Source organism: Hirundo rustica, chromosome 1 (assembly GCF_015227805.2).
Source record: "Hirundo rustica isolate bHirRus1 chromosome 1, bHirRus1.pri.v3, whole genome shotgun sequence".
In the NCBI taxonomy this organism is placed as follows: Eukaryota; Metazoa; Chordata; class Aves; order Passeriformes; family Hirundinidae; genus Hirundo; species Hirundo rustica.
In genome coordinates this window covers 47,286,965-47,574,670 of record NC_053450.1, presented here as the reverse complement: position 1 = coordinate 47,574,670, position 287,706 = coordinate 47,286,965, and the positions used below count along the sequence as shown (strand labels likewise).

The 287,706-nt window shown below is 40.0% G+C and overlaps 6 protein-coding genes across 14 annotated transcripts in view; 5 read left to right on the top strand and 1 right to left on the bottom strand.

The window, feature by feature from the left end:
- LAMA3 (laminin subunit alpha 3) overlaps positions 1-92,336 on the top strand; it is a 100,627-nt gene extending 8,291 nt beyond the window's left edge. Inside the window, exons 2-76 of one of the 4 annotated variants that reach the window (XM_040074879.1) lie at positions 2,237-2,354; positions 2,966-3,084; positions 4,631-4,801; positions 5,863-5,960; positions 7,477-7,592; positions 10,539-10,657; positions 14,392-14,482; positions 15,468-15,599; positions 17,027-17,086; positions 18,135-18,176; positions 18,308-18,445; positions 19,275-19,409; positions 21,877-22,011; positions 22,397-22,443; positions 23,344-23,443; positions 24,632-24,684; positions 25,200-25,305; positions 26,232-26,331; positions 26,795-26,951; positions 29,127-29,259; positions 30,821-30,963; positions 32,427-32,527; positions 32,645-32,798; positions 34,102-34,262; positions 35,985-36,093; positions 38,011-38,108; positions 41,011-41,176; positions 41,643-41,769; positions 42,766-42,905; positions 43,284-43,399; positions 43,920-44,131; positions 44,951-45,155; positions 45,781-45,925; positions 46,727-46,867; positions 48,230-48,394; positions 50,389-50,490; positions 51,471-51,554; positions 52,339-52,569; positions 56,296-56,409; positions 60,079-60,188; positions 62,210-62,290; positions 63,679-63,785; positions 66,444-66,494; positions 66,871-67,022; positions 67,546-67,656; positions 67,757-67,868; positions 68,429-68,596; positions 69,714-69,910; positions 70,656-70,772; positions 71,282-71,433; positions 72,728-72,869; positions 73,463-73,562; positions 73,949-74,065; positions 74,149-74,328; positions 76,206-76,348; positions 77,376-77,549; positions 78,687-78,838; positions 78,942-79,104; positions 79,589-79,722; positions 80,198-80,345; positions 81,195-81,314; positions 82,228-82,352; positions 82,703-82,823; positions 83,945-84,085; positions 84,831-84,961; positions 85,807-85,941; positions 88,016-88,160; positions 88,454-88,605; positions 89,005-89,194; positions 89,488-89,628; positions 90,431-90,590; positions 90,725-90,852; positions 90,957-91,050; positions 91,389-91,508; positions 91,674-92,336. In XM_040074879.1, coding sequence (XP_039930813.1) covers positions 2,237-2,354; positions 2,966-3,084; positions 4,631-4,801; positions 5,863-5,960; positions 7,477-7,592; positions 10,539-10,657; positions 14,392-14,482; positions 15,468-15,599; positions 17,027-17,086; positions 18,135-18,176; positions 18,308-18,445; positions 19,275-19,409; positions 21,877-22,011; positions 22,397-22,443; positions 23,344-23,443; positions 24,632-24,684; positions 25,200-25,305; positions 26,232-26,331; positions 26,795-26,951; positions 29,127-29,259; positions 30,821-30,963; positions 32,427-32,527; positions 32,645-32,798; positions 34,102-34,262; positions 35,985-36,093; positions 38,011-38,108; positions 41,011-41,176; positions 41,643-41,769; positions 42,766-42,905; positions 43,284-43,399; positions 43,920-44,131; positions 44,951-45,155; positions 45,781-45,925; positions 46,727-46,867; positions 48,230-48,394; positions 50,389-50,490; positions 51,471-51,554; positions 52,339-52,569; positions 56,296-56,409; positions 60,079-60,188; positions 62,210-62,290; positions 63,679-63,785; positions 66,444-66,494; positions 66,871-67,022; positions 67,546-67,656; positions 67,757-67,868; positions 68,429-68,596; positions 69,714-69,910; positions 70,656-70,772; positions 71,282-71,433; positions 72,728-72,869; positions 73,463-73,562; positions 73,949-74,065; positions 74,149-74,328; positions 76,206-76,348; positions 77,376-77,549; positions 78,687-78,838; positions 78,942-79,104; positions 79,589-79,722; positions 80,198-80,345; positions 81,195-81,314; positions 82,228-82,352; positions 82,703-82,823; positions 83,945-84,085; positions 84,831-84,961; positions 85,807-85,941; positions 88,016-88,160; positions 88,454-88,605; positions 89,005-89,194; positions 89,488-89,628; positions 90,431-90,590; positions 90,725-90,852; positions 90,957-91,050; positions 91,389-91,508; positions 91,674-91,819 — 9,744 coding nt within the window. In that variant the 3' untranslated portion in view covers positions 91,820-92,336. Of the gene's footprint in view, positions 1-2,236; positions 2,355-2,965; positions 3,085-4,630; positions 4,802-5,862; positions 5,961-7,476; positions 7,593-10,538; positions 10,658-14,391; positions 14,483-15,467; positions 15,600-17,026; positions 17,087-18,134; positions 18,177-18,307; positions 18,446-19,274; positions 19,410-21,876; positions 22,012-22,396; positions 22,444-23,343; positions 23,444-24,631; positions 24,685-25,199; positions 25,306-26,210; positions 26,332-26,794; positions 26,952-28,796; positions 28,936-29,126; positions 29,260-30,820; positions 30,964-32,426; positions 32,528-32,644; positions 32,799-34,101; positions 34,263-35,984; positions 36,094-38,010; positions 38,109-41,010; positions 41,177-41,642; positions 41,770-42,765; positions 42,906-43,283; positions 43,400-43,919; positions 44,132-44,950; positions 45,156-45,780; positions 45,926-46,726; positions 46,868-48,229; positions 48,395-50,388; positions 50,491-51,470; positions 51,555-52,338; positions 52,570-56,295; positions 56,410-60,078; positions 60,189-62,209; positions 62,291-63,678; positions 63,786-66,443; positions 66,495-66,870; positions 67,023-67,545; positions 67,657-67,756; positions 67,869-68,428; positions 68,597-69,713; positions 69,911-70,655; positions 70,773-71,281; positions 71,434-72,727; positions 72,870-73,462; positions 73,563-73,948; positions 74,066-74,148; positions 74,329-76,205; positions 76,349-77,375; positions 77,550-78,686; positions 78,839-78,941; positions 79,105-79,588; positions 79,723-80,197; positions 80,346-81,194; positions 81,315-82,227; positions 82,353-82,702; positions 82,824-83,944; positions 84,086-84,830; positions 84,962-85,806; positions 85,942-88,015; positions 88,161-88,453; positions 88,606-89,004; positions 89,195-89,487; positions 89,629-90,430; positions 90,591-90,724; positions 90,853-90,956; positions 91,051-91,388; positions 91,509-91,673 lie in introns of all 4 variants that reach the window. The other 3 variants (XM_040074868.1, XM_040074856.1, XM_040074847.1) reach the window with 3 other exon arrangements.
- Positions 92,337-110,953: 18,617 nt separating this feature from the next.
- Positions 110,954-148,925, top strand: TTC39C (tetratricopeptide repeat domain 39C). Its single transcript, XM_040081330.1, has 14 exons — positions 110,954-111,184; positions 121,851-121,899; positions 123,400-123,528; positions 124,501-124,615; positions 127,786-128,140; positions 129,519-129,687; positions 136,857-136,950; positions 137,796-137,903; positions 138,386-138,495; positions 139,174-139,297; positions 142,166-142,263; positions 143,176-143,280; positions 145,660-145,698; positions 146,315-148,925. Exons 1-14 carry the CDS (start codon positions 111,051-111,053, stop codon positions 146,402-146,404), a joined length of 1,719 nt encoding a protein of 572 aa, XP_039937264.1. The 5' UTR covers positions 110,954-111,050; the 3' UTR covers positions 146,405-148,925.
- Positions 148,926-156,697: 7,772 nt separating this feature from the next.
- On the bottom strand, positions 156,698-233,781 carry OSBPL1A (oxysterol binding protein like 1A). Of its 5 annotated transcripts, none has more exons than XM_040061617.1 (29): positions 233,604-233,781; positions 233,317-233,500; positions 227,871-227,993; positions 223,005-223,090; positions 221,037-221,111; positions 220,145-220,256; positions 219,040-219,125; positions 215,776-215,920; positions 214,970-215,037; positions 214,845-214,889; positions 213,380-213,453; positions 213,240-213,303; positions 212,225-212,326; positions 210,654-210,776; positions 208,772-208,853; positions 206,009-206,115; positions 186,209-186,371; positions 179,242-179,398; positions 174,273-174,348; positions 172,578-172,712; positions 169,636-169,733; positions 168,781-168,963; positions 168,184-168,291; positions 168,003-168,092; positions 167,634-167,760; positions 164,270-164,386; positions 163,389-163,512; positions 161,569-161,659; positions 156,698-157,865 (listed from the first exon to the last, which is right to left on the bottom strand). In XM_040061617.1, the coding sequence occupies exons 3-29, from the start codon at positions 227,989-227,991 to the stop codon at positions 157,763-157,765; spliced, it is 2,862 nt and encodes a 953-aa protein (XP_039917551.1). In that variant the 5' UTR covers positions 227,992-227,993; positions 233,317-233,500; positions 233,604-233,781; the 3' UTR covers positions 156,698-157,762. The 5 variants fall into 5 exon arrangements, with proteins under 5 accessions (XP_039917551.1, XP_039917562.1, XP_039917573.1 ...); XM_040061628.2 differs by having other exon boundaries at positions 233,340-233,500; positions 233,604-233,767; XM_040061639.2 differs by lacking the exons at positions 223,005-223,090; positions 233,317-233,500; positions 233,604-233,781 and having other exon boundaries at positions 227,871-227,987.
- A 6,665-nt stretch (positions 233,782-240,446) lies between these two features.
- IMPACT (impact RWD domain protein) lies at positions 240,447-253,476 on the top strand. 2 transcript variants are annotated; one of them, XM_040064833.2, is made up of 11 exons: positions 240,447-240,554; positions 241,370-241,498; positions 242,257-242,309; positions 242,600-242,662; positions 244,735-244,820; positions 246,444-246,569; positions 246,849-246,943; positions 249,130-249,203; positions 250,774-250,864; positions 252,887-253,021; positions 253,269-253,476. In XM_040064833.2, the coding sequence occupies exons 1-11, from the start codon at positions 240,519-240,521 to the stop codon at positions 253,338-253,340; spliced, it is 960 nt and encodes a 319-aa protein (XP_039920767.1). In that variant the 5' UTR covers positions 240,447-240,518; the 3' UTR covers positions 253,341-253,476. The 2 variants fall into 2 exon arrangements, with proteins under 2 accessions (XP_039920767.1, XP_039920763.1); XM_040064829.2 differs by having other exon boundaries at positions 250,774-250,867.
- A 3,250-nt stretch (positions 253,477-256,726) lies between these two features.
- Positions 256,727-263,286, top strand: LOC120755712 (histamine H3 receptor-like). Its single transcript, XM_040071109.2, has 3 exons — positions 256,727-257,005; positions 259,610-259,776; positions 262,308-263,286. Exons 1-3 carry the CDS (start codon positions 256,759-256,761, stop codon positions 263,100-263,102), a joined length of 1,209 nt encoding a protein of 402 aa, XP_039927043.1. The 5' UTR covers positions 256,727-256,758; the 3' UTR covers positions 263,103-263,286.
- Positions 263,287-270,120: 6,834 nt separating this feature from the next.
- Positions 270,121-275,743, top strand: LOC120756295 (histamine H3 receptor-like). The gene is made up of 3 exons (XM_040072415.2): positions 270,121-270,399; positions 273,008-273,174; positions 274,942-275,743. The coding sequence occupies exons 1-3, from the start codon at positions 270,153-270,155 to the stop codon at positions 275,725-275,727; spliced, it is 1,200 nt and encodes a 399-aa protein (XP_039928349.1). The 5' UTR covers positions 270,121-270,152; the 3' UTR covers positions 275,728-275,743.
- The last annotated feature ends 11,963 nt before the right edge of the window (positions 275,744-287,706 follow it).

Here is a 287,706-nt window from a genome sequence, read left to right as displayed (position 1 = left end):
TTGAGAGATTCAGCTGAGCAAAAGTACATGAAGTACTTTTTTTTCTGGGAGGGGGGGAGTTTCAGAGCTATTATGCTTTCCTAGAAGGATACTAATCTTTGCACTGAGTGACCATGGCAGATGACATGTAATGTCTGCGTGGCAAATGTCTCTACTCTGAAACTTGACAGTGAGGTAGCAGAAGTTACTCAGACAAAAAGTATCAGAAACGCAGTAAAAGCAAATCTTGCCTCTGTCCCCAAAGTATTCACCTGTTTCTGACAATGGCTAAAACCAGACTTTCCATCAGCAATTTGAGGGCATTTGACTCCACCTGTGCAGTTGTAGGGCATAGGTTTGGGGTTTGCCATGGCTCTGTCAACAAAACGACTGCCACTTGCTGTGCTCAATATTGTTGTTTAGTAAGCAATTTTTCCTATGGAGATAATGTCTGTTTGCTGAGGTACCTAATTTAGTACCTCTGGAGGTGAAGCTGGTGCTTGTCAGGCTGTGTTAAATAGCAGGGTAAATTTCAACACTAACAGAAAAGTTTGGTTATTTTCCTCCTGGTTCTCTCTGCACTGACTAAGTCAGCAACACTCAGCAAAGCAAAAGTTTCTGAAATAGGTTTCAAGGTACTGTGGTGCTTTGGTGTAGGCTTGTTCTGGAGAGTAGTTGTACATGCTACATTAAATTAATGTGTAACAAAAAAAGTTCCTTTTTTTTTTTTTCTGAGATGTGAGGTGTATCATGAGAACATGCTCCATTAAGTCTCTGAGTTCCTCTCATTTTTCCATGAGAAGGTTTTACTTTCTACTGTGAATACAGTATACAGATATTCAGAAGCTGATGTCTGAAACAGATACGTGAGCATGGAGGCTGCATGTAGCCATGGGATTGTCATGTGCAGAGCTGGTTAGGGACAAATGTTTTCAGGTATCTGTTTCGCTGCAATATTCACCATTTGCATCTGCCTCTTCGTGGTGGTCCCAGCTGGTGTGACAGCTATTGAATTGTTCCTAGCTGACAGCTGAATGGGCCAGGCATGCCAAAAGATGCTGCTCCCAGTTCGTGGTTGAGAGCTTGTATGCACTTGTGGTTTGGAGTCTAATAAACTTTGCAAAGTATTAGCTTCAGGGTTATGACGTTTATGAGGTATGAGCAAAGATAAACTGTTAGGGTGTATTTGATGTGGGGGCTCTGGTAGCAGTCACTTGACAAACTGCTGACTGCAGTTTCCCCCATCAAAGTAATGATCTCCTGCCAGCAGATGATTCTCAATGGAGGTTGTTGAGGGGGAAATTCCAGTGCAGCTTTACTTGAGTATTGAGTGTACCTCAGTATTGGTTCACTGTTATTGACAGCTCCATCCATGTCATGGTTTAATTTTTAAATGGCCTTTAGAAGCAATCTGTGTTTAGCTTTTTGTGTAAAGGTAATTTTTATTGATGTTCTGATTTTTATGACTGTCCCAAGAGGCTTACAGTAAAACTTCCTGTCTTGTAAGATCCATTTCTTCTCTGGCATTTGGGAGCTCTCTGTGTGATACACAATGAGCACCTATAAAGAAGTCAGATGAAACTCTTGGCCTTGGGAGCCTTGAGCTGATGGAGCTCTTTGAGCTGTCTCCGACACTGGATTAGCTACCAGTTACAAAAATCTCTCCTGTGCTATTTGATACCCAAAAACTCTGGGGTGGCTTGCTTCCATTGCTTGGAAAGTCTGTCAAGTGGCAAATTCACCTGGAAATAATCTTAAAATGAGGGAGCAGGTGGCTGAGATTATTATCAACTAAAGGAGCCCCAGTGTAAAGGGTATTTGCGTTTTCTCTTGCATGATTTTGATATTCCATAGTCACAAGCACAATTATGTGATTGGGATGCATCACAAATGTACCCGGGTGCTGTAAAAGCAGCTTAGTTGGGTGATACAACTTTTCCAGGTTGAGTACTGTACCCTTAACACACCCAAGCAATCAGTCAGCTGCACAACAGATCTGCTCCAAAATGTAGGAGATGGCATTTAACACAGTCCTCGTGCAGATGTCTGCATGTTCTTGAACACATTGACAGGTGAAGTAGCCAGCTGAGAATCTGGCCTCTTATTTTAATGGGAATGAAACTGCAGAGAGTAACCTTCTCCCTGTACACTAAAAAAAAGTGTTTATTTATATATTTGCCTTACTTTTATTATTGTTGTGCTTTTATAGAGCTAAAAAAAAAGCTCCTGACAAGATCTGTGTGTATTCTGTTACCAGCTCTTCCATGTTGCCTATATCCTTATCAAGTTTGCAAATTCTCCTCGTCCAGATCTCTGGGTCTTGGAAAGATCGGTGGACTTTGGAAAAACTTATACTCCCTGGCAATATTTTGCATGTAAGTATCAATCCTTGTGTCACTGGTATTTTGAGGACAGGTTTCTTTCATCATTTCTTCGGTAGCAGCAAAATCAAAGCATGGAACTTGCTGTAGATTTCACCTGCAAGAGAAGACAGTGAATGTTAAATATGTTTATCTTTTCTTACTTATTTGTGATGAATTAGTGGTAGGAGTGTATGAGTATGGTATTTTGAAAGTGTAATGAGTATTTTTCACTTTCCTAGAAATTTATGTGTTTTTTGTTTCTCTTGTTTTTTTGGGGTATGTCAGAACTTCAGTGTCCTTCATCCCTTGGGACCCTGGAGCTTCTTGCAAAGATCAAAGTGAAATAAAACTGCAAAATCTTGGAGTTTCTATATAGCTTTTCTTTTCTGGTGATGTCAGGAGAAATACTGTGCCATGTCTTGCCAGGCACCACTGAATTGCTTAGGAAGAGAGATTATTGTTTTGAGGATTGTCTGTTACTCTGTGCTGAGTGACACAATCACTGTTTATTACTCTGTTGTGGGGAGAATTTACATGAAAGCACAGGGGATACTTCTCTGTTAATTTAATTAGAACAATAGGGCCTACTTTATATAAAATTAATTTTGTTCTTGCTTGAACAGACTCAAAAGCAGATTGCTTGAATCACTTTGGAAAGGAAGCAAATCTTCCCGTGAGGAGAGACAGCGATGTCCTGTGCACCACTGAGTACTCTCGCATTCTGCCTCTTGAAAATGGAGAGGTAGGTGCTTTCAGGAAAGTCCTGTGTGATGCTGGAAGCAAACATCATTGGTTTCAGCACTTTGTTGGAAGTAATTTTTTTAGCTATGACTGCTTGAATCTCCATCAGTAAGTTCATAACCTAAACCTCAGTGAGACTTTTGGAGTGTGACCTGACTTCTAATTTTCACCATTCCCTATGGGGGTAGGGGCTGCTCAGGGAAACCTGTGTTGATATTTATCATAATTTATGTACCTCACTATACAGCCATGTGCATTTAAAGGTGTTGACTGCATTTTCTGAATACTTCCAATGTGCATGGCAAAACTTGGTGCACCAGAATTATCTGTGTGAGTAAAAGCTGTAGAAACAGATACTTACCATTCAAGAATAAGTAACTGGTAAAAAAATAAATTATAAATATATAAAAAAGAAAGCTGCATGTTTATAATAGAATAAAAGTATTTGGGAAACATTGCTTTGATTTTAGCCATTGTTCTTGCTAGGCAGAACTGTGGCTTGTATTACTTGAATGAATGTTAAACTCCTGGATGTGCTGATGGATCCTCCTGGCATTCTGTTCTTATGCCTGATGTTGTTAGAATCCAGGTCTGAGCTCCTCAAGAGTTACCCAGAGTTTTGAGCAGATGGTTCTAGGGTTTCGTATTAAAATAGAACTTACTTGTTGAAGTATCTATAAAATTTCCCTAATCAGATATTGTAAAGAATAATTTCCACAGAAGAACACTGCTGGTGCCATTCCCTATTACATGCTCTATGACTTTTCCTGTGGGAATTGTGCTGCAGTTGGAACAATCATCATGCCCTTGTTACATGCTTCAGAGTATAGGAGCCATTTGAAAATAGAAATCTGCTATCTGAATGGTTATAAATAAAGTTTTGTACTGAGCCCTGTACATACAAATTAGGTTGTTCATTTGATAGAGATTCATGATTGCTGTGCTGCTGGCAGCTGTTTCTTTTAAAAAAAATAAATTATTGGATCCCTTGTTTTGGAAGTCAGGCAAACCTGCTTTCATATGAGGGGATTTTCTAAAGCAACACTGTGTACTTGATTCCAGAAGACCATTAGTAGGCTCGCAGGCACTGGACCTGCTAACAATAATATTTTCCAGGAATGTTTATGCCTTGACCCAAAAATAAATGTGCTTTGGGAAAGAGCCAAAATCTGATGTTTTTAATCAGGCTAAACTTCCATTGACACTGTGAACTGTTCAAACAACTTCGTGCATCTATTCCTATTGTTTTTTTCATATTAAAATGTACTTTTTGCATGCTATACCTCCTGTTTTCAAAACAGATAGAGGCACTCTTTCTTTTTGTTTTTCTGATGTGTTATATGGATAGTGAGAATACGGAAGGCTCCAATATTAACAACACAGGATATTTTTCCCAATATCCTGACTTCAGTATGAAATGCCTAGTTGTTACTGCAAATAAGAACCAAGAGTAAGTTTTTGGATTCTTTTATTAATTCTGCTCTATGCTGCTATTGGCACTTGCAGTTGATATATTTTAACAAGAGTGTACTTAACTCTTTTCTTAGATTGTAGTATCTTTGATAAATGGGCGCCCAGGAGCGAACAACTTCACTTATTCCCCTGGTCTTCAAGAATTCACAAGAGCAACAAACATCCGCCTCCGTTTTCTCAGAACTAACACTCTGCTTGGACACTTGATATCCAAAGCTCAGCGGGACCCCACTGTAACTCGTAGAGTAAGTACTGTTGTCCCTGAGATGTAAATACTCAACAATCATACTCAGCATGTTAGGGACCAAAGAATGGTCTGAATGTTTAAAGTCTGCAACATCCTGGCAATGAAATTTGCATTGACCCACCTTGAAATCCCCATATTTTTCTCCAGGTTTGTTTGAGACAAGAGGGTAACTGGGCCAGCATGGATTTATGGAGGGGCAGTAATGATTAATGATTTTGTAACAGACCATTTCCATTCCCTGCTTTCTAATATGGAAGGAAGCTGAGTGCGTCATGCGAGCTATAAGGAGCCAAAGCAAAATTATTCTAAACTACCTTATGCAGAACTGCGGAAATAAATCTCTTCAGCTTTATTTGTCACTACTTTCTGATATTTATTCACAAAAGGTTTTCAGAAAATAGTACCTGAGTTTCTGAAGGAGCAGAAATCAAAGGCCGTACTTGAAAGTTGCTGTCTTTTCACCAATCATTTGAGATGCTGAGGTGTTTTCACTGCCTTTTGGGCTATCCAAGACTTCAAAAGCCAACATTCTACTCCCATTCAGAGGGTAAATGTAAGGAAATACAGGGAACACCACACAGATATTCATATACTTCCAGAGATTTCAGACTTCATATTGTATTGCTATTTTTAACCTTTTCATTTAAAATGAAGCTTTGGTAACAATTGGAGGAAGCCCTGGGGTGAGGCACCGCACAAATGTGTGTGAGCGTTTCTGCACTGGAAAACATAAAGCTATTCCAGTTACTTGACATCACGCCCATCAAGTGCCCTTACTGCCTTAAGTAAATTTTAATACATCTGCTCACAGGCAGATGTAAATGCAGTATGCAGTTTACTTGGCAAGCAGTAAACAGCAGTACAGCTGTTGTGCAAGGAACTTCTGGCCGTGGGGTGTAGGAGAGATGAGTGAAATGTCAAGTGTTTTATTAAATCCCTAAAGGAGAGTACAAATTTTTATTGTAGACACCTTCCAAGTCTAGCAAACCTAATGCTGATATTTCTGACATAGTGCAAGCAAGGAAAGACCTATACGTATTTCTTGTGCTTGTTCCACAGTATTACTACAGTATAAAGGACATCAGCATTGGTGGTCGATGTGTTTGCCATGGCCATGCTGAAGTATGTAATCCAAAGAGTGATGAAAACCAATACCAGTAAGTAAATGGAGCCTTTCATTTATCTGAGAAAAAGAATCTATTGAGTGCTTTCAAATGACCTTTTTTATTATAGAATTATGTAGTTGTAAAGGGTTTTTTTCTCTTTGTATTTTAAAAAAATAGAACCTGCTAATGGTTGGCAAGAAAACGTGTCAAGAGTGATTGTATGTGGCATATAATAATAGAAAGTCTTTACTTTGGTTTTTCATTTTAATTGAAATACAAGTTTGGCAGATTGAATAATTTATTAGAAATACATAGTTCTTTTTGGAAAAAAAGAGTTGGTATAGGATGATATCACCTTCTTATATCAGGAATTAGAAGTCCAACTCAGGAACAGAATCAGTGAACTTCATGAAGATATTGAGCACTGTAACTGAGCTCCTGCAAGATCTAATGGTTTTAGATCATTGCTGTAGTAACGTAAAAACAAACTGAATGGACTATTACCTTTCCCTGTCAAGTTTGTGACCTCCATATTGATTTCACAGGGAGTTAAATCAGGTGTCTTGGCTCACCTGCTACAGGGAAGTGACTGTGACTAATCAGCCTATCTCAAACATATTTTAAAACCTGCTTTAAACCAGCTGTTGCTCTTATCCATGATGGCATTAAAACAAACTTTTATCAGGACAATGCAATATTTTCAGTTGTGTTTTAATGAAGAGTAAGTGGAGGAGATGGGTGCCTCCATTCCAGATATCTGTGCTAGGGAAAAGTAAGTAAGGAAGGAGAGAAATCTGTGAAAATACAATGGTTATACTCAAATGTTTTATTGCTTCTGTGTTATTAGACTACACACATAAGAAAAGAATGTTGTAAGAGAAAGTAAGAATAAGAAATATAAGAAATAAGAAATATAATAGCCTTCTGAATATCCTACTTTCTTAGAAGAAAGCAGGCTCTTCAGCTAAATAAATCAAAAACATTCCTGCATTTCATTGGTGGATAGTGTGCACTATCTTAAAAATTACAAGCTCGAGTTATGATCTTGGTTTATTAAAAACACTGATAAAATTATTGTAAACAAAGCATAGTGGAAAAGTTATGAAGGCATGCATTTAAAGTTAATAAATACTTTGATTACTGTAGGCCAACAAATTGCAGCCTTGGATTGAAGCTTAAACAAGATACATCCTAAACTACTGTATATCAACTTGATATACATATGACATAAATATAATATAAAATAGTTGATAATATATGTATTTATATAATATAAAATAGTTTCATAATCCAGTCTGTTGCATCCAATTATAAAGGTTTTCTGTAAGTAATGTGTTCTAATAAACTCATAATCACATGATTAAAGTAATCAATCTTGAAGAATTTGAGGAAAGTCCTGAAACGTTCTAGTATTACTGACTGACTTCATGTGAGGTTTATGTCCTGTCCTTTTCATATTATGTGGAAGTCTTGGACTGTGGTAAAAAAAAGAAAAAAACAATTATGTTTTATTTAGAAACTTAAAGATTTTAAGCCCAGCTTCTTTAGGAGGCTTTCATTTTTGTAGGTTTCAGTGTGAATGTCAGCATAACACTTGTGGAGAAACCTGTGATCAGTGCTGCCCTGGATATAATCAGAAGCAGTGGCAACCTGCAACAGCTGGGAGCACAAACATATGTGAACGTGAGTAGCCAAAAAGATGGTGGGTTAAAAGAGATGCTGTCAAGAGGGTAGGAATTAGCTGTAGCACATGTGTTCGTGGAACATAACTAGCATGCTTTAACACTTTTTTTTTCTGTATAGAGAAAATGCTTTAATAAAGAATTAAAAATGCAGTAAATATTATTTACGGTCTTCTTTCTTATTAAGCAGTGGAAGTAATAATTTGTGTAAGAACATGACCTGAGAAACATGGAAGACTTTTTCTAGAACATTGGGTGAACATCTCTCCTTAGTCGTAGACTGTGGCTCCCCAAGCAGAGCGGAGGCTGTGAGCATCTTGTACAACTCCAAAATGTTCCTTTCCATCACCCAGTCTCTTGGTTTTCAGATTGCAGAGAGGTTGCTTGAGGCTAACACTGCTTACAGGTGCTTGAGCTGCCCTCCCTTCTCAGGCTGAGAGTTGCCCCTCACTGACCGTGACACAGAGGTGTTCCTGGTGGGGAACCCTGGTGATTCCACGCTTGTACCTCTTCTCATCCTTGTGTTTGGGTGTTTGGAGTACATTAGCCCAACACACTGAGCAGTCAAGCTGGAGAAGCCCATTAATTTCCCTTTCTCCCACTTTCCCTGTGTTTCATTCTTAAAGAAGGTGACAGCATGGACCCTCTTTTGGTGATGGGTTTGTACTGTCACACAAGGGTGTTTTCCATTCCCCTGGGTAGAAACCAGGTGATGATGGGTTTTGGTGATGGGTTTGTACTTCCATTCCCCTAGGTAGAAACCAGGTGGGGTGGTACAGAGCATTGCAATCTCTGTGCACAGCCATTTCCTTTGTGTCTGGCCCAACCTATTTTCCTCGTCTGCCTTTCCTGAGAGTAGCGTAGCCAGTGGGTACAAACCCTTAACAGGAGAACCTTATTTGAAAGCCAAAGAGATGTACCTATATAATTACTCTGAGGAGTAAAGAGATGACTTGTTTAATTAAAACTGCAGTACTAAGATTTGGGAGGGGGGAAGGAGGTTGTGTGTGATTAAAATGTTTGATAGGAGGTAGGCATGTTGGGACACAGTTTTTGAACAATATTTGAAACCTCAATTAAGTCCCCCTCTTTAAAAGGAAAACATTTTTTGCCAGAAAAGAGACAGACAAAGAGCATAAATAATGTCATGTTTTTTGAAGAATGAGTATATAGAAGATCATCTACAAGATTCTGAGCCAAAACCACTTTGTTTCTACCTACTTCAGAAAAAAATATCCTTTTTTGTATGGATTGCTCCTAGCGGTTTGAGATGATGTGTTGAGAGCATTTGCCAGGTGCAGGCCTCTTTAGCTGGCAGCCAGTAGGAAGGAATTAAAACAACCTTATTCAACTTTCCAGAAGCCTGAGGTTCCTTGGGAGAAACTGATTGAAAGAGGTTGGTGGAAGCTTGTAGGGATCAGCCCAACATTTTGTTGTGAGCTTCCCAGTACGTATGGATCAGCAAATGGCCCAAAGTGGTGAAAAGGTGCTTGATGAAGTAGAAGGTGTTTCTTTTCCCCTATGAGTGAAATCAGAGTAAATAATTTCTGTTGCTGTTAGAAGACATAGCTGAGCTGTAGCTCACAGATGGTTTGGCCCTAGAGGCAAGGGAGGTTTTATTTACATTGTAATTATACACATATATATATATATCTTTTTTATATTCTCTTTTTTCCTTTTCTGACTTAATATCTTGAGCCAGCATCTCATTTGTGTAATGTTTTATTTTCTTGAATAATTTTATGAGTAAGAAAACCTAAAGGTCTTCATAGGCTATTACATCCTGACCAGGGAACCCGGTCTTGAACCCTCTCCAGTTCTTGTCAGCAGACCATAAGGGAGCCTGATGGCAGGGCACCTCTTCATCTGTGTGGTTGGCAATTTCTAGGAAAAGGCTTCCTTAGCCACAGCTCTTCAGGTAAAAAGATGTAGAGGGAATGCAGAGAATGATCCAGTTTTCTCTTCTCTTCTCTCTATGATTTTGTAGCAAGACACAGAAAATCAGTTGTCCCTGAGCTGTGCTCGCAGTTATGCCAGGAACTTGGGATAGAGTTTAGAAGAATTATGCTTCCCTCGTCCTGAAGAAGGGGCAGAGCTTCTGTAACCTGTTGCCTTCCAGAATATTGTGTCCCTTGGTCCAGATGAAAAGAGGGTTTCCCTAAACATGAACTAATAGCTTTATCAAGTCATAACTTCAGGAATTTCCTGGGAAGGTAATTTCCTGTAATTAAAAGATCAGTTAGCACCCAGATGCTTGGGAATGCCTGTTTCTGCTACCTGCATTGTTTCAAGAAAATTCTCATTTTCCTCTCCAGTGAAGAAGGAAGATCAGATCAGAAAAACAAAAAAGAGGATATTGGATGAATTTATGGCCCTTTGGTTTATTCTATTTGTTTGTTGTTATGGTTCGTTTCTATTCAGAATTATATTATAGCCAAGTTTGCTGGTATATCTGTACTTAGAGCTGATTGTGAGAGTTCTTTGGTGTAGGTCTTTTTATTTGTGTATATCTTATCTATAATTGATAATTTAAAATAAAGGTTTAGTGCATATAGCATCAGTCCAAATATTTTTGAGACGTGAATAAATAAACATTTTAGCATGTTTTTGATAATTAAAAAAAAAACTGCTGTAGCCATTCTTCTGGAGCTTCCTAGCTCTGCATTTATGCATAACTATATAGTTTGGAGATGGTACAACTGTTGCCTTCTCTGGTAAGACTAGCTGCACGTTTTCTTCATATCCACATTACTGTACTATGTTTCTGGTATGAAAATCCAGTTGTTTGTAAATATGTGCATCTGAGTATACTCCAGCATGCCTGAGTGTATGTACACATTAAAAAAAAAATCTAATCTTGTTTTACACCTCTGGTGGAGGTAAATGCTGGAGATTGCTGAATTCCAGCAATATAAAGAAAGCTGACTTGGAATATTAACTTTTTCAGCCTGCAATTGCCATGGACATGCCACTGATTGCTACTATGATGCTGACGTTGACCAGCGTCGAGAAAGCTTAAACATCCATGGGCATTACGAAGGTGGAGGAGTCTGCATTAACTGCCAGGTAAAAAGATAATTTTTATCAGTTTTAAAAAATGTTCACACCAGTAGTTTTGAGTCTGACCAGTCCAGATAGGCCCATTTCTGTGATGGTGTTACTAGTTGTACTCAAAGTGTGGAAAAAGGTGCGTGAAAATAATTTACCTTGTTCAACACTGCTTTGTAATGTGTAAAAGACACATAAAAATTGTATTTATGCTCAGTCCTCTGTGATCAGAATAAAACTACACAATCAAACTAAACAATTTCATCAGCTATAAAAATTCCCCTTCCTGTTGTTACAAACTCTGCCATTTCCCTGCTTAACAGAAGGAAGTAAAATTAACCAAATAAAATGCCAGCTCAGGCCAGCTTGTTCCTTACTGCAGCAAAACACAGAGGGCTCTCTCTCATCAGCAGAAATAAAGGAGGATCTAGACTATACCGAGATGGAAAGTTAGTGATACTGGGAAAGCCCAGAATCATAGACGAGCCCTCTGAAATCCTTTTGAACTAGTGCTCCACTCAAACCAAGGCTAGATGCAAAATTATATCCAGTTGCACTGAGAAACACCCAGTCGAATTCTGCAGATTTCTGAGGATGCACTTTACACACACTCTGGGTAATCTTTAACAGCACTTAATCACACTCCTGTTTGGTAGGAATTCCCCCAGTTGCAGCTTGTTATAATTGGCATTTGGGCTTGTGCTGTGCTTACATGGGAAGAGTTGGTTCTGTCTTTTGTGTAGAAGAAATATTCCTTAGGTAGAGGAATGCAGCCATGAGGCGCCTTTCTCCACCACTCCAACCAAAGTCATTCTCTCAGTTTCCCCTGAAAACTGAGGGGATGAGCTCCATAACTGTCTTAGAGGCTCCACTGGATTGCATCAGAAGTTGTAAATACGGGATCAGAAACTTTACCCCGTGTCTGTCATAAATGGATAGCACATTCTTGGAAAGAACAAGAATTTCTTCCATTCTCATTTTGTTCTAGTCTGGCAATGACTATGAGGAAAGATCAAATAAGGCTGATAAAAATCTAATCTTGGCCTTATCTCTGCTTGTAGTGGGACTGAACTACTTGACCTCCTGAGATCCCTTACAACCTGAGTCATTTATTGGTTCAGTGATCTCATGGTTAAATAAATCCAGACTTACATGGAAGTCTGTATTCCTTTTGTTGTCAAGTCATGTGATGTATGACAAGCGGCTGACCAGAATTTTACATTACAGGAAAATTATCATCACTTCTATGTTTCTGTGAAACCTATGTGTCATGATTTATGTATTACCATGTTGTACATTTTAAAATACAGCTGTATTTAAGCAACAAAAAAGGCAAATATCCAGTATAGCGTATGTCCATATTTCCATATTCTTGCCACAATATAATCAGAAATTGTCCAAAACGCAGTCAGAAGAGAGCAGCGTTATTTTTACTAACATGAGTAGAAGAAAGGTTCTTTGTCTTCTGATTGACGATTCTGTGCAGAACTTTATTCATGCAGTCTACTAAGATTTACCACGTTGGTCCTTTCTTTCAGCTCTTTGTTCATGAAAGAACATTTCTTTGAATACTGCTTCAAAGATAGAAAGTATCAAAATTAGTCTAAATCGATAAATCCTAGTTATATGACTGATATGAATTATTTGTAATTAATTTTGTGGAAGTTGAGTTGGATTAAATGAGTGTACCATAAATCCAATTATAGCTCTTTTAATTTTTTGTTTGGTTTGATTTGGGTTTTTTTGTATTTTTGGCTTTGGTTTCATTGATAAAGTGCATGAATTTCAGTTTACTTTTTCTGTTTGTGTCAGGGGAAAGAAAAGTTTTAGGAATGGATGCCCGAATGAAGAAGTGATATGACTGAAGAGTTGCATGCAAAGATAGAGTTTCTTTAGAGTATGATGACAAAGGAGCTCTGGAAATCATGCAGTCCTACTCAAGAGTAGGTCTAATTAGATCAGGTTGCTCAGGAACTTGTTCCTCCAAGCTTTGAACACCTCCAAAGATGTCACAACCACTCACGGCAACTTGTTTCAGTGTTTGACTGCCTGCGTGACAAATATTGTCCCTAATATCTAATTGAAATTTTCCATGTTCCAATCTATGCCTGTTGCCTCTCATCCATTTGCTGTGCACCTCTGATAGGAGTCTGGGTCCATGCCCTCTGTATTCTCTCTGCAATTCACTCCTCTCTTCTTAATGCTGAAGAAACCAAACCATCTCAGCCTCTTCTTGGATGTCATGTGCTTCTGCGTGGGTCTGCCCACAGCACCTATCGTCATATCACAGAAGTCCATGAGGTTGATTTGGGAATATTTTGCCCTGGGTAAACTATGCTGGATATGCCCCATTACCTTCCAGTCCTTTGTGTGCTCTAAATTTGTTCATTGAACCTCCTTCCCCACTCAGCAATGGGCCCCTACCCTCATTAGCTTTCCTTTTGCTGCTCCTCTACTCGTGGAATCTTTCTTTTTGCACTTCATCTTCCTTGCTCGTTTTAACTCTGCTAAGCTTTGGCTTTCCCACTATTGCATATTTGGGCAGTGTCTTTGTATTGCCATCAAGTAGCCTCTCCGTGCTTCTACTTTCCGTGCACTTTCTTTTTGAGTTTGAGATCTGTCAGGAACTCATGTTTATTTTTGCTGGCCTTATGTCATGCTGGCTTGTTGGAAAAAATGGTTCTAGCTCTAAGGAGGCTGTCCATGAGAATCAACTGTCTCTCTTGGTCCCCTTTCCCAGGGATCTTGTCAAGCAGCTCTCTGAGCAAGAACAAATCTGTTTTTCAGAAGCCCAGAATTGTAATTCTGCTATTTGTCTTTGCTTCATACATTTCTTTCATACATTCAAAATGACTTCTGGATTACTTTCACCCTGCTGCATTGTCCTTCTGGCATCTTCCCGTAGCTCTCTTTGGGCTGAGGCCACTGATGAGCTTCTGGAGTGAGCTCCAGTAGCCACTGAAGAACATGCAGAGTCCTGAGTGCCCTGCTCATGAACTGCTCACCAGCCCATCCAGGAAATGCTGTGTCCCTGCTCAGCCCTGAATTGCAACACTCCCTAAGGAGGAACTAAACAGGGGGAAATGTTTTGGTTGCTCCAGGGCAGAGCTTCCTGCTCTGGCTCCCTGGCTCTCGTATCTCTGAGCTCGTCAGGGTGCCTCATGACCATGATTTACTCAACTTGTACTTGCCATCACTGCTGTGGTTCAAATTACATAGGATTTTTTTTTGTCTTTTGGTGTGCATAAACCACATATTTATAGAGACATACACCTTTCTAGTGGAAAATATATTTTTTGCTGGCTGGACTGTTCAGTTTTTGGTTTCTTTTCATATTGCTGATCTTAGATACAAGGTATTCAGAAAATTAACATATAGTATAAGAAAAAAATTCATACTGCAGTCTCTTCAGTAATATATGCATGGTGGTAAGAAAGTAGCCTAAAAAGAGATATTTTATGATATAAGGAGGTATTTTTCCAAAGATTTTTTATTTTTAATGGGAGGAGGGGTTTATAGTGGCATTAAAGAAAGAATTCAGCTGCTTTATGTGAGAATACCACGGTTCAGAACCCTGTAGAGAACAGGTGGTTAAAGAACACCACATGATGATTGATTCTTTATTGCAGCCATATTACATTTTTTTCCCTACTTAGTTGTATACAGAAACAGTGTAAAGGATGTTATTGTTTCTTAATTCTTCCAAGTTCCTCTCTTTATCTTGTATTATCCTTTTGTTTTATTTTGCACAGCATAACACAGCTGGGATTAACTGTGAGAAGTGTGCAAAAGGTTACTATCGTCCTTACGGTGTTCCAGTGAGAGCTCCTGATGGTTGCATACGTGAGTCCTTCTATAGTATCTTCTCCAGGTGGCTTGAGGGGTTTGGGCTAAAATCAAGACATAGGACGCATCTTTTCGGGAGGAAGAAATGAAAGAGTGGGCAAAAGATGTTGGAGAACAGCTACAAATGAATTTCTGTGTTGCTTTAAACCTTTTAAATTATATTCTTCTCAACTTATGTGTCATAGGAGCATATTCAGAACAGCAGAAAGATAGATAATAGGCCATAAAAGGGTACGGAGGAGATAGGATCATGGAAACCTGGGATGCTGCTACACACCCCACAGTAAGGAGGATCTCAGGACCCCTAGGAAGCCATTCTCATCCCCTATTCTCATGATCTTGTTTCTCTTAGCTCTCTGATGTACATGTGAACTATCCTTTGACCCTTGGTGTCTTGAAAATTTTATTCTATAACTCAAGAGGTCACAAGGATCACTACTCTGATCTTACACAATCTGGGCCCATCGACTAATAAGTGATGCAATAGGATAATTATGAATAGAACATTTGAAAAAGAGCTGAGTATAGGTAAGAGGAAAGTGTTGGATTATAAACAGGCTGAAGGAGCCTTGTGACAGGTAGGAGGTAACTACAGTTATGTTGTGTTTGGGGATTGGAAGGAGTGGGAAGTCAGGAGAGCTGTGGTCGTAGTGTTGCGTGTAGTGTGTAAATGAAAGTGAATAGTGTGGTGCTTAGCCTAGACCATGGAGAGAGATGAGTGGTTGCCACAGAAAAATTGCTGCAGAGCTGTGGAGGAACAACGTGCAGCTTTTGGAATTAAAAACTCCTAAACTCTCTAAGAAACTAACATGGGTTTTGCTTTTAAGGGATGTATTGGTGTAAGTACATGGAAAGTGTTAATTCGTTAAATAAGGAGTCATTCACATCTGCATGTTTGTTGTTACAGTGCCATTGTGCACTGCTGTAAAAGGCAAATGGATTGTTTTCCAAGGAGTGCCTAATTGCTGGTACTTTTGCTTAGCCTGCAGTTGTAACTTGGAGCATGCAGATGGCTGTGAGGAAGGGTCTGGCCGCTGCTTCTGTAAGCAGAATTTCCAGGGGGACCACTGTGAACGCTGTGCTGATGGATTCTATGGTTATCCATTTTGTGTCTGTAAGTATACAAGTAAAATTGCCTCTTTTTCTGTGTTTCAAATGTGCATCAAAGAATTAATGGCCTTCATTGCTCTCAACTTGCTTAAAAAACATCTGGCATTTCAGCTTCACATGTTTATGCGTTCTGATAAATCAGTTGTTACAATACTGAGACAGGTGGGTTTATTTAACAAAATTATAGTGACTTGAAAAACAGAGATTGTGCTGCATTCTCACAGCTCTGAAATCATTTGAGACATCAAGTTTACAGCCCATCCTCAGTGAGTTGTGAACTCCAGTCCTAAAGCCCTGAACAAATTGTTTAAGCATGTGTCAGGATTTTCAGGGATAAAGACCACCTGCACAGAGAATATCACTGTAATGACAGAGAGGGGAGAAAATGGGTATGTGTTCTCCTTGACACCTCCTAGGACTTGAAACTTGCATCTCTGATAAACAATACTTTTCCCATAAAGTATTACGTATAAAATCACTGAGTGGAAAATGTAGCATCGGGATTGCTGCATAAAAGTTTCTGACTCCATGAAAAGATTGCAGAATTGCATCAGTGGGATGTTTTGTGCCTTCAGGAAAAAGATGTGTGTTTCTGACAGCTGATAAAAAACAAGTGTCAATCTTGGACAAGATCTGAGGTACCTCTCCAGAAGAGAGGTACCGCAATGAAACCCAAGAAGAGGGAAAACAATGCAAAACAAAGTGTGTGTGTGTGGGGGTGGGGAACCTATGAAAATTGAATGTTGTTTGAATTAAATGGCTGTGGTAGAATGTTATCTGTACACTGCATTCTAGATTATCACATCATAGATCTTGATTGAAGTCTGACATTTTAAAATTAGTGCAGCTCAGGTAGACATTGATCTAAGTCCCACTGATGTTTGTAGCTCATTGACTTTGGATCCCATCTCAATGCAAGAATGTTTAAGAATGGGAAAGATGATCCACCACTCTGGAGGACTCTCAAATAAAAGCTCCTAAGATGTACATGTCATAAATTATGGCAGTTCATGTAGCAGGTGGTAATGCCACATAGAAGAAGATGGACCTTCAGCTTGAAGCAGGAAATGTGAAATAAATACAAAGATCCTTAGATAACTCTCACAGTGCTGTCTAGTGTAAGAAAGCTTTCTGCACAAAAGGATAAGGAGCAGGAAAGCAACCTGGTGGCATTTCCAAATGGTGTCTGACCTTTCATACTGCTTTTCTGAGAAGGGAACTTTGTATCTGATTGGGAATCAAAAGTGCCCTGTCTCTTACCTCTCTCCTAAGAAAACTGAAGAAAACTAAGCTGAAGTTGGTTACTAGAGTCATAGGAATATCATGCTCTCTGTATTGATGGTAGATGACTTCATTGTTTGTCATGATTTTTAATGAAATTAATGTTTGGGTTTTTTTCAAATGCTCCTTGTTTCTTCTTTTGTTTTAAAGATACTCCTGTATATACTACTTCTTCAATTCCAAGAGATGCTGTGGCTGGTGACATAATAGGCAAGTTCTTGGTGGTATTTCCCCATTTCACTGTTTTTCCCCATGCCTGCTCTTTTATAGAGTCATAGAATCAGTAAGTTGATTTTTAGGTAGTAATTTTGCCTCTGTTGGTGTTTATCTTTCAAGAGAACCTTTGTTCTTCCCAGAAGTTCATCATATTGTCATATTTATACCAAACAGTTTAGTGGGCTACTCCAGAAAGAGTTATGGATCAAAATAACTTCGGCCAGCCTCTGGCAAACATCTGCAGGGGGGGCTGACCATCTTGTTTGGTGCACTTAAGAACAAATCCATCAAGACTTTCTGACATGTACAACTTTCCAACATGACAGCCACTGTTTTGTGCTGTAAATCTCTTTTTTGAGGCTAACTGGCCTCTGCCTGTGGACTGTCTTCTCTCACCTGGCAAATTGTATGTTGCCCTTGGCTGTGAAGGACTTTGATTTTTAAGAAAACTGTATTTCTTGTTTAGCCCACTGCAAAGCTGCCTGAAACCCATACAATGATTCCCTTGGTGGGCTTATATTTTTTAGCCTATATTATCATACTGTGCAATAGAGACAGCATCACAGCTAACACCTCATCACTTGCCTACTTAGAACGCACTTCACCTTCGTATAGCATCCAGAATAATCGCCCTGGTAGGTCTCTGGGTATGCTCTGTTGCATATCCCCTTCTCTCACAAACTTTTAAAAGGAAGAAGAAAAAAACTCCAAAGGAAAGTGAATAAATATAACAGAAGAAAACAGATTCTGAGCTCTTTACACTTTCAATGAGCAGCATCTGAATTTGAAGGCCTAAGAAAGGCAGCTGCCTCTAAGTGGAAGTTTCAGTAGAAGTTGTAAATTTGTGCTGTCTGACTAAGCACAATTACGGATTGTGGCTTTTTGAATGAGATTTTGCATAGGCTCATACAAATAGGGTATCTTTGTTCAAGGGTAATATTTATGAAGTACTGATCAATTTTTCTCTGCAAAATGACAAGGAATTCTGGGACTATATGCACTAAATTTGATTTTTTTTCTTTTCCTTTCCTGTTATAACCAGAAGGAGGCTGCAAACCAGGGTATTTTGGCCCCCAGTGTCTACGTAAGTGACGTCGTTTCTTTGCCACTTGGAGCCTGTGCTCCAGGATAAATGCCAACCTTTGGCTTCCAAGGGAAATAAGAACTTTAAGTTCATAATACTACAAATGTTTTCTTTGCAAATGTGCTCTTCAGCGTGCCAGTGCCACGGTGCAGGAGTGCTGGGCAGTGACTGCGATGGAAGTACCGGGCAGTGCAGATGTCGAACTGGATTTGGGGGTTTTTCCTGTGATGCCTGTGCAGCTGGCTATTTTCAGTACCCCTTCTGCCACGGTAAGCCAAACACTCCCTTTTGGCAAGCATATCCAAAACATGAAATCCCCAAATTTTGTATTGAAGGATGAATTTATTTTGCCATGGAGATGTATTCATAACAGGCTTTCCCAAAACTCACACAAGTCAAAGAAGAATAATGTGGTGAGGGGAGATTTTGACCTAAAAATGCCCCTGTTTCCTTGGTTGCTGTCTGCTGTTTGATGCAGCTGCCAGACTCTAGTTTGTGTTTGGATTTAGTAACATTGTTTAAACTTAGAATAACTTTGGAAATATTTCTGTTACTTATCCTTGGGGTTTTGTAAAAAAGTTGTGTTTAATATGAGTTTGCAACCTCACTTTGATGCACGATGCTACCCCATCTAATCGATACTAGAAAACTAACTGGATTTGAACTTTAATAGCTGTCTCTGTACTGTCTTTTTAGGCAATTTATTGACCACTCCCACGTGAGATTGTAAATCTAAACCATAAATTGTTTCACTTCACTCCCAGAAGCAATGGAACTACTTTCAGTAGTTGGCAAACCACTTGGGATTGATAAATCAGACTCTCAGTGGGGCCAGGCCAAGTGTAGTGCTTTGACTCCAATAATTGAACTTTGAGCCAGTTTCAATGCTCTTTCATTAACATTTTCCTTGTTCCTGAATTGTTACGGATGTGAGCAATCAATAAAAGCTGTTATAAATCTGTATGAATCTGATGGGAAAATTGTCCTGTTGAGCAGGAGTTGCTTTTACTGCTCTTTCTTAAAAAAGTATTTTTGTTTCAAGAAAGATAAGAGAGCCTGTGCAGAGGCTGCCTCTGAAATACCTTTTCTCTTTGGCAGTGTGCGAATGTAACTTGATGGGTACACTGCCCGAAGTCTGCGATTTTCTTGGGAGGTGTCTTTGTCGCTCAGGGGTCGCTGGACTTCAGTGTGAGAGCTGCCAGCCTGGCCACCACTCGTTCCCTGCCTGTCAAGGTAAGGCTGCTGATTGCATGTACAGCACCAAACAGGGCCCTGAAAAGGCAGACAGCAGTGCTTTCCAGGCCAGCAGCCAAAGCAATGTTCACAGCAGCAAATGGCAACTCACTCTTGTGCTCTACAGTGAAATTTTCATGTATTTTGATCCTCCAATTTCAGGCCTTTTTTTCCCTCATGGTCAGACTGTTTGATGTACTCTCAGTCAGCACAGCTGCCTTACTAATAACCAAAGCATTTGAGAGCTGTTCTCACGTGGAGGCCCACAGCAACAGGGCGCACTTGACTGCTGAGGAGGCAGCATAGCAGAACTGCGCAGCACTGGTCTGCTTTTGCAGAGAGCCTTTGGTACCTTGTTTGGTACCTTGTAAAACGTGTGTTCTGCAAATGTGAAAATCTGAAACTCTCATTTTGCCATTCATGTTGGTTTCTCATTCTTTTTAAGATCATCTGGCAGGAACCTACCCAACCTGTGTCCACGTAGGTGTGAAACATGAAAGATCTCAGTGGAGTTTCCCACCGAGGATTAGCCTGCTTTTTTGCAAGACAAGGAAATTAGTGGAATATAACTTTTGAGTACCATAATGGTCTTGTGTGTGTACAAGGACTCCCATCAAGTCCTACTTGGCCCTAGGTTTTGTCTGCCTTTAAAGTGAATGAGAAAGGGGGCTCTTAATCCTTAGTGATTTTTCCATTGAGAAAGAATATAGAATATTGCAGAGTTCTGGTATGTGTTTTCCTGTACTGATTAACAAGATTTACGTATAACATTATGTTATTTGTGGCTGTTGGTAACGTCAGTCTTCTTCATTTGGGCTTGTACAGTTCTTTATCTCCTGTAAAGGGACAGCAGAATTCTTTATGCCCTCATGCCCTGGCTTCAGCTGGGGTAGAATTAATTTTATTCCTAGTACTGTGTGCAATGCTGCGTTTTATCTTTTTCCCAAATTCTTCCCCTCGTCCCATGGGTGGGGTGTGAGTGGCTCTGTGTACCTGTTTGCCAGCTGGGGTTAAACTGTGGCACCTTGCAAAGACAGACTGTGTTGTGTTACCAAACACAATGGGTGGAATAACAAAACACCACATGATTGTGGGTTTTATGGTCTGGAGTAGATGAACATTTTTAATGAAAAACATCAGATCAGGATTCTGCATTGGTACACACTGTTCAGTGGTTTTAAAATAACCTTTTTTTTTTTCCTAGAACAAAATCAAGTAGCAATCTTAAAGCAAATCAAGCAATTCAGCTATTGAATATGTTTGATCTTTGAACACCAAAAGCTGAAAAGAGACATAAAAGCTTAAGAGAGCATGCAAAAACAAATTGTAAAAGACAGACAAAAACAGTTGAAAACACAGTCAGTGGGATTACTCAGAATTGCTGCAGTTCACAGTTTGTTCAGTTAAAATGAGCTGCCATGGGTTTAAACATAAATTAACACAGCATGCTGCGAGCTGTGGGGGAAAGTGAGCAGCCCAGCCTGCTATTCCTGTAAGGAATTGTCATCTTCAAAAGGGAGACAGATCTATATTTTTTGTGCTGCTGTGACTAGAACAAATCTCTCTGGTCTTGACTTGTTGAACTCAATAGAAACTTTATTCAAATAAAGTGATATCAAAACAAAGCCTTTAAACAAAACACTAATACTAAAATCAGTAGAGAATGCAGTATAATAGTCAAATGATGGGGGACTCTAGTCTAGGTGTTGTTCTTGGAAGCTTCAGTGTTTGTATGTCTCTTATGCTGACTTCCTAGCAAGCCCTTTGTCTTTCCAAACATCTTTAAAGTAAACATGGCAAAGTCAGATGTCTTTGACTGCAGCAGAAAGAGGAACCAAAAGGGGGAACCAGAAACATGAACATGTAACAGGAAGACAGCGTTAGCTTTACATTTCTGTCAGTCAGCCATTTCTGCCAGTCATAGCATCCAAGTGGTTAACTACAGCCCTTCATCTTGTACCTGGGACAGCTGGGATGCCCAAATGGGGTCCCATTCCTCTACCTGTGAAGTGTGACCCTGTAGAACATTCCACCATCATCTCAAGAAAATAGCAAGTCTTGTCCTTAGCTCTTAGCCCGAGATAGTGGTAACTCCATGAGAATTTCACTGTTACAGTTGGCAACATGCTTTGAGTATATTATTTTAAAGATTCTCTTAAGTATTTCTGTTATGTGACATTCTTCCCAAATGTAAGATGGATTTGTGTCCCTTGCATGTGTTTTGCAAGGTATCAAACTGAATGCCTTATCTGTGTCTTACAGAACTGTAGGAACCAAGATTATCAGTGGTTGAGGAGGCAATTGCAGAATAACCGTCTGTTTCGGGATATTTTATTTTTGGTGGTAAAATCATGGTTTGTCTGGTTTTCTGAATCTAAATGATTGATTTACATTCAAAGGTAAGCTTTTTGGCAAATTCTAGATTTAGACATGTATCTGTTTTTTTTTTTTAATTTTCTCTGTGCAGAGTGCAGTTGTGATGGTGTCGGCTCACTGGGGAATACGTGTGGTCCTGGAGGGCAGTGTCTGTGCCGTAGTAACTATGCTGGGCTGAGATGTGACCGGTGTGCTCCAGGATATTACAGTTATCCCAACTGCTTGCGTGAGTAAAAGCCTTCCCTGCTTTTACCAGGGTTTTCCTTCCTATTTCTGCAACATGGAAAAAAAGAAATCTTCTCAAATATATTTCCATTTAAAAGATCTCCATTTTGATGGGACAGGACCTTTAAGAAAATATCTGTCACTCCCATAGGTTAGTGTTCTATTTTTCAAGTGACTGCTTTGTATATGAACCCAAATACTATAAGTCAGGCTAAAAAGCATTATTAAAGGCTTCTGTTGTTTTGGAGTTTAAGGTATTTGAGTCTCTACAAGGTAACCTTATTAAAAAGCCCTTTCAAGCTCACACCTGCTACATTGTGCTTGTGCACTACTACATTCCACAGCTCTGTTTTCAAAAGATCTTTCAATGTGTCTGTTTTATAAAGGTGTCAGCAGCGAGTGTGACCCGGCAGGTAGCGTTGGTTCTCACTCTGTAAGTATTCTGCCACTGCACCTAACAGTGCATGTTAATCACTCGTGTGCCTTTGCTGAACACATCCAGCTCATTGCTCAAGCCCTGAAGCCTGCTCTTAGGTTCTAAAAGGATTGCACGAGCTTGTTTGATGAGTAGGAGTGGAAATAAACTTCGTGTTTTGTTCTTTGATCATACCAGTGCAAATCCTTGTCAAGGGTGGGGGTTTTCTTTTATATATAGAATATGCGTACTGTTTGTGTCTTTTTGGTATGCTTTTAACACTAATATATACATGAAGATATAAGCCTTTGCATGTCTCAAAGCCTATGCATGTCTCAAAGACCTTCTTGGGCCTGCGTTGCAACAGGCCTTTCAGCATCAAGTTATTCTTGAAAAATACATCTTTGTTGTTGCTCCACTATTATTAATACGATCATGGTTATTAGTAGTTGCATATTACCAGAAATTAGAGGCACTGTTAAATGTGTAGCAAAGACCACTTGGAGGGTGAGTCTGATGGATAGGCTTCTGTATAGAGCTATGTGTGTCTTCCACCAATAAAGAAAAGATGAAATATGAAAATGAATTAGTATTTTTAAGGAAGTATGGGATTTATTCTTTGTGCAAACCAGTTAATACTTTAGAGCAGTTGTAATAAGACTATAAAAGAATTGGAAAGAACATCCTTTGGGACCCTTAGAATAAATTAGATACATAAAAAATGTGCAGAGTGCAACAATCTTGTGCTCATAGTATGAGACAGAAAAATCTAAGATGTCTGAATCAGCCTGAGACCCATGTGTCTGTAAAAGTCAGTAAACTGCATGAGCTCTTAACAATATTAGGTTTTTCTTAGTAGAAAAGACCAGGAAGTTTTTAATGAAGCAGGTGAATCCATTAGCTCGTTTCTGTTGTTAGGGTTATTGTCAGTGTCTCCAGCATGTTGAAGGTCCTACCTGCAGTAAATGCAAACCCTTGTACTGGAACCTGGCCAAAGAAAACCCCGAGGGATGTACAGGTATGGCTTCATGGTGTATTTCTCTGGCTTATGAAATGTAGTCATCTTTATTCTCTGGCACTGTCTGCGATGCTCTTTGTGACTTCCACAACTCCTGTTAACAGCATGTTTCTCACGCTGCTTAATTGTAACACTAAATTACTTGTGATACCAGCAGTTACTTTCAGAAACCAGGTCATAATTTCATGGGTGTTTGCCTGCTGCTGAACCAGGGTGTGCTCTGAAGTGACAGTGATGTTCACTTCACATTGGCCCTATGGCAGATCTACTGGAGTCGGACAGGATTTTACCTGTAGCCCTGAAATCAGAATTTCACTCATTGTTTTGAGAGAAAAAGTGCCTTTTCACTTTATATTATTTCCTAGCTTGGGGTGTAAGGCCTTCTTGTGGCCTCAGGGTGTGACAAATTTGTTATGGTTTATATCTATGTAATAACCTATGGTTGTCAATGTTTTCCAACAGGGAGTGTGTGTTTTTCAGGCAGATAATAGTAATTAATGAAGATTTAAAAGAGTAAAGTTGAAAAAAATCTTTAAATGTTTTCTCCAGCTGTTTCCTCTGGAACAGATTCCACCACAACAGCCGCTTAGGATGAGTAGCTTTGGACTTGATAGTGGTGTCATTACATTTTTTACTTCAGATCTCTAGATACTAAACAACTCCTCAAATACTAAGTACTGCACTTTCCATGTAATTCTCTACTTTCACTCGCAGAGTCAATACAGGGTTTCTCCAAACCTCTGGGTCAGCATAGTTCCTCCCTGCAATATTTTCTCCATTTCTGTTTCATATGGGGAGTTGATTTGGTCCTAGAGTAGCACTGCAGAACAGAAGGTGCCAGTCAGCCTGGATGACACTGTTTTGTATCAATCATCTGAATGTTTCTAAGAAAGAAAACAATTGTAAATTCAAACTCAATACTGTTTTGGAGGTTTTTTTGTCAAATAGAAGTCAAATCACTTTAAAACACACTAGTAAATCACACATACTTAGAAGTCCTCATTCTTTCTCCTCCTCTTTTTCTTCTCACCTCATACCAGTATCTCGTCTGCTGTTCTGAACCTCCCAGAATAAAATCCACCTTGTGCCAGATTGACTCAAAATTGCAGATTCGGGGTGGTGGGGTTTTTCCTGTAAAGAGTCATGGAAAGATGAAATGCAGGTGTCTTTATTTTTCCATCTGTGCAGCATGCCAGTGTGATGTGAGTGGAACACTAAGTGGAGTTGGAGAATGTCAGCAGGTAAAGTGAAATTAAAAGAAAGATATTAATTAAATTGATTACTGTAAAGATAAATTATTGTAAATTTTGCTAAAGTACTAGAAATCTTAGTACTGTTTATTGCTTTTGAACATAAAATAGCTAGTTTTATACATCAAAGATTCAATTTTACACATCCAAGGAATGTATAAAGTTTTTTAAAAAAATATTTTCTTATTGAGTTTATGTATTTTTCTAGTCTGTTTCTGAAGATGATAAATGACAGAAATAATGTCCAGATAATGACTTTTGGGTGGGGCTTTTTTTTTTTTTTTTTTTTTTTGGTTGGTTGGTTGGTTGGTTTTTGTTTTTGTTTTTGTTTTTTTTTTTTGTTGTTTGTTTGTTTGTTTGGTTTGGGTTTTTAATTTGTTTGTATTTGGGGTTTTTTTTGCGATTAGAAGGCTTTTCCTCTTTAGAATTAGAGGCAATTCATTTTGAGAGATTAAAGTTCCGGAAAGGTACTGAAGCATTTTTGATGAAATTTATTTTCTTCACAGGAAAATGGGCATTGCTACTGCAAATCTAATGTTTGTGGAGATTCCTGTGACACTTGTGAAGCTGGTTATTATGCTCTTGAAGAAAAGAATTATTTTGGCTGCCAAGGTAAAATGAATAAAGGAACATTTGCACCTAGCACAGAAGTCCTTAAAATTCCCTAGGCTAAACGTTTAGAATGGGGATGTTCAAATTACTTGTGTGCACAACATTTTGCACTGGTACTGGTGCTGTAACCTTGCTTGTGGCTCCTCTTTTACGTTTCAGCAGGAGAAGGAACAAGGCAAGTGTTACCACTGTGCTTCCCAGTCATTTTGTGCATGTCTTGGAAAACAGGGTGCTTTTAGACCATGACATAAATCTTGTTTAGGACCATTCAACCTTTCAATCCAGCTTGAAATTTTTAGCCTTGACATACTTGTTCCTTGGTGCAGCATATTATACCTCATTACTAGAGGTGTCCTTCAGTTTGTGCCACAAGCCCTGTCTCCTGTAGAAAGTCATTCAGTATTGTTGTCCAATGTCAGTTGAAAATATGTATATTATATAAATGCATGCATTTCAATTTTGTTAGAAACATTAAATATTGGGGTACCAGACTTTGAAAAATTAACATCTTGTAATTTTTGTAAGTTAGGTTTTAGGGTTTTTTTATTTCTGGGTTTTTTAAAATAATTATTCTTTGTGCTATCGCTGCAGAAATTCCCACTTGCTAGGAAAACATTTGAATAGCAGTTCTGCAAAACTGCAGCCTTGCATTTAGCAATGTGGCAGGGTGTATTATTTGAGGGTTTTTAAAAAGTGACTTTTGTTACATTCTAAGGAGAAATTAAGAAGAAAACAGGCGCAAACACGGGGAGATCAAAATAATTGCAGCTTCTGCACGTGTATTAAGTTGTGTTTGAAAGAGTCTAAAGGGCTCTGGGAGGAGGAAATGAGTCATTAACGGTGTTTGATTAGGTGAAGCCGTGGTGTGTTTTCAGATAACTTTTATCACTCTTTGTCTGATTTAGCCTCTGCTGTGGGCCTGCCAGGCTGCAGGTGCGATGTTGGAGGATCCCTCAGCCCAGCCTGTTCCCAGCCCTCGGGCAGCTGCCGGTGCAGAGCGCACGTCGTGGGCACCGCCTGTCGGGAGTGAGTCCAGCCGGAGCTCCTGGCACAGCTTCAGCACAGTCCTGTCCAAACTGCCCAGAGCCCCCTTGTTATACTTTCATTCTGGGTTTGTCGATAAGTAACTTGGTAAATTGCACTGGTTGTTGGTACTAATTTTCCCGGGCAGTTTCCTTCCTGTATTTTAGTAAGATTTTCTGACTTGTTTCCTTTAATAACCAATACCAGTTTTGCAATAATATTGCATGTGTATCTATATATCTATCAAGAGTTGTATAGGAGAAAATATGAAAGCTGTAAAAGCTTCTGGAAAGAAAATTCTCATTACATCCCTCTTACCAGCTGTCTTGAATCTATGAGCTGCTGTCAGAATTCCTCAGTCATCAGTAGATCACCTCCCTTCCACTGCTTTTTGCCTTTAGATGCAGATCATAAATAACTGGTAATTCTTTGCTGATTTGTTGTGGCTTTCTTTCCTCTTTGAAAGGCCTGAAAAGAACTATTTTTTTCCTGATCTGCACCACATGAAGTTTGAGATTGAAGATGGTACTACTGTCCAAGGAGGGAAAATTCGGTTTGGCTATGATCCGCAGGAATTTCCTCGCTTCAGTTGGAGAGGATATGCACAGATGTCCTCTATACAAGTAAGCTGGTATTTCACTCAAGACTTTGGGGTGAGGGTGAAAACAAAAGTGCACAGTGCATATGTCTTTATAATACTGCTATGTGTGTGGAAGGTCATGGAAAACAGACAGAGAAAAGGACAGGATCTGACTAACCAGAACCCTTTGGCACTGTGTTGCTCTCTGGATTAGAGGGTGTTGGTATTTTTGTCAGGTCATTTGCACGTTGCTTGTACCTATACACCTTCTTCAGAAATGTTTTCTGAGGTTGACTTTTTTGTGAGACAGCTGTAAAGAGGGAACTTACAGCTTTAAAGTCTGTAATACTAAGTGCAGAAATTCTTGTCATGCCAAGAACAGTGGGAACAGCAGAAGATTAATGCTTGGCTAAATAATTTGAATTGCACAGGTCCGTGACAGTCTGTGTCCATAAGATTTTCAGGTAAATTCACAGTGCTGTCACTGAAGTCATCTTACACTTGAACTTATATTGGGTAAAGAGGAAAGAGAATGTCAGCTTTTATTATGAATGATACCTTCACATTACAGCTAACAGGAGAATGTGTGGTTCAGTGAAAGAAACTGTGAACAGGTGCAAATTGGCAACATTTATTTTAGTTTCATGACAGACTATAAATAAACTAAACAACAGCTGAGGGAATAAGTAAATCACAGAAATAGAAAGTCACCATAATTTCTTGAAGAAGGCCCTTCTGACTTTGGATTGAACTGCTGATCAAATCAAGCAGAATTTTAAAACAGTAGATTTGAGTACTAAATGGGGTTTGTTCACTCATCTTGAAAGCAGTGCTTCAGTGTAGTCGTGTCCAGCCTCCATTTGTCCAGGGACTCATGAATCACTGTAGCACAGAACAAAAGCACATAACAGTTGCACAATTACATCCTTTATGTTCTTCATTTTTCAATATTCTTTAGTTGTTTTGGTCTTCAGGGTTTTTTTTGTCCCAGATAACTTTTGAATTTTCAGTACTATTCCACATTTGTAAATGAAGGCAACTCTTTGGTATCTGTGGTTTCTTGGCGCCTGCTTTCTAATTCAGCTGCTTTCTGTATTTCTTTTCTAGAGGGATTTTGTACAGGCTTTTTGTTCTGTTCTCAGATGTGGGAAACAGAGAAAACATTTGCATTTGGGGAAGCAGAGTGGGCCACAGTGGTGGGGAGGTCACAGTGCCACAAGTAGCTTGGAAAGGGACAGCAGGTGGATTGTGATGGGTGAACTGGTGGGAACTGGATTGTGAGGGGAACTTTAGGATTTAGGATGGAAAGAAAGAAACCAAACCCATGGTTTGCACCAGTCCTGTTTTTTTCTTAATCTGCCACTGACCCTTAACATGTCTCCTAGTTTTTTCTGAAAACTGCATAATGGGGCTGTGTGAATGCAGAGAATCTTGTGGGTCTGGAGGTTCAGCCCCAGGACAAGGAGTGCATTTCTGGTACTGGAGCTCTAAGCAACTGTAGGACCTGATGGAGGATCAGAAGTTTCAGTGACAGTCTGAGGTGTTTGCATGCTGTGGGATCTCAGACTAGGATCGATGACCGTGAACTGTTCTTGGAAAGACAGGAATATCAAACAGCCCTTGAGACCATATGCCTCCTTTATGGCCTGAGTGGGGAGAATAACAGTAAAATACTGTTGGTGTATCGCACTAACACATGTTAGTTCAGCCATTCTGGGTCAGCTCATATTCAACAAGAGTTTTATTTCACAGGAGATTTTGTTCTATGTTCTTTTGTAAGCTGCCCAAGTCTTTTGTCTTTGCCAAATGTTTTTTCTTTCTCTGGGTGCTAGTAACAAGTAATGTACTTTCCATTCCTCCTTTTTCCCTTTCTTTTTATTTTTCCCAGCCAGAGGTGGTTGTGCCTATTACTGTGGCTTCCCCTAAGCTCTTCCACCTAGTCCTCCACTATGTCAGCCTGGGCTCAAAAAGCTCTAAAGGGAAGATCTCAGTTGCTGAGGGAAAACATATTGGCACTAATTATACTTGTAAGTGAATTACTTTTCTCACTAGGCTTCCCTGTCTTCCTCTGTCATACATCAGCATTGCCATTCCAGTATATACTTGTCTGCATGTGCCTTTTTCTTGTAGGACTTTAGTCTGGTGCTTGCATGGCTTCTAACTCTTCCTCAATTCAGCACTTTACGGCTGTTTTTGTTTATTAACTTCCATTTTTCAGAATGAAGTGAGGATAACTTTGAATGTGGAAAAATCAAACCTCTACTTATTTCGCATTATCCTGAGGTATATTAACCCTGGAGGCGAAACATTATCTGGTCGCATATCTGCTTGTCAGTCTCAGCCTGGAGCAGGTAGGTGTAACTCAGCAGTGCAACAGCTCAGATGGATATTAGATCAGAGAAGGCTTGCCAAGGTGCACCTAAGTCAAGTCTAATGTTGCTTAAAAGGGGCATCACTTTTAACAGCTTTTGTGCTTCTCCTCGTACGTTTTTGCTGTGTAATTGATGTGGCTTGTTTGCATGAAACCCCTGCTTGCAGTAGTGATCAACATTTGATTCTTCAAATGTTTGCCACACTTAGTACTCTCAGTCCTGTACTCAGAAGCTCTCAAGTGTGGGTTTTATGAAACTTTTAAAGAAGGGGTAACAACACTTTGTTTGGTTTACTTGCCTTTAATGTTCAAGTTTTAAATGTGGCTTTTGCCTTCATTCATTGAGTAAGATTTGTTTAAAATTATGAACCCAGTCTACCAAGTTAGTTCTGATTACAGACTTCAAAAACAGGTGATGCCTTTCAGGCCCTGAAAAAAGATGAGTACTCCATATCCTTTGAATGGTGGGGGCATACCAAGCCTATATGCAGAATTATATCTTACTATTCCTGCCTTACTGAGAGGAGTAAAGTTATAGATCCTTTTATAAATTCAGGACAAAACTGAAGTCTTCACAGACACCATTCAGCAGAGAGGCAGAAGTTTGTGGTCATCACTGGCTTCTAATGACTGGGAGACAGGGAACCAGATTTTGTCTGTGTCCAGGGTCTTCAAAGAGGAAATCTTTTGCATTCATAACAGTTGGTCCTCATGCCTTCTGTTTGACAAAGCATAACACAGTTATATTTCTGTAGTACATAGAGTCATAGAATGGTCTGGGTTGGAAGGGGCCTTAAAGATCATCCAGTTCCAGCCCCCTGCCATGGGCAGGGACACCTTCCAGTAGACCAGGTTGCTCAGAGCCTCATCCAGCCTGGTCTTGAACACTGCCAGGGATGGGGCATAGACAGCTGGCCCATCATCTGTGCCTAGAAGTTATCTGTCTGCAAGTAAAAACTTTAGATGCTACTGAGAACCTCCAATACCTGAAGTATTTGCCTTAATGTCACATGAGAATATGAAAAGTGTCAGCTGAACATATGGAGAGTCAGTGCAGAGAGAGGTTGAATGGAAAATTATGGAAGGGGAAACTGAAAAACTGACCATTTCACAATATTGCAAAACTGTTCATTACAGGGGCAGATCTCTGCTTTTCTGTACTAATTTGCTCAAGAGTAATTTAAAGAAGGAAAACAACCAGCACTGCATAGCTCTGTGTCTGAGTGCATTGCTAATGCATTTTGACTGAAAAGCATTGATCAACTCCTGTCAAACAAAGTTTAATGGACCAAATTATCAGTCCTGCTTAGTGAGCAAGTAGAGACATTTTACACAGTCACTTATGTGTGGTTTATTTGTTTGTTTGTTTTTAATTTTTTAAATTTTTTTTTCTTTTTTTCTTTTTTTATTTTTTTTTCTTTTTTATTTTTTCTTTTTTTTCCCCTTTTAAAATTTTTTTCTTTTTTTTTATTTTTTTAATTTTTTTTTCCTTTTTTTTTTAATATTTTTTTTCTTTTTTTCTTTTTTTCTTTTTCTCGCAGGGGCTGCTCAGAGCAAAGAGTTTGTATTCCCACCCAGCAAGGAGCCAGCTTTTATCACAATCCCAGGAAAAAGCTCCACAGAGCCTTTCTCACTGGCTCCAGGCATGTGGACTGTCAGTATAATGGCAGAGGAAGTCCTCTTGGTAAGAAAACAATTGAGGAAAACAAGGTTGTCATAAAATTACTGCTCTGGAGTTGTTTGCTGCAAAGAACCCTGCAAACACGTGTAATACAGCACTAGTGAAAGGAACAGAACACAATTATGAAAATTTACACTTCTGCCTCATATTTCCTCTCTTTCTTCTGCTCTAATTTTTCTGCTCCTTACAGACTCTAAGTCTATCTGGAATCTGAACCTTCAAATGATGAGGTATTATTAACATACAGCACAAAGCGTAAATGCTCACAAAAGTTAGTAAATTTTTCATATCTGATGTTGTGTCTAGAGCTTAGCTCAGCCAAGGTCTTAGTTTCTTGACAAAAAAGATCTTCATAAGAGTATTGTAAGATGGGCTGCATTATGAGCCAGGTCAATTTCTGACTGCTTTTATCCTATCTTTTCTCTCCTTTCATTCACTAAAAAACTTAAAAAATTTCTAGCCACAGTTCTAAAAAATTGCTAGAGAAAGAGAAATTGTGATGATCATTTATGAAAGACCTTGAATATGTATGATCACAAAGACAGCATACTGAAATCCTTACATATTTTATACAGGGATAAAAAGCAGAGTCTCTAGTCATTAAGCCTGGGGCTGTGTTAAATTTATGGAATACCACATGAAGTGTTAGTAAAGAGCTTGCAAACATATTTCTTGCTGAAAGTGACAGTATTATTGTGCTGGTTTTTTTCACTAATATCTTTGAAAAGGTATGTATTAATTATCTTAGCCCATCATGTTCTCACATTGATAGTTGTTATACTTAAGCTGTAATACTTCAGTTTAAGTAAGCAAGGCAGAACAAAAATATACCAGCTTTTGAAGCACATCTTAATAGGTTACATGGAGTATTTTAATCAAGTCATCTGGGATACGTGAATCTCCTGTGTGGAGTCACCATCATGTTCTCACATTGATAGTTGTTATACTTAAGCTGTAATACTTCAATTTAAGTAAGCAAGGCAGAACAAAAATATACCAGCTTTTGAAGCACATCTTAATAGATTACATGGAGTATTTTAATCAAGTCATCTGGGATATGTGAATCTCCTGTGTGGAGTCACCCAGAGCTGAGTTGTGTGCTTGTGGATTGCACTCATGGATGAAAACTGCAAGCATCTGGCTGTGTGTTACTGAGCTGCAGGGAAGCTCCCTTCGGTGCACTGTCTTGTACAGCACATGATGGGAGGGTGGCTTCAGAGTTTTCCCTGATCACAGGGCAGCTGCCTTCATACCATTTTTCTGAAATTACAGGGTTAGGGAAACACATTCTGATGTTATTGGCCCAAGTAGTAGCAGAAAAAAAGCCCAACCCGCATTTTGCAGATACCCTCAGTACAAATTGTTTATGTGGTTGGTTTCATTCATTGTTACATCCTGAAAGCCCGGAGATGTTCTTTCTGTCATTGTTTGAATGCTTTAGCATTTGTTGTATTCTTTGTTCTTAGGATTATCTGGTGCTGTTACCTAGTGATTACTACGAGGCGTCCCTGTTGCAGATCCGAGTTACAGAGCCTTGCACGCATCCCAGGCCTGCTTCAGCAGAACAGTCAGTAGATAAGCTACAGCGTAAACCAGTGCCTTGGTTTGTTTTGTTATCATCCTGCTGCACTTGAAAACAATAATAATCCTGTGCTTTGTTTGTTTTGTTGTTTTTTTGTGTAAGCTGCTTGCTCTATCAGCATTTGCCTCTGGGCAGATTTTCCTGTGTCCTTGGTTCAGAGGCAGTGCATTTCAGGCACGGGGGAGAATCCAGAAGAATGCCTGTGCGACAGCCAGCTCCCAGTCAGCCAGTGATGGCCCAAATCAGTGGAAGAGAGGTCAGTCCTGCCTGCTAATTGCAGTCCCATCTGTGCTGTTGACTACAAACCTACCAGACTAAAATGGTTGCAGATTTATAGCGCAGCATTTTCAGATCTAAACACATCCCTAAACTGACTCTGCACCAAGGTCTGCATTTTACACAAAACTATGTAAAAGTGTCAGTGTAGGCAGATTTATAACTGTGATTGGAGTGGACATTCCACTGGAAAAGCATTTCATTAAGTAAAAAATCCTTCTCCTTTAGGCCTGTTGGCTTGTTCAGAAGAAATGACATAATGAATTGTCAGCAGAAATGGCAAATGGTAAAATGTTTGCTTTACTGAAAAACAAGCAGAAGCAATTATGCCACTGCTGTAGGTCCTTTGAAAGCAAAACATGTTTTATGAAATGAGAAGATCTACTAGATCTTTTTGTTTCATAAAAGTGTGTTTGGCAAAAGTAAGGTATTTTATCAATTATGTGATAGTGATGTAAAATGATTGTGGCCTCTATTACTGTGCTTGGATATTTCTTTTAAAAATATTAAGTACAGCAAGAGTATTCACATGCCACAGGCTCCGGTGCTTCATCACTGATGCATGTGCAAAATTTACTGGTATGTATAATTGCAGTGAAGTCAGGAGGGCTGTTGACAGAATTATTTACATGTTTAAGTGTTTGTAGCCTAAGGAAATACCGAGAAAAAACCAGTTTAAATTTAAAAATAATTATGTAGTCGACTGAAGCAAAACCTTTGTAACCATAGCACTTAATTACTTAGAAGTATTTTGCATCAAATATTGTGTTAACCATTTTGTGCGAGTAACCTAGAAGAAAACCTTGATGCTACAAAGTGTTTTTGTTTGCTGGAGAAGATGCTTTCACATCAAAATACAGCATTGCTATAGTAGGAATTTTGTGTTCCTGGAAGTGTTTTTTCAGTGGAGAAGTAAACTCAGTTTTTGTATGTTGTTAAGGATAGCTTAGAGATGATGCTGACAACTTTTTAGTGTCATAACATTTCTTCCCTTTCTGTTGGGGAGAGGAGAAATAATAATATAGTAATTTCCCAGGGTTATTTTACTGCTTTCCTAGAACTGTTTTAATGGCAGTTTTTATTGAACTTGTTTGACTCTTGTTAGAGGACAAAGATATTTATAAGTGTTGCTTGCATTCTGCTGGGTGTCTTCTGTTGAGGCACTGCAGGACTGGCCCTGGACTCATGCTGACCAGTCAAAAGAGCAGGAATTGGGAGCTTCCTGCAAGAAAAGGGAGTGAAGGATTTAACTACTTTTTTATTTTTCAATTATTTTGACCCAGGTCAATTTAGAGATGACCGTAAATGTTCCGCAAGTCGGTCGCTATGTCCTGGTTTTTGAATATGCCAATGAAGAGGATCAGGTAAACATTGCAGAGGTAACAGTGCATAGCCCTGGACCTGTCACTGAAGGCAGAGTGAGAATATACAGTTGTAAATACAGGTAAGAATTTCTTAAATAATCACTAAATGATTAAAAAAGCATTTGGAATGTAATTATAGGTTTTATATATTTGAATCCATTTTACCGTGTAGATTGTTCAAATTCTAGGGTGATTTAAAAGCAAGTGCAGGATTCTGTGGATTTTTTAGAGGTTTTTAATTCCCGTTGTGCAGTCAGCTCATTAAATATTGCTACTGCTTCAATGAATTGTTTTCCTATGCAAAGGATTCCTTTTTTATATGCATTCTTAAATCCTTATAAACTATTAATCTCCAAGTCCAGTGGAAGAGCACTGCTGTTTCCTGCACATGTCTGCACTGTTTTTCTTTAGTTAAAAATATGTCCAAGGGCTTTGGCTATAAAAAATGTAGCAGCCAGTTTTACAAGAATATTCCCTCTGTTTCTAACAAGATTTGCTGAAGCAGAAGTACAAAGGTCTCTGAAATTCTGCCTGTAGTCATCCTCTGGCTGTTAGGCTGTAGGCAAGGTCTTCAGCCAAATGCTTCTTTATCCTTGTTGACTGATGAGGTTACTGCAGATGTTTCTGCACAAGAGAGATTGCCTTTAACACTTGAGCACCTCAGCTAATTTTGAGCCCTTAGGAGAGCCTACCCAGTGCCAGGGGACTACAGACAGCGTCCTTTACTCCCATGAGCCATCTGTTTGGCAGAATGGAGACTTAGGGATATTCAGGATGAAATTGCTCAGTAAGAAAAATAATTTCCATCAGCTTGTTTGTGGTACAGAGCACAGCCATGTGGAGCAGTGACCTTGTCAGGTTGTTGCTGGGGAAAGCTCTTATTTTAGCCTGTTACATAACACTTTGAGCCCCAAACTTCTTGCTATAAATTTTCCATTTTACTGGTTTTCTGGTGGTTTTTTTTTCCCAAAACACCCACATTTTTCCCCATTTTATGGGCTGGTTTTGAGCGCACTTGTTTGTTTATATGACACATTAGAAATATGTTCATGGAAATACAAAGAAAGCCCTTGCTGCTTTAATGTAACAATGCAGCAAATCCCTTCTGCAGTCGTTCTGTGTGAACTGAATGATCACCTGAGTGAGGTGCTATGTCATCTGTCCCAAACAGGAAGTGCAAGTCTCTTCTGATAAAAAATAAATCAAGCAATGACATAGTGAGGTACATGCAGGTAACAGCAACTTGTAGAATTTGTAATATATCGTGCCAAACTGTCTTATAACTCAGTGAGCTGGAATATTCCAAATAAAGCATGGTAAGAGAATAAAACATCACAGGCTTTGAGCAAATAATGAAAGCTGATGATTCACATCCTCAGTGGCACGTGGCAGCTGTGGAAGGAAGCAACTGGTGTGTGCTGGCACCTCAAGGAGCAGGGCCCAAGCAGGAGAATATTAGTTACGCACCATGTTACAAAGTGTGAAAACGTCTGAAGGTAGCATCTATGTGTAGCTGTCTGTCCACATCCTACTTAAGCCAGTAGCTCAAAAGGGTGTCTGAGCTGAGCTCTGGAGGCTTCAGCTCTAGCCCACCCGGGATAAGCAATGTTTCGTACATGGCAGATCTGTGTCTCAGTGGTGAGGACAGTGATGTTCCGCAGTGGCCACAGGCAGGTTAGTTATGATCCAGCAGGAGGGCTAGGTGCTGTGGCTAGCCAACAGCCAGGCAGTGAAGCTAGGTGACAAACTAAACATCGTGGCAGTGCCAGCAGGCTCATCCTTAATGCTGCTTTCTGTCTCAGTTTCCTTTGCCGCAGCGTTGCAGTTGATGACAGGAATCGCATTGCAGCCTATGACCTTCTAGCAGACACAAAGATACGTCTTAAGGCATCAGCAAGTAATTTTCTTCTGGTAAGTTGACATTTTCTTTTCCCTTTGGTAATACTTGTTACTCTGTTGGGTAAACAAAGGTATTTGTCTCCCTATACTCAACTTCTGTAAGGCAATGGGAGAGATCATGTATATTAGATGCTTGACTAAACATGCTTTATATATACCCCAGAATGCTGAGGCAAACTTGTCAGTTTCAAAGACAAACAGAACTTTGCCTTTATCGGCAAGGTTTTTACCCAGCTTTCTTATGCTTTATTTCAGTTCCCCTTTCTCTTCTACAAGTGAACTTTAAAGCAAAAATATTCTGGTAGTTTTTATACCTAATTTTTTATTTTCTTTTTTTATCTTCTATTTTTCCTAAATCCTCAAAACCCATGTAGGAGTTTCCCATGTCTCTTACGAAATTCAGGTAATTATTACCTGAAATAAATGCATTCATCAATCATATAGCTTTTAAGTATTTTAAATAAAAAGCCTTCGCTGACCCCTTTTGGCCACACTCAGAATATACTTTTCTGCAGACTGAATTTTCTTACATGTTGTTTCTGTTTTCTGTTTTAGAAACACAAGGTTTGTTAAAATCTAGAGTTCCAACCCAGCTACTGGCAACTATTAGGACTAACAGCTGATACATGCTTTCTTCATTTCATGAGTCAGTGTAAACTAATACCTTCTACATTTTCTGTTAGCTTCCTGCAGCAACTGCTGTGCTAACAAGATCTGATCTTCATAATCTTTAATTGTAAAGGCTGCACTTAGCAAAAGATGGGAGAGAGGAAAAGAAATGCTTCTGGTATGTAGACACTAATCATGAAGTCAATGGCAGCAGTTTTGGGTTAAAGATGCTCCTGTGTTCCCTTCATGCAGGGCAGAGAGGCAAGTGGGAGCCACCTCCAATGCTGGAAACACCTGGTCTAAATAAAGGGGAAATGGGCTTCTTGAGGCCATCTCCCAAGAGAGGCTCTTACAGCTTGAAAGTCTTTATCTCACACTGATGCAGACAAACTGTCTAAGCCCAGACCACACCTGGCACAAACCTCTTAGCCACTCATAAAGTGCTGTCCAAAGCTTCAGCATGAGGAACCCTTGTTCTGCTGCGATGGCCTGGAACACTATGGGTTGTTACATGCAGGACAGGAAAAGTATTGGCTGCCCAGGAAAAGGGATTTTTAACACTCTGCCTTGTGGCTTATAAAGGCTTTTTTTCCCCCTGCTTACTACTTTTAAAACACAGGCTGAGCCCCCTTAGGATGTGCTTCCAAACGCAATCACATTGCATAATAATGAATTCTCCTTACTCTCTTTTTACTTACATTACTACTTGGTGTTTGCTATCTTACTGCTTATAGGACATCTTCATCTCCTATTCAAGTAGTTCATGGATAAGTTCTGTAACTTGTGCACATGTATTTTCTTATATATTTTATTAGTTTCACTCTTGTGTTTACCCACAAACTTTGCCTTATGTCCTTAACACCATGGGTAGAGCAGGACTACCACAGATTCATTTGCTCATGTCTACTTTTAGTGAAAATAAAAAATCCCATATGAGGTCTCACTTTTCTTTGAAATGAGTTCTGAATCCTGGGAGAGAAAACCTGGTGTCGCTGAAACTCACTCCAATGGACTTTGCAAGAGCAAGTATTTGTGCCTGTATTTGAGAAAGTCTGGGAGTTCCCCCAGGGTCCAAAATTCTCTAACACCACAGATGAGGGCTTTTCCCCCCTACCTCTGTACATTCCTTGATTTGCTTCTCAGCCTTTCAGTTGGTCTTCTGTCTTTCCCTTTACCACACATATATACTAACCTTTTATTTATTTCCCTCGTGAACAGACAATATTCCTTAGACAAGAATCTTCCCTGTTCAGGCCTGGCCTTGTTATTTATGATATTGATTGTTAATATTGTTAATTGTGCCTTGTGCTTGTTTTTCAGCACAAGGTTTGCATTATATCAGCTGAGGAATTTTCTCCAGAATACGTGGAACCTAAAGTACAGTGCATAGCTGCTTACAGGAGTAACAGCGATGGAAGGTAACTCGCTTGGTTTTATCCTTCCTATTATCTGAGGACAACCTTGAAAGGTAGAATAAATGGTGTTTCAGTTCTTTTGAGTGAAGCTTTGCTCAGTGACTCACAGGTGATTTGTAGGCCACCTATGTAAAGTAGTCTTTGTAAAGAAGCTGAAATGTTAGTGTTAATCTAGACAAAATTTTGTTGAGAACAGCCTTTTCCTGGCCCATCTGAACTACCCAGTGCTGATGTGTGAGAAAACGCACGCACATCTTTCACACGATATCCAGTACAACTGGTGTCCAAGCTGGAAAGTCATTCCTACTTTAATGGCCTTAAATGCTTACTGCTCCATCTGGAGTTTTCTTCTGAATGCTACTGCTTCAGCTGTCCCAAAATGACTTTAATTTGTCACTAGGTGTGGGATGGACTGTCCCTTCAGGCACAAATCCACCAGCTCAACTTGGCAGCATCAGATTATTTAACATGTAAAGCCCTGCGTCCCCAGCAAGCTGTTCCCTTTTCCCTGTCATCATTGGGCCCTTAGGGTAGCTGTGCCCTCATCATTCACTTCACACAGTAATGCCAGCTGATCCTTCTTTTCCATCATACTTCATAGGACCAGTAATTAGGGGACTCATGTACTGCTTGGTTGATGCAGGCTGACAGCTTTTCTCTTGCTGTGAAGATCTGAACCTGAACCTTGCCTTCCCAAGTGGTCAGGTTTGGGTGCTGCAGGGCATCTCCTCTGTCCTGCTGAAGCTCTTCCCCTCCCCAGCTTTTGTTCTTTGGGACAGAGAGGAGCTGTCACTGCAGCTTCCAAATTAAGGATCTCCACATTTCAGTGCCTGTTTCACTCCCCAGGATGTGCCTCGTGATGCCTCCTCCTAAGGTTTCTTCCTACTGATCTTGCAGTGGGAAGGGGCTCAAAATAAAAGTCGATGTCATTTGCAGGACTTAAGAGGCAAAAAGAGTTCTTGATTTGGTCTAATAGTTTTCCAAATGGTAGCTTCTAATATAATGGTTGAATTGAAACAGAAAGCAGAAAAATCTGGATAGTAAATTGGATGAAAACATGTGACTGTGCTTGGCTTCCAAGCATGCATGGCATTGAATCACAGCTTTAATTTTCCTGCTCAGTGTTTCCACGGAGAGCAGCTTTCTAAGACCAAAGATGCTTGTCCTTGCACCAAAGTTACTTTGCACATACAGGCAATATATTGAGTAAAACAGGGAAAGAGGATGGGTGAAAAATATGATTCAAAATAAAACTAATCTAGAAAGGTACATATTTTACTTTGGCTTTGTATTGGGTATTTTTTAAAACTCTTGTTACATTTGCATCGTTTACTGTAGGTTTTAGTTTTGTTTTTATTGTTATCTGGCAGCATTTTTGCTTTACTGGAAGTGTTTAAGTTCATCAAGTTGAAAGATGCAAAGGCTTGGCTAGTTTAACAGTAATTGTAAGTAGATGCTGCACATGATTTCCCACACAGACCTGGCAAATACATCTTAGTTCTGGCCCTGAAACATACTTGCCATTCCAGTTCTGGGCCTGTCTTGAGCAAAGATAAATCATTGTCTGTTGAGTACTTAAAACAAATACAACCAGGAAACCCCCAAAAATATTTTATCCTGCAGTCTTGGAAAATTCTTCTCTCAATCCCAGAATTAAATATGCCAAGGAAGGAATAGTTAAACACAGAAGTGAATGAGTAAAGATGCTTTCAAGGAGTACTGTTATTTATTTTGGCTCTAATTCTACAAATATTTGAGTCTATACTTAACTTCTAAGTACTTAAGTAGTCTCGTTGACTTCAGTGGCATAACTTGTATGTTTAAAGGATACACCTATGTAAATATTTGTAGAACTGAGAATTCAATATTAATACGGATTCTGGTGAATGTAACTAACTGGACTAACTAAAATGTATTTAATTTTTAGCACTTGTGATTTCCTTAAGTTTCATTTTTCTTAGAAAATTCTTTCCACTGAAACTTGAAGTTATGGAAATTGTCGGGGGCTCCTTTTCAGGAGTTTAAATTCCCCGGCATTCAGGTGGTTTTAGAGTTCTGGCCCTCTGCAAAGCTCTGTGCCAAACACAGGAAAAGACGGAGTCTTCAAGGTTACATGGTTCGTTTATTAGTTCTTATCTTACAATTTTCTCAGTGTCCAAAAGATGTTTGCCGCGGCTCGGACATCTGGTGACTCCTCCTGTCTCTGGGCTGTCCTTATCTTTTATACTAATTGCTACGTATTCTCTATTTACTATTTATTACCAATGTCTATCACTATTACTAAAAAGGTCATCTTTACTCCGACCCAATCCTCGCCAACTACTTTGTGCCAACGTCACTGCAGAAATGGAGTGAGGGTACAAGAAGGAAGAAGAAGGAGACAACGCCTTAAATTCTCCATCTTGCCCCCATTCACTTCAATGCCAAGAATCCCAAACTCACTGTTTTTTCACCCTGTGATATTCTATACTACTATTTTTCACACTCTTGTGGCCTGCAATGCTTCCTGCAGTGCAAGAAGCCTCTCCCATGGACTGAAATCAAATCCAGTGTCTCTCTGAGCTCTGGGCTCTGGGCTGGGGTCCCAGACCCCCCTGCCCAGGTCCCTGACCCTCCAGGGCAACCAAAGGAATGCCCTGGACTCCAACAGGAAATGTTGTGTGAATAAAATCAGTTAACACATTAAACGTGTACACACTTTCCCCTTTATAAGTTGAATCCATACCTCTTGTTTTCATTTACTTTCTGATCATTCACAAAGAATCCAAATAGGTACAAGGGTTATAATTGCACTATCAATTGCAATACAGTCTAATACACTGACTTTTGTAAGTCAGCAGCTTTTCCTGTTATGATTAAAACTTTTTCCTGGCCCCAAGGATAATTACTGTGGTTCTGTGTTTAGTGCAGCATGCATTCCCTCAGTTTTTGAAGCTCCACCAGGAACTTTGGTTTTGGATGCCTTCAAAGACGGGAAGATTTCCGAAGTACAGGAGAATATACTCCATGATCCTTTGAGTGCCTCTTTACCTGCTGGTTCAGTTCATGGAGTCACCTTGACACCGTTACAGGTACCTCATATTTTAAAAACTTTGTTTTGCATGTCACAAGGTATGTTCTGAGTAAAGTTAAATAGATGAAATGCTGTAAGAGAATCAAAACTGAATTATGTGATATGATGAAAATATTGCAAACTGAGTAAGCCGCAGAGACAATATAAAGAAAAAGGGAAAAACGAAACAAAAACCCACAATCTTCTTTCTCAAATACACAACAGTCTCACAGACTGCAGAGGAATGTTAAATGTGCTTGGCAGGCAAACAGAGTTGTAGTGCCGTGTTCCTTGAAGAAACTGAACTTGCTGAGAGATGCTAAGCCCCCCATGTTCCTTGAAGAAACTGAACTTGCTGAGAGATGCTAAGCCCCCTCTCTTTCACTGCAGGTAGGGGGCACTGAGCACAACTGATAAGCCCAAGAATGTTTCACAAAACAAATCTATTCTGTGATTCAATACCAGAACTGTTCTTGTTTCTGCAGAACCAGATCACCTTGAGTGGCAGAGTGCCCCACTTGGGCAGATACGTATTTGTGGTGCATTTTTATCAGCCGGCACACCCGGTGTTCCCTGTACAAGTCCATGTGAATGCAGGACATGTGTGGTCAGGTAGGCATCTGAATTTGACCTAATCCCTTTCCTTTCTCAGCATTTTGGGATATGGAGCTGTGTTGAGTTGATCCTGGATGGACACCAGGTGCCCACCAAAGCCACTCTGTCACTCCCCTCCTCCAGGAGGAGGACAGAGGGACAGCTGGACAGGGGAGAGCAAATATAACAAAAGGCATGTGGGAGGAGATAAGGATATGGAGAGATAGCTCACCAGTTACTGACATGGGCATAACAGACTTGGGGAAGTGTGCTTAATTTGTTACTAGTCAAATCAGAGCAGGTTAATGAGAACTAAAGCCAAAGCTTCACTTTCCTTCCACCTTTCCCTTTTTCCTGGGCTCAGCTTCACTCACAAATTTCTCCAACTCCTCCCACTGAGTGGCACATGGGTACAGAGAATCTGGGCTGTACTTAGTTCATCACAAGTTGCCTCTGTTCCTTCCTCCTCAGCAGGGGACTGCTCACACTCTTCCCATGCTTCAGTGTGGGATCCCTCACATGGGAGACAGTCCTCCACCAGCTTCTCCAATATGAGTCATTCTCCTGGGCTGCAATTCTTCACTAACTGCTCCAGTGTGGGTCCCTTCCATGGGGTCACAAGGCCTGCCAGGAGCCTGCTCCAGTGTGAGATTCCCAGAGGTTTACAGATCCCATTTGGGCATCCACCTGCTCCTGCATGGTTCTCTTCACCAGGCTGCAGGTGGATCTCTGCTCCAGCACCTGGAGCACCTTGTCCCTCTCCTTCTTCACTGACCTTGGTGACTGCAGTTGTTTCTCTTGCATGTTCTCACTCCTTTCTCTGGCTGTACCTGCTGTTGAGCTGGGTTTTTTTACCCTTTCTTAAATATGTTATTCCAGAGGTGCTACCATGGTCAGACGCAGCCTTGGCCAGCGTTGGTCTGTCTTGGAGCCAACTGGCACTGGCTCTGTCAGACATGAGAGAACCTACAACCAAAACCTTTTCACATAAACCCAATATATTTTTTCTTCTAGGTACTTTCCATGCTTCATTCTGCCCTCATACTTCTGGGTGTCAGGTTCAGTTGATTGCAGCAAACCAAATTGAGCTTGACATTTCTGAACCCATGGTCTCTGTTACAGTGATGATACCGGATGGAAGAACTCTGGTTCTGGTACGTGTATTACATAAATGTACTTGAAAATGTTATTCTCAGTTTCACCATTCATTTAGAGATAGATGCAAAGATGAAAACCAAAAAGAACAAATTTTTTAATGTTGTGTTTTAGATTTTTAGGATCTTATGCACTGCTTTTGGTTTCATTTTAAATTTTTGAGATACTCTGCACTGTTTTCGTTGTACACTGCTTGTAGCATCACAACTTTGAGGGCGGTATGCAAAGTTTATTTTTTTAATTTTTGGTTAAAATCTTACAGGTTTTGAAAAAATCCAGAATGTATGATGAAGCAACATTTAAACATGTAAATGTCTTTAGCTTGTGCATTTTGTTTTTCTCTGAAATGTACAATTTAGCTTTCTTATTGTTTTAAGGAAAATATCTTAGTTGTTCCAGCAGACACCTACAGTTACAAAATTCTTGACAAAAAGACAGTGGACAAGTCATTTGACTTTATCAGCCAATGTGGAGGAAACAGTTTTTATATTGAGTAAGCATCACTTTTGACAAAACTGAACATTGACAACAAGCTGGGAATAATAATACTTTTACTCTGTATTAGAGAGCTGTTTAAAATCCCTATAATTGTGCTGCATTAAAATGCTTTTCACGGCTTATGCTGGCCAATTAAATTTCAATGAGTCATTTTTCCATGACTTTCTATTACAAATGCAATGTAAAGGTAGAGCTTTATTGCTCACAGTACAAAAGAAGAAAATGTGTCATCTTCCTGTCTTTGGTATTTCCATCTTTGCTATTTGGTATTTTGCTTGGCATGTCTGAACTGATACAGCTAATATGCACTTGCTAAGAAAAACACCCTCTTACCTGCATGTTCAAAGCTATTCATCCCTGATTTAATTAAAATATATCATTGCATGTGTGCTGATGCCATCCTTATGTCAAACTGTTCGAAAGACAGAACCCTGATTTACTGAACCACTGCAAAGCACTCTCATAACAATTCCTGAGTGCCAGCACTTACTTGATTTATATTTCGATTTAAATAGCCCAGAACGATCATCGGCCTTCTGTAAGGACTCAGTGAGGTCGCTGGTGGCTTTCTACAACAACGGAGCCCTGCCATGTGACTGCCACAGTGCAGGTGCCACGAGCCCTACGTGCAGCCCCCTGGGAGGGCAGTGTGTTTGCAGACCCAACGTCATCGGTCGCCGGTGCAGCCGATGCCAAACCGGCTACTATGGATTCCCGTTTTGCAGGTGTAAGTATGTGCTCGCACTCCTTCAGCTCCTGACCCAGCCACCTACTTAATCCTCTGAATTTACTGCAGATGTACTGCAGCCTGACTCTTCTTTGTAGAGCCTGATCCTGTGAGAGGTTGGTCAAGCTGTTGTAGCTTCATAGCATAGCTTTCAGTGTAAGGCAGAAGAAATCCCAGTCCCCCAGAGCACACCTAGCTGGTGGTGAAGTGTGCCTTTGCATGTGTTGTCTGATCGGGTATAGTAGGCTTACAGCTGAACTGGTTAAAATCCATGTTGCCACATTTCACTATTGCAGTGAAATGGATTTTTTCTGCACCGACTGCTAAATCATCTCCAAGTTGTTAATGTTTAATCCCATTTTACACCTCCAAGCTTTTCCATAGATGATCAGAGACACAGCATTCCTAATTTCTCGTATTCTGATGCTAATAATAGCGACAGATCTATAAATTGCACCAACAGACCCCAGCTGCTTTCATAGATACTATACTTGATGTTTATAAACGTTGCTTTATAAAAGTGATGCCCTTGACACCAAAACTACTTGTTTAATCCTTGGCAGTTCTGGCAAGTGATAAACAATGTCTGTGGTGAAGTTAAGCAACCAATCTGTGGAAAAGAGCCAAGAGCTAAACCTGCTCTTTGAAACTATTGTTGCAGTCACATAGTTGGTTTCTATGACCCTGAACTTTAAACTAGTGAGAGAAGAGTCATGTTTTCTGTACATAGAGGTTGTGTGTATTCGTTGCATATTCAATAAGAGTTGATTGTTGTAAGATGAGATGTGATTGATTTGTAGAACAATTTCTTTGATCTAGTATGCAACTGTGGGCAGCGTCTTTGTGATGACTTGACTGGTAAATGCATTTGCCCTCCACGAACTGTGAAGCCAAAATGTGAAGTGTGTGAGAAATACTACTTTGGCTATCATCCCCTTGCTGGCTGCAAGAGCTGCAACTGCTCAGAAAAAGGAATTGTTGATGTGGCAAGCCCAGAATGTGATATAACCAGTGGGCAATGCAAGTAAGTTTGGGGTTTGTGTGTTATAAACAGTGCACGAATGGTTTGCTTCAATGCTCTTTTCAGGTGTTTGGAGAGGATATGGGAAATTTAGGTTATTCACTCTTCAGTGTGAGCAAAATTGATTTTATCCACTGTGAACAGTTGTAAACTAACCCAACCTTTGTGAGTGATTGAGGTCTCTGTAATTATTCATATGCTTGCAATTTCCCATTTTTCTGTTACCAGATGCATGCCTTGAGTAATGCCCAGGCACATTTTCCAGCTATAAACCTTATTCCAGCTCCGCTTACCTATATTTAATATCCATGTTTTACACCTTGGTGTACAGAGAGAGTAGTTCTGTACTGCAAGGACTGAATAGCTGCAGAAGTCTAATTATATTGTGAGAATTTTTATCCTTCAAAGTCAAATCCATTTCTAGTCAGATCTGTGGCCATTTTAAATGTCACACTATTCAAAATCTGAGAACAATACTAACCTGCTGCTTTTTCTCTGTGGAAGTCATAAAGCTGTGTCATAGCCTTGCAATCCCTTTGAAAATCCACCTTCCTGTTGTTTTATTTTCCCTTCCCTGCTCCATTCCTACCTCCCTTATTGACTCTCTCCTCTGTGTTTGTTGATAAAGATGCAAACCAGGAATAAAGGGACGTCGGTGTGATCAGTGTGCTCCTGGAACTTACGGTTTCCCTAACTGTGTGCCATGTAGCTGTAACAGAGATGGAACAGAACCAGATGTTTGCGATCCCCAGACAGGAATTTGTCTTTGCAAGGTCAGATAAATCAAACTGCTTCTGCATTCTCAAGCATCATTTGCACACCGATGACTATTTCATATATAGTGGGGTGAATAAGTGACTTTGTCATTATGTTTTCAGTAAAAAATAAATCAACACATCAACACAGCTGTACTAAGCCATCACACTTTACAGTATGTGCCCAGATTATCATGGTACCATTAAATGCCATTTTTTAATGGTTTCAGTATCTGTCAGTCGTATAGGTGGTCTTAGGTTTTACAGGATGTTAGAGAGCTGCAGAGTAGATGCCCATTGAATCACTGAAGCAGTTTGTACCCTGCACAGATCCACTTTATCCATCTGCATCTTGCCTTTTGGATGTTAACCAAGTCCTGTGCTTTTTTTAGCCATATTATGTCAGTTGACATTTTACCACATCATTATAGCTAGGAAATCTTCTTTTGTTCTGATCTGCATAATTAAATGTGATAAATGTGAACTTTCACAGTGACCTTTTATATTATGGGTTTGCGAAAGCCAGCAGGAGGGTTTTGGCAAGGAAGTTACCAGCTGTCTCTGACTAATATTTATTGCTCAGTGGTTCACATTTTATGTTGTAAACTGGAAAGCAAGCTCATAAGATAGCCTCCAAGACAGTTTTATTTGCATTTGGAATATAGTCTATCCAGACAATCACATATTTTCATTCATTTTTTTTCTATACATTTAAATATATATTCTTTCAGAAGATTTGTTTCATGTGCAGGAAGTTTTGGGGACCTCAGCGCAGTAAAAAGAAAGGCACTGAAATTTCTTTGAACTATGCCTTAACAGGAAAATGTTGAAGGTGCAGCATGTGACACTTGCAGACCAGGATCCTTTTATCTGAACCCTTCAAACCCCAGGGGATGCACACCTTGCTTTTGTTTTGGGGCAACCAGCAGCTGTCGCAGCACGGATCGTCGTAGAACCAAGGTGTACCAAAGATTTTTTTCCTTTTCTATCATGAACTTACACTTGTTCCATTAAGGAAATCCCAGATCTCTTCCAAAGCTGAAAATACATTTTATTCGTTTCTAAGGACGAGAAATATTCTCCAAGCAATTCCCCAAGTGAAGGTTTAGCACAGCCCTCTTAAGATTAGGTGTAGTCTGAAAGTGCCATTCAGCAGAAATGGCCCTTTTCACCTGTTTGTTTACAACTGTTGTTCACTAGTTTGACTGAAGTTGAGCTGGCCTTTATCTTGCTTACTTTATCTTCAAACTCTGTGTCATCATTAAAGTCAATCATCTCCTTCAAGGTGCTTTGATAAGCACATATCATTTTACTTGCCTATATTATAGATGCATTCTTAAGAACTGTGTGATAGATTCTACAGAGATTGTAAAAATTGTCTTTCTTCCCTCCCTGTAAAGGAGACCTGACATCAAGTGTGAGAAACAAATATTTTTAGTAGCATAAATGAACAGTAAAATTGCTGAAGACTGACAAAAAAAGCAACAATTGATTGAAAAAAGGCAAGAGAAAGGAAATGAGAGGAAAGCGAGAATAGTGGATGAGGAATTTAGTTAAGGTTTAGACATAGACTAGATGCAATCCAGATTGTGCCCTTTATTGTTTACAAGCAAAAGGTGAAAATGTGGCCTAAATGAAACCAGTAGAAAATTTCCTCTAGTCATTACTTGTCCTCACCAAAAACTGTTTATGAAAACGTCTGCTGTTTGGGGTTTTTTTGCTCTGGTGAGTCAAGGGCAATCCAGCAGAACCCAGAACTGTTCTGATACATCATACATATTATGCTCTCTTTCGTCCAACATAATGATAAAAAAAAGTCATGGTCTTTCATGAAACAACAGCCATAAACATAAAATGTGCACTAAAGAGGCAGAATATTAAGCTACATTGCCTGCCTCTCCAAAATGCCATGCCATGTCCCCTCCCTCACAGTTAACCTGTTCCAAACTCCGTCTTTGAGGTTAGTGCCCTGTGGAATGGACTTTAAAAAGCGTCTCCAAATTATATTCTCGGGTTTGTGTGCACAGTTCCTAGTCACACCCAGAAGGCTATGTCTTCCTGTGGCTGAAGATAGAATTTAGTTTCCAGTGACAAACCAAATGCCTGCATCCCAAGTAGCTTTGGCCCATCTTCACATTTTCACTCTCTTTTGAGGTCCATGAAATATCCGTTGTTCAAAGACTTTAGGCTGGCTCTGAAGGGGTTGGATCTCATGCTTAGGGAATTACAGAGGCTAAACGATTTCTTCTCCTTACTTGGTGCTGGTAAAGTTTTAATAAATGATGAAGAAAACTTTTGTTTCCTTGATGTGTTTTTCATTAGTTTGTGGATATGAGGAACTGGCGCTTGGAGGCAGTAGATGAAAATATGGACATTCCAGTCACTTTCAATCCAGTCAGTAACAGTGTGGTGGCTGATGTTCAAGAATTGCCACCTTCTGTGCAGAATTTGTACTGGAAAGCACCGCCATCCTACCTGGGAGAGAAGGTAAATGCCACTTAACTCCTCTGTTTTACTAACATGTAATTTTTTTTTTTTTTTTTTTTACCAGCATCATGGATGAAGAGTCTCACTGTTTTTCTTAGATAAGTTTCTCTCTCTTCACTTGTCTCTCTTACCTGTCATGCCGGGAATCACAACATTTTACTTCTGAGTTTTGAAATTAACCAGTAACAGAGAATTAATCATATTGCTTGGTGCCAGACAGGTCTTAATGTGAACATCATGATCAAGAGCTGAATGGGTCAAATGGCTCAAATGTCTCCAGCAGCTGGTACCTTCAGCTGCTTTTCTGAAGCCCAGAACACGTAGAACTTGCCAATGTGGTTGCTCTGAAACCCAGAACACATAGGGCTTGTGAATTCTTTAGATTCTCTAGAGTATGTCCTGGGCAGATTTCCAAAAGAATAAAAGGTGGTTGTGTGCTCAGTGGCACACAAAAAACCCCAAGTCTTTTGCTTTTGATATGTTTTTCTACCCTTTTTGTTCTTTGGGCTGCTTGCTGTCCTGTTGACCTGTGCATGGGAGCAGCCTTCTGCTCACGGTTAATGCCATCAGCATTTCAGCCTGAGGATCACACTGACCAGGGGACTTTACTCATGGTGACTCGCAGGCCCAGAGCCCCAGATTTTCCCTCTTGGGAACCCTGACAGTGCCAATACTTAGCAGCTGGTTGCAGGACACACAGGCTTTCCAGATGCAATCCTGCTGACACACACGAGAAGACAAATGGTGTAGACACCAAGGCATGAAAGATGGTACAACTTCTGAAGTTTCTCCTAGTCCTCATTTTAAAGACTAGAGCAGTATTTTTTCTCCTGCTCAGATATATATATATATGCTCAGAGATACATATACATATCTCAGATGAACAGCACATTTAGTTAGGATGCTTTTTGTTGATGTTATAAAGGTTCTTTGTTGATGTTATAAAGGTTCTTGTTTCAGTGCCTACAAATTATTTTTGGAAGAAACTTCATGTTAAAGCATACGTTGTCACCTGCAGTGTTAAACCAAAAGTACTTCTGTTGTTCCATAACAAGATATAAAGCAGGCAATAACCCTTTTTAAACACAGCTATTAAGAACAGTGCTATGAGTTTTATGTTGCATGTCACAACATAGTATCTACCTAGGCAGATACTGCCATGACTGTTATTTACAATGACATCACTGCAAATAAAATAGTTCTAATTTGCGTCCTACTTTTGCTGTACGCTGTGTATCAGTGTATATTTTAGCACAGGCAATACTGCAGTAATGAAAGTCCCACCAACATGCTATCTAGCTGTGAGTTTACAAGTTCATAAATTTACCAATTATTCACGTTATTGTGTTTTGAAAATGTCAGGGTTTGGTCTGCTCCCAGTGATAGCATTTCTTTTTGAAAATATTCATTATGATGAGGGTATAAATATTGCTGTCCATTATCTGAAACCTTTAACTGGTTCCCCTGGAACAGTTATATTTAGCAGAGTATATTTTCTTTCTTTTCTCTGTCTTTTGTTTACAAAGTTAGAAGGGAATTAAATATAAAATGTATAGCAGTACAGAAACTAAGAGTAATTGAGAAATTCAGATCATGTTGTCCCCATTTTCTTTTGTATTTTAACATTCTGTTTAATAGACTACTCTTGACTTTAGAAAATAAATAGTGTACATACAGAATATAAAGGTTAGTTTGTAACTCCAATACTGTCCTATTAAAAAACCAAAAAAAACCCCTGAAAAACAAGTAATTTAACAGCCTCTCAAATGGTGCAGTTCTGAAACTTGTTGAACAGGAAATCAACTCTTAATTTGAATTTTCTTATGTTTTTTAAAAAGAATGTATTTATACAGAGTGGTTTGATTGAGCAGCATGTACAAAGAGTAAATGTGTTATCTATAGTGCTGGAAGATGAGATAAATTGAATAAAAATTTATGTTAATATCTAGCAATAGTGCAGTAAAGTATCTCTGGTCTTATGCATTTTATTACAGCTTTCTTCATATGGTGGCTTCCTAAGTTACCAAGTGAAATCTTTTGGCTTACCTAGCGAGGGCATGGTTCTTCTGGATAAGAAACCAGATATACGACTAACAGTAAGCTTTAAAATACTATTTATTCTTGCAAGCAATACAAATACCATGATTTTTATGTTACTTAACAACTCTGGCAGATTTTGCTCTTATAGTGTACTTAACTATTAAAACATTAGCTTAACGATTAAACCATTAACTATATCTATAAAAGTGATTTTACTACATTTTGCTCAAAGCCATCAACACATCTGTCTCTGTTGCCAAAGTAACATATTATTACACATAACTGATTTGAGAGCAAGTAAAAAGATAAAACAGGATTTTCTCTGTAGAATGTGCCTGTGGAAAAAAAAATAATTAATGCATTGCACACTTGTCAACAAGTATGGCCTCATCTCTGCAAAAGATGCACTGGCTTTCTTGTGTAATTAATCTCATTTTCTGTGAGATTTTTTTTTTCCCAGTGTAAACTAAGCATAATTATAAGGCTTCAAGGGTCTGAAATAAAAATGCAATTTAGATTGACCACTTTATCTAAATTTAACCGCTTTAGAGCCAAAATTGAAATATTTAACTGTTTGTTGAAATTCTCAAGGAGGTGTTTTGTTTCCTCACACCATCAGAAATACTAATTCAATGTTCCAGGATTCTTATTGGGAAATGTACCTCATAAACTACAGGCATAATACCCATAGTTGCTGGTGCACCAGGATGCAAAGGAGCTGTTTCAAAATGCAAAATCATTTTTATTCTGAAGTATTAACTAGTTCTTGTGAAAGTTGATCAGCATTAGCTTGATTCTTTTGGTGTTTTACTTGAAAACTAGGTTGTTAATAGGCAAAAGCAGTGAAAACCTTGCTGGCACCAGAACTCAGTGCTCACTCTACCATTTTCCTGAGGAAAAGACAGTTTTCCTAGTATTACTTAGTCTTGATCCCCCAAATAACAGGATTAATGTGCTTCGCCAAATTTTATTGCATCTGAACGCTTTCCCATAACAAGAAGTGAAACAGCAATGTTATATCCTTGTTCTCACAAAGGGCCGACAAATGGAAGTTGTTTATATGGATCCAAACAACCCACTGCCTGACCGTCAATATTATGGCCGAGTGCAGCTGGTTGAGGTAAGAAGTGAAAAAGGGATGGCCTTCTCTTTTCCTTCCAGAGTCACATAAAAATGCACACATGCAGAATATGTGCAGAAATACCAAATACTTGGTAATGGTGATGAATATAAACTTAAACACTGTAGGCCTTAAATATTAAGAACATTTTTTATCTGTACTGCCACATTGAACCAGGGTTCTGGTTCATGACGCCTAGTTTTAACACCTCTGGGTTGGGCATTTTCTGCAGTGTAGCCCTTAGCACTCCCTCCAGGACCGGTGGAGTAATGCTGAATCAGTCCTCGATGGAAGGTGATTCATTGCAGCCACAGACTGTACTTAATAGGGATGGAATGAATTGTTATCTGTTTTCCTTGGTGTCTAGGTACCTAGTTTAGAATGGGGTGTCCAACATTCAGGTAGGTGAATTCAGCAAGGATTATTCCTACCTTAAACCTGTGCTCGGAAGGTCGAACTGGGTTATTTTTGTGGTTTGGTGGGCAGTATCTCAACGAAATTTAGATGACTGAAGAAGAACCTACAGGCTTCTTCACTTTTCAATACCTCAAAGCCATGCTTACCTTGCAGAGTCAAAGCTACATCCCTTTCTTTATGCTCATTATTCTTTTTCCCACCCATCCTGTGTCTACTCTCCTGGACTCTATTACCCCCACACCAGTTGGCACTAGACAAGCCTGTTCCATGGGTGTTTTCTCCCTTTCTCTGTCCTCCGGTCTTCTTTGAAGCTACTCTTTTTAAGCAGCTGCAGCGTTGCACTCATTTTGTACCCCTCAATGCGCAGGGCAACTTCAGACACGCCAGCAGCGGTAGGCTGGTGTCCCGAGAAGAGCTGATGATGATCCTGTCCAGGGTGGATGGCTTGCACATCCGTGCCCTTTACTTCACGGAGACCCAGCGCCTGACGCTTGGGGAGGTCGGGCTGGAGGAAGCCAGCAGCGAGGGCAGCGGCAGCGTCGCGCACGGCGTGGAGACGTGCGCCTGCCCGCCGCAGTACGCCGGTGACTCATGCCAGGTAGGAAACCTTCTCCTCCATGCTGTGCCATTATCTTCTGTCTTTTGCCTACAGCTACACATACTGGAGCTAGTTAGAGGAGCGGAATGGTTGTTAAAGTGAGTAAGTGTGCTTCCCCTGAGCCTGTGCACTTTCAGTGGCTCAAGGGCTTTCACCGTCTAAGAAGCACTGTGGGGTTATTCTACCTGTGATTGCTTTTATGGATCTGCAAATGTAATTTTGCATGTGTAAGGCACTGTAATGAAGGATTCCTCTGTGATGCCCTCTGAGAGGCCGAATAATCTCTTACTTTAATGGAGAGAAGGTTCAGATTCAGAATTGACTGAATCGAAGTCTGTGGGACTATACACAGTAGAGAAAATTCCTGGTGTTTCTTACTTTTAACAGGGTCCAAGGGAAGTAGCCTGAAAACAGATAATTCAGGATACTGTTCGTGTAGGAAAACATGTGAAATCTGAAATTAACATAGTGGCAAAAAATATTTGGAGATGTTTATGAAAGGTAGTGTAGGCTTTGCAAAGTAATACTATTAGCTGAAGACTGGCAATGCAGCTGTGTAGCCTGTCCCTGATGCAGTTCCTGTAGCTGTGGTTCTTTTGGTTGTCACTTTGCTTCACTTAGAGCTCGGCTGTTGCCATGTGTAAGCACCCAACGCAGTAGAATAAAGCACCAGAGAGATAAGCAGTGTACAAAGTGCACAAAATATGGGGAATTACTCTCAGAAAATGGTTGAGCATTACCATAAAGTAGCAATTGCTGTACTAACCTTGCAAAAGCTTTTTGAATTGAGAATGAATGAATAATATCTAGGCTGGAGCAGCTGCAGAGAGACTGAATAAAGCCATGTATGGCTGGCTTACATTTTGTGTGTGCATCCACTACTCAGGACAGCTAATTCATCATCTCCAGAATAACCATTTTGGAAATATTTTTTATTTTTTCACACCTCTGTTGCTCTGTGCCACACACAAATTGATGAGCATTGAATGAAAATTCTGCTGCCATCCCATTGTTTTCAACATACTGCCTTGGTTAAACTAAGCTGTTGGGGGGTTTTATGTCTAACCTGGTGAAAATACAAAGCGAAAGGAAGCAATCAAGACACTCAGGGGGAAGTTTGTAAGCCCTGTATGTTTATGCAGCATTACTCAGGCAGTGATTTAGTGCTCTAATCACCAAGCTCTGTCTGGCTGCTTTAGGTGGGGAGGAGGTGATGCCTGCCACACCCTGACTTAGGTATATATTGAGCTACAGGAACTGGGGAGTTACTTGTTAACTTCAGGAGCGGTACTGTGTGCCGAGCGGCTTGACTCACGGATAAAGTTTAAAGGTGGGGCCCATCACGGCACAGAACCTCATTAATCTGAGTCAGAAGCTGGAGAAGAAGGGGGCGTAATAAGAGAAGGAACCGTGAGCACCGAAGGGAGAGCAGTGAATGTTCACAGGGGAGCCAAAGTAAAGTGATGGCCCAAGCAGAGAGGCCAAGAAATGTAGGATGGCTGCTTGTCACTTTAGTGTCCCTTGGGCATTGTCTAGCACACGATATACAGCAGAAGCTCTCCAATCCCCACCTTCAGGAGAGGAGTCAGTGGCAACAAGTTCAAATGGATTTTTATCCGAGAGAGGTAATTTGCTCATTTTTTCTTCCTCCTCCTTTCACTTCCTTCTTTCACTTGGTTTTTAAATGAACTAATTTGGTAACAACTTCTGTATTACTTAATATAGAAGTAATGAGAAGATTAATCTTTTGTCTCAAAGTGTTTGACTAACAAAAGTGTGTGCGAGAGGTTTTTTCTTTAAATTCCTGTTTACTTGAAAACAATGATCCTAAAAAGCACTTGAAAGTGCCTAGAGCTTTATCTTCATGTGGGATCAATTTATCATTTGTGTGGAATCACAAATGCCACTTCAGAAACAAAGTTCCCACGTACTCCAAATGTGTCATTTTAAAGACAGCATAAATAGAAAAACAAAAGGCTGTACAGATTTTTTTTCCAAATGCAATTAGATGTATTTTTAAAATGTCTGATTTATTTTTCTCTTCAAAAAGAGACTTTAAGTAAATAAAATTCGTATGCATTAGAGCATATATTTTACTTAGTCATGCTGTTTAATGTATTTCAGGCTCTGGTTTCTTCTGAAGCTGTGTATATTGGCTCCCTGTTGTTCAGGGAAAATATTCACCCTTTAAAAAATGTATCTGAAAAGCATCAACAGTCTGTTCTAAATTTAGTCCTTTCTTACATTGAAGTCAGTATTCAAAGCTGTTGATGGTATTAGTATTCTGCATAATTTTTTTTCCCCCCCCTAATTATCATGCATGTAGAGAAGGCAAAGGTGCCAGTAGTGATTGTTGTTTCAACAGCAGTAATTCAATATTCCTTTTGGGATCTGCTTTGTGAGAGATGAGTATTTTTTTTTTCCCTGTGGTAGTTCTATCATTGGAAAATTCTCTGGTTGATCCTGCCTCTGCATAAATTCTTATACCTCTAACCATTGGAATGTAATTTGTGACACAATCCCACAGACCCTTTGCTCTTCAGAGTGGTTCTATCAGTCTTGGTGGTGCACTTACTGTGAGAAAAGATTTATGGCTTTAGAGTTCAACTGTCACTTGTTTTCTGCATGTTGTTGGGGCCAGCCCCTGCCCGTGAGGCAGAGGCAAGGCATAGGTACAGCTCACAAGAACATTGCTGGAGGCAGGAACCTGGGAGGTGCTGGCTTCGTGGGGTGCGCGGCTTTCTCCCCACTTCCGTAAGCCTTTGATCTTCCTTGCACCACACCAGCTTAGTTCCGTGGGGAAAGAGCTACGGAATGGAAAGGACAGACTGATGTCCGGTCATTTTTAATGTGGTTGGTGTGCCCAGAGTATTCCAGGAGAGGATGGGTGTGAATTTTTGATCTGTATGCAGAAGGGCTTCCTTTCCCAGGAGGTGTTCCTTGTGATTTTCCTGATCATGCCAAGCAAGAACCTGGTTTTAACCTATTAGTTACTACCTCCCTGCTGTAGGCAAACAAACTTGATGCCACTTGTTTCATTCAGAATGTCCCTCTGGTTCAGCTCCCTGTTTAAATCCAACTGTGATCTGACAGGCTGTGCTCCTTCTCTTGTGCCCTCAATAGTTGGAACATTCTTCTCATGCTTCCCCAGTCTCCAGGGCAAGCCTGTACTTAGAAATTAGACCACTGTATGTTTTGTTACATCACCTAGCTATGTCTAGGTGTGGCTTTAGCTCTTGGTAGATTAAACTGTGGAAGTTGTGATGAACGTATGTAAAAGGTATCCAGAATTGTTTCCAAGGAATACACGCTAGAGAAATTATATCAAGATATAACCACTAATTAGTACGTGAGATTTCCAGATGTTCTTCTTTAGATTCATACCACAGTGTTCTCCTACTCAAACATTTTTCTGTGGTTTAGAAGTCATATTTTACACCTTTGTACATAGCCACAGGAAATGTGTTTTTCTCTGAGGTTAGAGTTGAAATCATTAAATCATCACTGCCAAAGTATTTAAAGCACAGGGTTCAGATGAAATTCAACAGCTCCATTAATTGCTATTTATTGCATTAAAAAATTTAAACAGCGTTATGAGCTTAGGAGACCTTGCAAGGAAATTCACTACTCCTTAGAAATGGCAAACATTTTCAAAATACACTTCCTGTAACACGTTAAACTTTCTACCAATGCTCACCAATTTTTTTCTTTATTTTTGCTGTCCAGGAGTGCAGCACTGGATTTTATCGTGAGAATAAAGGATTATTTGCTGGACGCTGTGTGCCCTGCAACTGCAATGGAAATTCAAATAGATGTCAAGATGGTACCGGAAAATGTATTGTAAGTAATTAGCTACATTCAGTAAATTAACGGGAAGAAAAGGAGAAAAAACCATTTCTCTTACTGCGGTGTGGACCATACAGTATTGTTAAATTCCAAGCAACTAAAACCAATCCTTGTATGTCTCATACTCTTAATTTTATATTTTTAATGAGCATAGGATGCATACACTTAATGTACATGTAATGTAACTGTGGTTGATTGGAATAATTTGTGTCCTTGTCTTCATTTTTCTCTTTGCCGTGTAATTTTTATTAGCTCCTGGTTACAAAAAGTCACCAAACTTGTACATAAGGAAATGTTTGTGGTTATTTATAATAAACATGAGTCTTATCCTGGCATATGCAGCTCTGAGCTTTATACAGATGTACTAGGATATGTTTGTATAATGATGACAAACAGCACAATCATGTATAGCATGGGCTTTGCAGAATCTTGTTTAATCAGCCTAAGTGCAATCTCCACTAATCATAGTCTACAGCTAGATGCGTTAAAAAATATTTAATTAAATAAGATGAAATACAAGTAATGTAAGTTAGATTAATTAGAAGATTTCAGCTGTTACAGAAGACGTGGTGGAGTAAATTTTGCTCCCTGGTACGCTGTATTAAACCCAAAGCAGCCCCATGGGAGTGGATCAGCTGTCAGGAATGGGAGTGTGACACTTGGCTGACTGTGCTTCTCCAGTTTATATCCATGATGCTTCTTTGAATAGTTTGTCCTGAAAAATTCCCCCTTAAAAACTTTTCACTAATTTCTCATTTACTGTGTAAACAAGAACCTTGCCAGCTTCTTTCATGGTCTGTCTTTCGTGTTACTTTTTCCTTGTTCGCAGTGCATCCATTCTGCCTGCGGTGCATTCCTGCGCGTTATGTCATTCTCCCCGGCTTTGTTTCAACCAACCGTGTTGCTTTAATGGAAACTATAAACCAATTCAGCACATTCTGGGAGATGACTTACAGGCTGCTGCTTTGGAGGGGCAGGGCAGGCCGTGACAGGAAAGTGCTGCAGCGCAGCAAGAAAGATCAGGAAGTTTCACTTCAGATTAGAATTACAAAGGCAAATTTTACTTTCACCTCATGAAGTATGTGATCTAGGTTTGTGTTTATCCCGTCCTGCTCACAGCTGGATTAACTTTCAGATAGGTAGAGCTTAATCAGCCCTTGGTCCCGGGCAAGCAAAGTCATCCAGAATAATGTGGTGAAAAATGAAAGCCCCGAGGGCCTTTATTTCCATCACCAACTTCTGCCTAACCAAGGGCGAATTTGTGTCTCTCTAGAGGAGCCATGGGACAAAAACCTGACAAGGAGGCTTCGCACTGTGGAGCCATCAAGTTCCACAACCGAAGTGCAAAGCTTGTTCGCTCGGTTTCCTCCTCCTCACCTGGAGCCCCAGACCCAAGTACCTCCATTTGTCAGTGTCTCTCCAGTGACAGCCTCCAGAGGCGGCTTTGTGAGGGAGGCTAAGCCCAGGCTGGCTCCTTTCCCTGCGCAGCAGCACAGCCCTCCCTGGCTCAGGCAGTCGCTCTTCTGCTGCTGCACGCTGGTGGAAGGAGAGGAGCGCACTGGAAGCAGGGAGCAGTGGAGGGCAGGAGGAGGTGGAGAAGACTGAAGACCTTGGTTCTCATGTGAAGGGAAAAAGCATTTTCCTGCCATTAATCAGGCTTTGTGTCCTCGTGGTCCTTGCCCTTCCTCCTGGAAGGCACATTGCCTCAGCAGCAGCATGGTGCCGAGACTTGCATATCCCCTGGCATGTTGCTTCATGTCACTGAGTGCGTCACGTAACCTCGGTGGTTTCTGCTGTGGCCCTGACACACTCTGACCGCCTTGTACCATGTGGGTGCATATGGCGTCAGCTGGAAGTTTTCTTTAGGGTTTGCAGTACCTGATGGTTTGGAGGTGCTGTGACTTCAGGGGTATCTCTGACCCTGTAAAACTTTGAAGGAAGACGCGTGACGGGGTTGCTGCTCTGGCTTCGTTGCACTGTGCCTAGGGAGCTCCAACCCTTATATGCCACGTAGCTAGAGGAGCAGTATGGCACAGTCAGGGTGGCTTATATGTGAAATAGCTGAAATTTTCTTTGCAATTACAGAATTGCTTCAGTTTCTATAGACAGAGTGAGCAAAACAAAAAGCCAGGAGATAAACTTGTGGGGATGGGAGGAAGTTGCTCTAAGATGAAACTAGCACATACATGTTAAATACATCTCTTTCACACTTTCTGCAGTTGAATTTATTATTCAGGATTATAAAAATTGACAGTAATTTTTCAGAAACAGTCTGAATTTTCCATTACATTTTTGTAGGAACATATGCACCAGATTTTATGGAGGCCGCATTTTAAAATGATTTCTTTTCAAACACAGTACCTTTGTGATACTTGGTAAACGTTTACCTTCATGTGAAATGGCTCATTTGGGAACTGGAGCTTCTCCTGGTTTTCCTAGAACCTGTTATCAGTGAGCCACAGTTTTAGTTCTTTAACCAAAATGAAAACAAGCTAGGGGTTACTGCCTGAGGGAAGAGCTCGTGTTTGAGGGAATCTGGTGTGAAGAAATGTGAAGGAGAATGGAGTTTTAGAGAATATGGGAGAGACAGAACTATTACTCATTTGTAGGGAAAAATGCCCCTCTTCTGCCAGTCATGGTAGTAGGGTCTTCAAACATAACCCTGAACCATTAAGGTCCCTGAAATAGAAGCACAGTTTGCTCAGTCACTGCTTCCAGCTGATTTCCCACTCTCTTTTTTCCATCTTTTGCTCTGTTAGTAAGCCTTCAGCTCTGTGAGACATTTGATCAGTCTGTTGCACAGAAGATAAACAATTGTGGAACTTGGGAATGTGAATGCCTTTTGACTGTTAGTCATTTGCATTTTTCCTTACAGCTGTTTTATGTATATTTATGCTGCTTAAGTATTTGAACAACTTCTATTTTAAATTAGCAATGCTTTAGGTAATGCAAAGGCAACTTCCTCATTCTGTACCCATAAAATATAAATGTATGACAATTAGACATCACTAGAATTAAGAATGTTTCTAAACCAAGACACAATTCCCAACAAAGGGAAAGGGGGGCTCAGATGAGTCAGTTGCAATTGTATTCTTAGCTTTTGCTTTCTATTATTTATTCCAGTTACTACAGAAAAATACAGGTAACACATACCCTGGAGAAACTACATGAAACTCAAATCTGGTCTGAACCTACTAAGAGAAACAATTTTTACATTTATTTAATGAGATTTTTAAAGCAATGTACTTGGGCTCTATTGCATTCTTTTAGATTATATCTGCCTTCTAAGTAGTGCTAAGATGCAAAATTTAAAGTTTTATATAAACGTAGTGATTTTTAATTGTAATACAAAGACAGAGAGAGACCATTAATAGAATGCTCCTTTACTAACTATGCATCTGGTTGAGTTTATTTAAAAATATGTCAAATTCAACTTATTTATCTATTGTTTTTCCACAAGAGGGAGGAAATTGTGCTTTGTACAGTTAGAAATTGAAACTGTTCTATCCTGGTTATGAAGGCAATTTTGGTAATAAATGCTTGATCATGTAGAAGAAAACATATTTTCTGAGTAAATAGGCTTTATTTTTTAAAATAATAGTAAAGCCATATTGAGTGATAAAGTAATGCAATGCTAAATGTCTTGCTCATTTCCTTTCCAAGGACTGTCAATATAATACTGCTGGGGACAAATGTGAGCACTGTAAAGATGGTTATTTTGGAGATGCCACTCAAGGTTCCTGCCGGGAATGCCCTTGCCCATATACAAACAGGTACAGTAAAAGCTCGTAAGAAGAGTCAAGCAGGGGAGGAAAGCAGAAAAAGGGGAACAGAAAGAAAAGAGAATGAGAGAGAAAAAAAAGAATCCCAAATCCTAAACTCTGCTATGATAATCTTCTCTTTTCTCCTATTTAGTGCTTGGTGGTTTGTCTCACAGCGTTGCCTTTTTTAATAAGCTATTACAATTCTCATTCAGATCCTGAACTTCAGAGGCACACTGTTCATAGCCTTAGGGAGCCCCAGACAGTAGAAGTGGGCTTTTTTTCAAAACCACCAGTACATCCTTCATAGTGAGAAATATATGATTAAGGTATTTTCCATTACTGGGCATATCCAGAATCTTTCTTTTTTACTTGAATGCAAGACATTCAACGCTATTACTCTGGCTAGGAGATAAGAGAAAACAGTGAAACAAGCCTTTTATAGGAATTCAGAAAAATTACTAAGGTGCAAAAATAATATAAAAACATTTACGGTCTTAAGCATATATCTAGAACTCTAAAAAGAGTATGGTTGCTTTTCCTGTGAAAGTTCTGTTTGAAGTGCAAACATACTGAGATGAAAAGTGAAAAAAGTGAAGCTTCCTTGGATCTAATAAAGTTGCCAATCTTTTAAAATTTGGCAGTTAATTGCATTTTAAATGCATGGTATGTTGAGCCAGATTGTCATAATTGGTCAGTTCTGAAATGTGGTAAATAGAATCAAATTAAAAAACCCAAACAAACCCTAAGCTATAAATTGCTAAAGGCACCACATAGTATTTGCCAGGTGCATTAGCACGCACCTTGTAACCTTAAGTAAGAGATTTACACCATCAGACAATAGAGAGGTTTATCATTTATCAGAGAACTCTCTAATAGATCTGGTTTTGACAGCCTCTTCTGCAGGTGTTTGCCTGAGGCCGACTGAACATGTTTTTAGTCATCATTTGCTTTCAGAGTTCTGAAATATCTAGGGAGACCATAAAGCTGTGCAGTTTCGTAACAGCAGATTAGGGTGGTGAATATCATTCCTGACATAGGAAATGCACCTCACCTGGCATTACTGGAGATGACAATTTTCCATCTTGTCAAATTCCAGTAATTCTTAATGCAGACCTCTGCCTTTGATACACAGACTTGCTTTATCCAAGTGTTCATAGATTAAAAATTGAAAATAGCAGTCATGGCCGTGATTGACCTCCTGCCTTCTCCTTCACAAACATTGAACTTTGAATCTAGCAAATCTTCTTGAAAGAGCAGAGAAAAAAGTTCATTGTGTTAACCAGATCCTGGAGATCCCAAAAATTGCGCACAACTCTACTTTGCCTTGGATAAAAAAACCCTAAATAAAATTAGCTACATAAAAATATCCAGAAAAGAAAAGAAAAGAAAAAGAAAAGAGAAAAGATGAACAAAGCATGAGGAAATGTTGTCTAGCACAAGCTGTTGAATCTTGCCTACAAAGATAAAATAGCTACCCAGATTTGTTTTATGACAGCAGTATTGAGGTTTATTTTAGGTATTCCTTTGGGTAGTGAACTATTATACTCAGTCCACAGGACCAGGAAATTACAATTTTTTGAGTCTAAGAAAATGTCTGCACAAAAAAAATGAAACTTCAAAGGATTAGAAACTACTGGACAAGAAACTACTGGACAGGAAACTGCCCCTCAAGAAACTACTCCCCAAGAAACTACTTCCCAAGAAGCTACTGGGCAAGAAACTACTCCCTGATAAACAACTCCCCAAGAAACTACTGGGCAAGAAACTGCCACTCAAGAAACTACTCCCCAAGAAACTACTCCTCAAGAAACTACTCTGGAAGAAACTCCTTCCCAAGAAACAACTGGGCAGGAAACTACTCCTTAAGAACCTACTCCCCAAGAAACAAAATTATCTAGAGCAATTATATTACCTGAGAAGTAACTTGGTGTTTTAAAATTTTTTAATCTGAAACTCATTAAACTGAACCTCTAGTGTGTTAAACCTATTTGGTCATGTGCTCACAATAATATTTTTGCTTTTTCTCAAAGATTTGCAATTGGCTGTGTGGCAAATGGTGAAGACATCCAGTGTCTCTGCAAAGAAGGCTACACTGGAGCTCGTTGTGAACGGTGAGTAATCTGTTTCTCGAAACCAAGAGTTTTGAGAGACACGATAAAAGTAGGGATGTCTGTATTGGGGGAGACACATGTGGACATATGGACATGCATCTCTGCACAGTATACATGTACAATTAGCTATTTATATGAACAGCTGCTAAAGAGTGGTGCTGTGGTGAAATTCCAGTCACAAACCCAATTCTCCCTCGGGGAATGTAAGCAATTCTCCACAGACTACTGACTGCACCATTTTTAATGAAAAGAGGTGTCTGCCTCTTTGCCTAAGTACCTCATCCTGTACTCTGGTAATAATGACTCCCACTTATTTCACCCCTTTTCAAGTAAAAACATTTTCCCATTTCCTCCAGTGTACACGACGGTGCCTCAGCGGTCTTGCCCAACAGCAACCACATTACATTTAGCATCATATCCTTCATCCCAAATCATTCTTGTGCTCCACAGTTGGAGCTTACACACACCGGGCTCTGAAGACATCTCTTTTGCTGGAACATTGCAGCAGTTTGGCAAAGCAAGAGAGGAATAACATGGCAGTTTCAGGCAGGCAGAGGAACCAGTTTCACTGAGTTTCAAATCCAGAGAGAACTGAAGTGTAGTGGAGTGGTGTTGTCTGGTTTGGAAATTTGAAGCTAATAAGTCATGATGTCGCATCTGAAGACAGGACCTGCAGTAGGACATGGTCTTGTCCTTCAAGACTTTGACCCTGTCTAATCTGAGGGTTATAGGTATTTTTCAAATATAGCTGTACCTCAGCTGCTCATCTTGGCCCTTTGATCCTGTATTATCACCCTTATAGGCCTTCCCACAAAGTGACTTCTAAGGATGTTAGCTTTCCAGTCTGAACAATATATTTTACCTTTAAAATATTTAGAGATCAGTCACACAGACTGCTTTGCTGGCAGGAGGCAAGAGGGGGTGTCAAGCAGCAGAAGGGTGATGATGTCATTCAGTGTGGTTGCTGTATGAAATCTCAGCTGTGCATGCAGTGTGATCCCACTTAGTACGTGTTTTCTGGTGAGATCACAGCAGCCAGAACAGTATGGTTTGCTTGGTTAAGCCATGTCAAATTCTCTATGTGTGTATGCATCAGCGTGCATTGGTTTTTGTTTTTTTCAGATTAAGTGAATTATTCCTGCAAGAGCACTGTGGGAGTTCTTTTATTTTTAGAAAAAATTCTGCAATGCTCACAAAGATATTTTTAGCACAGTGCAGAGGACACCGTAAGCCAAAAATATAGTATTTCTGTCCAAGTCAAGACATGAAATCAAAAGTTCTTGAAAGTTTCTTTAGGAGAATAACTGGGTTTTTATCTCAAAGGAAAGTATATTTCACAAAATTAGCTTCAACTATTTAATAAGCATTACTTGTGTCTCTTTATCTAGCTGTGCTACTGGATATTTTGGAAATCCACAAAAATATGGAGGCTTCTGTCAGAAATGTAACTGTAATAATAATGGACAGCTGGCTAGCTGTGACCACCTGACTGGAGGTATGTGAGGGCCTGTGAATGGAGCATTGTTCTGAATGGAAGGGAGCATTGTTTTCCCTTTGGGAAGCAAAGAAGGAATGTATTTGGATAAGCTGAACAGAAGCAAAGATCTAGACTTACAAGAAATGTATATAATTGTTTACAAAATGTAAGATTTCCTAAAACACAACACCATGATAATAGAAGGACTGTCCTGAGTCATCAGGTTTACCCTTCTAAATGGTTTTGTCCTGTACTTCCCTTCATAGATACTGCCGACTTCATTTTGGTTTTGTTTCGTGACAGTGTTTTTTAAATATATCATGGTTCCTTTGCTGACAGGGTTAAATCATATCCTGCCAGTCTGTGTTATGGATTTGGGAAACTGAGCATCCTCAATATGCCTACTTAAAATGTATTTGGCACAGTTTAGTGAAATCTTCAGAGTCTGCATCAGGCACTGCCGTCTTAGGTATCCAAGCTGTCTGCATTTACAGTGGAAGTTAGAACCAGACACAGGAGGCTCTTTTATAAATCCTTCTACACTGTTTTACTAGCTAAAACATCCATGATTTCCCAGCATCAGTCACACATGTACTTCACTACTAGTAAGCTCTTACATAATGCCATGGGCATGTGTTTGCTTTATCTATTAGGATTCTGAAGTAAAGGGCCTGATCTTAGATTCCTCAGAGTGTCTTTACCTTGATTCACCTCAGTCCCTTAGGGTACTCCGTTATATTCAGAAACACAGAGGCCACTGCTCCTGAAATGTCCTTGATTCTCCCATATTTTCATTCAGCAATAAAATTTCACTTCTCCTTCCCTGCAGACATACTTTCTTCCTTGTATGTTAGTGAAATTTCCAATTAATAACTCCAAATATTTCTATACTCCTCATTTCTCTGCACTGCTGTTCATCCTGCGGTCTAGTAACTGCAAGGAACCCATTGTCTTTCCTTGGCCACAGAAATTAGAAAAACAGCAAGTGATGTGATGTTGGCAGCTGGTGCAATTTTTCAATGGCTTGTTCTCATTTCATATTTCATCATTGAAGTATACATCTCTATCATACCTTGTATGGAACAGATCCAAGCAGTTTTTGATGTTTTAGCATTCCTTTCTTTTTTGCAGCAAAAGTTTGCTAGGACAAAATAATCCATAGGGCAATAGTCAACAAGCCAGTTTGTTTTCCTCCAACTACACATCCTGATCAGCTGTCTCTTTCTCTGCATTACAATTAAACCCCTCTGTGATCATTGGCACAATATGTTCTTGCAGGTTCCTTTTGCATGATGTTTGGTGCTTGGCCAGCACTTCACCATTTCTTGGCTGATGTTGTTGGTACACAAGCTGAAATAATAGTTTTACTTAATTGGTACTTCACAGTGACAGCTGAAATGTGCCTGCTATTAGCTGAACTGCATGGAATACATAGAGGAATACAGGAATTTCCTTTATTCTCTTAAAAATATATTCTTTATGATTTGTCTCCTTTTGGCAGCAGCAATCACTACCAGTCCCATTTAACTTCCTGATGACTTAATGTGCAAGTGCCAAAGGAAATGGCACAGCTAGGCAGTTTGTTCCAGGCTGTTTCATGCTGCCTGTGAAGTTCAGGTCCAATTTTATCACTGTATCCTCTCACAAGTTGCAAGCTGTTGTTGACTCTTGACAGCGGTAGCCTATACTGAGTGCATCCTTTTCCTTTAGAGTAAAAGTCATAGAATCGTGGAGGTTGGAAAAGACTTCCAAGATCATCAGGTTCAATCTTAGACCAAGATGCACAGCCCTTTTAATTTTCAAGAGGAGATGATCGCTTGGCAGTGAGATCAAACCTGTAAAAGGAACTCTGGCATCAAGATGGGGAGATTCCTGTCCTGTATGTGGCATTTTTAGGAGCCATTTCCTCTCCTGCATCCTAGAAGTTAGGATCCTAGGATGTTTCTCCACATGGACCTGGAGACAGTTAAGCTTCTTATAACAGGGTTTATAAAAACCAAAGAGTGCATTGGATGGGAAGTCACCTGTGCTGGCTTGTTGGAAAGTCTGAGGGCCGTGTTTGTTATATACAACCTGCATCTGTGGTCCAAGCTGCATGTCTTGTCTTACGTACAGTGCCTCCATCCATGCACACACTGTGGATTTCTCTCAAGCTTGATTAATACCTTAATCTTGCCAGCTGTCACAGGCATGAAGGAAGGCCATAAATATTTCTCAGTTCCTTGTGTGTAAGACATTCTTTGGAATGTCTTTCTGGGGAATCAGAAGCTGTGGTTTGAGCCTGCATATTAAGTAGAAAAAGGGGTTTGAATCGGTGTCCTGGGTAAAGTGCTTTAACATCTTGTCTCCAATCCTGGTGGTGTTATTCTAGGCAAATTCTGGCAATATATTTGTCACGCTTGGTATGAGAGGGTCTCCTGCTCCTATGCAAGTAGTATATATTGTGGGATTTAGGTTTCCATTGAGGGATGGAAAAGGTGTTGCTTTCAGCAAGGCATTAGTGGGAGTTATATGTTCTGGCATGCACCTTTTGAGCATTTCAGCTCATTCACAGTGGGTATGGATTTATGAAAGAGCAGCATCATGTTTTAATGGCTGCTAATCATGAAAAGTGAGGGAAAAAAATGTATTTCCATAAGAAGACTTCAGTTACTAATGACAATCTTATGATTTCAGAATGTTTCAATAATGACCCAAAAGATGTGGATCCCAATGAAGACTGTGACTGTAAGTGATAAAATAGAACTGCACTTGGATTACTTTCAGCTGGCTCTGAATACCTACTGCTGACTCTTTTAAGGGGGACATAGTTTTAAAAAGGACTGAGATATCCTGTAATAAATGTTTTAAAAACAAACATTGAACCAAATACTTGGAAATATGATTAAAGAGGTGCTTGTCTAGTCAGGTGTGAATAGAACCTCCTCCTTACTTCTGGCTTAAGTCACTTTCATTAATGCTGCAGGCTTTGTTGTTGCCTTTGTTCCTCAGGCAGCACCAGGTGACAAGCTTCAAAGCTTTTCCCCCATTACTAGTATGTTCATTGAAATGTTCTCTGTGTCAAATATCAACAATATGTATTGATTTCCACCATTCTCTCCAGCCTGCGATAGCTGCGTGATTACACTGCTGAAGGATTTGAGCACAACAGGCGATGAGCTTCAGCTCATCAAGTCTCAGCTGCAAAATGTCCATGCCAGTACCCACACTCTGGAGCAGATGAGAGACCTGGAAACACGCATCAAGGACTTGAAGGTAGGCACACAGAAACAGAAAAGTGGATTTCAGATTAAGTGGATAGGCAATGAACGCAGGAACCTTTGCCATACTTTTGTCAGTTGCAGGAAGACATACATCATCCCTGGATTCCAAATACCAGATGCTGACAGCCTGTTAGAAGGTAGCTGTGGTTTCCATGTCATGCTCTGAAACAGAATTAGTATCTTTACTTTTTCTGAGGCCTGCTCACCTTGGAAGTTACGCCTCTGAGGCATCCCTCTAGCTATGTCTTTTTCAAGCACTTCATGTCTCTACATTACTGAAAACCCCCAACATTCCGCTTGCCGTAACCGAAATACATTCTAAAAAAATGTTCTTTGGTTGGAATAGCAATACTCACAGATAAAACCCCCAGGTTTTGGGATGGAATTGTTCATGTTTTCATATCAGTAATTCTGCTTTTATTTACTTGGGTAAAGATTTAATCCAGTGGATTTTTTGCTTTTTGTCTGTTGTGCAGTGGGTGTTTTATTGGATTATTTTTTTCCTTTCTTTTCAGGTCTTATTGAACAACTACCGCTCTGTTGTTCATAATCAAGGTTCAAAGGTAGATGAGTTGGAGACAGACTTCATTAAACTGGATCGTGATGTAAATGCTCTCCAGGAAAAGGTGACTTACCAAATCAATTTAAAAGTACACCTCTCCTGACTCCATGTATTAGCATGCTGTATCCAGATCCTTCTAATCTAACAGGTTTTTTCCTTGCCAGGCTGAAATGAACTACAAAGAAGCTGAGAAATTATTTAACAATTTTGGCCAAACTCATCAGAAAGGAAAGGATTTGGTTTCACAGATACAAGTAGTGGTCAAAAATATACAAGGTAAAAAGTAATTTCTAACTCACACTTTGTTTTATAGCATCTTTTCAGCTTATTACAGTATTCTTAATTACACGTAAGAGGTTTTCTTAGAAAACAAATTCATAAATCAGAATTTAGTCACAGCTATAGAATTCACTCTTCCTATTAGAAATGTAATATATAACGTTAGTTTAGCACCCTGCTTTCCCTATGAAGTGAAAAGGGACAGAGAAGTTCCACTACAGAGACTTTTTGAGCTACAAATTTCACTATCCTGACTCAAGTTCTGACTTTGTTCAGGGTTTTTATCATGGGCTCTTTATCGTTAGAAGCTTAAAATTATTGCTGAGAACTTGGCCAATGCCATCTTGCTCTCTCCGATTGTGTGTCATGGGATACTTTTAATCTTAATAGAATTAATGCAAAATGGATCTGCTTCATTAAGGAAAAAAGTAAGACGTGCCTATTCCTGAATTCATTAATGAAGCAGATCCATCTCAGAAAGGATGTTGGCCCCATTGTTTCAGCATAATAGGCCTAAGCACATCCTGTTTTTAAATTCAACAGTGCTTTCTTTTCAGCGCTCTTGGAGCAGATAGCTGGTACAAACGGAGAAGGGAACAACCTGCCCCTGGGAGATGCCTCTGAAGAGCTGGCCGAAGCTCAGCGCATGATGGCAGAGATGCGGAACCGCAACTTTGGCCAGCTTCAAGCTGAGGCAGAGAAGGAGCGAACGGAAGCTCAGCGGTGTAAGCTCTTGTTCTCTCAGCTTCTGGCTTTCTAGAAAGATCAGTCTTAAATCTGAAAAGTTATTGATTGGGTTGGAGTAGAGGGAGCAGCCTTTTGCAGTGTATCCCTGATATTTGTTGCTGTTGTTGGTCAACAGGAAAGTGGTTGTTCTAGAGGGGATTTAAAGGCATTTTGAGTGTGTTACGGAAAAAAATGGGTTGAGCTGGGGAAGAAACCCAGTAGATCCTTCTTTTGTAATGAGATCAATCTCAGTAAAATAAAGACACAGCAAATCGTAACACACCCTATGCGATGCTTCTGTGTATTGTAAGAGATAGGCAGTAATATATAGAGTTATTTTAGAGGAATTGCATTTTCAGTTTAACAACAGATTTTCAGAAGCTGCTAGAGTAGTCCAAGGGCCAGGTCAAACAAGGACGAGGAAGTTCTGGACTTCTAGTTGCACTAGTTGTACTCCCTGTCATGTTCTCTACAAGTGTTTGACTGGGACATTCAGAAACTTGATTCCAGACAGTGGAGACATCAAGAAAAGTTGCAGGCTTATCTCCTAACCAGGAGGAATGTGAAAGCCCATATGAGTGACAGTTAATTTCCATCAGCCTTGAACATTGATGCCTACCTCTGAGTGATTCTTCTGTATCCTGTTTTGTCAGCAATGAAATGGGCATGCTTAAGAGTATGATTAGTTTGGCATCTTTTGGGTTCCCATATTCTTTGAAATGAAATGTGCCTATATCTCTCCATTGATTACAGAGGAGGCTTTAATAACTAACGCAGTTGTAGATGTCTACATTGTAGATGAAATTGCTGATGAAATTGTTATTTCCATATAAAAAAAGAAAATTAGTATTTTCAGATTAGCCTCATCCTTACTTGATTAAGAAAACATTTATCTGTGCTCTGTGTCTGCAGCAGCAAACTATTGAGCAGATTTGATCCAGCGAGATGCTAAATAGTATCTTTGCTATAGTAGCACTGAAATTAGCATTGCAGAAGATGCTCAGTTCACACAAGAACAGATGTATAATCCTAAGTGTTGAGCCCTTTTTAATAAAAGTTTGTTTTAGTTCCCTTCTTCTCTGAACAAAACTTTTCTTTCTGATCCTGATACTGCAGTACTGGCACGTATTAAGAATGAACTACAAAAGTATCACCAAGAAAATCGTGGGCTTATAAAAGTTGTGAGGGATGCACTGAATGAATATGAATCCAAAATCACTGACCTTCGTGAAGCTCTGAACGATGCGACAGGACAAATCAAGCAGGCTGAAGGCTTAAACAGAGACAACACAGTTCTGTTAGAAGATATTAAGGTAATGTTGGGGTTCAGGTGAAAAAAAATAAAGCTCAGAAGATAAGAAGTGGTTTTGCTTGCTGCTTTTGACCTCACAAAGCCAAGCAGCACTAATTCTTTAGACTTTCTTCAGGGTCTCTTTCCATCTTCTGATGTGTGTATGGAGAGGTATAAATGTAGTGCACTGCTGCTTATGGCTTCTCGGTGTGACCAAGACATAGCTCTGACGAGAGCAGGGAAGGAGAGTGCTTTCCCAGCCCATCTTTCCAGCAGCCACTAGTGTTTTTGTTTCCTTTTCTAGACCAAATTCCTGATGCTGATGTACTTTTCACAGTAAGTTCTTTAAAGTATTTAGCTTGAACAGCCATGAAAGATGGGAGCAAAAATGTGTGCAATACTGTTAAATTATTTGGGATTAATGTTCTACAGAACAGCTTCTGAGGTCTCACCAGGACAAGGAACAGCTGTTATTGCTAAGCAGTGTTTGAATTTTAGCGCTGGTAAAATAGTAGAAGGAGTAAGTGTGTGCTGCAGGACACATTATCTTAACTGTGGTCTTGCTGAGATGTATCACTGGTTTAGCACACTTACGTCCCTATTTAAGACAAAAAAAATGTGACAGTACCCTTGGTAAGTCCTACTGCCAGCTAAATTTGGTTTGGGTTTGTTGTTTTGGATGTTTTTAATTTTGGTTTCAAGATACGACTTTTCCTGCCCCTTTTCTTAACTCATTCACATGTTGTTCAACTTCTCATTTTCCTCAGAAACGCATTGAAAAGACAAATGTGCAACAGAATGGTGTCTTGGATATTCTGAGCTCAGCCCGATCTTCCCTGACACAAGCTAAGAGTGTACTTGGGTTATTGCAAGAGAGCAAAGAGGTAAAGTTTACCACCTAAAGAGAGGGTTAAAAATCCCAATATCTTGTTGGAGTTGAGGCTTATCTGAGCCAGTCACAGCCCATCCTGGATGCAAAAGGAGTCTGCCTGCCTGCACAGGTTTCTGTGAAAGAAGCTTGTTGCGGGTTGTGATGTGTCTGATGAAGACGCTGAGCTGCAGATATCAGAATTTGGGAGAACATCTGTGAGAAATACTATAAGCGGTTGTGCTATTCTTGTATTTCTTTCTGGTTTAATTGCTTTTAGCCACTGTTAGAGAGGCAAGATGCTAGGCTAGAGGGGTCTTTGCTCTGACTCAGCTTTTATGTAATGGGTCTGGAAACATAATGTAAGGACCGCCAGTTGTTTCCAGTAACCTACAGAGTAAGTTGGAAGGGAATGTTTTCCCCTTTGGTCTCCTCGGGTGCAAGGTATGTGTAGCACGGAAGTAGTCATGGACAAAATGAAATTATAAAATGTACAAATAAAATTATATCTTTTTAAAACCACAGGAATATGAAGTCCTGGCTGCTCAGCTGGATGGAGCAAGGAAGGATATGAATGAAAGAGTGGCAAATCTCTCATCAGCAAGCAAAGAACCACTGGTGGTGAGGGCCGAGGAACATGCCAAATCTTTGCAAGATTTGGCAAAACAGCTGGAAGAGTATGTTGCCATTCCTGTAAATGAGTATTTTTTGTACAGAACATCTGTGGTGGTGATGGTCTGTAATTTTGCTTGCTTTTATAACCATTTGCAAAGCTAGAGAGAAATTAAGTTGGTCTCTTTCTGCTTCTTCATGATGTACAGAAGTTTTCTTTTTCTCCAAAAAACAGATCTTCCTGTATTCTTCCTGATTTTTTCCCTCAAGAAGTGTTAACTCACACAATACTGTTTTAAACTACTGTACTAACACTTCATTAACATCTTACTAGCAAGAGAAAATCCTCATGTACAGATTGGGAAGAAGTTTAGCATATTTATTGTAGAGTTATTTCAGGTACTCAAACTCAGGGATGCTTTTATGTTATCAAAGAATTGAGGCAAATAATTGGAATAAAGGCTGCCTTGGCGGTCTTCAGACATGCCTGCTCAGCACTGTGTAGGAAAGGACCTCCTCTAGTTTTCTCATCTTCTAGAAAGGCAAAAATATGATAAACTTGATAGGACTCAAGTGTTTCTCTCTCCATTATTTGTGCTTTGCATTGGAATTATGAGAAGGGTTTTGGAGGCCTTCTGTGATAGATTAGAACAAAATGAAAAAAAAAAAGAAGTGAAGTCCTGATTTATTTTTCCCTACGCAAATTGTTCACATTTTGTCATTGCTAGACGACAAACTAGAAGGTCTCAGAAAGTTAAATTCCAAAATACCTAACGTCACTGTAAAATTCTTGGGTAAAAACCCCACATTTTCATAACTTTTTTGTTAGTTTTCAGTATAATATTTTTCAATTAAGAAGGCACTATTCTCACAAATACAAGGCAGTTAATACTAGACAGTTGTACAGTTCACAGGGAGTGGGTAGAAGAGATTTTGTCTGTTGTTTCTGATTCCAGAGCTGCTGTGCTGGTTCTTGGGGAAAACACAAAAGGTCTGATGATCTGACATCTACAGTTCTCTGAATTCCTCTTAACTGAATTGTGTTTGGAGGTTTGTGATTGAGGTGCCTTAATATTGACCATATGTTTTGGTGAATTCTCTCTGTCTTAAATCATTTCTAGGCTACTTTGGTGTCTCACAGCTGTGCTTTTCTACACGCCTGAACTTATCCTGTCTTCTGAAGAGTCTTTCCATGTTGGTCTATCTCCAAATTTGATATTTTTGTAGAGTGAAGTTACAGATCTAATGGAAAAACATTTTCTGTGTTGGCGTTACTTAAAAAATACTGAACTCAGATCTATTCGGAATCCATCTCACAGCCTTGGCAGAAGGCTGCATTTTTCTCCCTGTTTCCCACAGAATAAAGAACAGTGCCAGGAAGGACGAGTTGGTAGGCTGTGCTGTGGAAGCTTCTACTGCCTATGACAATATTATTGGTGCCATCAAGGCAGCGGAGGAGGCCGCCAACCAGGCTGGGAAAGCAGCTGACTCAGCTTTATCAGTAAGTATCAGTAAGTGGCCAAATGCTGGTAAACTTGTTACAACCGGAGTTTTATTCCAACTATCGCAGTGGCCCCAAAATCTAGTACCTGCATGTCTTGGCATGCTCTATTTTTCTGTGACCTTTTATATGAGCTGCTGTTCTGCACATTGATTAATTAATCTTGGCTCAGCGTTAACCAGGCCAATTACTGCCTTTCCGATGGGACTGCCCATATGAGTACTCACTGTTGCTTTCAGTGCAAAATATAGAGATCTTACAAGGCAAGCTTGGTAATCATTGCAGGTGATTTCAGGTATTCTCTTTTACTCTGCATTGCTAATACCCACAAGCTCTTCAGCAGAGGCATAACATCCAACAGCTGTATGCTAGTAATTTCCTCCTATGCCCTAAAATCCATCTGAAGTTTGCTAAAGATCAAGGTTGTAGTATGCTTAAATTAACCTTGGTAGTTGGTGTTAAAGGTGATTGTTCGTTAGATGACATCTCTGCCCTTGTAGAGCTGGGGATTCTTTAAATTGGCTCTCTCTTTTACTCTTTAAATTTTAATGTAATTATCAAGTGATCTTACAGTACCATGCTTCTGTTATCAGACTGTGAAGAGAGAAGACCTATCAGGAAAAGCTGCGAGGTTAAAAGCTGAGAGCAGTACACTCATGGATCAAGCACAGGAGGCTAAAAGGACATTGCAAGGTACTAAGAAAGAAAGTGGTACTAGAAATGTTGACACAGCATGAGAAGTTTTCTTTGAACCATGAATTTTCACATCTCAGCAAAGCCCTTCAGCACATTTTCAATGAAAAATGATAGTTCCATTACAGTTCCGTTACACTTTTTGTGGTGGTTATTTCCCATGGAAAAAAGGCAAGAAAGTAGATTTCCTGCTTGTGCTGTGCTATACACCTTTGCAGTACTCCTGTCCAGCAAATCCTTTGCCTTGTACTTGTTTTGCAGTGTACTCAATGCTCAGTGGCAGCATGAGCTGTGTAAGAGTGTAGACAAGTGCTGCAACACCATCTGTCCAGCGGAAAATTGGTATCTTTCTTCAAAATTCTCATGAGGCTTTCACTGTTTTGCAGCTCTTGGTCCAAACCTTGAAGACCTAAAGCAAAGACTCGATGTCACTGATGGAAAGACGAATGCACTGAAAATTGATCTTGTCACTGCTCAAAACAATCTCAACGGGATAGACAGAGGTTTGTTACTTAGCCATCGCTTCTGGCCTGCCCCTTTCATCTGTTACTGTAAGGATCTGCATGCTCATTTCTGTGTGTTTCAGGTGACATCGACAGCATCATCACCAGTGCAAGGAACATGGCAGAAAATGCTGACTCTGTCACCAATAGTGTGTTGGATGAACTGGTCCCAATTAAAGCAGAAGTGGAAAGAATTAAGAGTAACTATGGAAGCACACAGAGTGCCAGCTTCAATAAAGCACTGATGGAAGCAAACAATTCAGGTATTGCAGGTGCTGTGTGCCAAATCACTGTAGGGTGAACATGGCCAGCTTTGCAGCAGGAGCTTTAATCATTCAAAAGTTAGGCACGTACCCTAAGCTAGTATTCTGAACTTCTTTTATGGCCAGTAGAAAGGGACAGGCACAGCAAAGGGTGACTCAGGCCATTCTGTGCTATATGTTAAAAGCTAGTGCCATGTCTGGTCTCTAAAGATTTGGAAGCCAGTGACTAATGCGGGACCTCAGGAATCAATGCTGGGTTTGATCCTTTTCACCATCTTTGTTAATGATCTGGATGAGGCAGAATGTGCCTCAGCACATTTGCTCCTCACACTAAACTGGAAGGAGTGGCTGATACATCAGAGGATCGTGCTGCCATCCAGACAAACCTCAACAGGCTGTGAAAATAAACTGCCAGGAACCTTATGTATTCCAACAAGAAGTCCTGCACCTAAGAAGAAATAAACCCATGTACCAGTATAGGCTGAGCAGGTGGCCAAGCTGGAAAAAAAACTTTGTAGAAAAAGATCTGGGGGTCTTGGTGGGCACAGAGTTGAAGATGAGCCAGCAATGTGCCCTTGGGGTAAAAGGTTGAAACACATGAGATCACCTCTGAATGTGACAAAAGAGTTATTTTACTGTGGGGGTGACTGAGTACTGGCACACGTTGTCTAGAGATGTTGTGCTGTCTCCATCCTCAGGAATATTCAGAAGCCTGCCTAGACAGAATTCTGGGCAACTGGACCTAGGTGGCCCTGCTTGAACACGGGGGTGGGACATTGAGACCTCCAGAGGTTCCTTCAAACCTTGGCTGCTCTATCATTATGTGATTTTCTACTACATTGGCTAGAGAAGGGCCCTAGACAATTACCTTGGACTACATGTCTGTTAGCTGAAATTCAGTTAAAAGGATTGTACGGACCCTGTGCTGAATACAAAATAAGGGACAATCCCATTCCCAAACAATTTCATTTTGCATCTTTTCAGCAGCTTTGTCTGATAAAGTCAAGTAAGAAGAAAACATTTTAAATAATATAAATGCAAGGGCTAGTCCTGCATGCTTGTAAGTCATTCCTGCAGTTATGAAATTGGTTTATAAGTCATATTTAGAAAAACAAAAGGTCTGGTTTTAATTTTATTTACCTTCTGCATCATAGGGTTGAAGTCTGCAAATACTTTCAGGGTGGGGTTTTTTTGTTTTGGTTTTGGCTTTTTGCAGTCACAGGAGATGAGAAATTGTTTCCTATCATAATGAAAGTTGAAATTCTCATCGTATTTTCTTTTCTCTGAAATAAACTTGGCCAGATACTGTAAGACTCACTACTAAACTGTGCTGATTAGCAACCTTGACACAAGAATAAAATCCATGCCCTACTCAGCCAGGCCAGCAGCCTGCCTACCCCATTATTCACTCTCTGACAGTGCCAGTGGGAGATGCTATGAGCCTGAGTACTGTCTGCTGTCCTTTATCCTCATTCTCCCCTAGTGTTCACAGCCACTGGGTAATAATGTTGTAGACTGCATTGCTGCCCTATTTAATGCTTTTTTCTGGACCTTTTCCTGAAACATTTTTGGAAGTGCTGATTCTGACTGCTTGTGCAAATACCTTTGGCCACAAATTTCAGAAGTACAATAGCCTCTGTATAAACTGCAACTTTTCGTGAGAGCTTCCTAATATTGTAGGACCAGTCTGTTGTAGTGCGTCAAAACTGTTTTGTCATTATCCTGTCCACTGCTTTTCTAATATTGTAGTACCAGTCAAACTGTTTTGTCATTATCCTCTCCACTGCTTTTCTGATAACTGTGTAGCGATACCATATTTTTGCATCTTGTTTTCCTCCTCCTTTTTAATATCAATGATATGCTTTCTTTCATTGCAGTAAAAAATTTGACAAATCAACTTCCTGATCTGTTCAGCAAGATCAGGAGTATCAACCAACAGCTGATGCCAATAAGCAACATCTCTGAGAACATAAATCGCATAAGAGAGTTGATTCAGCAGGCAAGAGATGCTGCAAATAAGGTCTGTCCTGAGCATTACAATCATGCTTGACCTCAGTGGTTTGGATACACAGCACTGCTTTCATTCCTCTTTCTCTTCCTAAATCATTTTATTTAAATGTGTGTGAAAGACCCGATGTAAATTTAATTCAACAGCACTACCCAGCAACTGAAGTAACTGCGGTGATGGAAAGCATAATAGTTCATACAAAAAAATGACAGGATGCCTAGCATCCTGGTGCATCTTTCTCCCATTAGTTTTATTTTCCCAAGCCATCTCTCTAATACTTATTTGTACAGCAGCCTCTTGCCTTCCAAGGTACACTATGGTGGCTTTGGCAGCAGGGACAGAGTTGGCTCTGGTGCTTAGAGACAGGGCTGCTCTCCACCCATACAGGGTCAATTGAAAGCTGACACTGCCAAAGTTGTACAGCCCTGTGCTCTCATTACTCCAGCTGCTCCAAGATGTTAGAAATTGGCTACTGGCACCTTATTAGACTGCCCTTTCTCATTTAGACAACTGCTGTAATTGCTGAAGCAATAGTGAGGCCTCAGGTACTAAGAAGCATCCCTGAGATCATCACAAATAGCCTAAAGTTACAGTGAATAAGAGGAAATCAGTGATCATGCTGTATTTAGCTGCAATAGGATGTGTCTTTATAGCATCAGAGGTGCATTGTAATTCCCAACAGACAGTCTAAGTCCAGCTAAGTGAAGCTCCAGGATGTGTTTGTAGACATCTCAATAATTCATAGACTTCCCTGTCTGTGTATTGAAGGTAACAGTTACTTGACAGAGTCATTGTAAGGGTTGATTAATTGATGTCTGGAACAAAAAGTGCTGTGTTAAGTCTTGAGAATACAGACTACTGCATTATCCAGTCTGTTTGCTAATTATTTTGTTTGGTAGGATCAGAGAAATCTGTGGTAATTCATGGCTGAAACATGACTAGGATGTGAAATGGGTTACTTTGCAATTAAACACACTAGTGAAACAGGAGTAGTAGCAATAGTTAATTGTAACATACTGAACTTTGATTTTCTTAACAGGTTGCTGTTCCTATGAGGTTCAATGGCAGCTCTGGCGTAGAGGTTCGACCTCCGAGCAACCTTGAAGATCTAAAGGGCTATACTTCACTTTCCTTATTTATCCAAAGTCCCAAGCAAGAACCAGACACCGTCCAGAGGGAAAATAGATTTGTCCTGTACCTGGGTAATAAAGATGTAGGTATATTTTGATATTTGATCTCGTTTTTAGACCAGACATCATGTTTTGAGAAAAGGATGGGAAGTGATCTGTTCTGACTGAAGTTTGTAGCTACTGTTGGCCCATTTCTGTAAAATTCCCTTTAAGTGGTGGTAGAAGTGTTTTGTTCATTCCTTCCCTAGCAAAGTAACTAACAAGTGGCTGAGCCTTGTCCTTTGATGTTTTGCTCCTTTAAAAGTCACTTCTCCATCATGGATGCCATGACACATTCTTACCGGGTCTGTCAGTTTCTGCACCAGTCAGCACAAAGACAGCCCAACTCCTGCCTCAGAGCTTTGACGCTTTTCACAATATAAGTCACTCTGACTTTCTCTGTTTGTTAAAAAAAAAAAAAAAAAGTGATCATTTCAGTTTTTAAATTCAGCCCCTCAGCTCTTAATTTTTTTGTCTTCTGAATATGCTGAATAATGCAGACCTGCTTGTGCCTTCAGGTTTGCTCGATTGCTATCAAAGGTTTTAAAAATTTCCTGCATGTGATTTCTAGCCTTGTTATTTGACAGCAGCTGTATCTGTAGTGAGTCTTGTGCCTACAGAGAAAGCTGTTTAGAGGTATTTGTTACACTGGATTTAATCTTTTTATCCTCTGAATAACTAGCCAGGACATCCATTGAAAGCATTTTAATGGTTACTTCTGAAATACGGTATCTTGAAGAAATAAAATGTGATTTTTTGGGGGGAAAATGACTGCTCCCTGTCACCTCAGCAGGAGCCATTGTCCTTCATTGAGTGTTGTTCTGAACATTTTTTTTAAGTCAACAGATGCTGAATCTAATTCTTAGTAAAGGTGTCAAGTTTTCATAGCTTTAGCTGAGAGGTGTTTCAAGTGAGAAAAATATTTTGGATAATGTTGTTGCAAAAATAAGAAGCCACACATGACTTTTCATTTGATTTATAACTATATTCATTGAATCAGTGCAACACAGAGAATTACAATTTTTTCTTCCTAGGACTGATAAACTTAATTCTCATCATTGGGTGGGTGGATTTCTTATGACTCATGCACAGCATGATGATGTCTCTGAGGAAGTTCTGCTGTATTTTACCTTCATTACAATTAATCATTTATTAATTATTATTTGCTTTGCTATTTTTAGGCTTCCAAGGAGTACATTGGTATGGCTGTAAAAGATGGTTACCTTACTTGTGTCTATAACCTGGGAGGTGGTGATGGAGAAGTGAGAGTGCAGTCATTGGTGACTCAAAGCAAAACTGAGGAAGCTGTTATGGATCAAGTTACATTTGAAAGGTATAAGACCCACAGTGTACAGCAATCTTCTTGAAAACCTGCTAATAACATCTTTTATTAGTGTGATGTGATGTGATATTCTGCCTGTCTGTCTTGGTTTTAGGATTTACCAATATGCAAAGCTGAAGTACATCAAAGCAGCAACATCAATTTCTCCAGATTATCAAAGCCCTAGGAGTGCAAGCAGTGGAGACAGTGACATGCTCCTCAATCTTGATCCCAGCAGTGTTGTCTTCTATGTTGGAGGATACCCACCAGATTTTAGGGTACAGAGTTTCTTAGCGTTTTAAAGAGATTTTATGTTAATCATTCCATTGTTTTTACAAGTACAGGTTGGAACTAGTAGTCTTTCAAAAGCACGTGTAAAAGTTTATCTATGGCAGTAGGAATAGATGAGAAGCAAGGAGATGCTACTTCCTACAGAATCTGCCTGGCTTGTACCATGATAGAGCTCCAAGAAGGGAGCATGATGATATTTCACTTGCCAAGGAAAGCATGAAACCTGTCCGGCCCTGCTAAATACTGTTCCCAGTTCCATGTGACTCTACTTTAAATTGTGCTGCAGTACACCTAGGGTCATATCAGAAGGTTTGGATACTATGTAAAAGCATGTAGTATCTTTTTTTTTCATATTTAGAATGTCCTATTCTGTGTCTTAATAATATTTGCAGTAAGTCTTAGCAATTTGATAGCAATGTAAAATTTTGTTAGCTAATGTGATGAAATGGTTTTAATGACACTGTTTTGCAGCCTCCACGTAATCTCAACTATCCTCGTTACGAAGGCTGCATTGAATTAAGCAGCCTAAATGAGCATATTATCAGCCTTTACAACTTCAAGAGGACTTTTAATCTCAACACCTCTGAAGTGCAGCCCTGCAGAAGGTATGATATGAACACGGAAGTTCAAAGTTCTGTGATTTTATCGTTATGAATTCTTTTCTTTTCACATCCAGAAGAATAACCACTGTAGCTAAACTGGTGATTTTTTCCTAACTCTTGGTCTCTAACTGTAACTCTTAGAGAAAATCCTCGGTAATGACATGATTCACATCTATGGCAATCTCAATCTGTTTAAATTTAATTGTTATACAATCCAGACACAATTTGTAGACTAATGTGTTCATCTACTTAATAAATTAAATACTACATTAAGTCCAAAAAAAGGGCATAAATTAATGATTTCCTCTCTAAAGTCCATTTGTGAATCTGATAGAAGCCAGTAGGAAGGTTTTCTCTCTACTTGGGTTAGATCAGAATTTGGCCCAATACCAAATGCTTTAACTTAAGCTTTTTTAAAATTATAATGGTAGTAAGTCCACGTGGTAGAAGTTTTTTCTATGCCATTGAATTATTACAGGTATAAAGAGGAGACCGACCAAAGCTATTTTGAGGGCACTGGCTATGCCAGTGTCACAGCCGGGGAAAGAAGTGCCGAACGAGTGCGGTACGAGCAGACAATTGAGACGACTGCAGATGAAGGCATTGTGTTTTTTGCAGCAAATGGGGTAATGTGTGGAATGCTTCTGTCTGTTTTGTAGTGGAAGAACATCTTAAAAATCTTGCTTATTAAAAAACATTATGAATATAGTAATAACTGTAAGGAAATGTCCTAAAAGTGTTATTTTTGTCTGTGTGGAAAATTAGTAGATTCTGCTGTATGTTTAATGCCATATGGCTTAGTCTTAGGTAGTTGTGCAAGAAAGAGGGAGTTGGACTTATGGGTCCCTTCCAGCTTGAGATATTCAATGATTCTACAATGGTTGCTGAATACTCACTTTGTCAAGGCTACGTAAAAAATCATTCCAAGAAAGCTCCTCCATTAGGCCATGCAGAGAATTCAGAACTGAGGGCGGGAAAGGAGGAATGTAATTAGAATCAAACCGATGTTGGAATATTGAAATCCTCCAAAATTGGAAGTGCACTCTTCCCAAATCTAGATATGTGTGGAAACAGAGTAAGAAGACTATAGGAAGTGACATGATGACGTATACCTGTAAAGATGCTCAAAACCACAGTGCTGCTACTTATCTAGTAATCTTGTAGGTATATTTGCAATCACTGGGACATATTCTGAATAATTTTTCAATGCTGTATAAAGTCAGTAGACATTTGAAATGACAATAAGTCCTTTAGAGATTTGGAGAATTCCTGGAGCTGGTACCAGATCTCTTTATAATAGTTTAAAGTAATTGTGATTGATTAGTATAAGTTTTAGGCCTTATGTTATCTTTTCCCTGTAAAGCTTTCTTGAAGCAACATTAAAATTATTCATATGACAATGAAATATATATCTGAAATTGTAGCAGTTTAATTTTGATGGTGTTTTTGTGTTTGGTTTTTGGTTTTTTTTTCAGGATCAGTTCATCAGTGTGCTTATTGAAAATGGTCGTACAGTTTTTAGATACAAACTTGACTCTGAAACTCCAAAAGAAGTAGAATCCAAAAAACCTGTAAATGATGGAACATATCAACAAGTATGTAATTTTAAAGAATCAAGGGATCATTATTTGTAAAAATAGGCATTAATTGAAACTGTCCTGTTGTAAAGTTTAGTTGTGGCGTTTTCCTTTTGTGTGAGGAAATCAAGTCACTGGGGACTAGTTTGAAGATGTGAAAATTAATCTTTCTCTTGTCCTGCTTTAATGTGAATAGTTCAGTTTTAAAAGTGAAACCACCAAAGGAAAAATTTTTGTTAGAGCAATGCTTTACATAAAGACATCTCTGCACATTGCAATTATTTGCATTAGTTTCATACTTAGATTAGTGTTTTCACCACCTAAGGGTTTATTTCTTCAGGGTGGGCTGGTCTTTATAGAGATTACACTTTTTCAGTCTTCATTGTTGCTTCTCTCCTTAGCTTCAGTCCAGCTCTTTTGCAGCATTACCAGAGTGAAATCGTAAAAGCATTGTTAAAAACCTTTCATTTCCTTGTTAGTTAGTTCGCCCTTTTTCCCTTAATATATTTCCAACTAAATAGTGAAAGCTGCTGGGTCTGCTGGAAGGAATCTTTATGCTCTACTGGGTCAAGTTACCTTCAGACAGCTGACTGACTTAGTTTTTGTATCAGGCAGCAGCATCTGAATCTTCAGCTGCAAAGACAATATCTGAATCTTAGGTGAGGTGTGTTTCTAGGGCAATCTTTCAGACTAAAATAAAACCTCACCTTGTATTTGGACAGTTTAACATTTTCCTTGCTTTGACTAAATGCCCAAAGTTTGCAAAGTACCTTTGAACTACTGCAGTTATCCTTGATTTAAGGATAAGGATAGTAAACAAGAGGAGGGGGAAGAAAAATCACTGTGTCCTGCTCTCTGGGGGTACTTTTAATCAGGTAAATGATTTTTGTTTCTGCCAAGTGAAATGGTTCTCATTATTTGTGTATTTCAGATTAATTTGGTGCTTGACCGAAAAAAAAAAGTTGTGTATGTCAGTCCAGATATTAAAGCCAATATACATGTCTTCAATTTCACTGAATATTACCTAGGTGGAGTTCCATCTTTTCTATGGGAACGGTGAGTAACTACAAAAATACTGTAATATACAGACTTTGTAGGGAAACTCCATCTAAACTCTTTCCTTACACAATTTCTTTCACTCTCTGTATCGACTGTCTAATGTGACATAAAAAAACAAGTGTATAATACATGATCATAATCCATGATTTTTGGCTAATGTTGAGATCTTTGTTGGAGCTTATCCTGAAGATTGGGCTTGATCAGCATGAGTATGTGTACACAAGAAAGATTTCTTTCGTTCTCTTTTTCTATTTTCTATATTGCCAGCATTTATAGGTTATTATGGTAGTATGTGCTTTGAAATGCAGAGTTACTGAACTCTTTTTCCTTCCCCTCCCTGAAACCAGCTTTAATATATCTACACCTCCATTCCGGGGCTGCATGAAGAATGTGAAAAACCCAAGCACTGCATCTGTTTCTTTTGATAAGACTTTTGGTGTCAGCAAGAAATGTTCAGAGGAGTGGAAGGTAACTAATAAATTTCCTTGAAAACTTCTTCTGGAGTTCACAGACTCTGGTTTGTCTATAAATCCTGGACCATTATGTTTTGCTCAGGTCAGAATTATATTTGGTTAACATGTGATGGCAGTAAAAGAACCTGGATTGGGTGTGAAGGTGTGGAAATAAAAGTGACACAAGTCCTGTTGTGATAGCTTGTTACAGCACATAGTCTACACTCCTAATACTATTTACAATTAAGTATTCATATTTACCATGTAAGCTCATTGGCTTCCAGTTGCTGTTACTGATGAGGCTGGAATGCTTAATACTACTCTGTATCTTTCTTCTTGCCAAGGTGTTTACATTTCCTAATTAAATGACCTCTTGGCCTTTTTTCTTAAAACATCCTAACTATCTGCTTCCATCAAAGTCTCATTCTAAGGCTCCACTCAACTGATTGTTGTGGAATTATTTTCTGTGCATCCTTGAGTTTTGCCATGTTTTTAAAATGCGACATGACATTTCAGTGCTGGCTTAATTAGTGCTGCATCAAAAGATAAAAACTAGCCTTCTGCTTCTACTTACTGCTGCTTACATGGTGCATGATCTCATTTGCCATTTCTACTGCAGTATTGCACTGAAAGTTTGTGCTTATTTTCTTGTGGCATCTAAACCTTTCACAGAGTGATTTCTTCACAGAATATCTTTGCAGAGGATCTAATCTTCATTCTCTGTATCTGTAAAACTACTCATGTATTAAAAGGTGTCCTGTGACTCACACAGTTTCAGTTACGTAGCTCATCTGTACAGCTTCATAGTTATGAACTATTCCTCCAGCTACTCAGTTTTGTGTCCCCAAATGTGAAAACTTTCAAAGCCACAGCAGCTAGAGATGAGCAGCTCATTATTCTCAGCATGCCTCCTCTTTCTTTTTAGAGTTTCTCAGACCATAGTTAATGCTGGTGAAGCCAACTCTGACAGTCTGTTCTGTACTGAAATAATGGCTTTTGAGGTTTGCCTTGTGCTTGGTTTTTTGACTGGTGCTGATCACAATTATGTTGAGCGGGGCAGCTGCTGTCTTCTGATTGGGGCAGCATTTCTTCTGATTAAAAGGAAAACCACTGAAATAATTATTTTCTCTGTTTCAGCTTGTCAGATCTGCAGCTTTCTCCAAGGATGGAACACTGAGCCTGAGTGCAGCAGATTTCCCATTTCCCCAGGATTTCCAAGTTGGCTTTGGCTTTCAGACCACAGCTTCGACTGGAACACTCTTGAATTACAATCTACGGGTATGAATCACATTCAGCTTAGCATATGTGATAGATTTTATCTCTGAATCAGTCATTTCAGCTTGTGTCATAAGTCTCTCTCTACATAAATCTCATGTAGATTCCTGTATTTTAAGGTAAGAAATGCCTTTTTTGAGTGTGGCATCTTGCATGTCATAGGCCAGAGAAATGCATTCTGGCAATTTCTTAACATGGCCAACAAGTAGTGTGATGAGTAACTGAGCTTTGAACTAGAGCCTTCTGCAGAGTAGCTCACACACCTGACACCACCATCTCAGTAAGAAAACTGTTGCTTAATTGGCTGGAAATTCTCTCAAGGAAGAATGGCACTCTGCCCACGCAGAACTGTTACCCATTGTCCAAATAGGCAGAGGAAAGGGTTTGGTCCCCCAGAAGGCAAGGAGGTTTAAGTAGAACCCTATTCCGGCTGGCTGGAGGAGCTAAGAAGTAAGTGCACACCAGGCATTCGAGAAGTGGAGAACTGACTCCTCTGATTTTTGTAAAAATAAACAAGTATTTTAAGTAAATGTTTGCTATTCAGAGTGCAGGGGTATTTTGAAATGGAAGCTATGCTAGTCATGCAGGACTTGGTACACATCCAGTACGAGATGACTGAGAAATGCAGTTCTAGTGTAAGAAAGGTTGTTTCCTACTGGCACCCACTGAAAACTGTATTAATGGCAGCAGCAAGAACTAAAAGCTCTTGCATTTATTTAGCTGATCATTTTGTGGGGTTCTTTTGTAGCCTGATGTTCTTTCCATCTTTCTGAGTCCTGGCTCTGTAACTGCAAAGATCCGAGATATGGAAATTAAACTGGAAAAGAAATATGAAGATGGGTCAATGCATTATGTGACAGTAATAAAAATCAACAACAGGTGAGTCCAGTTCTTCATCTAGTTCTTATATGTTGTGGTTGGAGACAGGAGATTCGAATTTTGTGGGACAAATTCTTTGGATAAATAGTTTAAAATGGTCTCTTCTAGCAGAGGACACCTAAATTATGAAGGGAGAGGAGATTTTTTGTTCTATGAATGTGCATGCTGGTACCTGTGATGTTTCAGCTGTACCCTACTATGCATTTCTTTTATAGGTTGTATGGGTTTTGACTGCTTGTCTAGATGGAGCTTTGGAGTCTTTGGAGCTCTTCCCCTTCCCATAACCTTCATGTGTATCCCTGTAACACAGGTGGTTAAAGGACCAGGGAAGAAGCTGTCTCTTTTTTCAATAATGATTTTTTATGATATTCGATATTAGAAGAGACAATTTACTGAAAAGCTCCTAAATAATACTGATTGCTGTGGAATGCATGAAATTACACAAGTGTTGGTTGAAGTGGGAAGTTTTGAATGGTTGGCTATAACTTTGGGTGATTATAACTTAATATTCTCTGTTTCATTTTGACATGAAGAATTAAATCCTATCCCATAGTTAACCATGAGATCTTTTTCATGAATTTCAATTGCACCATGATTTCGCTGTAGGACTGACGTATGAACTTCTGCTCTTTTTCATTATCTAATATGAAAGAGCAGAGCAATTTCACAGCAGTCAATAAGCACACGCTGAATAAGTCCCAGAAGTAAACTAATGAAGCTCTAGCATAATTAATCACAATGTAACAAGGAAACACATCTGTCTAATGGTGTTATATTTATATATATATATTCATTTCCTAACTATTTCTTTATATGTCATGCTTATTTTCATTCACTTTTTTCAGAGTACATCTGATGGTTGATGATGAGTCAAAAGCAGTTGACTCTCCCAGGTCATCAAACTCACAGGATTCAAACAGACCTATAAAATTTGGTGGAGATAATTTTGAAGGCTGCATCTCCAACATCTTTATTAAAAGGTATTTGGCCAAGAAAGAAATACGTTTCATGCATTTTGGCCTGTTCTCCTTTTTTAATCATATTAAAATTACATTTTGCTAAAATGCTCTTCTACGTGTCTGAAACCTTCATGAATGCATAACTTTGCTGCTCTCAATTACTCTTTCATTCAGGTATATTATACATGGGATCCAGTTATAACCAAATCTACTGCTGAGATGTAAAGGAATTTTAGTCTGAATCATACCTGTTTAGTAGTGTGTTAGCCAAAGAATAAATGCTGCAGAGTGAATTAGATATGTCCCAACAAGGCATGCAAAAAGATTTGCTAGATTGTATTGTTATAGCTCCCCAGGAAACGAGGTAGTGAAAGGAGCAAAGCTGACTGAACCAAAACAGATACAGAAACAAGTGAGACCATAGGAATCATCTGCCTGATTTAGGCTGTCTCTCTTTTCACGTGTTTGTCTGATTATTAGAGACACCATACAGGCAAAACTTAGGAGAAAAAAACATGCATAAATATGTTTCAAGCATTCCACACATCATAAGTCATGTCCCAGTGGGGCTTTGTGTTAGCTAAGTTTTGATGAGTATTTATACATGTGTAGAGTTTTCAAAAAATAGTGTATTTTGATTTGTTTGTCATACAACCACAGAATTGGATAGGCTGGAAGGCACCTTTCAAGATCCTTTAGTTTTAGCGCCTTGCAATGGGCAGGGACATCTTCCACTAGATGAGCCTGCTCAAATTATGTCTTTATTTAAAGCACTGCAAGGCAATGAAGTGATGCCAAGATGAATTTTTGCCTTTTTATATACCTTTTATGTATCTGTTCAGTACTCCTAGCATGCATACTTGTAATTCCTTAAGTCTGGTAACTTAGCATAGCCCTAGTAGTTTGCTAAACCATTAGACCAAACATCTTAGAGGCCTTGTCATAGGAGGCCAGAAAGCCCTACGCTATCTTGGGAAACCAAGGCCCCCCTCTAGAACATATCCTGTAAACTGAGATTCAGCCCATCCAGGGGGAGATTCCTCGGATGGGGGAATATCACACTATTCATCCAGGCCTCCCATTGGGGCATCCTTGTTCGCTCTGCTAATCTGTAAGGTCTATAAATAGTATACGCGATCTATCGTGTGTGTGCATTTCGGCGCATCCCACTTTGGCGAAACTGTGTTCCATAAGGATCCTTATTAAAATACTGAGGTAAAAACCTCTTATCCCTTAACTGTGTCCGGCTCTCAAAATTTTTAAGACCAGGAGAAGGCATCGGAAGTAACCTATATATTAAATTTTCCATCAGAAAACAAATTTGGAAAGTTTTTGTGCTAAAATAAATGAAGAATTAATACTGTAGCTGGAGTGATGGAGTGAATGGAGGATAACCATCATTAAAGAAGTTCAGGTTCTCCTCACAAATCTTCCACTCTTCTCATAGAAAACCACAAGCAAGGAGCTTTGTAGCTTTTTTGTAGTTGCAAAGTTTTTTGTAATTTACTGATTGGGGATGCTTTGTAAAACTTAGAAAATTGTAGTATTACTTAATATTATTCTTTATACACAGGGTAAGTTGGCTTTGACAGTCTCTTTGATAATTTGGTTATAATACTAGAGCTACATATGAAGTTGTGATGGGCTTTGACAAAACTTGTTAGAACATCTTATTTAAGGAGACAGTGAAGCAGAACCTGATGATGTTATATTTTCTTGATTTGAAACCGGTTATGTGTAATTGCCAATCAAAGTTTTGTAGTCTGATTCAGAAATCTTAATCAAGGCTGCTGTAATTTTTTTCTCTTTTTTCAAGGGCCATGTATGTTTTCATTTTTTAAATAGCTTTTAGGAAAATTACTTTGTTTAGAAAATATGAGAACAAAACACCAGTTTTTCTATAGCCTAAAAAGAACTGAGCAGAAGCAGGGAAAATACGATTTACAGCATTGAATGCACGTTTTTCGTTGAAAAATAAAATTTGTCACTGGGAAATACATTTTGTGCAGAACACAGTTTTACAATATGTTTGTTGTTGATTACACTAAAGAAAAGGAATGCTGAGTCACAGCACTTACTGCTTTCATCACAACAGGGCAGGTCAGCTCCCCGAGGTTCAAAATCTTGTTGCTAATACTGCCAAGACTGGTGTATCCCTCGGAGCTTGCCAGAAATACGAAAACCTTGAACCAATGCTGCTGCAGGAATTTAAAAATCCTCTCAGGCTTAAGATGCTCAAGGTATGCCTATTGTTACTGTCATCTTTGCTCCCTATTGATGCCCAGGCTTTGTCTGCACAGCCGTCATTTCTGGAACTGAGATTCAAATGTTCTTCCTTTCCTTCCATCTCACATCTGAAGCAAGTGTTGGTATTTCCTGCTAAACCCATACCTGTCTAGAATGACAAGAGCTTTTCTGTCTCTTAAGGAGGGCTGTTGACTGCCTTGGGTGGGAGTTCTTAAATGTGTTGATTAAAATGTTTCTATTTATGTGCACATATAGTAAATCTTTCAATTCTGTCTTGTGTACACAGAATGATAAATACCTTGATTATTTGAAAGCTGCTAAGGTGCAAAACCACACTATACCAGCTCTGTTACACGACAGCAGTGAAGCGTATCTCCTTGGAAGCATCCCCAACAGCTTCCTATCCTACATGTTTTCTCCATTGTTATCTACAGACAGGTAATAATGTTCTCCTCCTAGTACTTGAATTGTCAAAGCTGCTTGACTCTTTGGGTGTGGAGTGTAAGGATTTTCTTCATGTTTATGTCTTGGGCCATAACAAAAAGGTGGTTCTAGAAGTTCAGGCTTTTTTTTTTTTTTTTTTTTTTCCTGTGCAAACATTTACCTAAACTGGGTAGGTTGAATGGGATGTGATGGACAATTAGGGTGCATGTTAATGCCCGTTCCTAAGCCTGAATGTGTCAAGTTTCATTTACATTCAGTAATGCAGTGTATAATGCCATGATTCCACCCAAATGCTATTCTGCATTTCACAAGTAGAGTTTCACTGGAGAACAGAAAAGATGCAACAGCTAACAAAATAGACCCATACTGGAATATGTTTACTTTCCACTACAGGTTACATTTTTCTGTAGATGTACGGACTCGATCATCAAGAGGATTAATAATTTTCATGGAGGAAAGCTCGGAGGACTCTTATATGGCTCTCCACATTTCAAAAGGACATTTTGTCTTTTCACTTGGCTCTGGAGAAAAACAAATCAAAGTCAAAACCAGTAGTAAATACAACGATGGGCAATGGCACACTGTAAGTAGTGTGGAACCACAGTGATGGCATAACTAGCATTCAGCAGGCACAGCCTATTACATTTTTTAGAGAGTAGAAGCTTAGTTTTGGTCGTTGAAAATTAATTCCTGTGCCTGAAAGTTCATGTGGTTGACAGCTCTCTGAGAGATCTTATTGAGACTGATGGTCCCAGGATGTTATTTTCAGTTTAAATATTTCAACAACATGGTGTTTAATTTAAAGGCAAAGAAAATCTGCAGTAGCTTTTGTTGGCTTTGGGGTTTTTTATTCTGTTATATTTGCCTCCTGGAAAGGTGGTCTTCAGCACAGATGGGAAGAGTGCCCGCCTTGTCGTTGATGGTCTAAGGGCCCAGCACAGGAAATTGACAACAAATTCTGTCATCAGCATTAAACCACCAGTGTATGTGGGAGGGCTGCCACCACTGAAGAAACAGGTAAATAATTGACACATCCACCCACATACACTCCCCATGCCACACTAATTATATGGGAAAGTCTTTAATAGGTAGGATTTCCATGCTGAAAAGCTTTGTGGGGGATTTCCAAGGACCACATGGGCACCATCTGTGACTGGTGTTTGCAGTGGTTCATTACAGATCTTTTTCCTCACCTGTTCACAGAGCCTTGACCTGGACCCGTATTTTCATTATGTTGCTGAGACACTGATGACAACCATGTACTCTTTTCATGTTTATTCCTTAAAAATAGAGAAGGCCAGAGTCAGATTTTTAATTCCAGAAATATCATCTTTCTGCAGAACATTTACCTCAGTAGACTAAGCAATAATCACTAGAGAAGAAAAAAAAAAAGAATCATTCTCATTAAGGAGTTATGGATGTAGAACTGGATTTTAATCTGAAATACGTGTGGTTTCTATTTAAAAAAGGGGACAGTTAATGATCCAGAGTATTTTATAAAATCAGATTTAAATAAACAGACTTAGAAAGGGACAAGCTGCTTGGGATTTCACAATTCCTCTTGCATTGTCATTGGGAACTGTCTGTTTTACAAGCAGGAGTCATGTTAATTCAAAATCAACTCTTACTGGGTTTCAAGCACGTTTTTAGAATTTTGGAATACCTTTTCACTGCATCAAAGACAGGTGTTAGGTGCCTTTAGTGCCAGGCACTTAGGCTTTCTATAGTCCAATAGTCCAAAAGAAACAATGTTTAGTATTATTACTTTAAAAAAAAAGCCGTAATGCTTCAGTACTCATATTTTGAAACACGCTTTCAGAATATACCAATGAAGAGTTTCAAGGGTTGCCTGAGGAATTTTAAGGTGAATGGAAAAGTCATGAATGCACCTCAACAGAAAAATGGTGTACTTCCATGTCTGGATGTTCCTATGGACACAGGGATTTACTTCTTTAAAGAAGGAGGATATATCACCATTGGTAAGCAGTGTAGAGATTATGGTATATGGAATTAAGTCTGAGGCATGTAGGTGTCTGGGTTGCTTGTTTTTGTGTGGTTTTCCAGTTATCTCCACCTATGATCATTCCTCTCCCCACTGTTTAATTTTCCACAGGTAATTTGCTGATGGGATTGGATTTCAGGATTGTATTTACCATTCGACCGAGGAGTTCAACAGGCATACTCCTCCATGCTGGAAGCAAGCAAGACAACTACTTGACTGTTTACATGAAGGGAGGAAAGGTGGGTACAGACTGTTCCCATTCCAGCGGTATTGCCCTCCTTCTGACCTTCCCCTGTTGCTCCTGTCCTTTGACACAGTAGCTTAACAGGCCACTTCTTTACAGGTCATTGCTGCTGGAAATAGTGATGCTGGAGAATTCCAGGTATCAGTCACACCTAAGAAACCTCTGTCTGATGGACAGTGGCATACCATTGCAGGTACATTGTACATACCATTTCTTCTGTAGCTTTGAAGGGACAGTGGGCACAGAGCGCTGCAGCTCCCAATTTTTATTAGTCATTTTACTTCTGTTTAGTTTGAGAATACTCTTTAGAATTATGTGTTTTGTGCTGATGAAAGGCTTTACATAAGATTTTTTTGGTAGGCTCTGTTAAGCCCCAGATGACCTAGGTTTGTCATTCTGACTGAATTATAATAAAATCGTTTTTTTCTGTGTCCTTAATTTCAAGAAAGATGCTATTAAAAAGTAGTGTCATATCTAGTGGATTCTTTAACAGGGTTGAGAAAGAGTTCTCATTTACCTGCTTCTTTGCAGTCTCTCAGAAGGAGAAGAGAGTGCAGCTAGAGGTGGGCACACAGAGTAACCATACCACTGAACTTCAAATGTCTCCTCCTAGACGTGTTTATCAGCCACTCTACTTCGGCAAAATTCCAGGTAGTATTATTGCTTCTTATTTTTCATACTTTTTCCTTTCCAAAACAAAGGTCCCATCCATTCATGTACTCGTATATCACTTCCCCTCTTTTGAAAGCTTTGCCATTATTAATATTTTTTAAAATAATTCTTATTAACTTGATCTTTTCACATCGCTTTTTGTAGAAAATTTGGATACCCCGTGGCTTCAAGTTGAAGACCCATTTATTGGCTGTCTTTGGAATATTACCATCAATGACAAACATGTCTCCACCAGGAGAATTTCGGAGGTTCATGGTGCAGTGAATTTGCATGGGTGCCCAGAGAAGTAACTCTGCTGTTACAGTCGTCGTGCACACATTGGTCTCCGTCTGCTGAAGAACTGTGTGGATTCCCCTTTGCTGATCAGAATCAGGCTGCTTGTTCTGAACAGCCGGTGAGCAAATGCATCCTCTGGATGTGGACTGTGCCAAAGCAAAGGAAAAGTATTTGCTTTGACAAACTCCCTTTTAAATGTTATTGATTTCTGAGGTAATCTGTTGTGCCTTTTGAGATATATGCAGAAAATAGAATTGCATATACCCTACTGGGCCAAATTCTGCTCTCATCCACAACAGCAGAGACTCGAGCAACTCCAGTGTCTTAATTTTGGAAATTTGCCTTAATGTTGGCCATCTTGAGAGCAAGTTTGATCCGTTAATATAAAGAATTTTTATAAAAATATAAGTTTCTTTGGATTTTTGCTTATACAGAAATGTACATTGATGTTAAAAGTAATAATAATAATATAAATGGAGTTTGAAGCACTTTAAGGAGTGAAACTCTGGGGGTTTGTTACAAAGTTAGGAATTGTGGGACCAATAAATGCAGTATGTTCCTAAAAACTTTCATTTTCTTGTTTGGTTGTTTTAGCCTGGTGAGTTTTTAAAGTACTTTTTAGAAGCTGCTAAATCCTGCTTGCTTTGTGCAAATATTTCTGTATGTTGAAGATGCTGATTTGCCCAAATAAGCAGGTATCCATCATCTCTGCATCTCTGCTCATCACAATTTGGTTATCTAAAAATCTCAAAAAGAGGGTCCTTTTTTTGCAATCTTCAGAGCCAGAGAGTCTCTTCCATAGAGTCTCTTCCATGTCTAGTGAAATGAAGAAAAGTTTTATCAAGAATAGCAGCTGCATCTGCTACAATTATGTAGCATGAATTACAGGACTAACCCAGCAAAACTGTTTTCTTCAACATTCAGATCTTTGTTTTGTACCTGATTGTGACCCACAGCGGAGGGCAGGGAACCCACTTTGCTTTATTCTTCTGAGTAGAGGGCTGGACTGTGTAGACTTGATGTGGCTTCTTTTTCTACTGTCATCCACAATCAGCATTTTGATAACTTTTTTTTATCCCCAATGCCCTGATGCCAAGCCTCTTTTGCAAAATGAAAAAAATGAAAAAAAAAGGAAACATTTTCTGAGGCTGGTCCTCACTGTAGGGAGGCATGCAGACAAATTGTCCTTCACTTCTAATGTTCCCGCTTTCCACTCCTTCTTCTCAATGTACAACAGCGTGTTCTCAGTGTGTTTGAAATGAGGTGCAAGCTGGACTAATGGAAGCAGATGCCAAACCAATAGCCCTTATGGCTTTGGTCATTAATCCCTTGTATTTTGCAGTTTTGCAGGGTGGCAAAAGTGTCAGAAATCTGTTCACATCAAATATTGTGCTGCTTTCTCTTTTATGGCAGCTATTTCACTGGCAAATCTGTGTCCAGGCGGAAGTTTCTGAAGTGTAAAGCCAGTTTTGGCGGGAATGGGATGCATGCTGGGGTTGAGGGCTCAGATGGAGCAAAGGATTGACATGTAATGGCAGAGCCCTCTCTCTGGGGATGCTCTGCAGAAGCTTACTGTCATGTACGGCAACCTGCCACATGGGACAGAAACATATCCTGTGATAGCAACAGCTGAATCCTTTCACTTATGAGAGCTCAAATACTCAGTTAACCAAAAATGTGAAAATACTTAATTCATTTGCTGGCTCGAGTTAACGCTAAAAGTTTCCAGAAGGAGAAAGGAAGAACAATTAAATTTTATCATGCAAATCTCTAGTAACATTTCTCATCTCATGCTCGTCAGATGGCTCTGTGAGACATATTTTCCCAAACCACAAAAAAAAGCACCTTTTCATTCTTCTCTTACCCCCTCCTCAGTAAAACAACAAAAAAATAATGGCAAAGATTTTTGCCATGCAAAAGTGCCATGCAACCTGGAGCCAGTCCTAGATTTCAATTCCCTTCCATTTCATTTTATCAGAACTAGTTTTAATGCTGACAAAAAGAAATGAAAAATGTATAAAGACTTGAGTAAATGTAAGATACATCGATCAGTAAGTATTAATTCCAATACAATTCTACTTTTGCACAACAGAAAAAAATAGGAAAGACTCCTTGGTTTTAAGTTTATTTGTGATTGTTTGGGGTTTTTTCCCCACAATTTTATTTCAGTTGTATTGCTGCCACAGAGTCAGGCTGTCATACATTGTTGGGACAATGAATAAAAGCCAACTAGTTAGAGGTTCTGTACCTTCACATAGGTAAATCTGTATCAGGTTGAGGAGCACTTAGTAAAAAGCTTTATTACAGAATATTCTGAGTTGGAAGAAGCCCTCAAAGACCTTTAAGTCCAGTGGATGGACTTACATGAGGAAAGAAGTTGTCCTGTTTCAACCGATGAAAAATTTTTATTTTTGAAGAAATCCACAGGACACCTTTATGTGTTTTTTTAATTGTTAGAAGTAGTAGTTCCAAGATTTTCATCATCAGTGTTGTCATTTGACAATAACTTGTGTGAATTTTTTGCTTCTTTTGGTTGTAGTATTTCAGGTGTGCCCCCAAAACTAGCAATTCTCATGCTAGAATAAAATACATAAGAGATGCTTTCCCTGTAACGTTTTATTCTATATTCAGATACCATGTTCAGTACACTGAGAGTGCATGGCTAAAAAAATGCACACTCTTTAACAGCGTGTTAGAGTTCTTACGAATCCCAAATCAATTACAGAAGGAGAGCAGAAGATTTCCACTCTAAAATAACCGCATTGGTATTGTTAGCATCAAATCTCTCTCTTGTCCATGTAAGTATCAATGGCAAAGGGTTCTCCTCCAGCTAATTTGGATTAGATTTAATAGGATCATGTTACCTGAGGTGGATGACACCAAGGTCTGTGAGTTTCTTATTATAACTACTAACCACAGCCAGATTATTGGCAGCTGAAAGACAGAAAGCCTTACATTGAGTGCAAATAAAATGAAATAGATCACAGAGCACTGTAGAAGGAAATAAACATTCATGGTAGGAAAAAAAAAAAAAAGCATGTATATATAAAAAAAGAAAAACATACTGCCTTTTCCCTGTGTATAAATGACTGTAACTTAAGTTTCTAATAACAAAAGCTTCCAATTAAAACTTTAGCAGTCTTTCTGTACCTGAGCTTCAGGGTCTGTGCTTTTCTTACTGTGGAGCTTTCATTTAAAACACGGAGCCATTGACCTTTTCCATTGTCACCAGCAACGTGAATTGGGTGAGCTAATTTTCTGTGGTTCTGTGACCACTTCTTTGAGTTACCTGTGAGCCAATTCATTTTAGCTTTCCATTCTCTTTGCCTGTTCATAAGTCCTCCACAGGTATTTTTCATATATGGTATTTTTTTATTATTTGGGGTATTTTCCTCCATCTCCTTCCCTTTTGCCCTTCATAAAATAGCCTTGAAAATGCAGTCTTAGTGAGAACACTATAAATGCATTATGGTTTTGTAATGGACTCTGGCCATGCTGTTTTCCTCTTACCATTCTCTTTGTGGTTTCCTCATTAAAATTTAAAACAAAACAAAACAACAACAACAACAAAAAGACAAAAACACCACACACCACGAAAACCTCCTGCATCTTTCTCTAATGATTTAAGGAAATTTAGGACACAACCTTCTGTAAATCTGTTTGCATTTTCTAAAAATACATTAAATGGACATCCCTGGCAAAAGGGATGTTAAAGGGGATGCTGCCATAATACAATATCTCCACTGGAGGCATTAAGGCTGCAAGGCAGAAACATAAATATCCTTTGTGCAGCTGGCCCACACATCTTAAAATTGCAAGAGGCTGGTCATTGCCTGAGCTGCACCAAAGCACCCTCTGAGTATAAAGAATTGCAAGCAAAATAACCAATGATTTTTATGTTCTGTCAGTTATGGGGAGGGATCCTCTGTAGCAATGAAACCAATCTATGACCTGTTGGTCACATTGTACCGTGTCTCCTGCTTTGCAGCTGATAGCTTAAGATCTTTTTTAAACACTCCTATCACTACATTACACCTCAGCCAGTTACTGTTTTTCCTGTGGGTTGTTCAAAATGTGAAGCACATGTGAAATGTTCCATGAGAAATAATTTCTTTGTTAAGGTGTCACTCACTTGTTGAGAAAGATGGAGCACTGCTGTATTATCACACAGAATAAAAAGAAAGATAGTTGGCATTATGGCCTTTTGTCTCTGTTCAGTTATATTTAAATTGGGAGCAACAACAGATTTCTCCATTGTGTGGGAGCCTATGTCTAAGATTTTTTGTCACAGGAAGACTATGCACCGGTAAGAATGAATAATTACATTCAAAGTTGTGTCAGTAATTTATAAAATAATATGTATCATGGTTTAGCAATGGTGCTTCACAGTTCAGTGCTCCCACTGAGACTCTCCCAAACCACACTGACACTTCCCCGCTCCTCCTTTCCCCCTGCCGCTTCCTGGTCTGGCGGGGAAAATTGAGAATCAGGGCACAAAAGGTGAAGATCACACATTGATAAAAGAACAGTTTACTGGAAACAGCAATGAGATAAGAAAATGAACAGTAACAGTAACAATATGAATAATGAAAGTGTACAGAGAGAAAGTGATTCACATGCAAAGATGCTTACAAGGGACCCTCAAGACAATGAACCATGGCAGACAATGCTGCCATGCTTTTTTTAACCAGAAGCCCTGTTCTTCCCCTGCAGAAGCCAGAGAGTCCCTTACCCCTGCTCCTGGCAATGACATGAGGTGATACGGAATAACCTCCTACCATGCCCCTTCAGCCATGCTCCCTCAGCTACTGCAAAAAATTAACTCTGTCCTGGCCAAAACTAAGGCAATATAGAAAAGAACTGTTAGAATACCCATCCAGAAAGAATTGTTCAGATAGTTTTTGATACCTGAAAACATAACAAAGAAAAACATTTTAAAGGATAGAGAAATAAGTGGTTGTGTGTCCAGCCAGCTCTTGCTGACACAGTTTTAGTCAACAAAGTTAATTGTTAGTATAATAAGCCAAAATCTATCAGCATGAGATATTACTTAATAGTGGTGTTAAACAGTTGGGTAATAGCACCTACCCTAAATCTTAATTCTAGATCCTGATTACTTTCTGTATCAGAATCACTGTCCTGACGCTACAAACCTAGAGAACCAGTAATATGCCCAGGTACTGACTCTTCCGGCGAGGTCAAGGGCTTCAGCTAATAAAATTTACCTGAGAACAAGGTGTCAGATCAGTAGTAAAGTTCTGTACTCATTTAAATCAAAGGTAATGACATGTCCCCAGGGCCATTAATCTAAGCAGTAAAGCAGCTAAAAACACTGAGCAGTTCTCCAGGGAAACACATAGGCATAATCCCAAGTTTGGTGGCTTAGTGGAAAGACTGAACTAGTTCACAGGACTTTGGTTCATACACCTTATTAAAACATGCAGTACATCTTACCTACTGTTTATAAAAAATGTATTCTAAGATATTACCAAGGTTTATAGAAAATTGTTACTGCAGATTAAATCTGTTTGTTATATAATAAAGGGCAGGACACAGTCTCCATAAAACCTAAGATAATCCATCTAATGCAAATATACGTAAATGGAAACTTCAAACAAACACAAAGGGTATTTGCATCAGCAAGAAGAGTGGAAGCAAGGACACCAAGCAGATAAACTGTGCTCCCTGAGGAGTGTTACTGGTGAAGGTAGTGCTGGGAGGAGGTCTCAGAACACCAGCTGTGAGCCGTTCAACCTGGATGCCAAAGACCCCACTGAAGCTTAGCTCTTTCCTATGCTGCTCAAAATCAAAAGTAACTGCAGTCATCCCACTATGCTTTACCAGTCCAAAAGGAAAGAAAACTCTTCTGGCAATTTCATTATTCCTGCATGCACAAGAGTAGTACCAAATTCCGGACTGATCATTGTATTTAGTCAGATTCTTGTAACTTGATATTGGCATGTTAAGAGAAGGTAATGTTCCCAAAGCAGAGCCACTTAAGAGGACATGTGATCCCTGAATCTATGTATATTGCATTTATCATAAAAGATAAAGCGAATCAACATGACATATATGCTGAGCACAAATTTAATTCGAAACAGACACCACAAAACCACTACTGGTCATTACTGTTATTTAATTAAAATGGAATGAATAGGTTAAATCTTTCAAAGAGACACTGAATGCCATCAAACAGAATAAAGGCCAGGTGCCTGACCGGGATAAATCAACATTACTGTGTTGTTCCTGGATTTGGGCAGATAGGAGAAGATAATCTAGTTGTGTTTGTGTAGCTTTGTGTGTTTTAAACTTTGAGGACACAATGTATAGTCCTGATGAAAAGGACTTTGCTGCAAAGAGTTAAAACTATGAATGTTACAGTTCACTTTCTGTGAAAAAATATAAGGGGTTTTTTATCAGTGAAAAAAAAAAAAAAAAGCTTAAAAATAAGATACAAGCCTAGAGGATGGATAGAAAGAAAAGGTCTTACAATTGAAGAAAAGGTATGCAGGAAAAAATAAGCCTTGGTACTGCTCAGAGAGTACTTACCTCTGCCAAGGGAAGTGTCTATAGCAGAGAAGCTGTTAGAAACTGTGGTTAATTGACTGGACAATTTTAGGTTTGTGGAATGCAGTCCCTGACCTCTTGAACCCCAGACTCAGTACCACCCTCCTGGGCTGTTCCTGCATGGCATCTGGGGTGTCCCAACCTCTTCTCAGCCTAGGGCAGTAGGGCTGAGTGCCTGTCTGTACCCCTTCCCCAGTGCTGAGGTAAAGAGATTCCAACAGTGAAGGGAAAGGCTTTTCTCAGGCTTCCCCTCTTTGCTGACCAGATGCTCAGTCTGTGCTCTTACAAATCTCTGTCTGAGATGGGGAATTCAGAAAAACGGTCAGCCAGGCCAATTATATGACAGGAAGGAAAACATCACAAAGCTTCCACTCCTGGCCCTTTTTATTTTGCTGCCTGACCCTTTTTCTTTTGTGTGTTGTACTCAGTATAACGAAGGGAACATCTGGACTCTAGTGACAGCAACCAAATTTGCATGCATATAGCAGATAATTAAGCACGTGTCTATCTGCAGCTGCAAACAGCAATTAGTCATAGATAGCTTTGCACACCCCTTCCTGCCTATTCTTCTGCTCTCCTCAGAGGGCCCTCTCACGTGGGCATCTCTGAGAGGCACTGAGTGCTGGCCTCCTTTTTATTTGTGAAGACAGTTGTGCAGCTGAGCTTAAACCCTTCAATATAACTTTGAATAGGATGAACTTCCTCTGATCTATCAATTTCCAGTAGAAACGGCTTTCTGCATTTTCATGCGGTGACCCAAATCAAAACATCCGTGCTTACATCCCAGCGTAGCTGAGACTATAAGCAGATTTCATTCTTAGTTCCTCCTCTTAGGTCTGAGGAAACCGAGCTCTAGAGTCACTTCTGACTGCTGGTGTTTTGTGTGGTTGACGCTTGCCTCTCTGCAGTTGCCCAAGGCAAATACTGCTTTCCCCAGCTAGAAGGAAGCCTGCATTTGCCCTACAGCCTCCACCCCAGGGCCATGAAGGGCATTTTATAACATCTTATCCTGTCAAGTAAATACATTTATCCTCTGCCTTTTTAGTTGTAGAGTCCCCTGGCAATGAAACCACAGGTAGCATTTTGTTGTCTAGAACAGGTGTCCTCATTTCTCCTGTGACAGAGTCAAATTTTCTAGACAGGTGAAATAGAAGCTGCTCAGCACTGCAACTAAGAGACACAATTTAGAGTAATTTACAAAGCAGAGCAAATTTCTAGTTTGTTGAAAACCAAAGACTGCATTGCAAATTCTTAAATTTCAGGCTCTGGCATCATAACTTTTAATTTATCTGTATGCTAAAATGGAGTTTAGTAATAGGGTGGGCTTCAGCTGGGGCAGGCTCAAGTTGGAGAAGAAAGAACTGGAGTGTGATCAAAGAGAACTCTGTGCCTCAAGCAGGGATTAGATTCGATGGAATGGCTTCACAATCTGGACAACAGTGATTATTCCATGTGGCTCTTTGCATTTACTCATTGAATGACGCAGCTGCCTGATCAAGGCTTTTGTTGAGGTAAGAGTCTACATAATGCTGCTGGGGAATTCCTGTGCATGTTTGAAATAACATTCTTAAGTATAATTTGCGATGTTTCCATTGGATTTACTTCTGTGTGCTAATAAAATGTAGGCATTCCCAGCTATAACAAATACACATAACCTGCAGAAAATGTTTGCATCAAGTAGTCATTTGAAAACAAAACTGCAGTTTCAGAAATTTATTAAGGCCTAGAGAGAGGTCTGTTGGAAAACAAATATCTATCTATATCTATATATCTATCTATATAGATAACACACATCTCCTGTGTTTCAGTGTGCAGCACCAATGAGGATTTTTGTGAATGCCGTGTAACAGCAATGAACAAAACAACCCTGGTTGGCACCAAAACAAGCACTGTAGCACTGTCACATGCATCTGCCTTTCATGCATAGCTGTGCTTACAGGAGCACATTCCACCACCAAATCCAGACAAAAATGTTAAGGCTTTTACTATTAGGATAGGTGAACTCATTATTGTTCATTTGGAAGCCCACAGAAAATTACAAAATACATGGACCTATTTGATTTTAAGCAAATGGAACGGCTAGACAGACTTGGGTGCATATGAAATCAGCCAGTAGCACTGGTAATACCCACCTTACTTGAGTAAAACCCATAGCATTTGTGGAGCAGTGTGCTTACTCATCTCACAACTTCAGGTGGACAAATCTCGGTTGTATACTCTAGGCTGTGTTTCTATAATCAGTGGAGGAGGGTTAGTTATCCCCAGACAAAAACACACCCAGACACCATCTCAAACATATGCTGTAAGAGCACATGGCAGCAGCCAACCTACTGCTGGGCTCTGGGCTCCAAGCAAGAAACCCACTGAACTTATTCCCTGAAGATGGATGCAACACTTGATTATACTTTAGTTCTCAGGAATACTCATCCCACCTTACAACCCAGCTATAGAAATATCATTGTGCGGTATTGTCAGCAGGCCACAGAGAAGAAAAGAATAAACCACAGGAAATTATCTCCTGCTTCCAATTATTGGGAAAAATTTACATTATGAATGCTTTTGTCACTCATCCTTTTCAATACTGAGTTACCCAGACATAGCATGGTTAGCTTCTGTCATTTCCATATGACGAACTACTTTTTTTCTGTGTTTTGTATGATTTGAAGCTTGAGAATCTAAGAAGAAAACATAGGTCGAACCTAAATGAAAGGCACAAAGTAAAGAGATGTGAGATAGAAGACGTATTTATGTGTGCTTGTATATGTACAACCCCTCCAAAAATAGTTCAGCAAGAGCTATCCAAATGAAAGGCATGGAAAGAAAAACAGAGGAATGATTGCTGGATGAATTGCAGCAGAAAATAGCATTTGAGAAAAAATGCTAATGAACTGAAAAATGGGGAAGTGTACTGAAAAAATAGAAGATTGTTTCTCCTTGTGCTGTGCCTGGTAGATGAGCTCTGAAGAAATGGCCTGCAGTAAAAACACAGCTTTTCACACTGTGATATCCTGCTTATTGCCATGCATAACTCATAATGCTAAAATTATGCAACTCAGTTTAAGGTACTTGACTTGTACATAGCTCTCAGCCTCATAAAACATGGTTATAGAACAATTAGTTGTGAGTCAGTACAGGATAAGTCACCCAATGTATAGTTTTAAAAGGCACTGTGCTTTCAGAAAGGCAGGAGTGCTTTCAGAATCCAAATACACTTTTAAAAAGAGGAGGGTTATTAAATTTGATATTAAGCTGCTACTTTAATAAAAACCTTGTTTCAAATTAAGACTTGTAAGTTACTCCTGTGGTTACCATTTCATGCACTCAGAACCTTGACTTTGATGTCTCCCTTTATCTGCAATGCAGTTTTTTGCTTGCAGAGCAACCGATTCTGTTAGTCACTGCTTCGAGGAATCTATAATTGCCAAGAGTGTTTCCCAATTCACATACCTTGATTAACAGGTGCCCAAATACTATAAATTAAATTACAAATTAATTTGTACAGAATACGTATTCCAAATAAATGGCCCGAGTTTCCAGAAGTAAATGGAAGAATGGAAAATGTAATGGTAAGCAAAAAGAGAAACCACTTCTTGTTGTAGCGAATAGGAACTCAGCTGCATGCTGCTTATTTCAATAAGTACCAGGAGGTAACACATAAATTCCTGGGTTTGCTAATTTCATTACAGAACTGTCAGCTCAAAGTCTAGCTGGTCAAGCAACAACTCCCCGTCTCTTTAATTCTCTTTAAATGTTGGCCACAGAAAATAATCTCACCAAAGAACAAGAACTTTTAATGTCTGCCTTACAGTTTTACACATCAAAATGTGAAGAATCTTCCATTCATATCAAATGGAATCCCTTTCACTTAAATTAATGTTCATGACTGTAGAACAACAAATTAAGGCAAAGACTGGAATGAAGATTATTTAAGCATGTGACTTTATTTAGCTGTTGTCTCCAAATAATGCTGTAACCTTAGAATATCCAAATATATATACTGCCTGAGTACACCCTTAAAAGAAGATGAACCCTGCACTTCAGGTTTATACAAATAGACACAATGACTTTTCTTGCAAATTAAATAGTTCTCTAAATTAAATGGTACAACTAGTTATTTTCTTGAGTGAGCAGCAAAAGTCGTCAGACCAAAACATGTTTCACAGATGAAAAGCTAGTATCCAGAAATAAAAACTTTGATATTTGAGGTAGCATCTGTCTCTCAATATGGTTTCCAGGGTTTTTTTTCTGACTTGTGATATATGCTGCAGATCATACTGCTTCTTTTAAAAGCCAGTTGCCACCTCTATGTGTGCAAGCCTCAGAGAAGAGTTTTGTAAAGAACAGAGCACTGTGCTCCAGAAGACATGGTTAAACTCCCAAAACATAAGGAAGTGAAATAACTGGGGACAAAGGTATCCATAGCTAAATAGGTGTAAATGCAAGGGAAGGAGCTCCCATCTTTGTAGGTATGGTTCGTATATACACTGCTGACAGAGCTGCTCAAATGAACATGTCCTGTGTGGTCTATTCCAGTGAGAAAAAGTCAAAATCCTTGAGTGTGAGGCAGTTGCATCATCTTGATGTAGCATAGCCATCAATGTTGATGCACAAAAATATTGGGTATTACAATCCCACCAACAGACATGAGAACCAATGCATGGACAATTTAGGTAGCTTGGTGAAAGACTGGTGAAGCAAGTTCCTTCCTATATGACTGAGGTATGATTGTCAGGAGACCATGTTTTCTTAGACCAGGAAGTAGTACTCCCATCTAAAAGCATAAAAAGTGAAAACAGGCCAAAAGGGACATCTGCACAAGAATTCGTTGTTTGCAGTTTTTACTAATGCCAGCAGAGATTCACAACTCTGCCACGGCTGCTTCATAAACTCCTGCTTAGTTCTCACCTGCCTTGATGGGTTGTACCCAACCATCAGCCCACCAGGCCTTTTTTTCTCATGCCTTCCTTTCTGTTTACCTCAACTTTCTGTTTACCTCAGGGCATTGCAGTTGTGGCGATCTTTCAGAGCCAGGAGAGTAAAGCCAGGTCTTAGTCTCTTCTAGATGATTTTCTGGACAATCTGGCTACATAAACTTGTGTTTCACATTCAGGAAAAAAAAAAAAAAAAAAAAAAAAAACCACCAAAAAAACCAAAACCCAACAACCTGTCACCAGTGGGGTCTGCTGACATTTTTGTCTCTAGAATTTTAAACAAAAGATTCCCCACTCTAAGTCTAGGAACAAAAGAGGGGCAAGAAATGTAGATTTCAAAACTGAAAAACAAATGTGATGCCTAATGGCCAAAATAAAGCATCTGTAGCTTAATTCAATTGAATGGCCTTTCCATTTCTGTAGTGAAGGACTACAGAAAGAAGAAAGTGAAAACTGTTGAAATGCTACCTATAGAACACATAATGCCAAAAGCCCCAAATAGAAGTGGAAAAGTACAAATGTTGCTGACAAGTGTTCTTTAAATAGTCCCACTTCAAATTACATTATGCATCAAGCTTCTTGACACCTGTGAGAAAATATTTACTGCTAAAATAGTGAAAGAAGAATAAGCCTTAGTAACATATTATCTCTATTATGTTCCAAACAATTCAAAATATATTTTACAAGGATTGGGGAGAGCACTAACACAAAGGGTGTTTATTGAGGCTGATATGTTTGCCATAGGTTACCTATGGTCTTGCTGATTACTTGCTTCTCATCACAAGCTTGAAAGTAGAAAGACATATCCTCACTATCTGGGTAAATGATTTGTTGACGTTTGTTGATGCTATACATATAGCTAGATACATATGCATGTATACAGAGGAACATATAGAAAAAATACTTCACAAATGCAACTGGTCTGTGAAGTGGCTTCACGCACAAATGAACAATGCAGGAAAACTGGAGCACCCCTCCAAAGCAGATCAGCAAAAATGATTAGAGGTTTAAATTTATGACCTGTTCGTGAAAGGTCAAAGTTGCTATTTGTTGTAAAAATTGAAAGACTAGCAGGGCCTCAATCAAGAGTCCATAATGTAGAAACAAGGGTATTGAGGGGGACAAATAATGTTTATATGCTCCAGTTTGGGCAAGACATCCTACCTCACCTTCCATACACAAAACCATTAAGCTCACTTGTTTTAATTTGCCACTAACCCCCTGCTTCTATAAGAAAGACACATATAATTGTTTTCCTTGTTTGCTGGGGCAAAAATATGAGGGAAATTAATCTACAGCGCTCCATACCCAAAGTGTTTCAAAGACATTCAGAAAAAGGTTTTTCTTTTACCATTTAGATGAATTTGTTCTGAAGCCTCAGAAAAGATTGGGCTAGAACTGGTGGATTTCTGGTGATCCCTCTGGGCTTTAAATTTCCTGCTGTGTGGTGATACAGAGCAGGTATTTTTATAACCAAATGTAGATCTGAACTCTGTAGGAAGTCATTCCTCTGAAAGTGAAAAATTCTGAATTGGCTCTTAAAAATTCAAGTGGCATGATTATTTTGAGTGTAAGTCTTTCCAATTAATTTTTATAAAACAGGACAGCATGTGGCTGCTGTCTGAACAGAGCAGCTGTTAGTATTTAATACTTGTGTATTCCTTTGTTTTCTCCGGAACTATGTGCATATGTTTGGCCATTAGCACATTCTGGGGAAAAAAATATTCTAACACTAAAAAGCTCTGTTATTTAGCATTCTTTATATAGCAAAAATTATACACCTTTATATGCTTCAGTAAAAATAACTCTGTGGGACTGCACATCAATTTCTCCCTTTATTTGACTGATTATACATTGGGTCCAGAGCAACAACGTGTGAATAAAAAATAAACATTATCCAATACAAGCAAACATGGAAAAAAAATTGTACTTGCTCCGTGTCATCTTTCATTCTCCTTTTTGAATTTCCAAGAACTTTACCTGCTCTGACCCAGCCATCTCTGTCATTTCCCTGTGCAGAAGTGACACAGCACAGTCTGTGTTACAGACTAAATGAGAGCAGCCACAAAACAGTGCTCAAGAGACCAGGACTAAAAGATCGGTCACCTTCTATCTGATAGCTTACCATACAAAAGGCTTCCTGGGGGAAAAAAAAAAAAAAAGAAAAAAAGAAAAAAAAAAAAAAGAAAGAAAAACAAAACAAAACAAACCAACCAAACAAACAAACAAACAAAAAAAAAAGAACAAACCAAAAACCACACACACACACACAAAAAAACCACCCAGAGAAAAGAGAAAGCTTGTGAGAGGAAGGAGTAGTTGATTCTGAAGTTAAGCTCCACTGCAAAGAAATAGTCGTTATTATCGTTACTACTGTAGCTCTCTTTAATTAAAAGAAAGGGTCAAAGGAGTAATTTTCAGGACCCTTGCATGGAATACTTTGGATGAAGAGACTCATTGAGCCTGTTCTGTTTTACCAGTTTATGTATGCACATTCCTTGTCTATTGACAGAACAGACAAATCGTTTCATGTGTGTCCTCAGGCAGGGTTTAGCCCTCAAGAGGACAATGCATATTAATCGGGAAATGTCAAGAGCCAGCTCTGAAGATTAGCTTGGCTTTGTAGTATTGCTTAGTTGCTGTGCTGTGTGGAAAATGCATGATGATAACCGATGTAGAGCTCACCACTCATAAATATTTAAGTGCTATGACACAATAGACAGGCTTCTTCATTGTTCAAGATCTGAGGTACAGTGTGAGGCACAAAGCACGAGAATAAGTGACTTTTGCCACTTTAAAAGTACGTTTCCTTAGAAATGTACTTGTGAACTTCATATTTTTTCTTCCCATATTCAAAAAGGAAAAATCCCCAATATATATTATAGTGAATTTATATATTCACTAGCCATTACTGGCAGTCACTGACACACATAAGCCCCCTCTGATGGTTTGGAAAAGACGGCTGTACTCTGGATTGCAGCACCCTTTCATAGCCAACAATGGGACTGCATCTGACATGGAACTAGAATAGCAAATCCTCAAAAAGGAGTTCCAAATTACAGAAGCAGATTCTGCAGATTTGTTCTGAGATTCAAAGTGTGATTTGAATAATTATTCCCAGCATGTTACAGTCATACACAGTCACATTTTCTGTAACATAGAGGAAACAAGCTAATTCCGTCCTGAAGGATTTTTCTTCCCTCTGCTGAAATGAGCAGTGATTCTAACTTAAATGATGATTGTCAAATATTCTAAATCAACTGCTGAAATTTCATCACCGTCTTACAAGCTATGAATTGTACCAGGCTTATTGAGGTGTTTCAGGACAGAGGTAGAGTTTTGGAACAATATAGAAAAGATTGCCAAAGAGAAACCTGGCAAAATCAGATTTAGGGCACTCTGAGACAGAAACAAGGGGTTAGGTTGCTGCATCCAGACAGTGGAGAAGGGCCGTGAGACAAGTGGGACCTAATTTACAGACTGTGAGAATGATATTAAAGAAAATACGAACATAGGCTTGCCTTTGGTTTTAACTCTTTTCTCTCTAATGCTTTAGATAAATCAATATGCTCTTCTGTAATAATTTGTTTCCTGCTACTTCAGCTTCTGCTGTTCTCTGTTGTTTATGAGTAGGGCTAAATTCCAGTTAGACCATGGAGGAAAAACATCAGTATTTTTTACTCAGGGGCCAGTGTGTGATGACCAGCAGGAATTCTCCCTGTCAGAAACACAAAGACAGGGCACAAAGTTGGAAAGCTTGTCAAAGGAAGAGCAGTTGAATATTCAAAGGTACAGGCTATCTTGTAAAGGGGCTGTAACACCACCACAATTCTGTATCCCATACGGGATGTGAATATGTAGCCACTTTACCTTTCATTTATCTATCAGCTTCTGGGAAGCTAGAGTAAAGGTCTTGGAAATTTTAGGCCAGTTCTTTTATTAAAAGTACAATTCTTGCTCACCAGTAACTTCACTGTCCATGAGTGATTACGAATCCGTTGCCTCAACCTTTTTTCAGGAGGTAACAGCCCAAAGCAGCACAGGTTATTCAACACTGCCCTGCAGGGAGCTGTGAGGTGAGGGAAAAGCTAGCCAATGACTGATTCCTCTGCTGAAATGATTGGCTGATGACTGCCTGTTTTGTTGATGATACAAAAAAACCTCAAGAAAGACACTTAGAGTGTTATTAGACTGCAAAGTCAACTAAGCTTTGATTGGCACGTACAAGTCATCCATGTGGTCCTGTTCACTGTGGTTTCCTCTCTCCCTTGGCCATTTTTAGCAGGATGAATCAGTGGTACCACATCCTCCACGTGAATCAAACTAATTGTAACCCATCACAAGACCTTATCTGCTGTTGCAGGGCAGGGAGACCTACAGCTCTGCTGGCTTCCAATCCAATTCTGCAGGAAAATGAGGTTGTAGCACAGATCACAACAACACGGGCACTATAAAACTGCTGCTGCTCAGCTGATGAAGTCAAACTGCACGTGTCAACTTCCTTCATTAAGGAAGGTGTGTTCAACGTGTTATTTGTCTACTTGAACAGCTGAAGTGCAGTTTCACTCTGCCATTTTTTTTTCCTGTACACTTATAACTGTGTTTCTGTAGAGTTGATTCAGCTATTCACATCTTGAGTTTGAAAATTAATAGCTAGCTACTGGGTACTTATAAAAGCATTTGTTGCAGAAGATAAATTATCAGCGTCAGCCCGCAGCAAGGTCTGGAGCAACTGGGTACTAGAAAGAAGATCTCAAAAGAATTCTAGCTTCTTGTGCATGCTGTTGTTCAAACACAGGGGTAAGGAGTGTAGCATTGGAGAAATGGAGTGTAGCATTGAAGAAATGGAGTAGGTGTTGTACAAAGGACTTGGCTCTTTGCTGCTCCTCAGAAACAGTACTTGGAGGTAAGAGTTAGCCTATGACAAGTTTTCAGGGAATCTATAAGAAGATTCATTGTCTCTAGATTGATTACATCTGACAAAAGAAAAGGTTATAATAAACTGCTTCACCATGAACCCCTGTGCAAAGAATCCTGCCTGGCAGATAATATACAGGAGTAATGGTTTTCATTTGGAATGCACTGCCTTGAAACAGAGAGCCTGAAACAGAGAATAAAGGCGGCGCAACTGCAACCTGCAATTTCCTTTTAGTGAGGGTGCTTGCATTTCTGGAGCCTAAATTTCACAAATAACCTGACACTGGGGGTCATGCTGTTCCCTAGTCATGCTGTGCTGACTTTCTAGAAGCCCTTTAGGATTTCTAGGCTGTGTAGATCATGCTGTTTTGGAGATGAGCATTGTAACAGAAGATGTGTCCTCTTCAAACATCCCCTGAGTGTCCAGCCCTGCTCAGTAAAACAGAGGGGCTGGCAATCAGCCAAAGGACACGATTTACACCTGACAGATTGCAGAAGCCTCCTGGCATTAGGCAATCCACACCTTTCAAGCACTGCTGTTTCAGGAAGATCTTGGTACAGGGGTATATATTTCCCGAGGGGGTGGTAGCAATTTCCACGAGGCATGTACGGAAATGTGGCAGCTTGATTCACAGGAAGACAGACGTTTTGCTTGACAGGGAGAAGGGGTTGCTACTAAAAGCAGTGTTTGGTCCCATTCTTTTGTATGCTACCAAGGGGAGGTGGGGGTAGTCTGAGCCTTAAATTTCTCTGAAGAGCAGCTTTGGTGCTCTTCTAGCTGTCAGGAAGCAAGACCAGGTTGTTGGTATTAGCCTTTGTATTCACCTGGATTTAAGCACAGCAAAGAAAGCCTCCTCTTCAAAGGAGGATGAAAACAATGTGGGGGTGTTTTCAGTGTCCAGTGTCCCAAAATTTTGGCCATTTTGGGTTGGAATGGATACATTTACACAAGTGTACTTTCTCACCTATCCTGTGCTTGGAAATGCCTGCCAGACTAGCTTGCATCTGAACCAAACTTGCAAATACTGATTTTTGCTGTCAGCATCACAGGTAAGTTCACGTTGCTAATCATGAAGGTATGTGTCAAGAGATAGGGAGCAAATTCCTAGAAAACCTTGTTTCCCAGACTTGCACTGGGGAGGTCACAAAGTCACCATTGTACGAAAGAGGAACTTTTACTTTCTGTTCTAGTGACTGCAGTCACTGAGTAAAACCATCAGTAAAAAAAAAAAAAAAAAAAGAAAAAAAAAGAAAAAGAAAGAAAAATCGTTTCTCTGGAAACGGAAAGATGCGTTATCAGAGGAGGACTTTGGACTTCGTCACATTCTAGGGCTGGCTGCAGCCCCAACTGCTACAGCCCACCCGTTAGAAACCTCAGTTGATTTTGCAAGGAGCCACAGGATTGTGGAGAGCCCACCTGAGGGCAGGAGGGTGGGTAGCAGCCACCTGCGCCTGTGCAGCGCTTGCCAGCACAGCGAGATGAGGATGAGGAGGGAAGGGTGGCACACGGAGGCAGGGGCAGCTCCCCACATGTACACCCCTAAGCCAGGCATCAGCGCCTGCCTCTCTCCCGCTGGCGCTCACTGTGCCGTGCCCAGAGCTGGGGCTGCGGCAGCCGCAGGCAGAGTCAGCAGTGCCCTGCCAGCCAGGGCTGGGGCCATCAGGCGCAGCATCGCCAGCGGGGCAAGGGAGGGGATTGTCCCACTCTGCTCTGCTCTGGGGCAGCCTCACCTCCAGTGCCGTGTGTAGTTTTGGTCACCACAATACAAGAAAGACATTAAGCTGTTAGAGAGTGTTCAAAGGAGAGCAACAACGATGATGAAGGGTCTGAAGGAGTAGCCGTATGAGGAGTGGCTGAAGTTATTTTGCTTGTTCAGCCTGGAGGAGACTGAAGGGTGGCCTCATCGCAGTCTTCAACATCCCCGTGAAGGGAAGCAGAAGGGCAGATACTGATCTCTGCGGCGACCAGCGACAAGACTTGAGGGAATAAAGCTGTGTCAGGGGAAGTTTGGGTTGGATATTGTAATAAAAAAAATCTTCACTGAAAGAGTCATTGGGCACTGGAATCCTCTGCCCAGGGAGATGGTTGGAGTCACCGTCTTTGGATGTGTTTAAAAAAAGACTGGACGCGGCCCCCAGTGCCGCGGTTTAGTTGATAAGGAGGTGTTAGGTCATAGGTTGGACTTGATGACCTCAAAGGTCTTTTCCAACCTAGCTCATTCTGTGATTTTGTGAAAAGGTTCAAATCACCCAGAGGGTGTTTGAGTACTGGAACAGGCTCTCCAGGGAAGCGGTCACAGCACCAAGCCTGCCAGTGTTCAAGAAGTCCTTGGACAACGTCCTCGGGCACACAGTGAGATTTCTGGGGTGTCTGTGCAGGGGCAGGAGTTGACCTCGAATTCCCTCTGGATCCCTTCCAAGCCCAGACAGCCAGAGATTCCGCCAAGAGCCGCTGAAGGCTCCGCGGTCCGGGCCGCCGGCGCAGCCCCGCCGCGGGAGGAGCCTCCCCCGCAGCCGCGGCGCCCCCGGCCCCTCACGCGGGGCCGGCTGCGCGCCTGCGCGGCGCGGCGGCTGCGCGTGCGCGCTGGGGCGCGGGGCAGGCGCCGCCGCTTTCGGAGCGTTTGCGGGCGCGGAGCGGCTGCGGCACCGCCGAGTTCGCGCCTCCGCGGGCACCGGGCGCTGCCGGCCCCTCCCGCCGGCGCGCCGAGGCAGCACCAAGCTGCCCGGGAAGGGGTGGGCGGGTAGACAGTTGGGTAGATAGGTACGTACGTACGTAGGTAGGAAGGAAGGTAGGGGAGAGTCGGCTGGGTCCCGCTGCCTCCTCATCGTCATGGCCGGCTCGGAGCAGCGGGAGGACGGGGAACCGCCGCTGCCCATCGAGGATTCGGAGCTGGCGCTGGCCGGCATCAACATGCTGCTGAACAACGGCTTTCGCGAGTCCGACCAGCTCTTCAAGAAATACAGGTCAGTCCCAGCCGCCCGCTCCCCGGGCCCCTTCCCGCGGCGCGGCTCCCTGCGCCCCCGCGGGCCGGAGGTGAGCGGGCGGCGGGGCCCCGGGGCGCGCAGGGGGCCCGGGCGCGGGAAGCCTCGCCCTGCCCGGCCCCTGGAAACGGGAAGGGTCGGTGCAGCCGGTCGCTGCCTCGGTCAGGGCTCTCGTGGGGAAGGGGCACGCGTGTGTTACAGAATCACAGGTTGGCTCGGGTCGGAAGGGGCCGCAGTGGGTCATCTGGTCCAACCACCCAGCTCAAGAAGGGTCATCCTAGAGCGCATGGCTCGATTGTCCCCAGACTATTATTGAATATCTCCAATGAGGGAGACTCCACAAGCTCTCTGAGCAATCTGTTCCTATGCAGGGTCACCCACACAGTAAAGAAGCTCCTCCTCGTGTTCAGGTGGAACTTCCTGCGTATCAGTTTCTGACCGTTGTCTCTTGTCCTACTGCTTAGGACCACCGAGGAGAGCCTGGCTCCATTCTCTTGACACCCTCCCTTTGGATATTTATACGCATTGGTGAGGTCCCGTCTTAGGTGACTTTTTGTGAGGCTGAACAGGCCCAACTCCCTTAGCCTTTCCTCATAAGAGAGATGTTCCAGTCCCCCACTCATCCTCATTTCCCTCTGCTGGACCCACTTCCAGGAGCTCCATAGCTCCTTTGTACTCAGGAAGCTCGAACTGAACACGGCACTTCAAATGGGACTTAACCAGGGCTGAGTACAGGGTCAGGATCACATCCCTCTGCCTCTGGTGCTGCTCTCCCTAGTGCATCCCAGGATTTTGTTGGCCTTCTTGGCCACACGGGCTCGGGGGTGCTGTGTGGTGTGCTGTGGTGGGGTGTGTCTGATGCCCTGTTGGAGAGGGGAGAAAGGCTGAGCAAGGGCAAAAGCATTGTCTGCATTTGGCTGCCGTGTATGTGTAAACACACACGTGTGGCTGGAGATATTGTCCTGGGGGGTTTTCGCTCCGGTGCTCCTGTGTGGTCTGATGCAGTCTTCAATGTACAAAATGGATAGCAACGAAAGGTCTGTGAGTGCTGATCTGATTATCTTTGGGCTGTAAGATTATGTTCATAATCCCCACATACATCATGTCTAGGTTTCTGCATTAAGTAGGCATCTGGTAGGAATGGCATTAGTGCAACTGTTTAAGTCAGGCTTAAAGAAAAGGTTGCCCCTACCTGTGCTTGCTTCTTTTCTTAGGACTAATGTCTTCCACTCGAGCTTGAGCTGCAGTAATTGCGCATATGTTCTAAATAATTAATATGTGCTGTAATGCTGTTGTCAGTATGATTAAAAAAGACTTTGGTTGGCTTAAAATAGAACTTCATAGTGATGGTGTACTTATGTATTTAAATCTTGTTTACAGAAAGGATGGTTGGAAGTGGAGTGAGAACATTCCCCTTAATAACAACAAGGGAATAACGCTTTTTTGTGTACCTGCAACAGGTTAATATTAAATATGTCATTTTGTCTCTAGTATATACTGCTTTGTAACATGAAGTACTGTTGTGTAGAACTAACTGGAATGTTGCAGGTGTCAAGCAGGGTCCAATTCTGCATTCCTCACATGCATTAGCATGAAGTCCAGCTCTTAACCCAGCACTGCCAAGACCACCACTAAACCCTGTCCATAGTTGCCAAGTCTACGTCATGTTAACTTGCACCCTATGAGTTACTTCTTGCATATTTCTTTCTTTTGAAGTCCTCAGTTGTTCTGTGTATCTAAGGAACCTGTTGGTTTTGGTTGCATGCTTTTGTATTGTGTAATTTTTTTTAAGGTGCCAGTTAGTGTGGTTTCCTCTCCTGCACTTTTGCTTGTGCTGTGCCATTGCTTTCTCTCAGTAGTGTGAATCTGGAAGTAGTCTAGGAATTCTAAATATGTGATGCTTCTTACATTTTAAAGTAGTACTGGGGAGTAAAATTAAGATTCCTGGTCTTAAAATGCAGTTTAATCCTCCCTTGAAAGGGTGAATAATGATTTCTTCTGCAAACTTTTCTCTTGATTGTCTAGAAGATTTTATTACTAAAGATATCTTAAATGCAGAAACTTGCCAGTCTTTTTTTTTGCCAGATGCAGGCTTTTCTTTGATTTTTATCAAGAAATGAGTCTGAGTTCAGTGTACTTTTACATTGTGGCTTTTAAATGCCCCCTGCAAGGAGTAAATAGGAATCCCTTCATAAGATTAATAGTTTATGGCTCATAAATTGATAATTGCTGGCTTGGGCTGGAGATTTTCAAAGTAATTTAAAAACTTCTTCCTTCGTCCCAAAATTTGTAGCAGGCTTCCTCTTGCTGAGAACTAATAAGCCCTTACTGAATTGCAGATTAACTGTATGTTGAAAATTTGGATTTCATATAAGAGAGAAGATGCAGCAAAATATGCTCAACTTCCTATAAACCTGAATTCTGGAGACATGTGCAGTGAGGGACACTTGTTTTTTCCAACAGCTTTTGGATCTATGCTTGTCTTGAATGTGTTCTTTTTTGCAAGGACTTAAGCAGTGCTATTATATGTTTGTTTGCATGCAGTCTTAATGAGTGTGTTTTTCGTAGTTATGTGCTTGGAGTTATGAACTAGAGCCCATCCTAAATGGGGCTGGCAAGCCAAATGAGGAAGGTTTAGAAGCTCTCCATAATTTAGTATCGATGTTTAATATTCGTGGTACTAGAGGTCAAAGATGTCTGATGGCATGCAGCTTTTTTAACTTGATATGAGTGTGTGTTGTCTGGATTTCAAGTGACCTTTCTTGTAGAAAGTGTTATTAGTATATAATAAAGGCAATAAAGTATTGCCTATGCAGGTAGTTTAGCTCTATTTCAGAAGCTTAACAGGTATTAAGGAATTGTAGATAGTCAGCAAAACTTCCATTTCAGTGGCCAGATCACTTAAACTACTTAAAACCATTTCTTAGAAACTGCTGGGTTTGATTCTGCTTTTTGTTACTTCAATTTTTCATTCATTTGCCACCTGAAACATCATGTGAAGAATTCAAATTAATGCTTCTGTCTTTATGGGACAGTAGGCAACTTTTTCTCTAAAACAGACAGTATGTATTTTTCTTTACTCTTCTGCATTTTTTCGTCTTCCAGAAAGTATTGAGTATTCAACTGGAGTATTATTTTTCCCCTTGTAGCTTTGTGGATTTCTAAGCATGTAAGAAAGAAATTGTGAAAAGAAAGCTGACTGCTGAGCCTAAAATTTGAAAGCTGGTCATAATGCAGTCCTTGAAGAGACCAGGGTTGAAATTGCAACTGTGTTTCATATGCATATCCACTCCAGTAAAGTCTTGCCTATGAAGAGTGGTGGTACTTTGAAGTTGTGTGCCACAGAACTATTATTTCTGGGTTGGACATGGGAGAGTGGTATTTTGTCTTCTGGTGGTTACAGCTCATATACATATCTTATGGAGAATCTGAAGAAGATAAATACTCAGTTGTGTGCCAGATAAAACATGTAGTTGAAACTGTGTTTACTATCACACTAAAGCACTTAATGGTGTTGCTTGTGAATATTTTTGCTTTAAATTATACTTGAGGGAAGATAGTAGGGCTTGAAAAACCATCTACATGTAGCGTCTATATCTGTATATACTTTTTCGCAAGCTTATTTTTTTTAGAACTCCAGATTGCCTGCCTGCTAGTGCTGATAACATTCTGAACGTGAATCAAATACCAGTGAATGTGGTATTTTCATGGCTCTTTACTAGATGGCACCACTGTCCTTAGTGCTTTTAGCCATATTAGGTTCCCTCAGTGCTAACTCATATATGAAACTGTCAGATATCAATCTTTGTATTCAGCTTGAACAATGCTGACTCTGTCCTAGTTCTCATCAGTTTAAACTTTTGAGTATCTGTGGAAGCTGCAAGAGGGATGCAGGTTAACCAAGGACAAAGACAGTGAAGGTAGAGCCCGCAGGCAGCAGGATGGTGCTGTTTTGGTAAACCACCCTGACATTAGCAGGAAAGCTGAAGTGGAGTGTTCTTTTCCCCCTCGTAGCTTTGTGGATTTCTAGACATATAAGAAGGAAAGAAACTGTCAGAAGAACTTATTTTTTTGCCGATTCTTCACTTCTTAAGAGCATTTGCAATTCAAAAATTATTCAAAAGCTTCCTCCAGCTAAGAGAGTAGAGGACTGTGTTAAATAAAACCAAGAGTTTTTTGCTGAGTGTTGACTCACAATGTAAATTGTCAAACCACAGAGTATCCTGAGTTAGAAGGGACCCATCAGGATCAATGAGTTCAACTCCTCGCCCCGCACAGGGACAACTCCAAGAATCACACCCTGTGCCTGTGATCATTGTCCAAAATGTTTCTTGAACTCTGTCAGGCTTGGTGCTGTGACCCCTTCCCTGAGGAGCTTGTTCCAGTGCTCAAGCACCCTCTGGGTGAAAAACCTTTTGGTATACCTAACCTAAACCTCACCCGAGACAGCTTCGTGCCGTTGCCTTGAATCCTGTTGCTGGTCGTGAGTGAGAAGAGATCAGTGTCTGCCCCTCCTCTTCAAGAGGAAGTTGTAGGCTGCAGTGAGGTCTCCTCTCTGTCTCCTCCAGTCTGGAAAAGCCAGATGGCCTCAGCCACTCTTCATATGGCTTCCCCTCAAGGCCCTTCACCACTTTTGTGGCTCTCCTTTGGATGCTGTCTGATGGCCTTGTGTCTTTCTTATATTGTGGTGCTTAAAACTGCACAGAGCACAAGTGGAGGCTGTCCCAGTGCAGAGCAGACAGTTGCATCCTTTGACTGGATGACAACTGTGCCTGATGCACCCTGGGACACAGCAGCCAGGGCATAAATCATGAGATCAGGGCTGTTATCTCTTAAGAAATCCAACAATCTTCTGTCTCTTACCAAAGAAACATTTGACTCTGCATGAATGATTCTGACATCTGATAAGGCTTGGTAAAGTTTCCAACTTCCATCTCAATGGAAAGAGAAATGGTACAAGATGACAAGTAAAATGTGTATAGTTAGGTGATGTCCACAGAAGAAATTGAAGATTATATAGAGAAATGTGATTATAAGATAAAATATGTAAAGATTTGAAGAATGGGGCCAGTGTAGAAAAAACACAATGTTGCCTGCTAGGGTAAATCAGAACATGGAGAAGTAGAAGCTGGTGCAAGTGGGAAGAAAGCTTATTATGGTTGCTTAAAAAACTTGAAATTAATTTAAAGTTGACATGCTACATTATGTGTATTAACAGACACACAAACTTAGTAATGGACCAGAAGTCCATTATGAATAGGCACTTGAACCTCATATTACCAACTTAAAATGCTGTCAGTGGCTCACAATACTTTTGACCCAAATGCAAGCTGAGGCAAGGTGACATTAAGCCAGCATTGATCAGTAGGTAGATTATGACCCATGTGTGGGCTGTCTAACCATTGCTGAAATTCTTGCTTATATACCTCAGCAAAGGAACCTTAAGAGCAAAAATGAAGTGATTTAGTAGATGCTGCAGTAGCTTCTCTAAAGATAAGGCCAGCAGAGCGGGAGCTGACGTCAGTTGGTTGGGCAAAGGATGATAGCATCTAGATTGGCAGTGTGAGGATAAATCATGAGTGCCCTGCTAGCAGCCCTGTTTGCTTTTGTTTGTTGCAGCCATAGGCAGAGGAGCAACTGCTAGGTGGATGCATAGAAAGGAGCATAATTTGTAAGGGAAGTGATTTTTAGTAGCAATATTCTAAACATGTACTTCAGTGAGGTGAGATTTCATTGTTCAGTGCTAGGCAGAGTAATAGTAATAACGATGCACATAAAACCAGCATTGGTTTTCCAGCTATGTGGATAAACTAGAAATATTTTAAGCATTCTGCTGTTTAAATCTTCCAAGGCCTTGGTACACAGAGATGATCACATCGAGTGTGACACTTAGTTTTATGGCCGTCATGACAGAGACAGGTGGTGTTGCCAGAAGAAGTGTTAAAAAGGGTAGAGGGAGGTTGAGAGATCCCTCTGTCGTATGGAGCAGTGTCTGGTGGCTAGAAGTCCAAGGGAAGATGTTAGAGAGCTAAACTAAAATCTGGGTTTGTAACTCAGAGGTTAGAAGTCCAATTTGATGGAGATGGCAGAAGAGGTGTGATAGTAAGCAGATTTTATTAACTTAATCCTGTGAAAGATGCAAATGCTTTAAAGACATTTTACTCTTGTTAGTGCACCCACTCTTTGATCTACTATTTCTGGTAAAATATTTCAGGCTGTTGTGATAAGATAGATATTTTTGTTTTAATCTACTTCAGGATTTCCGAGGTGTTAAAGAAGTGACATGATGTCAATTAAACTGCTATAGCTGGTGGTGGAAAGTGATTTTGGGCAGGTTGGAAAAAAAGGTTTTGCTTAATTCCCCAGTTCTTACAGATTTAGAGAGTGCAAGTGGAGAGCTAGAGCAAATCTGCTGATATAACTAGCTTGTCTCTCACCTTTGTAACTAGTTTTCAAATTAAGGATGCCGTTGAAAATTCTCCTAATCTCCAGTGTTTTCACATTGTGAGTCTAAAGTTCACAGCCTGAAGTGAGAGCAAAACAATCTCCCGTTAATTTGCAGAAGGACAAAACAAATTGCATAAAAACAGGATAGAACAGGGCCACAGAATTATTTTTATATTCCTGAATTTCTCTTTTGGTTGCGTTTTCCTAGTAAAAATAGAAATGTATGCTGAGGGTTCATTTAACAAAACAAATTTGGGCTGATTGTGAAATGTAAACTAAACCTAGATGTGATATTTGCTGTTCTCAATGTGATTTAATACTGTAATGCTGCTTCTATGACGCTTTTATTACCATGGGTATTTCATATACCAATATTGGATGAGAGTTGTACATATGTGGATTTGTCACGTTTGTAGTCTCACAAACAATTTTTGGAATACATCTTAGAATAATCTGTGATGGAATAATGACTAAAGGTTTTGTATGTTGTTGCAGTAAATTCCTTACCTTTCTGTTTATATATTTTTCTGCCTTGTTTAAAAATACTCAGTTTCTTCTGCTATATTTATCTCTGAACTTAGATGAATTATGGCATTTTGCTTTATTCTCCCACTTTGTGGACACAATTAATTTAACCTGAGCATCACTCTCAGCGTGATGACCGGAATACTTGATGGACTGTGGTTAAAGTAGCAATGACTAGAAAAACAGTGAGGAATGTTGGCAAGGTAATTACATTACTCTAAATTTAAACCTGAGCTAGCCTGTAGTAGCTTTAGAAGCTGATGTGGAGAAGTGAAATACTGTCCTGGAAAAAGCTGTAGCAAAAAAAAGAGAAAACACTGAAGAGTAATTGGTTTTTTTTTAATTTGTTTTTATGCGCTTCAGCTCTGATGTATTGTTTTATTGTGAAACTGGGCTCTGTTATCTCAGCATTATTAAACTAAAAATTAAAACGCCTGAATGTTATCATCATGTGTGAAAATGAGGCATAGGAAACACCTTTCTTCTGAAAGGTTAAAAACCTTAAATATATGCTATGAAATGAGGCAAATCAATCAGGGTTTTTTGGGAGAAGCAATGTCTTGTGTAATGCTGGTTAATATATCGGGAAGAACGTTCTACTTCAGTGCTCTTAAGTTTTTGACTTAAGTTTAATTACACATGCTGACTTTATTGATATGTAGGACCTTTTACTGTGGTATCTTGTAGTAGTGGTGTTAATAACATAGTTTCTTATAAAAAAGATACTTTCTGAGTCCTGGTTTCCTAGGGGAAGTGCAAACTGTGTTTTACAAAATATGTTTGGAGACTGATATTTTTTTTCCCTTTCATCTTTGAGCTAATTAAAAGTCTTGAGATTTTTCTTTACTTAATGGAGGTTATTGGTTTCAAAGTCTGAGGACAACTTGGGTAGTGCAGTGTCCAGTGTTAATTTGTATTCGGTGCCATAGCTCCTGTCAGCATTGATGTGGCCCTCGGTTTGCTGTTAGTATCTTCTCAAGTGCTGCCTCTTTTTTTTGTTTTGTTTCTTAACAACTTTAGAGTTGTCTGTCCAAAAGGATGAAACTTCATGTCTGAAGCTGAAGGTCACTTACAAGGAGCTTGAGTTTTTTGTGGGGTTGTGTTTTTCCCAGAAACCCGCTGTCATCATTAGTCACACCTCAGTTTTTGCCGGGACAGTACTGTGCTGTTTCAAACTTTGCCTAGCTCTCCAGAAGAATTTGTCAGTCGCCATAATGCTCACAATGACCGAGCACATAACATTGTTAAAAATTGTATTTTAAACACTGAAATTACCTTACTAAATGATATTCCATAAAGCTGCAATCTCTACCCAGTGACTATGTAGGAATGTGCTAGAAGTGTCCCTTATTTTCTTTAGTGATGACACAAACTCTGTGTGGGGGACTCCTACAGTAAAGTTTTGATGTTTTGATTACCAAACTCCATAGTCTCAGCAGAAGCATCTCCCAGACACAGGATAATATTATGCGTCGTGTTTGCTTGCTTCAGGGTCCTTTTGTGCTACAGCCCATATGTGCTGTAATGGCAATGCTTTTTATAGATTGAGTGACTGAAAGTTAAAAAGAACAGATCTGTGACATTTACCTCATGTATTATAGCTACTGATAATTTCAGAATGGAATAATCATGTGGCTCTTGATGTTTTGTGTTGTTGTTTCATCTTTGATCATGGGGTCGATGAATTGGGAACAGAAGTAGCAGTGAGTGTCAAGAGTGCAAGTGTGGAAGCAGTTTTGAAAGGTCAGTTGAAAAAGATAAGTACGTACTTCGGGGAAAAAATCTCAGCTGTACTCAGACTAATATACACTGGAATACTTGGGCAAATTTTCATTGCTTCAGTTTATTCTGTAGTCTTTAAAGACCAGTTGGCTCTCAACTATAGTTAGCTGTCTCAGTTTTTAACATTATTTTAACATTTTTTAACCCCCCAGAGCTGCTTGCATTCCATGTATGTAGGCCTGAGGAAACACAAAAATGAAACATTTGCTTTATCTCTGATTATCTCGTTTCTTTGAAACGTGATGTAAATGCAGCTTTGTACTCGGACATAAAAACGATCTGTGTGATGTTGTGCTGATCTGTTCTGCAGTTTTACATCAGTTGTGTGTTGATAATACAGGTGTGACCTTGAAATGCCTGGTGAAGGTTGTGCTGGAATACGGTGGTAGGACTGGCTGAATGGTCCCACGTGCCTCGTGAGTTGAGAAAGGGATTACGAGGGAGCCATGTGCCCTCTGCAGCAGGAGTTCATGCTGCAAGTGCCAGCTGCAGCAAGTGCAGTTTGTGTGGCTGACTGCTGCTGCCCTGTGTAACACAGCTGCTGGGAGAGCACAGTCCAGGTACTGAGAAGCAGAGACATTGACTGGCAGCTGTTCTTTGTTGCCTGCTAACAAAGGGGAAAGTACTCAACCTCTTTTTCCTTTTGAAAAAAATAATGGAAAAAATGTGACAGCTTGTATTGATCTTACATTTAGGTGTATATACAGAATTGAGCAGTGTATATAAAAAGGGAGAGCTTTTCCTGTTACATGTTTTGTTTGTCTTCCCTGTTTTTCTTTCTCATTATTCTTGTTCATGGCCTTGCTTTTAGATATTTATGCTAAATCAAAGTGAGAAAAGGTGTGTGTGTGGGAAACATTGCTTCTTTTTAAAAAAATAACAATCAGGCAAACTCTATTCTTGTATGGTATAATACCAGTTCACTGGAAATTTGTGTTTCAGTAATATACTTCTTTCTCCGTGTTTTTTAAGTACCTCTGCTGTTTTAAAACTCTGCTTTAATATATGCTTTTAGAATAAAGTTGAAAACAAATTAGATGCTTTACTGTAGCAATATATGTTTCTGCTGCCTAAATTACACTTCTTAAATCCTGGAAGTCTGTGTTTTTATATAACCTGGCAGCCCACCACTGAACAATGTGAATCAGTGGTGCCACTGAGGTCCTGAGATTTTAATTTTTTTTTTTTTTTTCCAAAGTGCCTTCTATGTGGCATTACTCTAGCCTCCTGAGGCCTGACTGATGTGTTACTGTGGTTTTGGTTGCCTGAATTTTTTGGTCTAGCTGTGATTTCACCCTTTGGGAGTAGTCCTCTGAACAGAACAGGTTGAAGCATCTTAAAGCTGTTCCACACAGTGAAGTAAGATATGGATTCTGAGGTTGAAACAAAACAGCTACAGAACCATAAGCCTTGTCAGAACCTTGTATTATAACAATTTTATTGTGTAGTAGATGCCTTTTTTTTAGTGGGTAAGTTAAATTAACAGAAACAGATGGAAATGGGACTCTCTTAATAGAACCAGTTAACATTTTTCTTCTAGGACAAAATCATAGTGATGGATCACAAGAGGAGAGTAGAATTGGCAGATTTTTATGTTTTTGTAGCTTTTTCTTTTGGCCTGAACTGAATCTATTTTGATGGCAGTGGTTTCTCTTAAAGTATATGTATCCTAATACCTGAAAAAATATTTTTTTAAGTTATATTTAATATAGTAAAAGATACGAAGCTTTTGGTTTTCTGTTTCCGTTATGTTTTGCAGATATCTTTGTAACTTGATACGAAACACCCACCAATATTTATTTGCAAACACACAGGCAAAACCCAAGGAATTCAATATGGATCTTTATTACAGGAAATGTGTGCAAATATAGTAACTAATTTTTTTTCTTTACAGAAACCATAGCCCATTAATGAGTTTTGGAGCCAGTTTTGTCAGCTTTTTGGTGAGTAGTTGAGAGCACAGAGTATACTTGGGGTTTGTGGCTGTATGTGCATACATGTGTTCATAATACTCTAATTTTTTTTCTTTTTATGAGAACATTTTTTTCCAAATTTTCAGGTTAAACACAGCTAGAGAGCAAGGCATTATGCTATGTAAAACTTGTTTGCTCATGTGGTTTAAATAGAAAGTAAAGGTTCCGTGATTCATTTTCTTAAATGTATGAAATATTTATGTGTTCCATTAACAGAGCCATAATAAAAAGTTCTCTTAAGTGAGCAGTGGAGTTATTTATTTATGTATTCATTTGATAAAAATAAAACTCACGAGTACCTATTTTTTTGGTAACTTTTGCTGTTGATTTCTCCATCCGTACTTCTGGGTGAAAGTTTTTAATTCAATCCATTCACATTGCTTCCATTCTGGATAGATGAGAAGTGAGAATATTGATTGACTAAAAGTCATAATGAGCAAGTTAGGTTTGTTAAACGCTTTTTTTTTTTTTACATAATATACTATAAATTATAATGCCATGTATAAAAACCAAGCAGGTGTATTAGAAAGTGTTTGTATCTTTTTATTAGACTGTCCTTATTCCCACTTTGCTGCTTCATCTTAGATCTCACCAGAAATTAACTATGGTAATATTCTTTTGAAAGACAGAATTTATTGTAATATGTCAGAAATACGTGATTTGTGAATGAAATAAATATGAGTTCTCTTTAGTATGCAGTATGGAAAAATACACTAGTTAGGAAACCTCCTGGGGCCTATGCTTCCTTTTAAGTCAGTGAAGGGGAGAAAGGAAAGGGAGAATCTCTCAGGCTTGCTTATCTGAATTGATGTGCTGAACCAGCGCAGCATCAGAGGATCTTGAAAGTATCTTGCTTAGCTGCTGTTCTAAATATAGCAGAAGCACTTGGTGTGCTTGTGTCATTCAGATCTTTTGTTTAATAAGCTCCAAGAAAAGAAGTTACTTGTCCTGATTTTTTTTTTTCCAGTTGGTTCAGCAGTGGTTGGAGTCAGATGTGGTTTCTTTTTCTTCTTACTTATGGAGGGACTGTGGCTATTATTTTGAAGAATTTAGTAGCTGCTTGTTGTTACTGACTTTGAAGACCTGTTACTTATATGAATGAATAAAAACAGATACCAGCACAGATGCATATCATGCCTTATATAACAAAAATTGAAAATTAATATGTAGGAATTTTTCCTCTGCTTAAAGTAATCAGACTCTGCATTCAGTTTGATTGTATATAAAGGTCTAAGATGGAGGTTAGCACTTAGTGTGTTCTGAGTTGATTGTCTTGGAATTTTGGTAAAGAGCTCGATTTTCTAGTTTGGTGTTTCTGTGTTAGTATTTGCACTGATGTATGTGTATTAATACTTACGTTTAAAAAGCTTTGCTGTCAAGTTCATATGAAAAATTGTACTATCCCACAGCTTTTGTAGAAATAAAAGTATTTGTGGTTTTTATCATTCAAATGTGCTTGATTTTTGATAGAATGCCATGATGACATTTGAAGAGGAGAAAATGCAACTGGCATGTGATGACTTAAAGGCTACAGAGAAACTCTGTGAAGGTGAAGAAGCTGGAGTTATAGAAACAATCAAGAATAAAATTAAAAAGAATGTAAGAATGTAATTTGTGTATTGAATAAATTTTTCTGGAAACCTCCTTTCTGTCCTCTTTGTATCTTGAAAAGATGATTTTTGGTATATGAAGAGCAGTTGAGATTAATAATAAATTTGGAAGTTCAGTCAAATATTTAACGTGAATTTCCTAATTTTTCTAAAGTACATAGCCTCAGGTGAGTAAAGTGTCTTCTGAAGTGTGAGGTTGTGTTGATGTTAGTAATTGTTTTCTGAACATACGAAATTTGTGACCTACTAAAATTATTTCAGGAGGCTTGTAGCCTATCTAATTCAGGCTAACTTTAATTCATCCATGCTGTAGTAATGTTCAAAAGTTGTCACGCTGAGGCTGCAGATTGCTCTAAGCCAGGCATATTCCCAGGGAATTTTCCTTCCATTTTTAGATTTTTCATTCTAAATAATAAAGGAAGAGTAAAGCATGGAGATTCAGACCAAGTTGAAGTAGTTGTATAGAAGCATCCAGTGAGCAGCCTGTCTAGTATGACACAGCAGAATCACAGCAGAGAAAGAAGACATTTCTCCTCAGTGTTTAGTTTGCTTGGTAAAAAGCGTTGAACCTGTCGTACTTTACTCTCTGCTCATAAGGGGCACTGTATTTAGTCTGCCACTTGTCATACACCCTTTTCTGTGCTCTTCCTGTCCTATATCTGTTAATTGAATGTCTTATATATTTAGTAATAATTAAATGAAATTTAAATCTCTTCTGACAGTTTGTAAAACCTTGGGTAAAATAACTGGTAATGTATGTCTAAAATGTCTCTGTTAAGTAGGATTTTGTTTGATGATCTGTCCAAGAAATTTTAGCATAGTTTTCAACTTCAAAATGCTGACTTAATTTAGTAGCAATTCTACCACTTGCAGTTAATTTTGGATTTTTTAATTTTTCAGATTTAGACAAGTATTATGTGTTATCTTTCTTAATATTTTTCTGTTTCTATATTCTGAACAGGTTGATGGACGGAAATCCACTCTATCCATGATAGATCGTCTGCAAAGACAGATAATTGTAGCAGATTGTCAAGTCTACTTGGCTGTGCTCTCGTTCGTAAAACAAGAGTTATCAGGTGTGCTCTGGCTTTTGTATTTAGATATATTTTAGCATGTCTTTTTTGTAAAACTTGATCATAAAATCACCATATGACTTCAGTAAAAGTAATTGTTTTGTAAGGAGCACAGTTCCATTTGAAACATTCCATGCTTGGTACTTAGAGAAGTATTTCATCTTTGTGTAAGTAGTGGTGGAAAATGAGATGGATTGCTACAAATTAGGGCTTTTTTTCTTTTTCCATACTAATAATTATATTCAGTTCACTTCAGCTGATTCTCCTTAGACGAGTTTGCATGTTGTCATAGAGGTCTTGGAGGAGCTGGGATGAAGATGGGTATCATCTGTGTGCTTTGTGGCCTGCAAGATAAAAGAGGCTGTTAAATCCAGGCCACTGGGAAAATCGTGATGTTCTGTATGTATTCTGTTCATGACAATTCAGGGAGGTGACAAAGTGCCAATGAAAGCAATTTTAAATGAGTGTGCTTAACTTGGAACTGCTGAATCAGTTCTTACTCTCTGGTCACCTGCATGCTAAAGAGAGTAATCCTGTCGTGTTGAATACAAACCCTTCCTTTCAATGGCGGAGCTGTTTCTCATGTTTTCTTGCATTCCCGCATCTCTTGCACAATCTCAATACACGCTTTTATCTGTAAGTTTATAGAAACTGTGGTCAAGGTCATTTAGAAAGTGAGTGTATCTCAGGTTCCTACTGAATCCGTGAAGACCAAGACATGGCAGACAGAGCAAACTCTGCTGATCATCTGAGAAGAAACGGGGAAATAACATTCAGATCACTTAAAATAATACGTAAAGTTTTCAAGGATGTACTTCTTTCTGTGATGTAGACTTGTTTTATTCCAAGCTATGGCATCAAGAATACGTTTGGTTCTTGTTAGCAGAAGTTCGGGAGGTATTTCTGTCTACTTTGTGTGTTACAAGCAGCTAAATGCTGCCTCAGTGACTTTTAGTTACTGACTTTGCTGAGCTATTGGATCCATTATTTTGTGTTTTAAAGTATGTTGTCTTTCTGTTTGTGTGCATACATTCTTTCTTTTTATCATAGTTCCATGCAGAAATACCAACTGTATTATTGAAATGAGTAATTTCACAAAAAAAAAAAACCCAGAAGACAAATATTTCTGTCAGTAGATGGGTGAAAAATTCCTTGTGTTTTTCTTCCTGGAACAGTTTGACAAGAAGCATATGATGCCACGCAAGTTGGTTTCTCATATGCTTAACACATTTTATATTTTCTCTTCCACCCTCATGGATGTATTAGAAATACTTTCATAATAAAGTTGTTGGCAGACCAAGTGACATTAGCTTCCCCTGGCAATACTGAGCTACCTTTTTTTGGGTTTTACCACTGTTGTTATGGATCTGACTGCTTTTATGTTGGGAAATAACTCAGTGATTTGACTTGATTTAATTTTTATGTCTAAAAAGTCAGAAATTCCTGGTTTAAATTTGTTAGATTGTTTTATATTGGTATACTGATGTCGTATCAATTATGGTTATGCTGTGTTAGTGATCAATTTAATGACAGCACACCATTGGAAGTAAAATGTAAAACTGTGCTTTTTTCACCATACCACATCTTTTCCATTTCCTGCTGGCAACGGAACACAGTGGTTAGCTATAGGCAGAATCATTATCTGTAGGACAAGTACAATGTGGGTTTTTCTTACTATCTGTGTGCTGCATTGCTGTGTATAATTGTTTGAGTGTTCATCTTGTGGTCAACCACATAACTTTTAAAGTACTCTGTGCAGCCAAAAAGTGACCTAATTGCTTAAAAATTGGAGTAATGTTAGTCTTGTAATGCAGCTGAATCAAGGCGGGGGGGGCGCGGGGATAATTTTTATTCTAATCCTTTAATGCTCATCTCAAGAGAGAGGATTAATTTTTTTTAATACTTCCAAGTTCATGTTGACAGAACAATTCTGTCAAAACTGAGAACACAAATTTTAAAGTCTTTCTCAGTACAGTTTTTTAAGACTATAAAACCATCTTCACGCCCTCTTCATATAACAAGAATCCAAAAAGAGACAATCTAGGTGGTGATGTTACTTTCTCTAGAAATGATGGGCTTTTTTTGTGATTTGGGAGGGTTTTTGTCAAAGGCATCAAAGCCTTTTATAGAGTTGTTTGGTATTAATAGCATCTTGCTTTTCTTTGACACACCCCACCTGTTATGGTCTAATTCTGGCATTAGTTATAACACTGATCTTTGCAAGTCTGGCTATATTTGTTTAGAACGCTGCTGCTATAACCATGTTTTTACTTTATTTTTAGTTAGTCTTTGTCACTGCTGTTCCTAACTCTCAGGCCTCTGTCACAGCAAAAGTGCTGGTGTCTTTTCAGCTGATGTGTGCTAGGATGTTCTCCATTTGTTTAATGTTTAACACTTATCGCTATTAAAGGGTGTGCTTATAACAAAGATGATTGTTGTGTAAATAGACAAATTGAACATCTTCATCTTTTGGTGTCGGGCCTTTCTTTACCCTGCTGTAAAGATCACAGACTGAGGATACTGTCGTTTTCCAACAATGCTTAAGACCAGATTTCTAGGGAAATTCAGGTACTCACATTGAATTTGAAATTGAGGAAGTCAGGCAACTAAAAAATACTTAAAAACCATATAATTTTTGTGTGTGTTCTTTTTCTTTTTTTTTTTCCGTAATTGTAGGGCACTGGCTTCATGTGAAGGGAAGGGATAATGTTGAAAATCTTACTGTCTAATCCAGAGGAGATGCTTTTCTTGGTATTTTCCCATCAACTGTCTTTTAACACAATTTGGACTGAAGAGAGGAGGTGTAATCTCCTCTGAGTTTTCCTTCTCTTTGCTAGGCAGCCGTTTCATCTGCACTCTGTAGTGGAGCAAAAATCCAGCATTAAGTTCTTTGATTGCTCTCTTTCTCTCTGACAGCTGTACTGCCACATCGCTGACCGCAGGCGCCTTTGTGTTGTGTGCTGCTGTAGAGCCTGTGCTTGTACACACTGAGGTTCGTAGTGCCCAGTGTGCAGGACCTCTCTGAGGGGACAGTAGCTATTACAAAATCCTTTATACACTAAGTTGTTTCAAATAGAGAAGCCTGGGTGTGGAAAATAGCATTTACTACTTAGGATGTTCTGCTTCTGAAATATGTCCTTGAAGTATTTCTTTTCTTCCTTGACTTTTTTTAGCGTACATAAAAGGTGGGTGGATACTCCGAAAAGCCTGGAAAATTTACAATAAGTGCTATACGGACATTAATACACTTCAGGAAATATATCAGAAGAAAACAACTCAGGAATCCTTGACTTCTGATGCTGCAAATGATAATCATATTGCTGCAGAAGGTGTAACGGAGGATTCGCTAAACAGACTGAAAGGTGCTGTTAGCTTTGGATATGGACTTTTTCATCTTTGCATATCCATGGTGCCCCCAAACCTGCTCAAAATCATCAACCTGCTGGGTTTTCCTGGAGACCGCCTACAGGGGCTTTCCTCACTGATGTATGCAAGTGAAAGTAAGGACATGAAGGCCCCTTTAGCTACGTGAGTAGCTATATTGAAATGCTTTGGTAGATAACTTAGTACTAAGAGTAAGTAACTGGGAAAAAGTCAAAACCAAAGAGTCATGTTGCTTTAAAGGAAACAACAGCAGGTAAAATAAACTGGTAGTTTGTTGTTTAAGATACCACGGTTTAGTAAATTCATCACTTACTAATGTATGAGATCTCTGCTCTTAATTATTTATGTGTATTTGGGGTTTGGGTCAGTATTTTGCTGTATCCTCCGGTACCCACAGTTCTAATGTCCTGTAATTTAAATGTCAGACTAAATCAAAGCTCTCCCTGAAGGCTGCGTGAATTTACCTGAGTTACATTCTCTGCTGTGGAGAGCATACTACTTAGTATGAGTCACTGATTTCATTTAGCCATTTTTTTCTTACCACTAACACAAAACATTTTCAGTTGTTCTAATTTTTTTTTGTTTGTTTTAGCATTTTAGTAAAATGAGATGTTCTTATAGTATTTTTTTAAAGGAGTATTTTTTGTGTACTCTTTTTCCCAAGACTTCATACTGCGCTCAGATATTTTCAAGAGCTGAAGGATTGGCCAGACCTAATTTAAACTGCCCTCATAAATGGCTTTATTATTATTTATTATTTACAAATACTTACAAATTATTGCTTTTATTACTGGACCTACTGCAACTGCCATCAGGTGTCAATTCTGAAACACTGACAGCAGAGCTAAAGTCTCTTCTGCTTCAGGAGAAGAATTGAGATTCTGTTTGTTTCAGTAAGGTTAGGATTAAATATTCCTGTTGATCTTTCTTCTTTCTGGGTGAGGAATGATATGTTTGGGGACTGTTTCCTCCTACAGATAGTCTTGGAAATATTTGTGCTCTGCCTTTGTTTCCAGGAGCAATGTAGGTCACGTAAATATCTGCCCTTCTGAACACAGGATGTATTTCTTTTTCACACTGATTTCAAGAGTGTCTTCTGGTGTGTGTTCAGGGTTTTTTGTTGATTTTTGTCTGGGCTTTCTTTGTTGTTTGGTTTGGGGTTTTTTTGTTTGGCTTTTTTTGTTTCCCTCTCTAGTCAAGAGTTAGTTTTCAAAGTTTTATTGTGGACTTTTCTTTTCTAAAATCTACTGAGTTCTAAAGGTTTAACTGCTTTGATGCTATGAGTTCAGTTGTTACTTTGCCTTTGGGTAATGTGCACTGAATTGTATGTTCAGGTGCAGTTTAGGAGTGTGTTGATGTATGGCAGTAGTATTGTGTTTTAAGTATAAAGCCAGATTGTATAATACAAGATTCATATCTATCTTTGTCTTCCAGAATGATTTAAAAGTGTGTCTGTGTAGAATGTTTTCCTTAAATTTCTGCTTACAAGCTGTAATCCTTTTTACTCTTACGTTTCTTTTAGATTAGCTCTGTTGTGGTACCACACAGTTGTTCGTCCCTTTTTTGCCCTTGATGGCAGCGATAACAAGGCAGGATTGAAGGAGGCAAAAGAAATTCTTGCCAAAAAAGAATCTGCTTATCCAAATTCTTCTCTGTTCATGTTCTTCAAGGGAAGGATACAGCGATTAGAGGTATTGCACATTTTCATCCTTTAGACTGATTTTTCCTCCTGATCATTTCTTACGTTTTTCTGATGTGAATGAACTGTGCAAGCTTCAGCAGATTGTGACTAAAGATACAGGTACTTGAAAAGATAAGAAAGATTGGATTAAGTCCTTCCTAGTTTCAAGTTCACATGCAAAACTTGCTCTTCCACTAGATCTATCTGAATTAATGACATTTTGAAATTCTTTTTCAGCTACTTGATAATTCTGCAACTCTGTGCTAAAAGGAAGTGCACTTGGCCACTCCAATTTCTTGAGCTATTTCAGTTTTGCTTGTCAAGCTAAAATTGAGTATTATCTGCAGAGTACATAGTATTTATCTTCCTTTTTGTTTTATGCATTGTTCATATACAGCTAATTCTCTGCGGTAGATTCCCTTAAATAACTACTTTGCCTTTCAGAGGTCACACCAGGATGTTTTCTGTTACTAAGGGTGAGCTCTGACCTGAGCAGAAATGTAGCCACTGAAAATGTGTTTGTGAATGCTGTTGCAAATCATTATTCAAACACTGCAGCAGCCTTGTGGATTTGGGCTGAATTATTCTCTAAGAATCTATTTGAAGTACTACTCAACTCCAAGCTGCTGCTTTTATAAGGCCAGAATATTTTCTGAGCAATTACATGAACCAGAAAACCTAACACAAAAGGAGAAGTCCAGAATGCTCAAACCCTTCATGTCTACGTGATAATTACAAGAGCTATTTGAGGCGTCGATATTGGTGATCGTGCTAGATTTGCAGTTAAGTCATCTGGATGTAGCTCAGTGTTTTCAGAGAGGTAGTAATATAACGGCTTCAGTGCCATTTCAGATTTGCAGGCATATTCCTGCATGGGATTTGAATGTTGTTTTTCTTTTCTTATCGTCTTTTTGAAAGCAATGGTGCATTTTGGGAATTACATTGTCACAAGCAAGTTGTCGCTCTTGGGAAAGTATTGCTGTCGCCTGAGTAGGAAAGACCTTAGTGGGTTTTATTAATTTATATGCCTATTCCATTGTTATGGTAAAAAACAAATTTGTTGGGAATACCTATACAAAGAATGCAGGGTATAACTTGGTGTTTTAATGTAACGAGAAATAAATTATTCAAATTATTCTTCTGGCTTTTGGGACAAGTTATAACAAAAGTATAAACATAACTTGTTAATAAATTGAGTGTATGTGTAAAGACAGAGGATATATTTAGGATAAGTGTCGGTTTTGTTTAGTAGGTCCCTTTCTGGAGAACTGTAATATTTCAAAGGAGAGTTGTTTAAATGTAATCTTACTGCATTATTTAATGCAGCAATACTCTATGAGATAGTGAAGTGTAGCTCCCAGTGAATGGAGACAGTGTGGCCATGTTAACTAAGTTAGCTCAGGCAGGCAGGGTGCTATGTGTTATATTGTGTAGCCATGCCCTTAGTCAGCAGAAAGCTTTTTGGTTGCTGGCAGGAATTAAAATGTCCTTTTGCTATTCATGTGTGTGTTTTCATGCGGGCTTTTCCATTCAGCAGCCTCTTCCCCCTCCCCCCATCATTTCTTTGTTCCTAGTGGTGCTCTGTCACAGAGGTTTTGCTGTGTCCGAATGTTGCAGTTTAAGTGTCTTGGGCTCTCCTGGATTTTTGGTAGGACTTTTCCAGCTTAATTTGCTTAAATGCTGTTGGTATAACAGCGAAGGAAGGAATGTGACTGATGGCAATGGCGTGGGGAGCTGCACTGGGTTTCTGCACAGCACACTTGTGGTTACCTGTGTCCTGAATCTGGGCACTGTTCTTCCAGCATCCATCGCATACTGGTGTGTCCGTGGGGGCCAGGGCAGTGACTGTGCCCCTGCGAGGGTGCACTGGTGAGGCCGCACCTCCCGTGAGTCCGGTCCTGGGCTCCCCAGTTCAAGAGAGACATGGAGGTTGTTGGTGTGTCCAGGGCAGGGCAGCACAACTGGTGAAGGGTCTGGAGCGTGAGTCCTTCGAGGAGCAGCTGAGGGAGCTGGGTTTATTTAGATTGGAGGAGAGGAGGCTCAGGGGTGACCTTATCCCTCTCTACGACTGCCTGAAGTGGGGGCTTCAGCCAGCTGGGGATCGGCCTCTTCTCCCTGGCAGTGAGTGACAGGACGAGGGACATGGCCTCAAGAAGAGCTAGAGGAGGTTCAGATTGGACATCAGGAGTAATTTGTTCACAGAAAGGGTTGTTAAACATTGGAACAAACTGTGCAGGGATATGGTAGGATCGTTGTCCCTGCAGGTATTCAAGAAATGACTGGTTGTGGTTGTTAGTGCTGTGGTTTAGTTGACAAGGTGGTGATTGATCGAAGGTTGGACTGATCTTGGAGGTCTCTTTCAACCTGAATGATTCTGTGATTCTGAACCAAAAGTGCGCACACACTCTCACCTTACAGGCTAATACGCTGAGTTGTAATTTCCTCACTTCCAAGGTGGATGAGGAGAGCTCCTGCAAAGCCTAGGAAGTGCTTATTTGGCCTTCCTTGAAACTGTTAATGTTTTAGGTTTAAATTCTTTCCAGTGGGCATGGGATATTATTCTAGGCGGCTTACCAGAATTATATTTCAACCTATATACACTGAAAAGTATATCTTAAGCTGAAGCTTATATACTTCAGAGTCTTTCTTTTCCATCTGTCATCTTTTAACAGTTGTGTGACACAGTATAATAGTACACACAGATGAAAGGCCCCTTAGATTTAACTCAGAAGACCTTGTGTGTTCCATTTATGGTTGTGGAGTTTGCGTTTGGGCCTGCTAGCACTCAGTCCATTGAATTTTTTTCCTTTGATCCTGCATATATTTTTTCAGCTGATGGCATATTCAGCTTCCATTAGGAAGCCTTCATACTATATGTATGTGTCTTTTCTTTTCTATGGAGAAGAAAATGGTAAGGAGCATAGTTCAGCCCACAGACACCTGGAGACAGGGAAACTGTTCAAAAGGCAGGAGCAGTAATTCAGGACTGGACAGTGAGACACAAATCTGACAAAGGAGGAAATTGGCAAGGAAGGCAGTCAAGGAGAAAGCCCCGTTTCTGTGAAACCTTCCTGTCTATAAAAGATAAATGAATGGCATGGGCCTGAATAATGCTTTGTGTCCCAAAAAGCATGAATGGATATTAGTCAGTAAAACTCTTAAAAGACTTCAGTTTTTGAAGATGTAGCCTTACAGGTGCAATAAATGAGGAGCAGATTATCTGTCAGCTTTTTTTTTCTCAGATTCATGTTTTAGAGAAAAAAGTCTGAAAGTGTTTGGAGATTATTGAACTGAAAGCGTTTGGAGACTATTGAATTGAGCGAGTTAGGGGAAAGGAAAGGAGGATGATCTGGGATGACTGGAATGAAAGTGCACCAGAAAGTTAAAGGTTGCACTGCTTGGCTGGTCAAATGTCTTTTTTCTTTGCAAAGAGTAGATTAAGGCACTGTATATTAAAAGTAGCATTTTTACTGACTTCTGCATAATTCACTAAGGCTGCTTTTGTGGATATTTCCATGCTTGATTTATGATTATATGGTGTGTATTCCAGCCTCACAAGTATTTCTTCATGAAGGTCTAACAATTTATATATTTGAAATAACTTTCCTTTAAAGCTAGTAGTGATACTTCATGTAAGATTAAACTACTGCAGACAAGTGAGAATTATGTTTTATACTTAGGCCTAAAATGTATATAAAAATATAATTGGTATAATAATGGCTGAAACCCACGGAGTTTCTGGCTGCATCTTTGGACGTTTCTTATCACTGTGAAAGTAAAAATATTGCCACCCACATTCTAAATGTGTATTGTCTGATACTGAAATGATGTTAATAAATACCAGTTTAATTTTGAAACCAGGACTTACACTATTCAGGTGTGGTTTTTTAGCCAGTAGTGGAAGCTGGGCATGGTGGTAGCATAGGAGAGGACAGAGTGAGATGTTGTGTTACGGATCTTACCCATTTCTGCTTTTCAGCGTCCAGTTTTGCTTTCTCTCTTTTTTTTATTTTTCCCTAGTTAGCAATACTGTTTAAAATCTTTTACAATCATGCCCCTCAGCAATAGTTTAATAGATTGATAGCTTTGTGTGGAGAGAAAGTAAGAGTATAAGCAAAAATAAAGTGTTTGGCAAAGTTATCAACTGGACAAGGGTTGCTTTGCTTTAATTGGGAACAGACTCCCTGTGTGTGTGTTATAATTATATATATATAAACAACAGGAAATCTCTGCTGCAAAAACCCCTCAGGTTCTGAGTCTTGACCCATATTTTCCATTGGTGTAGGTGCATGTAAATAGTCTGAAGAGAAATGTACCAAATACTCCAGCTGACAGGCAAGGCACTAGTGTTATTTTCAGGTGTACTAAAGTGTGATTGATGAGCAGGCTGCTGAAAATGTCCAATGGTAACATGTACTTAAATGTAATGCTGACAAGCAGTCTTGATTTTTAGTTACCTTTTGTAGATGTTTTGGTGTCAGTAGCATCATTCTTATTTAGGGGTGAGAGGGTGTGGTACAGAAAAACAGACTGAGGAAAAGACTAATAACAAGAGCTGAAAAATCTAAATGAACTTTCTGGAAGAAAATCACAGTAGTGTCTAATGTGAAGAAATTTGCAGAGCAAGCGTAACATCAAGGTTTATTTTCAGGAATTGTGCTGACTTTTCTAGTTACTTGGTCCTGTAAAACACAATATCCTAGTTTCATTCTAGTTCTATTTTTGGCTTGTCTAAGGGAAAATAGGTTTTGGTGTGTTAAGGAATAGAAAATACAGGCTTTGAAACATCCATATAATATCCTCTGGTGTAAATTGTTAGCTTTTACAAATTGATTTTTGGTTTTCCCTTGTTTCTGAGTATGACTTGTTAAAAGCTTTATGAATTCAGAGTGGTGCTTGAGAATAGAGAAGTTCTGAGGGAGGGAAGGTGTGCTGAGATTTCAGAACAACTCTGGGGAAATGTATGTTGTTTTGTTGTTTTGGGAAGCCACCTTGTCTTGGTGAGCTCTGTAGATGCTTAGATTGTTGAGTTGGGATGCTTTTAGTTTTAATCTGAAGTCCAGAAATGTAAGACTAGGGTTCTCACATTAGGTTTAATAATCCTCTTTATGGGTTTGTACTTCTGTATATTACATATTTTATGGGTTGATCTTTTTTTGTCTTTGTGTTATGTCTAAGAGAGACGTGAGTGGTGCCTATGGAAGGAATGACAAGTGTTTGCATATTTATATATAATTGTAAATCTCAAGAGCATCAATTTCAGGTGCAGCCAGGATTTTACACTTGCAGGCTCTTAGGACTTTAAAATTATTTTTGTTTGTTCTTTTAAGCAGTAAACAGAAAGTAATTAATTTAAGAATTAACACCAAGAATAGTAATTCATATTCCAGGATGTTGCTGCAATCCCTGGAGATGACTGAAACTTTTAATTATTAATGAATGTCTCTGAAACATGCTTAAATGAGCTTGATGCTGAAGGAAAACTTAGGCAGATGTCAAAACACTTGAGAGATCTAGAGAGAGAGGCGGATTGTAGAAGATTTGAATATTCAGCAAACTGGACTTGTATATTGCCAGGTGGTTAGTATTTCCTGTCCTGTGCCAGGCAGTTGTACAGCACTGCAGCCAGTGAGGTGATTGCCAGTAGGCATTGTATGGGAAAAGTGATTTCTGTTTCAGAATGGCTAGGGGTTTAGAAGGCAGTTTATCTTTGAAGAGTACTAAATATTTATATTTTATTTTTGTTTTCTTTTTTTTTTTTTTTTTTTTTTTTTTTTTTTTTTGGGTCATTTTTCTCGGAAGCATTGAAAACATAGATTTAGAGAGCTTTTGAATTCCTAGAACAGAAGTTAAATTCTAAACTGATGGGGTTTTATTTTTTCTGTAAGACTGAGCCCATCACAGTTACTTTCTGGGAAGTTGTGTTGGGGTGATGCAGCCTCACTGGAGTAATGTGTAGAGGAGAGAATGTGCCGTTCCAGAAGTGAACAAGGTGTACCTGGCTCAAGCTCCCTGGCAGTTTTGAGGGCAGATATAACTCTCCTGTCTTTCTGTGTTGTATATTCTTCTGCCTTGCCAGCAAGCACCTTGTTTCAATCACTGTTGTAATTTCTAAGTGTACAGTGTTTATACTGGAACAGCTGGGGCTCCCTGTGCAGGCAGTTGTGCTGTCTTGATGCAATGTGTATTATTTACAGTTAAATCATTCCTTAACAGCTAAACTAGTTTCTCCTGATGAGGTAAAGGAGAAAGCCTAATACAATCATTTCAGAGTTCTGTGTGCACCTGGAATTAAGCTACAATGCTGCAGATTTCTGTAGGAATTTTTGAATTCAGTTATGCTGGTATAGATGGTGAGTTTGCATTTTCAAGGGTTTGTTTTGCTTACACACTTAGTCAGCAGAGAGGGACTTAAAAATTCTTATGTTGTGTAAATAATAATAAATGTATGTGATAATAAATACAGGAACAATATTAAAGCTGGTATAGGCTGTATTGGGATATATATTAAAATAATAAAATATTGATTTTCATTCCACCCCATAATGACTGATAGGGAGAAGTCCCATTCCAGACTGGGAAAATCAGGTAGTCAAAAGAACTATCATTCTAGTTCTTAAAAAAATGTCAGCTCTTTTTGCTAAGCTGTTGCTCGCTAATGATTTTATCAAAATGTTTTTTCTCTCATAAGCTTTTTTATCTTCTTATGTGTCATGCTGTCATTTATGAATTCACTATTAACTCTTGCTTAAAGGGGTTCCTGAGGGGTATGGGAAGAGGTGCAAAGTTCAAAATAAATGAAATCAAACACTAAAGGTATCTTCTTGTGCAGAAAGCAAAACTTCATTGGCAGATGCTAAAAATATGACTCTTAAAGGTGGCATGACTAGTAAAAGTAGAAATGAGATTACTTCAAAGCTTACTGCACAAACCCAATGAATTTTGGGCTTTAATAGCACATAGGAAGAATATAGTCACTGATTTTTAAGGTTGAAGGTTAAAACATGGTCTAATCTGGCTGCTATTATGCTATTAAACTCCTCTACTCTAGTTTTTATTAACTAAAAGAAATGATTTTTTTCTTTATCAAAATTAAATTATCCAACATATTTAAAATCTCAGGTGTCTGATTTTTTTTTTTTTTTTTTTTCTTTTTTATTTTTCTTTCCCTTTTGTTAGTGTCAAATTAATAGTGCCTTGACCTCATTTCATACTGCTTTGGAACTTGCAACAGACCAAAGGGAGATTCAACACGTCTGCTTGTATGAAATAGGTACGTTGGATGTGTTTACCCATAAATAGATCACTTTCAAGTTTCAACTGGCAGCTTCAGTAAACAAACTGGAGACTTCTTACTAGGATTTTAAAGAAGATTTTAGATTACTGGCCTTTGTCTAGGGTAGATTATAGTAATAATCTTCTTGCTTAGACAAGTAGAATTTGACACTTTTTCATAATTAAATTATCTTCAAGTACAAGGTGATGCAAAATCAGAGAGTAGACTGCGGAATCAAGGGCAAGCTATTAACCTGCTAAGTATTATTTAAAATCAGGAATAAATTCATATGACTTATCTATGGAGTCACTGTTTCTGTGCCAAAGCTGAATTAGTTTAGTGAAGCTTCACAGTTTGCAGGGTCTGTATTTCATGTTCATTTCCTTCATTTCCTATCAATAGCAGGATGTGATATATGGTCCTAATTTGCATACGAGTCTTTATAGTGGAGAAGATAGGTTGCTTCAAGCTTTAAATGGGATCTTGTCACAGTAGAAGATAATAAGGGAAAAAGTAGTAGCTTTGTAAGTTCCAGCATTCTACAAAACGTAGTATCTAAAATTTAAAAAATGAGAGCTTTTTGTCTATAATTTTGTACCTGCTCTGAAATGTGGATTCATTATTTCCTATGGAATCTTCTAATTCGAAATGACCCAGTAAATTTAAACCAGACTTTAAATGTATGTCATTTGTTTTGTTTTTAATTTCCCAGTTAGTTTTAAAGTTGTTATACGTGCTCCAGCTCTCATAACCAAACACAGCAGAACTGTGGATTTCAATAATGTTGACACCCAGTTTGAATTACTGCCCTTTCCCTGAAGTGAAATCAGTGTTGCTTTTAGGTTGGTGCAGCATGATAGAGATGAACTTCAAAGACGCGTTTGAATCCTTCGAAAGGCTTAAAAATGAATCCAGGTGGTCCCAGTGCTACTATGCTTATTTAACAGCAGGTGAGTGTAGCCAGGGTGTTGGGTAAATGGCAAGTCAGTGATGTGGTAAGGTTTTGGCACTGTTTTCTTTTGGGAAACTTGCTGGTGCACGTAGTGTCTTCCACACTGCCTGCTGCACATCAGCTTTGTGCCAGGCTCGACTTGGACGGTCGTGTTTGTTTGCATAATGAACGCTGGCGTGCTCATACGTGTACCTGCCTGTCTGAACACCCCTCTCCATGTAGATAGAATTATTGCCACTTTACAAGCTTGGTGGTATTTCTTCCTTTAATGGGTATAAAAAGTAGTACTGACTTTTTAATGAACACAGAAGGTTCCTGGGGGAGTTGAGATTACCATGTTGGTCAAATCCTCGATCTAGATAACTTTCTGGAGGTGAGTGTGTGAAGGTTTTTCTCTGTGACCATGTGATATCTAATCTTAATTTTTCCTGTTTCATATCCCAGTACTGTTAATGTGTTTTTGTTTCTGTATTCTTGCAGTGTGTCAAGGAGCCACTGGTGATGTCAGTGGCGCTCAGAATGTGTTCAAGGAAGTTCAGAAGCTTTTCAAAAGAAAAAACAATCAGATTGAACAATTTTCAGTGAAAAAGGTTAGTTTTTGCATAGGCTGACTTGTTTTGGTACAGTGATGACAATTCAGTTCTTAGTTCAGTATTTTCTTTAGCAGGATGTATCTCTTTTCTGCTGTGATGCTTCTCTAGAATTTGTGGGAAGGAATAGGGTAGAAAAAGAATACTGTAATTTGAAGGACCTAACAAAGGAAATGGGAATTAGCTATTCACTCTCCGACTAAAGTAATTATTAATGATAAAAATACATGACAGTGTAGTTGCTTTGGTAATTTTCCTTCTAGCTTTGCCTTTCTTACTCCTTTTTATCTTGTCTTGTTTGTGAAAGCCTTAGTTGTTTTTGAGAGGTAGGAGTTGTCTAGGAAATAGCTCTCAACTGACAGTCTTGCAGATGGTACTGTCTCAGCATCCGGTCAGTGTGTATTGGGACTGTGAAATACAGGCAAACCCAGTCAGGCTGCATACAAGGAGATTTTAATTTTGATCAATATGTAAGCTCTTACGTTACTTGAGAGATTTTGATTTTTAGTCTTAAAATCTTTGGGCTAAGTTACTGCTGACTTTATTTTCATAAAATTATTTGATGATTTTTATAAAACAGTTAAAATTAGTGTTTGTGATACACTGTTTGTGAATATCATGTTCCCTCTAAAAGAATAAATGATGGATCTCCCTTCCTTCTTTTCTCCCACTTCGCAGGCAGATAGATTTAGGAAACAAATGCCGACCAAAGAGCTCTGTGTCCTGGCATCCATTGAAGTGTTATACTTATGGAAAGCCCTTCCAAACTGTTCCCTCTCGAACTTACAGCATATGAGTCAAGGTATATATGGCTCCTTGATTTATTTATTTACGTTTTAAAATGAGAAGTGTGATTTTATGCTGTTGTGTGGAGTAGCTAATTGCAGTAGCCTGAAAATTTCAGCTTGTGTGCACGTGTCATAGCAAAATACAGGTGAGTTACAAAAGAATAAAGACCCATTATGAGTCAGCCTAATGCTTCATTTTTACAAGTTTTTTTGGGAGGAGTTGTAACTGCTTGCTGCATATATTTCTTAATCACTGTTTAAAATAAAACAATAGCATGATAGTTACTGTTCCAAGTTACTAAGCAAAATGTAACTCATATAAACCTAGTAACAAAATAGAAAAAAGTTTAAAACTACATATTCCTTCCTGCATGTCAGTTTTCTTCTAAGAGGAAATAGGTAACTTGTGATGTTATCTATGACCTGGGTCCTGGGACCTTCTTAGTGATGAGTGGCCTCTTCCTTAGTCTCCAGCTGACTTTGGGTGTCTGTCACGTGGAGCTTATGGCAGCAGTGTGTGTCATGAAGTCAGTCACTCTTGTTTGCATTAGTTTCAAGCTGGTTGAAGGAGAAGCTCAACATGACCTGGCAATGTGCATTGGCAGCCCAATTGACTGCATCCTGGGCTGCATTGAAAGGAGGGTGGCAAGCAGGTGCAGGAAGGTGATTCTGCCCCTCTGCTCTGCTCTGCTCTGGTGAGATCCCACCTGGAGTGCTGTGTCCAGGTCTGGGGTGCTCAGCACCAGAAAGACTTGTTGGAGTGGGTCCAGAGGAGGGACACACAGATTATCAGAGGGCTGGAGTACTTCTCCTGTGGGGACAGGCTGAGAGAGTTTGGGATGTTCAGCCTGGAGAAGAGAAGCCTTCAGGCTGTCCTTAGAGAACCTTTCAGTACTTCAAGGGGCCCTGCAAGAGAGCTGGGCAGGTGCTTTTTACAAGGGCATGGAGTGACAGGGCAAGGGGGAATGGTTTTAAACAGAAAGAAGGGTTTAGATTAGGTATTAAGAAGAAATTTCTGTGAGGGTGGTGGGGCACTGGAGCAAGTTGCCCAGGGGAGCTGTGGATGTTCCAGGACTGGATGAGGCTCTGAGCAACCTGATCTGGTGAAAGGTGTCCCTGCCTTATGGCAGGGGGCTGGAACTAGATGGGTTTTAAGGTCCCTTCCAACGCAAACCATTCTAAAATAGTCCGATTATTACTTGCTTTCAGAAAATAAAAATTGTTTGCCATGAGGTGCTTTTGTTTTTTGTAATCGTGAAATTCCGGGGGTTATGCACAATTTTCACGGTAAGCTAGAAAACTCCAGTCTTTGAGTCAAGAGTCAGGACTAGTAGTGATGTTTGTTCCAGTTTTAATTTGAGATAACTTGTCCATTTAAATTGTGTGATGGTGGTGGGTTATATTCAGATCCCTAGTTTTCTAGTCACAAAGGTAATGGTAGGCTTTAAAATCAGATTTCATTACATCAAAATAAATTTGAGGGTTTTTTTTGGCTGTCATTTGCCTTCAGAATAGTCAGCTGTGGAGGATGTAAGGAGTTGGTATTCTGTCCCACCCACTCAGAGGCAGTGTAGGTCCCCCTTGTGTAACCTTCCAGTCAGTGGCTCATATTTTAATGTGAAATACCAGTATAGGTTCAAATTCAGAGATACATTGCTTGTAAGTTTGCCACTGATAACTATGTCTGCATCAGCTGTCCCTGGTTGAAGGTTTTCTGTTCAGTGACTATTATTTCTGCACCTTATTTGTACTTCAAAAACATGAATAATAGTTGTTTTGGGGGTTTTTTTCTGCATTTGTTTCCTCTTGTCACGAGCAATTGGATTGTAATTTGTTGGGGTGGATTTCCAGGCATTTCCTCAGGGCTAGAATTTGACTTAAAGGAGCTAATTTGTATCCACTTGAATCTCTGTAAATAAAATGCCAAGTAATTTGAGACTTGTAATCCACACGAGAGCTGATGCTGCAAATACTTAATGAAGTTACCTTGCAGTTATCCATAGGGACTTCTTGGTGTTGTGAGTGCACAGCTGGTTAAGATCTGGCAGGGTTTATGCTGTCAGGCAAGATGTTTAAGGAGCTGCACTGCTCCAGACACAGCAGTTAAGGGATGAAAACCCTCTACTCTCTCCTTCCTGGATGCTGGTGTGGGCAAGTGCAAATGGCTCCTCATGGAACTCTCCTGATTGTCAGAGCTGGCACTAAGAAGCTTGATCAAAATGGAGTCTGATTTGTTTAGAAAGGGCTCCATGTGTTATGATTCAATTTTTCCTGGAAACTTAGCACAGGTCAGCTGAGGCACAGTCTGTCCCCAGATTGTGGACCAGCTAAGGTCTGGCAAATTAACCTTGTCCTCCCATCATCAGTGAGAATTGTGATGCCAAGACATCCTTGACTGGGTTCTTAAGTCCAGTACAGATTTTTGTGTGTCTGTCACTTGGCTTCAGTTTGGAAAAAATCAGGTTTGCCTGAATTGCTTGCCCTGTTCTCCTGACTTGGACTATATATTCTTCTTTCAGTACATTGGACAAACCGGTGCCGTGTAACACCAGAAGGAGATGATTGTTTCTTAACTTTACCTTTTAGTGGATATTTCGAAGAAGAGTAGAGATCTGTCCTCCTCTTGTGAGAGGAACTGCCTTTGACTTCAGCCCATTCATTCCTGTTAGGGATTGCTCTGATGAGTGATGGATTTCTTGATGAGATTCATACAGAATGGGTTGGATTTAAAAGAAAACAACTTACTTGGCTTTCTATTAATGCTACTAGCGTCTCCTTTTTCTGGTAAAATTTAAATATCAGACTAAAAGATAATGTAAATCACAGTTCCTGTCTAAGAAATTATTTCAATCCACCTTGTTTACTGGAATCTTTTCATTAAGCTTGTCATGATGTGGATGATTCATCGGCTGCTGGTTTGAGGAATTTGCTTCTTGGTGCCATACACAAATGTTTAGGAAATTCTGAAGATGCTGTTCAGGTAATTAGTTAAATGGTAATTTCCACCATTATTCCTATTTTATAAACTATTATTTTAAAAACAGTAAATATTTTTGAGTAAGAGTGTTAAGAATGTAATTAGTTTTCCAGTGCCACTGATCATTCTGGTTTGTGAATTCTAACAGGGTTTCTTTTAAAATCTTCTGATTTAACATGTCTTTATTTTATTCTGTGCTGTGAAAGTAATTGGCTTTGTTGAATGAACATGGCAGTTAAAATGGGTTTGTGGTACCAGGAATTAAGGGGAAACTGGAAAGAATAAGAGAAAAGTTCTTGCTCTGTTAGATGTACTTTGTCCCTCAAAGAAAATTAATTTTTTAAAAAAGTTTCTTGGAGATTGACATTTTGAAAGCACAGGTTTGCTGCTTCTTCTCTGGACACGCTAGAGGGAGGGTTTGATTATTAGCAAATACAAAAGAATAATTTTTCCAGCACTCCAGGTTTTGATCTGTAGGTACAACCCTCCTTTTTCCTCCCGAAAACAGAATGCTGTTCATATCAGCAGCAAGATGCTGGCTTTAAACCCTTCTTCCCCCTGCCCCATTTCTCTCAAATATACCTTAAATAATCTGGGTACTTCATCTTTGGTGTCACAGATTCTTGTTAGAGCTAATATTTTTTTTTCAATGTGAAGTTGGAAAACTCTTGAATCAGTCACTTTTAACACTTGGTAAAAATATAAATTAATAATTCTGTCTTGATACAGTAGTGTTGGTAAAAACATCTAGGAATCTATACCATTGTATATTTTTTATGTATTCTCATTTTAGCTTTGTCTAATTTCTACAGCTTGAAGTTGAATGATGCTTCTGCATTGTTTGGAAGTAAGAACCAGTCAATTTTAATGTACCTCTGCAGTCTTTGGTTTCTTTTTTTCCTTTCATTTTTACAGTACTTTCAGCGAGCTGCTAAAGATGAACTCTGCCGTCAAAGCAACTTGTATGTCCAGCCATATGCTTGCTATGAACTTGGCTGTATCCTGTTAGACAATCCAGAGGTAATAGCATGACCTATTTTGAAACTTAGAAAAGTAGTAGAAGGAGTCAACATGGCACTATGCAAAGAATGAAACAAAGTTTGTAGGTGACTGTGCATATTATGTTTTAAACTTTTTTTTTTTTATACCTGCCATAAAGAAACTTACAACTTGTGAGGGAGGGGGATTCAGTCCAAGAAGTGGAATGTGTTTTAGGTCACAATGTCTTAGTTCTTCAGTACTGAGAGTGTTCCTGCTGCTGGTGGCAACAAAGGCCTGGCCAGAATGCCATGGGTAGGCTGGGATTTCTTGTCTGCAGGTGGTATTTAGTGTGGTAGATGCCTAGGCTCCTTTTCTTACCTATTTAATATCCTGTTGGATGCCAGTCAAAGTTCACCTGTACTTATCCTCTCCAAATAGAATTTGATGCCTTCCTAAAATAGCAAGTGGGGTTTTTTTAGTCATTTAAATTCCCTTGAAGCTGTGTGAGCATTTCGACTTCCACCCTGAGTAGTGAGGGTTTTGTTGTTCAGGATGAGGAAGAAAATAATCCACCTGGCTTTCAGATTGTCCAAATTGGCTGACAGTACATTTAATTGTTCAGGTCTTTGCACGTGCCCTACCTCAGAGAATCTTAAACCAGAGCAACTCATGCAGCACTCTTGGTGCTGTTTCCTTCCTCAAATGTGTAACCCCAGTCCTTGGAGTTGATGCCACCTTGTGTTGTTAATCAGATGGCAGGTTAGGGGGCAAGTGGTTACAGGGTAGTCACTTGAACCCCCCCTTCACTGTATGTAGTGTATGAACTATTTGGGCTGATAGTATCTCATACTCTTAAGATTGTTTTCAGTTGGTTTTGGTGTTGTAAGGTTTAGTTACCTGAGTTGAGCCTTCCCCTTAAAGGGGGAAGGAGAGGAAAATCTTTCAATAAAAACAACTATCATGACAAAGGATAGAACTAGAAACTGCTTTTAAAACTGTGTTTTGTTTTGTTTTAAACCTTGCTGCCCTAAGACTTAGAGCTGGGCCTTGAAGCCTGGAAGGAAGGTCTGAGTTCCCATAATGTTCCTGCTCCCTTTCTTTCCATGTTCACGTTTAAATTTGATCATGTCAAGTGTCTCTAAAAAAACCCCAAAAAGTGGTGGCTAGTGAACGTACGTTAAGATTTGAAGAATGTGAGGGCAGTCCTTTCTTCCTCCCTCCTGCTTTACCTGCAGTGTGTGCACACAGTAGCTGAATGTGCCTCATGTCCGGTGTTTGAGGGCTGAACTAGCCTCGGCTGGAGGAGCTGTGGTAGCATTTAGCATATGAAGGATGTGGAGGAAACTCCCTCTCGTGGCACTGAGAAAATGAGAAGGTAAATGATGCTTGACTTCAGTAAAGTGACATGGGGTAGAGGAAAGCAAGAGCTAGAACTAGAGGTGAGTGGATCCTGTTTTTACAAAATTTCATTTAGTAGCTGGGGTGCTCTGCTAGAACTCCATAATGGTTAAGAAAGAGAAGGGAATAGGATTTTAAAAACCACATTTACCTGAGAGGCTGAGCATATTACAGACTTGAGCAACAGATAGAGATACCAGTATGCATTTTAGTATAAAAAGCATAGTGTCAGTAAATTCACTTTGCTTTAAAGTTATTTTTAGGCATAATTGCATGTTTGATTTACATCATCTGAATCATCTTTGTTATTTTACACTGAGTTCCAGTCATGTAGTTCTTGATGTAACCATACTAATACATTGATATTTACAGTTGTTTTTGTGGTTCTCTTAGCCACGATGTGTAATCCAGTCAATAAAAATAGATATTGTCATATTTAGACATATTTGATAAGAGAACTTAATCTTTCTGTCTCTTAAACAGGCAGTGGATTATTTATTTGCAAAGCTTACAATAAAAATCTACTACATGACAAGAAATAAAACAGGAACTTTTCACCTTATTTAATAGTAAAATTAATCTGCAAATATACATATTTTTTTTCTTTAAGAGTTTGAAATTAGGATTTCTGAAACAACATTTAATGCTTAATATCTGCTACCTTGTTTTGTAAATAAATGGCTTCAACTTTGGTTAAGAAATAAAAATTACTCTTACGCAATCAATTAATAATTTATCTATAGCCTCTTTTGTTCCCCTGTGCATTGTAGCCCCATCATCAACTGCAACTTGCATTTAAAGCTATAATTTCTCCTTTTCTGCAGAAGACTAGAAATACATAATAGTGCTTCTCCTGGGTGCCTTATTAGTATTTTCAGTTTGCTAATTTGTGAAGGTTTTGTCTGCTTAGTACCTTTTTCAAAGGCAGAGATGCTACTCCAGTCTCACCAGCTTGTTTACCTAAAGTATTTTCTGTAACATTTGTGACGTGTTTCCAATGCAGTGTTTGTCTTTTTGTAGACTGTGCCAAGAGGCAAAACCCTACTGCTCCAGGCCAAGGTAAAGACCAAGGCATTTCCTAATTTAATTTTCTGAGATGAGAGAGCATTTGGGAGGTTGTTTTGGAGCAGGGGAGAGTGTGTTAAGTGGTGGTGTCCCTCACCTGTAATCTACAACTCCTGTCACGTAGATGTGCATTAATGTGTGTGATAGACATTTATGTGTGCTCCACAGATACTGCTGCTAGGTCAGCCATCACACAGCCCACATCACTGACAGCTCCTGCAGTGCTAGAACCTGGATAAGTTTTTCAACCAAGACTTGGCTACAGAATTTTGAAAATGACAATTCTCCATTCCTTGTCTGTTCCAACTGGTTCCTGCCTTGGGCCTGTTGTGATTTTCTGGAGCTTTTGGATTAGTAGAACTTTTCAGGTGCTCTTCAGCTATATGGGTTCCATTCTGCTCTCTTTAGCAACTTGGCATTTCTGTAATAATTCCTTTGCTGTGGGCAATGTGAGGATATTGCAACGTGCAATCGCCAGTTCCCCTCTTTTCTTTAGACTCTTTTGTAACGTGATTTTTAAAGCCTTAATAGCAAAATTATCTTCATGTCCTTTAGTGAAGGAGGCTAACAGGTATGTTTGGGGCTTTTTTCCTTGTTTTTCCCCCTCCAGGAGGAATTTACTGGCTACGACTTTGAGAACAGGTTGCACGTCCGCATACACGCAGCCTTAGCCTCTCTAAGGGAAGTGGTTCCACAGTGACCGACAGGAAGGCCTGCTATCCTTTCCCACAGTTCCTGCACTTTAGGATGAAGCAGAAGAAAGAGCTGTTGGGAAGCCCAGCTTTTCTTCTGAAAACCACTTGTGCCAGAGACACTTTCCTAGTATGGTCAGAGTTGGTATGGCTGAGTAAAAATATGACAATTTTAACTAAAGGTAAATCAACCTTTAAGGAAGGAGGTTAAGTGACCTTGTGTTTTTAACTCTTCATTTTTTATTTTGTTCAAACCAAGCTGAACACAATTACCTGTAACTCTGTGGGTGAGCCTAAATAAGCACATGATTTACTTCAACAACGTTGACAAGGTTGATTTTTTTTTACCTTTTGAAACAGATCTACATCTAAAATTTGTCAGGAGGAGCACTTTTGGTTTGATTAGAATAATGCAATACAAGTAATTGGTTTAAATGTTGAAGTTGGAAATGGTCAGAATACTCCTTTTTCTCCAAGTATTAGCTAGTACACAGGAGGAGGAGGAGGAAAACTGTTCTGCCACAAAAAGCAGATCTTAGTAAATTTTAGTGGCTTATGCCAGTTACCTCATGATGGTTAATGGTGAATTTTAAACCTCTCACCCCCTTTTATTCTTTATCCCTTCCCTCCCAAGCCAGCTCATATTTGTGATGTCAATGATGTCAATATTAAGGTTCTTTGCTTCTGGTACATTCCAGACAAATACTTTGACATGCAGCTACTGCTTGGGCAGCTCTTATTTCAGCTCTTATATTCTGAATATCATGTTAAGATTTTATGTGTTTTTCATTCAGGTTGCTGGATCCTTATAGCAGTGATATTTAAAGGTATTTAAGAAACCCACCACCAAACAAAATGCCAACCCACAAATCTGCTTTGGTACTTACACCAATATTACAATATCTTCAGTCTCTGTATAGTATTTCAAGCCTGTGGTGTTAAGTTATTGAAATACCTCAGAGAGCCTAAAACTTTTGTCATGACATATAATTTTTAACACTTGGCCATCAGTGTGCTTATCTGTAGCTTTTTTTTTTTTTTTTTTTTACACTTTTGTCTGTAATGTGTAGTATTTCCTTATGTTTTATATTCAGCTAATATTATATTCTAGGAAGGTAAATATTTTTTTAAAGATGCTTATGAATGGAAATCTGACCATAAAGTTAGTTGAATTATGTTACTTTGCAAAGCTAAGAAAACTGGATATCCTTGGAAGTAGTTATCCAAAAGCCTTATCTTTACTTTGGTCAGGTTGCCTTAAACAGTTCCTTAGCTTAAGCTTTTTTTTGTTTTGTTTCTTCTTACCTTTTTGTAGAGCATGTTGCCAAAGTTGTAGACTTTTCCCACACCCAACCTTCATTGATTTGCTTTTGAAGTTACATCTAAAGCAAGACTGAAATGGAGGAGAGAAGTAATGTCCTGTTTGGTAGGCCAAATGAAATGGTTGAGACACTTTTATTTCTCTCTAGAAAGACAGAGTTCTGCTATGAAAGGCATTCCTAGAGCAGTTTTAACATTTCTGTTGCAGTTCCTGAAGGAGAGGAGGAGCTCTTTAAAAAAGCAGTTTTATTTTTCTATAATCTAGATGTGTTACAGGTAGTACACTGCGTTTTTTTTATTCCACTTTGACAGTAATACTGAGTCATAAATGAGTGTTCAACCATATTTGGTCAGTCCAAATAAGTATTGCCTAGAAAATGATATATTGTATATAGTGACTGCTTAGAGTTCAAATAATTATTTTAAAAATGGGCTTTAATGTACTTGAAATCTTATTTTGTCCTATCTGACTTTTAATGTTTTGCAATCAGACAGTCTGTTCTGGGTATATAGCTGGGAATGGTGCAGCTACTGGCAAAATTCTTTTTAAATACACTTCTTAAATATGATGTGAGACTTGGCTGTTCAGGACACAAAGCACCTGCATGCGATTTGTGTTGGGATATTTAGAGTCTGCATACTTGGAGGTAGCTAGAAAACTGTAGTAAACTTACTAAAAGGCCTGTTCTCACCAGGCCAGGAGTGGGTATAGAAAGACACTATATGTTCATGTAACAGTTCAATAACTCTGTGCAAAGTGCAGCTTTCCTGTGGGCTTAGCAAATCATCACAACTGTATGTTTCTGTATTAATTTTTCTTTTTCCCCCCTTTCCTCGTAGGAGACCGTCCTACACTGTATATGGCAAAGTTATTTTTTATGTTAGATTGTGCCTGTGATGAGAAAAAAAATCAATGGTCTTTTGTGTAAACTAATAAGTTTTTATACTGTGGAACTCGGAGGCATGGTCTAATAGCAATAATGGAATATGCATCTTGCTAATTAATAATATTAAGGCCATCTTTACTGGGACAGGTATTTTTTGTTGATGTTAATGCAGTTTTTATCTCAGTACGACTCATTTCAAATAACTAGAATTTTTAGACCTCACAAGGTGGCATATTTATTGTGATGTACTGTAAATGTTGTTAATTTACAGAACTTGCACTTTTATATTTCTGAGTAAAATTAAAAGAAATGTGGACATGAATTTTGTTCCTTTGCTTCTTGACTTTGACTTCTAATTGGTGGCCTCCTGAACAAGATGATACCAAGTACTGGGAAAACTTCTGGGATGTTAAGTGACTCTGGAACAAAGTTTTCTAGTCTGGAATTACCTCCAGCTTTTGTTCTTCCAGTATAATTTCAGTCTCCTGGATTAGCAAGTGAGTTACATGTCATGTTGAGCTCAACCATAGAGTGAACAAGCTTTAAGACACAATTTTTAAGGTACATTTTTAGAACAGCAAATACACTTGTTCTTCATTGAAGTAGAAGAACCACATACAATTCTGTTTGTTGCATTCCTACACCTTTGAAAAGTGTTTCTAATTTACTCTAAAGCAAGCACTTTAATTTCTTCTCTGACTTTGAACTTCATATTTGTTGTTTCATATTCTAGTTAGGCTTTATTCCTAAATAAAATTCCCCAAATGCTGCACTGAATTGCTTTTCAGTTTGCAACAATGTGATTGTCTTTCCAGCCATTGATTGTACTTGTGTTTTAGAAGTGCTCTGTAGCTGCTGAAGTCTGAACAGGAGCAGGTGTTAGGTTGGTGTAGGGCTGGTCAAACCTTGCAGTGGAGTGAAAGCAGAGTGGCTGTGCTGCACTCAGCTTCCCTTTCCAGCAATCACTATGAAACACCAACAGTGGTAGGAAGCACTTTCATTAAGAAGTTAGGCAATCCCAAACAAATATTGTTAAAGCTAATCTTAAGTAAATTTATGCTTATCATTTTATTTTAAGGCAATTGGGCAGCCAGTGGCATCTGTCAGAATCTTTGCAGGCAGTCTAGAGCACAAAGAAAAAGTGAAATTTAGGAGTAATAGACTTGTTCAAGTCACAAAAGTGTGCCATTGTTAGATGGTGAAGTGTTCCTGCTTACCTGGCCTGTCCCCTACCCATTTCCTACCACATGGAAACTCAAACTGAGGCAACCTTTCCAGAATTAAATGCTGAATTATTTCTATTTCTGATCACTTTTTCGATGTGTGTTTGGACCTCATAGCTGGATCCAACCACAGATTACCAGGATAGGTGTGTGTTAGTTGCATATTTCTTCCCTCCTTCTGCTCAGAACCTCTTTGCACAATTGCCCAAGATCTTCACAATCTACTGAACCCCCCTGTGTTTTATCCACCAGTGAGAGTCAGCCATGGGGAGTTCATGTGCACGTGTCTTACTGTTAGCCCTAATTTTTCCATTGCTGTTTTTTCCAAAATGCTGCTTATCTTTTGATGTGACCTCTTCCATGATGGTGTTCCAGTCAAGTAATCTGTTAAGCTCAGTGAGACTGGCTGTTGGTCAGTGCTCTTCAGGCATTTCTGGCAAGCTGTGCTTAGCTAGAGGAGATGCCCAGGTAGGCAGAGGGGAAGAGGTTAAAAGGAAAAAAAATCACTTGTTTGAGTTGAGATAAATTAGCAAATTCTGACTATCTTTTTCTCCCTTCCTTCAGAAGGAAGAGATTGACAGAATTTGCTAAGCAAAACTATTTTTGTAACAAAGACTTCCCAATCTTTCACTAAAAGCAATATGTTTACTGTATTGAAAAAAGATAGTTGTACTGCTGAGACATAGACTTCTTCTCAGTTAATGAATGACCTGATCCCTTTTCTGGTAGAAAAATAATATCTGGGACCTTGATTTGCTGAACTTCTGCCCAGATTTTTAGATTTCAACCTTGTCTGGAAGCTGTTACTTTTGCAAAGGGTCAAAAGGTGGCAGGACAAGGCAATGACCTCAGTTGGGCAGGCTGCTCATGGGCTGACAGTCCTTTCCCTGTGGGGCCAAAGGGTGATGTGTGTTACTAAAGTACCTGGTACCTTGCTCTTGATGGCTTCCAAAACCAGCATTTAAGCCCCAGCACAGTGAATAAGTTTCCAGACACATTTTTTTTCCTAGAGCTGCTCTTTAGTTTCAGACACACACAATTTATATTAGGTCCTGTAGCCATTTCAGATATTTATGGAGGCTTATGTTTCAGTTCTGTCACCTCTGGTAATACATTTTTCTGTGGTTTATGACATCTGTACTTAAGCATCTTTTAAGCTTTTGCTTCAAAGCTTAAAAGATGCTTAGCTCTGCTGTGCATAGCTTTGCAGCCCTGGAATTCTGAAAGTTTTCCAGGGAAGCAAATGTGCAAGTTCTCCTCTGCTCTGTATTCATTGAGGATGGTTTTGATGTAATCATGGCTACCTTTGCACTCAGGTATGTGTAATGCCGTTTTCAAGGCGTGTTGCTTTCATATGCTCTTAGTACAAAAAGCTAGCCTTTGGGTTGCTATCCCTACGCCAAAAATGATGCATTTTCTACTTCTCATATATATATTCTTGAAATAATCTTTCTACAGGAAGCTCTTCTTCCTAGTTTCACAAGTCATAACATACGAATATTTAACGTTTTAAATATGATCATCTGTGTTGTCACTCTCTAGGACTGAAGAGATAATGTGAGAAGTTTTCTTGGGAAGTTACTAACGATTCAATAAGCATTTTGTGGTGAGTGTACCATTAGCATACTTTCCTGTGAATGAAGGTGAAAGTCATTTAAAATTAGCAGAGAATTCTGCTGCAAGTATGTTACATTTAAAAAGAAGCTATAGTAGATATTCTAAATGCTTTAGCACCAATGAGTTTTAAATCTTCAGTACTGCTGCAGTTCCCCTCGGGTTTTGTAGAGATGCAAACATCCAAGAATGCAAGAGCAGGTAGGTAGATTATGGTTTTCCAATTATAATTAAAGGCTGATCTGCAGCTATGTTGGTGGTTAAAGTTTTTATCCTTCAGCAGATCCTGATCATGCCTTGCCCCTGTTTCTATCTTCATGATCCTCCAAAACACAGAGGTAATCTTGAAAATACAGCACTACATGGTGACCTGCTTGTTGTATTGGAACAGAAGATGATCTTGTGTGTACCTACTAATAATGTGTGCTGAGAAGCACATGTCACCTGCCCCGATCACCTGGGCAGGGCAGGTGTGTTTCAGGGTTTGCCCTTGCAGTCATAAGATTCTGCAGTACAAACAAAGCCATTATGAAGGAATAACCTCCTTCTTCTTGGGGTGTGGCTGAAGAGGTTACAGTCTCCAGCTGTGTCCTTTGAGCCCCTGCCAGAGGCCAGGAAGGAACATTGCTTCTCGGCTGTCGTATTTTGCATTTATTGGTTCAAATCCCTTGGGTTTTGTATGTCACCTGTCTTAAAAGGCCAGGCTGTAAGCAGGGGATGGTCTGTGCACCCCCCACCTTCACCACAGCTGGCAGAGGGCTGGGACGTGGCCACAGCCTTTCTGCAAGTCGCAGCAATGGATTGTGTGATGGCTGAGGGAAAAACTGCCCTTGTCCTGGGCCAGGAAGAAATGTCTGGCTCGGCTGCTGATGAGGAAAATGGGTTTTGGCAAAGGTAGTTGCATAGGAGGGTTCTGCTGGTGCTGGGCATTAGGCAGGTCAGTGGCAGAAAGCAGGAGCAGGTTTCATGGTACTGTGGGGAGGGGCAAAAGGCAGCAGCTCGTGTGAATGCTGTGACCAGATGCAAGATCTTGCACTTGGCCTTGGCTGAACTTCATGAGGCTTGTGTGGGCCCAGTCCTCAAGCCTGTCCAGGTCCCTTTGGATGGCATCTCTTCCTTCTGGTAAATCAGCTGCACCACACTCAGCTTGGTGTCATGTGCAAACTTCTGAGGGTGCACTTGATCCTGCTGTCATTGAAGAGACAGTAACAAGTCTGCTACAGACTTGTTACCAATAGTTTTGGTCCCAGTACAGACCCTTGAGAGTCCACTTACTGCTGGTTTGTTTCCGCCCATCTAGCAACTTCCTTATCCATCAAACCCACATATTTCCAATTTAGCAGCCAGAATGTTGGGAGGGCCTGGTAAAGACCATCCAGAAGTCCAGGTAGATGATATCTGTAGCTCATTCCATGTCCACTAATGCAGTCAGCTCCATCATCCAAGGCCACTCTTTGCCCTTGGAGAAGCTGCGGCTTGTGAAAACTCTTTACCACCGCTCTATCTTCCATGTGTTTTGATGTATCTTCCAGGATGATCTGTACCATTATCTTACCAGGCATAGAGGTAAGGCTGACTGGTTGGTAGCTCCTGCAGTCCTCATCACCTTTGTTTAAGAACGGATGTGATACTCCCATTTTTTCCAGTCACTGGGGCTTTGCCTGACTGCCGTGACTTTTCAAATATGATGAGAGTGTGGCTGCATAATTCAGAAGTTGTCATCTGAATGCCTGTGTTAAGGAAACATCCCTGTCCCACCATCCAGGAGGCACCCAGGCAGTGACACTCAGAGCACCTGGGCTAGGAGCAATGTTTCCTCTGGAGTCTCCCACCCACAGTGTGAGTACAGGATCTGGGACTCGTGCACCAGTAGGGAGCTCACAGGATTGCACAGCTACAAGGCAGCCGTTCCTTCCCATAGCATTGCCCAGCACTGACGGGTTATAAATGGGTCTGACTTGGCTTGGGGTGGCAGGCAGAATAATGTTTTTTCAAAGAGGATTTAGCTCTGTAATGCTTCAAATAGTGTCTCTCATAAATTCTGATGTCATTCAGAAAGCAACTCAGTGCTGAGTGTGATGATGCATTCAAAGACTTGCCTTCTCTTCTGCTCTGCTACTGTGGTGGTTTTACAGAGAATCTTCACCTTTCACCTCCACCATCACCTGTTGCTAACAATCCATTACAGGTTGTACCTTTCTGCAGTGAAACCAAGTGAGGTTGTACCTTTGTGTTGGGATGATGAGCTGATTATGGATGCAGAGGTTCCATCTTTTATAGAGCAGTTTCCAAAGTAGTTCCCTTTGGAGACTGAACAAAATACCTTTTAAAGATGAAGCAACCATTATATGCAGGCCAGGCCTTAAGTACTACAACCTTAAGTCCAGCTGATAATGATTTAATTTCCATCCTGAGAGAACAGAATCTACAGCACAAGTGGAATCAAACTGAGCAAGTTTGTCTTGGCAGGTAAGAAAGTTTGGGCATTCATGTCATCTTCCCTTTTCCAGCTTCCAGCTCTACAGCTCAGTGGTAAATAAATGGAAGATCACCTCTTGTCAGTGCAATGCAGGGTTAGAGGTGACTTCTAAGAAACTACTGAGCCAATACTGTCTGCCTGGCCTCACTGCATGTGTTAGATTTTACTGCCATTTTGTCCAAGAAATGTGGCTCTGGCCAGGACTCTACTCCTGAGGGCAGAGGCTGGTCAGAGTGATGGGAATGTGCCCATTGATGTCAAATGATCTTGCTGAAAACCTGTGTTTTCTGAAGCAGGTGTTAGGGTCTTAAGATGTAATCCATGTGCCCTGTGGCTAAGGAGAGGTGACTAGTTGGAGCCCTAGTTTTGATACTCCTTGCCTGAAAGATCATTTATTCCAGCAGTGACCTAGGTTTTTCCACTTAGAAAAAAAATGATGGTGGTTGCCTGTGGTGACTGGACTTGATGAGTTTCTGCAGCTGGACTAAGCGGGCCAGGCACTGGGCATGCTTCTAAAAAGGGCAGCAGAGCTGCTGCCCATTCTTTCTAGGTGAGGCCTTCACCAGCATCTCCTCCCTGTGGTGGCATGTGCCCAGCTCAGCCCTTGCCCAGCTGGAGAAATCCTCCACCGTGGAGCTGTCCTGTCCCCACTGTCCCTGGAACAGAGTCTCTGCTCAGTCTTTTGTAAAGGAGAGTTGTGCTTAGGTACATTTATAGATTACCAGTGGCTTTTTGTAAAACACCTCAAACTTTTAGGGAAGTTTGACAAAGTTCAGTTTCAGAAATACCAGACAAAAGAGTCTCTGCTCTGACAATGAACATTTTTTCATTTTTATGTTATTTTCTAGGTTGCAGGTGTTTGTCACCCACAAAGCAAACTGTGTTTGCTGTCCCAGGTCTCTTCTGCACCATGCTTGCTCTCCCTAGGTCTAGGTGTGTTTCAGACAAAGATTTGTCTTAATAAATATGATGGAAAACATATTTAATTTGTCTCAATAAATATGATGGAAAACAATATGATGGAAGTCACTGCTCCTGATTCCAACAATTGTTTCTGTCTTTTTAGCCTCAGGTGCCGGGGACAGCCACCACACTCTAATCTATGAACCTTCTATTATCTAACTTAGTTGAGACAAGGTAAAAATTACCCCAAAGCCTTTGTCCTGCTGGAGGTGGAGGTCCTTATTCCTGGGCACTGCTCAACTTTTCCAGGGGAAAAGATCAACAAGATTGACAGCTGACAAAAATATCTGCTCCAAATTCTGTGATGCAAGAAAAATTTAGTGGGGAAGTTCTCCACTTCTTGTTCTAGTGGGCTCTGATGTTTAGAACACAGGACTGGAAAGCTGTTTCTACCCATGCCATCTTTGGACAGGAGGAGATTGGCACAAGGAGGAGATCCGCTACATTCCCTGGTGAGAAATCAGATTTAGTTTTAATTCTGCAGCTCAAAGTGCAGCTAAGCCATGCACAGCCAGTGTTTTTTTCAGTGGCAATCCCTCTGGCACATGTGAAGTCTGCAAAGCTGGCAGTAGCACAGAAGAGTAAGTGCTCCTGCAGTTAGTTGTAGTACTGCAAGGACAGGCTACCATTACATCAGACCCCATGCCCAGAGCAGGTTACTGAAGAAGTAAGCTTGCTTCCCACATTGGAATGTGCTACTGTTTGGATTTTACTACTAGGAACTTAATTTAACCCTTTCCAAAATAAAATAATGTTTGAGATGATTGGTTAAACTAGTTGTCCTATATAACACACCCACACAGGTTTCCTCTGCTGGTTACTGTTTTAGGCTGAAAGAACCACATTTTTAATCTCACATTTATACACATCTTTTTGCCTGTAGCCTGAACTTTTAGCATTTGTGCAATATTCAGAGTGGGGCAAAATACCCTCCCCTGGGACTGCATTTAGGCAGCACCTAAAGTAGTTCTTCCACATTGATCTCCTGAGTTGATGTTAATTTTTAAACAGGTGGAGAAGAGAGGCTGTTTGCACTTAAGGAAGAGGTCAGGATGGATAGAGTTTACATTACAATAAATCAAATAATGTTAAGCAAATGCTAAAAAAAAAAAAAAAAAAAAAAAGGCAGGAAGTAGAACTGCAATCCCATGTTGAACATCCCCCGTGTTAGCATTATGTGAACTGTGCCCACTGCCACATCAGCTGGAGCTGTTCCAGTGAGGAGCCACCCAGCTCTCACTGTGCTGACATAGTGTAGGCATGGGGGTCAGACAGGAACTGCTTTGCTTTCCTTAGCATTGAGGGTTCAGTGCTGTGTGACCTGCACTGACCCAACAGCCAGGCTGCTTCTGCCGATCTCAGACTGCAGCTGGAAGCGGCACAGCAGTCAAGACATATTTCACAAAGCTCTGGACAGAGTAGAGGCTTCCTACAGATAGAACAGGTATTAAAATCCTGCATCTACAGGTCACCGAGAGGGCTGGCTGCTCACAGGAAAGGCTGCCAAGGAAAAAGCTTTCCCTTATCTATGCAAATATGTCTCAGCATCAGGACCTGGGTAACGTGAGTAGTGCCTAGAATAAAAATAGAAACCATCTCATTGCCTTATTAACAGTTTCAGTAGTCCACTCCAAGCTCAAGCTGCAGGAAGCTCTCAGTTCCCCAGCCCTCCCCATCCCCTAGAAGGAGACTCTTCCTTGATCAGGGAAAAGAGAGGTCTCTGGAGCACAGAGAAACATAGTACCTGTCCTCACTGCAGCAGGTTTTGGATAAGGCTTGCTCAGCACTGTTGAACACCACTCACTTTGGACTAGATGCAAGAAGTTTTGAAGCCTTTATTTAGTAGCAATTAAATTATTCAATTAACACTAACCTCCAGACAGCAGTTAAAATATTGTACAAAGAGCAGCTCGCCCTCTAGAAGCTCTGTACACAGTTCAATATAAACAGACTAAGATTGAATGCACCCCACTGAAAAGGGGTAAAGCAGCTGTGCACAGGAGGCCTCACTGAGGTGCTGTACTACCTTTGAAATGCACAAGACTTCCTCCCAGGGAGTTTGCACAGTACAGACACAGTCCTGTCCCCCTGCCATGTTCCACCAGGTCATTCTTGGACTGATTAGGTTCTCGCAGTGGTGCTGGGCACCGGAACTTCTAGTGCATGAAACAGATTCTTTTAAAACCTGTTACTAGTGTGCAGTTCAAATCAAATCTGTAGATATTTAAATGGCTCTTAATTCCTTAAACCATAAGGTTGGTAGCAAAACAGGAGAGCAAAATTCAAAACACACTGCACAAAACATTGAATAAATAACCTCTGAGTAATGTTACCAGCCTAAACAACTGCATTACTGCTCCAGAGATGGGAACACCTCTGGAATCTCCTGAGCAGAGCTCAGGCTCCAAGGGAATTATTTTATTAAAAGAAAAGTCACTTTATGAAAAATTACATCTTTACAGAAGTGACACCCTTTTCTTCATTTAAGAATAGAATATTGCAATCACTCTGTGTGCTTTTTAAACATTCCCAAATCACAATAAATAAAACCAGTTTTACTTGTGCCGATGTTATCTACAAAATAAAGTATTCATAGAACAGCTGAAGGTGTTCTATTCCTCATACACCACAACCTAATATAGGTGTACTCAGAGCAACTTGAAACCACAGCGACTTCGTCCGTGCAGGACCCACCATCAGCCAGAAAAGTTATTCCCCTACTTTTAGGACTGCAGATCATGTACCACAAGTTTTATTGCAGAGATGCTTAATATTCTGTTTGATAACACGTCAGTATTTTCAGGAGATAAGTAGAACAAGGGAAAACATTAAAATGGATTTAAGACTTATTTGTATCAGTCAGAGGCTCCTTACTGCATTTTAATAAATATCAGGCAAGTTAAAGTAGTTTCTGTCCCAGTAGTTGCCAGAGTAAAGCCAGTCCTGTGTACCAGTGTGGGGATTGGGGCCTTGGTGGAACCATCTGCAAGGAAACACACAGCATGTTAGTGGAGCTATTAAGACTCACTTGTACGAGTTCAGAACTGCTTTGCTGCATCTTCAGCAGTTTACTGCATAAAATCATTATTGCAGGAGTCCTCTTGGTTCTAAATTCATGAGTGAGTTTAAAGTCATCTTCAGTGACTGCATTTCCCCATTTGCTACACCGCGTAAACATCTGAGATGGAATTTCTGACACCAGTGTTCTGCCACTTAAAGCTGCCAAGATTACTGCATAAAAAGGAGAGATACAGCTTTATTTCAAAGCAGTTGTGAACAACCATTATTCTGGCATGCACAAGCAGTAACAGTTTTTGCAAGACATGTAAACACCACAAGCACTGCAGTCCTGAAAACAAATGTTATTTTCCTGGATCAAGATTACCCCTTGTTTTTTTAAAGCAATGCACTTCATCATAGAATTGTGGAGTGGCCGGGGTTGGAAAGCACCTTAAAAACCATCACCTTCTTTGACCTTTCTTTTCTGGTTAATATGTGTAGAAGCCCTTCGTGTTATTTTTTGCATGCTTTGCCAAGTTCCAGCTTTGCCTTGGCCTTCCTTACCCCACCCCTATATAACTCATCCCTCCCCTCTTCACAGCTGACTCGTCCTTGTTTCCACTGCCTGTGCATTTGCTTCCTCCCCTTTGGTTTGACCAGCAGGTAACTCAGTGTGCCAGCTACCCACAGTGTAGATGAAACATCCCCTACAGACTGCAGGAAGAGTTCTGGGTTATTACAGTTTAACTATGCTGTGTTACACTGTTGGCAGCAGGAGACTCAATCCAAATGCCCAGAAAGCTGATTCTACCTGCACAGAGCTACTTGCAAGTTTTTACTTAGCTGGTTATTAATAGAAACACTGAAGTTGAGCACCTGCTTTCTTTCCTTTCTTCTCTCCTGCCTAATCTGGAGGCACCTGATAGCACACAGTGAAGGCCACTTTCTGCTTGACCCAGTTACTCAATTTTGTGCCTCAACAGCGCACAGTACCAGACCTCAACCATTTTAACTTCCTTCTGTGTTTTGCCAAGCCACATTTATGGCACAAGCCAGCTTGGTAGAAGCTGTTTCTGTGGTTAATGTGCTCCACACAGCTTCCTTTCACCTCCTCACTGACCGCAGAAGCCAGTTGTTTCTTTCCGTGACTCACTGCAGTGACCACACTTAAGTAAATCATCTGTGTGTAAGGCAGCCTGCTTAACTCTGCTCTTCCCTTCTCCAGCAACATAATGTTTCAGAAGAGAAAAAGCACATCTGAACTAAATATGACTTGATCTCTTTAAAAGGCAAAAGCCTAAGGGCCCCCAGTACTGCAGGATTATGTTACAAAGCAGGGCAGCAAACAGGCAAGTCTTGCTTGGCTCCAAGGACTTGAGAGAGCTGTGCTGGAAGAAATGCCTCGTGCTGCCTTCCCAGGAAAAACTGAACAGGTGAATACTCCAGTGGTACTCCTGCTGCCCTGGTTAAGTTAACTAAGTCAACAGAAGTCATTCACCCCTAGTACTGTACACAGCTCACTCCTGCTTCTCCTCCTACAGGAGGAGTCAGCCGTTCCCAAGTCAGAGGTGCATGGATCAGCTTAGGTGTCCAGTTCACTTGTGACAGCAGCTCATTCCAGAGCTAAAGCCGAACATTTGCTGTGAGACAGGGCTTTAACACAGTGACCTCACCTCTCAGATTAAGAAATTCTACCTCCCCACAGCTCATTAGTGTGTCCTCCAACACTTGTACAGGTCAGGACAGAGTGCCCCTGCTCCAGTGTCTGCCTACTTCAATAGGAAGGGGAAAGGCAATGTGAAGAACTAAGTCTGAGAGACATGTAAGACCTAAACCCGTCAGTGATGTGGGAAAGATAGGACAGACTTCATCAAAATCAACAGACAACTGCTGTATTTCAGAACTGAATTAAATATTTTTACTCAAGACTTAAGATTACTGGTCAGCATCTAAAATATTAAGTGTTCAACATTAATCACCTCTTGAGAAACACCAAGAACCCACTTCTAAAGCGGGTACAGAATAATAAAATTATATATATATAAAAAAAAATTACTGGGCACTTTGGAGAATTATCTTAGGAAGGAGGAATTCTACTAGACAAAGCAAGAAACCTGTTTTTCTGTGGCAAGGAGATGGCAGTAGTTTAGATTCGAGTTCATAATGCACTGCAGAGTAAGACCTGCAGATGACCTGGGAACAGGTAGGAGAGTTCTTCACAGCATGCACTTTTCCCCCCATAGCACAACTCTCCCTAAACTTAACATTCATCCTTTTTAGGCAGCCACACCTGGCATTCCTACTACAGCAATCCAACACCAGGAATTTTCTGCAAAACCTTTAGAAACATCCTAGAAAGCAAAGAGTTCTTGAAAGATACCTCAGACTGATGCTGAACAGGTCTACACAATCTGCACAACAGCAGATGCAGAATCTTGCAAATGGCATCTCTGCTAATTATATAACCTAAAAACCACAGTTCCATGGGAAATCCCCAATTTCCAGCCTCAGGTGCTTTGAGCAATATTTAAACTACTTCAGGCATGTGGAAGAATACTATGTAACTATTCCAGGTTTGAAAACACCAGGTGAGAGCTAGAACCACTCTGAATTCAGGAAAGGAACAAGAGGTGCAAGGCTGTCCAGCATGTAGAAGCTTTACAAAGATGTTATTCTCCATCAGTCTCTATTCAAACAAACCCAAACACTTCAGGAGAGCAGGCACAGGAAAAAGACAAAGGCAGACATGTCCAAACCTGGGATTTTGGGATGATGGGTGACTTCATTTAAAAAAAAACAAAAAAACAAAAACAAAACAAGGTGATTTATAGTTACAAACATTTTAAAGATATTTAATCCAGAGTGTCTGACTGTGTTAATAATAGAGAAGAAAGGAACCTTGCTTACTTAAAGTTTAGGCCTACTGTTGTTTTTCCTGAGAAGATAATGCCAGCTTACTACTGTGCTTTTAAACAGACTTTTTCTGCTCAAACCAGATTCATCTGGTCAGGTTTTCACAGTTTCTTTTTAGCTTGTGTGTAAGAGCTCCCAGCTGACTCCTCATAGTTTAGAGAAAACACAAAAACTCAAAAACAAAACAAAACAAAACAAAAAAATCCCCAAAACATCCTTGTATGCTAACATTTCCCTTAGCTCCTCTTTTGTAGTTAGGGGCCCCCTCCAAAAGAAGGTTATTTTGGATAACTGGGTGATAAACTTTGAGAACACAGCACTGTCAGCACAGAGCCACTGGGCTGAGAAGTCATGGGCAAGCTCACATGGGGGGAGCATTTTCTCCTCTCTTTGGCCAGGCATGCAAATTTGAGGCAATTATAAATTAACCAGCAGCAACAGTCCTTAAAAGCAGCTGTCAGAGGTAAGATCTTTGTGATGTCAGAACCAAGAAGTGCTCAGAGAAGACAACAGTTTGTATTTGCATGTGGGTGTGCAAGCAGTGAGGGAAGGAGCTGAGAGCAAGCCTGGCGCTTCCCCCTGGAAGCACAACATCCCGCTGGGCCCGAGTCTGCGAACAAACACAACAGCGACACTGCCAGACCTGATGCTGTCTGTCTGCTCTTCTTGCTGACACAACACCCACTGCATGTCGCCAGTGGAGACTGCCACTTAACTTGAATGTTCAAAGCCTTTACATAACTACACACACACACAGAGGCAAGGGCACCAACCTCGTCTTCCAGTCTTCCTCTGACTTTGAACGATTTTTGCGGGCGGTCCTCTGTTTTTCTTCTAGCCTTTTCTTTTCTTCACTAGCCAGATCTTGAAGGAATAAAAATACACAAAAATACAGAAGATGTTAAAGCATAACATGTAAGACAGGGACATTACTTCATCTGACCCAGAAAATAAATAAGGGCAGTAGTAGAAAATGTCAATTTAAAAAGCCTTCTACAGAACACTGAAGGTTACTGGTTTAGTCTAAGAGCAAAGCCAGGCCAGCTGCGGCACAGGGTCAGCCAGTGGCATCCTAGTCTTTAAGACTGCTAAATAGATATTCATCCATGGCCTGAGGACCCTGAAAATGTGTCTACATGACAGCAAATCTGAGCTAAGGGAGGTAGCATATGTAGAATTTATTTCAGTAGGGAAACTGAAAATATGATCAATTTAGTTCAGAAGTCTGGCCACTTGCTTCTTGTTTAGTTTTGAGTTAAGTTGCTACTAGTGTCTAGTTCCTAATCACCAGAGGTTTGGAATGCTTATTTCCAAATCATAAAGAATTGTCTTTCTGCAGCATCCCTTCATTTTTTTTGGTAATGCACTAATGCAGCATCCCAAACAAGGAGAACAGTTGCTCCTCTTTGGCAGGAAGGATGATCAGAAGGTCTGAGGAGTAAGTCAGACTCAGAAGCAGATTAGATGAAAGATTAGATCAATCTCACTTTCCTGAATCCTCTAAAAGCATTTCATACACATCTTAAGTCTTCCAAGAATGATTCTCAACTATTTCCTTCAATCAGCCATTCCTGGTCAGGAACCCATTTCTAACCCACTGTGTATTACTAGCTGCTATATAAACTTCACACCACTAATGTGTTGTGACAGAGTATGGTCTGTTGCTAACAGCATAGTTATTTGCACTTTAAATTTAAATAGACAAATTACTGGTGATGCTCTGAATCAAATATATCCATCATCCTGGCCACAAATCAGTTGTACAGGCAGGAGAGAATGGTTGTGGGAATTCAGTGACCTGCTTTTTTAAAAGCCTCAGAGAATGTTTATCAGCTTCTGAGAAAAAAGAAGCAAAACTGCAAACTGCACTGTGTTACACCGTGACACTGGTTTTTATTGCTAGATCTCAGACTGCTTAGCAGAAGTCTCACAGTTGTTGCCCTATTATACAGCTGAAACCGAATCAGGGTTTCATGACTTACCCCAATCAGTTTGCAAGCCAGAGAAAACAAGAGCCCCCATGCTCTTAGTCTACAAAACTTATCATCCTGCTTTAATATTCTAAAAGCACACTGCTCCTATTCACTGGAAGTCTCATCATGTACTTCCAATTCACTATTCTAGGACAGCAAAAGTGTTCAATTCCCAGCGAAGTATAATTTTGCATCAAGTGTATTTTTTGGCATCGTAGGTTCCCTTAAATAGTTTTGACTGCATTTCTCAGAACTGGCATAACAAAATACTCCCTCTGCATCAGGCTGATGGAAACAGACAAACGGAAAAGTTCATGAATATTTCCTTAAGACCCTGCAGATATTGTTTATCAACACTGCACTGGTCACCAATCGGACCCAGAGCAGCAGATATGGGTGACTGTGAGGAAGATTAGCTCCATCCCAACCATCCCCTGTACAGGTGGGTGACATCAGAAGCTCCACACAGCCTGCAGAAGGTCATGTTAAAGAGTTACTGCCTGGCATCATGAAGGAATTCATGGGGAATTACTTCCTATAGCTGTTCATCTAACAATTTTTTCCCCAGTCCCTCAGTTTTAAGAAAAAATAAAACCACCTTTGCCCATAACTGAAGTTACCTATTTCTCCATTTTCCATAGCTCTGATATCTGGTCGTAGCCGGCAGTCAGTTTTGGGAATGACACTCTCCATTTCTTTGTCCAACTCATTCAAAGCCATAGCAAAGCTTGTAAAATTATACATCTGAAAATCAGAGACAAAAGATGAAAGGTGACTTTATGACACCTCTAGCTACTGTCTTAATACAAAAGAAAACTTCTGTCTAAAACCAATCAAAGTGCTTTTGTATTACTTCATCACTCGATACAGGATCGCTCAAGATACCAGCAAAACTGCACTCTCAGGCAGTGTGGGTGATCCTTGCTGTTTCTGTTGGAGGCCAGTATCCAATCTCTCAGTGCACTATTTCTTGACTTCTTCCTCAGTCCTACTGGTATTTTCTCTATCTCTGCAGAGAGATTTCCCCCTTGGTTAAGGCAGTGGGGGCATCTTTTCTGTACCAATTCTTTGTCTTCTCAGCTGCACATCATACCCTTGTATCCTCCTTAGTGGTTGTCCAGCTTCACAGCCCTTCACGCCAACTTGTGGCATGCAGGTCTGTCCTTGGAAATGTCTGGCCTCTAATAAAGCCCTTCAGTGTGATTTCTTACAAGGCTGGTGCCTCAGTGGGGTGGAGAGAAGAGGTGGGGAAAGGCCATGCCACTATCTACATGAAGCATCCCATTTTCCAGAGAAATTCCACTAATCCTAGACTGATCCCTGTGGCAGTTATCCTTCCAAACCCATATTAGAAAGTTACAGTGGTGGTGGGGAGGCTTGTTGCAATAAACAGACAAATCCAGACTTGCTAATGACAAAGACAACAAATGGATGTGCTTTGTGTAAACCATACAGAGCAAAATTTTAGCACACACTTTCAGTAAGGAGAAGCATAGCTGACCTGTGCTGAATTTGGAGGTCTTGGAGTTATCTTCCATAGCAAAACACTTCCAGGAATAACATACACACTCTCAGAGTCTGGCAATGGCATCTCATCTGATTCCTCAGTATTGCCCACCTAAAGGCAGCACACAAAGGAAAGAGCAGTTCTTTGAAGTCATGAACCGTTTACACCCAATCATCCCACTACTGGAACTTACAGAAAATTATTTCCTCGACTAAAGGTGAGCAATTTCAGCAAAGAAACTTTTCTTGTCAAGGGCTGAGGCATTAACATACCACACACACTCCCTATTCCCTCCCAGTGGAACACTACCAACAGTTTCTTGCATCGGTATCTTTGTAGATGTAAGCTGGATGTTCAAGCTCTAAGAAATGCCAATTTTTCCACCTCAGAGATGGCCTGTTTCCTCAAGGACAAGCATTTTCATGCCTGATACTTAACTTCAATACTGCTTTGTTAGAGGTGAAGAATAGAAGCCACATTTCCTCATCCTTCCACAACAAAGAAATGCCATCGCATGATGCAGATGCTGCCCACTTTGTGCACAACGAAAAGTTCTTCCTACTGCTCTGTGCCCAGAGGAACCTTCCTTTGCATTAAACAATACTGAAATGGCAAACTGCAAATGTGAAATAAATATCCTAAATTAGCTACAGCTTCTGGAAAAGGTACGAGGAGCAACACATACAACCTAAGGCAGCTGTAGCCACAGGACTGTGAAATGCTTTTCCCAGAAAGTAAAAAACTCCACACAGGGTTACTGGGGCAGGGGAGGAACTGGTGATGACAGTGTAGGTGTGACCTGAACTAGTTCTAAACCATTTCCTGTTTTACACACAGCTTTAAAGCAGCTGGGCTCTGATGCTGCTGACATTAATTCTGCCACAGAAGCGGATGTTGGAAGATTGAACTAAAGCCATGCTGGACAATGAATAGGCTCTCCCAAGAAAACCTGGTGTCACAGTCACAGCTAAAAACAGCTGCACGTTTCAGAGATCACCACAGATTAAAGCCAGACTTAAAGGCAACTAATGCTTTAAATACTTTGGCTACAGGCCAGCAGCTTTAATCCTGTGGCTAATAAGCTTTGCTCTCCCATGGCTGCATCAGATAATACCGAAAACATCCAGTATCCAACGTGCACTCAGTTGTCCTCTGAGATGATTCACGTGTTATGCTCCCAAGAAAATCAGTGGTAGTAATGAGGATTCTGCTTCACTGAGGAGCCCTTCACTGTGCTTTTAATAATGAACAGTCAGCAGAATCATGTGCAGACCAGGTTCAGCCCCTCAGCTCTTAGGAAGACAAGTCAAAGGGCTCTTAGTTCTTAGGGCTTTAACTTGACTACATCTGAACTGTGCTGGCAACCTGTCATTCTGTTCTTTAAATGATCCTGATCATTTAAATCCTTCAGAAACTGGGAATTTGAAGCAGAATACATCAGAAAGTTATTTTTTTATCCAAACAATGCAGTATCAGAGTGTTGAACTCCAAGCCTTTTATAGAAAGGCTGCAATACACAATGCAATTTCTGTCTTCTTGGATACAAGATCTTAAACCAGTGTAAGAATTATAGAGGAATAGGTAAAATTTGGATTGTCATATGCCCTTGTCACAATAATCTATATTTTATGCTCAATGCTACTCAACTGTTCAGTACATTGCTGTGAGGATAGTTAACACACTTGCCAAAGCAAGACCTCTGTAAATGAAATGTCTGTAAACACAGCTACTGCTGCCGACATTATTCTCTTCCATGTTTTTGCACTGAAAATTCTACACAAAATGCTTCATCTTAATTAAAAAAAGACTCCAGTTCATTCAGAGCAGAACCACCCTGGTCTAACTGTGGGTCTCCTATAACTCTTCTGATGTTAGTAAAATATCACCTTGCATACTTGATGGCTTATCTAGTTCACTGAAAAATTATTTTTCTGTAAGTTTTATTTCTATAAAAATGAAAGGGATTTGGGAGAAAATCTGGGCTAAGTTGCAAAAGGACTCTCATCCAAGCAGGTTCCCTCAAGGGAGGCAGAAGCATTTCCTGATTAGCAATGCAGCACAATGTAATATCAGGAAAACGGCTACATAAATCTGAAAATGCTAATTAGGAGTTTGAAAACACATGTACTTTTGTGCCTAAATGAACCCTTCATAACTGAAGGGAAAAACCACATCCAGATGTTACACAAGAGACTTAGCTCACCTAAATGCTCCAAAACCATAGCATTACATCATATCATCACCATCAAACCATATCAGCTCCTCAGACACAAGAGGCAATGGTACTGCATATTCAACACAGACTGCCTGGTTCATACCTCACATTACAAAGCCTTCAGTTTTCTACATAAGAGAAAGAGTTCTGTTAATTAAGTAGGAAAAGCATTTTCCTCGAGTCAGAGCAACACTGCAGCTTGAGCTTTATGCAACAGGGGGCTGCATTTCAAAGTGAATAGCGATTATCATCTTGAGCATTGTTGGAAAATGCAAACAGACAGCTGAACAAAGACACAGGGTGTGTTTTTCTTTGCTCCCTAGAGTTCTCCAGGTCAGACTCCCAGAGAAGCAGCAATCCCCAGTGCTTTACCACTCTCCTGATGACAAGCACTGGAGCAAGCTCAGATACAGCAACAATCTGAACCTGCACAGGCACAATTGCTTTCAGAGTTCTCCAAGTTTCTCGTAAGCTTCTTCAAAAACTACCAACACCCCAAAAAAACACAGCCTGGCTGCAGTCACCAAAGGGGAGCAATCCCTGTTTTAAACTACTATCCAAGTGACTGTTCTTCACCAAGCTGTATGTTGTCACCATCACCATTCATCCTAAACAAAAAGCTTACTGCTGACCAGAATTATGGAAGAATTATGAGTGAGGTTTTTTCCACAAGAGAAAAAAAAAATCAACTATGAAAAAAAAAATTGCCAGCACTTCTACAGTTGTGAAAATTTAACAGAAAGCAATAAAAAATTCCTTGTAAAAGTTGAAAATATGATCCTCTATCAAGTTAAGAAGCTAATCTGTCCTGCTTCTAAGAATCAAAATCCTCGCACTAGAGTATTTTATCATACATGATCAGAAATGGCCCAACTAATGCATATGTTATTTCCTTCATGTCACTTGGGAGGAAGAGGCAGGTAATAAACTCGTCAGTATTTAGATCACAACAGGTTTTGGGAAGTTTGAATACAAATCCAAGAGAAGAAAAGCATTTTACCCCTTAATATCAGTACTCATCCAATCTGTGTTGTATCCTGCTAGAAAAGAGAAGGTAAGTGAAGGAAATCATAGTGTCTTAAATGCTACTAAAATATTTAGCTGTCATGCTTTTGAGATGCCATCTCTTTACATGATTAATACCTGTTTACTGCTTTTCTTCTCTTCTGTATTTTTCTTGTCATTTTTCTTGTAAGCTTCGAATGTAGCTGGGTCAACACTGTACAAGCACTCAGTCCACTTCCCATACAACGCACAGAGTTTCTTTTTGCTGTCAAAAAAAAGCAGATTAAGTTTACAAAGGAGCTTAAAGAGATTTATTTCAGACAAAAATATGTGAAAGAACAACTTCTGAGGGCAACTTTAAAAACTCCATTATTGGTATTGCAGAATTTATAACCCTGCTATTGCAGGTTCGTGTCGTTGACAGACTCTGTTAGAGGCATTCAGTCATACAGATCCCCTCAGAACCAGGGGCAGTCGTTTGTTTCCCATTTAGAATTAAGCTGTTACCTTTTGTCCTGAATGTAGCCTTCGACTTTGTGCAGCTCCTTCCCAAAGAGGCCACAGGGCTTGAAGCTTAGTACACATTTCTCACCAGTTCTAAAGGCAGAACAAGAGAGCACTAGTTACTTCCAAATGCTTTTCCTTTTCAAACCTGCAGGAAGTGAAAGTGCCCACACTCTTAACTTACTTATGGTTAGTTATTTCCACATTTCCATACTGCTCAATCCAAAGTTTGCCCACAATGATATTATGCACACAGCATGTAGGATTTGTCCATGTGTAGGCTTCGTTGTGCCTAAGAGAAGGGAACAAAAATTAAAAGACTGTATTTTTGCACAGGATGTCAGTCCTTCAATAAGCCATCATCATGCCAAGTATTGAAAGGGGCATGGCAATAAGCCAGGAAACCCAAGAAATTTATTAACCTATTGCTACTGATTTTATCAGTTCCTTAAAACAGTCACTTTGGGTGCAGCCACTGTTAGCATGGAGAGATACGAGGAAAGCCAACAGGACTCCGGCACGCTGGCTTTAGCAGAACTGATGTCCAGGCACTTGGAGAACATCCAGGCCCAGGTTCCCACTGGTGCTATCAGCAGCATGCATAGGAGAACTATGGTAGCTCCTTTCACCTTCCCATCCCCTCCTCCCCACACAGTGATCTGCCCTCAGACTTCAGGATGTGGGTGTTGGACACCTCCGTTCCTAAGCTGTGGGACTGCAATGCACTCTAATCATCAAGGATGAGGCACTGTACCCCTTCAATTATTGCTGATCCACTTACTCAAGAAGCTCCAAAGTCATTGTGCCTTTTGGTTCTGCTTCCACGCTCTTGCCCCAGAATTTGAGTTTAGGATAAATTGATCCATGAAACACAAAATCATTATTTAATCCTTCAGCATAGAAAGCACTGATTGGTGGATGATGGCTGACTTGCTCTGAGAGAAGTCTAAATCCAAGATCGTCTCTGCAAAATAAAGATAACCAAATCATGTACCCACGTATCAAGTGTAGTGAAGTTGCAGTTGTTTCCCCTGAGATGAAAGGGACCCATGCATAGTTGCTGTACTCAGGGCAAGAGTTAATTAAAAGCTTAGGCTAAACTGAAAAGATCAACTAAAACATAGAACATCCTCATTTTAAATAACTAAGGACCTAATATAAAAAGAGAAACAAGAACTACCAGATCTGATGAGTCAATATAGTTACTTTTGATACTGATCTCTTTTTTAAATCTTCACCTAAACACAGGCCAAAATATTTACTGAAAGAAAAATTTGCCTTAGGTGCAGCCACATATTAATAGAACCATGTTTCTTATTAGGTACTCTGAACACTCCTGTACACTCTCCTTATGTACCATGCACATTGTTCATTCATAAGGTTTCAGGGGAAAAAAAAAATTGTAGATAAAACTTGCTTTTAAACCTGTCAAATTTCCTTTGCCTGCTCTGAATTGAAAAGTCAAGTAGTTTCTCTTCACTGAAAGGTGAATTGGTGAACATCAACACGCATTGCATGTACCTGCAGCAGCTGCTAGGAGAATGGCTGGAAGCTTATGAGCTGAAGTGCAGTCTGCAGCCAGCTAACAAATCTAATGAAAGACCTCTTCCATGGAGTACCACCCTCTGTTCATTACCTGATCAGTTCATAGGTCTCTCCAAGCAATGGGTTGAATGGCTTCCCGGTACGTTCCCACTGCGAGGCTACGGCAGACACAGCAAATGCAGCAACACACTGCTCAGAAGAGTAAGATCACACAGTTATAATCAACAGTAGCCATGGTGTTACAGAATATCAAAATATTTTCCTAGACAGGTGTCCTGGTTTCTGCTGGAATAGAGCTAATTTTCTCCCTAGTAGCTGGTACAGCGCTGTTTTGGATTTAAAATGAAAATAATGCTGATAACTCACTGATGTTTTAGTTGTTGCTAAGCGATGTCTTGAAACAACGTCAAGGACTTTTCAACTTCTTACACCACCCCACCAGGCTGGAGGGAACAAGAAGTTGTGAGGGGACACAGCTGGGAGAGCTGACACATTGACCAAGGGGATATTGCATGCCGTATGACATCATGCTCACTATATAAATAATCTAGGGGGAAAAGAAACCTCACTGGGGGCTGCTGCTGCTTGGAAACTGCCTGGGCATTGGTCAGTGGGCAGAGTGACTGCACTGTGCATCACTTGTTTTGTATATTCAAATTATTATTTCTTCTCCTCCCACTCTCCTGTTCTATCCCCCATCCCATGGAGGAGGTGGGGAGGAATTAGGGTGAGCAAGTGGCTGTCTGGTATTGAAGCTGCCTGCTGGTTTAAACCGTGACAGTTCTGGTTCTGTACAAACTTCCACCACATGGATCACATGCACCTGACTTAATGTGCATCTCTGGATAGCTGCTTGTCATCCAGGTCATCATAAGTCACCTCCAGCAGGGCTACTTCCCTCAGGGACTGATATCTTTCTCCAAGGTGCTCCACCTGCCTGGGTGACCTATCTCCCTTGAAGGAATATCTTTCCTTCACACCTGACATGAGTCACCTCCACGGTGACTTGTGTCACTTTTCCAAGCATTCTGTCACTGCCCCCTTTCCTAGAAAGGGATCCTACCTGCTTGGCTTCCTTACCCTCCAGTTCCAGACTGCTGGTTCTGTTTTTACCCCAACATTGGAGCAGGCTGGTGACAATGCGTTCACCGGGACGATGGCTGAAATCTTTTTATGTATCTCACAGCTCACTCAGGGACAGGGTTTGGGTGGGTACTGCCTCATTTATGAATTCTTCTTCCTTCTCCCCAGTCAGCCACTACCTCTCTTCCTCCTGTTCTCTCATGAGTCCTGCTTCAGAGCTGTCTGTCTTATTTACATCTTTCTCCTGCTCCCTCTTGGAAGAAACTCCTTCATCCCTCACTAAATGAGCTGACTTTTGCTTCCAATACCTCCTCTTGTGTATAGGGGTGACTGACACCAGCACAGGTTGGTTCTTCGGTTCAGCAGCAGCGCCAGACACAGGAGTTGGAGTAGCTCCAGTGCCTCTTGTTTTATTGTCAGATCCAGAGGCCTTCTCTTCCCCTGGAGGGTACTGAACAGTGTTAAACAGGGCTCATCAGGCCTGGGCCAGGCCCCAGCACCTTGCAGTGATTTGTCACTCTAGAAGTGACAGGGTGACAGCATACTTTTCCCAAACATTTTGTTAATTTTTCAGAATTCTGCACTTGCTTAGGAGTGAAATTTCAAAACATTGGAGATGCCCACTATCCTAGTGTTTACCCATATTAATCCACACACCCTGCGACTCAATCTTTCCAGCCTTGGGGCAGAACCCTGGGTGGTATCCACAAACAGTTCTTTTACCATAAACAAGACCTGAAACACATTCAAGGGATGCAGCAAAGAAACAAGTGGATTTTATATCCTGATGAAATTTAAAATTTTCAAGAGCTAATTAGCCTGGAGGAGAAGAGGAAGAAGGTATCTCCTGCATGGATTGGCTCTCCAATGAGAAAAGGCAAAAGATGTAACTATGAATGGTTTCCTATAGATGGCTCCCAAAGCGTGGAAATGCTGGCAATGCTGAGTACAAATACCAGCTCAGACATACCACTGGGAATTCTATCATATCATAAGACAGTGTTACAAAGTACAACAAAATGCTAACTTTAAGCCAGCCCCCAGAGGTGATAAACAGCACAGCAGGGAACATACACAGCAAGTTAGATGTTGCATAACCCAACTCTGAGAACATCCACAGCAGCTCTGAGAGCAAACCAACACTGTGACTGGAGACTTATCAAACTAATATCATAAATGTTTCTAATGAATTTGCTTTATTATGCTCTGGTCAGATCCATCGTTATCTCAGCCTTTCAAGCTCTGCTCCTTGTGGTGTGCCATAAAGGACTGTTGTGATCTAACCCAGCAGGATAAACACAACACATGTGCTCACTCATCCCTCTCCCCAACATAAATGGGACAGAGGGTATGTTAGGGGAAAAAAAAAGGTGAAATCAGTGGGTTGAGATAAAGGCAAGGGAAAATAATAATGAGAAAAGAATGACAATCATCAAAACAAGCAATGCTCAGCACAGTGGCTCATCACCCACTGACTGTCGCCCCATCAGATCCTGAGCAGCAGCCCCCAGACAGCTTTCCCTTAGTATATGTACTGAGCTTGACGCCATATGGTATGGAATACCTCTCTGGACAGCTGGGGCCATCTGTCCCAGCTCTGCCCCCACCCCAGCTTCTTGTGTCCCCCAGCCTCCTTGCTGGTGGAGTGGCACACAAAGAGCAGAAAGTCTTTAACTTATTGTAAACACAGCTTAAGCACAACTAAAACATCAGTGTGTCACCAACATTATTCTCATTCTAAGTCCAAAATACAACACCATACCAGCTTCTAGGAAGAAACTGAACTCTATCCCTGTGAAAACCAGGACAATAAACAAAACTAGTTAATGAGTAAGAGAGCCCAACGTGCAGCAAGTTGCAGGAGTACCTCCCACAATGAGACCACCTATAAGGAAGAAAGATCCCACAACACTGACCAAGAGCTCACGTGAGCTAGCGAAGCCAACGCACCTGCATTCGCTCGGTTGTGCTGGAGAGCGAGCTGGCTTTGTGGATGAGGTATGTGTGCTCCATGTACTCCGTGAGTCGCTGTAGGAAGCTCAGTGGCTCGTTGAATATAACCGGCATTGTGATCTTTGACAGCTCCTGATGCGCAAATGAAATTCGTGTTAGAAGCTGAATGATCAGATACACTGACCTGCACTAACCCAAGTGTAATTGGCTTATTACAAAAATAAATGATGCTCTTAGTGCTAATGCAAAGTGCTTGACCTGGCTGTGCTAATACTGAAAGGACAAATCCCTTATGAGCTCGATAAGCAGAGCTGTGCTGGCGTTAAGGCTACTTCTAAAACAAAAAGAAAGCCAAACATCAAACTTCCTATCAATGAATGCATTAGGAAGGTGACATGAAACAATGGAAAGAAGTATTAAGGATCCTTTTAAAGACTAAGTTATTTATTATTCCATAAATAGATACAGACCATCTAATTACTTAAAGATATTATCTTTTTTTGGAGAGAGATGGGCAAGTAGGGGGGAGGAGAATGAAAAAGGGCAGTGAAACATGGTGGTAGAAGAGTAAAAAGAGGGATTCTGTATTCTGAAGAAAAAAGGGAGTTTGTAATAGGAGTAAGAATTTAAAGGAAGCCCTGCAGTTTTGATACGGTTTGTTGTCTCTCTCCACTTTTGAAAAGCATGCCCTCTGAATGCATAACACAGCAAAGGTTTAAACTGCCTGGAGCAGCAAATGAAAAGGGTGTAAGTATGACTGCTGGCCAAGGGTGTGGCAAACAGCACCATCCTGAGCTGTAACAGCAGCACCAGGAGCCTTGGCAGATGCTTTGATACAAGCCCCTGCAAGTTCTGCTGCCCCCCACAACTACAGCTTCTCTGCAGCAATTGCTGCAAAGCAGAATTAAGACCCCTTTTTTCCTGCATACACCTTATGCAAGGCAGGCTTTCAATCTGTTCTTTGTATTTTGTAACACTTTTCCACATAGGACAATGGGAAAGCCTCAGACACTTCACATCAACTCGGGAGACTTGGAGGTGCTGAGGCAGGCATTCCCCAGCATTTCCACTCCTCATTGCTTGGTGCTGCTCCTAACCACACCAAGGGGAGGAGACAACAACAGCAACTAAACCCACAACCCTTCCCTTCTGCAGATTACTGTTAGAGACTGACAGAGGTTTATCAGCAGCAAGTATTTTCAGCCTATTGTAGGATCTAATGGAGAGAAGAACTCTCAATTCACACCTAGCTGGAAGCAGATTAGGTGCCAACCAGCTAACTCTGATCTGCCAACCATCTGGTCAGTAACACTAGGGAAGGGGGAAGACTCAGATACTAAGGGGAAGGGATAAAAGCAAAATGAAAGTGGTTTTTTTGTTGTTTTTCTGGGGTTGTTTTTTTTCCCCCAAAGTTAAAATAAATAACCCCCCCCCGACATGAAGTACTTAAAGGGTTCAAGTCAAGAGAAGATGCTTTTACTGAAAGAATATTGCTCTGACCAAGTCTTACCTTCTTAAGTTGTGAAAGCAAATAAAGCATAAGCATCAAATTAAATGAACTAAAACAAACCAACCCCATAAACAAATGAAAAAAACACATCCAAAATACCCCTTCTCCCAAATAAGTTTTTATTTGGGTCTCAAATAAAACAACCACTCCCCATTTTTTATCATAGCTTTCTGATTACCTACCATGCCAATGCATTTTCTTAAGATACTCCAGATACTGAAGTCATTTCTGGAAAACATTGGAGATGGTAAGCTTGTTCTGTGGAAAGAAGAGGAAAAAAAGCAAAAGTAAGAAAAGTTTTCCAATACTAACCATGACTAAGAAAGGCAAATACTCATTTATGGAACTAACAGTTCCCCATTTTTTAAATTAAAAACCGTGGGGGAGTGACAGTGCTACTTTGAAGCACTTAAACTGTTTTACCTGCAGAGAAACAGTAATTTCCCCCAAACCAGAACCACCGATTTTGTGTAACACAGGAGGAAGAGAATGTCTACAGTAGGCATCAGAACAGTTTTCACAATGGCATCATTAAGATATTTCGTTGTGTCTTTGTGGGAAAATGGAAGTTAACTGAATAGGGACATTCACTACGTCTGAACAGATCTGAGTGGGGTTGTTTTGGGATTTTTCTGCTAGAACTTTATACTGACAATGAAGGGCCACAACATTTATGAACTGTATTAAAACCAGCCCTTAGGAACAACAGAAAAAAGCAGCACCATTAAAGAAGAGCAGCCTGTTCTACAGGGGGCTGACATATCCTGAAACAAGTCATAAGCATCCTTTCAAGGACCAGCATTTAGGCTGAGAACACATGCATGCATTTCTCAGCCTTCTGGGAAATTAAGCACAGAGTTTGTTCAGTTTTCTTACTGCTACTGACCAGCTCAACTGCTAATCCAATTTACTTCCAGAAAGGCATAAATAATGGTAAAAGTCTTTTGTCCACAACACAAATCCGTTTTTGGATCATAAAGTTATTGTCAATGAGCAAAATTCAAAAATATTCCGTTCTTACCGATAAAAATTACCTAGAGCTCACTCAAACTGCATGAACTATTAAAGTTTCAAAGTTTAATTCACTCTAAATTATCTTGTTGCCCTCCTAACCAAGATTGTCTGTCTCTGCTCAAGGTAGCTAAAGCAATCTTTTCCAGAGAGTGTGAACAGGCTTCAATCTCCACCCCACCTTTCTGATAAGCAGAAACACTGCCTAGAGAAAAAAAATACTCAGGCTAAATTGTTTGTTTCAGTAGGCCTACTTATCTGCCACTGGAACACCTTCATCAGGGCTGATGCTTCAGTTTTCAGAAAGAACAAACCCAAAAATTGTTCCTTAAAATCAAACAAGCCCCACCCCATCAAAAACCCAGTCATGTGTCTGATCTCCTTATGGGAGCAAGTAGCTACAAGCCCAACACTGACTTGTTTTACTCAGCTCCCCTGAACAGGACAAGTGGGTAGGAGGATTTATTTTAATTGACAAACATACCACCACTCACTCCCTATTCTGACATTTCATTGAGACAAAAATGTTTTGTGAAACAGATCATCCTAAATAACATTAAGTATAAAGTACTTCTGTGGATGTTTTGATGCAAATGTCCAGGAGAGGACAGTGTCCACCAACTATTCAATCTTCACTTGTTATGTTAACTTGTTTTTCCTGTGTATCCTTTAATGCAGGCACTCAGCAGAGTGGATATTTGTGCTTAAGTAAGCCCTTCTGCATGTTAAACACATTAACCCTTAGTCTGCTGAAGTGTACACAGGAATTGCTTTCCTTACATACTAAAACTTACATTTTCATTAAAGTTAATCTGCTCTTTTGTTCAATTTGTTTAATCACTTGAAAGTTGGCAGTCAGTTTCAGCCACTCATCCGTATTTGTTGCCTATATGAGTCAAACTGCTATGGGAATCAGTTCTCTCCTCCCTCTAACGCACACACACATATACCGGAAAAACAAAGCAGTTTTAAGCCACCAAGGAAGATCCCAGGGACACGTAAGGACATGTGGACATGACAGGCAGCCAAGACTTCAGGCCTAATAACCTTGACATACTCCCTGTAATTAAACAAAAGGGTTTTGAATGCAACAATTTCCCTCCAGATGTCAATTTCAAAAACAACTCAGGAAGTTAATTTTAGCTTTAAGTGACAAAAACATCTGCTGGAATTTCTGTGCTGTAGAATAGATGAGATGTATTTAGGATCCTTAGTAAACAAACACACTTGTCCAAAGCATTAGCTATTACACATCAACTGCTACAGGCATCTTGTGGGGAAGGAGACATATGGAGTGAAAAAGGCATGTTACCTTGCTTTTCATGCCAACCTGAACAATCTCCTGGCTCCCATGAAGTTGAACACTAACATGTTTGCATCCTGAAAGGCCCCCAATGCAGAGACCAAAGCGAAAGCTGACAACAAAACTCAGCAGTAAGACAGCAGTGACAAGTGGATGTAAAATGCTGGCACTCAATGCAGAACATTTTTATGCAATGGAATTTTGGGGGGTTTGACTGGACTTTTTTGAGGGGTGGGATTTTTTGCTGCCTTTTTTTTACGTTTGGCTCAGACTAAAAAATTCCCACTTGAAAAGAAGTGATTTGAATGCTTCCTGAATATTTGCTATACTATTCTATCTCTCAAATCCTCTCCCAAGTAGTGTAACAAAAAATAAGTCCACTCTCAAAACACTCAGGGAACAATCACCAGGATGGAAAGTACATTTAAAAAAACCAAAAACCAAACAACAAAACACCACCACCAACAACAAAAAAAGCCCCCAGAAAAAAACCCAGCAGACTATACGCGATACTGGCTTCATCTATCTGTATATCTACTTCCCAACACTTTTAATTCCTTGGAACCAACAGATTTATTCTTACATTTCCAAACCCAAAGCATGTATGCTCCCCCTGACAACAAAAAACCAGCCTCCACTGCTGTGTGGAAAACTCTCAACCACTCAAATAATATTTGAGATGCAGATTAGAGCTCAGGTTGTCTAGACGAAGACAGGAATAATCTTATTTAAACTGATGGCTAAACAGTGTCAGGTAATCTCATGTGCAACCTAAAGGCAAACCATAGATCCTCTACTCATCTGAAGGTACCAAGATTTTAAGCAAAAGAAATTAATCTGGTCTGTTTTCTAAGTGACTTGTTTCCATGTGGTTAACACAAATGGAAGTTGAAAAAAAAAAAAAAAGCTATAAGCAAACTCAAGGATGTAAGGATAGAATTAAGTGACATCAAAACAATTTGAACTCCAACTTTGCATAACACCAAGAAGTTGCAGTTTTTGCTCTGAAAAGGACACAGGTGGCATCACAGGCACTGCCTATTTGACCACATGCACACAGTTAGAACCAGCCCACAGGCAGAACAGGCACAAATTAGAGCCAGCAGCTCCAGGCAGGTAACACAGTTCTGAAAGCCACATGAAACAGATACTGTACCAGGCCAAACGTGGCTACTACCAACAGCCTCAGAAAAGAGACTAAAAATACCACACATCTCCCATTCCCTAAGAAGGTTCTCTTGGAGGTTTTTCTGGAGAGAAAGTTTGCATCAATACATTTGGGGACCACTCCCAATGTGACACCAAAGTGCTAGGTAAAAAAGCCTAATATTACAGCTCAACCTATAATGTTGTATGGAATCCCATAAAATACAGCCATATATTCTAGAAACACTTACATAAAATATGCCCATACATTCTTATCTAAATGAAAAATAGATTTTAAAAAGGTTCCACTTTTCTTTAGCAGTAAATTATCAGCCTATTTACGCACCAGTTCTACTCCAACATCCTGTGCTCTCTTTACTACTACAAGACAGTCAGTTCAGAGAAAGAACTGAGGCAGATGTACTTGTTTATTACTTTCCATTATTCTTTATAAAATCAGGAGCTCTGAAATGCTCCTCCAGTCACCTGCTCCCTGCAGCACCATGCAGCATTACCAAGTAACTTATTTTTTATAATAAATGGAAGAGTAATTCCTGTTAAAACTCCTCAATATGCAAGTCAACATGCACTGTCATTTTCATGTTTATTATGTACTGCATCCTCTCTCCTGTTTCCAAGGCAGTGAAGGCAATTCAGAAGTCCACCTTCACCTACTTCTTCCTCCTCCACTCCTGAACTTCCTGCTCTAATTAGGGAAGGCACTTAGCCAAGGCCATAAATACCATCTTGTTAACAGCACAAGAGCAAAGCAACATGCTTACTCAGCTGCTTTATGTTATCTCCCCAAAACACCCATTACTCCGCCCAAGCCCTCATTGGCTTCAGTCTTTGTCTAGCGTGGGACACGCGCAGGTTGACCCTTCAAACATCAGCTCTGATGCTACCAACTCGCTTCAACAGCTACTGCAATTTACCTATTTAAATACCAAGTAATTAAAGCCTTTCTAACTTCCTTCTGTAGAATTAAATATTATTTTCCTGTTTTTACAGAAATGTGGTGTCCCCATCACCATCCTGTATGTCCAAAACACTTCCAGAATAGTCTCTTTGAAACATGCTGAAGTCTGGCTTTATCTGTAGCACAAATGTTATATTGCCCTTTCACTGAAACTGGAGAATACTGGTGTCTGTTACATCTCATTAACTCCAGACCTATTGTCCTCCTTTATCGGCAAGGAAACAAACAAAAATGGATCATTTGACAACACAAAATAAGCACATAAAACATGGATGAGACTTTTAGAATAAGACTCCTTTTGTTCACATTTGAGTTTTTGATGCCAGGCTAGCAATATTTTTCATTCATTCCTGATACCAACAGAAGGATCAAATAACTCGAAATTAAAGAGGCAATAGGAGGTATAGGTCATTAAAGATAAATGAAGGAATTAAAATCCACATAGATTTCAATAAGATCTAATAAAAAACAAGCGTGTCCATTTTTAAACAGCAAATTATATTTCATTTTTACTTGTTTAGATTGCATCATCAAGATGCAAAGGAGCACACCAGCCTCAGAAAAAAAGTCTTTATAAAATCATAGTACAACCAATAACTTGTCAATCATCCCTAGCAAAGTTTCAAAAGTTTTCTGTTAGCTTTTCAAAGATTCCTGTCATCTCTTATAATTAATGCATATCATAAAACTTTAAGAATGGACAACACCCTACCTGTGTTTTTTGATTCCATTTGACAGCGACTCCCCACTGCCACACACCTTTTCTTCAGGCACGCTTGAAGTTATTGTATCTTTCGAATCCATGCTGTCCTCTAGCGAGTAGGCTGCTGTTGTTTCAAACCCACTTAATGATTTTTCAGATTCCGAATCTGCAAAAGAGCAGGTGCATGCTAATGAATCTACCGCCTGTGCTAGACTTCAGTCACTAACACATCTCCCCGCCTTGTACAAAACTGAAACCTAAGTAGCCTACTGTGTCCTGATGACAGCATCCATTTGGTAAGTAACTAGTACTGCCAGAGATCGCTGCAGCCCAGCATCTAGATATAAAGGAATCGCAAAATAAGCAAGACCACAATGCATTAAAAATCCTCTATCAGACTGAGCCAAAATCTGGCATATTTATTAAACTGAAGCTACTTGACCTTGCCTAGGACAAGTGCCAGTACCCCACCGAACAAACAGGTACCTCGAGTAATGACTCCTTCTTCAGTTAGGTCTAAGCTCTTAAGACCCTCAGGGCTGTTTCACCAACCTTCGCTTCCCAAGTCACTGAACAAGTATCAAAGAACAGGAGGAGGATGTATCATATAGATTACACGAACTACGTAGGTCCCAGCAAAGTCTAAGTGATAAGCTCACCAATCAACAAGATAAACTTCGTACTGTGGAAGGCAGGTTAATAGTACAATCCACATCACATCTCAAATTAAACCTAACACCAAAAACAACACCACCTTGTTTCCAAACAGTGTTTTGGTCAGGTTGTGCTTGTTGAGCTCTAGAGAAGAGACAGTCTTGCCCCAAATCAGGAGGTACAGATTTTCTGGCAAAGCTGTATTTTTGTGTTAGGTTTTCTTTCAAACCTGACAAGACAGTCAAAGGATTATCTCATTGCAAGTTCTAGGAAGTGGGGGAACAACTCAAGACATAAACTTCTATCTAATTTGAAGAATTCTCTAGCAGAAACCAGGAACCACACTGAATGGTAAACAGCTTAATGCAAGCCTCACTGCTTCTGAAAAACATAGCCCCAATCCACAGTAGACACTATTCCTGCCATGTACTGCTTCCAGCATATGCTGTTACTTTTGGCTGCAAAACCCCAGAGAAATAATTGCAAAATTAGCCATTCTCTCATACACTCATTCTAATTCAAAACCAGTAATCAAAATCTGCTGAAGTAGCAGCCAGTCCAAAAGAATATCTCACTCACAGCTGTTTACTGCCAGGTGCTTTCTTGTTTTGTCTTTAAAAAGCTATGCCAGTAGCTTCTCCAGAACATATAAATTGTAACATTGCTTTGCTAAAGGGTATACATCCGTATATATAGATATAGTCACAGGAGGACTTCCTACCACATCCAGATTACATGAGGGTCAGGAACAGGACAGAATCCTGATAAATGGGTAGGCTGTGTCACAATGTCTCCATCTTTTCTAGAGAGAGAGATCTAGAAGCCTAAAAGGAGATCTTTCCTTTCATTTAAAACATCCATGCCTATCCTCACCAAGACAGTACTGAAATTAAGCGAGTTGCTAGGGAATAAAAAGAACCGCCAGCTGGTGCTGAGGATATGTTAAAGAAGTGGACTGGCACTCCAGAGAATCTTCTCACAATTTTCCCCAAATTTGTCAGTCTAGTTTTGTGCCAAGTTATGATATAACATATCAAAGCATTAGTTTGGTGGGTACTATATTTAACAAGTAGGGTATGGAAAAGCATTTTTACTTGGGACAAGTTTGTTACATAAAATACAGATTTGTCCAGAGATCCTAAACCCAGCTAGCCAGGAAAACACAGTTTTTCTGCATATCCAAATACTGCAGAGGAAGAGACACTCTAGGAGTGTAACACAACTTGGGTCTCAGCTTCCTGACCACACAACAAGCTATAAATCCCCTTGAGGTATGTATTCCACCTCTCTTTTGAAAGAGCTGCTCAGCTGTGCCAACAGTTATCATGGCATGAAAAGCATCAAGCCAACCCAGTAACATAAAGGAAAGTCTGGTTACTGTAGGGTTCTTTCTTCTCTTGTAACATCCATCTCGCTTTCAGATAAGAGCCACAGGGTGCAAATTCCTTCAATCTGAGTTTCAGCAACAGACCCAGGACTCCAGAGCAGAAAGGCAAGGGCAGATAAGCTTCACCCGAACTGCCTGTCACTCTTGGATATGCTTCTTGGTATAACAAAGATTTTAAAATACGTCATGTGTTCAGGTCTCCTCATGCTAGCCTAATAGTGCCAAGAGATGATTCTGCTGGACTGAGCTCTGCACGTGCAAACCTCTCCAGAGCAATAGACACTGACCAGAGAGCCTTCCCCAGGGCACGTGCCTTACCTCATGCAAGAAGACCATGCTATACAAGAAGAAACAGTAAAAGAATGAAACACAACTGTTTTAAGAATTTGCTCCCTAGAGAAACAGAGAAAGTACATCTACAACAGCTCCTGCCATCAAAGATCTCAGTCTTCAATCCCTTAACCTCAGCTACCTCCTTTAACCCAATGAACTTTGCAAGCCTTGAGAGCTTGTTAGAGTGTCAGAGTGAACAAGCCTAGTATTGTATTGTGAGCACAGATCAACAGGCAGCTCAAACTGAGCTTTTCCCTGTGCACTTGCAGCGAACTCTTTTCTGAATTAAGATTTGCATACTCCCCCGTCACTGCAAAAAAAGATTTATATTCACAAGTTTCTACAGAGCAGCTGTCAAACAGATGACTAGGAGAAAATGAGGGGTTTTTTTTTAATTGAACTTAAGGAGTTGTGGGCTGAGGAGGAGGGAGAAGGAATAAGAGTCCCTGTTCAGAAGCCAAAATTTTTAAGTGATCTCTGAGACAAGACCATGCTGACTAGGAAGCTCTCCAGCTCATGAAACCTGAAAGAGTAACAGTACAAACACCAGCTACATTTTGCAAGAGTGGGAGAACACAGGGAAACAGCAGAAGCAATGACAAACTTAACTCAAGGGACCTCATTTCCTATTGCTACAACTGGTTAAGTCTTCAGATGCAGATAGAAAGCTTGGCCAAAGTTTTTAATAAATAAACCTGAAAAATATAGTGTTTAACTATTGGCACTGTTTGGTTTCAATTCTGACCAGGTGTTTCCTATCCCTCTGAGATGCCTGAATTCATTCTTTTAACTCTATTCAAGGCAAGAAGTGACAGGCAGCAGTGCTCTCACACAGGCTGTGAAGTATTTTTGGTACATGTTTAAAAAAAGCCACTTGACAAACTACTCTGAACATGGAAGGGCAGGCAAGAGGTTTCTATGCTTTTTGCACCATTTTTACTTTTAAGTGATCTGATTACTGGAGACAAACTAGGAAACAAGCAAAAGCAAAGGATGTCATCTGCTACTTCTTGTACATTTGGGAGAGTTATTTATAAACACAGCACCCAGTAGTGGAAGATACCAGCAGAAGCTGTACTATGACAGGTTAGCTTCAGTATACTTAAATATTCCTGTAGCTAAATAACTGCTTATACTGCAAGACTGCATCTATGCAAAGCCATCAATAGCCCTCTCAACACACAAAAATTCTGTTTGCTGAAAAACCTCCAGCTCTCAGATAAAACCTGTTTAAAAGAGAAAAACAAAGGCTGATCTAAACCCTTCCCAAACTGAGTCCACAACTTGCATTTGAGAAGGGAATCTTATCTGAAAGGCAAAAATCAAGTACCTCTACCCTTCAATTCATGACTTGTTGAGCCATTTTTCAGTACTGTGGATATTCTCTACATTCCTATTTGATTTTCATATGCTCCTCAGGACTGTATTAATCAAAGCTAATAACTTCTCCAGCTCTCTAGGAGATGGCATTGGTCTTTTTGAATTCTGCTACTTGTTCAGCGCTTCTTCCCTGCCCCAGAGCTCTCCCGTTCCGCCCCACCCTGCTTTAAACATAGAAGAGTTTGACACATGTTAAGCATTCAATCCTGAAAGTGAGAGCTGCAGCACTCTGTGTGGTATCGAGTTTAATTACACATTTCCACCACTCCCACGATGAGTGGATCAGCGCACCGGGAAGCGCTGTCAACTGACCTACGGCTATCAGAGTTCAGATTAATAACACCCTTAACTTTGCCCCTCTCAACACTGGATACCATGCTTTAGTAAGACAAATAGCTTCTGTTTTCTGTAGGCTCTTCCTTTAATTTCTCTCTCATTGCAGAGATTTAGGAATTACTGCAACAGTCAAAAAGTACTGACAACAGCATATCACTTAAAGATAAAAAGAGAGGAGACTCCAGAAAATAAACTCCAACTTCAGTAAGTAATCTTACCACGTTGCAAACATTTTCCTCACTCCAGTTTTGGAAAAGGAAGAGGGTATTTCTGTAACTCTGGCCACAATTGCTACAAACAGAACCACACACCACAGACTTCAACAGTGAACAATTCAGTCTATGCCAACACTAGCAGGTAGCATGGCTCAGGCTGGAGCAGACTTGCAAGAGGAACAGATGGTGCTGAAGATTTGACAATCGAAACAGATACGTTTCTTGTGCTGCTCTCTTCAGATCTGCTCTTACTCTGCTGCCATGGACTGAGTGTCCAATAGGAACAGGACTGTATCTTCCGATTCAGCTTCATTCAGGAGCAATTGGATTGTTCTACAATGTGAACCAGAGCATGGCAAATGTGGACAAGTAGCTGCTGCAGTGAATACATCGTTTTTGAGACACCTCTTCCTCAAAAAACCTGCTTGAAAATTGCTCTGAATTGTCTCATTAGTGATACTTCTGTTGAGAGTAAACAAAAAATGCCTTTTATACATACAAAAATCTTAAAAAAACCACAAAACCAAAAAACTCCCAAAACAAATCAAAAAGCAGCAGTGGCATCTTCTTTTAACCTGTCAAGTCAAAACGAACAATTCTTCAGCACAAAGTGCAAGCCTACTTATGCAATGCTCTCACTTCTAAACTCACTCCTACAGCAGGGATTTAAAAATTCCTAGAACTGCAAGCGAAAAAGATGGCATCCTGATAGAAAAAACACTCTTAGTAGTGGCATTTTCCCACTAACAGACATTATATCTTGTTATACTACCCTGTTAAAATACATTGGTGTTTGCTTAATCTCCTATACAACCCAGAAAGATAATTCATGAATATGACTATTTGTCCAAAGTCAGTATAATTTAACGCTATTAGTTTGCAAGTCAGGTTAAGCAAAAGCTTTGCAGACAGCTGCAGCAATTTATATTTCCAGAAACAAACAAACAAAAATCCTCTCCTCGAACCATACCAAAAAAACCCTAATTCCTTTTATGCTTGAAACGAAAGTATTAACATTTATTCAGCAGTCAGGAAAATACATCATATTTCCATTTTTCTAGCCACCTCCCCATTGCCGCCCCCTTCAGGTCTCTGCAAAGTACTAAATGTGAGCAAACTAGAGAAGGGAATCTAACACCAATCTGATTAAATTGATGGACAGCCAAGAAAGTAAGTCTGTCCCAGAAAATTATTTAAAATCCATTAAGATGAATTATGTCAAGTAACTTCTCCCCAAGAAGAAAGAAATCACATTTGGGGTTTTTTAAAGTATGTTTGTATACATATGCACTCAACAAGTTTCACAGTTTTACAAATCCACTTGATAGGATTTGTTTGTAGCTTACAAGGACAAAACTACCACCTCTGACAACAGGAGAGGTGGCTTTGGACACTTTCATTCAACAGTGTTTAGAGATTGGGTCAGTTAGGAGATGTATCAACTAGCAGCTCTTTAAAGCTTAATATTCTCTCATACACACAAAGCAAGCCCTGCTGGAGAGACTGCATTCCAACAGCATCAGATAAAGAACTATTCTCTGCTTAGCTGACAATCAAAAGAGCCTGAGGCATTTCAGCAGAATTCTTCCTTTGGTTCCAGAGGAAGAACCAGTTTTAGTGTTCCTCAGTCTTTTTGACTTGAAGGCTTGATAAATTTGCTGCTGTGCCAAACAGCAATGTCTGCTCCATAAAGTTGATTCACCATGTTCCTGTGCATAGACTTGCTTTGCCCGTTTTTTCAAGGCTTAAGTTTCTCACTGCAGAACACCTATCAAGGAGTCTGGGAACACTGCTTTTCTCATCTGTCAGAAGCATCAGACAGTTCAGTTCACAGAAAAAGTAACCCCATACTTGCTAGTGAAGTTTGCCATCACAACCCGATTGTCTGCTATGGTTAGATTATGTTCACCCTAAAGCTTCTCCAGATCCTTCATAGTTGTAGACAGGTGTGTACTGCCAGATCACCCTGTCTGAGCTGCTAGTGAGCTGCACTATGTACAGCCTCCCCATAAAAATGCATGTTGTAATGATTTCAGGCAGTTCAGAATCTTCCAAAATCACTACTGGCATGTTCTGTATATGAAACTATGAAAGATACTAAACTGAAGACCAGATAGGGAAAGAAAAGTTATTTAATAAATGCATGCAGGATTTTAATTCATCTTTTTCTTTCACGTTTAACACTTCAGGCACACAAAACTGAAACAGAACAAGCCCTTCTTAACATCATTATCCCTCAAAACTAGGGATTTTTATGATCTGATCTTTAAAACAGAACAAAGGAAAAAGCACACACCACCACGGACAAAGCAAGTCAGAAGGCTACAAGATACAGTAACCTCTCCCAAAACAGGAGCCTTATGTTTTGCTATTTAAAACAAGAGCGTAGACTCCCAAGCAATCAGACCTTTAATTTCCGTCCTGTGGTTTTCTAACTTTTGGTCACGCTAAGGTGAAGCAATACAAGTCTGCAGGTGAGCTCTGGCAAATATTTAGAGCCTTGCTCATAAAACACATCAAGCATACTCCTAAAATTAGGTCCATGTTAGAAAGGCAGAGATTTCACTTGAAGTGAGACTGCTCCCACCTTCTTCTCCCACCCCATCCGCCCCCAAGGCATTCACTACGCACATGCCGTCTACACGCTCACATTCTGGACATCACCACTTACCTGAAACAGCATCATAGAACTGCTCCTCACTGAGGATGCTGAGAGGCGGAGATCCCTTAACCAGAGACTGCTCTAGTTCATGGTGTTCGGTAGCGAGTGTCTCTAATGCTTCTGACAAGATCTTGTTTTTCTCCTGCTCATGCTCCAGTTTCAAATTCCTCACCTATAAGTAGATACATGTATGAATAAAATCTCATCTCTCTGAAGAATGTGTAGCTGGAAGCTATTCAGAAAATAGACTCTAATGAATAAATAACTAGCAAACAGCTGGAACTGAAACCACATGGATTACTGAGAATATTACAGGACTTGTGTGATGACGATCAGGTTGTTAGTCAGCATTTTTAGTAGCTGAAAAATCTGACACGTAAGCTCTGACAGTATCGACCACAATTCCATAAGTGAATTCAAGCCAGATAACTATACCTTAAAACTGAGGGGAAATATTTATACCTCTGCTTGGATGACCTTAACTATGGAGTCAGTGATCAGTTTCTACACTCACCAAGCTCCTTCTACTAGTCTGCTCCAATTTAGGCCAAGCAGCATCATCTAAATTGAATTACAGAGCAAATGTGAATGCCAGCTACAAATAACTGCAACTGAACTATGAGCTGAAAGCATTTAACCCTGAAGATTACAGAAGGAGGTTAAAAAAAGAGATTTCTCTAGTAACTGACTTAATATAAACAGCCCTCCCTCTGAACTCCCCAAACAGTTCACCAAGGAGCCAGAAATTAACAAAAAGAGAAGCCCAGCCACCAGACGGTGGACCTTTTTTAAGCCCAACACATACAATGGGCTCCAGAGCAGATGATGTTACCCATGTTTTGAGTTCAGTACTAGTAATGGGAAAGCAACATGTCCTTCCTAATTTTTTTTTTTTTTCCTGGTGCTTCCCTGCCTCTTCTGTCTGCCAGCAGAGGGGAGAGGGCTGTGACTGAAAGCTCAGAAATGGCCACTTCTCCCAGCCCAGCAAGGCTTCAGTGTGCTACCTCTCCTTCAGTCCCTAAAGGATTTAGTCTTTCCCTTTCTCCCTTCCAGTCCCTTTTTAAAAGCATCCCCAACCCTGCCTTGTCCTCTAGTTTACTCTCAAAGGTCAGTTTACAACACTAATTCCCCTTCCACTAGGAACATGCAAGGACACGACAATTAATCTCTTGGAACAGTTACAGGGACAACTTACACATATACCAACATTACCTTTTTGAATCTAATTTAAGAACTGTTCATATGTCCTCTCTGGTTACAGTTTACATTAAAGCTTTACTTTGGAGGCTTCAGCCCTCTCAGTTATAACCACTTCTCAAATAGTGGATTCAGAACTGGGCACAAGAGAGGCTAGTAAGGAGATATTAAAAGAGATTTGTCACTTCCAAAAAAGAGCTTCTATGCTGGTGGAAACATATCCTCTAGAGAAAGATTTATAGAAGAAATTTTTACCCCCTCAGTTGTGCCAAATACTAAATCAGCTGTTTTGGCTGCCAGGCTCTGAGTGTAAGGGGGGAATCCAATTAAATGATAATTAAAAGAGTATAAAATTGGGTTGCTAATTAAAAGCAGAAAAACCAGTAAGTCACTTACTGTCTAATAGTTTTACTCTGAACAAAATGAAAAAAGTCTGGACTAGTTACTGTCACTTTCATTTAAAGTTCACTCTGACAGTACCAATGAAGCCAATTATTGCAATGTTTCATACAAATCAGACATGCCACTGCAAAGATCTGTTATTGGGCAGTTTCTGCTAAATGCATTTGTCAAATAGTTACAGAACCACCCGCTTACAGAAACAGCATCAGTGCTTTACTCTCCTGATACAGGGAGGATAGAGGACTGAAAATAAAATGGTACTTTTCATTAAACAGCAAAGTAAAATCAGTTATGAAAACGCTATTTGCAATAATATTGTTTTTTCAGGATTGAATTAGATACCATTATGCTCTATTGCCTTAGTAAGTGATTTGAGCTACTTACATCTTTATCTGAAACTTATAGCAAATTGAAGGAAAATCAAAACAATCTAAAATCCCAGATGGACCTTTTTCGCATCCTTTAGTCACAGTTGTGTAACTAATGAAGCAACAACACATACAGGCCTAAGACCATGCCTGCTCCCAAAAAGCATTTTCTTGACTTTAGGGTTCCTTGGTCCTATCACAATGTAGAGCTATTCAGGATCGCAGAAGGTGTACTACAAATAAATTCCCTTTTTGTAAAATCAACTTCCAGCTTTACAGTAAGGTTCACTTTTACTCCCAGACCTCCTGGTCATCAGACACTTACTAGTGCAGCAATTATACACCAGTAGGTAACAAAACCCCAAAGCTTTTAATCTGTTCCACAAGCAACACAATGCTAGCCAGAAGCTAAGGAATAAAGAAAACCCACTTAAGTTTGTTGCTTGCAACTGTTGGGATGTTCATTTATAACTGAATAAACTGGTTTTAAAGCAACCTTAATCAACATTTGGGGGCTTGAGATGAAAAGTTATAACATTTTTGACAACAGTATGGAGCTTATGGGATGGACACATTCAGACAGAGTCCAGAAGATTGCCCTACCAATCTCTACAGCCTGGCACCTCTACACTGGTCATTCCTTGAGGGCTGTTGTCAGGAAACACTGCAATGCCACCACATCCTTAAGCAACAAAAAAGTTTCACAGTATCAACACGAGAATGAAAAAGGATTTTAAAAATGGTTCTACTACCCTTATTTGATTGATTTTGCCCATAGAGAAGCAATACTGGGAGAGATAAAGCTGTTACAACTCTGATGTACTCAACAATACAGGAGGGAAAAGCCTTGCTTGAAATAAGCAGGTTTTTTTTTTTTATTTTAAAACAAAGCGCCTTTAAGAAATACCTCCATTTTGTCAATAATAGAAGCCAAGGTGATGAGGTACACCTCCTAAAGCCTACTTGCAGTAAATTGAATGTAAAGGGAGGATGTTTTGTTTTCTCAGAATCACCCACTCTTCCCAGTTTAACATGAAACACTGCAGGCAGATTGGTGCTGCTTTCAGAGCATAAGTTTATTGAACAATGTAATTGACCAGCTGAGTGATAGGTTTTCCCAAAATGTAAGCAGCACATTGCCATTATGCACAATTTTCCCATGCTTTATTTTTCATTCAAAAGATGTGGCCAGTGACCAGGATTCTGAGGTGTATTAATCCACCTACCTGGCTACTCCATTACCATTTTTGGAGTTGGCATTTCAGCTTTACCCCTTTTGTAAAAATTGTTTCTTTCCCACTGTGTCTTTCTTCAGTGACCCAACACAAAAGCATCTGCAAGATTACCGAAGGAACTTCCAGACAAGTTTTAAAATTTGTTATTAACACATAAAATGTAGGATTCATGTAATAAGCAGGAAGAAGAGCATAAAACAAAAAAGTTGAGAAGCATTTCAGTCTATTAAACCGGATGCAGAGAGACCAGCATTTTTCAGTGAACTATCATGTGATTTTGTGAAGCTGCATCAGCTGAATACTAAATCATTTTATGAACTGACATAAATATTTATGTAATGCAGTAAACGTCACACCAAAATGACGCAAATACCTGTGTACACACAATTCTGGAAATCCAGTCTGAGCATGAGGAATTATTGGAAGAATCATTTTATTGACAGCCTGAGTAAGGCACAGCATGTTATACAGCTGTGATTTCTGTCCCTTCCATGGTGGTGCCTGAGCTGAGAAAGAGACAGCTGCCAAATCGTACTGGGTTCAGCTCCTCATCTTCCAACTATGGAGTGGCTGCCACCTATTCAATCCTGTCACTGGTGCCCACAAGGCCAGTGCTACCAGCAGTATTGTAAGCCTCCTCTGAGCTTTATGCAGAAAGTGGCACTTTCTGAACCCAGCATGAGGCCAGCAGAGTTCCCAACGAGCAGCTGGCCAGTCCTCTCCTACCTTATCCTTGTCAGGAGCTGTTTTGCACAACAGCAAATAGCTATCAATAAAGCTGGGCTTGCGCTCACACCCTTAGACAATGACACTTTAGATCAGTCTTGCTTCCATCTCTAACGAGAATGGTATTGCCGTCAAACTTCAGATTTACTATTTCTGATGGAAACTATCTACCTTTGTCTCACAGAAGTAAACAATCACTCCATCATTATCCTTAGAGCTATAGACACAGCTATGACCTCACACTGAAGTCTTGATGGTTCTCTGTCAGTGCATCTAGGTCAGTGCAACAATCCACTTTTAAAAATGTACTTCTCCAGCTGAATATGTTTGATATCCACAGTCTGGTAACTAGTTTCACTTTTGGTTTAATTGAATGGAAATCTGCTTCCAGCAGCTTCCTATAACATTCCTGTAAACACTACTGTAACATTTGGTGCTGTGAACACCGCATTGTGAGTTTAAATAGTATAAGTGAGTTATTTTGGCAATCGGACATCTCTTCCTCTTGTTAAAGGAAAGTAACAAACTATTTGCAGATACTCCTATTGCCTTTCCATGTTACCCGAAATCCTGATAGTCACAAGAGAGCATGGTTTCAAAGTTAACTTCACTGTATACTACTAGCAGACACTTCAAATCTATTCCAAAATATCAAAAAGCTTATCTGTGTGTAACAAACACCAGCCCCACTCCATTCTGTACCCTCAGTCTTCCTTAGGTAGGTGGGAGAACACTAACAAGCACCCAAACACTCCTTTTTCTCTTTTTTATCCCCTTTTTTCTTTTTTAAAGGCTGAAGTCTTGAACTATATCAGCACAGCCTGTAGCCAAGGCCTCTCTGTCCATCCTGAAGACATCTTAGTACAATACACAAAATACTTGCTTTGTTTGGTGCTGGATGCTTTTAATTTAAATTAAGGCGCAACAACAGTGGCACTTCTGTAGGGTAGGAAAGGATCACACCACGCTATGCCCAGCTAATAAATGATCGTCTCAGCAACATGCTATTGCAGCTGCAAATAAACACTAAACCCAACATTGAGCAAGCAAGGCATAGAACAAATGCCTTCAATAATATGCAATGCTACATGCTCTCAATGTTAGAACAATAAATTAAAAGACAGCATACCTTAGATCCTACTTCTCCTGGACTGAGAGAAAAAGGACAGACTTCACAACGCTGCAGTGTGATTTAGTTTAATTTTATTTTCAAGCACTCAACTTCAGTGTTAGGAACGACTGCCCAAACCACCCAGATTTCAGAGGTGTGCTGAAAGGAAGTACCTCCTCTTTCACAGAGAAACCACGAGAGGATCTGAAGGCAGACTCTGCTGGAATGTCAGAACACTGCGTACCAACCCTGCTCTGCAGTAAGCTGAGCATGGGAGAGCTGCCTGTGACACCGCCTCACCAACACCTCTGACGACCCAGAAGGGAGGGTCTGGTTTTCAAAATGAATGGCTTTGTCCAACTGCCACCGAAATTCCATCCTCCCAAAAACGTAATTTCTTATGCGACATTTGCCACAAAGTACAGAAATGAGGTGCAAGTTTTCAGTAGGAAGGTAGGGGCTAGTCAAACACCTGGCTGGAAATTAACACATAAACAAGGAATTATAAAAACAGTGCTATAGTAGAACTGTCATTTTTATGTGAACATCTCCTGATGCTTTCTGTAATAAAGTAGAACAAATCAAACCTGCCATTTGTTTTACACAACATCTATTTATATGAAGCTGATAGTTTCCAGGGTCAGCTACTCCAACAGGATGTACTATCCCGAAAGACAGAACTTACAAAACACTGCATTGTAACACAGAATTACACTACAGAAAACCTGTCACAGAAAGCACTGGGAATCCAAAGTGAGAACTCTGTCCCTTCTTCTGTGATTTTCATACCAAAAGAAAACCTCTACGAAAAAATCTGAGGCAAAGAGAGGAAACCACAAGCTCAATGCAGAGTTTGGTATGTACGCAGTTTGTCTACTCTAACAAGCTCATACAGCTGCAATTTTGCCATTACAATACAGTTCCTATTGCTAGTGCCTCCTTGCATAAGCCTGTCCTTTGTGATGTCCAGTTTGAACTAGTGCTGAGTAAATTTGCTAATGTAGAACGAGAACTAAAAAGTTTCATAAAGAGGCAGGCCTGCCTCTGTGTTTTGAACAAAGGAAGAAATGTAAAGACTGTTTATTTTCCTCGAGGTGTATCTGTTTAGAAACAGAACAGTTCCATATATATTTCTAGCTAACTTCAAAGCATGCCACGGCAGCACCAGTTCTACAGGACAGACTTCTATGAAAAGTGCTGTTAAGACTTTCTGCTACGTGGAATAGTACCAAATTGCTGCTTAAGCTGCTACTGAAGTGGAAACTGAAACCAGTTACTCTCAAAGAGAACTCACTCTGAGCGTTCTCATAGTTTTAACCATACTTGAACTTCAATGCAGGATGCTTCCCCAGAAAGAAAACAAATTTTAGTAAAGGTTTGATTTTTACCTCTACTCATGGGATTTAACTCCCACTAAGCACACATTGGTATATGATATGAATATGTACAATCCTGCTTTTCTCTTAACCTTCCACCCCTCAAAAACAGGAGCAGTTCTAGCTTCAGAATGTTTCTTTGCAAGTATGCCTCAGGTATTTGAGGCAGTAGATAAAGGAATGACTGGTTTAGGAATACTCCTATGGCACATCAAAAAACTGCAAGTGTGACAGCTCACATTAAAGCAACAACAAAGTGCTCCGAAACAGATGCAATCAATTTCATGAACACATCCCTAGATTCCTAAAGCATGTAAAAAAAGCACAAAACTTCTGGACTTCTGATCTGTTTAAACACAGGCCCTTCTACAAAGAACCTCTTGCTGACTCACTACTCCCCAGCACCACCAAGCACAAGGGACTTGTGACAAATGTCTGCTATGTAAACATATGTTAAAGTCTTGCATCCTAACTCTTCATTTGCTGGAGTAAACTAGCTCCCGTAAACTTCATCACAGTCTTGGCTCATCCCAGGGAGCAGAGGACTGATCCAAAGTAGGTCATGCTTTACTTCAGCCATTGCCTCTTGCTCAGGTTTTCCCTCTCTCTGTGCCATAAGCCTGTCAGTTACCTAGCTTCAGAGATCTGTCAGATCTAAACCCAGTACAGCGAGAAAGCGAAAGTGACTTGAACTACTGCTACTGCAACTACTGAAAAGCAAAACAAAATGCGATCACTTAATCAAGGAGGTAAGCTGAGCTCACTGGTGATAGGCAAGGGTTATTTACTGTATCACAAGACAGCATCAGCCTTCATCTTCAAAGTCCAGTCAGCTGACTCTACAGCATCAGAGTACCACATCTTACTAAGATCATCATATTCAAAAGAGAAAACACACTTGCAAGACAAACGTAACAGCTGGCTTGCTTTCAGACCCACATACAGAAAACACCACCAACACATTTTCTTTTTGTACAAAGGATGGAAGACCTACATACACACAACCAAACCCCATACATACCAACTTGAAGTCCTGGTAGTCTGTTCTCTTACATCCCAACCTGAAGTCTATAGAGGAAAGCAAAGACTTTGTAGAACAAGTCATACGACTGCCTCAGTCATTCCCCAGATGAACACAAGAGTTCATTGTTAGCCAACTACGAACATTCACATTGAAGCTCAAGAGGACGAGCTTAGCAGGGTTGATTTGGAACAGCTACATTTCATTCTTCAGAGCACAAAGTTGTAGTATTTCCCTATATTTGATTTATTAATATAATTAAATTCTGCTAATGAAGGAAAGGATAGGGTATGATCATAAAACCTAGAAAAATACAGTGGAAGCACTAGTAGAAGCAAGAGCCAAGATACCGTCCACACAGAAGGAACTCTTACTTTGGCAGGGTCACAACAACTCAGGCAGACATTTGGACTGTAAGAGAACTGTTATCCAAGAGGAAAAACTGGAGATGCTGAGAGCATGCAGCACCCTTCTCCCAGTGTACATGTCTAATATAAAAACTCATCATTCAAGACTGCCAGGAATAAGAGTTTCTGAACTAGCCACGTGCTAGGGACAAGGACTGTTTGCCTCCCACCTTTCCCTCCTAAGACACTAACACTTCCTCCTCAACATGGACCTTGCTGCCTTCCTTCCCCTCTCCTGCTTCCACATTTGGCTATGTCAAAGTCTGTTTATTCAGAGGCAGCTGAAGCACTGCAATTTTAACCAGTGGAGAATGTCACAGTTCCCAGCCAGGAACCTGTCTAAGAGCACATGAGCAAGCTGCAAAGACTAATTGCTGATTGCAGATTAGAAGGCTGGTTTTGGCCAAAACCCTTGGATTTAAGCTTTTCTATCAGAGAAACTGCTTTCTTCAAAGTGTTTCTGCAGAGTCAAGAGTTAAAAGAGCTCTTTCTGGTTTGTTTCCAAAGTGAGACTCAATGGCACTTCTGTCTTCCTCTCAAATGTATTTGTTTTTCACATTTTACTTAAACAATTTAACTGCAATCTGATAAATGTCACAAGGTCTGCTTATGGTTGAGAGCTGCAGAAATTGCCAGTCTCCAGACTGGCCCGACTTGTGTTCCAGTACTATAATACTGATCAAATATCAGGACTTCAAAGAAAAACCCTTCTGATTTTGCCATTTACTGTGAAGTATTGTTTCTATTCTGAGTAATGCTGAAATTAAATATGGCTGCTATTCACTCTTGCCAATACTAATGCCAAAACAAGCTGGGACTCAACGACATCTGCAGTGATGCACATGTTTGGGAAGCACGTTTTGAGTTGCAGAGCTACAAGATTACCTGAGAAAAAAAACCACACCCCAAGGATATTTCACTGCCCCAGTGAGATTAGGCATTTATGTTCTCAGAGGCATATGTCACAAGCAACTGTCCTTACCCTAAAGGTCTCATTGAAGCTGATCTATTTTACTGATGCCAAAAGAACCAGAACAGCATGCTGCTGCATGCTTTCAGATCCGGTAGGGACAATATTTTCTCTTCTCCCTTTGAGGAACTGGACATCTTTGAAGTTTGCTAGTCACACAGAGAGATCAGATTTTGAGATGTAAGGGTTCTTAAGAATGCATACAGGAAACATTTTCTTTTTACTCTTAAACACTGTTTTTAAAATAGATCTTAAAGCAGTTTTGATCTAAATACTTCCCTGAAGTATTCTTCTGTATACACCACTGATTACTTTGATCAACCCCTTTATAATCTCCCCCCACCCTTCTTCCCAACTGGATTATGGCAAATGCATGTAATGTTTTCCCTTTTGAAGCAAATATCATGTTTTTGCCATGTTTTTGTTGGCTCTTACTGGCTTACTAGTGCTGGTGGACTCAGTTGTTGATTCAGAGTGAAAACAGCTTCCTATTTAAAAAAAAAAAAAAAAAACCAACCACTTCTGAAGCTGGTGGTCTGTTCTACAAGCTCTGCATTGAGAATCTTGCTAATTATTCATTATTCATAAAGTCTAACTGATTTTTTTAAAAAAAGAAATTCCAAAACAAACATGCATGCTTGTACGGTTGTTCTGCATTTCTGAAAAACTCAGATGTCTCACTTGCTAGTTTTTGTTTCATTTTGGACGCTAACCAAATTGAAGTGAAAAATGTTACGTAGGCCAGGAATCAACAGTGAGTTTTACAATGCAGTGCTGGAGTTCTGATCTCCAAATAAAATCCACCTTGGAAAGCCTTCTTTGCTGTTTCTGCTATAGCCCAGAACATATTCTTCCCGTGTTTCCGATATTAAAGAATCATACTTCAAAGACTGAGACAGATGCAAAAATCTCATTTCTACTTCAGATTTTAGAAGGACATGGAGCATTAAGAAGATTGCCCCTTCTTAGGGATGATTTTCCTCTGAGACACTGTTTTGGTCCTCACTCCTAAGCAGGCAACAGCCAGCAGACTTCAGCCAGGCCCTGGGTAGGTTGATAAGACATTTCCTGAAATTAGAGTATGTCATGCAGACATTTGTCCAGCAGTTAGAGCAGACAGATAAATATGCTCTGGAGTACGGAAATTCAGTGCAGAACTAGACAATCACAGTGTTCTCAATTAGCGGAACAGATCTTTTCTCCTAATGAATGATCTCAGATACTTTTGACCTTATGTGATAGGGACATTTTATTGTTGTTTGTTTGGGTTTTTAAAAATCTTTTTCAAGAACATTGCGGCAAAGCTATTTACTGTTAAGTTTTCTATTTTCTACTCCCCTATATGCAATCCAGCAGCATCTACAGTTCAGAGGAAGAACAGATCCCAGATTAAACTTCTAAGAAGCTCTTCTACAAACTTCTCCAATAAAACTCACTGGCTGCTAGAAGGGAACTTGTAGATTTGATGAAAGTTCTAAGTTCTCCCGAGCTGAAACAGAATCTGACAGTCTAGAATGACACATCATTTTTTAGATTCAATAAATTGCACGTGTGAGCAAAGACAGTAGTAGAAAAAGCACTGACCATATATTATCAGCTGATCTTGGACTCATGGTTCCTTGAAATTTTCTAACACTACTGCACTGGCTGCCCCTTAAGTATTTGTATGTCTTAGCACTGTTTGAACTAGAGAAGAGAGGGCTCAGGGCAAATCTCACCTGTATAAATATCTGAAGGGAGGATGCAAAGACAGCTGGAGCCTGGCTCTTCTCAGTAGTGCCCAGTGGCAGGACAGAAGGGAATGGGCACAAGGTGAAAGGCAGGAAATCCACTCTGATTGTCAAGAAACATTTTTTCACTGTGGTGATGACAGAGAATTGACATAGGCTGCCCACAGAAGTTCTAGAGCTTTAATCCCTGGAGATATTCAAAAGCCATCTGAACATGATCCTGAGGAACCAGCTCCAGGTGGCCTTGACTGAGCAGCAGGGGTGGACCAGAGGACCTCCAGAGGTCCCTTCCAACCTCAACAATTTCCATTTTGTTCTTCTGTGAAATTAGGGTTTAGGCCTTAGCCCAAAAAAGTCACTTCAGAGGTGGAAGAGATACAGGTCAGACAAAACTAGATTTCTGCTATCCACAGGCACAGATGCCTGCTGTCTAAGGTTTCCAGCTGCCTGAAAGACTCAGTCAGCTCATTTTAACCTCAATTTGATTTGTCTGACCTTGCAGCAAGGGGTTTCACTGGAACAACACACAATCCAATTTGGATGCATAGCACAGGATACATCCACAATTAATAATCTTGGCATTTCCAGAAAGATATGAATTACTGACATACATGGATTATCACATTACCTAGAGGAGATATACTATTATCTTGACAACTCAAGATTTTTCCTCACCACAATGATAAAAGCCTTGTCTATGGGTGTTCCTTTAGTTTATGTCTACCAGATCAAACCCACCAAGTTCCTGCAGATGCCTGGAGATTGATACTCTGACCAATTACACTGAATATTTCCAGACAAGGTGAGAGTAGTTTTGTTCTCTCTACCTTTTCTCCCACCATAGTTCTTGACTCAAAAAAGGGATGTGCAATAGTGACAGTGTTATATTTCAAGATTAACAAGAAGCTGTATTCCCATTTAAAGGTCAAACATATTTGAACAAGATTTTGTTGTGGACAGCATAGCTTTGGCAACACAAAACTCCCTGAAGCAGAGGAAAAAGTTTGCAACCTACTGCTATGTTAAAAAGCATCTCTACAAATAGGCATGCTTTAAAGCCATTCTCAAAGCCTCCTAGCGTACCTATGGATCCAAGAGTTATTGCATTGATGTCCACATTTTAACATTAATAATGTAGCCCTGACAAGCATGAGAGGAGGAAAACGTCCCTATTCAAAAACACTGAGTCCACACTTACCTTAGAAATGGCTTAATGTGAAGCTATGCAAGCTAAGTAAGCACATCACAGGTGTCACCCCCAAAGACAAAATATTTAGATGAGGGCTATGCTTAGAAAGCCAGACATGCTCTTTACACTGGACTCATCAGGATGTTCTCAACAAATGGATACACTCTGTTTCTAAGAGAGGCTCTACCTTACCATTTCTGTTCAGCAACATTCAGTTCACTATAAATGGAGCATAATTTGTTTTGTGTGTCCTAATCAACCAACCTGGATAGCAGAGGCCTGTATTTCCCATTTGTACATAACACTGAAAGCATTTATTATTAAAGTGTATTATTGCTGCATTTCAAGGAGAGTGACATTAAGAGCAATACAAGCAATATAGAGAAAGAGTTTACTAACATTCCTTTATGAACAGGCACGGACTGTATCTTCAAGGAAAACTACAACACCAGTGATTTACTCTCAGGGTGCAAATACTTTCTGAACACAGTCCATTTACCAATTCTAGTGATATCGTCAGTGACTCAGCAGCTAGCATTATACTAAGGCACTTCATCACTGGGCAGCAGAGCAAGCAGAGATAACACACTCCTGAATACTAATATTAAAACAAATTAAGCTTTTAAAGTCACTGGCTTTCTAGGAGGTGGGGAGAGGGAGGTCAGCAAGCCTTTTGACACATTCGGTCAAAAGATTAAAAAAACAGACAAGAGGTCAAATTCCACAACTGCTTACCTTGATTATAAAAATGGTATCAGCTCTAATAAGTCAGAATAAAAAATAAAGTGCAAAAAGCAGTTCTGGTTGAAATACCATGACTGTGACCAGAAGTTTGTGTTAAAAACCAAAAATCATAACGGACAACACACCCTCCCATAAGCACTAATATTGCCTAAATGGAAAGAACCCATTCTTCATAGCTAGAAGACCCCTGGATTTCAGGGAAGCAGAAGAGACAAAAATAAGCTAACCACAAAAACTACAACTACTACAAGAAGAAGAGCAAAAAAGTAAGTTTAGATTCAGCCAATCTCCTTTATTCAAGGAGAGGCTACACATGGACAGCTTACTAGCCAATAAGGCAAGAGATCTGGTATCACTGATATTTAAGGAAGCCAATAAAACTAAAATATACTAAAATCCCACCACATGACAAATTTAAGATGACTGAACAACTGTTAAGTGACACAAAGCCTTAAGTTACTTACACTGCCCAGAAACACTGCTTTAAAACAGCTTCACACAAAATACATGCATAATAAAGAGTTAAATATTTTGTCTCCCCCAAAAGCATGTGTTAATATCCAGTACTGGATAGGCTAAACAAAATTTATTTTTCATATTTATGGAAATTATTTTTTTAATTATTACTCTCAGAAAATAGCTTTTATCAGACTCACATGGAACAAGAAGCCTTATTTTCTTATATAGTAATTTTTCATAAATTAAGTTTCAAGAAGGATGTCAAGAAGAAAAATACATCTTCAGAGAATTAGTAAATGTGTGTGACCACAGTTATCCAGTTTGGTGTTCTGATGTTTTATGCAGCTGAGACACAAAACCAGACCACTTAGCCAGACTGTGACTGCAGTCAATTTCACTTGCATGCAAAATCCCAGCGAACAAAGTTACCAGGTATGGTGGTATGCACAGAGGTTCAGCCTTATATCCTGGTTTTTCCTGCTTCATTTTTTTCCTGAAATGTTCCCAGTCCTTAGCTGACAATACACTGGCTGGCTGGGAGCAAACAAGTTTTAAACTCTGCCGTTCAACCATTCTTCCAAAACACATCAGGTACAAATTAAGCCAGAACATGGAAATCAAGCTGATCAGTTTTACATACCATGATGACATCACAATGACATCAGAAAAATAAAATTGTGCACCCTTCTCACTCCAGTTTGTTTTCCAAGCACGAGAGGAAAACAAACAATATTCTCATAGCACTAAGTAGTGAAAACACTTTAAAAAAAAATCCATCTTATACATTTCTTTTTCTGCTTGTCTCCATCAGCATGGAGACAAGCCTAATTTTGCAAATACATTCATAGGAAACAGAATTCTTAATTCATATTGAGAAGCTTACTCTATCAAGAACTATTCCACTAAATTTGATTGCTGCTTGGCTTTTTCCCCCTGCAGCCTCAGCTAAGACCATCCTCTCAACATTAAAAATTAAGTTCTCAAACAAGTGGTAGACAAGACCTTAGAAGTAAAACTCAGAGCAGGAGCTGCAGAAGCACATTAAGGAGGAGTCTCATTTCAAACCAGTATGTTTTTACACCGTGTTTCCCCAGGGGCCCATGAATGGATTCCAAGTTAGTTTACACAAGGCTGCTTAACAACAACCGCCGACAAACACATCTACAGGGCAAGCTTTGAATAAGCATTACCCCACTGTGGAAAGTGCAGGAACAGGTTAGCAGTGAGCTCCCAGCTGGGCTACACAGTGAGGAGCAGGGAATGCCTTCAGACAAGCTGTCTGACCAGCTTCCATGGTAGCTCTTTGAGATACAGGTCAGTAAGAGTTCCCCTGTCCCTATGTGGCTCTGTACACTTCAAAGTCAGCCTCTTTCCTTGTAGCTGGTGATATGTCGTCTTGACAATCTTGAAGAAAACAAACAAAAAAGAAAACAAAAATCCCACAAACCCACCAAAAAAAAAAAATCTCCCGAGTTGGAACCCTGCAGTACTAGAAAGGCCAGAAGCACTTGCCTTTTACCCTGTAGTAATATCTGAGCGTCCTTCTGTGAGCCAGAACCATCTTTCACCCAGAAGCCTTTCCAAATACATCACTTGACCAAGGATTTTATCAACTGCTTCAAAACCTATCAAGTGCTTCAAAAAAAGCACTCTGTCAACACACATAATACTCTTCATAAAAGAACAGCAGTAATATTTACTTATCTTTCCCCTGAATGGAAACTCAGTATTTCTTATTTTAAAAAGCTTCTGTCTGGCCTGCTGCTTAGGATCACTTCCCGCTCTGGTGACCGATTGAATCTTGGCTGTCCTAGGGAAATCTCAGAAAAAAGAAGTTACATTCTCTAACTCTGAGATACTTTGGACTTGCTAAACTCCTGCCTCTGCTGGTAAGGACATTGTCTTCACAGATCTGGAATTAGCTTTATACCTGCAAGGCTGCAGTACACTGGTAGGAAAAAAAAAACCACCCCAAAACACTTTCAGAGGAAGAACACTATGCCATCCACTAATATCTCACTATTAAGTTACTCCAACCTTGATACCGTCCCTATAGAGTTTAAGCCCAGATGAAAGACATGTGCATATAGAGAACCCAAAAATTAGTACAGCAAGAATTATCAAGGCATAAACAGAACTGTCAACATTTAGCAGGAGAAAAAAAAAAAAATTACTTTCCTGTCGGTCAGTTTGTTCTCTTATACATCCTGCCTATACAACATTCCACACTTTATATCCTATGCTCCTCTGCATAAGGGAAAAATACCAGGGAGCCCATCTGAGCGTAGAGAACCTTCCAACGAATTTGCTACTTTTAAACAAGATTCAAACTGCTCTAGGTATTTCTAGTACATTTCCACTCATTTGGAGGAGAAGAGAAGAAACAGGATCAAGTCAGTTACTGACTAAGAGCCAACAAAGGTTTTCTTGATGTAGGCACCTCAATTCTCTCACCATCAAAAAGCTCTTGCTGTGTTCAGTCCGATCATCAACCATCTGAACAGTGCTCTCCTTTCCACAAGCCTACAACCTGAACAGCATTCCAGTTATTCAGGGCATTGCCTACAGGCCTTGACACACTGGGGTTTTCCCTCGATCTCTGCTACTTTCAGCAAGAGCTGAACAGAATGGACAACATTAATTCCTCTGTGCTCCAGTGATTGAAAGGAATAAAAATAAAAATTAAAAAATAGGGCTGTCACCTGTTCCTAAACACAAAAAGAAAAGATGATGCCCTTACTAGGCCTAACTCAGAAATCTTATCAGCCTCTTTCTTTGAGGCTTCTCTGATTTTATTTGAGCCTCTCACCCCTCTTCATCTCTCCCTCCCACACACCAGAGGCTCCCAAGACCTTATAGAGGTTAATGTAGCTGATGATACTGCCAGGTGGAAGAAAAGAACTGCTGATGGATGCCAGGACTTCTCTAGCAGTTTTGCACAGGGTGCCTTTATCAGCATTTCTCCCTTCACTGCAGATTCTCATTACTGCTTTCCCCACCTGCACCCCCACAAAGAAACAGATAATAAAATTTCTAATTATGGAGTCATCTAGACATAGCCTACAGGCATCTTCTTCATTCACAATACAGTAAGGTAGGAAGTAGGTTTAAGTGATAACAGCCGTGCTCACACCTGTCTCCCAGAAGACAAATCAGAAATATATTAAAGACAACTATTTGTATGCCAAAGAGCATGCAAGCATTCACTCACAAGAACACACACAGAGGCATCTAACCTTCAGACATTCATTAATGTTTCCAGGAAATTTGAAGTAAACTAAGGCAGTGCACTGAACTTCCAGAGATTGGAATTTACCAGTTGAACTGTGTGCACATTTTTTATTTACAGGATGTACATATAACAGATAGCACATCATGCCATGGCAAACATAACTAAGTTCAAGGACAACGACCCACTGTATTTTGACATTAAAAAGCTCCTGTAGAAGTAACAAGCTTAATTTGTTATGACAAATTCTTCATAGCTGAAATATACAAATCATTTGACGAAAAAAGTGAAGAAACCTTTCCTGAATTACTTATCTCATCATCTAAGGCTTTTCACCTGCTTGTAAACAAGTCTCCTTTTTAAGACAAAAGCAAACTAGAAAGAATGACAACATCTGCAAAGGCTAAAGATCAAAGCCACAAACAGACTACAAATGAAACCAGCTTACAACTGCTATCCGTTCTACACTCGTGCAATACGAGCTCTTAATTTACTGTTACATATAACCCTTGATGGCAAAAGTGAAACTTAAGAATCAAGATACTCATCTACACACTTTACCTAAGCACTGGGTAGTGAAGAAGCAAATTAAAAAAGGGGAAAAAGCTAATTTCTTTAAATAAATAATTTTTTTCTAGCAATTTCAAACAGCTTCAGTACAGGCAGTTCAAGTACTAGAGATGAATTTTAAACTCATTCAGGAAATCTAGCAGAGAGAACAGCATGAAAAGAACCTTAAGTTCAACTCCTCCTACAACTACATAAAATAACTCAGGACACAAAAACTACTAAAATCAAACTGCTTTAGGAATGTAGGTTCTGATATTTGCTAGAAATAGTCCTAGACAAATCCTGCTTTGAAACACCACATACTAACCTTGTGCCAAAGTCACTGCAGAAAACGTTTCAAGTTGTGCTGGTTGTCTCCGACACCAACGCCCCAGTAAATACTCAGATTAAAGCAACCACGTTACATTCCCCGTTGCCCTCGCACGTTTTAACTATTTGGCAAAAAGTATCCGCGCTCGCATCTGCTTGACACCGAAGGGCTCATCCCAATGTCAGGAAGGAAGCAGAGCCACAAGCAGCAGCCCCCAGCCCATCACGAACGCTACGTACCGCGGGACGATTTCGGGCAGCACCGTTCCGAGCGAAGCCGCGCCGGTCGCAGCAGCGGCGGCGGCACCTGCCGGGCCGGCACACGCCGCGGGCGGCCCCTTCACCTTGCACCACACGCCGCGGGCTCCGCGGCCGCCCCGGCGCGGCGCAGGGCGGGGCGGGGCGGGGGAGTCGCGGCCGCCCCGCGCAGCCGGGGCGCGGCTCCGCTCAACGCCGCTCCCGCCGGGCTCCGCCGGGCGCGGGAGGAGGAGGAAACCGGCTCGAAGCGGCGGCGCGGCCACGCCGGCTCCCAGCCCGGCTAAAAATGGCCTGACGGACCGAGCGCGCCCGCCCCTGCCGCGCCCCCGCCCCGCCGCCGAGGCAGGGGCGCTGCCCGGCGCTTCGCCGCCGCGGCTCCCGGGGCGGCCCCGCGGGGTGTGCGGCTTCCCCAGCCCTCCGGGGCCGCCCCGCACGGAGCCCCGCCGCATTGGGTTATTTTTGGAAGCTCCCCCCGCCCCCCGCTCCGGGCTCTGCGGCGTCACGGCCGCTCCCGCCGTGCGGAGCGGGCGGGTCACGCCTTTCCCGGCGCGGCGGCGGCCAGCGCGGAGCCCCCGCGGCCGCGGCCCCCGCCCGCCGGACCGGCACCGCACCGCGCTCCCCGCCGCCGCTCGGAGCGCCCCGCCGCACCGCAGCACCGAGGGGAAGGAAAAGCAGCGGACAGACGGAGCGATCGGAGATCACGCTCACGCACCATTTCGAGCGCAAGTGGAAGACGGATGAAGCGGGGTCTGTTTCAGCGCCGCGTTAGCAGTTTCAGCTGCAGACTGCGCGATGATGCTACAATTGCCAAAGCACAGTGATAAGTAACACTAAATAGTTTTCTCTAGGGAGCCAAAAGTGCGTTCACTGTGGTTATCCTTACTGAAGTAAGGAGCGTCGCAGCTTCTGGTATGCTGACAATTTAAGTTAGAGGGAAGAAGAATTCTCCTTAAAGAGGCAAGATAAAAAAAGCACCGGGCTTGAGAAAACGTTAATTCTAGAGATAATCAGATTTCATGGGACATGCACAATACGGTTGCAAGGTTATGTATATTGCTTTTCAAATGCCAACGAAACAACAGTCTAGAAATCAACATTGAACAGCAAAGAACAGGGACCTGACTTATAAAGGACAATAAAGCCAAATGCTGTGGGTTTAAGAACAGTAATGGTCAATGAATCTAGCTTCTTGGAAAGCTACAAGTCTTAGGAAGAAATTGTGGCATCTTTAAAAGCCTGCAATATATTCCTGAACCCAGTAATTTGAAGTTTAAAAATACCAAGACAGATAACTCTCCAGGATCACATCTTCTTCCTGTCATGACCGAGTGATTTCACGAGCTATGGTGGAAAAATCAAGTTCACACCTCAGCCTATCCCTCTGTGCCCAAATCTATGTGCTTCCAGATTAAAAATAAGGCCTCTATTACACCTACTGAGACTATTCAAGTTCAAGTAAGGTGAAATTACAATTTCACCATATGTTTTACCATACTCCACTCTGGAAAGCTATTTTAGTCTGGCTTGAAGCAAGATGCCAACACAATTAAAGAATACTAACTAACACCATACACCCACTGTTGTAACAATTTCCCCCTCATCCGCAAATGAAGCTGGCAACTTTAATATCAGACTTTCTTAAGGAAAAAACTCAAAGTGAAAAAAAAAGCAATGCTTGTTCCGCTCTGCTAGAACTCAAGTAAGTCTAAAAGACTCGTGACTGGAGACAAAGGCCTTGGAAAGGAATGGAAAAAAACCAAACCTAGACAATGGAGCCAGTGTTTGTAGCTGACTGTTAAATAACTGGAAGACTAACAGCACCAACACAAACCTCATTTTGAAATATGGCTTACTGATGACAGTAGAGTAAGAGCCTAACCCAGAGATTATAGTTACCACAGTACAGGAGATACATTTATTCCATGCTACTAGGGCATCTTCAAGAAGGAATAAAAATACCAGCTCTCCTACTCTAAGTTCTAGTGAATTTGACATATATTCCCAAACTGAAGTGTTTGCATTAACACTATACAAGACATTTGCTCCTGGGAAAGCCAGAAGTTCAACAAATAGCATTTCCACACCCACAAAGCACATGGTCTGAAAAACAAATTCAGAAGCAATTTTGTTCAACACTTCAGTTAGCTAGTAAAAATAAATTTTAAAAAGATCCAAAACCTAATTTTCTCAATAACTTGACCTTCAAACCAGCAAAGCAACAGCTTTATTGAATTCAAGCATTCAGTTTGAACATTGCAAGCAGTAGTTTGTAACCAAAATGTCCCTTTTCTGAAAACCCAAATGCTAAGACATCCTTTTGCCAAGGCATTTACCTACTCTTTCTCTATAAGAATGAATTTTTGTCCCATTCAGTATGCAAAAGGACATCTTATCAGCAACATGAAGTTGTATGCGCCTGTGAATTTATTTTTGTAACAGGTAAGCGGGAACTAGCCAAACATGCTAAGCTGTCCAACCATTTATAGACCCACGCAGCACAATACATACCCCTTCTTGCTTTGTGAATAGGTTGAGGCACTCAGCCAGAGCCTCACATGTTTCCTGGGATACTTCAGAGACCACATCAACTTTCTGCAGGAGGGGGGAAGATATTCCTGAAAGCACAAAAATATTAGCAATGTTAGTAGGACATTGTAAACTACGGAATTCTTTTAACTATTTTTTCCTCTAAGTAATACAGACATAATATTCATATGCTACAGGAAGGCTGGTGCATTGCAAGATCTGTGGGAGGTATTTTTTTTTGCATCCTTTCCCTAGTACTGGTATAAGAAGCACATGAATAGATCGAATTTCTCTTTCAGCATGGTTTAGAAAGCAGAGGCAGTAAGCCATGCCAGCAGGACACTGGAAAAGGGCCACCCAACAATCTCCTTTTAACCACTTTCTAGATTTTAGAGCTTCAGGTGACAAAACTTAAACAAAAAGGATTCTGCACTGGTTTAATATAAATAAAAGTAAAATGCAGATTTTTTTTGACTTCTGCCACATATTATATAGAAGAGAAAGAGCTTACCACAGTTCTCAGTGAAGCTGTAAATTTAGGTTTGAAAAAAATAGATGGAGTTGTAACTACAAGCACACTGAACAATTAAAGGGGAAGATCTTATTTTCATGGACACATCTTACGTCTAAGTAGTACAGCTTGTCACCTAACATCCAGACTTCTGTGACCATTTACAGAAGTGACTGCATGTCTAGAACCAGCAGGAAATCATGACAACTCAGTCAGCTGGTAGAAATTATTTGAGTCAATCTGTGAAGTTTTGTGATGTGCAGCAATTCCTCGGAAATCAAGTAAGCCATTTTCTCAGGAAGCATAGTTGTTGCAATTAATATAACTGCAACATTTAGTACCTGCGGACTCCAGGATCAGTTGACACCATTTAGTAACACAGGTGCTTCAAGCTGATGTCACACCACTGAAGACTAAGAGGTCCACCAGTGACAGTACCTGAATTTATTTTTGAACTTATACTGCTTATGCAGGACAAGATACAGTACATATCCACACACTAATTGTGGTCTTTGATACCAGAGCTCATCACTGACTCAAATTGACTGTTACAGCAGCTACCAAGAACACCTAGTGCCTCTAGAAGGAGGGGCAGCACTTGGAGTGCCGGAGACATCTTTATTTGTAATATACAAGATGCATAAGTCTCAAAGATAACTGGACTCAGAATAGCACATTGGAACAGGTAAGGAGAGAATTTTAAATATCAGGTGCCAACATAGCCATTTTTATACCACTCAAATGTTTTTAGGGAAAACTCCACACAGAAGGGTTTCTAACTCAGAAATTTCATTCTTCTGGAGCCAGAGGATTCAAATACTTTAAAAATACAAGAATGGGAGAGCTAGAGCAGCTGTCTCTGTTGCGACCTATTGAAGTTACACATGAACCCAGAAACAGTTCATTGACCTAGCAAGTTACAAACAATCATTGGAAGCAAAACAGGAACTTATTACTGCTACTGGCCAAGACTAGCAGTTTCTAGGAATGACAGAGTATCTGCATTTGCTTTACTATGGGTATTGATTGTTTAAGTCATATTTCCTTTTTAAAAATGTTTTTCTTGTTTAAAAAAGAACCTCACTAGTCAGGTCAGTACTATGGAGTCAGGGAAACTGCCTCTGTAGCTATGAAAGGGAATTTATCCACTGTCGAGCTGTCCACCTTACACTAATTTTCAAACCAGGTTTCTTTGTGAAAATTTCAGTATTATTGTAATAGTAATTACAAAAGCTTCACAACAAGCCACTCATATACATTATGAAATGTCCCTTTGCCTTGTGAAATAAAAATTTGATAAGAGTTCAATTTATGAAAAAGACAGGGTAACATCACAGAGTCACTTAACCCAGTAGCATGTGGAGAAGAAGCTGTATTTTAGCCTCCTTTTGGAAAGGCACGGGGATGAAAGAAGAACTTTTTTCTTCTCAAAACTGGTATTCTACTACAGACTACGCATCTGTATAGACAAACATCTTGTTCTCTAATCTGAGCTTCATAATTTTAGGTACAATATATAAATAGGACTCAGGCCCAAAGACCAACAGTCAGTTGCTCTTACAGAACTCCTTTGTGCGTTTAATACATGAACAACTTCTGTACATGTTTAAGGCATTTAATAAAACAAGTACAAATCTCTAGCATCTTGACGTCTGTGATATATTTTAGCAGTTATACTGCAAAAATCCAAATATGTGTTAAGAATTATAACTTGAAATGAAACCTGAGAAGTTCAAATCTGGCATAAAAGTCATGGCAAAATCTGTGGAATGTGTCCCATCATACTATGCCTCCAGTTCTCTGTATAGTTTTGTGATTTCACTGCTCTTTGTTCCTGTGAAGAGACACTTGTGCACTCCAATAAGTTACCAACTACAGATTTTTTTAAATTTTGGTTTTGAAAGTGGACCCGTGTTATATTTTTATGATACTACTCAATAAAGACTATAGCTAGAGGCAGTTTCACTGCATTTACAGCTGCTAATGAAGTTTCTTTCAATCAGCATACTTTTAAGTTGTTTCTCCAAATCTGAAATCTTAATTGTTGGCAATTACTATAATGCTACTATATTTGAATCTTTTTTCATGGGGGAAATTGTCCTCTGTTTTCAAGCTCCTGAAAATTTGATTTCAGGGAAATAAAAGCATCCTGTTAAAAAAAAAAAAGTTGGTAACAACTAAAACTAAAAAAAAAAGTTTGGTAACAAACTACATTTTAAATGAATAAGCTTTACCTTTTGTAGCATCCAAAGATTTAACCATTGCAAGGAAGTCTGAGACCTCTTTACTGAGTCTTTGTTGGCATACTTGTGCTTTCTGAAAGACAGAAAAGGATAGCTAGCTCAGAAGTGCCTTGTTCTAAGGAAAGTGTATGTCTACTTTCTTTACTATAGTGAAACTTTAAAATTTGGACAGCATTAAATCTTAACAAAGATTCCCAGGCCAGAGACTGATACATTAAAACTGAAACAAATTACTTATACTACCTTCAAAGACACACAAGCAAACAGAATATTTATTAACCTTTTATCACTGGCCAGATTTTGTTTAATTTAGTGTAGCAAATTAACCCCCAAAGCTTTGTTGTATGTGCCACTTTTGCTCTTTCCCTCGTTCTGTATTGAGCAGTTTAAAAATCTGGGAAGAGTAAGTCCTTGTTCTTTGAGAAACTTAAGGACAAAATAAGCACATTCATAGGTTAACTGATAAATGGCAAGTATAATGACATGCAGAAACCAACTCCAAGATTCAATGCGGGTTTCAAGTCCGCATTCAAACCTGGAGACAGTTATCATAAAACCATAAAATGGCTTCGGTTGGAAGGGACCTTAAAGATCATCTAGTTCCTGTTCCTGCCCAACCACACCTTCCACCTTCCCAGGTGGCTCAGAGTTCCACCCAGCCTGGCCTTGAACACTTCCAGGGATGAGGCATCCACAGTTTCTCTGGACAAGCTGCTCCTCACCAACCTCCGAGCAAAGAATTTTTTCCCAATATCTAAACAAAATCTCTCCTATTCCCACTTATCCTATCACAACTACATCTAGTGTGTAATCACTATCACACAGTTGACCTGTGTAAAAAGTCACTCCTCCTCTTTTTTATAACCTGCCTTTAAGAATTGGAAGGCCACAGTGAGGTCTCCCTGAAGCCTTTGCTTCTCCAGCTCTCTCAGCCTGTCTTCAAAGAAGAGGTGTTTGGTCATTCCTAGTGACCACCTTTGTGGCCCTCCTCTGGACCTGCTCTAACACATTCACATCTTTCTTGTGCTGAGGACCCAGAGCTGGATGCAGCACTCCAGGTGGGGTCTCATGAAGGCAGAAGAGGGGGACAGAATCACCTCCCTTCCCCTGCTAGCCACTCTGCTTTTGATGTGGCCCAGGATGCAGTTGGTCTTCTGGGCTTCAAGTGCACTATTATCTCTTAAATAATACCATCTTCTGTAGGTTGCTGGGAACTGCTAGTGCCAGTTATCCTCCCACCTCTGCTGTGCCATGAGCTACTTCAAGTTCTTGTACTAAAAGGAATGGTAGTACAAGCCTCATGGAGTTTAGCTATATGAAGATTTTTGCACTGCAGCATCAACTTTCCCTTAAAATAGAAGATTTTAGCGGTACATGTATAGCAAAAAGCAAGAATCACAGGCTGAATGCAAGAATTACCAAAGACTACTCATTTCCATTGCAAGGACAAGCAGTCACTGTACAATGCATCTGATGTGATCTGAGGTGATAAAATATCGTTTTTAAAGCACCACATTGCCTGTTGTGTAGAGGCAGAGCTCCATGTGGGTTAGCTTTGGTGACCCCGAGACTGGAGGGTAACAAGTACAATACATAAGGCTCCCTCTCCTGGCTGAAAGTCTCAGCAGCTTTCTACATTATAGTAGTGCTGGCAAAAGTGAAACACAGCCCTGTAGCTATGATAAACATGTCATTTTAGTTCATTCCAGTCTGAGCAGGAATACATGACAGCAAGCAATGCAAACACAGGCAGCATTTATGCATCCATGGGAGGAATCATCACTTTTAGTCAAAGGTATATTGAAGTATCTCAACACAAAACAATACTAATCTATAACTGCCCAGACACATGAGCCAAGAATTTATTACATACTTTCAGAGTGTCCTGTAGGTCTGTAACAGATACTGCATCATCTTCATCATCACTGCTCAGCTGTTCCTGTGTGCAGTAATGAGTGCTATATGCAGAGTGGTCTTCTATTGCTTCCAGCCAACTCTGGAAAGGAAAAAACAGAGTTAATAAACATTTCTAAGGTCATCCCCAAAACAAAGTATCATGTAAGCAGAACAACAAAACTTTCTCTTGATATAAATGAGATCATCATTAGTAAAATGAGACATCTCAATAGGCAAGAAATAGATTCCTAGAAAATGCAACATGTATTGCAGATGAAAACACTCTGTGGGCGGAGTACCACAGACTTAACTTATTAACCCTTAAACACAAATGTAACCCAACCCTCAGTCCATTCCAAGTCGCATTAAAAAAATATCAATTAAAATACAGTAGGGAACATATTTTGCCTCTTTCGGTTTTTGTTCAGACAGCAAGCTCCCTGTGACAAAGTCTGCCTTCTCATGCATGACAAACTTAGTGCACAAAACCTCAAGCACTGTCATAATTAAGAGGTAGACTCTTTTCCTGTTCATTGGATCATGGAGTGGCTGAGGCTGGCAGGGACTTCTGAAGATCACCTAGTCCAACCCCCCTGCTCAAAAAGGCCCACCTAGAGCTGGTTGGCCAGGACACCCAGATGGCTTTTGAAAACCTTCAAGGATGGAGATTCCACAACTGCTCTGGGCCCCCTGTGCCAGTGCATGGTCACCCTCAGACTTTTTTCTCATGTCCAGAGAGAAATCCCTGTGCTTCAGTTTGTCCCCATTGCCTCTCTTCTGTCACCAGGCACCACTGAAAAAAGCCTGACTCTGTCCCTCTTTGCACCTCTCCTCAGGCATTTACGTACACAGACAAGCTTCACTAAGCCTCTCCTTCTCCAGATTGAGCAGCCCCAGCTCTGAGCTATTCCTAGTAAAAGTGATGCTCTGATCCCTTCAATCACCTTAATGGCCCTTGGTTAGGTTCTCTTTAGTATGTTTGTATCTTTCTTTTTGTGAGAAGCCCAAAACTGGACACAGCACTCCAGCTGCCTTCACCCCAACTCCATCTCTAGTTAGTACATCTGTAGAAGTACAACAGTGAATGGGCTAAAAATATCCCTAAAAATTTTTTTGCCTTATTTCACAGCCACATTTTCAGAAAATATAAATTAGGTCATCTGGGAGTACAGTTAAGAGTAGAATGTACCATTAAATATTCTTTTGTTTGGGATAATGAACTATGAAAGTGCAACAGAAGGAGGTTGTAATAGAAATTTACCACATGGAGAAGTGAATGAACAACAGGAAGTTAGATAACAGGGCATAAAACAGAGCTGGAAAACAAGGTAGCACTTATTTTAAAGAAGAGACAATTACAATGGGTCATTTTTTTGCTGTTTAATCTATAACCATGCTAAAAAATTTAATATTTGCACTTAAGCCACCAAGTCCTGATGATCAAAATATGAAACATGCTGCTACTAATGCATCCATAGCAAGTAGTATGCAAATTATTCATTACAGAAGTTACTTATTTTAATGCCTTTGATAAAGAGACATTATTACCTCTCTAGTTTGAGAAGGAAGGCTATTTTTAGGAATCTTGAAACGATGAACAGTGTCATCAAAACATCTGACAGAAAAGAAGCAACTGTCTGTAGATTTTACCTAGAGCAAGGCCAAGAAAACACAAATTAGTATAATGAATCAGTCAGAAAAAAATGAAGGGTAAACAAAGTAAAAAATTATTATTCAACTCAGAAATTTTTGCCTGAGTTTTGATCCAAGCAATTGTAATTTTGACCCTCGGTCAGAACAGTTTTCCAAGTGTGTCATTATGTTATGAATAGCAATATAGAGGTTCTTACATTTAAATATTATATTTATATTTATTTGCACCACTTGATTCAGACAAAACCTCAGCAATGGTTCAAGATCGCCGATATAAAGGAATTTGTAGCGAGTCACTTTTCTGCACAACATGAGCGTATACATAAGTGCAGTTTAACAGAACTTGTGGTGCCAAACTATGATAGGGTAATTATAGAAATATGGAAATTATCTTAAATGCATTTTCCTTAAACATTGCATCTTCCTGGGTATTATAAATGATACCTGGCCTTTGTTTTCTCTGTTCGCCCCTTCCAAAATGGATTCCCCCAAGCATAATGGAAATCAGGGAAGTTTTCCAAAAGTCACCTTCAAACTTGATTAGTCTTTCAACTGAGATCAGCTTAAGTTATGCAATCGGTCACAAGTGGCCAGAGACAGCTAAGGAGGAACTGGAGCTTTGGCTATTCCAGATCACATGCTTCAAACCAACCCGGTCTGCTTGCAGGATGCCTTGTGTGTCTAAATCTTCAAGACTTTAGAAAGTAGTGAGAGAGCTTTATGGCCACTTTACATAAAAGAATACTTTGCTGGACAGGAACAAGCTTTTCTTTCAACAGCACAAGCTTTCTCCCTATTTAATAACAGAGATCGGCTTACCAATCCAGCGGAAATTTTCATTAACCAGGAATGGAATACAATGGAATATAAAAAACCCAACTCAGCAGTTACAACACATTTCACTTCTTACCGTGCAGACAGCCTGTGTTAGATGCTTGCATCCCTGACGATGATCATTATTCACTGCATCAGCTCTTTGAAAGAAGAAGAGATTTAGTGAAGACAGGAATGATTTAAATTGCTTTTCAGAAATTTAAACACAGAACTTACTGTCTCCGATACCAGGAAAGCACTCCATGTTCTAGAACTACCCAGTAGAGTTTCCAACCAAAAAATCGTGAGCTCTAAAAGGGAAAAGAAAAAAAGAAAAAAAAAAAAGCAGCCAGGTAAGCTTAACAGAATACTTTTAGCACAGACAGCTCAGTGTGCAGCTGCAGGGTGAGCTGCAGAATTGAGCTCTGGGTGGTAGAAGCCTGAGGCAAGAGATCATGAAGTGGCAAATGACTTGTGGTGTCAGGAGCTGAGGACTCAGCAGTAACTCTGAGTTTCACACACTTAGACTGGAAGGGCAGAAAACCCCAGGAGTTCCTTCATTCAGGTACTTCCTCAGAGGCACCAGCTTAAGCTGCTATTTTGTTATTGCACAATGATTAAAGTAAGGATCCAGATATCTAACACTCAACTATGGGAAACCAAGGGTCAAACCAGTAAGGAAACCTCGTCTGACTGAGTGTGGTGAGTTTAGGGAGCCAAGCTGGGCACCCATCGACTCACTGGAGCCAGCAACTGCAAAGGGGCTTTGGTCCCAGCAGTTAAGTCTCTGGTGGAAGAAGTGTGATGAACAGTGACTCCCTGCATGGTCAGGCAGAGAAGCTTCCTTAAAACTAGAAAATGCTAAAAACACCTTTTAGGTTCTGCATATCCTGATGATCACAGAAACCCGAGAGTATTTTACAATTGCAGCACTGCTCTTGTTTTTGGAACCACCTAAAGATAAAAGTTGAGCCTGCTATTTGGTAAGAACTGAAATATTAAAATGTTGCATTTTTTTAATATTACAGGAATTGTTGGTCACCACCCAACTCTATTTTATAAAATCAAATGAGAACCAAAACACATTGAGATACCCAACTACATTTTATCTTTTTCAAGCTTTAGTACACAGTTCTCATTTAAGAACAGTTCTCTATATTACACTTGTGATATAGGAAAATTTACACTGAAGAACGCTTGAAAGATTTCATTAAGTGACATAATTAAGTATTCAGTAGACCTTAGATTCACTTGAGCAACACAGCAAAATGAGCTTTAAACTCTTTGAATGCCATCTTCCCACTAAGTTTTAAAATTTTCAGAAGATGATGGCAAAATACTAGTCTCAGTTTCCTAAAGACAATGTATAGATTATCAAAGTAACCTATTAAGGAAGGAAAAAACAAAAAGCATTTTGCCCACCACAGAGACAAGGGAAAAAATCTTACCACAATGAAGCTTTGCCACAAAAATTACCCAGAAATAGAGATTTCTTAGTGACTGAGGTAAAGGTCAGGGTACCATGATCTAGCCACTCTACTCAGCCAGCCCGTCTATACATATTAGACTAAATTACTCTTAAGCACTATTTAAAAACTCCTTCATTCATCAGTTCATCATATATCACTAAAATACAGAGAAAGGACATACTGACATGCTTTGAAATCTCACAAGCTATTTTAGAAAAGGAAATAAGCCATACCTTCCATAGGAGACCTTCATATCGTCTCAGGTGTTTGTTGACAACCTGCACAGAAATTAAAGCTCATATAGGAATAGCTTCAACTAGACAGCCTTGGCATTTTAAATTGATACAAAAGTTCCTACCTTTCCAGTTTTACCTGCCAGTATCAGTTTCATTTCTGCACCTTGGGCTAGATCAAGAGGTGTCTGATCTGTTTAGTAACAAGACAGGGCATGAGAATTTGATGCAAATAAACTTAGATGTACTTCAAAAAAATTTGACACTCTTTCCCCATCAGTTTGGCCTCCAAGCATCTACACTTACTTGGAATTGAGGAACATCAGCTCCTCAGGGGCAGAAGACTAAAAAAGGTATTGAACTTTAAGGCACTGCACTTCTTGTCAGAGTTCTACTAACTGCAGAGAGCCCTTTGCCCTTACTGATTTAAATTTGTTTTTAGCTTCCAGCTATAAAAAATAGTTTAGGACACTTGTAAATACCAAGACAGAGGCATCTTTAAAGAGAGGAAAAGAACACATTTTGCATAACATCTGCATCAAGTTTTCCTCTTTTTGGTTTCATTAGAAGCCTTCTTCTGAGGAGTCACTTTGTCTCGGCCACATTTTCAATCTTCCTTTTTTTGTTACCCGTGTTCAATGTTTAGCATCAAGAAAACAAAAGCCAGGCACATTTCACTGTTAAGACAGTCAGTAAATTTACCAGAAACATGTAAGCTTGGAAAATAAAGGCACATACAATAAGTATTTTGCTACAGTTCTTCAGCCTCTTGCAATTTAGTCACTGTTGGCCTTCCTTTATTAGTGACAGAAAGCTTGTAAAGCACTGTAAGCTTTTCCCTGACCACTGCATAATAGATAACACAGCTTACAGAAGATGTTGAATTTGTGTCTCCACTTAACATTTAACATACTTTTCATTTAGTACTCACCGTTTTTGTTTTTTATTTTAGGATCTGCTCCATTTCTTAGAAGTTTCAATGCACAGTGCTTATGAGCACGGTATGCTGCACAGTGCAGGGGTGTGTTCCCCATCTGATCTGTACAGTTGATATCAGGTGGCTTGCGCTTGTTTAACTGGAAAAAAACAAAGTTCTGCTTACTCATCAGTTCCCCCCCCCTCTCCAGATGCCATATTCTCTCTTTCAAAAATTAGTTGTTCCTAACTAGGACGCCTCAGTGTAGATATGGCAACAAAGAGGGCATTTAAGAAGTGTTATGACAAGGGCAAGGACTGTAACAATCAAAGACATTCAGCTAGAGTAAGGAACTTCAGTGTTTTGATTGCTATACTCTTTCCACCTCTGCTGCACAATATGAACACATTTTTCTGCTCAACTGCAGTGCCAGGGAAAGTTGCCCAGTACTGCAGTTCAGTCATTTATATGCTAGAATGGCCTTGCCCAGTTCTACTGTCAAAAATCTGCTCTTCTCCATAGAAGAATCCCAGGCACAGTGCAGAAGTTAGCACAGGCCAGTGCTAAATCCAGAAAAAAAATTATGCAGCCACCCTGTTTTAGAGGGTAAGAACTTTGTAAGGAAGGGTGGCAGATGCGCCAGTCTCAATGCCAGACATCCTAGGCCATTTACAGCTCCTAGTATAAGCAATCTGTTACACAAACAGTTTCTTAAGTCTACTAGGATAAAAGTAGCTATGTAACCAAGGGAAAAAAAACAACCCCCCAAACTGAGTTTTACTTGCACACAATATGTTTTGAGAAACTGACCCCTTCAAAGAGAAGGGTCATTAAGCATGACACTGCTAACTACCCTAAAACACCACTAGACTTCTACTCAAATATGTGGCTACGGGATGCGTACATGGGGGTTGGACTGAATGATCTGTAGAGGTTCCCTCCAGTCTAAACTATTTCCATGCACTATCAGCCACTTAAGCTCACAAGCCAGATGGGAGTGCCTTAATAGAAAGGCTAAGTTACTGATAAGCAGCCTTAGGAGACCAGAGTCACAAGTGTATGACAACAATTTTTGAGAAACTCAGTTTAAATATTCACCTTAGCCATATGCTATCTTTGAAAAATTACTCCATAATAACAGAATTCCCCTGGCCACAATCTAAGTTAACATCAACAGCAACCACCTTATATGTATTTCAGAAATAGTCCTATAAGGGATAAGTTGTTTTTTACAGATCAACTGGTAAGAAAACAAAAGTCAAAAAGAGGGAGTTTGTGGAAGTATACCCTCACTAACATTGTAGTCAAACACTTGCATTCCTGAGGACTCCTAAGCTTTAGCTCTTTCCAACCAGATGTTTTACATTCACTTTTTCATCCCACTGCTTGCATCCTTTTAAGCCACATCCCTGTGCTTTCAGCAACCAATGCCATGTCACAATGGAATATTTGGAAGAAAGCTTCATGCATCAACTCAGTGAGATGAAAATCTCTCCAGTCACTTCAGGAAATGTACAGTACATTTTTGAGAACTCACAGGAAGAACACACTTCAGGCTTTGCCTGAAGCAGACTAAAGAGCCTGGGTTAAAATTCGGCTGCTGAAGATCTAACTTCTAGTGAATAACATGTTCTCGTGTAAGGTGTCACAGTAAAAGTAGATGTAAGCAGCTAAAGTTTCCTGAGCATAACAGTCTGCTAATAAAAAAGAATTAAGTAGGAGCAGAAAGGCCTGAACAATTCTGGAGAATTGGGAATTCTGGAGCTAAAGGGCAGGTCTGAAGAGCTACACAAATTCTGCACGGTGGTATCAACCTGAGGGTAGAAAACCCAAAGGGGTTACATCACAGAGCTTTAAGTGTATTCCAAGGAACACCTGTTAAACAGACTTAAAACTGATTCCAGGTCAAAAATGTGACAATACTTTGAGAAGTTTTAGAAGTCAATATATAGCTGTCTTCACATATATAGAGCTCAAAGATAGCAAATATATTAAAGATAAAGGAAAATCACTTAGAAATTCAAACGTTCACAGGGAGAATTATGTACTCATGCATAGCTTTATGCCACATGAGAGAAAGCAGAGTTCTTTAATGACAGCTTTTTATAAGAAGCCACTTTTTTCGGATTTTTTTTCATATCAGCTTAAGGATTAGTCAGCAGACATGTAACAAGTATTAAAATTATCAGAATCAAGAACAGATCACTTATGTCAGTGTATTAATTACAATTAGTACAATTGTGCAGTGTATTAATGCACCACTTCTCCACATCTTAGGTGCTGTGCACAGCTCTGGTTCTCTCTCCATTTCAAAGAGGACAGTACAAAAATTCCAAATAAGAACTATAAGGATGACCAAAGATTTAACAAGAGTTTCCATGCAAGGAAGTAGAAAGACAAGTGCTCTTTGGGCTAATAAAAAAAAAAACAACAAAAACTAGAGAGGGTACGTAAATTTTGAACACGTGTTCACTTCTGTTTCTAGGCAGAAAAATAAAGAACATCAAATATCTCCATATCCTGATGTCACATTTGTGAATGTTGATGCCTGAAAAGGCATAACTAAAGATGCTAGGTAGGTAGGAACCATTCCATACTGCATGTGTTACTTCCAAGGACACTCTCCAGGACTCTCAAAGGCTTGAGTTCAAGCACTGGGACTCTACTTCAAAACCCAGCTGGATTTGGTCCTGAGCAACCTGCTTGAGTTCATTCTACTCTGCAAACAGGAGCTGGACTAGATCATGTCCAGAGGCACCCTCCAGTCTTTCTGTGATCTGCTTCTGCCACAGTCTGACCATGCCACCACACTGTTCATCTGGGATTACATTGTTTGTACACACACATTTTTCAATTTCTGCTCAGCATTGAACTATATTGCGCAGATGAGCGTCCACTGAAATCTACAACGGATGCTAATGACAAAGAGCTTACTTTCAAGATTAAAGACAGGCCACACTGGCATGAAAACCTAGGCATCCATGACAGTAAGGTATCCACAATAACATAATAAGCTTATCTCAGCAGACCACGAACCATTATGCTGCTGCTTACAAATAACTAGCTAATTCTTTCTAAAGGATTTAAAACTATGAAAGAAGCTAAAAATTGTTTGTTTTTCAACCTCCAACAAAGAGGAAAATCCTTGAGGGTTCAGCACCTTACCAATATAACATCATGCACAGCACTAATATTCCAAGGTCACAGCCTTTGAAATGCAAAGCATCAAGTCATATTTTGTAACATTAGCATTATGGATTGAATCACTTGAATTCTTACCAAGGCAGTCAGTTTCCCTGTTTCCCCCTCTCTTGCTGCTCCTAAGAGGAGTTCTTCCAGTTTCCTTTCTTGTGTCCTTTCCACTGCTATTAAAAAAAAAAAAAAAAAAAAAGTAAGGTCAGTCGCAGTAAAGCACATATGAAGTACAGTACTCAAAAAACTATTGCAAGACAATCCTAGAAAAGCAAAAGTTTCCAGTATTATTTATTTGAGACAGGTATAAATAGAATGTTTACTCAGAAAAGTCTGTCAGAACAAAAATATATTCAAAGCACATAAAGTTTGACAAGATGTGCAAGTTTGTATACACATACATATTATTATTTTTTCAATAGTTAATGTTCTTTTCAGCTTTTCTTCTGTTCTTCTTATCCTACCAAAATTTTATTCTTCTCTAACAAATCAGCAGATGAGCAGTGGAAGTGAGGTATTTATGCATTTGCAGGTAGAATCAGAAGAGAGGTCACTTCTTATATGCAGTTTGGGGTAGTGGACACAGAGCTCCATCAGAATTTAAGAGTATTATGTAGTGATAGCAGGAAGCAACAGTTTTTGAACTCTCCAAAACTATAGTCAGTGAACTAGATTAGTATTTGGGCACCATGTGCCTCATCTCTGACACTGAGGCCATGGAGGAAAAAAGGGGAGGGGTTTTTGACACAATGTCTAAGACTGTAATAGCAAGTCCTAAATCTGATCCATAACTGGGACACCTTTGCAAACTGTTCAGAATTTTGCTCTCTAAGGATTTGGTTGACACAAAGCCACTTACTGTTCTTCACTTGAGTTTTGTCTCTTCCAGTGAGCCAAGGCTTTGACTGTCCATGTACCATTCAAAGCTGTAGCAAGGACTGCCCCAGCAGGACTGATACAGTTACCTGAATAATGCTATTTGCATTCATAATACTTAACTCTCAAGTCACAAAAAACCTCCACTTGTCAGCACTGCAGACAAGAACCAAAAACTACTACTGTTTTCTTTCTAATAACCAAATTTAAAAAGAAAGTTTTACTGAGCTTGTGTAATTTGCAGAAAAAAAAAGGCAGCTTTTAGAATGCACACATTGAAAAAACCCCAAAACAAACTTCGATGTATTAAAGTTACCTTCCAACATATTCCTTATGTCTTTGTCATGAGTAACTTCTTTTGCAGTCTCTCCACTGCCATTAACAATAGAAGGATCAGCATTATGCTGCAAGAGTAACATCACCACCTCCTGAAAAAACAATTTGAAAAACACTGCTTATCTGTCTGTGTAACTGCAAGGCCACAATCAGGCTTTCCAGCTATTGACATCCTGTAAGATGAGCTCTGTAAGCAACGGCTTCTCACCACTGCTGGTTTCTTATGAAAACAGGAAGGGATGTTTTAGAGAGATTGAAGAGTGAGACTGACTGCAGCCTTTTCTCTCCCATCAGTCAGGCTAAAGGAACCAAGAAGAGGTACAGCTGAAAAGACTGACCCTGAAAAGCTGGTGTACGTGGTGTGAATACTGAATTTGACAGATAAAAATCCTACAATTGGCTCTTTTGACAAGACAGTAAGTAGTCACTCCTGAAGGGCCAAGATGTTACCCATAGAGGTAGTACTAGTTTTGAAATGATAGTTGCATGGCGGGGAAAAAAAAAAAAAAGAAAAAAGAAAAAAAATCAAACTAGTGTCACATTACACAGGCATATAAAAAGCTCTTTAGTTCTAATTAACTATGAAAAAACAGCACTTTCAGACATCAAATGGGCCTGTGTGCTGTAATTTAAGAGATTTCTTTTCCCTCCAGAAGCTACTAAGATTAAAACAATGTGGTTTCTCTCTGTGGCTTTTTTTTTGGATGGTTATACAAGCTAGGCAAAGTGCCTAATCCTTCTGAACACACTGTACCAAAACAGACAATAAGTCATTTTTAGACACTGTAAAAACATCTTTTTGAAGTCATCTTACTGCTAGTGCTTTCTTAATAATTCTACAAGTGAGGCTTAAAAAAGCCACCATACTTTACCTTACGCCCTGTGAAAGCCGCACGATGGAGTGGAGTGTCCCCCATGTCATTCAGCACATTCACATCTGCACCAGCCTAAACAGCAAGACCAAAAGACATCTGAATGTCCTTCCAACAAGAACTACATGGCTATTCCCTCTGACGGGGGGAAGGGGAGACGGGACACTAATGTAGACCTCGTGGCAAAACAAATCAGAACTGTAACACAGTTATCTTGGAAACAAGGATAAAGTACGGATCTAAGATTCATTGCCAGCAGTCTCTCAATTGCTTTGAAAAGGAAAAACCCCCTGCATTCTTCCAGGCACACTTTTAAGAAGTGGGTAGGAGAGTATATGGAAAGTAAGTTTAATACGAGGGGTGGGGGCTGTTGTTGTCTTGGCTTTTGTTTGGCTTGGGTTGTTTGGGGTTTTGTAGGTTTTCCTCTTGAATCTCCCGTCCTTTTGTCACACACTTTCTCCATCCCATATCCTTCACCTGAAAGGAGGAGGGTTTCCCACACTGCACAAGCACACTTCCAAGAAACTAAGAAATCCTATCCTTCTTTCATTAAGCATTTCTTCTACACCACTCTACCTAACCTCTCAAAGGGTCAGAGAGGGCAGGGTATATTTAACTTCATCACATATAGATCACATGATTTAGCCAGGTCATTGCTGCCTGCCTAAAGCTAACTGATGAACCTGACTAGTTCCAGAGCTCTGTTTCTGGTAATGCCTCCTTCACTTGCTCTTGGCACAAGTACACAGACACACTTATGCATGCCTAGCTTTCAGAATTGCAAAGCCTCACTTATTTCTCACCTTGTTCTTTAAATAACACCCTTTCAAGAGTTCTGCCAAAGGAACTAAAAGTACAAAGTTGCATATACTCTTCCAACTCTTGAATTTGGATGCTTGGTAAATGCATTAAGTGATAAAACTTTACCTTTTGCTTTAAGTAGCCCACCTGAATTGAAAATGGCTTTACTGAGCAAGTGTGTAGGCTAGAGAAGAATTTCTCAAAGACATCTCAAATTTGTTTCCTCCTTTAAAGTCCAGATTATGCTGGCAGCTTTTATTCTTAATGAAATTCAAGTTTAGACTAACTTTGCACTTGAGCCTGTTTATCCCACTCCTATCATCCAGCAAAATCTTTCAAATATGAAAGAGGGTCCTATATAGTTAAGGTTGGTTGAAACTACCCTGAGAACAAAAAAAATTTTAAAATATTCAGTCAGAAGCCTTCAGTGAAATAATTCAGTCACTGCATTTGCAGTTGTTATGCAAACACAAACACATTGGTTTTGATAACAGAAGTCCATAATTTCAAAATCCATCACACAGCTCATTATTTCAAAAATGTTAGAAAGAAATAATGAGTCAAACTATATTAGCTTGTGCCTGAAACACATACAAGCTACTTCACAAAAAAATTCTGTGCAAACTTCTATGCACAATATAGAATTAGATAATGCAGGGGTTTTTTGCATTTGAGGCACTTTAGCATTTTCTACAGCTCAGTAACTGAAATTGCCTAAACTTAAGTACTTTATGTACTACAGTAAACTAATCAAACTGCTGAAGTAATTGCATCACTAGTATCACAAGCTGGCTTATTATATACACATGCCCACTAAGCCTCATAAAAACTGAGCTTTCATGAGAGTTTACCTATATATTGAATGTCTTTAGTTCCTACATACAGATAGTTACACTCCAAGAGAAAACCAGCTAAGCACCAATAACTGCAAAAACTGCTCAGAGTAAGGGCTGTATGCTACTGTATACACTTCCACTGTCACAATGTTTGGGTACCTCTAAACCAGGCCTGTCTTAATGTCACAACCATTACTTATGTCTGTGTTACATGTAGATAAACTGTAAGAGCGCCTTTGCCTCTGTGCAAAGCCTCTTTTCTTCTATCACAAAAACCTGAAAAAACACTAACTGCTTCCAGCCTTACGCAGAGAGGAAGATAGAAAGATACCTTCAGCAAATCCTCTACCACAACAGCATGTCCAAAGTAGCAAGCAAGGTGAAGAGGTGTCCAACCCATATTAGACTTACTTCTGCCTAAAAGACAAAGCAGGTAAATTAAGTTTGGGTCACACAGCTCAAAATAGATATTATTGTGTGCTTGGAGGTTGTCATGGATGACCATTCTTCACAGTAGCAGAGGAACAAGGAGGCTGGAAGTATCAATACTACTCATATTATTTAAATTACTAAATCAGGAAGCAATTTGGGGGAGCTGGATTCAAATCTAGAAAAAAAACCAAACAAAATAACAAAAAAACCACCAAAACCAACCAACCAACCAAAAACCACAAATAAACACCCACAAAAACAAAAGCAAACCCAAACAAAAAACCCCCCAAACTAACAAACCCAACAAAATCAATCCCCAAAAACCCCCACAACCTTCTGAAAGGGAAAAGTCATGTCATCTGACTGAGAATAAAACTTTTCTTTGCATTTAAAATGTTTCAATACTATCAAGAAGCTTCAGTTACTTTAATGCTTCATTCACTAGGAAAATGGCACATGCAAGCACATTTTTCTTGTTTATCAAACAACTCTTTGGTTTACACAATTTTATTTTCTTCACACAAATGAGAGGTAAGACAACCCATCTTTCAATCAAAGGATTCAAAATAAAATAGGTGGAATGAACTAACATTGAGGCTGTTTGTCATCAGTTTTTTTTGTTGCCTTGTGCTTTACTCAGTTTTAATAAAGACAGCGTCACTAATTAATGTTCTTTGAAACCTTCATGCACAGTAGAACACAGCAGATCTGCAGCTTCAAGTTGCAGTATGATAAAGCACAGACAGGAAGCAGGCACAGAAATGACCATGCAAAGAAAAATATGATTTAGGCTTTAAAGAGTATTTAAAACATGACTAGGAGACCTGGCTGTATGAAATTCAACAACTCTCCTACAATCATTTATTTAAGAGCAAGATAGTAAAGCATTAGAGATTACTAAAATTAACAACTCACTTTACTTTCCAATTGCAACACTCAACTCCATTAAGCAAAGGCAACTTGTGCTTTGTTTTCACCAAGCAACAGATCCACAGCATTACAGTGTCACTTAAAAGCTATCATTTTGTACTTGGAAGAAAAACAAAAGTAAGGGAGTAGAAATTGTTTTGAAATCACTGTCACCATTAAGTTTTCCCCTGTCATATAACCTCAAGTACTGAGGCATGAAACATGCACAACATAAGTTTGCCCTGAGGAAACAAGCCACAAGCACAAGGAACATAAACTGTTCATCTTTTCTGCTCTTATATTAAAAATTAACATTAGAATGTGGTTCAGAGCTGAAATATTTTCCCATTTCTTATAACTGTTTCCAGCTAAAATTCCTGCCCTTTATTGACAATTTCTTTTGTTATTTGATTCTCTTTCTTCTCAACTCCTGCTGTTTCCAACCCCAGATTTAGATCTTTCCCTCATTACAGTCTGGCATACAAGAGAGCTCCTACCCTATGTCACTGATGGGCCAAAGTATCACAGAAGATAAACACTGTGTGGATCACTAACTCTGGGGCTATTTATGTTGGATAACATACTAAATGGACTTCACTCATCCCTCAGTCCAGTAGGAAATAAGGTTCATTCAAAGAATACAAAAGAGATCTGAGCTGCACTAAATTCATACAATTAGCCCAGAACACTCATTAGTTAACCACACTGACAAGACGGTGTTGCTGCCAAGGAATTCAGTCATGAAAAAAAATAACCAGGAACTTGTCCAATTTGTAGTTCTTACTGTGTAAAGTAAGAACAGACCCTTGTTCTGCATCCACTCTGAATGTTTGCATTTGTGATGTTAGCTGACCATTTATTTCTCAAGCTTTTGAGGTGTTACTTCTCTTCAAAGTGACCACAAGCGTTTGTACTTTTTTGTTGTTATTTTAAACCATGACCACATTACACTAGGGAAAATGCAAGGATAGGAAAGGAGAGCTAATGTAATTCCAATAAAAAACATAATTCCTCTCCCTCTTACACACATCTCTTTGCTTTAATGCCAGTTAATCCTAAGTCTCAAGTGTTACCATTTGTGTAGAGAATGGAAACAAAGTAGGCAGGCATTTTCCAGCTGCGGGCTGCTGGGCCACTGTGCAGTGTATTTTGCCAAAACACACTACTGACCACTAACCTTGCTTTACATATTTTTTTACTTTGCAAATTCCTAGATATGCTATTTTCTTGTATTGAAGGAGAATGAGCCAATAAGAGATGGCTTTAGAAAACATGATTATTTTGGATGAAACTTGGGTTTGGTACTGTCTAATGTAGATACATTCTTTCCAAACCAGTGAACTGAGGAACCCAAAAAGAGAAGTTCAGATCATTTGGCTGGATTTTCCTCAAGCAAATCCTACTTATCTGCAAGCACTGACTGGATAGAATACAGTCACAACTGAGCAGGTACAGAAAGCCTGAATTTATTTTCTCTTCCTTCACTTTGGCAGAAATTGTGATGTTTAGGATCACTGTTGTCAGACTTGACACTTATGAATACACAGCACACACAGCCTCAGATGTAGCTCCCCTCTGAAAAGACAAGGAGAAGATGTCGAAGATCGGCTTTGACACACAGGCACATCAGCTTATCAGACTTACAGCTACCAAGGCACATCCCACAGGAAGTGAACACCAACTCCAGCACAGCCCCCCACCTGCTCCAGAAGCATTTGATTCCAAGCCAAGTGGCACTGCAAATCCTGAAGGAACTGCTACAGCACTGAAGACATTCCCCATACCCTGACTTTCTAGGGACATCTATTATTCACAGTAATGACAGAAGCACAAGAGGCTGTCAGGAAGAGAAGGAAGATGAAGGGTTGCAAAAAGACAGTTACAGTCTACAGTGTGTACTTCAGTTAATCATCAGGTTGTTATGCAATTACTATTCGGTGGTAGCCAACAGATCAGAACTTGTAGCAAGACAGTGGTTCGGCTAGTGAGGAGGCAGAATGGCAGGGCCAGTTATACAGCAGAGGCTGTTTGGCCTGAATTTGTCCTAGACTGTTTCCAATGGAACACTCTACGGGAGCAAAGTGAAACAAGTCAGTCTCTGAAAAGTGACTGCAGAAGAATAGAAATTTAACTCGGAAGTTTCACACAACTAGAGCAGTTCCCCCAGATAACACTAATTACACTTCTGTGTCCTCTAACACTTAGAAGAATTGAAACTTCAAAACCAGAGATTTCCCGGTGAATGAAATCCATATTTGGAACTAGTTTAGGTTAAATATAATACCACAAACACATTCCATCTAGCTTCCTAGACCTCCCATTAGCAAGCATTAACTAGCTGGCATGCACTGCTAAACTAGAAAAATAGCTAAGCACCTTCTTTCACTACATTACCCGAGTCTCTTCTATGCTGCAGACTTTCTGACCAGAAAATCATTTGCTTGATATAATAGACGGCAGATTATGCCATTTCATTATGATTTCTTGACTTTGTGTAAGAACTCATCAGAGACACTGAAATCTCTTCTAAGCACAGGAGACTTCAGGAACTTATTTATGGGCACTGTTGCATGAATCTTAAGGTACTTTTACTCCAATTGTTTAGGCACTACACATGCCTTGAGTATTTACCAAGGATATACTTCTGAGGGTGGAGGACTTCAGCTTCATCAGGGTGTGTTTGATTCCCCTTTAAATGACGAACTATCTCCCCAAAGATGAAGTAGCAAGAGTTTAGGTTTCACAACTTAATTTTCTGAGGTGAGTACACGAACCATTGAGAAAACACAAACACAGCTGAGTAGTCAAACAAAACAATAAATAAGCTGATGATTAAGAGTGAGATTTGGGAAAGGGATAGAGCTGGTTCAGGTAACAGGAATCCCTGCCCTTTAGGGCAAGGTGTTCCCTTCTGTTATGATTGAGAGGAAGCACAGTTGATCTCTCCCCTCTCCCCTCTCCCTCTCTTTCTTCTCAATGCTGCTAAACAGTTAAATGCTGAACAATGGAATACCAGCCTGGGTAGAAAGAGTGGGATTCACATCCACATCTTGGAAGCAACCACTAACACACTCATGTAAATAAAGATAAATAGAAAGCTACTAAAATTACAAAGAACTAAGGTAGTCTGCAATTTCTAGCAAGCTTGCAAATCTAGTCCCAGTTTGAAGTTTTAACGCACAGCAAGCAAGTTGCTGAGACACAGCTATGTTAGGTGCACATGAGCAAAACTTCAGTGATGGCCAAAGACCCAGACACAGATGAAGAGGAGTCTTAGTTTCTTTTCCCAAGAAATTTAGTATTCTACTAGAAGTAAGAAGTATACATTTGTCCCAAACATTTTTGCAAGTGGCAAGAAACGTAACACTTCTACTCTGTGATAACAAAATATGGGCCTAAAAAAACCCACAAACCAAAAACCAAAGATAAAACACCCTTACACTAAGCACAGCACAAACAACTGACCCGATCTAATCCTCCCTGCAGCTCTGATGAAAGCTATTTACCCCTGCGAACAATCTCCAGGCACCAAAATCTGTTCTGTTTAGTATTCTAAAGCTTCAAAGTTAGCATAAGCATGAACACAGGCAAAAAGAGGTACTGATTCTTTGACTTGTTGACACTTCCAGTGTCTATGAATTATGCTGAGTTTTTTCTGTACATTGCAACTATCCATACTCTTATATTATCTCTCCCCTATGCAAATATGCCCTTAAGTCACAGTGTAAAAGCTGTTTAAGTGGGTTTTATTACTTTACTGACCACTCCAAAGCAAGCAAGATGATACTGTCACTATCAGTTTCACTACACGTGACTTCAACAGCAAGATTACAAACATTTGAGGAAGGCTACTAACCTTTACAGTTGATATCAAAACTTATTTCTCCTTTGTCCAAGGTATCCAGCAGCCGTTTAACTTCTTCAGTATTTCCATTTCTAGCATCATGGAGGAGCTGCTGTTCTGCTTCTGTAGTCATCTCTAATAAAAGATATGAAAGAAGAGATCTTGCAATCAGTTATACTGCTGTAAGTTATGGCTTAAAATTACGTCAATTTTCACTGTTATTTAATACTAACCCTGGTAAGAGAAAGATAAATATTCTCTCTGCGGAGCACACTTAATACGCAAGCTGTTGCAACAGTCCAGCACTCAGGCTACTAAGAAGCATTAAAATTCCTCATACAAAGCAGTTAAATAACCAAATACCCATGTTTTCTTGCTTCTCTCTTTTCCAGGTTCTAAGGGTGGCTTGGGAGTTGAAACTCTACGCCACAAACAAGGCAAACTTTGCTACAAGCATAACCAGTAAACATTTGCTTTTTCCTTAGAAGGCTTTCACCCTTATGTCTTAAGGTTTCCAAAGGCAACAGGAATGGGGGGAAAAAAAAAAAAAGTAACTATGTACATTCATTAACCCAAGTATTACCTGAGAATTAATTGACACTTATTTTGGCTGCCAACCTTGGGGAACAGAATGTATTTGCCTGTAGATGTCAGATACCCATCAGTGATTAGTACTATCATCTTTTGAGCCTGTGTCTCTGAGGCTTCGTAACCTCAACTTGAAGGGGAATCAGGGACTCAGACAACTTTGTAGATTTGACCTTATCTTAAAGAAACACAATAGTGCAATATAAGGAAGTTAACACACAACTGTAAGAGATCACTAATTAATTCTAATCCTACCATCGCTGTTGAACAGCAAAGGAAAAACAATGGCATTTACATCTTTCAAAGAAGGGAGAAAACAAAACCTTCTAACATAACTATTTTACAGCTCTCTACTAGACAGGGAGCCTTAGACCTTTGGGCAAGCAATACTGCTACTTACCAGCTCTGTTGAAGAATACAGTTACTAAGTGATGTCTTAACCAATCTTTTTTCACACTGAAATCACAATTGGAAGTTGGTGTCCCTTGGTTTTTTTTTTCTTAATGCTGTTACAACAACTACCAGCTGTATGAAGTTTACCAAGCACAAGTGCTGAACTCTGTGTCTAGGACAGAGCAACCCTGGATGTGTGTACAGATTGGGGAGTGAGATGCTGGAGAGCAGCCATGCAGAAAGGGACCTGGGGGTGGGTCCTGGTCAATGGGAAGTTGAACACAAGTCAGCAGTGCCCTGGCAGCCAGGAGAGCATCAGGCACAGCATCACCAGACAGGCAAGGGAGGGGACTGTCCTGCTCGGCTCTGTGCTGGAGCGGCCCCACCTTGAGTCCTGGGTGAGGTTTGGGCACCACAACATAAAAAAGGCATTAAGCTGTTAAAGAGTGTCCAAAGGAGGGCAATGAAGATCCTGAAATGCCTGGGAGGGAAGCTTTGTGAAGGGAGGCTGAGGTAATTTGGTTTGCTCAGCCTGGAGAAGAGGAGATTGAAGGAAAACCTCATTGCAGTCTTCTACATTCTTATGGGGGAAAGTAGAGAGGCAGGTACCAATCTCTTCACTCTTGTGACCAGTGACAGGGCTTGAGGAAAAAGCATGAAGCTGAGTCAGGGGAGATTTAGGTTGGGTATCAAGAAAAAGTTTTTTACCCAGAGGGTGGCTGAGCACTGAAACAGACTCCCCAGAAAAGCAGACAGCACAAACCTGACAAGAGTTCAGTAAGTGTTTGGACAATGCTGTCAGGCACATGGTGTGACTCAGTGGTTATCCTGCATAGTGCCAGGACCTGGACTCGATGGGTCCCTTCCAACTCAGCTTATTCTATGATTCAACTAGACCTAGATACAGCATCGCCCTACTTGAATACAGTGCTTTTAAGTGGTGTCAAGAAACTATGTTAAAAACAGCTTCAAAAGTCTGTGCTGCTATAGACAATTTATTGCTGTTGATACAAGAAGAAAACAAGAGACTGTCCAAATTTAGTGTCTCCAGTTTAATATGTTCCCCTGACACACTAGGTTTACCAGGTCCTGCAGTCAGTTAACGATTACTGGCCTCACACAGTTAGCTTTCCTATACTAGCAGAGGTCTTGATTGGTTCTACAAACTGTTTATACTGCTGTTTTGGACAGCTAGCTTGATTGCAACACACACAGCTTAAATAGATGCAGGGAGCTCGACCATGGTAAGATAAGAACCACTCAGGAAGAAAAGAGACAGTGAGAACACTGGGTAAGGAACAAAAAGCCTGTAACAGCGGCAGATCCTGCAATATTCAAGACTGAGGCAGAAATTAGAACAGGACAGACTGCCAAAGAGCTAACAATAAAGCAAAGAGAGGTTCCCCTACCTTTTCCTCAATCAGCAAAGGCAGAGAGAGAATCTATTTTCAAAGAATTTGACTAAGACTAAGCAAGGCCTTTCTAGCATATTTCAGAAGAACAGACTGAATCAGTCACCTGCAATCTACCACAGACACAGGAGACAAATGCCTTCTCCAGTAGCAGTTAGTCAGCACTCTTGCTCATGCACGCTTTCTCAGTTCTACCAGAAAACAAAACAAAACAGTGCTAGTTCTTCTAGCAGTCCTTTGAGCCCTGAAGCTACTTTCTTCTTTAAACAGGAGTCTATCAGCTTGTGGAGGCAACACAGCACAGTTTATCATTACTGGGGCAGGTATAGTTTTCCTCAGTGAATCAGTACTAGCAGTGTCTGAAGAATGATCAGAATCACTATGTTAATGTATTACCATCCCGTAATACTATCTCTGAAGCTGAGCGATACAGTTTCAGCAGAACACAGAATGCAGGGCTGAGAATCACACAAAGCAAAGATAACAGGACAGGTAGACTCATTTTGCTGGTTTAGCTATCATCGGGGGGGGGGGGAGGGGGAAAGAAAAAAGTAAAGCTAATCATTAATTTTCACCCTCTCCCACTGAGTATTGCTTTAGCCATGTCTCAGATGAGAAACACACTCCTATCGCTACCCTGTAGCATTTGTCAACATCCCACATACTTAACAGGTATGAATAGCAATGCATTAACAACCTGCTGTTTCCATTCCATATTGACAAGAAGGAAGAAAAGACTGTTTGGGAAAGAAACCAAGACGCTGACTCAAATAAACAACTCTTGTATGCAGCAAGGCCTGTTATGTACATGAGCAGAATCTTAAACAGCTCAAGATACACAGAAAGTTCAACCACTATATAAAATTACTTGCAAAGTTTTTCTACCACCGAATAGTTGTAAGGTTAAAATCACTGATTTGTTTGTACTCTTACAGCAAACATTAGCAATAGAGTAACATGCATAGTAACATGGTATGTCTGCTTCACTGGTTTAGTCCCCAAAGACCTTGCTGTTCAGGCCAAGCCTCCAATTTCAAATACATTTTGTAAGCCTGAAGCATGCAACGATGCAGAAGAATTACTGTCTGGCTACTAATCATAGAAAGATCACTCACGTGAAAGTGTTTCTACAGTTGGGGCTGGAAAGGGAATCTGCATGCAGTTACCCATCAGACAAATGAAAAACAACATACAGTTTCAGCTAATGAGCTAAATAGCATGCCTAAATAAAGCTAGCAAAGAGACTCTTAACAGAACCTTTTTTACTCTTGTAAATACTGTTCTAAGCAATAGCATTTCCTCTATAACGGAGGTGAGAAACCACCAACAGGAGTTTGAGTGACAAGTTTAGAGTATGGAAACAAATCAATACATAAACACTCAAGTGATGTGCACTTGCAGCTGTACCTTGTACACCCATACTCCTGTGCAGACAGGAGTTTATTTGGTCCCATGACCCACCACAAAGGACTCCAAAATCCTCACCCACCAGTTTTGAGGCACCAAGCCAGGCCATCAGCACTGAGGGAGAAAATTAATAGTTTAGTTTGGAGCTATTAGTCTTAAGATACTACTAGCAGGTTCATCTATACGGATTGTGCTGCCCCTATGCAAATCTACTAGCCACTTAAAAGAGAACACATCTTTCAGTCAGCTGTGCTGCCATCGTTACCTTATTCCATTAATCAGCTGATACAGGTAAGTTGCCTTTCACGGCCCCTATTTATGCTGTGCCCTTGAAAGGCTTGTATGGCTGTCTCCACAGTCACTGGTACATCATGACACAACACCACAGAACATTATTTAGCATCTCCTCTGCAGCTGAGATGTGACTGCAAGGCACTTCTGTTGAACTCATTAGGACTACCACAGCAGTACTTGACTGCTAATTGAATCTTATCCTTTAAGTAGGTATAAAAAAATAGCATTGAGATGCTCCACTTTTACCTTCCTCTATGAGACTTATGCCAGACTGATCCTGTCACGCTACTACAGGTTCTGTCTTCACAGAGGGATTGTTTCCAATACAGAGAACACAGGTTACCATTCTGCCTGCACGCCTGCTTAGGGCAGTTTTGAAGAATACTTCAACATAAAAGGCTACCTAACTACCCATATACAAACTACCAACTTTACCCAACTGCTAGGATAAAGCAGGAAAAAAAAAAAAAAAAAAAAAAAAAAAAAAAAAAAAAAAAAAAAAAAAAAAAAAGTGCTTCTTTTCTCAAAGTCACCTAAGAAAATCCAAAGTGCCACTCCTGACTGCAAGGCAGCACTACTGCTTGCTTTTGCTTTGATTTCTTCTCCTGCAAAATCCTCTAGCCATGTACACAGCCCAGAACAATGACAATATACACTAAGCAGAATATGAGTGGGTTTCACTCATATACAGCTAAAAAAGCAGGAGAAGCAGTATCAGCACTGGCCAACTTAACATTAAGGTTCTGAGGCAGCAGCCACAGGTTGCAAAGGAAGTTTTCTCCTCATGACAAACAGTAAGGCTGGCAAGAAGCACAACATTGTCTATTTCAATAGATCTTCCTCTAGCAATGAAAATTAGATTCCTGTAGGAGGGCTGATACTTGCTCAGGAAGATTTCTTACATGTCCCAGCACGCAACACGTTACAATGTGATGCTTGCAAAGGAGGCAGACAAAATGCATCAAACCACACAAACAGACAGAACCTGTCCACAAACCCACACAACACACTCTGCTGACAGGAGCTGCTTGAAGAAGAAAGAGTGGCTGTACTAGAAGCAAGAGCGATGTTATCTAAAAGCAGTTGTTTCAGTCTTCGGGTAAAGGGTTGTAGAAGTTAGAAGCTGGTCATGCTTCTATGACACAGTCCCACTGTGAAAGCAGCACCTCTCTAAAATCAAGATACTGTTTGTTTAATAGCAATTAACACATCTGCAATAACACATCTATTCAGCACCACTCCCAAGGTAACACTGCTTAAACTAATCCTCGTCCTTGCTCATCTCCTGGATGTTTTCCACACATTATTTTATTTGTGTTACATCAAAGACTTTCTTTGAGCCCAGGCGCTCCGAATAAGCTTACCCACAACTCGTGCGAGATCTCACCCAGATCAGCAGGCAGGCACAGTCCCAAGGAGTCAGAACTTCAGCAGAACCGCCGGGCTTCCCTACGCCCGCCTGGAATGGAGCGGCTCGTTCCAGTCCCGGTAATTAAATACTTTTTAAGGCGAGTCAGGCTCACGCGTCGCAGCAGCAGCGCTCCTTGCCTGCGGGGAAAGGTGCGCTCAGACGTGCGGGCACCGGCCAGCGCCGCGCCTGTTCCAGGGAGGGGAACAGCGGGAAGAGCAGGAGGAAGGGACACCCACGCACAGCAGCAAGCGAGGACACCGCTTCCCAAGGGCCAGGGACCACCCCGGCCCCCGCCTCCAAGGCCGCCTGCGCTTCGTGCCTCCAGCCGAGCCTGCTTCGGGGCCGTCCCGTCAGCCCACACAACGGACTCCTGAGGGGGGACCGGCGACACCCCCACCCCCGAACACGCCCCCGGCGGCTGCCGGGGAGAGGCGGCCGCGGCAGCAACAAAGCCAACGCCGCCGCGGGAGGGCGGCGCATCCCCCGCCGGCCCCGCGTCCCCGCCGCGGAAGGAAACCCGCCCCGGGCGGGCGGGCTGACCCACTGCCGGCCTCGCCTGGCCTGGCCTCGCCTCGCCCCGCGAGCTGCCGCCGCCACCCCGCGCCGTGCTACGCGCACCGGGCGCGGTTACATGTGACCGGCAGCGCCCCGGCAGCTCCCCCGCCGCGCAGGGCGGGCGGCGCGGGCTCCCGGCGGGGCGGGGCGGGACAGGGCTCCGCCCGCCTGGCCGCCGCACCGCCCCCGTGACCGAGACCGGCGCCAGCACGGGGGCCGGCCCCGGGGGTCCGTATCTCGCCGCAGCCCGCTCGGAAAGCCGGGAGGGGTGAAGCAAGGTCTCGTCGAGAGCCCTGCGCCGGCCTCCCCCGCTCTCCCAGAGAAACGGGCCCGCACCGGGCGGAGTCGGCCGCTCTTCCCAGGGAGGGACAGTGACTCCCCTGCGACCCCGGGGCTGCCCTGCAGGTACTGCCCTGTGCCCGCTGCGGTTTGGCATCGCACTCCTTTCAGTGGTGCCCAGCGCCAGGACGAGGAGCAATGGCCATACACTAAAACACACGAAGTTCCACCTTAACATGGGGAAGAACTTTACGTTGAGAGCGTCAGAGCACTGGAACAGGTGCCCAGGGAGGTCATGGAGTCTCCCTCTCCGGCGACATTCCAAACTCACCTGGACGCGTCCCTGTGTCACCTGCGCTGGGTGACTCAGACTTGGCAGGGGGCTGGAGCAGATGATCTCCAGAGGTCCCTTCCAACCTTGCTATCCTGTGAGTGCCGCTGTTGTGTGTGAGTGCCCGTCGCCGCCGCGGCCCGGGCTGAGGGTGCGCGGCCTTGGCTCCGCTCGGCCCGGGGAGCGCGGGCAGGGCCGGGACGCGGCGGGGCCGCAGACAGCGACAGAGGCGTTCAGAGACATGAGGGGCAACCCGGCCTCAAAGAGGACTGTAACACGACGAGAATGGTGCATCGACAGAGGGGAAAACAGGGTCTTTTTGGAAATCGCTCTGGTAGCGTATTCAACCGTGGTGCAGGTGAAAGCAAATTGTCAATACACACACTGCTTCTAAGAACAGCACAGCCAAAAGCAACCTAAAAGAGAAATTGAGTGCTACCAGGGACAAAAAGTAAAGTACTCACTTTTTTCAAGATCCTTTCATCCTCCGCTCTTTCCCCTCTGTCCTACCCTTGCTTATTCTCCGCTACATCTTCCACCTGAAGAGCTGGCACCTTGCTTTTCTGCCTTTAGCACATGAGAGGCAGTTTTGCATTTTGAAAACTCCCACAAACTGCCTCTGAAATCCTGCAAGAATTTATTAAGGGAGCAGAGAAACTTTGCAGTGTTGTGGGATGACCAAGTCTGTGTCATATACAGAAGGAGCACTGAAAAGGCAGGGCAGGAGCCACAGGTGCCATGGCTAACTATCACAAAAGATTAGGATGAAACTTCTGTTCCAAAAGTGGGCAGGTTTAAACCTGAGCAATTCTTGTGAAACTCTTCAGGCATAAATAATGAGGTAAGCTTAGTTTTTCTGTATTGTCTATAGCTACATGTATTTTTAATCTCTGAAGAATGACATAGCAAAAAGAAGAAAAGGAGCAGCTCCACACCTGCAGATAACACAAATGTATCATGTTTGAACTTCTGCTGCCTTTTGTTACTTTTAATTTATTTTACTTAAGAGGTCAACTTCCAGGGATGTTTTGGTAATAATTATGTAACATCTGAGAGGCTTCAGGGAAGGATCACATTGGCTTTCTTTCTTAGGAGCAGGGCTTCAAGTTGCTGCCCTTACTTTCAAAGCACTAGCTGTGTTATCCTCACGTACCTTTTCCATTATTTCTTCCTGTTGCTTCTGACTTTGAGCCATTTTTCACAATGCCATAAATGCTTTAAGCAACCTCACAATAAAACATTTTCCTATTCCTATTTATTTTACATACATGCATACAAAATGAAAATATGTATACTATCACCTCATATTTCTTATAAGTTTTATAGTGAAATAGAGGTATTGTCACCTACCTATTCTATGCAACACAGAGTTTACAGTTCAGTTTCAACCTTCAGCCAGTCAGTGCAGGGTTTTTCTCTGAATCTGAGTAAGAAGGGCCTAAAAACAAATAACTTAATAAATTAAATATTTTAAAAAGAGTAAAGACCAACAGAGATAGCAAGTAAATCAGAAGCCATGATGTCCACATTCCTGCAGCATTTGATTGACCCTGGATGGGCTTCTCCCTTGGCAGGCTGCACAGATCCCACCTCTGAAGAAAGGCTCCTCTTTGGTTGCGGTATTTTATTTTTCCTACAAGAAAACAGCTATTCATAAAGGATGTTCACAAGAGAGGTTTACTCCTTGTATGAGTCTAGATAAGGGTGAGACCATGCAGGTGCTATAATTGCCTGCACTCTGTGCTAAGGAGCTAGTGAAGTTGATCCTGCTTCTGAGGGTTCTGTGCACCACAACCCAGGCCTGGAGGCAGCACAGCACAGACCCGGGCCTGCTTTACTTAACTGTACTGTGAATCACTGCCTCCTGGATGTACAGGGCTCTCCTGGCCAGGATCAGTACATTTCCCCTGCTTCCATCCTCTTCAAAGGGTGTCTGTTCTTCACGTGTGTTTTGCCTCCTTGCACATCCCAGACTAATAATGGCCCACTGCATTCTGGGCTTTCAAGTGAAGAAATGAGAGAGTGTTGCTGATATTGAGGTTTTGTTCTCTTTTCCCTGTGCTTTTTGTTCTTCTTTTTATTGTTGTTGTTGTGGTGGTGGTGTTGGTTGTTGTTTTGTTTTTATTTGCTTGTTTGTTTTTTCCATGTCATTCATTTTTCAGATAACCTGCTGAAATTAGTGATTCAGAAAGCATGAAACGTCCCATCTTAGAGCTGAACACTCTGGCAAAGCGCCTTGCACAGAACTCACTGAACTGCTTTGTATGTGATTTTCACAATATGGTATTTTTTATATCCTCTCTGTGATGGGGCAACCTTTATTGCACTGACACTTTGTGTTCTTCCTCCTCAGACTAGAGCATACTGGTCAAATTTGAGATATATGACTGGGCAATGGAGTGCACACAGAGAAATGAGAAGTAGAAATAATAAATGATACATGATGGGTTGTATGTTTGTTTTCACACAGTAACATGTTAAATGACTGTTTTTGTTAGCTTACCAGCAGTCCTAAAAATTTGTTCCTTAGCAGCTTTCTTGCAGCCCTGGTGCAATTCTTGAGGAAACTGTTTCTCAACTCTGAAAAGCAGTGCAGCAAGCACAGGTCCTTGCCATACTTCCATACAGATTTTATTTACTAGGCTGGCAAAACACAGACACAGGGGAATTAATTAATGTGCTGACACGTTCTGATGTGATTCTTGTGGATCTCTCTGGATTACCATGAGCAACTGCCAGTGAGTGATCAAAGCAAATGTTCATGTTGCTCTGAACTGCCTGCAATAGGAATTCTTGCAGATGCTAGTCTCTTGCTGAAGTTTCTTTTGTACTTTGCAGGCAATAACCATATAATTTAGTGAACTTGCAGATGATGTGAGTTGGAATGCCTCCTGAGCTGAGAAATGCTTTTTGTTGCTCAAAAGAGCACCGAAGCAAGCTCAGGCAGTTTCTTGAGGTATCCTGTAGCAGGGAAAAAATCCTATAACACAGAAAAGTTCCTTTTAACGGGTCCTTTTTTATCTGAATGCAGTATGGCAGGAGAAAATATGAGAATTCACTGCTGGTCCTCTTTTCTCAGGAGGCTCCTAAAACCTGCTAGTAGTTACTTCATAGAAAAGCTTTTGGATTTCTACAGAATGCGATTGTACCCCACTATAGCCAGCACAAAAACTGGGTTGTGGCTAAATGAGAAGAAACATTCTAACCAAGGTATTAAGTCACCTGTATGTACTTGCTTCTCCTTAGTCTTGCCACACAGTTTTAAACCAAGAACTAGGCTTGTTTAATGCACTTTCTTGTTCTTGTGACTGAACCAGTTTGGTTTGGTTTTAGTTCCAAAATGATAAATCAGCTGCAAGTGGAGAGTTTATAGCTATGAACCTTATAGATAATTTATGTCAGTTTAGACCACAATCTAGCAAAATGCATCACTGTGGAACTGAAATCAGCTGAAATAGTTTGTCTTCAAATGGATAAATGCTCATTATTGGATGGACCAATTAAGATTTCCATTGCAGAATGAGATTTCTATTGAATGTAGAGTGGAATTGGAGCACTAGAGAAAATGTAGTGTTTTAGCTAAAAGTAACTCTAGCAAAATGCTCTCTTTGAGCTATTCTTAAGACACTACTGGAATAGTCTCAGTAGAAGAAAATCCTGCCCAAAACCAGAGTCTAGAACTGAGGGGATTAATCATTACATGACGTGTAATGGGGATTAATCGTATATGACATGACATGACATTGTCCTTACTTCTTTTCAATCTTCCTTTAGTTTTATTGTAAAACAGGACTTGAAAATGCATCATGTTGTTTGAACTGTTGTATACAAAATAAAGCAGGGTCATGGATATTTTACTCAAACTTTAATTTGTTTGTATTTCTTAATTTTGTGTTTTTCACTTATTTTTGATTCGGTCTTGATAGAATGAATATTATTTATATCTCGTTTAAGCTTTAAGCTCTAGTATTAGTTTCCAGTTGCAGAATGGAAAGAGTATTTATCTTGCCCTGACAAAAGTGAACAAGGAACATGAATTCAAGGTAGCAATTTGGGATGCTCCCTGACCCTAGGGTTTTCTTTGGCTTAATTTAATTGATTTGAGCTTTAAATGTTTTCCTTTGCTATCTGTCGTTCACAAAGACTGAACTGATGGACCACGGTTAGACTTTGTAACCATTTTAAATATCAAAGATAATGCATTGCTGTGAAGAGTATAATTTTGGGAGATACCTCACCATAAAGAACAGTGAAGTTCAGTTATATGCTAAAAGAATACCCCAAATAGTTTAGTAAACTACACTGTACTGTTATCCTTTGTTTGAAAGCTGTGGATATGTATTTCATATCTGCTTTAGCAGAATGTTTCAGTCAGAAAAATACACTAATTATCTGGTAAATACTCCTGTGCACCATATCAGTTCAGCTACTCTGTTATTAATTTAGTACCTATAAATATGTTGGAGATTCATTAGCCACATTTATCTCCTTTTCTATTTACTAAGACTTGTCACAAATATAAATGACAATGAAAGGAAATTAGTGAGTCCTGTGAAATCTGTCAGAGATGTCTAGAGTCCATACAGTTTTTGTGATTTATTCTCCGTGCCTCCTTATCTGGTACAGTTTCTCCTGGCCCGATAGCAGATTGCTGAAATCTTTCATATCAGTGCTTTTATATGACTTAGATACGACAGTCATAAAAAATCGCAATAACATTTTTGAGTTATTTAATAACAAAAATTGTGTACAGCAATGTAAAGTCACTTTTCAGCTAAGTCAAAACTAGCAACTTACAAAGCATGAGCATCATACAGAGATTATTATCAGTAAGTTTAAGTGTTGTCATAGTTCTCTCTTTAGATTTATAAGGCAATTTAGTATTAGGATGACCAGATTGGGCACCATCTTTTCTAGCTCCTTATGGATTAAAGCTTTCAGTTATGTTTTGGTCAGAACGCAATTGTTTAAACAATAAGCTCACTGTCTGTCTACGTTTGTTTCCCTATCTCTTTTAAAATTAACTGGAATATGTGACTTTGTCCGATAAAATATGCCTTTTTGTCATATTCTGAGACAGGGTATATACTTTTTATTATCTTTTCAAAAATAATTAAACCAACGCTGTTTGTGACACTGAAGACGAAGATAATCTTGGATTCACGCTAACTGAAATAATTTCTGCAGAACTGCTGCCCAACCCGTAGTTCTCCATCCAGAATATACATAATTGATAACACAGTGCTAGTTTTTTCCCTACTCAGTAGCATCCTGGGTGTTTGTTTGTTTTTCCCTGTGCGTTGTGTTGGTTTGTTTTAGTTTTTGTCTGTTTTGCCTGTCCCGATTGTCACAATCGTTCTGAACTCCAATTCTGTTCTCCGAAGCGGTGCAAATTCTCTTAAGCTTTCGAGAAAGGTAGAGCTTGAGGTTTACTTTGAATTCTTCTCCACTGTGTCAGTGTAAGATCACACTGGAGGAAAACATAAACTGCAAAAACTGCAAAAACGGTGAAACCCCTGCTTTGCTCGCAAGGAGACCTTTACTGATGCCTTAAACTTCTCGAGGTTAAATAAAAGAAGTAGATTTCTAGAACTGTAATGGAAACTGCCGGAAACGCCTATTACTCTTTTTAATAATTTCTAAAGGAAATTTTGTAGTTATGTTTATTCCGAGTGCCATAAACGCAAGGTGAAAACGGCTGCATCAGTAAAATCCTCAGTGGAACAGAACTGCTTACACACTTTAGCTCAATACCAGGATGTAGGGAATAAGGGAAAAGCATACAAGACGGATACAATGTAGGCTGAGCAGCAATCCGAGACAGAAGATGGTCCGCCCGCTCCCTCTGTCCCTGCGGCGGAAGGAAGGGCCCGCAGCGTCACCGCCACGGCTGCGCACACGGCCCGGCGCCGGGCTGCTCTGTGCTTTCCCTTCCTTTTCCCTCCCTTCCTCCTGCTCGTCCCTCGCTCCTCCTCCTTCCCTCGGGTCCGATGGCGGCGAGTGACACGGAAAGGGCCCAGCAGCAGGTGAGCGGCGGAGCGGGCGAGGGGGCCGCGGGGAAAGCGGTGACTTCAGGGGGCTCATGGTGAGCCCCGGGCCCCTGAGCGGCTCCGTGCCCGCTGTGGCACGGCTGCACCGCCCACCCACTTCAGGTGTTTCATTTCTAGGTGGAAGGCACTTCCCCGGTTTTTCTTTCTGGGAATTTGCCGAGTATCTTCCTCAGGACGAGCTTAGTGCCGAGCCCTCGGGGTCTTTCCCCTGCCGGGGTCCCACCTGGCCAGGAGCAGCACCCGACTGGGAGCTGTAGGGAACGTGTTGGCATCTGCTCCCTGTCACTTTGCCCGCCTTGTCACTGCTGAGATGACAGGATTACCCGCAGAAATTCAAAAACTGCTGTGTGTGTGTGAGAACTGAGCAAAGGTTACTGACAAAATCACAGAATTAATTAGGTTGGAAAGTACCTCTGAGATCATCGAGTTCGAGCTGTGACCGAACACCACTGTGTCAACTGGACCAGGGCACTGAGTGCCACATCCAGTCTTTCCTTAAACACCTCCGGGCACAGGGACTCCACCACCTCCCTGGGCAGCTCATTCCCATGTCTAATCACCCCTTTTGTGAAGAAATTCTTCCTAATGGCCAACTTAAACCTCCTTTGGTGCACCTGAAGTCCTGTGCATCAGGACTGGATCCCTAGTACTTAGGGCCTTCCAGTGCAGTGAATCATGTCACATCTATCAATGACTTATAGAAGAGCAAGACTTTTAAGATGATTGGTACACAAAATATTGTGGGTTTTATGGGGGGTATTTACTTTTGGGGGTTTTTTTCTCTTTTTTAGATTGATGAAATTGAAGCTCTTTCATCAATCTATGGTGATGACTGGTGTGTTGTTGATGAAGATGAAAAAATCTATTGCATTAAGATTAGTGACTGTCTGGATCAACCAAAATGGACCCTCTGTTTGCAGGTATAGTGGTGGTAAGAATTTCAGCACAAATTTTGCAGTTGGACTGATGCAGGTGAAACCCTTTAAATATGATTGATTATCTACTCAGATGATTAAGAAGCCTTTGGATTGGAATCTGTGATAATACTTTTCAGTGATTGTTCCTGTAACCCATCGGTGTGCTTGTGATACATTCAGTATATCCTAATTCCACACCTGACCAAAGCATTTCAGTGTATTTCACCAAAGATTAATTTCTGAAATACTTTTACGTTGACTTTGTGACTCAGTGAATCTACTGCAGTTGCATCTAGATTTTATTTCTGGAGAGTGTTGAGACGAAATGAAAATTGATTCAACTTAATTGATCTAACTCCTTACATTATGTTTTCTGAACTGAAAGCAATGTTTACTTAGTGTAAGAAATATGGAAGTGTCTACTCAGGGAAGTGTGGTACCACTTATTTAAGTCCAATAACCAGGTGCGCAGCTTCTTTCAGTTTTTTTCTGTAGTTTATTTTGCATCCTTATAAATTGCCCCATGAAACATAATTGTATGCATTGCGTAATTGTATGCATTACGTAATTGTATGCATCCACTACTGGTATTTTAAATGCAGATATTTAGTTGTTCTTGTAGTTCTGTGACAAGAACTACAACTACTGTTTTCTTCATTTGTAGCAGTAACTTTAGTCCTGGTGCTTGACATCAGAGTCTTTCAGTAAAGCTCGTGTAGCTGAGGGTAGTCCAATGAATACATATCCTGAATTTCTTTCAGGTGATTTTGCCACCAGGATATCCAACCGCAGAGCCACCTATTTATCAACTAAAGTAGGTGAAGTTTTCTTGCAAACATCTGTGTTTTATGAATTGCCACTGTTAATTGTTTACTTGTAAGTAAGTGGAAGTTTCGTTAAAGTAATCCTTGAATTAAAGTATACCAGCAATGGGGTATGTTTCCAGTGAGGATATTCTGTTCTTTATTCTGCTTTTTCCAAGATGTTTACAGCTGGAATCTTGATGGTTGGCAAAGTTATATTTTCAAGGTGTTCATCACATTTATTTGGGAATGTTGGAAGCAGCATATAGCACAATTTTCCTTGCATTTCTTTTCATTCTAGTGCCCCTTGGCTTCGAGGACAAGATTATACAGAACTAGCAAATAGCTTGGAAGAAATATATGTGTAAGTTTGAGACTGGAACATAGTAAAAGGAGACAATGTATTTTCAGCTTCTATCTATTCTGCACTTGAATGTTCCGACACAGGGCGTGAAAACATTTGATTGTATCTTAGAGCATAAGTAGCTTACCAGTTTTTCTTAAAAGCTAAGGGATAAGTTGATTTTAAAATAAACACATGCAGAACCTATTAACTGGAATCTGGAACATTGTGGGCTGTTTATTATCACAGTGTGCAGCTAACAACAAGGCATAATGAATGCATGAGAATAAACAGCATTTAGAAATACTCAAATTACATGGTTTTGAATTGCTGTGAAAGTGGGGTAGAGAATGTAGTATTTTTATATGGTTTATTTATTTCTTTTAAATCCCAAAGATTATATAAAAGAAATTAGAAGAAAACATTAGGAAGCACAGTCATGCCCCAGACAGTGAAATCTGAGCATCTTGCATAAGAAATGCTTTTTAAATGCCATAAGGAGGAGAGCAATCAGCTTGTATAAGGGTTTTTTACTTTGATTAACTGGGTTTCTTAGCTAATTAAACAACAGATAATTTACGCAAGTAAAATTTAATTTGAAGTGTTAAAAATGCACAAGGATTTTAAGTGAAAAGTTATGTGTGATCATATTCACCACAGTTGTTCCATGAAGAAAAAAGGACAGATGTTATCCTTAATGCTGTCCAGATTCAAATGATTTGGTGGAGTCTCTACCACAGATAGAGCGGCTGGTTCTTTTTTTTGTTCCCCCCTGTGCAGTCCTGTAGGATGTCACATTGTGCTGGCTCAGCTCCCTTCTGTCTATATCAGCTCAGAGGTCAAAGCCCTTGCTGAGTCTGCTCTCACTTCTGTTTGTTCAGCAGGAAGTGGAAGTGTTTGTACTTTAGGCCATATATGTAGTTTAGGTCATTTTAAACGGTTTGAAAACCTGGAGTAGTCACTGATGTGCACAGTATTTGTGACAGCCTTTGATCTGTTAAATGTCTAAATGATTGTCAGATGAACAGAGATACTCTGCATCATTTACATTGTGTTTGACCAGCTTTCTAGTCCCTAGGGATCTAAGCTGTGTGGTTCTGCAGTCCAAACCAACATGAACTACACTGTCAATTGCTATGGAAAAAATAGATAATTATAGATCACAAGTCTGTTTTGGGAGACGCAAAATAATTCACAACTATCCAGAAACTGTAATTGGGTGATAGCTGGACAAAGTGCTATTTACTTTTATAAAACAGGGTAACTTTATTCCTTTTATAATCTTTTTCATTCCGTCACTAAAAGAAAAGTCTTCAGGTATAAAGCAGTGCTTCTGTACAATAAGCAGTGTGAAATCAGGGTGTTGAATTGTTCTGGAGTCTGGATTTTGAAGTCAGAGCTACAAGTTCATAAAATCCTTATTTTTGCTTGAATATTTTTCATAAAATATGTATGTTTATTTGAATTTGATTATTTCAAATCAAAGTATTTGATTGTTTCAAAGTAGTGCTGTATACATTAAGCAAAGTTTGAATATGTAATTTTGTTATTTACCTGGTGCCCAGATGGTGGCAGTAAGAATAAAATTAAGGAAAAACCATGAGATATCTACAACCCTAAATCTTTGGTTTTGTTTCTTAGACAAACATGCACAGTTCATAACCATTTTAACCACTTGAAAGGCGTTCTGAGTTGTTTGGGTCCTGCTGCACGTAAAGGAAGCGTTTCTTAACTCCTAACATACAAATATAAAACATATTCATCCCATCTTCCCTCAGTACCTTAATACACACCTGTGCCCCCTCAGTGAAGCCTCCTAGGCCTAAATCTTTATCTCCCTGTCCTATAGCACTGCCTATTACCCAAACTGTGGTGTTTGATTCCAGTGCTCCACTGACCTGCTATCACAGTCCACCGATAAGTTTTTCACCCAGTGAGTTACTGAGACAGAACTTGACACAAGCATGCCTAAGCTCTTTTTCTCACTAGCTTATGTTTGATTTCTTTGTGTCTGAAATCTCTGTTATTTTATGTACTTTCCAAGTGAAATTTGCAAAAGTGATTCTTCATTTACCATGACCTTTTACTTCCAGACAGAACCTTGGTGAAAGCATACTGTATTTATGGGTGGAGAAGATACGGGAAGTTCTGGTAGAAAAGGCCCAGTCTTCAGATCCAGGTACTTCATGGGGTTTTTATTTTTCTTCTTCTTCGACTGCAAAGTAAGATTTCAGTACAAATTAGTTTATGCCCACTTTTGAATTGGATCTAAATATCAGAGAACAGTCTTCTGTGTCAGGGCTTATTGTTTTTTACAGTGGCAGTGCCCCTTTTTAAAAAGCAGTAGGGAAAAGAAGGTGTGGGGGTGGCCTCTGAACTGGAACAAGGTCTGCAGTTCTTTCAGGAATGAAATTCCTTGTATGAAAGGACAGTGCTGCCCACAGGTGCATTATGCACTGCCCTCCATTCTGCAAAGGTTCTATTCATGCCAGTAGTAAATTTCTGGTGTTGAGTGCACTGTTGGAGGGTTGGAATTCATAAGATAAACTTCAGTGGACAATGCAGACAAATGACCAAGCATTCCATCATTTTGCGTTCCTGTGCTTCCGTTCATTTTACTGTATTGGGATGAGAAGTATATCATCAGTAGAGCTCCAGTGATTCTTCTGCTGTTGTTGTTACAGAGTTTGTGTAAATTCACAGCTGTTCTTTCAAAAAAATCATAGGGGATTTTGTGCATTAAAATGAACTGCTATAAAATGCGTGTGATGTGTGCATGCGCCGTGGCAAAAGGAAACAGAACTACTTTTCTCTGTCAGGGATGTTAGCTTTGGCCTGTGAGAAATAAAAGTCTGAAGAATAAAACTTTCATTTTCAGTGTTGTTTCATGGTAAGGTCTAGCAATAGTCTTTCAATAAACTCTTCATTTTGTTACTACATCACATACATTGGGGAAGTAATTTTTCACTGATTTGACTAAAAGAGTGGACACTGAGAAGTGAAAACTTTACTGACAGTATTGGAAGTTTGGGTATTTTGTCCACAACCTTACAGCTTCCATTTTTGAACATGCTTTATCACCCCTTTTTTTTTCTTCTTCTTTTTTTTTTTTTTTTTTAAATGGAAAATACATATGTTATAAAATCTGCATCATAAGCACATCGTAGGAGTGAAACTGTGATATATTTATTTGGCTCTCAATCCAGATGTCAGAACCCTGTATATTTCCTCCTTTGTTACTGACTATTATGTTTTGGACATTCTATGCATGAAAGAAAACAAGATTTTTGGAATTCCAGAATCCTTGAAGCATATGATGTTTCAAATCTAATAATTTTCTACCCTCATGAAGTAGCACTGAGCAACAGCTGTACATTTTCCCCCAAATGATGAGTAAATGACTGGAGTTTTTGTGAAACATCAGCTTAATTTGATCTCTAAATTCAGATTAAAAGTAGCATTTTGAATGCTTAATGGAAACAGTAAACATTGTTCTTTTTTTCTTAGAAATACTGTTACTTAGTATTGAAACAGAAGAACTTAGTATTGAAACAGAAGATTTTATGGAAGGGTCATAGTATGAGTATTTTATTTTTAATTTTCAGGAAATTTTAAATTAATACTGGGCTGAGTAATTTTGGGTTTTGTTGTAATTAATGTTACTATTCTGCATTTAATAATTTTTAATGTCACACTGTTTAGAACTGAGAAGCCAGAGAATTTTGAGAAAAAGAGTTTGAAATTTTGTTTTGCTTGTCTTGCAAAAAATGTATAATAAATTCTACTGCCTGTATCTTAATAGAACCAGATATTAAGAAAACCACTGAAGAAGTTGAAGATGATGGAGATGATTTTCTCCTAGACTATCAGCCCATTCAGGAAGATCAAATTAAAATGTTAAATTACATGACATCTGAAAGTCAGGAAGGTAAAAAATATGCTCTTGTTAATTCTGTTGAAATAGAGGCCTGAAGATTCTGCTTTTCTACCCAGCTTTAGAATAAAATTAGTGACAGAATTAGAATGAAATTTAATAACAGTAATTTTAAAATGCAGTATATTTTTTGTGGGTTTTTTGTGTTATTTTCTGTACTTATCTTCAACAAGTCCCTTTTTTAAAGTTGAGACGTTCTTTACTTTTGTAGCCACATGCATTGTTTCTGTGTTCTCAAAAGAAAAGAAAAACTCCCTTGTTTGTGACCCATAGATGAAGAACTGCCCCCCATACATCATGGAAACCCAATCACAGATCGAAGGAGCACTTTCCAGGCACATTTGGCACCAGTGGTGACAACCAGACAAGTTAGTAGAGATCAATTCTTCTCTTTTTGCCTGTACTTTGAGCTTGACAAAGTATTACAGGAATACTTGGGATTTGCCAGATATGTTGGTCTCAGTGCACTTTTCTGTGCTAATACTGGCTGAGTAGTCATTGGTTTCACTGTCAGCTGAATAGTGAAATAACAGCTCCTCTTCCTGCTATTCTTTACCACTTTGCGCATTAGATGTAAGAGAAATAAGAACATTGTAATTTGACTTCTGGTTGTTGGCAAGTTTATCATAAGATGTTTGGAAGTTACCGAGTCTATCATGTGTTAGCTGGAAAAGGAATTAGAATGGGTTTGTAGATGTCTTAGAAAGAAATTCTGTTGAAAAACACACTTGGATCATGCATAAGTAAATCTTTATCAGTTGACCTAATTGAGAGGGGTTTGGAGCTTCCTTTGTACTTCACTTTCCATCTGTTACCATCAACCTCCTTTGATCATCCCTTTTTAGTGGGGAAACTACTCTTCTTTTCTTTTATTAACTCAGAGTTAAACCTTGAGAGGATTTTTCTCTTTCTTTTAATGCAATTTTAGGGGCTTTTAAAAGAATTTTTGGAGAGGGGTATTGTCAAGTGCTTCTTGAAGTTCCAGGTAACCTAGGTCTACTACATACTCAATGGGTATGAAAAAACACTGACAGGTTGTCTGAGCTTTTAGGCTGATTTCTCTATACAAAAGCTGTAATGTTTGAAGCTGTCTGTGTTTTTTTTTATTTCTTTTTTCTTCCTCCTCAAGTATGGGCATAAGAATTGGTCTCTAAATCCTGGCATCCCTTCTGGAGCACTTTGACCTTTTAAGTTCACATACACTGTATATTCATGTGGGGTTTTGTGTGTGTAGGAACAATCTTACTCACAAATCGTGATGAAAGGGTAAGAGTATTTTAAAATAAAAAAAGATACATTAAGCAAATGATTCCCATTTCGTCCCTTTCTAAAGTAACAGAGTTCCTTTATTTTTTATAAATATATATATATTAAAGAATCACTTAAAGAAGATACAGCTGTCACACAAAAATTAATCTTTAAAATACGTTTGTAGGAACCTGGTAGCTGAGAAATAAGTAATGTCAAAGGTGATGATTGTTTCATGGGATTTGTGCTTTAAGTCCCTGTACTGAAATTTATTGTTTTACTTTCTGTCCATGTTTATGAAAGTGTATTAAGTAATACTAATTGTCTTCCTTCAGTGTTCAAAATGAGAAGATAGATGTCTGAAGCAATAGTCTCCATTAAAAATAGGATTTTTTTCATTGAGAAAGCTTTTATTTGGGGTGATTTTTGTCAGTTGAATTTCTTCAGGAAGAATTGGAAATAGCACAGTATAGCTAGGGCAGATATTAAATATGTCTACTGATTACTCCTCTGAGACATTTTTGAATGGAAAGCAATTTACTTGCCAAGTTTTCCCGAGCTTTCTCAACTTCAGTAATGTTTTGTATTATGTACTAAAATGATGTCTTAATCAAAAGCTCTTCTTTTTGCTAGACCATTGGAAAAGGTTGAACAAATGTTAGCTTGTTTACTTAGAAACATATGATGAACTGATACTGGTATTCTTAAGAGCAAAGAGGGATGGGAATACCTACTTTCTGGGAAATACTGACACTTTCAGACCCCTAATAGGATGTTTTTTGTTTTTCCTGTTCTTTCTGTGAAGTGGAAACTGTGAAAAAAACATGTTTGAGGGAAAAGGAAAAACTTGAAATGTAGTAGGACTTTCTAAACATGATGTTTTTGTGAAATAAGTAAAAGCAGCGTGTAGTGGGAATATGTATGTTGTGTTCTATTCCAGCTTAACTTTATTGTTAAAAAAGTAAGCAGGTGCAGTTGATACTTAATACTGACTAAAAGTATTTTCTGGATCTTACTGTCTCTTGTTTAATAAAGAAATTTGACACTTCTACATCTTGAGCAATAATATGAATGTACACAATGTAGAAATTCAAGGGACAAGCTGTTTTCAGTATCCCAGGAAAACAGTTTAAAACAAATACAGGACTACTGAGAAACTGCTTCTTGAGTTATCACACCAAACATTTTATGTCAAAGCATAAAATCGTTTCATTGTAGTACTAGGGAGATGCTTGTTTAGCAGTGATACTGAGAGGGATGTATGAAATCCCTGTTATAAAAGGAAGGTTTTCTCTGTTTTTTATAGGTTAAAAGAGTTCTTGAAAAACTATATGAGAACAAGAAAATTGCAAGTGCTACCCACAACATATATGCATACAGGTGAGACACAGATAGTGATTTTTATTTTTTCTTTTAGTATCCTTTGACAAATGAGTGCAGGACATGAGAAAGAAATTCCTTCCTATTAAATTTCTTGCTATTAAAAGAAATTAATTGCTTTAGGGAATAGCTTTCTTATTTGTATGATTGGTCTTGCAGGTGTTATTTTGAATTTGAGGTCAAGAAAGTAGAGCATACAGTAAGAAATAAGATAGTGAAGCAGCATTAGGAAAACATGTGCTGGTATACTCTTGTATTATGTCTGAGCATGGAAATGCTACATCATCCTGAACTAAATGTGTTTTTATTTGGGTGAAGTAACCTCTTTTTCCCCCCCAACCTTATATTTAGAAGTAGCTGAAAATGTTCAGTTGAAATAAGAGTCGAATGAGAAAGCCTGATGCAGACATCTGGCATATGAAGTTTCAGCTGAAATACGAGAAACTTCAGGGATTATGAGAAACAGGTAAAAATGAGTTTGGCAGTCATCTGCCTCTGGCAACTTTTGCAAACATGGCTTATGTGAAATGAATTGGTCTCAGCTATCATGTGAAATGATAGTGGTGTAGGTTTTCTGAGGAATGTAAGTGACAGTGAAAGGGAGGAACTGTAGGAATCAGTTATCTAAAAAAACCATGTGAAGTTGCTTATCCATTCATGCCCATCCTGGTGTGATCCTAATGAAGCATGAAATGAGAGCAAGTGAAAGCTTACTTTACCAAAAAGTAAAAGCTTCTACCTAAATAAGAAGTTTCTGTAAAGAGGGCATTTCTGTTCTCACAGATGATGATCTGGCTTCCTTCACTCATATTATCCAAATCCACTTTTTCAAAAAAAAAAAAAAAAAAAAAAAAAAAAAAAAAAAAAAAAAAGGGAACATACATACTGCTTCCTCTTTTTGTCATCTAGTACTAGAAGCCTCTTTCTCATTGTGTTGCCTGTAACTAAGTTCAGAAATTAGGAAATAAGTTGGTAGCAAACCAGCTTATTGGTCAGCAGACCAATACTTCCGGAGCATTACTGAGCATTACTTCTGGAAAATTAGACCTGAGCAGCTGTCTGTTTTATGAAACAATGCACCCAAAAGTTTACCACAGTGCCCCATGAGGTAGGAGATTACATGGAGAAGAATCCAAAGGCAAATTTCAGTAATAGTTTCATGTTGCTGCTGAAATACAGACCTAATTAATTATTCATAATGTTTTTGTCATAGTTCTTCTAGGTTTATACCATTATTTGACACTGTCTGATAGAGTTGGTTTCAACTAGATGCAATTATTAGGCCAAAAAGCTGGGTATTTTTCTGATTAGGGACTTAAAACTGGTAATGACTGGAGTTTACCTGAAGTAGCTAAACTCTGTGTAAAAGCTTCTCAAAACTTGTTCTATTGTACAGATAAACATTTGTGGTTTACCCTATGCCTCATCCTGTTTTCATGTGAATGCGTGTAGTAGAGAATTAGAATTGATACACACGTGTACGAAAGATATCTGAGACTTTATTAATCCTGTAGAAATACTGGCTGATTGACATTTTTAATCTATTTTATGTTATTTTTTTCTTTTATAGAATATATTGTGAAGATAAGCAGACGTTCCTACAGGATTGTGAAGATGATGGAGAGACAGCAGCAGGTGGACGTCTTCTCCATCTTATGCAGGTTGTCGAAATTGATCTTTGGCTTTTGGAAATCTTGAATTTATATTGATTTTTAAAATCGCTACAATGTAAATAAGCTTGTAGAAGATTATTTTAATTTTTGCTCTGCTAGCAGCCAGCCAGATGATTGCTTTCTCAAGGTGAAAGGAAAAACACAGACTGTAGCACTTTAAAGTTTAAAGAAGGAAGTGATGTTTCATAGGTGGCAGTAGTAGTTTGAATGGGTTAAAAGATAAGTAAGTTTTAAATGCTGTGCATCCTGTGTGGTGGAAGGTACACAGAAACTGAAGACTGGAAGAAGCTGACTATCAGAATGTAACAGCTGACCTGTGCACAGCCTTTCATTTGGTTGCCATGAGTAGGCGTAATGAAAAGACACCAACAGATGAACTTGCAGAGTAGAACTTCGAATACAAAAGGAGTGAAGGAGCCAAGTTGTTTTTGAACACTTAGTCTGTTTTGTTGTGCTGTTTCCTGTTTTGGGTCCTTAGCCCTCATACTCATATATATTTTAGTCTTCAGATGTTGAAATAACATTAGGCAAAGGTGCTGTTAAACTGTGATGGATAAATTTTGGTTCATGATGCAAGCCCTAGTAAAACCATAATTAAAATAGCACAACTACAGGAGACAGTTGTGTACATATTAATGCTGTGCCTCAAGTCACTTAGCTATGTGACATTAGCTATGTGAAAAACATTTCTTTTTATTTTAGATGGATATTCCCTCCACAACAGGAGTTTTATTTTCCTGTCCTTTTCTTGCTTGAATATTCTTTTGCTTAATATGTTGCACTCTTATTCCTGGAGACTTCTTCCCCCCTTCCCCCACTAAGTTTCCTTTTTTTTTCTGAAAAAAATATAGTTGATGGAATCATGTTGACAGTTTTAATTTTGGACTTTTTCAAACTTCCTAAATAACTCAAACCAGACTTAGGAAGGTTAAATAAACAAACTTAGGTTATGTAATATATGCAAGTATATTTGCTAACAATTAAGACATTATTGTTATGAAAATAATGTAAAGATACTGTTTGTTCTGAGATTATCAGCTTTTTCTCAGCATGTTAATACCTGCTTTTGAAAGTTATCTAGGCACTTAAGATTCCATAAAAATCCAGGTTAGAAAATGACATGAATGTCACTTTCAAATGTGAATGTGTGTAAACTATATGGATCATCATTCTCCACCTGTAGTCCTAGTTACTGGGGATATTTCTGTTCTGGAAGAATAGTAAGATGAGGATAAGAAAAGTCAAATTTTCAGCCATAGGAAAAGATTACAGTAGTTTATGGACTGATTTCTAGATGTTCATAGATCTTGTAGTTTTTTGTTTTGAGTTCTTACAACATATGGATGTGAAAATTAGGTGTCTTAAAACATTCATTGGTGTTAAACTTATAGAGTGGGGGTTTTTTTGTTTTTTTTTAAATAGAAATTAATCTTGTTTCAGACAAGACCAGCATTTCAAAATTGCACTTTCTGGTTACAAGAAACTGTATTTTAGATTAGTACCATCCTGTTAATGTCAGCAGTTGTTATACATAGACTTTATGGCCAATAAAAAATGTAGAGTGGAAAATACTTGTCACAGAACATGCCTTCAGTCCTTTTCATTTTAAAATTCTGTGAATATTTCTGTTTTCACAAACAATGATTGACTCTTCTAACAGTATTGTTCAAATTAGTCAGATATCTGGGTTTTTTCTCCTTAATGGAGATGATTAATGGTTGTTAACATGCACGTATTGACAGTACTAGCTTATGGCATTTTATGTGTCGGTATGTATAATGCCTGTGGCCTGGCTGTTATTATCCTCATCCACCAACACTTCCACAAATGTGAATAGACAATCAGCTTAATGACAGAGTAATAATTGATTGTACCAAAGAATAAGAAATACAACTCAGTAATTTTTTTAAAGACAAGTGGATAGACCTTTTTTAAGTTTCAAATTGGTGTCCACAATAAACCAGGTTCAGTTAAAAGATAATGACTTCTATTACTTTCTTTTATTCACAGATTCTGAATGTCCACAATGTGTTGGTTGTGGTGTCCCGCTGGTATGGGGGTATTCTCTTGGGACCTGATCGTTTCAAACATATCAACAATTGTGCAAGAAATGTACTTGTGGAGTACAACTATGTGCCATCAACGGTACGTTTCATCCCTCCAGAATGAAGGCATTTGCATGTGAACTTGTGTGACTTCCCATTGTTAGATGAAGCCAGAGGAAAAGTAATACAACCTGTGTGAATGGATAAACAAGTCCAAATTTTCATAAATCTCTGTGACCTATGAATACTGTTCATATTAAAAATAATTCTCATGGGTGACCTTGGGAGAATACTAGTGGTTTACAAAAAAATTTATTAAATTTTGCAATGCTTGTTTTTCATTTCAGGAAGAATCATCTAGACAAGCTGGAAAGAGCAAAAAGATAAGGAAGGACAACAAGAAGAGAACAGAACACTAATTTATTTTTTTAAAACTTTAAAATATTATTTTGCACATATTTATAAAAAAAACACCCTGGACCTTATTGCCTTATCTTATAGAATGGATTTGTCGTGTTCAGAAGAGAATTCAGTAAAGCCATAGATATATTTTCATCTTGGTTTGTGATTTCTTCTGCTGTTCTGAAGTAGAGCTTAGACACAAGTTTTCTGTTTCTTACACATGTGAGCTCCTTGTTATGAGGACAGTGCAGCATCTGGAACCATTGCTCCATCCCACCCCTTCCCAGCAAACAACAGTTGACTAATTGAAAACAGTTGACTAATTGAAATCTCCATTCCTGGATTCAAATGTGTGTCTTGTATTACTAAGTGAATTCTGTACTTCTGAATTCTGTACTGAGAGTGGGACTAGAGTAATTTATACACCAGGTCACTTACAAAGTTTTAGATACTCTTTAGTGAAAGGAAGACAGAGTCAGGTGTGATGTCTGGAGTGCCTGGTCCTGCCTGTGCAAGTTCCTGATCAGATGCTAGATAGGGCCTGCTTGGTGACATAGGGAAGACTGAACACGGGCAGTGAGTTAAGAAATGCGCTGAAACTACTCCACAACTTCTTTGAGGATTGTTTTGTGATGGTTGGCACTCCAGGAGCCTGTTGAAAAGATGAGAATTTAGCATTGCATAATTAAAGAAAGCAGTGAAATAGACCATACAGTCAGTGAACAAAATTAATCCCCCGTCCTTTAAAATGTCTGAAAATGGACCATCAGAATGGAAATGAATTTTTATTTTCATAGAGTTTTATTCAGAGAGAGCATGAAGTGCTGTCTAACTGTCATGTGGACACTTTTGGTTACAAAAGTTACAGTCCCTTCCTATTTTTGTTTGCAAGCATTTCCTAAGTTTAAACTTCCTTTATTCTAAGAATTAGGTACAACAAGAGAAAGAGATTATGAAAATGTCTGACAACAACTTTTAAAATTCTGCTGGGACTGTATTTTTAATGTTAAACTGAGGCAGCAGTTTTAACGATTTTTTGTTATCGAATATTCTAAGGTTTTTAAGACATACTGCGTACTTGTGGAAGAGTTAAACATTTCATTACCTGGCAAAAGAAAAAAATAGAAGGGTGATAGAATTAATTTGCTCCCAAAGTACAATTGCCTCTCATAAAAATATGTCAACAGAGAATGAAATATTACCAGAAAAGGCTAGATTGTGGTTTTTGTCTTCTTGGCTCCCCTGTTGTAATTTCTTTTTATTTTCCTGGTTTTGCTTTGTTCTGAAAATGAATCTGGAGTACAGCTGAACACAGATTAGCCATTACAGCATTAGAGTTTCCTACAAGGTAGTATCAGAGTGATTTTTTTTTTTCTTCATGTCTCAAACCTAAATGAGCAGACCAGGAGTTTATATCTGCTCTCTGATTGGAATACCTCATTAGCTGAGTACCTTCTGAAGAACTGTTTGGTGGTTTTGCTGTCAAGCATTTCCTCTGTATGTCCTGCAGGCATCTGGAAATCTTCTGTTCCGAAATAAGGAAAACCACATTTTTAAAATCTTAACTTTTAAAAGTGAAGATAAGTGTCTTTCTTAGAGCAGCATACCAACTCTGGACTGTTAGTAATCTCTTCATCTTGCAGGTTAATTTCAGGATGGCACTTCTACTGTGTAGTATGTGTTTAATGTGGGGCAAAGAAGGAAGGGAACATAAAGATGGGACATTTGCTTGTGGGTCCTTTTGGTGTGTTCATCTTTGCTATGCATTGGTTGCCTAGCATGTCTATTTCAGTAAGAAATAAAAGCAGTTTATTAGCTACTTTAATATTTTTCTAGCTAGACATGTCCTAGACTGATTTAATCATTGTCATGGCCACACACAGAGAAAAATTCTGCTAAGAGCTCATGAAGTGGATCTCCTATTGAACTTCTTATGTGTAGATGCCTTGCAACACTCAGGCTTTCCAAGCAGGGTGCAGAAGAGTTGGATATTTAAGATTTCAAGAAATCAAGTTAGATCTAAGATCCAGTAAGATATTTTGAGGGAGGGAGAGGGGATGCAATTACAGAGCTATATACTCCTGGAAAGCACTCCAAGATTTAAGCCGTGTGGCAAGGTCAGCTGGTTCTCATGAAAAGCAGTGAAACTGCTGAATTTCCTTTTGAGGCTTCAGTATGGCTAGCAGGAGAAAGGCTACTGGTATTACTTAGTAATTGTGCCACAGTGTGTTTTCTGCAGTACCTGGACATGAAATAAAGCTTAAACCAGCGATGGACATACATGCTGTGAAGATAACTTGCATGGATAATAAAGTTTTGCATTTTTGTACTACTGCCATTCAGTAAAAGCACTTGGCAAATGCTAATGAATTTGTTCCCACAACAGAGGCAATAACATGACAGCCAACACTTTTAAAGTTTAAGTATTTAAAATTAGACACCAAAGTGTTTTTAGAACCCATAATAAAAATGATTGATTTTTACAACTGTAGAATACTCACAGCTCTCTGCAAGTGGCTTCATTACTCATACAAAATATAAGCATTTGTGGATGACACACGATTTTTCCCACCAGTGTGGAAAGAAAAGCCTCATCCTGTTAATTGCCAAGCTCTTATTCTCATTCAGGGAGTCTGTGTTTAGTTCCTTGGTTCTGAGGCAACAGCAGCTGGTGATGTGTCGCTGAAGCTGCTGCTAAGATTTTTGAAACTTGATTTTTAAGTGAGGGTTTTCAACTGGTCTCTGTGGGTTGGACCCACTACAGGTTAACTGCTCTGGTAAGTAACTGTATGCATATTTATTTGCATTGTATCAGTTTTCAGCTCCCCGAGAAGCAAAAAGGAGAACAACAGCAACAACAAAGTTGACCACGCCTTTCATGTATAAACACATGACCATGCTTTTCAAGTATAAATACATAAATAGGGACCAAAGGCTTGCTGAATTGCAACAATGTCAGATAAAAAACGATGAAATTAAAAAGTGTTTTAAATTCTCATTAAGATATGTACACAGATGGAAGGAAAAAAACAGAAACAGTTGTATATAATGCTAGCAAGCGAAAGACATCAGGAAGGGAGGGAGGAAAGCAAGAGGGAACCTCAAATCAACCATCCTGACCTCCACAGATAAGGATCATGTTGCTCAAAGAAGAACTTGCATTTTAAAATATGAGCTTGAAAAAACTGTATATTTCTTAAGCAGAAGTCTGCTAGAGTTCTGCTTTAAAAGAATCTTAGGAAAACTAGTTTTTTTCTAGCATCAAAAGCTTTTTATTTTTTCCCCTCCCTGAGACAATTTTTTTTTTTTTTTTTTTTTTTTTTTAATGCTTATTGGATATTTGTCCCATCCTATTTTAACTCCTTAGGAAGCTCAACCTTTTGGATAACTTTGCCAGATACAACTTCCTTCCCAGACTGACCTGACCTGGATACCATGCACAACAGCACTGCCGAAACTCCGCACGCGGCTGCGACGTGTAACGAGACTTGGCCCACCCAGCCGCCGAGCTCCGAGCTCTCACTGGGTGTGTTGGTGCTGCTGGCTTTCCTCATGGTGCTGCTGTGTCTGGTGACCATCCTTGGAAACAGCCTGGTGATCCTTGCTTTTGTGATGGACAGAAACCTCAGGCATCGGAGCAACTATTTCTTTCTGAATCTTGCTGTTTCTGACTTTGCAGTGGGTAAGTCCCTGTCAGCTGTGGAGCCATGTGCTAGTTGCGTTGTAGGACTCTTGGGAGAAGCACTGGTGTTCATTTTCTGTGTGTTTTCTTCTGAGAGAACTGTTTCCCAGCTGTGTCTGAGGGAAGGATAGGGAATGGTGGAAGTTGCATGAGGTGTTTTAGCAGTCTATTATTTTTCAGAAAATAAAGGATGCTTTGTTAGGTAAGTAGGTGATGTTTAATGCTTCAGGATAAAATATTACTGTGAGAATTTTATGGAATAACAAAGAATGGGAGTTGTTTTGAAGAGTTTTGGCTGAAATCTAGATAGTCAAATCAAATAGAGCCTATATTGTCTGACAGATCTTGCAGACATGGTCAATATCTTCTTTTCAGTCTGCTGTCACGCAATACAGATAATCACCTGAAGTTTGTGACTAAATAGTGATGAATACTATTTTAAAATATTTTGCTGTACATGCTCTGTCTAGAGTAATATCTTAGGAATATATGTTTGTATAGGTAAATAAAAATTACAAATAAAGCAATTTCTAAGAAGTTTGATACTACATGTTTATTTATACATAGGGACACCTTTAGTTTTGAAACTTGTACTGACAAAAAGTACAATTAAAACACGAGTGTGCTGCTTAGTTGGAGACTGATGTAGTCCAATATTCGTGAAGTGTTGGGTATCTTTCCTAAAAATCTTGATTAAATTATTGAGTATGTAGTGGGCTGGTTTTTAATAGTTGTGGCTATTTAATGAAATCTGTATTCTGACTTGTCATATCACAATGTTTTGGGTGGGGTTTTTTGTTTGTTTGTTTGTTTGTTTGCTTGTTCGTTTGTTTGTTTTTTGTACACATTTCGGAAATGTACTGAAAAAACAGAAGAAACTTTTCTTAAGATTTATTGCCAGTGCCAGAAATTCTGTCAGGGGCACAGCTTCTAATAGTACTATCCTTGTGACATCCAGATCTCCTTGTACAATGTTTCGAAACCTCCCTTCATGTGCTTGATATCTTCTTCCAACTTATTTCTGCCTTGTTGTGCTGCAGAGCTCTTGCTGCCTGCTCTCCAGTTACAGTGCACTGGAAAAAACCAGAACAGTGAGCAGAAAACCAGTGGACAAACTGGTGTTCTCTTGTCTGACTCAGAATGTAGCATCATGCTGAACAAATACCAGCATCTAGCTGAAAAGTACAAGGTAAATAATGTTCTCTGCCAAAGAAGGAAGTACAGCTTACTTGGCCTTACCTATATTCCATATTTTTTTTTGTTTTGTGATATTGTGTTTACCTGAATATCTAGTTTTTAATTATAGATTTTGTTAAAAGCTTTGCCTTTGCCTTAGTTTGACTTTGGAGTCAAATTGATTTTATTTTTGTAGCTACATAATTTAGATTCGGGGTATGCCTAAATTATCCTTAATTTCTTCTTGATCTAAATTGCTAAAAGCTTGCAGAATCATTTGCTTATTCTCTTAATATATCAAATCTAGCTGCTTTTGACATTCAGCAACTTTTGCTTTGTCTCTGTGCTTCTGGACTTGTAGCTGGGTTTGAATAGAGATCTCTTGATTCTTAGTAGAGGGAGAACAACAGGAACTGTAAGATTTTTATGGAAATGGAAACTGTCAAGATACTCTGTTACAGGAGTACACATTATTATGTAGTACATCTAATGTTGAATTCACAGCTTTTTTTCTGACATGAATGTTAAAATCTATAATGCTTTGCTCAAAAGACCAAGTGCCAGTTGCTCTGTAAATGTAGTGATTCTCTTTTGTTGCAATGATGATGCTGTTCACCGCATTTCTACATCCCAGTTGACTGCACTGTTAGCTCTTCAGGCTCCCAAGGCTGTGTTGTGATTCTATGTAGGGTGATCACCTCAAAATCCATTAAAATGAGGTCATATTGGCACTTCCATAACATTTGGATTTAGCAGCCTGAATTTAGGTGGCAATGGGTGCGGGTGGGTCAGTCGTGTGTTCCTACAGTCTGGTGAGTTCCCATAGATAATATCCTATCAGCTCGCCCCTGAAAAGTGATAATTATCAAGATTTATGACGAGCAAAAAGGTTGGGCTGGGTGTATTTAATTAACTGTGCTGTTCTTGTTAGCTCTTTGATCATATAGTTTTAAAAATTAGTCCAAAACTTGTATTTCTATGGAAAGTTAACTTCTGGAACACTTTCTGACACATGTGCTTCTAAGAGGGTAGAAGCATGGCAATTGGATAATTTATTATTGAAAACAGTGAATTACACTGGGGGAAAGATGTTTTTCTTTGTTTTAATTTCAGCAGATAACAAAGAATAGTGTTTACTTCAGCAGGTAGAGCAGTCAACTGCTCCTTCCTTTAGCAGGTGGTTTTAATTGTAGAGGTAACAATGATGCATAATAAACATGATACACCTTTCAGAGAGGTTTTAATTATAAGAACACTACTAGTACCTAATTTGGAGTAAAGGTTCTTTGGTTGCAGGATAATACAAAGCCTTCCATGTGACAATTCCAGACAGTATTGATCAATCTTTTATTGGATACTGCAGAAATATCTCTCTGCTGTCATGCAGTGTAGTACCGGCTGATGTGTGCATTTGGTTTCTTTTCGCAGGCACGTTCTGTATGCCATTGTACATCCCTTACGCCCTGACAGGGACATGGCACTTGGGAAGAAGCCTCTGCAAACTCTGGCTTGTCATGGACTACCTGCTGTGCGCAGCTTCAGTGTTTAACATCGTCCTTATCAGCTATGACCGTTTCCTGTCAGTTACAAAAGCTGTAAGAAAAACGTTTCTATTTATTGCTTTTTACATGTTGGCATTTCTATAAAACTCAGAGTGTTTCACAATTAACACTTTAAGCTAAATGGTGCTTTGTTATTGGTACCATTTTTTAATGGAGAAACAATGATCCTTCAGAGTTGCATTGGGACTTAGAGATAGGACATTGCCTTGCCTATGATTTCAAAGTTACCCTCGTGCTGCCTTCACTAGAAATTATTTAATTACACTACCCAGGAGATGGGAAGGTCAAGGTGGGAAAGGAACAGCAGGCATGTGGAAAACTTGGGACTTTGGCCATTTGGTGGTGGTGCTGAAAACTAGATTGAGTTGAGGATGTGCTTAGGCTTAAATAAATTTTGTAAGAAGAGGGTGTGGAGAGACATGTGAGATGGACTGAGTGTAGATCAGATGAGGATCTGAATTACCACAGCGGGTGATTGACATGTGCTGACAATGAACAGTTGAGTGGAAACTGATCCCTTGAAGCAAAAAGAAGAATGAATCAAAATATGTGGAGAGGTAAGAGATGTTTCTTGAGTGTTGTCATTCTTCTGTTTCAGAAGATATCCAAGGAATCAAGTAATAAATATTATCATTCACCATTTCTAAGCTCTACTTGGTGTTTGGTCATAGAATCATGGAATGCTTTGGATTGGAAGAGACCTTAAAGATTGTCTGGTTCCAGCCCCCTGCCATGGGCAGGGACACCTTCCATTAGACAAGGTTACTCAGAGCCCCATCCAACCTGGCCTTGAACACTCCCAGGGATGCGGCATCCACAGCATCTCTGGTCAATCTGTTCCAGTGCCTCACCACCCTCACAGTAAAGAATTTCTTCTTAATATCTGATCTAAATCTACTCTCTTTTGTTTTAAAGCCATTGCTCCTTGTCCTATCTTTACTTGCCCTTCACATCCTGCAAGGCTGCAGCCAGGTCATCCCAAAGCATTTTCTACTCCAGGCTGATGAGTCTGCTTGCTTGAATGACATGTTTCATATTGGACTGGGAGGTTCTCATTTGGGAAGTGCTGATATGATGCCTAGTCACTTTCTCTTCTTCCCTAGTGGTGTGGCTTTTACCACGCTTAGTTGGTTTTTGGTGGTTTGTTGTTTTGGTTTGTTTTTTTTTTTTTTTTAAGTGGGGGTAAAGTATAAAAATCCCTGCACTTAAGTCACTGATAAAGCTGCGGTGCTCAGAATATGAAAAAATGTAAATGAAAGGTTCTCTTTAACCTAACTGAGATCCATGTTCTTGTGCAATTGCTGATGGTCTTCATTTACATGATCACATTCTGGTTTTCTTTAAGTTCTTAGGATGTAGTGAGTCTAGGAACGTGTAACAGGGCTGCTATCCAAAGAAAATATACCATGCTTCCTCCTAGACTTGGGATCCTCCTCTGCCTCTGCTGCAAACCTAGCCTGTGGCAAGGGTCCAGACTTAACAATTCTTGAAGCTGTGCCCAGCTTCCTGTTTTCTGCCTCTAAGTTGAGTTGCCTGTGGTCTTGCACAGGGTGGCAAATGCGTTACTGCAAACTCTGAGCTGCGCACGGAGCTAACATGATGCTTTAAGATGTAGAGTAGTCTGAATCTTCAGGCTACAGGTATTTGAAATAGAGAATCCAAACTGATGCGTATGACCCACTACTGCTCTGATTCTTGCTGGTGAAATAGGGACAGTGCCCTTTGTGTGGTGTGTGCTGTGAAGGTGCCTTTCGTTATTATTTGTGTAGCATGCAGGTGCTCTGCTAATGAACGGCATGGGAAGCTGCTGAGGAAGGCAGCAGCTCTGAGGAAAACCTGAGATACAATGTTGAACAGTACAGAGGAAATAAAATTGTCCAGCTTTTCATTAACTTATCTTGTGCTATGAAAGATGGAGGGGACCAAGAGTATGGCTGGACTATTACAGGGTGGGTTTTGCTCTTGTATTTCCTAACCTTGGATGATTTTATTTCAATTCTTACAGTGCTGTCTGGGTAGACATAAGACATCAAGATTTTCAGTAGTGGAATGAACTGTTTACAAGGTTTAATATTAAAGTAGAGTGATTCAATAAGGCATGGGATGTTATAGTATATGTCTGAGATAGATTTTTCTGCTATGGCAAGAGGAAACAGTATGAAATATTATATTGTCTGGCATTTGCAGTCTCACATGGCAACCTGTCTAATATAGAAGGCTTCTACTTTTGCTGGGCATGTAGGAAGTCTCACAGCTGCTTTCACTCTCTGTTGAGCCTGGGCTGATGAATCATAAACCTATTCCTTACCAATTCCTTATTGCTACCTTACTGTGTAGTGGGAACAAGCTATGTCCTGTTCCTCTCCTATGCCCAGTATTAAAATAAACCACAGAACCACAGTGTAAGGAGAACAACACTAGCAGAACCTTACATAGTGAAGATGATATAGGTGTCTGGGGAAATACAGAAAAAATACTATATTTGGCTTGATTACGTATGGTTTTTTGACATAATTTTCCCCAAATGTTGTTTGAATATGTGACATATCCTCTTCCTCTTGCAGGTATCTTACAGAGCCCAGCAGGGAATAATGTCCAGCCCTGCCATCAAGATGGTGGCCATCTGGGTCTTAGCATTTCTCCTGTACTGCCCAGCCATCCTGTTTTGGGAGCTCGTGGCCGGACACAGTGTGGTAGCGGCGGATCAGTGCTACGCGGAGTTCTTCAACAACTGGTACTTCCTCCTGTGCGCATCCACCCTGGAGTTCTTTGTGCCGCTGCTCTTGGTGACCTACTTCAACGTGCACATCTTCCACAACATCCAGAGGCGCCAGCGGCGTGGCAGCGTGCAGGACTGTGAGTCTCCAAGGAGCAGCAGCCTGTCCTGGAGATTTTGTGGCTTGCCGGGGCCAGGGGCATTATCTCCTTCCTCAGAAGCAGAGGACAGTGTTTCATCTCTAACAAGGTCATGCAGACCAGCAGTGGTGCCTAATGGTCCATCTCGAACAGAAACGGGTTCTACAGCTCTCAAAAGGAACTTATCTGTTTCTTTGTGTTCAAGGACTGGATCAAAACTCCAACGGGACAAGAAAATAGCAAAATCTCTTGCCATAATTGTCTGTGTGTTTGCCATTTGCTGGGCCCCATACTCTTTATTAATGATTATCCGTGGGGTCTGCCAAGGAAAGTGCATCAGTAACTCCCTGTATGAAGTAGCCTTTTGGCTTTTGTGGATCAATTCCTCTTTGAATCCATTTCTTTATCCTCTCTGTCATATGAGGTTTCGAATGGCTTTTCTGAAGATATTGTGTCCTAAAAAGTTTGCAACATTGAGATCTGGTAACACACGTTCTTTTTAGAGAGGTGAAAGAAACGTCTTACAGATAAGGTTCCTCTGTTAATTTTTTGTATCTTTTCATATGCATCATTGGCATAAATAGAGGAAATAATATTTGTTTACTAATGACATTAAGAGTGCAGCAGAGTTATGTTGTTGCCCTTGTATTGCTAATTTTCAGGATCTCATTTTTGGTTCTGCTGATATGATGCCAGATTAATTGCCATCTAGTGCATTGAAAAGAATAACGAGCTTTGCTGGATGACCTCTTGGTTTGTGAGTGTGAGGTATTTTTTTTTCCTTCTTTTTTTTTCCCTTCCCTTTGTTTAATAAATAGAGCTGGCACTGTGAAAGAACTCTGCTATCATTATCTCCATAGAGAGTCACTGAAGGGTGATACCTGCTCATGTATGTGTTGAAGAAAAATTTATGTCCTATTTATGAACCTAAATCTATCAGTGAAAAAGAAATTCTGCTATATTTTTCAAAGATTGTAAAAATACTCACAGAAGCAGTATATTTTCATTTTGTAAATGATTATGAAGACAAGAGAGTGCCCTCTCCTTGTAATAATCCCCACAGTGAGCAGTATGAAAGTGAATGGACTGCCTAATCTGCCATATCTGTCCTTTCCAAATTTTAATGTAGTTCATACCTGGAGTTGCAGGACAAAGTACATGTAAGTTAGTAACTCTGAATGATTTTCAGAGAATTAAATTTTCTATGCAAAGAGAATTTTTAGTTCGGTCATCAAAATTGTCAGACATAAATCATTGTTAGTCTTTTCATTTGTAGTGTTTTTTCACCTGACTGTGGCTGCCTCTTCTGTCATGCTTAAATGATATTTAGTGCCAGATCTGTGCATTATGTGATTGCCTAAAAGATAGGCCAGGCTTGGGCACATGATCGCATTCCTGATGAATTAGCAGAGCAAGCAATGCTAAGTTCATACTGGATTTATGATTTTGGCTGGCTGTGCGAGAATAGACAATAGCCTCTCTGGTACAAAGCTTTGCAAGTGCAAAGATATTCCATCAAAATGTCCGGAACAAATTTGATCTGACAGTGTGATTTTTATACTAGATCAGTTCTTTGTGTCCTGTTGCTGTGACATTATATGGACTTTCTTTGCCACAGAAAAAATATCAAACTGTATTTTTTCAATTAGGGAGCAAGGGCAATATTCACTGCTTGAGAATGAGGTTTACAGAGGTCTGGGAGCTGATACAGAGATGTCTTAAGCAGCTCTTAACAAACAAAGCAGTTGAATGTCCAGTGCTGAAAGGAGTGAGGAGATGTGTTGGAGAAAGCAATGGAGCTTCATTACACCCCATTCCACATGCCAAACTTTCTTACCCTGTGTTGAGTGTAGCAACTCATCCAGAAGGCTTTCATGGATGGGTAAGTGAGAGTCACTGGCTACATTTTCTTATCTCCTTTTAAGTGATTTTATTCCTCTTTGTTTATAAATAAAAAAAAAAAAGGGAAGGAAATATGTAAAGAGAAATCTGATGCACGGAACAGCGGAGAGAAGTAGTCAATTTAAATAGTTTTTAATCGAATTTGAAATTGGCTGTAGAAGTGTTGCCATAACAGAGTACTCCTTTGCAAACACAATTCAAATGCATGGAAGCAGCCTAATTATAGCACAAAAGCTGATGGCTTTGAAGAGCTAGAATGTCTTTCTGTTCAGAGGTCTGGAACTGAAGACTACTCTTGCCAGTTTTCATACTGCTGTAAGATTATCTTCCACCATTCATTCTCGCTATGCTTCCTTTCCTCACATGGACAGTATTATGATCGAGAGCCGAATTGCTAAGAGAGATGCAGCTTCAGGAGGTGATCATTGATTCAGCACAGCTGTTTTTACTGTCACGAGCTGTGGTGCTGGCATAGATTTTGTGGGGTTTGTTTTTCTGTGATGCTTAAAAAATCTGAACACACACACAGAGTTAAAGCATTTATAGAAGAGCTAGTGTACTAAACATCTGTTAAATAGAGAAATTGAAGATAGGCTCAAGATAGACATGTATTTGAGTTGTCTTTTCTATCCCTATACTTTTAGTATAAAAATTCAGTTTGCATTTTATGCTTAAAGAAACTGTAGTTTGTTTTGGAAAAATAACCTACAAAATTATTGACTAGATAAACTGAGCCCACATTTTGCAGTGCTGGAAAACTAGTCAGACGGGGAGTTTGCCAGGCAGCAGAATCTGCAGAGAACTTGAAACAACATAGCATGGTGAAGCTACTAGAGATCAGTGTTTTTTAAAGTCTGTTTTACACACACAGTGTTCAAACTGTTTTCTCACACCACTCTTGTGTATTAGATGAATTTGTTTTACTTTTCTAATTGTTGAAAGTTTTGCTCAGTGCTCGCAGGGTAAGTCAAACACTGGGTTGCTGTGCCCACAGCTTTAAAGCTGACTTGGTCAGGGTGGCATCATAAATATCCTCTCTTGTAAATCATGAATCGGACGTTTTTCAGGGTTACGGTAAGATACTTATTCAGCATACGTTCTTATACCTCGACTTAAATGGATGTTTCTTGCCAAAGGGTTTTCTAACCCAGCTCTCTCTAACCAATCACTCACCCATTTCACTATTTCATGTCCTTGAATTTTCTTCTGTCTTTGCAGATGTTCAGTAGGCCTTCTAAATACGTGGTGACAGTAGTTATAGGACTTTGTGGGTTTCAAATCAAACCACACCATTCCTTTTCTAATCTGACCCTCTCAGATTAAAAAAAAAAACAACCCAAAACCAAACAAACCTCAACAAATAAAAAAATACATGTTGGAAGAAATTGTGTTAACTTTTTTTGTCTATTTCTGGAACAAATGTTGAACCCTTATGATTCTCCTAATGTCTGTGTCTTTTATTTTCCAAAGGAAATACCACAGATTTCCCTCTGAGCACCACACAGGACTATGATTATAACTTCAACATTTGATTTATTCCCTAATTTTAAAAGCAAATGATTACATTCCCCTTGTCCAATAATCCAGTAATTTTATCAAAGAAGACAACTAGTTGCTCAGGCATGATTTACCCTTGGTAAGTTCATGCTGACGGCTCCCAGTCACCTTCTCCTCGCCCAAGTCCTCAGAAATACAGAATCACACAGAATCACAGAATAATGAGGTTGGAAGAGACCTCTAAGATCATCAAGTCCAACCTATGCCTTAACACCTCAACTAGACTATAGCACTAAGTGCCATGTCCAGTCTTTTTTTAAACACATCCAGAGATGGTGACTCCACCACCTCCCTGGGAAGACAATTCCAGTGCTTTATTATTCTTTCAGTGAAAAATTTTTTCCTAATATCTAACCTGTACCTTCCCTGACATAGCTTGAGACTGTGTCCCCTTGTTCTCTGCCCGGTGGAAGAGACCGACCCCCACCTGTCTACAACCTCCCTTCAGGAAGTTGTAGAGAGTAATAAGGTCACCTCTAAGCCTCCTCTTCTCCAGGCTAAACAACCCCAGCTCCTTCAAACGTTCCTCATAGGGCTTGTGCTCCAAGCCCCTCACCAGCCTCGCTGCCCTCCTCTGGACGTGCTCAAGCATCTCAATATCCTTCCTGAACTGAGGGGCCCAGAACTGGACACAGTACTCAAGATGTGGTCTCACCAGTGCCGAGTACAGGGGAAGAATGACCTCCCTACTCCTGCTGGTCACACAATTCCTAATGCAGGCCAGGATGCCATTGGCCCTCTTGGCCACCAAGGCACACTGCTGGCTCATATCCAACCGGCTGTCGAGCAGCACCCCCAGGTCCCTTTCCGCCTGAACACTGTCCAGCCACACTGTCCCCAGCCTGTAACGCTGTAGGGGATTTTTGTGGCCAAAATGTAGAACTTGACACTTAGACTTATTAAACTTCATGCTGTTGGACTCAGCCCATTCATCCAACCAATCTAGGTCTCTCTGCAGAGCCCTCCTCCCTTCCAATGGATCAACACAAGCTCCCAGCTTAGTGTCGTCTGCAAATTTACTAATGAAGGACTCAATGCCCTCATCCATGTCGTCTATAAAAATATTAAATAGAACTGGTCCCAATACAGACCCCTGAGGGACACCACTGGTGACTGGTCGCCAGCTGGATGCTGCACCATTCACCATCACTCTCTGGGCCCGGCCATCCAGCCAGTTCCTAACCCAGCGAAGAGTGCTCCTGTCCAAGCCGTGGGCTGCCAGCTTATCTAGGAGTATGCTGTGGGAGACAGTATCAAAGGCCTTGCTGAAGTCTAAATAGACAACATCCACAGCCTTTCCTGCATCTACCAGACGAGTTACCTGGTCATAGAAGGAGACCAGGTTGGTCAGACATGACCTACCCTTTGTAAACCCATGTTGACTGGGTCTGATACCCTGGCCATCTTGTAAGTGCTGTGTGATAGCACTCAGTATGAACTGCTCCATTATCTTACCTGGTACTGAGGTCAGGCTCACTGGCCTGTAATTACCAGGATCCTCCTTCCTACCTTTTTTGTAAACGGGTGTTACATTGGCCAGTTTCCAATCGCCTGGAACCTTGCCAGTGAGCCACGACTCCTGATAAATGATGGAGAGTGGCTTCGCAAGCTCATCTGCCAGCTCCCTCATCACCCTAGGGTGGGTCCCATCTGGTCCCATTGATTTATAAATATCCAAGTGTCCCAGCAGTTCTCTGACTGCCTCCTCTTGGATAACAAGAGGACCATTCTGATCCCTGGCACCACCTACCAACCCCTGAGGACAGTTGTCTAACCCCTGAGGACTTCCAAGAGGACTCACTCCATTGTTTTCCCAAGGACTAAAGACAATCTGACCTTTAGTCCTTGTGGCAGTGTTTGAAGATCGTTGCAACATTTGCCTTTCTTCAGTTGTTGGGAATCTCCCTTTATCTCCACAACCATTCTAAGATGATAGAAAGTGGCCTTGCAAAGGTGGTAGCTGATTCTCTTGATAGGCCAGTGGGTTCCATGGACTTTTATGGGTCAAGTCCCCTCAAGTAACCCTGTTTTATTCTCACCTGCTCATGAAAATTCTCATCCTTGAACTCGTTCACTAAGCATGGAGGAAAGGGAGACCTACTTAGTGAGGAATGAAGCTAAGGAAGCACTGGGTATCTCAGCCTTATGTGCACCTGCTGTCACTGGATCACTGGTCCCATCCAGCAAAGTACCTATATTTTTATTATTCACCATTTTGCTGGTAATGGGGTGGCTGAAGTTCTTGATGTTATCCTTGATGTCCTTTACAAACATTATCTCTAGGTGAGTTTTGTTTTCCTAACATAATTCTTACGAGGCCAGGGAATGTTTCTAAATATCTCCTTAGTATTCTGTCCCGCCTTCAAACTCCTTCATGTGGCCTTTTTTGCATTGTAGTCTCCAAGGTTAGCCACTGCCATGATACATCTGCTTGTTTTCTTGAGAACTGGGTTGGACTATTTTTGTGCGTGGAGGTTGCTGTCCTTAGAGGCCTGCAGCTTCCTTGAGCTCCTTGTCATTTGGATCTGCCTCCCATGGGATTCCCACTACCACTTTCCAAAATGGAAATCTGCTCACCTGAAGCCCATGGTCTGCAGTGCTACTCTCCTTCCTCATACCCTTTATGGTCTTGAGTTCCACTGCCTCATCATCACTGCATCCGAGTCTGGCACTGCTAACACATCCCTACACAGCCCCTCTCTAGCACTGAGCAGGTGGTTCAGCTGTGCATCACCCCCACTAGCCCACACAGGACTTGTGTCTGAGAGCTCCCCCAGACAGCCTCCAGGAACCTTGTTCACTGATAGGACCTGATGTGTTGCACTTCCAGCAGATGCCATGAACATGAAAGTCCTACATAAGAAGCAGAAGCTTTCTTGAATTGCTTAAAGAAGACTTCATCACCTCCCTCACCCTGAGCTCTGCAACATGCTCTCACCACATTGTCACCCATGTCAAGTGTGGCTTGGTGACTGCACAGGAAACTCTAGTATCTCCTCTGTGCTTCCCAGGCTGCAGCTGTGCACATCTAAGGCAGCCGGGTCTCGCTGCCACATTTTGCTGTTCCTGAGTTCTCTTCTGTTTCTGTTGCTGTACACCTTTTGCTTTAATGACTCTTTGCAACATAATTCCCTTAAGTTCCCATAAGTTCCTCAATATGGTAGCAGAGCTCTGCATCTTTCCTCCCCACACCTTGCCCACCCTCTCTCTCCTTGCTTCTTGCCCTACATCTTCCCAAGCACCTGGCATTATTGCTGCAGTTTGAAGTGCTGGTCACTCAATGTGCCATGGTGCTACAGTCAGTGAGCATCAGCCACAGCCTACCAAATTCTGTGCACTCCTACCAAGATAAATGGAGTTGGGATGAGAAAGGGCTATCTCACACCTTGGCTTGCTACTTAATGGAGTAAAAGCTTATCTAGGATTACTTGGGAGGTGCAGGATTAGATTGGCCACACTATAAAGACTTCCAAATCCAAGTATTTGGTTTGTGCTGCTCAGAGCCTCTGGTTAGGGTGAGCTGAAGAGGTATTGGTGATGCTTCTGCTGCATTTAACTGTATTACAAATGTTCTGTAATCAGCAACACTAAGAAATATCTCTCTGTTATTTACTGTAAAATTAAAAAAGTGGTATAGCAGCAAGTGCAAAAGTGTCTACATTTTACTGTAAGGGAAATAGAATTGTAATAATTTTAATCCTGTTCACCACTGTGGAGGTGAAAATGAGATACAATTTTCGCTTCAGCACAATTTGATGTGTAAAACTACTTACCCTTTGCTAATATGAAACCGCTTGACTATAAAAAGAGTTATCTACAGACAAGATTTTTTGAGATTAGTAGATAAGGATACGTATCCAGGAAAGGCACTGCTTATGAGATGTCTTTTCTAAGGCCAGCAGGTACATTCAGATCAAGAAATGTCAGAGAGTCCAGGTCTTGAAGTCTCGTGCTCCATTTTTTGATATTGTGAATCTTTTTTGTTTTTTTTAATGTTTCAGTATTTGGCCCAGCCTGTTAATAGACTTATCTCAACCTTTTGGATAACGTTGCCAGATACAACTTCCTTCCCAGACTGACCTGACCTGGATACCATGCACAACAGCACTGCCGAAACTCCGCACGCGGCTGCGACGTGTAACGAGACTTGGCCCACCCAGCCGCCGAGCTCCGAGCTCTCACTGGGTGTGTTGGTGCTGCTGGCTTTCCTCATGGTGCTGCTGTGTCTGGTGACCATCCTTGGAAACAGCCTGGTGATCCTTGCTTTTGTGATGGACAGAAACCTCAGGCATCGGAGCAACTATTTCTTTCTGAATCTTGCTGTTTCTGACTTTGCAGTGGGTAAGTCCCTGTCAGCTGTGGAGCCATGTGCTAGTTGTGTTGTAGGACTCCTGGGAGAAGCCCTGGTGTTCATTTTCTGTGTGTTTTCTTCTGAGAGAACTGTTTCCCAGCTGTGTCTGAGGGAAGGATAGGGAATGGTGGAAGTTGCATGAGGTGTTTCAATAGCTCAGTGCGTCTCAAAATATGTTATAAAGAGAAATGCATCTTTCTTCATATAAATATTTTCAATGCTGCTTAAAGAAAAAGGAGTGACTATTATATGTGAATACTTTTTGAAGAGGTTGTTTGATACAGTTTATGATTTACCCTTGTCTCTCATGTAAGAGTGTTTGTCACACACTTCAGAACATCCCTATATTTGACAGTTATGTGTGATACATCCAGGTAAATCAATTACTTCTCTACATAGTAATAATGGTTTACAAATGTTTTACGCTACAGCAAGACACTTTATCACCAGAATGTTTTAGGCTCCAGCTTAACATAGGCTATCGATCCGATGGGTTGTTTGATACCAGTAATGCCCTGCTGGCATGTCTGATCTATATTCCTTATATATATATTCCTCTTCCCATAACATCACTGCAGAACTCCAGGAGAGTTTGTTGCTGGAGCTGCCATGGATCTGTCCTGGCTGGTGATGCCAGTGAGGTGGTGGTGGAGTGAACGCCTTTTGCAGCTCTCCTCCAGGGCTGAAGCCAGGGAAACCGCACAAGCAGCAGAGGAAGCCTGACAAAACCATAATCCTGTGGCAGATGTGCCAGCAAATGTCTTGACTTAAGGCTGGAGAGGAGGTACCTCTGCACACAACAGCTTTCTCTTCAGGATGGTCACAGAGACCAGTATTCACTGTACTGTGAGACAGGAAATCGTGGTCACAGACCTGCTGCACTTCTGACAATACTGCCCCCCCAATGCTGTTCCTTTGTCAGCGCTGCTAGTGAGGTGTATTAGTTTAGCCTGTAAGATTTTCCTTCTTTTATGCCATTTATAACATATGTTGCCTTACTCTGGGGCTTGACCCATGGGGCAGAAACCAAACAATGAATATGATGAAGCCTTTGCTTTCCTGCTAAGGCAGGCAATTTGCTGGAGCTGCTATTTCCTTGCTCAGGTCTTCTGCAAAAGTCTGTTTCTCCTCATGTCTCATAGTTTAGTTAAGAGAATTAGATATCTACCTTCTGCATCTGTTCTTTGTGACTGGTGCCTCATGCATTCTTAAATCAGCCAAGAGGAAATGATTGCCATCAGTATTATATTGGCCTATATATACTGTAAATCTAAGATTTTTTTCCTCTGATATTGGTCAGGAAATACTTTATTTTCTGAACTTGCTGTGGAGTTGTTTTGTTTTAATTTATTAAAAGTCTAGAATCTTTCCAGGGATGTGACTCATGTCTTTTGCAACCACTAATTAGTAAAAGTAAGAATAGCTGCAAATATCAGTGCTTATAACCTGGGGTTTGCCTCTATAGTTATATGTATAGCTAAAAGCAGTCATTACTTTTTGACATGGTGACAAATATTGGTCCCATTGAAGTTCATGAGAACAGTAGCTGCTATCAGCAACCATGAAAAATGAGTGTGTAGTACCAAAGTGATGTTGCTTGTATTTAAGGTATATGTTAAAATAAGCCATCAATATTGAAAGTGCTGTGAACATTTCCCTGTTGATAATAGTCTGTCATCTCATTGCCCAGAGTTTTATTGTCAGTGGACCACATCACCCTGGATATGTTTAGTGACTTCTAAGATCTTGATGGACATGTCAAGAAAGGAATAATCTGAAGAGTTTAAAATGGATCTTGAAGCAGCATATAATTTTCTATTTGTCTCTGGTAGATCAGCATTTTCAGGAATGTAGAATCAGCTATTGCACCACGCTTTTGAAAGAATGTTAATGTTAAAACAAAAAAGTTGCTGGCTTAAAAACAGAACACAAGTATGACTTTTTAAATGAAGAACTTTAGTGGAAGGCCTTTTGGATAAAACACAAATTTAACAAAACAAAATAGTTCTGGAGTTATTCTCAGGTAGAGAAGAAGCATGAAATTAAAACACTCCTTAAAGCTGAGAGTTTCATACTTCTGTTGTGTCGCTCTGTCTCTGGTAGAACGCCACCAGACTGCCCAATATATTGTCTTCGGCTTACAAATGCTAACCAATCTTACAGGAATAACTGCCATTGGCAACATCTGCAGATGTGTTTGAGGGAAAATCCTAATACAAATGAAAGAATAGAGGAAATACAATGATGATCTTACCTATCCGAATGCAACCACTGTGCATATGTGCTGCAGCTCTGATTTTATACCTTTAGACAGTTTCAGTTGGTTAGACTTGGATTTTCTTCTTCAGTAAATCCTTCTTTGCTGGATTGCTTTCAGCTTATTCTCAACAATCAGCAGACATAAATCACGAAAAGATCTAAAACATAGAAAGTCACCATCAGATTTCATGATAATTTAAGAATTTATTTATATAAATTACATATTCACCTTAATAGATTTGCTGATTTTTTTACCCAAATACCAAAACAGTGTGTCTCTCTGCTTCCAGGAGTTTGCAATCCCTATGAACAGCGTGTCTTTGTGGTCACTTTCCACAGGTGTGTTCTGCATGCCCCTCTACATCCCTTACAGCCTGACAGGGAAATGGCACTTGGGAAGAGGCATCTGCAAGCTCTGGCTGGTTATGGACTATCTCCTCTGCACAGCTTCAGTATTTAACATTGTTCTTATCAGCTATGACCGTTTCCTGTCTGTTACTAAAGCTGTAAGTACCCTGTTTAGAGCTTCTCTGATTCTTTTCCCTTGGATGGTTATATTCACCAATCTTTGCTGTGTTGATAAGCCCAAATTTAATGAAGATAATACCCCTCAAAAATATACTGGCATGTGGCGATTATTAGATATTTTGCAGCCAGATGGGGTGAATATTCTACATTGAGCATTGAGCATTGAGCTTCAGCCCAGAGCCAGTCAACCAGGACTTTTCTCACAATTTCTGCTGCAAGCTGCTGTTGTGTTACTGCCTGAGGAAAAGCAGTTTAGGGGGTAAAAAGGGTAAGGCAGCAGACTGGTAAAAAGCAAGCAGGGAAAGAGGAAATTCAGAGTAAACTGGATTTGGGTTTGGACCTAAAATCAGGCATGAAAGGAAAAGACAGTGGAGCTGGGGCAGTGAAACAAAGGACACTGGTGAGGGTGTCTAGACCAGAGATGTGGTCAAAAATGATTCTGGATAAGACTGGGAGCAAGAGTAAACAGGCAGAAAGTGGGACAAAGGGCAGACTGCAATCATTGCCTGTAGATATGCAGCAATAAACTCCTCTTTGTGTCTGAAGCAGAACATCAAACTACAGACACATTCTGTCTCTGCTTTCTGCAGAGGATCCTACGCACCTGGTGTGAGCTTTATATCTTGGGCCATGCTAGGGGTGGAGTCCAGCATTTCTCACCAGCCACACTGTTAGCTCAAGTGGCAGGAAATGTCACAGAGAACTAAAGATTCCAGCTTATTTTGTCCTTATGAGACTGTCAACATAACTTCATGCAATAGATTTTCAGTCTTATTTGTAGTAATTAATTTAACTTCCTATAACTGCCTTTTTATTGAATGTTTTTTATTTTATTTTATTTTATTTTATTTTATTTTATTTTATTTTATTTTATTTTATTTTATTTTATTTTATTTTATTTTACTTTATTTTATGAAAAGTCTTGGAGACCAAACACCAAAATTTTTGGTGTATAAGAAACCTAATGCTGGGAAGCAAAGACTCAGCATTTACAAAGTGCAAAATTCAGAGCTCCTATACAAATGCAATTAAGACCTGTGGACATTTGTATGATAGTACTAGTGACATTAACTCAAACTTTTGTTACCAATTGGATGTCTAAGCTTGCAGAATTACACATTTGTCCTGTGAAAGGAATGAAGCAGAATGTGAGTCACATTATATCTATCTGTTCTACAATGTATAGTGGAAAATATGTACTGGCCCTGGAGTGGATGGAGAAGGAAGAAAACAGGCAATTTTTTAGTTTTATCAGCTAAGGACTGTAGTGCAGGTGAGGTATCTCTTCCTTCATCCTCGTGAACTGTCCAGTAAGTCATTTTCCTATAGGTTAAATCTATGTGCCACCTTTTCTGTTGAGAGATGCATGCCATTATTTTTTTGTAAAATGCTGTAAAAAGCAGTACAGTTTCGAGTGAGTGGGAGTCATGTTCCAAACAACTATAAAGTGCTAATTCCTCTGGACTTCAGATCCTAGGTGTCTCAGACAAGGCATACCAAATTACTAGGTACTGACAGATGATCATGTTTCATCCCCTGGACTTAGACCCGGACCCGGACCCTGGTACGGCGACATTAACTTGTAGAGAGACAGCCCTATGTTCTGTTGGGTGAGCTTCAGCTGATCAACACAGCCACACCTCTGTATTATCAAGCATCTCTTGAGTTCATCTCCTGTTACTTCTCTTAGTTCCAAAATGTGTCTCTACAAGTCTGAACTTCTTATGATTTTTTTTCCCTCACAGGTATCTTACAGAGCCCAGCAGGGAATAACATCCAACCCTGCCATAAAGATGGTGGCCATCTGGGTCTTAGCATTTCTCCTGTACTGCCCAGCCATCCTGTTTTGGGAGCTCGTGGCCGGACACAGTGTGGTAGCGGCGGATCAGTGCTACGCGGAGTTCTTCAACAACTGGTACTTCCTCCTGTGCGCATCCACCCTGGAGTTCTTTGTGCCGCTGCTCTTGGTGACCTACTTCAACGTGCACATCTTCCACGACATCCAGAGGCGCCAGCGGCGTGGCAGCGTGCAGGACTGTGAGCCTCCAAGGAGCAGCAGCCTGTCCTGGAGATTTTGTGGCTTGCCGGGGCCAGGGGCATCATCTCCTTCCTCAGAAGCAGAGGACAATGTTCCTTATTCCATGAAACCAAAGAAAGGGTCTTTGGGAGCTGAGTGCTCATCTCCATCCAGAGACAACTCTGTAACCCCAGAAAATGACTATTCTGTTTCCTTCTGTGCAAAGACCAGATCAAAACTCCAACAGGACAAGAAAATAGCGAAGTCTCTTGCCATAATTGTCTGTGTGTTTGCCATTTGTTGGGCCCCATACTCTTTATTAATGATTATTCGTGGGGCTTGCCAGGGAACCTGTGTCCATAGCTTCCTGTATGAAGCAGCCTTTTGGCTTTTGTGGATCAATTCCTCTTTGAACCCATTTCTTTACTCTCTCTGTCACGTTAAATTTCGAATGGCTTTTCTGAAAATACTATGTCACAAAAAGTTTGCAACATTGAGATCAGGTTCTTTCTAGAAGGAAAAAGAAAAACAAGGTCCAAGAGGACCTGGATGAGGGATGAAAGTAGCCACTGTTCAAGATTAGATTTAGTCTTTTCCAGGAGACTAAACTAGTTGGAAAATCTAAATAAGCCTTCTGTGAAATGTTCCCCTGCAGACAAACGTGCATAACCAAGGTTTGTGTACTTTACCCAGCTATTTTAATTGGCCAGTTAAAGACTATTGCCTCTGTCTGACTTTGCCCAGTAGTCCATCCACATTATCTTAACTCTGATTGCTGAAAATGTCTTCAATTGAAGTACTGCTTATATTTATGTTCATACGTGATATTAGTTAAAAATACAATAAAGTTGTGTATTACCCATAGGGTCAATAGTATTCTAAAAGTGCTATCTTGTCTGTTCTATTTCTTTTGAACAATTTGCATTCAGAACCTGATTTTTGCCTACATGAAACTTCCGATGAGATTATGATTTTTGTTGTCAGGCACATAGAAGGATTACTTCCTTTCACTAAAGGTTTTTGGCCATCAGAAAGAAATAGGAACTACTTTCAAAAACTTGGATGTATGTGTTCTCTACAGAAGGGCGTTGCTCTCTATCTTTGCTCAGATGCAGCAGGAGAGAATGCGTGTAAAGCATTTATGTGGACGACCAACTATTCTGCAAGAGACCAGCCTTCTTCAGATATAGTTTTGAGAGGTCACAGAAAGAGAAGTATTTTTTCTTACTCCTTGGGGGGAAAATCCAATTCTGTTTCTGTTACAAGCCCTCAGCTGGAGGTTGTGATAAATGGGTATATTTCTTACACACTGCGTAAGCCTGTGTTTGTTTTTCTGCATGACCCAGGAAAACGGCTGGCCTTGATGGCTGCCTGTAGTATGTCTGGTGAGAGCTGAGACGGCTTGGAGGAGATCTGTCCGTACACACTTTCCATATTGTTAAGGACAATTTACTTGCATGGTTCTGGAATTACCAGGTACTAACTTTCTTACTAAATAAACAGGTGTAACTTTAAAATGTAAATAATTTCTTTTCATCACATGGTCAGTAAGTATAAGGCTGGGAAATAAATGGAAGAATGAAAGCTAAAGAAATGTGAGAGGCATCTGGCATCCATTTTATCTTCTGGTTTTATTTGGTGTATATTCATATAGTATATCAGTATATTTTACTTAACAGTCTTCTGAGTATTCTATGCTGAACAACCATTTAATCACAGTTACATATTTTGCTATATGATAATTTGTACCCTTTTACTTAAACAAATTACACATATATTCAGCAATGTAAGAAGTATTGTCTCTCAAATATGAGATGAGAACTCTAATATTCAATATAAACTACTTTGAAGACATGCTTTTTTTGCATTTGCTATAAGATTTTGGCCAGTGAGTATGGCTTGTAATTACTGCTAAAAGTCAGCATATCTCCAAAGCTGTCAGAATGCAAAACACCATAGCCACTACACTCACCTGTTCTCTCTAAGCACAGCATGTACCAGTCTTTCGCCTGCAAAGTTTTTGTCATTCTTTTAAAATGCAACGTGTAAAGTCAGTGGTGTTGAACACGTGCAAACTGATCCTTGTGTGTCAGCTTTTAGAGCATACCCGCCTTAAAGTTTATAAGACATGCTTTTTGGCCGTGTCAGCAATACAGAGTTAAAGATTTCATTCTGGTTAGCTTATCAAAAAGGTATTTTTGAAATTTAACCATTACCATGTGTAAATAAGGACACCTAATCTTATATCGATGACATGTTATATTTTTTTCTGTTCTTCATCTTCCTTGCTCACATCTATTGTTTTTTTCTCCTACCAGCGTGGTCTCTGCCTCAACTCTTTGGTACAGGCCAGAAGAGCTGAGTGCTGGCTTCAAGAGAGGTTTATTTATAAGCTGACTGAGACCTTATGAATTCTGCAGCAGTGCCCCTTGCAAAGCCAAGGAGAAGCAAGTTGAGGTTAGTTGATACAAGATATGGAGGACAAGCTTAGGTGCTCTGAGGGGCAGTGAAACATCTGATGCTACCTCCATTTAGCATGATAGAAGTCATCAGAATAAACACTCTAATGGGACTGTGCTTCTTGGTGCAAGCTTGGTTTTAGAGGCATGGGCAGACATTTCAGTAGTACCACTGGTTTATTTTTGTCAGCCTTTGTGACTGTACTGGGAAATAAGTTGTGAATCTAGTTGGTCTTATCTACCTCACTTTTCCTGAGCTACTGTTAGTAGGATAGTCAGAAAGAAGCTTGTGTGAAAACAAAATGGACTTTTTTTAGGTGAGGGGTTAGATTGGTCTCTTTATTCTTCTGATGTAGATATTATTTCCAGCAGAGAAAGGCACAGAATCAAAGCATTGATGCTATGGTTTGGATTGGAAAGGTCCTTTAAATCATCTGTACCTGGGCAGGGACACCTTCTACTAGACCAGGGTGCTCAAAGCCCCATCCAACCTGGCCTTGAACACCTCCAAGGATGGTGCACCCACAGCTTCTCCGGACAACCCGTGTGAGTTGTGCCTCACCACCCTTGAATTTCTTCCTAATATCTAATCTAAACCTGCCCTCTTTCAGTTTAAAGCCATTGCCTCTTGTCCAATCACCACATGCCCTTATAAAAAGTCCCTCTCCAGCTCTCTTGTAGCTGCCTTTAGGTATTGGAAGGCTGTTTCAAGGTTTCCCTGGAGCTGAACAACCTTCTCCAGACTGAACAACCCCAACTCACTCAGCCTGTCTTCATAGGAAAGGTGTTTCAGTCCTCTGATCATCTTCGTACCCCTCCTTTGGACCTGCTTCAAAAAGTCAATATTCTTCTCATGCTGGGGACCCCAGAGCTGGATGCTGAACTCCAGGTGGGGTCTCACAAGATCTTGGTACATTGTACCCTTACCTTTCATCCAGGCTGTGGAAACACTTGGAATTTTCAGGGGAAGGGTTTAGACCAAGAGGACTCTTGTGGACAGCGAGTCCTTTTGGAAGCTACACAGGTAAGCTGCATTACTGACCTAAGAGATGTTTTCGTGCTGATGGCACGAAATTCAAGTTCTTCCTATGCCTGCTCTCAACCCATGGTCAGTGCAGGCCCTGCGAGCCATGGCTTGGGATCCATGCTGATGGAAGGCACCAGTAGGGCTGATTGTTAGAGGGAAAATCTGGTACTGCTGTCAGACGCAGATTTCACTTCTCCCTTGGATTGATAGGACCATAAAACAACCCAAAATTCTGATGTGCACATAAGACCAAAATCTAAAGTTGGATAAAAGACAGTGCCGTGCTTTTTAGGAGGAGTTTGTCTGGCCTTTGGAGAGGTGGCTTTTTAGTTTCATTAGTGAACAACACCTTAGTCCTTCACGAAAAAAACTTCGGGCTCTAACAAAAAGAACTCATGCAGGACCTGTTGCTGAGAAAGCTTAGTCAAGAACAATTAAATCTTATTCTATTTGTGTGAGGGCCTTGTGGGTACCCAACAGGACTTAATTGTCATGACTTGACCTCCCCTGGACCTCCACTCCTTACATCAGCCTTGGGCCTAAGACCATAATTAAACCAGGGTGGTCCTCTCCTGAAATACGTGAGTGCTCGTAGGTTGTTCTGAGCACTGCCTTCTACATTTTTTGTGGCTTTAATTGAGCTTCTGAGATTGGCCTTGGACCCAGCTTGTCACCTTGTGTTTTGTCAGGTTCTGCCACAGTCACACCTGGGGAGCTGAAGTCATCCACAGCATCATAGTCTGTGATATCACTCATCTCTCAGAAAGAAATCACACCAGGGGGGTCAAATCCAATCTGATCAAGGACTCTTCAGGAGGTTCTCAGTTCTGCCTGTAAAGGATCTCTGCCTTCTTCCCCAACAAAAAATTCCAGATCCCAATCTTCAATTTTTCTTTCTTGTTTTTTTTTTTTTTTTTTTTTTTTTTACGAGTTCTACCCTAATAGTTTATCATTATATCAATCTTCCCTTGATTTGTGTCCTTCAGTGCTGCATTCTTTTTCCTTGCAGACTCACCACATTTCTTGTATTTTGTATTGCTGTATTACCAGGTTTCCCATTTTGCAACAGGTATCTCATGTTCCTGCACACTGTTGTAGTGTCTATAGATGTGCTGTGGCACATAATTTCTCTGTGCCTTGCTCAACAGTTCCCCATTCATATTGGTACAGCTTTCTTACAAAAATGATAAAAGACATTTTAAGCCAAGAAACACATAAAATGAATCTAGAGCAGAAAATACCATTTGTTTCTTTTGTCTTATTTTCAACTTGCATGCATTTATTTTAAACAAAATGTTTTAGCAGCAATGTTAATGAAGTGCATTAGAAACAACTCCTCTTGTGCAAATAGGGTAAACTGGCATAAAGTGGAGTGGTTGGATTTTTGTGTGGTGAAACAGGAACAGCATCATGTAATGACAGAAGGTGAAGGTGAAATTCAATTTTTTACTGTGAAAATGGGGAAGTGCAAAAAGCAGACTCTTTTGTACGTCACTAGTAATCACTAGGTATTGTCCTCTCAAGACTTTCCCCCTCTAGCTCTTTCTTTCAGGATCTGGCTACTATGCTTCAAGCTGCATCAAACTCTCTTGCCTTTAAATGATGGCACAGTGTTCTGATCTTCACTTCTGCGTATACTTGTACATTTACTGTCTCAGCTTACTAAACAACTCTGCCCAAAATTTTTATCTTAAATATGCCCGGGTAGGTTTGAATATGCCTGGAAGGCAGGCATGGTGGCTACATCCGCTGGCTTTCCTTACGATAGCTTCTCACAGAAGCCTCATTTTGGCATTTTTTTCCTGTCGCTGTTCCAACCTGCATCTTCCTGCAGATGTCACTGGTGCTACACGGTATTTTTACACCTTGCAAATCCGTGGGTTTTTCGAAAGGTGCCATTTATGTGTGCAATCTTACATGATATGACACCAGCACATTTCTGCTAAAACTGCCACCAGATCTGCTGTATTACATCTAATATTTACTCTGCTGCAGAAAAGATTAGGGGAATGGCTTATTACCTTGGCAAAGAAAGGAAGACTTTAGTCACACAGATAATCATAAGTCAGTACAGAACTTCTTTCTAAAGTTGCTCTGCATAGAAATAATCCTGTGCTCAGAATTTAAAGCAGGGTCTTATGTCACCCATGGAAAAGGAGAGAGAGTCACAGCGAGCTGAGAGCAGGTCCTCAGAATTGGCTTGTCAGAAAAAATGTCCCCTCTCTTCTGACACAGGAGGGTTTTTTTTCTCATTAAGCTATTTAAGCTATTCTACTTGTGGGCTGCTGCTAAAGAAATCCATCTCTTGTACCCTTCTTGCTGTCCTTTGTCAGCAGTTTATTTTTGGGTTATCTTCAAATACTAATGAAGCTGCAGCTCTGGATATGAGTACTTGATTATATTTCTCAGTAATTTCCTACGGATCAGAGCTTTAGCTCTGCTAAAGTCATTGGGGATTTGCCAAGACAGCCAAGTTGTGCCAAGCAAGAATGGAGTAGGCTTTTGCCTGATCTGTACAGTGGACAACTTCAAGGGGATGAGCTGAGCAGAGTTTTTGAGGATGGATAACTTCCCCTGTAAAACAGACCTTTGTTCTAATGTTTTCCCTGGCAATCTAAAGGTCTGAGCAACTTGAACTATGTCTTGAACCGTTTGTACATAGGAAACTGTTTGTAACTGTTAAAATTCGTGGAGTTCCCTGCTGGGACATTTACATTCAGCCGATTCTGCAGCTTTTGACAAATGGCTGCAAGTCGAGTCAATCCTCAAGTATATACAAAGACAGAATGTCAGTGCAAATGCACGTTCTTTACAGGACATGAGCCAAATTGGTTTCTGGAATAAAGCCAAAGAAGTCAATGGGTATAACCTCTGAATTTTAAGGGGTTATATTATTTGTACTCTATTTCTGTAATAATATCAGGTGTATACAGATAAGTCAGTTTTCAGCTTGTTCTACTAATGCCATCTCAGGTTAACTTACCACCTGACTTTTGTGGTATTACACTGACACACTGTTTCTTTCTGCTTTCTGTTGCTGGGTTGTTCACGCTATTTATTATGACAATATATTTTTTTCATTATTATACATCAGGTATAATGAGAGCAAATTGCTCTGGCCTCTGACTCACCTCCTCTTACAGCCTCGCACCTGGTGTGGTATCCCTCCTCTTTACCATGCTGGAGGTACTGGAACTAGAGAGCTTTAAGAACTGGTATGTAAATGCTTGTAAGTTTGTTTTCTTGATAAGGAATGGCAGTATTATACTTTTTTATACTTTTCCCATCTAGCATTCAGATTTATGTCTTCCTTGCTATTTGAATCTGGGCATATAAGAGATTGAAGGAAGAAGAGCTTAAGCCAAAACTGAAGCAAAGTGGCAATTTCATATCTTTCCAAGATTCTTCTCATGTCCATAGCTTGGACCCTGGCCCTTGTGCAAGTTATTTCTTGTGAAGTCAGAGATTTGTTGTTCCTTGGCAACATGGCATATCTGCACAGGCGGAAAATATGAACCAAATGGGGGATGTGAGGAGGAGTAGTTGCCTACAGCAAACAGACAAAATGCACCTCTGGTTTTGGTAAAGACCTTGAGCCATATTTGAGTGCCTCATCTCACACAGTTTCTTAGATGTTAGAAAGGATCTGAGTGAATCAATTACCGCAGAGAGATGTAGCAGATCTCTTTGGATGTATTTTTCATGACAAAGGGAACCAGCAGAGGGACAGGCGCAGTTCAGTGCTATGCTATATCCAGTTCTGGGCTGGAAAAGCTCTGAGTGTTTAAAGTCTTTCTTTTTTCTTTCCCCCTCCAAATTTACTAGTTCCTTTAGAAAAGGATGCTAGTGTAATTAATACGATAGACCAAATTCTATAAATCAAAATTTTAGAATTTTATTGAGTGACAAAATAACAGTCTCTGAAAGCCACAATTAAAAGGACAGCGTCGAGCCCGGGATCGGCGCTGGGTGAACGCGGTAACACACTCAGTCAGTATGTCACCCCCCAAGTTCACATTTCTGGTTTGGAGCTGTCTCTTTTTATACACTGGATCGCTGAGAGAAAATCGGGACTCCGAGGTTCCTTCTTCCGAGGCAGCCTCATTAGATATCCATGTTCGGGTTCTGGTGTTTTGAATGGATTCGCCCGGGAAGACGATGTCTTTTATTGTTGTGTCCAGGTGCTGTGTAGAGATGTTAATGTCGGGAGGAGACGGATGAGATATCCATCTGATGTAATCATTTGGTTCTCCATTTCCCTTTTCCATTGTCTTTCTTCTCCTTTTAACGATTCCTGGCAGAGGTATCCTGGTGTCCCTTTTCGTGTAATTCTTAGCATAGTTTCTCGTGTCCCTTCTGTGTAATCTCTGGCAGAAGAAATTCCTTGTACCTCTCTCCATGCAGCTTTCATCTCAGTTAATCCGTAGTATATCTGATTAGAAGTAAAACTTATATTTACAGGGGGTGAATTACATCTTATATCTTTTAACATGAATTAACTTTAGGACATATATCACACTAGTGACATGGGTGTAGTTTACTAGATTGCCCATTTTAAAAATGGGCTTTTTCTTTTTTTTTTTTTTTTTACATGCTAGCTTTGCAGAGAGGGAAATCTGTAAACTGAATTTTTGCGCTTCTGATAATGTTACAGACTTCTGGCCAGGTGGAGGAGAGGGTACTGCCTCACTCACAGTGGAGTGACTGGAAGTCTCTCTGTAGTGATTAGTATTCCGAGAGTGTGTTTGTTTATTTCTTGGACTTAAAACCTTTGCAGCCTCTCCTTCCTTCCCCTGATCCTCCCAAAGCAAAAATACCCATTCTAAAAGTTCTTGTGAGTGCTTCCTGGCAGACCTTGTCGTTAAGATTGTTTCATCTTGGATCGTCTTTCTTTCTTGCTTCAGGCCATTAGCCTTTGCCTCGTCCCCTTTTACTGCCCTGCATAATTCCTGCCTCTCCATGGCTCTTCCCAGTTCAGATTTATTAATTGAAAGGGAAGCTGCCTCTGTGGCACCTGAAGGGCTTCCGGCTGAGCCTGAGGTGGGGCAGCAGCCTGCAAAGCGAAGTGACTGCCTGGTGGCTCTTGCTATCAGCTCTGCTCTGCTGACACTCAGGGCACTTGGCCTCCAGTTTGGCTTTTCTAAGAGGCAAAAGGCTCCACAGCCCCACAGCTCCACAGCTGTGAGGTGAATTTGAAAGCTGTGCCCTGCCCCAGAGGGAGGAGGGCAGAGGTGTGAGGTGGGCAACAGAGAACCAAAGGAAGCACCCTTCCACAGCTGGGTGCCCTGAGCACAGGCACCTAGATGGCCCAGCCTGCAGGGTCTCCAATCCTAAATTATCTTTGCATTTAATGACAAACATCAAGGGCAGGTTTATCTAACTTATGATCTTCCTCGGGCTTGCGTGTTCCAAGCTGGGAAATGTCTTCTGATTGTTTTTTTTTTCCTCTCTCTAAACATCAGGCTTTGGGAAAAACAAAACAAAACAAACAAAAACAAAACCAAAAAAAACCCCAAACCAAAAAACAAAACACACAAAAAACCACCAAAACACCCACCCCCCCAAAAAACCAACCAAACAAAAAAACCCGAAACCAAACCAAACCAAACCAACCAAACAAAACAAAACAACAAAAAACCACCAACAACAACAACAAAGAAGCCCAAACAAACAAACAAAAAACCAACCCACCTGAAAACTTTTGCTTAATTCCTGCTCCAATTTATAGCCAAAAAGTATTTGCTCCTCTTTAATACCTCAAATAAGGCTATGGATCTATTCACAGGAGGTTTCCAGATGATAAATTGTTTATTTACTGATCAAGGGTGAATGTGGTTGAGGTGTTTGCTGGAAGGGTGAAGCAGAGATGTGGGCCAGCATGGAAGATTTTTGTCTGAGCACACACTTTGGCTAGGTTCTTCGTCCATCACCCCTACAGTTTTGGGGTATATGAAGGTGCTGCAGCCCATTTTCTCTGCTGAGACATTAATTCCCTCTCCACTGTAATGTTCATGGCTCCAGTAACATGAGCTGCAAGTCCTTTAAAGCCTCTTTTCTTTCTTTTTTTTATTACTCTCATCTTTGCTCTGGGTGTGTCCTCAGTTCTGGGGACAGCAGTTATCTTTCCATCTGTGTGGTTTCATCAGGGGGACAGAAAGAAAAAGCAAAACTACCCTTTATTTACAACAAAAGATGTGATAGAAGGAAGTGAAGGACTACTTAGCACTGAGTCGGGAAAGTTAAGTTTCCCTGGAATGAGGGGAGAGAAAAGGAGGCTGAGGGGAGACCTTATTGTTCTTACAACTACGTGAAAGGAGACAGTGGCAGTGTGGGTGTTGGCCCCTTCTTCCAGGCAATGAATGATAAAATGAGGAGAAATGTCCTCAATTTGCACCAGGCGAGGTTCAGGCTGCATATTAGGAAAAAAAGGGCAGATGTGGCACTTAGTGGTGTGCTTTAGTATGCACGATAGTTTTTGGTCAAAGGTTGGACTTAATGATCTTGAAGGTCTGTTCCAACCTTAATGATCCTCTAAGATCAGAAAATCCCACTGAATGACAACAAAATGGTGAAGCACAGTTTTCCATACAGACTTCAAATATTGTGGGATGCATTCTTTAGTCATACAGAAAAAACTGGTATGATATAATTTGATTATCCTTTATTAAAATGGCCTCCTACCTCATAAATGATAAAGAAGGGTCCCCAAATTGAAGGGATGTCTGCAATACAGAGAATAAACTGTCTCTGAAGTGTGAACATTCACATGAATGCAGACTGCCTTTGCAAAGTTGGCTGAGAGCCACATTTAGTCATGACAGTTCTAAAACCTCACAACTTTTTAATAATATAAAGCCTAGACTTTTATCTGCATAAGTTTAGTAAATATTGATCAGATTAATGCTTGATACAGTGACACAGGGAGCTTAAGTTCTTCTATTTTAAGATCTTAGGTGAGCTAAGAGTTTAAGGTGATTTAAGGATTTTAGAATAGGAGAAAATAATAAATGGTCTTTAAACCTTTAACGTAGCTTAGCTGCAGATTTGCAGGCCATCCCTCAGACATTAAAAAAAAAAAAATTAAGCCTTCCTCATGCAGCAGAGTTTGTGTCAGATCCAGCAGGTTTCAAAGCTGACTTGGTTATGCATTATGCCCCTCTCAAAGTGCTCAACACCGCTGAAATTACTGTTATGCAAGGTTTAATTTTTTTCCCCTTCAAATATTAATGAATTTGGGGATGCTGTGAGCTGTTTTCTTATGGCTTGGTCTTGCAGTGACATCCTTGTAGGTAGACTGTCCCTGGCATTGAATGGAGCCTTTCTGCTCTGAACTGTTTCCAGCTTCCATGACAAGGGTCAGCTGGGAAAAGAGGCTGTGACAAGGCCTGTAGCACCACTTCATATAACTGCAGAATAATTTTGGTTGGAGGTGACCTGTGAAGGTCCTCTAGCTCAAGAGAGAACACTTTAAACGTGTAAACAAGTTTAAAAGTTTTACTTTTTTTTAGTAGTTTCTTTCCGTGTGTCAGTTCTGATTCTCCGAGGAAGTGAAAGCAGAGGAAGTAGAGTGCTACAGGGCACAGTTATTTTCCCCTGTGAAAGACTTCTAAAGCAAGACAGAATTCAAATGGAGGGGAATGTTTCTGAGGCAGCAAAATGGGATCCACCACAGTGTGGCACTTCCCTCCTCATCACACCCTGCCCCAGCCAAAGGAGACAAAGGTTTTCAGTGACCAAGGGGATCCCGTCAGCAGGCAGCAGCAATTCCTGCCAGTAGCAAAATTGTAGCAGCGCTAGTTCTGTGCCAGTTTCTTAACACGAACTAATTTGAATAATTTGATTGGAAAGTTAGTTCAGAGCGCGTGTTTTATGTAAAACTGTAGCAATTGTCTGAAATCACTGAGTCAGAACGGAGGAAGCCTTCACTGAGGGTCTTCAAAGTGACACTCTGGTCACTTTGTTGGGCCGTCCTTTCTCACATACCTGCAGCTCAGCCTGAGTTGCAGTTAGCTTTCTGTATCACAACTCTTGTTGGAAACCTTTGCTTGAGCTGCAAATCTTTGCAGCTCATTTTCCTTCCAGCCTGAATTTACTTCTGGCCACTTTGTGTGCATAGCTTCCATCCCAGTGCTTTTTATTTTATCTAGGTCTCTTTTCCCCAGGCTGCTTCTTGCAGACACATCCCCAGTCAGCCACCCTTTGTTAGGCTGAACAGCCAGACATCTCACATCCATTTTCCTAACCTTCCCACTGACCTCTCTGTACCTCTTCCAGCTGGAAGGTATCTCCCTGAAACATGGGTGACCAGGATTGTAGCAGTTTTCCATATGGTATCACCTGGGCCTCATACAAAGACAGGAATGCTTCCCTATTTTTACTGGAAATACCTCCCCTGCTGCCCTCATCATTCCCTTTTCAAAAAAAGGAAATTAAGTGAGTCTGGCAAGGTCTACCTTTAGTAAACCCATGTTGCATTTTATCCCATATTGCTTTTACCTCTGCATCATTAATTAGACTCCCCACAGAACACTATTTTAAAGCCTAGCAAGCTATTCAAGTGGCTCTAATAGACCTGTAAATATGGGTCAATTTTTTCACCTTCTTAATTGGAGGTCATACCCTTGTTCCCCAATCCTATGGCACTGCGCACAACCTTATTACTTTACCAAAGAGACTTGCTAACAGACTTAAAAAATCTTGTGGCAAAGCTTTTCTAATTTAAGGCAGGATATTATCTCATCCTTCCCATTCTAGCATGCTGGTCACCTTTGTCTTAGGGAAACTGAGCATTTTCTTTATATTTAATATTTAGTTTGGCTGATTTACCTGTACCTTTGTCTTTCAAATTAATCACTTTACTTAAAAAAACCCTTCTTTTCCTGTGTTTCTCATTTAATTTAAGCTGAGACAGTTTGTAATAACTCCTTAAAAATATTTTCTTTAATCATCTGTCTTTTATAGTGCCTCAGATATTAATCAAATCAAGTCCAGACTGATCTTCTGAATG

Coding starts and splice junctions, on each gene's coding strand:
- TTC39C (XM_040081330.1), top strand. CDS start 111,051: ATGGCCGGCTCGGAGCAGCGGGAGGACGGGGAACCGCCGCTGCCCATC. Junction 123,529..124,500: donor AGAATAAAATTAAAAAGAAT/GTAAGAATGTAA, acceptor TATTCTGAACAG/GTTGATGGACGGAAATCCAC. Junction 128,141..129,518: donor ATGAAGGCCCCTTTAGCTAC/GTGAGTAGCTAT, acceptor CGTTTCTTTTAG/ATTAGCTCTGTTGTGGTACC.
- OSBPL1A (XM_040061617.1), bottom strand. CDS start 227,991: ATGACTACAGAAGCAGAACAGCAGCTCCTCCATGATGCTAGAAATGGA. Junction 214,890..214,969: donor TGGCAGGTAAAACTGGAAAG/GTAGGAACTTTT, acceptor ATTTCTGTGCAG/GTTGTCAACAAACACCTGAG. Junction 168,093..168,183: donor GTGGAAATAACTAACCATAA/GTAAGTTAAGAG, acceptor TTCTGCCTTTAG/AACTGGTGAGAAATGTGTAC.
- IMPACT (XM_040064829.2), top strand. CDS start 240,519: ATGGCGGCGAGTGACACGGAAAGGGCCCAGCAGCAG. Junction 244,821..246,443: donor GGCCCAGTCTTCAGATCCAG/GTACTTCATGGG, acceptor GTATCTTAATAG/AACCAGATATTAAGAAAACC. Junction 246,570..246,848: donor GACATCTGAAAGTCAGGAAG/GTAAAAAATATG, acceptor TGTGACCCATAG/ATGAAGAACTGCCCCCCATA.
- LOC120755712 (XM_040071109.2), top strand. CDS start 256,759: ATGCACAACAGCACTGCCGAAACTCCGCACGCGGCTGCGACGTGTAAC. Junction 257,006..259,609: donor TGTTTCTGACTTTGCAGTGG/GTAAGTCCCTGT, acceptor TTCTTTTCGCAG/GCACGTTCTGTATGCCATTG. Junction 259,777..262,307: donor TCCTGTCAGTTACAAAAGCT/GTAAGAAAAACG, acceptor TTCCTCTTGCAG/GTATCTTACAGAGCCCAGCA.
- LOC120756295 (XM_040072415.2), top strand. CDS start 270,153: ATGCACAACAGCACTGCCGAAACTCCGCACGCGGCTGCGACGTGTAAC. Junction 270,400..273,007: donor TGTTTCTGACTTTGCAGTGG/GTAAGTCCCTGT, acceptor CACTTTCCACAG/GTGTGTTCTGCATGCCCCTC. Junction 273,175..274,941: donor TCCTGTCTGTTACTAAAGCT/GTAAGTACCCTG, acceptor TTTCCCTCACAG/GTATCTTACAGAGCCCAGCA.